General features: G+C 42.4%; 1 protein-coding gene across 4 annotated transcripts; it reads left to right on the top strand.

The window, feature by feature from the left end:
* The first annotated feature begins 23,932 nt into the window (after positions 1 to 23,932).
* Positions 23,933 to 264,656, top strand: TBXAS1 (thromboxane A synthase 1). Of its 4 annotated transcripts, none has more exons than XM_086754539.1 (13): positions 23,933 to 24,101; positions 84,261 to 84,354; positions 111,878 to 111,930; positions 135,051 to 135,147; positions 161,323 to 161,439; positions 168,809 to 168,897; positions 171,364 to 171,512; positions 173,229 to 173,359; positions 194,186 to 194,500; positions 254,718 to 254,806; positions 257,223 to 257,360; positions 260,035 to 260,197; positions 260,831 to 264,656. In XM_086754539.1, exons 1-13 carry the CDS (start codon positions 24,004 to 24,006, stop codon positions 260,903 to 260,905), a joined length of 1,608 nt encoding a protein of 535 aa, XP_086610665.1. In that variant the 5' UTR covers positions 23,933 to 24,003; the 3' UTR covers positions 260,906 to 264,656. The 4 variants fall into 4 exon arrangements, with proteins under 4 accessions (XP_086610665.1, XP_086610674.1, XP_086610682.1 ...); XM_086754548.1 differs by lacking the exon at positions 23,933 to 24,101 and adding an exon at positions 56,320 to 56,439; XM_086754556.1 differs by lacking the exons at positions 23,933 to 24,101; positions 84,261 to 84,354 and adding an exon at positions 56,330 to 56,439.
* Positions 264,657 to 267,289: the final 2,633 nt, after the last annotated feature.

Here is a 267,289-nt window from a genome sequence, read left to right as displayed (position 1 = left end):
CATTTTGTAATGCTCAGGTAAACACAGTCAGTGAACACAGAGTCTTCCACATTTCTATATTATTATGGAGGAGTTGCACTGAAGGAGCTTCCCTCGTTATGTGACTTCTTTGCCAGAGTGTGTGGTTCCCGTCCTGCTGACCACCAGCTGTGATGAGAAGACCCCCAAAGTCCAGCAGACTCCGAGCCACTGGTCTGGCTGCAGGAGCTCTACAGTGGCGTAGCAAACGTGACAAAAGGCTGGCAGGCAGGGCAAGGTGAAAGACCCTCTGGGCTCTAAGATACATGGGGAGTCAGGGAGGGCTTTGTGTAGAGGGGGAATGGTAGGGAGCAGATGCCGTACCTCTGACGCCTTTTGTTAACCTTGAATAGATACTGCTGTGGAATTTAATGCACTGAATTGAACGGTGAGTTTCTCCTGTGTGCCAATTGCTAGGTTTTTCAGGTTTTTATAGGATGCCTGTCTTTCTCCTCTAGCTAATCTATAGAGATCTGTAAATCTGTTATTGCTCCTAAATATCCTCAGAGAAACTTGTGCTTTTCATTTAGTATGTAGAAAATATCCAGATCTTAATGTTGGTCCAAAGGTGATTGGATTACCATTCTTTTAAGATCTGCTGTATTCCTCTTCTCTTGGATAAAAACGTCATGCTAGAAGCTTTCCACCATCTCCATGTCTCTAGAGAGAGTCCAGTAAATTCTTGGAGACTTGAAGGTGACTTTTCTGTGAAATGGTCTCAATATAATTCCAAAAATACTTCATCATTTGGAGCCTGCTCCTCAACCTCCAGCAGAGATCAAAGGGATCTCAGAAAAAAAATTAAGCACCATGCATTCCTAGGAGCTGAGCCTTTGGCTGTAATGAATCAATCAACTACCCTTTTATCAGCCAGATATAAATTGACTTGGGGCACTTTGGAGCCTAAGGTTAGTATAAGACTTCTGGTTTAGGCTTTATTTCCACTAAGAAGTTTGACTCCAGAGGAGGATCTTTGTTTTCAAATGCTGTTTTTTCCATCTTCTTGTTATTTTCACCTTCAAGCTTGCTTGGCCAGTTGAGTATGAAAAGCTTGTTGTTGCAAGATTATCTGTTGATGGTATTTATGGGGTGCTAATTTCTATCTGTCATTGGTATTTATGAGGTTCCAATTGCTACAGTACCTAGGCACCAGGTACAATATTGAGATAAGCATAAATGTTATTGAACGTGGACTCTGCTCTTCCCATCCGAGCGCTTGGCCCCTTTGACTTCAATGCTTTTCTTTGTCCTCTCCCTCCCACTCCTTCTCATATTTGTGAGGCATCTGAGAAAAGGTGAATTTTGTGCTCCGCACAAAACAACCCTGGCTTGTGAGCTCACCCACCCGGAGGGGTATCTGGTGTCCGTGGCTCCATCTTGGAGCGTATCGCCCTTCTGGCCCTCATACTGGTGGGTGACCCAAGCCACTGGCGCTGTGGCCGGTGGCACTGGGAGCAGAGCCTGCAGCAGCCTGGATCTGCTTTGCCTGTAGCCTGCATGCCAGCTGCTGCTAAATTGTTATCTATAGGATGTTTTCCAAAACCCAGCAAACTGCGGCAACTGGGACAGCGGAAATCAAACCGGGTGCTGCTTCCCAGCCTGTGCACAGTCACAGAAGGTGTCCTGGGCAGACAGCATGGAAAGCTTTGAACTCTTCGGACCAGGAGCTGCCTAGAAGCGAGCAGAGAGCCGCTGGAGCCTGGCTGGCACTAATGTGAAAAATTTCTTCTGGCTACCAGTTCTAAAGACTCAGTTTGCTGCTCAAATTGGAGCCCTCAACCAACTTGACTGATAGCTGTGGCCAGAGTCTGACTTTCAGCCTGATTCTGAGAAAAACACATGCCCGAGACTCCCTTTTTACCACTACAGAGACATTAAAATGATCCCACAAGAAAGTGGAGATGAGATGAAAAAAATGCAGGTCACAGTAGCAGCTAGTTTCTAAGTGGGACAGGCATAAACTTCTTTAATGTGGATATAGAAAAGGACATACGTTGTTCCTGTTATTACCTGATTATGGGAGAGCAGAGAAATTTGCTCACAACTTAAAAAAAAAAAAGAGAAGGAAATTGAAATGAAGTATCTGTGAAGCTTTTTTTCCCTTGCTTTTTGATCAGGTCTGTTGGTTCTAATTCCTGTCCAAGAAGAAAGCTGGAAATTACTTCAAAATGCATAAGAAAGGGATTGCACCTTTGGTAAGCCCTGCCTGTGGGACAGCATCTCTGGGACACGCCAAAAATACATAAATAAGGAAGGTGCCACGAACCGAGATTTATCTCTTGCTTACCCTTACAGCTATTTCCTTACCCTCAAATTTTCTGGAATGAAAAGCTGAAAGGATCAGTAATTATGCTAAGACTTTTCCTTTATGTATCACCACTCACTCAAGACTTTCATCCCATTACACAAATAGCAGTGACGTGCTTGGCAGAAGCCCTTTGAAGCAGGTAAGCACCATTGCTGCCAACTTGGTTTCCCCAGCAGAAGAGAGCGACGGCAGAGGGAGCGAAGGGACGGAGCCTGCGATGCCGGGATGCCCTCACCTTCCTCGCCCTCATGAGACGCTTGTGCCCCTCCTGCTTCGCCCCTGTACGGGTTTCTGGCCTCGCAACCCATCTGAGAGCAGGCTCTTTTGGGATGAGCGTGCAGTGCCAGATGCTGTGGTGCACTGGGTGGACAGCAAGTGGGCACCCAGCACCCAAGGACCAAGCGAGCCAACGATCCTACCCCTCGATTGCTGAGAGCTGCTCCATGACGCCAGTAGCTTTGCAGAGAACAAGCAAGGCTGGAGTCAGGTTACACTGACTCCCCAGGACCAGGCAGCAGCTTCCCAAGGAAAATACATGCTGGCGTAAATAAAGAGGGAAATAATTATAAATGACTAATTAACTGAGCAGAAGTAAAAACGGAAAGCAGAAGCAGGACTGAAAGACAGAAGGAAAGGAAGAGCGCCTGAGCTTTTTTTGTAGATGCAGAGGTTTGCATTTTGTGTCTAAAGAAATAGGAGAAGACATTTAAATACACATTTAGAAAAAAAAATATCACATGAGAAATGTGAAAAGAACCACGAGCTTTTGTGAGGAAGCCACTGAAGAGACAGAGCTATAAATGCACAAATCCAAGTATCAACCTTTATTCCTTTAACAGTAAAAAAACCTCACCTCTTTTAGCACAGAGTGAAAGTAAACTTTTGGGAAACCACCCGAGGACAGTGTTGGGAATTGCTTACCCTGTTATTTTTGCTCCAGTCAGTGGGCAGTATAAGTGAGGTAGCTATTAGAAGTGTTAGTTATTCCAAGAAACATTGCATTTGTTTCTTCTCACCACTACTTTGGTTATAGTCAGGTGTATTTACCAAAGTGTGCTCAAAGCCCTGAGCTGCACTACCACTAGTCTCCCAGCACCGTCTGCTGAACCGGCCAGCAGAAGGGTAAAAGACACCTATCCAGTGAGATACCCTTCTTCCGCATAGACTCATAGAATAGTGTGGGTTGGAAGGGGCCTTTAAAGGTCATCTAGTCCAACCCCCCTGCAAGAAGCAGGGACATCTTCAACTAGATTAGGTTGCTCAGAGCCCTGTCCAACCTGGCCTTGAATGTTTCCAGGGATGGGGCATCCACCATCTCTCTGGGCAACCTGTTCCAGTGTTCCACCACCCTCATTGCAAAAAAATTGTTCTGTGTATCTAGTCTGAATTCACTTTCCTTTAGCTTAAAACCATTGCCCCTTGTCCTATCACAACAGGCCCTACTAAAAATTCTGTCCCCATCTTTCTTGGACTCAGATACGGAAGATGGTTCCTACTCCCTTCGTAAAGGGATGTCCTACCCTGTTAAACAGTGAAGCTGGCGGAGGGTGAAATTGGGGCAAGGAGGTAAGTAGAATATGGTTTGTCAAGGAAGCAAGATCTCACTTATAGAGCTCCTGAACTGAAAACCCAGCCTTTAACTTTCTTCCAAAAAGCTAGATGGAAAACAGGTCTAGATAGGCTTTCTTTGCTCAACATCGCAAGGTACCTTCTCTACTCTGCTCCCCCCTTTTTCCTGAATGAAAAGAAAATTCAGCAGGCAATTTATCACTAAATTAAAGTCACCGCTATCAAAATCTTTCTGGAACCAAAAAAGCCAAATAAATTTGATCTTACTTGTAGAAATGTGTTTTGGGCAATGACAAAGATCCTGGACCAGCTGCTTCTCACGTAGCTCTTAATGTAGGCAACACCTACATAGATTTCAGTCGCAGATCGTCTTAGTGAGGGCTGGCCAGGGGAATTGCAGTGCCATGAGCTGAGCTGGACACAGAGGGGCTGGTGCTTTGGGATCACACCATATTCCTCAGCCTGACACACTCTAGAGTCCCTAGACACACAGCAGCCAGGAATGTGCTGCCATTTTTCCAGCCTGGTTAGGAGAGAATGGGAGTGACACTCTAGGAAGAAGATTCAGGCAATGTGATTTTAAAAAAAAATAAATAAACAAAAAAAAATCCCTTCTACGATTTTGTATCTCTTTGAGCATGCTGGTTGGCAGGGCTGGAAGTATGGGAACACAGAGACAGACTTTATTATTTTAATAAACTAGAGTGACCAGCATATTTTGACACGCCATCACTGTAACTAGCCTTTAGTTAGACAGCATCTTTGGCCAGTGCTATTTCTAAAGAGGATTTTCTTGTCCTTATGCTTGCCCTGCCTACCAGGCACATGGGGGCTGTGCTGAGCCCTCCTTCCCCTCGTTTATATTCCCCATTCCCACACAACCCGTAGGCAATATTGTACGGCATTACTCCCCTCCCCCAAACTTTCCCTCTTTCAATTGGTGCCACTACAAAGAAATAGATTATTAGTGACACTGATCCCAATTTAATCCTTTCAATAATCTGATTTTTCCAAGCCTATTTATATCCTTGAAATGCCAGTGGGGTTTAAAGTGATACAAATACCTGAGCTTCAGCACGGGCACTATCCACACTAGCCTACTCCAGTTTTGACTCTCCAGAACAAAGTGTAACCCCAAAGATTACGTGATAAGTCTCTTCCCAAGTGCTGGCAGTGCTAGTCTGGTCCTTGGTCCCTCTTTTTGATGAGCAGTACTTTTCATGTTACAGGTTTACTCTGCTTTACACTGGTAAAAGGCTGAGGTCCCAAAATAAGTTTCAAAGCTCACATAAATGTAGAATTTCTTTTCCCTTTGTGGATTTTTAATAACTTTCTGGTGTCTGGAAATGATCAAGAAGTAAAGCTTTCATAGCTATGTAAGAAGTATAAACCCATTTTAGTTTGTTATTTCATCCAGCAACTTGAGAACTTTTTTTATTTTCCTGGGCTTTAAGGTGATCAGCCAATGTTTTCTTCCATCCCCAGTCTCCTTAAGAATCTTATTAATGTTTTACATTCAAAATAAAGACAAACCAGTCTGAAAACAAAGCCATCCTTAGGGCTGCTAAATGTGCTTGTTGGACTATTTCCACTATTTGTAACCAATTCATTTTAATATTGCTCCTGCTTCTTGCTAGATCTGCAGAACTTCAGTTCACACGTAGCCAAGGAGTAGTTCAACCAGCAGTCAGCAGGTTTTTGTTCCCCCCCCCACCCCCCCACTTTTATAGTTCAACACAATGACTTGTTTATATAAATGAATCCTTTTGTTTCTCCAAAAGGGACTTGGATGTTCCATGTAGCGACGACACCCATGATGGGTGATGGTCTGCTTTTTCCAAAGCAAAGACTTCAGTTTTCGGTAGAATTTACATTCCAGTAATAAATATTTAAAGGAATTATAACAGAACTGAAGCAAAGAATGTCCCTCTGAAACACACACATATGTGCACACACACACATGTGTGCGCACACACACAGAGTTAATTAGTCTGGGGTCACTCCGAGGCAGATGGTGCCTCTGTTCAAACCCTGAAATATTTAACTTTTTCCATGAGAAAACTTGGCCACTTCGGATTTTTAATACCCCATAAAAAGCTTATAAAATGCTATTCCTTACTGTCTATGTAGCAGGTCACTCAAACATCTACGTCAAAGGCATTTTCTGCAGCAAGATCTCTTTCTGCCCCTAAAAAAGTGTAAGATGGAATATAAATCATGCTGATTTCTTGCTGTGCTTTCTCAGGTATGAGCTTTAGGATTTTCGATCATCTCTATTTTTTCTACAACAGGCTAAAAGAGGTGACACCAGTATGGCAGTTTTGGAACATACCGGGGCTACACAACTACCGTTTGGCTTCACATGTGTAGACTGTTATTAGGCAAATGAGATACTGCTGTACTTTTCAATTTACAAAGCTTGTATTTGCCCCTGTGGGCATAAGACCAGGTGATGTCTTAATTAACGATGGTGAAGATCATATGTATGACATAAACAAAAGAGTTGCTTTTTAAAAAGTAAGAAAAAAGGAAATATTCCCACTCCTTTCAGGAAGAAGAATGAACTGATTCCAAAAAGCAGAATAATGAAAACCAAAAGGGAAAAAAGGGAATAATGCAGCATAAATAGAATTACCTGCAAATATCTCCCTCTGCAAATAAGACAGTATTTATTCTGTCTGTGCAGTCTGTTGTATCCTGCACAGCACTTCACATTACTCATAGGGTAACCTGTCTGTCTTTACGTTAGCACTGAACCACGCACACGTTAGCAGCACTGTATCTGTATTATCTCGTGGCTGAGTATCGTCCCCATTGAGTGCTGCACACTAAGGAGGAATCAGAGCCTGCTGTCCCTTTTCATGCCATGGACCACCTCATTTCACGACCAGCTTTGCCATAAGGAGGCTGATACCTGCGGAGGAGTTACCTCTGCAGAGCTGACCCACTGAGACTGCGCAGTGTGCGGGGGTCTGAGATGTCCCTCTTCAGATGGGCAGCTGAAAATGCAGTGGTCAGTCCTCACCTTCACCCATCATGTTATCCACATCCACAGCAACTGTGTAATGGGAACACACTGATGTGTGTTTATCAAGGGAAGAGTATTATCTCTGACTTTCAAAGCTTGACACATGTCATTTGTGTGAGCTGCAGAAGGACCTGTGTCTCACAGAAGACTCACCAAAAAAGCAAGTGAAAGGGATGAAGAAATGGATGTCGTGGGGGGAATCAGTCTTGGAGAGAGGCCTTAAGGCAAGAGAGTGGGAGGGAGAAGGCTACATATTATTTTTCCATTCATTCCTGTGTCCAGGGCTAAGCAGGAAAGAAGTAATTAATCTCCACTTCCACCTCCATCTCTGATTTTTCACCTTGGGAATGTGATCAGTAGGTTTAATTTGCTGACCTGATACGGACAAAGCCATCCCTGGAAACATTCAAGGCCAGATTGGACAGGGCTGTGAGCAATCTGATTTAGTTGAAGATGTCCTTGCTTCTTGCAGGGGGGTTGGACTAGATGACCTTCAAAGGTCCCTTCCAACCCAAACCATTCTATGATTCTATGATCTTTCATGTTGATCCTGGCTTAAACTCAGCAGAAACAGAACTAAGAGTGAAAAATAACCCAGCTGGACACTACAGACAATGACACTGAACCAGTTTAGGAGAAATGGAAGGTGAGCACACATATGTGAAAGGTCTCCAGCTTCTCAAGGTAGTCCACAGCCAAACAGCAAAAGGGGATGTGTGTGTCTGTGGATGTGTAAGCATGGACCAGCACAGCAGCAGGGATAACTGCTTACATATTCATTCACCCTCCTTGCTGTGTTCAGCCTTCTGCAGTCTCCAGCGGAAGGACGTGGCCCTGGGAAAGGTTTACCTTCATCTCTGGAGAGCTTTCGGATGGATCCTCCAGCCAGAGGAGGGAAGGAGAAAGAACTCCTGCAAGAAAGGTGAGACCCTCCAGGGCAGGGGCAGGGCAGGAGAAGCTCCTGCTGGAAGAGGGGCAGGCGTGGATGGAGGCTGAAGGCCCAGTCCTCCTGCAGCTGGCTCGTCCCATGCCAGCCCTGCTCCATCTGCTGGCAAGAACAATGCGGAGCCTCCCACGTTTTCCTGCGGGGATCCAGCTCCTCCTGTGGCTTCCCCAGCCCGGGTTCACTCCATGCCTTCATTTTGTCTGCGACAAGGGCCAAGGGTGGGAAAAGCAGAACCTTCCCCAGGGGCAAGAGGGAGAACAGCCCTTTCTCTTGGGTTACGGAGCAAGGAACTGCCCTCCCGTGAGCTTCCCTCCACTTTTGCTTCTAACATGTCATAAAAGTTACAAAGGAGCAAATTAAGTATTGTGCACACTGTGTGTTCGCCATCTGATCTACTGGTCAAGAACCTGATTTCGGTGCTCACCTGTGGTCCGTCAAACCCCAGTGAATGTGCCCTGCAAATCCCCCGAGGCTGCGTGGCCAAGTGGGATGCTGCTGGGGATGGGGTGAGATGGCAGCACCAGCTCCTGTCTCAGAAAGTGCCCGAGAAACCAGGGTGCAGCCATGGAAGGTATTCATGGGAAACATGAGTGCTTTGGCTCCCTGGTTTGCTGCTTAGCACTTTGTGAGATTATTGTTTTGGCTTTACCCCTGTTTTTCATGCGCCTGCTAGGTGTTTAAGAGAACAGAGCTGAGGAAAGCTCTGGTCTTTTCAAAATACAGAAGCAACGTGGAAAGCTTTTGCCATGTGTGAGGCTGAATGGCATTGCAAACTTGACTCACTCTTCCCTGTGCAAAGAGTCGCAGGCTGGTTTAGGAAAGCTCCCCTATGAAAGGCAGCGGGATTTTTTAGCTCTGGCACCATTGGCATTAAATGGGTTTTCCTCTTGTCCTGCCTTCTGCTATTGGGAAATCATCTGCACCTGGATTTTGCTTCTCTTTTCCATATGAGAAAAGCATCGTGTTCATCCTCCTGCAGTCCTTCCAGATGGCATCTCTTTCAGCTCCACGTTAGAGGTGGTCAGGTGAATGGAGTGGGCTGAGGTTCCCCACATCAGCCGTCAGCCATTCCCTCAGGGAGGGAAGAAAGGCAGCCAGTGTTGGACCAATGTTTACAGAAAGTTTAGTCTCCAGTGGATTTCCCTACTCCGATGGAACAATACAAGGGTCTGGTGCTATATTATCCATGCTTCCTCTTTATTCAGATTTAATCTGTGAATTCTTGCAAATAATAGATGACTGAGACCATTATTGTTCTGGGAAATAGGAAGATGAAAACATTAGACAGACCTTAGGAATTTCAGTGGACTTATTCATGGTGTATCTAGTTATGCAAATCTTTGCAGAGTCAGGAACTAACAAAATACCTGTTGGAATAAGTAATAATCCTGTGTGTTCACAAAAGCAGTTCTCTTATGGCTTGTTTTTCATAAAAGATACTGTCTCAGTCAACCAAATCCTACAGAATTCAGAACAAAAAAAAAAAAGAAAACAAACATAGCTCTGCTCTTAATGCCACAAGATCTTGGGAAGCCATCCATTCCAGCTCTTCTATGTCTCTGCTTTAATACAGGCATTCTCAATGTAAACTGTATGCTGGTGATTAACAGATCTTGTATCAATTGAGCTTGAACTGAAGTCAAAAGAACATAGTCTTTCTTTTTTCTTCTTTTTTTTTTTTCTTCTCTAAACCTACGTTTAAAAAGATTATTCAGAAATCTTGGAATGAAAAGTGCTAGGTCAAAATTCACATTTTTCTAGCAAGTCTATGAAAACTTACTTTAAAAAGTCACATACTGTAGAATCTCAATTATCCTGGAAGGCTTATCCAGGTTATGGCATAAGTATGCTATTCTTGTGCTGCCAGCTTGTTCCAGAAGTACAAGATGAGCTGTAGTGCCTTACTAAACTCTTCCCTGGGTGAGACAGAGTCCAGGAGCAGTTCAATGGTTTGACTCGTGTGAAGGAGTCCAGCAGCTGCTCACCAGCCCTGCACAGAGCCGGACTGTGTCTCAGCGCTACAAGCCATGGAGCAGCATGGGTTCTCTGCAGTTCTGGCAAGACTCTGTGTCTGCCTCCACATCATGTCTTGAGCTCTGGGAAGCCCTTCTTCATTTAGGAACCCTGCCATGCGACTGCACAGAGCTGGCTTTGGCGTGGTGTGTGTGTAAGCTAGGAAGTAGATACCATGAGTATGGTGTGTGTGTGTATATATATACATCCAGAGTACACAGGTACCACCTCTCTGTCTGTGGACTAAAACCTCCTGCATCGCTCCTGTATTATTATTTTCCATTATCTAGGGCCTTTCCTTCTCCTCCTCTTCACCTTGGGTAAACGGGAGCTGTTTGTATATCCATGAGCTTAATACCTACTGGTCTTGGAAGAACTTCTCTGGCTCTTTGCACATTAATATTGTTCACATTTTTGATGCATATGCAATTAATAAAATTTGGGCAAAACTTTAAAGCTTTGACTACACTCTGGACAGATGATGAATTTTATGTTCTTCATGAAGTATCGTTAAAACTTGCTACCCACAAGGACTAATTACTAAGAGGAGATTTTACCCTGAAAGGAGAGCTTTCTCTCCTCTGCACAGCCTTCCTCTCTGTGTCAGAAAAACAAACATTCCCAGTTATGCAAATAGGGCCATGCTCCCAAAGCATTTTTTTTGTAGGTCTCGTGGCATTTAGTGTTCCTATTGATCTTCCAAATTCACTACAGCAGCAATTGTGTGAGAAACTTCGCCTCTAGTTTTCGAAAGAAATGCCTAGCTTTTGGGAAGAGATGCCTAAATACAGGCTTAAAGACAGGGTAAAAAAGAATGTACAGTTTAGGCTCACCTCACACAAGTCCATCATTCAGGCGAAGGTAGCTTACAAACGGAAAGCCCGGATGGCGCAAACTAATTCAGAATAAAGCAGTATTAGTGTGAAATGTGTGTCCAGTGTAGGGAAGGGGAGTTACGCAAGTGAAGCTACTCTGCAGCAACTCCCAATGTGGATAAGCCCTTAATTACTTCTAAAATCTCACCATTACTAAGCCATGCCTGTAATTTCTAGAGGCCTCGAGTTTCTGGAACAACTGGAGTATGAGATTCAATTGCATCCACTTCAGTGGAGGATACAGTTAAGTACGGGCACGTTTGTGGGCTTGAGGCCAGTCATTAACTAATTAGTGTATGGGAACATTTAAGTTCTCCCTATCTGATTTTGTGAAGTTATTTAGCAATACTTCCTTATGAGCCTTTTTTTACTTTTCGCCCCCAAACGCTTCCCAGCAAATCAAACCCCCCACTAGAATCAGAAAGAGCATTGCAAGCACACTAACTTCCCGTTTTCCCCTTACTGCAGACAAAAATATTTGCTGAGTTTTGCTTTTTTTATACATCCATCCATACATATACAGAGAGAGAGGGTTAGGGTTGTTTTTTTATCATACATACATATATACATATAGGGTTTCGTTTTTCGGGTTTGGGGTTTTTTTGTTTTGTTTTTTGTTTTGTTTTGTTTTTCTGAACAAAAGGTTTCAGAGTGTTTGTTTGCTCTGCAGCCGTGCGAAGCCTCCCTTCCCAGCAAGGGCATGTCCGCGGGAGCGGCAGGGAGAACGGCGCTGCCCCAGAGGAACTACAACCCCCAGGGTGCATGGCGGGGGGCGGCTGGCAGGAAGAAAGGCAGGGAGGCGCGGGACATTCTGGGAGTTGTAGTCCAGAGTCTCCTGCCGCGCTGCTGGGCCCAGGGCAGCTTTCCAGGCACCTGTCTTGTTTCGTGGGTGGCAGCGATGACTCCGCTCCCCTCCGGGTGTTGCAGGGCAGCTGCCTGCTGGCAGTCCGACCAGGAACCGGTGGAGGAGGCACGGGAGACATTTAAAGGTAAGGATCTCCTCGTATTTGCTGTGGAGTTGGCGGAGGAAGGGGGCTGTGAGTCCTGTTACATGCCCCCCACCAGCCCTCCTTGCCCTGTGCTTTTGGTTGGGAGGGTTTGCCCATGTCGTTCCCCTGGGACATGGCTGGGCAAGTCATCTGGATTGGGGTTGGCGTGGGGAGATGGCTGCTGCGTTAGCTCAGGGGACCAGGTGCAGGGGGATGTCACTCTCCTGTGCAGCCATGGTTAAAAGTGTGGCTGTTGGCTCCTGTGTGTAAAGGTTAGCGGGAACAAACGACCATTCAACCCTAGAAGATGGAGGTGGGAATCACACTCCCTATACGGACTGGGAATCCTTCTCAAGACAGTAAGGGTCTTATAACATCCAGCTTCTTGCTGAATTTAAGCTTGCTTTTTAAATTCTTTTTTTTTTTCCTTTTAAGTTGACTTCCTAGGTCTTAGTAGAGAGCAATAGCCAAATATCAGTTTTGCATAAGTGGCGGCAACAGCCTTTGCCTGTGTACATTTCCTTGTTCCAGTGTTTCTGCTGTTTGTGGAACTGGAGGCAAGTGGAAGTCTCAGGCTGCAGGGATCACTACTGTGAAAATCCTTGGAAATGCTTCAGGTTTCACGCTGCTGCTTAATAAAACAGAGCAGTGGTCAGGATGGCATGGGGAGGAGAAACAGCTTTGTGTGCTTCATGGGTCAGATAAAATACTCCTGAGTATTTTGGCTGTGATCCTCTGACAAGTAGCTGCCTGGGAAACTACACCAGCCTTGCTGCTGGTCCTTACACCTGGGTGTAAATTTGCCAGGGAGTTTTGGGAAATACTTTGTACAAGAACGCTCTGCAGGCCTTCCAGGGCTGAACATACATGACATGGTAATAGCCAACATATAGGGACTGGGTTCAATGATGCAGCTGTGGCCTGCTGGTCCTTTCCTACCCATAGTTTACTAATGATGCTGAAGACTGCAGATTTGCTGGATGCACTACTACAGCCAGCCATACTAGTTCTCAGCTACTGCTTCTGGGATGGGACGGAGAGCAGTGGGCGCACTGAAGACTGTGGGAGCAGAGTGGAAGTTTTTAGCTAAGGCTGCTGATGCAAGACCCTATTGAAATGCAAAAAAAATAATGGAAGCAAAGACAGGAGTCAGTCCCAGTAAAGGTCTCACCCAGGAGAAGATGCGAAAGGTAGTTCTCAGTTCTGCTGGGAACTGCATTGCCCTTTTAATGGTAATAAAGTAGCTTTGCCATTAATCTCCGCAGAGGCTGCCAAATGCTGAACAGGTCTGGACAATGAGACAATTTCCCTCCTGCTCAGAGACTTGCTGCCTCTGGGTCAACGTGGAGGTAAGGCTCTTGGGCGTGTTGGATTTGTGCACTACGGGCACCAGTATGAAAAGACAGAAAGCACAAAGCTAATGAGCAGGTGTCCTTCACGAACCAAACACGCAGAAATGGTAAACACAGTGCCCTTGAATGGTTACCTACAAGGAGGGGATATACATCTAACATGAGGATGTTATAGCTAATGTTAAAAATGTTGGTAAGAATTGCGAAACTTTCTGTGAACTAATCCATTACCTTAAAAAAACCTCAGCTGCTGTAGGAGGTGCCTTGGGGAGGGCTCATGGGCTGCTTTTCCTGTGAAGTTTTTCATACACCTTATAGACTTCTGGCATATCTGTTCACAGTATTAGAGAGACTGCTAATATGTAGGTAATAGAAAATAATTTATGGGAGCAGTGGCACTGACTCTGAAAACATTCCCGACACATTCAAGAAAGTTCCCTAAATGTGAGCAGCTCTAATATAAAAAACATGGAGCATATCTGCATGCAGCCTCCCTGGGTTCTGGGAATTTCCCTGTGCGCTGGCAACACATACGCCAGCTTAACCCAGGCAACAAGAGCCACTGCAGGACTGGCAGCTCCGTCTCCAGAGCACTGGCATGGCCAGGGATGCCACCAAAACTGCTCCCACGGTCTTCAGTGCCTGAGGAGGAGGATGGTTGTGGTGGGGCCTCCTGTTGCATGGAGCCCTGTGCGGGCAGCAGCAGCAGCAATGGGTGCCTTTCCCCTCTCCCTCCTGGAGGTGAGGGCTGTGCCACCAAAGTGCATGGACTTCTCTATGCCACCTTTCCCCATCTGCCAGTTGGGCTGCAATGTCTAAAACAGGCGTGGATTTTCCTTTTATCCAACATCAACGTGCCTCCCAAAAAAGCAGTTGTGCTGCTTTTGTTTTCCTTTCCTCATACATGTCAGAAGTCAAACAGCGTGATGTGGGTAATGGGATTGTATTGATGTACCTCTGCTGTTGCTATTAATATCTGAAGAAACTTCTAAATGCCACTGCCCGAATGATACAGTTGCCTGCCTGTCTTTCTCTTGCCAGACAGATTGGGGTCTTTTTTATGTTAGCAAGTCCAGTAATTGCTAGTCCATGTTTTGCTCCTTGGTAGTGTTAAGAAGCTAGGAACTAGATTATATATAGAAGAGACTATATGGAGACTATATAGAGAATATAAATTTTTGCAATCGATAGCAAATTGATTTGCAATGTCATTTGAACAGTATGCATATAGCCAATTCTCTGGGGTTTTTTAAATAAAAAAAAAGGAGGCTGGAAGGGTTTGACGGGGTTGTGGCTTTTTCTTGCTTACTGTAGAAACATAACCCAGCCTTTCAAAAAAAGTGCATTCAGAATTCAGCACTGGTGCACAGGCTACTAAATTTCAATTGCTGTTTTTATGTCATTATTGCAATTGCAGTAACTCTGTAACAGACAAGACAAAAGGTTGCTCTTCCCACTTTAAGCTCTTTCCATCCTCCACTTTTACAGCAAAGGTTACCCTGAGCAATGTGTACATCTGTCTATTGTAAGTGTAGAAATACATATTATTCATACCTTGTCAATGTATATGCTGGAAAACAGAAGCTGAATTTATAGCTATATTTCCTCTCTGCCGGGGCTTTTAGAGCTGAGTGTTTCAGTGTTTCCATTATAAACCCCTGTTTTCTGAGGTTTATAACAGTCTTGAAGAGCGTAGCGGTCTTGAACCATAATAGAAAGCGTGTAATGTTGCATTTACAATACAGCTGTAACTGCACATTAAGGAGTGCAATCTTCTCAGTGTACCCACAATGCTCCAATAAGGTTAATTGGAGTTATATATACTAAGAGAAAAATAATATTTTACCCTTGGAGTTGGTGCTCTCCATCCAGAGAGCTGAGAGCATCACAGAGGGACAGACTGCATCTACCTGCATCTGACTTACAAAAATGCCGTTCCTTGCCACACCGTTGAAATACCTGCGTGCCCCTCTCAGCACTCACTTCCCGCTTTCGATGCCTGACTGTTTTACAGACTTGGCCAAGGGAAAATAAGGTAAAGGTGACTGGAAGAAATTGTATTTTATGGAATGTATGATGAGGCTTTTGTCCTGTGCGGTGTCTCTGCTGTTTCTGCCCTCGTTTTCTATTCTTGCATAAATATAGGTCCCATCTGAAACCCCAGGCTCTTCTCCATTTCCAGTCAGCTTACTCCATCTGGCATCTTGCATTCATGTGTCACTTTGCTTACGCATACAAGGTAAATGAATTACAATTCATCATAACATCCCACTGTCCCTGGGCTGTCTGAAGTAGTCCCAGCTCCTTTGCCACACACCTGGGTCGTTGCTGGCTTCTCCAGTTTGCCTGAGCTGAGCTCTTAAGGAGGCAGTGCCCCGTATAATGGGATACCGGTCTGACAGCTCTGGCTCTCTGCGCTGCATCCCTTCCAATGCACCTAGTTTTAAATTGTTGTTGATGGCTATAGGACTCTGTGCTGGACTGCAGATCCCACCGTGCCAGTTCGGTGGCTGTGTGAGTGTAACGGTGAGAGCTGGTGAGGGAGAAGTGTCTGCACGTAGCGGTGTTCTGAGTTAAAATGTGTACTTTAAAGTGGATGGTGAGGAAGAAGAGCTCAAACTAAAAGTGGACACTTGCCAGGGCTGCTGGCCATGCTCATACTAAACCTGATTTATCATTGCAATTGCTCACTTGAGCTTATTTGACTTAATTGGCTGAAGGTAAAGAAAGCAGCAGCATGTTCAGAGTAGAAATAAACTTCTAAGAACTCTTTAACCACCCCTCTGCCCCCTGAGACACTTGGAGCTTGAAGACTTTCTTAGGCTCTGTGGAGGGTATGCAGTGGTCCTCTCAGATTGTCATGGGGCCACGGTTTTCCATGAACCTTAGCTCTGATCAGCAGCCAGTGAAAAAATAAAGTATGATGGCTGAAAGTTTTGTTCCATGGATTTTTTTTTTTTTTTTTTGGTGAAACTGAGGATGCCTATTTCCTTTTTGCACTAGCCCAGCCACAGTCTGAGGCTGTGCTTATTTGCCACTTGGTACACTTGGTAGTGGCAGCAGAAAGTAGGAAGGAGGTCAGAGGCTGAGTCACTGTGAATCTTGGGCTCAGATCCTGTCCAGAGTTCAGTCTGAGACAGCGAGTTAACATGAGCATCAGCAGGGCTGAACTCTCCTTGAGACTAAGTTCTTGCTGTTTCAACTCATGTGTCACGTTACGTAGTCTTCTGCTTAACCTTTATTCCCATGGCTAGCAGGTCAGCTTATTGGGTTCGCACCCCTTTGCAAATAACGCTAACCTCAAGCATTCAGAAATCACAAATTTACTCTGAGATTCACGAGACTGTAGGAAATTATACATTTTTTTTTAATTGAGCAATTAAAATATAGTTTAATTAGTATTTTAGCCCTGATCCTTTGCGTTTCACAGCTTTGAAACTTTTTTTTTGCTTTCTTTGAGGGCTTGACTGTCTCTGCCCCCCGTAAAAACTGTATTTGTCACAATTCCACAAATGAAGAACTAGTGCTTTAGCAAAAATCTGAACTAAGCCAAGACTTGCAGTAAGAACTTGAGATTTGGAAATGCTAGTTTTGTGATTGTGTAAGTTTGGTTGTTCACTTTTTCTTTTTTTCTGCCCCCTCATCGGTTATGCATGTCTGTGTTACAGCCTATCTGCTGGGAATGAGAGAGCTGAAGGGATTTCTGATTTGGTGAATTAGTGTACACGGGGTCAGAAGAAAGGACTGCAGCAAAAAAAAAAGTGATGAATGGGAGAGCACAAAAGGCTGAACTACAGTAAAGCCATCGGTGTGTTGCATGTGCTTTTCTGCAGCATGTAAGGGGCTGCAATTTGCATGTTAGTTATCTGTGCTCCCTTTCATATGGATAAGAAGGCCTTTGGGAATATTTGGCACAATCTACCACGAATTATTCATCATGTGATGCATAAATTTAGGCAGGGAATATCCCCTGGATAGGGGCATGAGTGAAGATAAGGCTTTTCAATGCATTTTATATTGCCTCTGCATTTGCCTCAGAGTGTGAAGGTGTTACGTGTCTTCCTGCCGCAGCTGTGTGCTCCAGCGCAGCGTACGTGTTGTATTCTTACTGCCATCTGCAAATACCCGTCATGATTGTTCGTACTGTAGTTACTGGCATTTTGAAATATTTACCATGGGGAATATTTACAAAGGCAAGAGAGGCAACAGGGCACCAAACCTTCTCCTGCCTCTCTACAGGAGTCTGAGCAACATTACGAAACCCAGTGCATGGTGTTCTTCAGGAGAACTTGTCCTGTGCAGGGTTTTTTTCGCAGCCTAAGAAAGGGGCTCTGTGGATGCCACTAAAGAACTGCTGGAGAACTGGAATTGGTCGTCAATGATTACTTTGAACCACCAGATTTAGTCTCTGCAGTCGTATTGCCTTTCTACGTGTGAATGTAGACTAATAGCTTTTGGGCTTCTTGAAGTCTGAAAATCATTACTGTGGCAATAGCATTAGTCTGATTTGCCTGATTTCGAGCGTTTTCCTTTGTGTCAGTTGACCATCTCTTCGGTGCTGAGACTAGATGGTGGTAGTGCCTGAGTTGTAATGCCTATCCTGGTTTTGGCATGTTTGTGTTGTCTAATCCATTGCACATTCTTTTGCTCTTTCTTTTTGCTTTCTTATTCATCTCAGAGGGATAATTCCATCCAGTCCCTCTGGGTTTAGACAGTTAGAGATAAAGCATAAAGGCAGAGCTGCTACTGCTCACAGTTCCCATATGGGACCTGATTCTGCCATTCTTTGTCACCCTGAGGGCCATAACCTATAGGAACATTCTCCGTTCACGTCTGTGGGGCTTCTTCTGGAAGCGTGTGCTGTTTGAAAAAAACAGTGGTGGGCCCCAGGTGAAGAATGCTTCTTTACCTCATCTGAAGTTCAAGGTTTTTGTGACTTTCCATGCCTTCCCCCTTTTCTCATTTTAAGTTTTCAGAGGGTATTGATAAAAGAGGTACTAAGCAGCACATTTGTCCAACTCTTGGCTTGTCCTCTTCACAAGCAGAATGCAGGGCGGATGGCTGCGGCTGTCCTCCTGCGACAGGACAGTCAGATCTCCCTCTTCTTGGCTGCTGTTCTCCCCTTTGTCCTTTCTATTTGTTCTTCGACTCTCCTTCTCCCGTTAGGACAACCTGAAGGATGCAATGGCCAGGGTTCCTCCAGCTGGCAACCCAGGAGCCATTGCACTGCTCTGTGCAATGCCAATTGCTGTGGCGAATTGCCTCCGAGATGGCTGCCCCGCTTTTGAGAAGGCTGCTTATAATCTTTCTCTGAAGAAATCTCTTTGTATTATATTGAAAGGATTCCACAGTAAAATTATTGAAGTGCAAACTGGAGAGGTAAGGTACGGAACGTAGTAGCTAGAGATAGCACATTAAGCTCTCAAAATATTTCTGTTAATTGGGAAAAACCAGTGTTCTACGTCTTCCTATTTGCAAAGTGCAGAAAAGGACTGAGCTTTATAGGTTTTGATGTCAATTCCACAAGCTGATGGATGAAAGAGAAGTGGATAAGCACAGTTTAGTTAATTAAGTTATAGAACAAGGTGCTTCTGTTAAGTTTTTCACAGTTCTTTTGACCTGCGGTCCCGCATTGAAACACAGTTTGGAGAATTCAAGCCTTGAGTTTGCTATCTAGAGTAGCTTTTCAATCAAACAAAGAAGGTTAGGTATTTTGTCAGTAAACTGAACTTCACAGAAGAGATTGTAACTTACTGGTTCTTACCGTGATGTTGTTACAAAGGCAAACATTTATACAGCTCTCTGCAGCTACAAGACTAGTCTAGGCAGGGTTCTTTGGCTTTTGCTGTCAATGTGGAGCTATTGATCCATGAACATAAATCCTTACTTATCTCCAGTCAAGTTTATAGGACAATGAAATTATAGGATTGCTTGAATCAATCAGTGTTTCTAAAGCAAGCTATAGAAATATAAACAAGTTACCGGTTATTTAATAAAGTCAATTTGCTTAGAAATGCTTGGCTATGGGCAGCAAATGTTACATTAATTTCCACTTTCTCTGGAATTTCACTAGGACTGCAAGATCTTAATGTCGCTATTAGCAAAGGTAACTTTATTTTAGAAACTCATTCCGAGCTCTCACAGCAAGAGGAAGAAACTGTCATTCCTTTTGACCACAAAATCTGTGCTATTTCTAAGTGGAGTTCTTTGAAATAACTAGGATATCTCACAGCTTGTTGCTTTAGAGGGGACTTAGTACAGCGACACTATGTGTAGTTAGCATAATGAGTTTTTTAGCCCCTGTGATATTGACTGAGTTTGAAGTACCATAACTTTTAGTCAGCTAAGATTAAATTTGTTAGTGAAGTACAACTGTGCTTTCCTAGAATTTTAGGCTGAGTGCCTGTTTTCTGAGAAGCATTTAGGTTAATATAACCAAGTTCTGACCTGGGGAAACAATTTAAGTATAAAAGTGTTTCTTTCTGTTTCTCAGTACAAAGTGTCACGAAAGTGGCTTCCTCAATGTGGTTTCACATTTGCCGTGTTTGCCTTTTGAGATCCAGTTCATTGGAGTGATTTTATCCAAGGTGGTTGAAGAATCTTCCATGAGCCCATGGTGTCCTTTCGGTGCTTCCGTCCATTTTGAATGCAGAGCAGGATTCTCATAAGTGGACTCCGATGCCTCGGTCTGTTGAGTGGTTTGTCATTGTTTATCATGCAGGAGTACAGAGTCACCTGATGAATCTGCTTGGGCAGTCCTTGAGCAGGGATGGTAATAATGAAGTCATAGATGGCTGCTGTAAATCTCTCTGTTCTGATACATTAGTATTCCCAGTACTTTGGCTTTAAGATTGGTTTAAATATAAAAAATGTCTATATGAAATGTGCCTTTGATCTTTTTGATTGGTCTACCTTAAAGATGTTAAGAATTCATTTTGGCATTGGTAAGATTTTTGCCTTTAAGATAAATTAATATCATATATACTTACACAGTTTGGTACATGGGCTTTGTTAAAGCTTATACATAAACTACGTTCCGACTAATCTCATGGGTTTTTTTAAGCTGTCCTCTGGTGTTTCATTTGCAGTATTTTGTGGCTAAGCTGTCTATATAACAGAATTTCCTTGATCTGAAGACTATGCTACAAATTTCTGTAGAGAAGAACTACTATAAAATTAAAACTTAACACCTTTCTAGATTCCCTTCATCTATCGTAAAGTGGGCATGGCTCAGTCTTAATTAGATTATTGTAGACCTAAAACGTATGAGGTGGAATAGTGTGAGAGGAGTTGAATTTGGTCATTATCAGGAGTTTGTGGTTAGTCTAGCTAGTTAGTCATTAGCCCCTGAAATACATGAGACTACATTTTCCATTTGATATGCTTTGAAGACAGGTCAAAATCCTTAACATGATGTAGGTCTACTGAGGAGGTCTGTAATCCTGCTTTTTAATAAGCTCTGTATTTCGTGTCTGAACTATACTTGTGTATGTCAAGCATTGCTGAGGTTCACTGCCCCACTTGTATTCACTTCAAATTTGAAATGCATTGTTTTGGAAGAGCATTTACAGAAAATACTCCTAGAGTCCTAGCAGACAGGGCTTTAAGGCATGAAGGCTTCCTGGAAAACCTGGATTGTCTGGGAGCCAAGTTTTTTTTTTTTTTCAGTGGAAGAACATGTCAGCTTCTCACACTTTGAATGTTAGAACGTGCTTCCCTTTTTTAATGTTTACAGCTGTGAATGTCTGCGCAAGCCGAAACTCTGGCCATTTGGGATTGAACTGCTTCCGTCTTGCAGGTCCACCATTTGCCAGGGAACTCCATGGCTGCAGTTACGGTGGTGCTGGAAAAGGAAGGATGAAATGAGCATCTCAAATGTAAGTTTGTGCTGAACATTTTTTTTTTGTTGTTGAAGTTTGCATTGAGCAAGGTGGTGATCTGTGGATTTTACTCTCTCTGGAAGAGAGAAGCTTGGACTGCACCATGTCGAGGAGCTGTGAACCTTGGTAGATGCAATCTTGAGTGAAGCCTTGTGGAGGCAAATGGAGACGGTGCTGCTGACTCATGGCAGTCTGACAGAAAAAGGCGCTCTCCCACTTCTGCTTGACCTTGGTTTCCTCCAGCATGTGGTTAGCAAGGACGTCGTATCTGTCTCTGTAGTTCTTTGATAGCATTGTCATAATCAGCCTGAGCAGCGTGGCTCCACAAAAAGATCTGTGAGGTTGGTGAAAAATATCTGTGCTATTAACTACTTAATTAGGGGGGCATTTCTCATGTAAAGAACCTGTAAAGAGACATGCAGGACTGGTAAGTAGCCTGTTTTCACTGCTGTCTGCATCCTTGACTCCTTTCTCCCACCCCGCAAAGCATCGTGTGGATTTTTGCGACTTCACAGAGCTGAGATCCTTAACGCTGGAGTGGTATGTGCGAGCGTGTAGGTCTGTGGTGAGGAGTGCTCCAGGTGGGTTTCAGAGTCAATGCTGTGTGCCACCCTTCTTGATGGTTGGGAGTGCCAAGTTAAAACCCTTCAGCAAGAAACAGGTGCCGAGGCTTAAAAAACAAAACAAAAAGAAAACCCCAACATCAACAACAGAAAAGGATGGTTGTTGTTGTTGGGAGCTTGATTATGTGTTCTCTTCCAAATTGGATGCTGATGTGAGAGGCTATTTTATTTCATAATGCATGTGTTTAAGAACTATTCATCCCGCCTACCTCCCAGTGTGACTGGGAAAAGGCTCCAGCACTTCTTTAAAAAAATAAGTGAGCTCTGTACTTGACTCTGTGTTTGCTGATAAGAGTTTTGCTGTTGACTTTAACAGGAGGGCATCAGTCTTCTACGTGCAGAAAACTACATTCTTTAATTAAAAAGCCAAGTAAATTAATGCACAGTGAATTCAGAATATTATTTCTTACCTTCTACACTCGTGGTGATTGATTTAGCTTTCTGAAGAGACTTTAATGCATATGGATATTTGATTTTTCTTTTTTTTTTCTTGAAGTCCCACAGGATCAGTTGCTGCTTGGGATTGGCTTCTGCCTGCTGATTGATTCCTTGCGTCACTGGTCTTGAATCTTGTTGCAGTTGTTCTTGGAGAACTTGGCAGCAGCAGCAGCAAACCGGCAGAGCTGTTATTGACCCAGAATAGCAATAGCATTGTTAATACAATAAGCAAGGTTTTCTGTGAACTACTGTGCTATTCTGTGGAGCTGATGAGCTGGTTAACACCTTTTACTTATTCTGTAAGGATCTGAGGCTGGAGGGGAATTAATGCAGTTGTGAAGCATGAAGAACCAAAATAGCAGTGATTCAGTTAGAGTAGTGCCAAATCTTCTTAAAATTAAACTCCATTGTGTTAGAGACTTTACTTTTTTGATACCTATATTATTAACTTCTCTGATAAGAGCAGGAAATGTAATACAGTGATATTGGAGAAGCCTTGCACATTAAATCTAAGCTATTATCTTGGGGCTGTATGAGAAGAAACTACTCTTCATCTGGTGTTTTATGGGAATCAGATGTTGCAGAATTTCTCTTTTTCAAGGTTACCAGGTAATTAAAAAAACTAGGGTTTGGGTAGGTTTGATTTGCTTAAATTTCAAACAGGTTGTTTGGAATGGGTGGGAAGGCTGCAGTACATACATGGGGATTTCTAGTTTCATAAGAAACGAATGAGACTGGATAGTTGGTAGAGTGACAAGAGTGCCTCCAAGGTGGGCAGGAGTGCTTATTGCAAGATGCTGCTGCTGGTGTTGTAATCCCGAAGAGTTTTTTGATAGTGGCCTTTGGTAACTTTGTGTGTAACAGGTTGGTGGTCTTCTCTCATAGAAGTGCTTCAAGGTTTGCTTTCTGGTTGACATTTCTAGTTGGATTGGATCAGATGCTTGTGACAGGATTGAGGTTTACAGGCAGGAAAATACGGAAGAAAGCTGAGGAATTAATATACTACAGCAAACCAATTCCTGAACTGCAGTCAAAGCCTGCCTGTTCATGTTCTTCAAGGGAGTGTGACAGCTTGATTGTGCCACAATGGAGAGATAGTAGATGTGGCCATACTGATGTTAAACCTGGTACTAGAAGTAGAACGCAAGGGTAGCCAGAGGATCTCTGGAGAGGCTGGTTAATCATACCTCCAAGAAGGGCACTGCATTGAAAATTTGCTGTAGTGCTCATAAACCTGACATAATACAGCCAAACAGTGCTGTCTGTGTGGACTAACTGGTGTGACAGATGCTGACTTAGGGATCCCGGTACTACAGTTGGGTTTTTCTGCTCTTTAGTTTTTCTCTCTATGTAGGTGTTCTAGTAGTCACATTAGAGGGATTTTCCCCTAATTCCTCCTTTTAGTAGTGATAATTTAAGGTCTATCCTTTTAAGGTACAACCGGTTTGGAGATGAAGTGCTAATGAAGTTTTATGTTGCAGAAATTCTCTATTTTTGTTACTTCAGGGAACGCCACTGTTTTTATGCTAGGGCATTCCTGGAGGGTCTTTATATTCATCTTCCATAGCCTGTACCATGGTCAGACTGTCTTCCTCTCTTTTTTCCCCCCCACTTTCCCAAGTTTCCCATACTTGATGTCTAAAAACCTATTCAACAGCACTGATGTCTCAAGTGGTGGGTATGTAAATATTTACTGGCATGACAGTCAACAACAGTGGGAGGGGGGAAATTGCTACATCCTACCATTCAGGGAACCTTCAAGTTCTCTCTCAGAGTGTTCAGCAGTTCATGAGAACAGGAAAGGTTTGCAGTTTGTACTTGAGTTGATGTGGTTTTGCTCTCTTGGTTCCTGTTTTGTTGCAGATGTCATTCATATAGCTGTGGAAGGCTTTATCAGCTCTTGAGGAAACTTTCCCCTGCACACACACTCAGACCACTCAAGGGTGGAGCTGCAGTGAAGGAAAATGGAGCCCGTAGATCTCCTGGCCTTTGCCTCTGCAGAAATGAATAGTACAACGGTCACCCTGGCTTTGCTGGCAGTCTTCCTGGTCCTGCTGTATTGGTAAGTGATAACAATGATATGAGCTGCATACCAGACAAGAAGCCAGCATCTAGAGAGTCTTTTATTTTTAAAGTGAAACTGGAAGATAATTGGCTAGAAGGGACATGAAGGGGGAGCTGGTTTGGATGCAGAGGTTGAAATAAATACTCACAAAACTCATGATGCTTTTTTTATGTAATTCTGTCCTTGCAATATTTTCACATAAGCTTTACCAACAAACTGCTAACAAAAATTGTCTTCAAAATTTTCTTCAAATTATTATTGTTGGTTTCTTATTGATTTCTGCAGGTGGTAGGAACATTGGTGCTGGCCAGAAAGAAACTGAGTACTTGTTGCAGGGTCGTCTTGTACCTCTTCTCTGTACTATTCTGCACACTTGTCCTTTGCCAGATTTCTTGGCTTAAGTGTACAGACACTTTAACTGCTGCTTTAATTTCCCCTCCTGTTCTTTCCATGCTGAGTAGTGGATACAAATCAGAGTAACAGCAGCCCTAATGGTAAGCACAGTAGGCATTGCAGTGAGCTGTGCTGAAATTAAAAAAAAAACACCCTGTCCAGATAATTTATTTCAGAAATTAAATTGGCCGAACTGGGAGTGCTTTTCTAACTGTTTTTACTTGAATACCTCTTCAAATCCTGCTTTCCAGTCAACCAATGTTTTTTCTGTCTGTTCAAGAAAAAGTGTCGGGGACAGTGGTAGAAAAAGAACCTCTGATGAAAACCTGAAGCTACTCTAGGAGAGAATAGTGATCGCACCATGAGTTTAGCACAATTGTTGTAATAGTGTAAACAACAGATCATTTCTGCACGTGTTTCTTAATTCTTTGACTCCCCTTTGTTTAACTTCCTTGTGTGTCAAAGGAGGGTATAGAGAGACTAAAAAAGACTGTTTTTTTAGTCAAGCTCATACTTGCTGTGCGTTGCCATATCAAGTAGGTGGGTGAGCCTTAATAAGATCTACCCAAATCATCACAAAGGTCCAAGTCCTACTTCCTTTGAATTTTATTGGGAAAAAGAACGGCAGCACAAGATCTTTCAGTAAAACCATGCTGTTTAGCTGCTGACCTGTGGATCTCTGTAAGCTTAAGGGGATGAGAGGAAGGGCAGAGGCACATCCACAGTGCAGAAATCCAGCAGATCTGCTGGTGAGATCTGTCTGCCTGTGAGACAGCAGGAAGCTCCTGATGCTTCCACGTAGTACACATCAAGATGTGCTGAGGTCTCTGAAGACAAAGAACTGCTCCATGTAAATGTGGGCTGTGTTCTGGTGCATGCTTCTCCAGAGCCTCTTTTTTCTGGTTCAATTTAGGGAAGCCTGATCCTCCCCTTAAAGTGAACATGGCAGTTTAGTGCAGAATTTGGTCTTGCCATAAACAAACCTAGATCTAATTGCAGACTGAAGTTAAAGTTAAATGAGGCTTCTGGATGCAGACAGTCAGCTGCTGAATTGAATGCCTACAAAATAAGTTTCAAAAAGTCAAATCTGGGAGTAAGGTGAGAAAGCACCTTAGAGTAGAGATACACCATCCAGTCTTTTTCGTTTCCTGGCTGAAGGTGAAGTTCTGTGAAGGCATCAAGTAAAGGAAGCTGGAATTTTATATGGGAAAGTGTTTTATACTCTTACCTGCCAATAGTTATTACTAACCAATCTTGTTGATCTACAGATATAGGTTGATTTTAAGTATCTTATTAAATACAGGTGCCTATAGGTCACTCTTCCAATGAGAAACTGATGTTTCTTAAACTTGCAATGAAATATACTGGGCAACATCTGCAGGCTATTGGTAGATTTGCCTGCTGGCTAAGCTATTCAGATCCATTTATTTCAGTAAAATGCAGTGACTGAAGCTGTAAGGTTAATGGCTTGAAGCACATCTGCAAATGTGTTGGTTGTTGTTCAAACCTGTCAATCTATTCATTTGAGAGTCTAATTTTTATAAAGTTTTTTTTTTTATCCTGCAGGTCTGCTTAAACAAACGAGTGAAAATCAATGCATGTTCACAGCTTCCTTCATTCATGGCTGAAACCTTGGGTTCAAGGAATTATTTAAAGAGTACATAAAAGGGTTGCTAATAGAAATGCAGGTCTCATTCTAGAGAATGTTTTTATTACAGTCATGTTGCATACCCAATTGTCTGGTTCTTCTAGGAGTCAGAAAACACAAGTGTTATGTATGGCAGGAGTAATAATAAAGTAATAACTCCTCAAGGTCCTTTGACGTTTTCATTCTAAGCCTTATTCTCATTTTTAATAACTTCTGAATTCTTCTTTTTCTAGATTTTTCTGCCAGCGTTGTGTCTTTTCAGAAGGGCAGTCACGGGGGAAGGGAAGAATGAATATTTGCTGTTGTAAATTTTGTGGTGGTGGTAGCTTATGACTGATCGGGGTCATATTGTGTCAACTGTTGTGTGAGTACAACGAATAGGCAGTTTGTCCATCTTGCTGGCTGTAAAAGGCTTACAGGCTAAACAGAAGGCAGTTGCACGTAGGGAAGAGAGTTGATAGATCTGATGCACACTAGAATAGTAACATGGTGATGGCAACTGTCATGTTATTGATTTTTGTGGATGGGGGTACTCTGTGGTTTAAATGACAGCCTTGAGCTGCTGCCCATCAGCTCAGCCTCAGTTGCTGGTTAGCATGTGTATTGTAAGGCCAGCTGTGATTTATCACATTTCAGCTGGCAGGTGGTATCTTGCTAAGTTGTGATAAGACCAATCTCTTCACATTTTTGGGTAAGGTGAGGTCATATGAAGCAGGGAGAGAAGCAAGGGTTGATTAGGAAAGGGAGAAGAGGCTGTAGCTGCATAAAAACAAACTTCTAGAGAAGACACATGTCTTAGGAGGAAACTTGGATGATTTGGTCATTTGTTTTAGACTGTTATTTATGGTACAATGAAGATCATCAATAACTCTTTATAACAAACCCTCTAATAGCACACTTCAGATTTCTCATGCGTGGTCATCAGTGTAATATGAAGGTGATGCTTGTAGTGTATTGTTTCAATTTTAAGTCAGTGGAAAATTCAGCAACTGTAATCTCTCAGTGTTTATCCTCTGTATGACATGAAGTCAGCTATAAGGAGAGGCTTTTTAAGGCAGTTGATTTAATGTTGGGAGTAGAAAGAACAGAGGAGCTTTTGGATACATAGTCTCTTCAGATTTGAGATGGGAAGAACAAACCTGAGGTTGTTTTTTTTCGGTAATCTGTTAATTTAACTGATGTTAACACTCATTGCAGGGAGGGGTGGACTAGATGACCTTTAAAGGTCCCATCCAACTCAACTCAACTGTTGATGTGGTCTACCTGGACTTCAGCAAGGCCTTTGACACGGTTTCTCACAGTATTCTCCTAGGGAAACTGGCTGCCTGTGGGCTGGGTAGGTTTACCCTTCTTTGGATAAAGAATTGGCTAGGGGGCCGTGCCCAGCGGGTGGTGGTTAATGGAGTCAAGTCCAGCTGGCAGCCTGTTACAAGTGGTGTCCCCCAGGGGTCGGTACTTGGGCCCATCTTGTTCAATATCTTTATTGATGACCTAGACGAGGGGATTGAGTGTACCCTCAGTAAGTTTGCAGATGACACCAAGTTGGGTGGCAGTGTTGATCTGCCTGAGGGTAGGGAGGCCCTTCAGAGGGATCTGGATAGGCTGGATCACTGGGCTGAGCTGAATGGCATGAGGTTCAACAAGGCCAAGTGTCGGGTCCTGCACTTTGGCCACAATAACCCCATGCAGCGCTATAGGCTCGGAGCTGAGTGGCTGGAGGACTGTGAAGAGGAAAGGGACCTGGGGGTGTTGGTTGATGCTCAGCTGAACATGAGCCGACAGTGTGCCCAGGTGGCCAAGAGGGCCAACGGCATCCTGGCCTGCATTAGAAATAGTGTGGCCAGCAGGAGCAGGGAGGTAATCATCCCCCTGTATTCGGCACTGGTGAGGCCGCACCTTGAGTATTGTGTTCAGTTTTGGGCCCCTCACTACAAGAAAGACATTGAAGCCCTGGAACGTGTCCAGAGAAGGGCAACAAAGCTGGTGAGGGGTCTGGAGCACAAGTCTTATGAGGAGCGGCTGAGAGAGTTGGGATTGTTTAGTCTGGAGAAGAGGAGGCTCAGGGGAGACCTCATTGCACTCTATAGCTTCCTGAAGGCAGGTTGTGATGAACAGGGGTTTGGCCTCTTCTTCCAGGCAACAAGCAGGACCCGAGGAAATGGCCACAAGTTGTACCAGAGGAGGTTTAGATTGGACTTGAGGAAAAACTTTTTCTCTCAAAGAGTGGTAAGGCACTGGAACAGCCTGCCCAGGGAGGTGGTGGAGTCTCCGTCCCTGGCAGTGTTCAAGAGGCGGCTTGATGAGAAGCTACAGGATATGGTTTAGTAGCTGTGGCAACAATGGTAGTGGGAAGACGGTTGGACTAGATGATCTTATAGGTGCCATCCAACCATGTGATTCTATGATTCTATGATTCTATGAAACTATTCTATGTATCTATGATTCTGTGTGCTCAAGCCTGCTTGCTGTCCTCTGTTCCTGAAGAACTTGGTTGTCCCCTTCCCTCCCCCTCCTTCCTACTTGCTCTCAGTAGGTCTAAGTCTCTTCCCGTAGACCTCATATCATGGATTTTTTGATGGCTGTTGCTACCTCATTACTGTTATGACAGACAATGAAATTTACTGCTTTACCAAGAGCAAAAAGGCATAATCTGACTAAGTACATGAAGTTCAGTAATACCAGTGGCACAACACTGAGCACGCCTAAAAAATCTCTTGCCCATGTCCCTCCCACCTGCTGTGATTACTACTAGCCAAACTGATTATCAGAATAGTGTTGTTTAGGAGCACTTCCTTTCTCAGTTCCAAGGATTTCTGTCTATTCACTTAATCTCTGTAAATCTCTTTTTTTTTTTCAGTCATGAAATAAAACCAAACACTTAAGGGAGGAATAAGGTTAAAATTTAGAAATCCCAGAGATATTCTCTACTGAAAAATACAGTAGTGTATTTATGCAACATATTGTTCATTTTAGTTTCAAACATAGACAGAGCTGAGTATCCCATGCTTGGCTGTAGCTGCAAACATTGCTTTGTGTCTTTCTTTTTGCTGTCTGGGAAGATATTTCATAAAATGAAAGCAGGAGTTTATCTTGCTTTAAAGTTTAATGTACCATAAGCTTAGCATTATGAAGAAGCTGTCACAGCATTCAGATACCTATGTTCAAACTGGATTATCAACCCCTTGTCTAAACAAACCTGGGTTTTTTTTGAAACATGGAGGTTGGATGGGAGGTGTTTGTTTATGTTTGTAAGATACACTTCTAATTGCATGCTTTCAAACATAGCAAAACATACACTAGCGGTGTTCTTGTCTGTTTCTGAAAAGCTAAATGATTCAGAAAGATGCCGTTTTTACATTGAAGTAATAGTAATGATCACTTGTATTACAGAAGTGTATAGACAGATTGAGAGATTGGGGTTCCACTGGATCTAGATAATGTCTACCCATTGCATAACCTGTTAATCCTGGCCCAAAGCATTTGCAGTCTCTGATCAAAAATAATGAAAACTTTCCTCTGGCCTTAAGCCTAGATATTTGCATATGCTTAGGAGATACTTAGACATGGAGGACAACATGTGTTAGAGTTCATCAGTTGATACCATACCTGTACTAGACCACATCAGAAGTTAATCTCGGGACACGTAGTATTTTGATACAGGTGACTTCAGTACTATTGCTTGTTTGATATTACTTTACATTTGTGGTTTCAGAAAGGGCTCTGAAAGAGAAAGTTTAGAGATAATCTGTCTCCAAATAAAACTTCATTTTGATTTTGCAGAACCTTGTTGTTTGGACTTGTGTTAGGCAAAACCAAGATCCCATAGATCGGCAAAATTGAGATCAAATAGATCTCAGGTTTTGGTTTGTTTTTTTTTTTTTTCCCCCCAACTAGATGCCACCTAAAACTAGGTCCTGCACCATTTTTTTTCTCCTCAGAAGATCAGTATTTACAAAAGATATTTGATTGCTAAAGTTCTAGGCTTATGGTTTGAGTGCAGCTATAGGGTAAGCATGTTGTTCTCCCAAATGCAGCCAGATAGTTCTTCCAGACAGATCCAGTATCAGGCAGTAAAAAACTTGGATCCTTTCTGAAAGGAGCACCAGCTGTGGGTGGGTGAGTGGGCCCAAGCTTTTCCAGCTGTCACCGCTGCCATCAAAGGCACAGGGCTGCAAGGACCAGTGTGGCTGGAAACAGGCCTGGGTACGGAGCATCAACATTCCCCCACGAAGGTTTACAGCTCTGCTCTCATGTCAGGGCCATTGAGTTGAGAGGTTCAGAGAGGCATCCTAATCCTTGGATGTTAAAGCATGGTTGTTTCCCCTGCTGGCAGAAAGCTCAGCTCCGCAGACGGTGAGGTCTTGGGGGCTGGTGCTCCTGTGCTGCTGCTGGGCTCTGCCTGCTGAACGCTCCTCGGTCTTGCATGTCCCTCCTGCAGCCGTTGCTGACCTCAGAGCTGGGCTCTAAGGTTATGGTCCCTAATGAGTCTTCACCTTTTACAACCTTGTAGCTTCTCATTTTGCAGTGAACCCTGCATCAGGTTTACAGGGTCAGATGGCAGTGAAGTTTTTTGGTTTTTTTTTTTTTTTGTATTCTGTTAACCCCAGCTGTTTCTTTTTTTCCCTGAAATGGCCATTATGTCAGTGGAAGTCATTCTGCTTCCCTCCCCTTCATTCAAATGGCTTATGAAAGCTAGAAGGATCTGACTCAACAGGAAACATCAGCAAACTGCTGTTGATGACAGAAAAAACTAACAGATTTGGAATCTTCTTTGTCATGCAACTTTACATCAAGCAAACCTGGAATTCCCACTAATGTGTCAAACATAATTTGATCCCACAGCTGTGCAATATATGGCCTCCTCTTTGGGATAAATCAAGCATCTCTAGGTGAGTCTGAGAAGTAGCAGAGTAAGCTACTAAATTATAATTTGGAGAAGTGTGATGCTACAAATTACTAAATACTTTATTTCTCTGAAAACAAGGTAGATATGATAATCCAGAATAAAGTTCCCTCAGTGCCCTGATTATGCTGCTTTTAGGTAAACAAAGTTCTCTCATTTTTTTGGGAGAGGTAAAACAGTTTTCCATCATTACTTTTGCAGCTTCAGAGTTAAATTCTCTGGGATGTCCTCAGAGGCTGTTAAAACACCTTGGTCGCCCTGATAAACATAGGTCAGCCTCTAGTGCAGCGCAGCTTTGGTTTTGCTTGCTAGTGCCTCACGGCAAAACTCAGAGGCTTCATATCTTCAAGTTTGGGGTTGTTTTTTTTTTTTTAATTACATGGCCAACCGTGTTTATTTGAAGACCCTCAAGTGCTTCCTGTTTTGTTTTTTTTTTTGCTTTTGTGAATGTGCACTTTACCCTAACAACTCTGTGTGAAGGAGTAAATCTCCAGCCTGTTCATTCCTCATGGTCTTCATTTTTCCCTAAACCTTTCCATGCCTCTCACCATAAAATCCCTCAAGCACAATGTGTTTTTAGGGCATGGAGATAACAGTGTTAATAGTATGTTAAGGCAGACCTACAGGGATAGGTTAGCTTTCTTCCAGACATAAGTATATTTTCCTGTCTTCTGGCATCATCTCCAGATCTAGTGTCCAGTGGAGCACGCTGCAAAGCTGGCTAATGCTCACAGATGCCGCCAGGCCAACAGGAGCTGGACGCAGCTCTTCAGGAATCCCATTTCTGCTTTCCCTTCATGCAGGGCTTGGAATGGGCTAGTTCTGGTCTGGACTAGTTTGCACAGGCAGGAGAGACTGGCAAAGTGGGGGAATTACTCTGGCTTCTCCATCAGGCAGCTTCTGCCTAGGAGTCTTCTCTGGAGCTTCATTTAGCTCTTCTGGACTAGCACTTTGGTTTTAACTTCTGATCTGCTGTTTGCCTTGAGGCAGGTTGCAGGGATATTCAGGCATCTTGCAAACTAATTTTGGGTGCTCTGAATGAGCTTGTAGGAGCTCCTACCTCCATCTACTGACTGTATTAGGAACCTGAGGAACTTAACGCTCTGCTCTTGGTGCACTGAATGGAACTGAGATTAGATGATGAAAGAAGGCCATGTAAACAGCCTCCTTAGAAGGCTCCGCCTGTGTGAGGAGTGGGGCACTCCATCCCATTGCGCAGGGGCTGTCTCTTGCTGTGTCTCTGCATTTAGTTGCCAGGCTTGGTGGGGCCTCTCAGGACTGCTGTGATTCCTCCAAACAGTGCCACGAACTCTGCTCTCCTCCCCAGGGGAGCATATTGACAGTTTCTGTGACTGCCCTGCACTGGGGTGACTAGTTTTCCATCCTCATGTGCTGCAAGGGGTGTGGACTTGTCACTCCACATCTTTCGAATAGCGGGCTAAGTGTCCAGCCAGCCTGACTGTGCTCCTTCTTAAATGGAAAGTTAAATCAATGGGCAGTTTTGACAGGTTAGACTTCCTCCAAGTGCTGAAAAGTAAATCTGTGTTCTCCCTTCTCTTGTCTCCCTCGACATTGCTGTCATTATGAAAAGAAATTGCCTGTATTCTTCTTCACTCCTTTTTGACTTTGCATCAAGCTTGGTCAATAACAATGTTCGGTGTATTTTGTCCTCATTGCTGGCTAACTGGTAATTAATGCCTTTGATTGCCATGCCTTGTTCTTCTGTAGGGAAGTTTTGTACAGTATTTAATGGAGCTGTCTGAAAACTATTTTAAAATAAAATATTGACATATTATTGAGAGATTGTCTTTTATCAGTTCCCCTTGACATACCCGAAACCTTTAGATGGATTTTTCTATCTGTTATCTCCCTAGGTTTGTTTTTGGCTTTTTTCCCCATTGAAAACAAAGTTTACTGTTCCATGAGCTCAGTGTGTGCTAACTACTGAGAAACAGCCAGCAGAAAGAGCTCAAAGTATTTTCTGGCTTGGGTCTGGAAATGCATTTATTTCACTTTCACAGGAATAATGGAAGAGCTTGAGAAAATGACGTTCAATATCTGTCTCTTCATTCCCTCGCTTTATGTGGCATTGCTTACACTGGTGACAATTTCTTTTAAGTTCCACTAGTTTATTTTACATGTATTTTCTATGGTTGGAGTGACTGTGCAGGTCAATAAGGATACTAGAGTTTTAATGCAGGGGTCATCTAGTGTGTGGTAGATTCTCCATACCCATTCTTCTGGTAGTTTCTTCCCTTACCAGCCTCTTCTTTCATGGTTCTGCAGAATCTTTGGGGTTGTTGAGGGAGTTTATTAAGGAAGCAATAAACAAGGGAAAAGGCAAAATCTCTTATACTGGTTTGTTTCTTAGATAGGAAAAGAAGCTGGATGCCCAGCAATAGATGGAGAAGGACTGGGAAGAACGAGTGGGAACAGAAGAATATTACTCTATAGGAATTTGAAGTGGGTCGTTACAGATTGAGGTCACGTATGTTTTGGAAAGTTGAAGCTGGAGCAAAGGAGCTGAACTGAGATGTACACTGGGTGTAGGGCATGGGGCAGTGGCTGTATGCTTGTGCTGACAAAGTGAAGTCTACTTCCTTGGAAAGAATAGTTCATTTCAGCTAGTAGAAACCCGGTGGTACTTGTTAGGTGTTGAGGGGTATGGGAAGGATGAAAAGGCAGTGGACTTTAGAGGAGATGGGTAATTGGTAACTGTACGATCACAAGCTCCTGTTGTATGAGAACTATTGGCAGAGTTTTGAACCTGTAACCCTGAGTATTCTTTTAACTTGCTCAGTAGCAATAAATCTGATTAAATCAGTGCATGCATGTTTGTGGTTTCTCATCCAAGAAACTCCAAAGAGCTTTTATGTAAACACTCTCTTAGTAGAGCCATAGCAAGATGAAGAGATAACTGAGGCAGGTGGTTTGAAATGTGCGAAAGACATGAAATATAACCACCCTGGGAAAAGAAAGATCTTCAATGTGTTGTCATGAGGGACAGAGGGTGATGGTGGTCAAGACTGCAAGGGCCTTCTTCCAACACTTAAAGTATCAATATGATATGTTTGCTCTCCAAAGTCTTTAACAAACTTCAGTTTTAAGATTTTCTGAAATACTCATAATGGGTTGAGATGCTGCAATCTCTCCATGAGAGACGTCAGTATAAGCTTCATGGTTGGAAAACTGAGAAGCTGTATGTTTATGTTAGGATAGATTTCAGTGAGTATAACACTAAGGTTCTGGATTGTTTCATGTCTCTGAAAGTTATGATGTATTGTACCCAGCATGGGACTCCCATTGCCCAAATATTTTGTCAGTAGCTGGTTAGGTCAGGGCTCTGGCCGAGTGAGAGACAACACAGCTTTAAGAAGAGCAAACACACCTTGGTGGTTCCAGAAAGCCATCAGATCCACTCTGTAGCTAATGAAGTGGGGCTGGTCTGGAGTGACTTTCAGCAGCCTTCATTTCTAGTGTCGTAGTTCAGCCCCGATCGGACCAGACTACGCAGTCTCTCTCTCACTCCCCCCACCTTCCGAGAGAACAGGGAGAGAAAATATAAGGAAAAACGGCTCGAGGTTTGAGATAAGGACAGGGAAAAATCCTTAAAGTTACCGTCACGGGCAAAACAGACTCAACTTGGGGAAAACTATTCATTTATTACTACAAACAGCAGGAGAATGAGACCGAAAACAAGATAACCTCCCCCCACCCCTCCCTCTTCCCAAGCTTAACATTATCTCTACTACCTTCCCCTCCTGAGCGGCACAGGGGGGAAGAGGGAATGGGGGTTGTGGTCAGTTCATCATACGTTGTTTCACGCCGCTTCTTCATGGTCGGGGGAAGAACTCCTCACATTCCTCCCCTGCTCCAGCGTGGGGTCCCTCCCACGGGCCACAGTCCTTTGTGGAACTGCTCTGGCGTGGGTGATCTCTTCCACGGAGTTCAGTCTCTCCAGAACAGCTGTCCCAGCGGGCCCTCCACGGGCCACAGCTGCCTTCAGGCATCCACCTCCCCCAGTACGGGGTCCTTCACGGGCTCCAAGTGGATCTCTGCTCCTCCGTGGGCCTCCATGGGCTGCAGGGGGACAACCTGCTCCACCATGGTCGTCACCACAGGCTGCAGGGGAATCTTGGCCAGGAGCCGCATTACTCCTCCCCCTCCTTCTGAACTGACCTTGGCGTCTGCAGCCGTTCCTCACAACAGGCTGGTAGATGTCTCTCAGGATCCTTTTTACATCTCATTCACTTCTCATCTCCTCTCCACTTCTTGCAGCCGGGCTGGACTGAGTCGGGCCCAGTCGGCTGCCTGGCGAGAGGCCAGAGGGTGAGGCCTGCAAGGCCCATGAGGCCTGCGCCTCCCCCTCTGCGCCTCTGCCCCTGCTCAGCTTCTTCACATCTTCTCTTCTCTCTCTTTTTTTTCTGTTTTCCCATTCTTAAATACGTTATCGCAGAGGCGTTATCACGAGACATTCTGCTACCAATCGGCTCGGCCTTGGCCAGCAGTGGGTCCGCCCTAGGCCTGGCCAAGTCCCCTGAACAAAGGGGAGCGACTTCTAGCAGTTTCCTACAGAAGCTGCCACCTTAGGCCCCCCCCTACTAAACAAAACCATGACATCTAGGTACAAATCTGGCCTGCTGCCTCTCATCTCCTCTTCAGAGCTAAGAATAGATGGTGCAAAGGTAAAGGATCCTCAGTTTTGTGATAACTGTTCCTAGCTATGGCAACAAACCTTGAGCCTTTCAGATCTCAGAATTGTATTTTAAACTTAGTTTGTCTACCAGAAAGTTTTAGACTTCAGGTCATTTCTCACAGTTTGCACACCATCCTCAGTAGTTATGTTTTTAAATTTTAAAAAGCTAAAATTATTAGCAGTAGTTAATTATTTAGTGGTTTCATAATTTATTTCCTTTCCTGAGATACGACTTTTGCGTGATACAAATGGGAGTGCTATCAGCTTGAGTAGAAAACCAGCCATCTGGTGTTCTCCTAGAACGCAGAGCCCTGTTGTTAAATGAAAGAGACCATCAGATCTTGGGTGTTAGGCACAGAGGTGTGAGGAGCCACCCCAGAGCAAGGTGGCAGAGAGAGCTTGGAATATCAACTGTGGGCGCAAGACTGTAGAAGCGGCTTAATAATCCATGCCTTTGCAGGCCACACGTCTCATAAGGACTGTATTTGCAGTGTAAGGATGTTCATCCTGCCAGCACTCAGGCTGGGGTTTGAGAGTTGGGATTAGAGTAGTTTGTCCCTACCCTGCCTCCTCAGCTTTAGTAGAAGCAAACTATTAACAAGCATGGTAAGGAGGCCCTCATTTCCATGACAGCTGGTGACTCAGTTCCTCTTTCAAACCTTGACTGTATCACTGATGGACATTTTTCTATTTAATTTTTGACATTTCTAGAGATTCTGTGCAGTAAAGCCTTTTCTCCTTCCTCCCCCCCTTTTTATTTACGTTCCTGACTGAGAGCATAGTCAAGCAGTGAGCTCAGTGCCATGGAAGCATTTTATATTTTGAGCAGAGATAAAAATCTCATTCCTTCTATAAACAAAACAAATCAACAGATGATGCCCAGGAGAACCATTTCTCTATAGCCATTTTCCTCCAGCTGCTTTCTATTCTGCGCAGCTTGCAATGCGCCATATGAAATACGTGTGTGCCTTTCTGTGTGTGCAAAACACAGGTTTCCTCCAGACAGTGCCAGCTCTGTCATAAACCCCCCCCCCCCCATTTTTTTTTCTTTTACAGTGCTGTAATAATGAGATTACTAATAGAGTTGAGATATTTGGTTATTTAATAGCGTATAGCTTAGCGATGCAAGAGGATATGCTGGAGGAGCTCTGCAGTCACAACAGCTGCGTCTTCGCTCTGAATGGGTTTAGACTGTTGTCGTGTGAGGATGAGGGACAGAAATAATCTGAGCGAGTTTGAGTGCATCATAACCACAAGGTACAGCCTTGTACCCATGTGGGTACAGCCAAAAACGCTTGTTTGGAGTTCGCTTCCCTGTGTGTGCTTGTGTGTGTCCCTGTGTTGGTGAGGAGTTCTTCTTGGGTGCTGCAGCGACTTTGTGGCCAGGCACAAGCCTATTGCAGGAACAAGCCTGGTGGAAGGCAAGGAGAAATGGCCCCTCCAGCCTGTTGGAAGCCCTTGGTTGATGGCACCTTTTGCTTTCCTGCTTTTGTTTGGCTGTGGTGAACAGTTGAGAGGCTCAGGTGAATAGCCGAAAGCTGCAGGGGGGCAGGGGGTGAGACCCAGCAGCACCATGAAAGACATCATACATGGGAAAGAGCAGAGGGTGCTGGATGAGGAGCTGGTAGAGGAAGTGCACAGTGAGGTCTCACATCCTTGGGAGCAGTTGCAGGTCAGCCCTTGGCAGAGGTCCAGCTGCAGGTATCTCTTGTCTCAGCAGCATCTTTCTGCTCATCCTGAGATGTGCTCTGTAGATGATGACGGTGGCTAAGCCAGATGTTCCTAAACTGGGGCCCGGGGGAGTAGTATTTATCCTTGCAGGGGCAGGGAAAGGTGGTAAAAGTTTGAGCATTGCTAGGTTAATGGACTGTCTTTTTGCTAGTCAGTAGCCTCTGAGATGTGGAGGAACTTGGAGCTAGCAGAGGAGCAGGAGGGCAGTAAAATTTGGCAACACTTCTGGTCATCTTGATAAAGCGTGGTTTAGAACTGAAGGAAAATACTGTGGTTTCTCATCCAAAAAGCTCCCCAGAGTTTTTGTGTAAACACTCTGTAAGTATACATGTAGGTACACACTTAAGTATAAATTTATATTTTTATGTAAATACATAGCAAATGACTCAGAACAAACAGTTTCTAAATAAGGAGCAGAACAGAATTGATCTGATCCTTGGATAGATTGCGCTCAGTGCCCAAAGCAACCCCCTTATCCCATCTCTAGCCAAATGACTTCTGGCAGCTAAGGAAATAACCTTGGGTAAAACCAATAGAACTTTTATGACAGGGATGTTAGCGGTTGACCCTGAACGTATTTTATGACACCGCCTTGGTTTTGCCTTCTATATCTTCATTCTGTTGTTGATATGTTGTTCTGCACTTTTGAAAAACGGCAGTCTCTCCACACCACGCCAGTAGCCGTCATCGTGGCACTCGGGCTGCGGGTTATCAGTCATCAGCACTGGATCGTTCTCTAAGGCAGGTCTGATCTGGACCAGGGTGGGCACATAAGACTATTTTGATTTAATTAATTGGAGTGCAAGACAAGTAGTTTATACCATTTCTGCTATGCTACTGGGAGAAGATAAGTTCTGCCTGATCTGGTTCAAAGTTTGCTTTTCTGTATTAGCAAATTTGAATTAATAGCACTTGTTTCTACCAGATCAATTGGGCAGTGTGTCTGGGATGGTGTTGATCAGAGGCTTCTTGCCCTAAACCTGGATTTACCGTATCATTAAAACAGGGTCTTAAACTCTCTTAAGAACTCAGTTCCATTTACTTTGTGCAATTGCCCTGGTAAAGTTAGGGAGCAGCAACAAAGGTTCCGTAGAAACTTAACCGACTGCCAAGTGCACATGAATCAATTTTTTAAAACTTGTATTTGTGAATGGGTTTCCCAAGGTAGTTTGCTTGTGTCTGAGCATTTAGGCTTGTAGCATCTATGGAGCGCAAACTCAGAGCTTTAAGGAAGTGAAGGGTAAGCATTGTAACGTAGCTGACTTTTTTTTTTCAAAGCTGCAAAATATTTTAGGTGCTCAGTTCTTTTGAAAATTTGACTTTAAGTGGGGACAGTTAACAGTCCCCATCTTGTCCCAGTTGTTTTTCTGGGTGACACTATTTTGTGTCAAGTTGTAGAACCGACTGTAAAATTTAAAAACATTTTGGTAAAGTTTACGTGGACAACTTGTCTCATTCATTATCCAAGAAATTCTGAACTCTTAAATAACCTGTCTAAGCTCATTTACTACTGCAAGCCCTTTAATAAATTCATAGGCTGAATTGGGCTTGCATTGCTGAGACCAGTGAGAAAACAGTGTTGTGATTTTTTTTTTCTTTCTTACCTGAGAACAGTTAGAAATAATTCTCCCACCTTTCAACTTTCACATGGACCTCTTTCTGACTGAAAAATGTTGTTAAACATAATATTGATATAGTAAAAGAGCAACCCACACAGAAATCCAAGCTGCACCATAAATCCTTCTCTGAAGTTGCTCACACTGGTTGTGTAAATAAAAGAAAATTGATGTGGTTTGCAGAATTGTGATGATAGACGGGAAATTGCTCTTAAGCGATAGAAATTGTGTGCACCTATGTGTGCCCATGTATCTGTCCACTCACCCACCTACCCACCTTTTTGTTGTTTTGGTTACCTCTGTAGCTGGCACACATGCCACAGAACCACTACCTGGGGTGGAAAATGTCCTTTCTCAAGGTTTCAGGGAGGATCATTACAGTGGCTGTTTTGTCTTTCCCTTGCTTGGCAAAGACCTGTTGACTGAAAAATATATTGCTCTGTTCAGGAGGAATTACTGTATGTAGTCAGACACTAATGACTTTCAGTTGAACGGGGTGGGTTTTGGTTCCCATTCCAAGTAGTCTGTAGAGACGGTGCACTAAGGGACGTATCAGCCCGGATGACTGTTGATCCCCAAGGATGCAGCTGATCCATCATGTTTTTTTTTTTTAATTTGTAAATTGCATCGCATTTGTAAATAGCTGGTGGCCAAAATCATTATCAATGTGTTAATTTAAAGATCAGTCAGCATTTTCAAAGGCTGGACAGTTTCAAGAGCTTTCTCTGAGCAAGTTGGAGGCTTTGTCTTGTAGGCTGTGAGCAAATTGTTACAAAACACAAGAGAGTTGGTAGGAGTTTGTGGAATCATAATTAATTGACAATGGTTTTTCAAATCCACATTTTCCAATTTAAAATAAGCTGTTAAGACAATTTAGAACAGTGTTATGATAGTCCCTTGACACAGGTGGATAGCTGTGGGTTAAACATATAAATAATGCTGAAAGGACTATATTTAGTTCCAGACTGATCCAAGGACAGCTGAAAAACTGAAGGTCAAATAACAAAACAAAGAAAAGAAAATTATAGCTCTCCTTGTTCTGTTCTGCAGCATGCTGCTTGGCAGCCGTGAAGGTTCAATACTGGGGAATTTGTCACATACAACTATTTATGATTTGTACTTTAAGTAAAGCAAATAAGCATGAAGTGGGTGTACTTATTGACAAAAGCACGTCACTGAGTCTTGTCACACTGAATCTAGACTACAGCTCCTGCGTACTGCAGAATTTCTGGGGCCTGGATATTAAAAGATCTGTGAAACACCAGTTAATCAATGATGGCTTTCCCCATGCTCTGTCTTGACACTTGGGCTCTAGCAAATTCTGCCTGGAACTGAGCTAAAGCGTGGGGTAAGACCATTGCTTGATAATTTTTTTTTTGTTTGTTTTTTGCACAAGCTGTTAAAACTGTTGAATGAAAGGAGCTTCAGGTCACTACTGACTTGGGAGAATGAGGAGTCTGTGCCTGAGCAGGAGTTTGTTTAAACAGCCCAAGCACAGAACTCAAATGGTTCCATTAGCAGAGAGAAGGCAATGAGCTTCCACCCAAGTCAACCCTCCAGCAGTGGTGGTTTTTTCCTCCCCAGTGGAGGGATTGATCCAGGCAGGATCTGCAGTAGGTGCTAGGCTGTATTCTCTTCACCTAGAAAAAGCATTTCACTGAAGTGGCTGCAGGTAACAGGCACTGTTAGAGCCACAGGACCGGATCTCAGTGGTCATGCCCATTTGTTCAGCTGAGGATCTGCACAAGGGCGGTGAAGCTCTGAATGCTCAGGCTGATGATAAATTGATGGAGATTGTCAGTGATGTGATTTGTGCAATCATGTTTATGCGATGTTTCACTTGACCTAATCTTGCCAATCCTGATCATGCTTGCCTGTCCTCTTGCACAGCTCCTCAGAATACCCAAACCACTTGCCTACTGGGCAACCAGGCCACAGTGCTTGGGGCCAGATCCCTTCCCTGGGGTATCCACTGGCTACTTTGCTGCAGACAGTTGACACATTCTGACTGACATGCTTTTATTAGGAGATTTTGGTAGTGCATGGTGTAATTAATTATTTTCAGAGGTTTTAAACTAGTTTCACACTGGCCTTCCTCTCCTTGAACTGCTTATGAAACCTTATTCAGTTGAAACTGCAGGGTAGTATCTCACAGAATACTGGGGTTTTCAAATTGGGTAATATATTTTATGTGAAGTGTGTGCATTGTATGGACAATGTCTATTAAGATAAAACATTGTCTACCAGTTGGGTGAAGATCAAATGCATCCTAGCGAGCCATAAAAATGAATGAAAATACATGTGGTCCAACTTGGCTAGCAACTTGTCCCAAGATGGATGCATTCAACTCTGAAACTGCAACAATCAGAGAAACTGGCTTCTTTTTCTTAGATGGAAATCATGTCTTGCGTAATCGGTGTTTTTGCAATTTCACTTTAAATGTAGGATTGGTATGTCAGAGAAAATGGGAAACAATTATGTCCTTCTAATTATTAGCTGGTCATTTTTTACATTTCCTATGAGCAAATCTCTCTCTGTCTCTTTTAAAAAATATTTTTATATATGCTGTTTCTAAAAATCAAATTAGAGATACAGTAATTAGGGCCATCCCTTCAGCAATGAGTTAATCTCTTTGGAGAAGCAAAGAACAAATTGGAATTGTCCTCAGCTAAAGTCTCAGCTGATGCATCATTGGTATAAACTCAGTTATGGTTTAGAAGATTGGTTGAAGTCTTATCCTGGTGAAAGCCCATGTAAACTGAAACTTGAAATTTGGCCTTAGAAGGTTGTGTAAGAAAGACATTAATTTTTGCAAATGTGTCTCTTAACAGACATGTTTCTAACAAATAATTGTTCACCCACTTCTTTTTTCTTTCAATATGAGCACTTAAGTGAACAGCGTCTCTTTTCATTAGTTTAGTTGTGCTGTTCATTTATGCCTTTGTTTCCTTTACCTCAGGCTTTTACAGATTATTTGCAGGCTAACTCTGAGTTCATAAACTTAGATATGCAAATGTATGATTTTTTTAACCACCAGATATTCATGATTTTGGCAAGGGATCCCTGGGCAGAAGAGAGAGTTCAGCAGTGCCACAGGTGAATGTGGGTACAGCTCTGGCTTTGCTTCACTATGTGAAGCATGACACTTGCATGTGCATGCACAAGAGGAGGAAGAGGAGATGAGATAAATTCCTGAAACCACCACTTTCATTACTGTTGACTACCAAAAAGGAATTAAAAAGGAACTCCCAGCCCTCACTATTTATGGTATGTCATCACAGCATATTTTAGAGTTGTTTTTGAAGGGCCATTAACCTTACTGTCTAAAAGCAAGCAAGCAACTAGCATTCTTCTAACTACCAAATGCAAGTTAAATGGATGCTTTTAAATTAGTTTTCATCTATGAAGAACATTTTGTTGTTCATGTTTAGTCTGTAAGGGTGCTCAAATGCCTCAGTTAAAGGCAGAGCCAGCCACATCAGGAGAAATAATCTTTACACAATGTGCTGTCTAACTATGCATGCTTTTGTGATGAGAGGAATATACCTTTTGTAAGAAAAGCAAGTAAGAAACATCTTAGGAGCATAGAAGGCTTGATTATGATCTTTATTACCTTGCTGTAAAGCAAGAGCAGCACCGCTGAACTCTGTGGAGCTGCTCTAAATTGAAGTGTGAGCTCTGAAATATAGAGCAGAATAAATTCACTTTATATACTTTAACTTGGAGAAGACAAGTCTCTGTGGCAGTCCCAGCAGGATTACCAGCATTCAATCAATTTTGGGGCTTGTATATCCCAGCACTGTAGATAGGCTCAGGAAGCTTATTTTGCACTGGAAATGTCACTGCTCTTCCACAGAATGCTCCGCTAACAGCCAACCTCCTAAATAATCGTCATCCCTACTGTTCAGCCTGTGAACGCCGGGAACAGAAGCATTGGGGGAATCTTTCACAGTTCTGGCAGGAAACGTGTCTCTCGGAGAACAGGACACTTTCCGCTGGCGCGAGTCCTTACTTTCAGAGACCTGTCTCTTTGCTGAGACAACCATCTGGCCACCTCCGAAGGATGGCAGTTTGTGGCGCGGTGCTGCTGGGGGTGGGTGTTATCTTTCCAGGTGGCTAGGAAAGCCTCTTACACTTGCGTGCCATCGCCATCGGCAGAATGCAGAACTGAAAGAATTTGGATGCTTAAATGCATTATTCAAACTCAAAAATATTGTGCAATTTTATTTTTTTTTTTTTAAGGGTTGGGACTCTAACCCTACTGACTTTCACTTTTGCTGTTTAAGTCATAAACAAGTCTTTACTTGCTCGTAGATTTCAGGACTTTTTGAGATGGCTTTTGGTTCTACCTAGCAACTATAAGCCTAGAAGTAAGTTTTAGTTGGAGCCTTTTATCCATACTCAAACTCCACTTCCTTATGCAGTCGTGCAGCTTTAGTACTGATGCATTCAGAAAAATCCAAATAATGAAGGATTCATGATAAAGCTGTGAGATTTTGTTGCCAGGTTTATTCTTGCAGAGCAGAACTAATAAAACTTTAAGGAAGAAGCCTTAGCCAATTTTTAAAAAGTAGGGTATTTTTATTGTGAAAAACGAAATTAAAAAAAAAACCAAACCACAGCCCCAAAGCTTGGAGGTTGAAACTCAAGTTAATTTAATTCATGTGGCCAGTGTAGGCTTTTTGGTGAGCTGGAACCAGACAAACAGGTGTCAGGTGCATAGAAAACAAAGTAGTATCAGGATGTTGGCTATGAGCTGAGCCCTGCTTCCTCCTCCTTGCATGCACAGTATTACGATGAAAGTTGGCAAAAGGAAATATGATTGCACGTGATTAAAATGTTGACAGCCACAGAGCTTGGCTTTCTGTTTACTGAGGTAAAATTGACAAAAAAAGTTGGGGAGTAAAGCTTCCTATGTGTCTTTGCAGAGTCTTGGAAAATATGAGCTGAAAAAAAATGTAAGAAAGCCTGTAATAGCAATCTGATTGAAAACATAAATAAATTAAGGTCTCCAAAATGTTCTAATGAAAAAAATACTCTGATGCAAATTGCAAAGGAAAATCACTGCTCCCCCCGGGTGTGTGCTGTATTCCAGAGAAATTGAGAAACGCATGCTAAGGGGAAAGGGGGGACAAGTTTTCCCTTTCCCTGGACTTTTGATGTAATTATTTAGCTAACGCTGAGAGAATCTCTGCATACTCTAAATCTTCGGTCATTTCTGAAATATTGATCTGGGAAGATCACTAAATTCCAGAGCTGGTGAGGTCAGGGTAATAAGATCAAGTGACAGGCCCAGTGGTACCCACTGATTTAGTTGTTTAGACACTGTAACCAAACCATGACCTTCTTGTTCTACAGCCTCTTTGATCTAACTATGTGAAAACACAGCTGCTTACTGGATATCGCATGTTAGTACGCATGTAGGCGTTAGGGTAACTTTTTGTGACATTTACTTTAATTATTCTGGGGTTGGATTATAACAATGAGTATCACCCACTTGCCCAGCATTATTTGTTACTCAGTTTTGCTCTGCGTTGGTATAACTGGTGAGAAGAAGACCACGCAAGGTCTGTGAGATACTCCCCCATCTGAGTTGGGGGTGATGGGGAAAGGTGGATTGCCTCCTGAATGAGGCAAGGAGCAAGACCTCCCCAGTCTTCTAGAAAGATGTTGGCCATGGGGAGTAGGGGGGAAATTACTGCTATTTTCAATCCTGGCAAGTTTGCCTAAGGACTAGCCCTAGATCAAAGTTTCTTCTAACAGAGGAGTCGCTTCAGGTCACTGTGACTTGTGCAGTGGGCGATGGCAGAGGACCCTCTGGCTCACAGCCTTTGCGTGAAGAGACTCATCCATACCCTGTTCCCACGCTCAGTGCCGATTCCTAGGTGGCTTTCCCTTGCACCTCTCCATGCCATGCAGCCTGTGGTACTGGTGTTCAGCAGGCACAGTGAAGCCTCCAGCATGGGACCCGGGTCTGCCCTGGGCTCTGCCTGTGTGTAAAACTGCCCGTGGTACGGGTTTGTTCAGGGATGAACTGTCGATCTCTGTATTTCTCTTGCTTTTGGATAGCTGTTTGGTTTTCAACATCTCTGCAACACAATGGTTCCCTCTGGAGATACTCTTCCATCAACTCTCCACTGCCTGTGCCAGAGTCCACATGGTATTTCCTTCCCCAAGCAGGGAAACACAGGTATGAGCAGAAATTAAGCCTGCTAAAAGCTGTACCGTGCTCCCATGGAAATATCTGCCCAGATCTATATGAGATCATACACTGGAGCCCAGCTGCTTCCTGCCCCAAGCTTAAGCATCCTGCGCACAACAGTAAAGTTTCGTGATGTATGGATGTGACCTGGAATCACTTAGAGCAGAGGAGCAGGATGGAGAATTTATGTCTAGCCCAGGGCAGAGCACGTGGGCTCCTGGCTGTTGTGTACTGTTGCCTTTCCACCTGCACACAAGCTTATCAAAATGTTTTTGCAGGCTTGCTCCAACTTTCCTCCGCAGCTTTTAACTCTTCATTTGAGGACCTTTCTGAACCAAGCAGTAGCAGTCGGTGCTCAAAGAGGATGAACGGCGAGAGCGCAGCCGGAGCCAGGCTAAAGAGCCAGGCTGCTGCAGAGCTCAGCAGGAGCTGGGAGCCCACAGCGCTGTCTCTGCAGACATACTGACCGGTCTCCTTTCCCCACAGGATTTAAAAATAAATAGGAAGGCAGCCTGGAGTGCCACTGCGTGTGTCCCTCTAAGCATGATTCAAATGTAGGCACTGAGAGAGTTTAGAGATGATTAGACATATGGACTGGCATCAGAAATACAAAGCGCATCCAGAGAGGCACCACAACTCCCTACGAAGTCAAGTAAAAATAATGATGTGATGATTTCTCTGCCTGCAGATGCACACTTCCACAGAGACTGGGGTGGGGTACAGAAACTGGGCCCCACAGTACTGGATGCAGAACAAAAGTTGGAAAGGTGATTTCTGGCCTAATAATCTTGAATATATTGGAGTCCGGTTTAGCTCAGTCTCTTTTATGTGTATAGTAAGCAATAAGGTTCAGATCCTTAAAGTGTGTTTTGTGTTTAGCAGGGAGACGGTTGTCTTTTAAGGAAGACAGGCAATACTTCAAGCTTTCATCCACACTGAAATAAAGAACTGAAGCATCTTCTTGATGCGATTTTTCTATTTGTTTTTATAAAAAAAAACCAGTGCCTCTCCCACTTTGTGTGTAACATTTGAACAGTGCATGCATAAAAGGTGAGCTGGGGAACAGTCACTCTAGGCATTGGCAGACTTTTGCAGTGTGCACAAAGGTCTGGAAGAAGTAGTTTTGGGAATGTCTTCCCTTGTGCCACAAAATATTCCTTAGCTGCAGAAAAATAAATTACTTTAAGATGGGAGCTTTTTCTTTTCGCATGAGAGTGTAGGTGGTTTATGGTAAAATTAAGTAATTGAAATGCTCTGCTCTTTTTCTTCTTGTGCTTATGTTTGTTCCTTGCTGTAGTTACCCATCAAGCACCAAAGCAAATTGCTAAACATAGTACAAAACCAAAGCAAAACTGCCAAACATGGTCCGAATTCATAGCAAGGCAAAAAGTATAACTGCTGTTTTTTTTAAATTATTGTGGATATCTGAGGAATCAGCTGAGCATTTCTGAAGTACCTGCCTGAGCTTTTATCAGGTTGATTTCAAATGTAGATTTATATCAGAATGAATGAGTGTGGAAGGAATTATTTCTGCTGCTTAGCATTATCTGTATGAAATACTCACCTAGAACAGAAGACCTAGTTGAATATTTCAAAGAAAAATAGCTTTCAAAGCATGCACTTTCCCTCTGCTCTAGGTTAAAAGTATTATGCAGAGGCTTAAATAGCTGGCTGTATTCTGCCCTTTCATATAATGCGATAGGGGATGATAATTTACTTTTGTGTTTAATATTGTGCAGCTGTGAGTTGGCTGTAAAGTCTGGAAGCACGTGTACACCCATACGAAAGGCGTGCTCCAGTTCCACTGTCTGCAGAAGAGATGGAAGAAGTATTGCTAGAAAACGCCACAGAGTGCTATAAAACTATGTCAGGAGCATGTTGCTGCAGGAATTGAATAACTAAACCTGCAAAAAGCTGTCATCTGTTCGGCTGACATTATGCGTGTAGATAATAGTCCTTCTCAAACCAAATTCTGAAATGACCAAATTTGAAGTGGACTAGAAAGCCACCTTGCAAAGCAATGAGCAGATCATGTTTATTTATTTGCTTTGTTACTTGTATGCAAATTGAAAACACACACACATGTATAGCAGGGAAAGTACGGCCAGAGCATTTTCACATGTGGCTCTTGAGGTGTTAAATCAGCCAGCACTGTGAATTGCTGCAGCGCAGGAAATTGGAGCTGGGTCCTGATGCAGATCAGGGTGGGAGCTTTCATGGAGTGAAGTACCTGTCCGTAAGGCACGGTATCATGGCCCAGCACAAGTCAAGGAAATGGATTTCAAAGGTGATGTAGGCAAGGGAAAATTGGGAGAATGAAGGAAGAAAGTCAGTCAATACTGAGGTACATGAGCAAGTCACTGAGAAAATGCTGTTTCAGTAGAGGGTGTTAGGTAACTGTGGGGAATGCTGGTAGTATTTTCTGCTTTACTAAAGATAGAAACACTTTGTTAAATTTAAACCCTTCTCTAACTTATGGCTATCTGGTTCTTATAGTAACTCCGTGAAGCATGTATGTGGTATGGAAGTGGATCCGATGGATTGTGACCGAGACTGTGGGATTAGAGTTCCTTTTCCTACAGTGATCCTCTTGCTACATTTTTGCCCTTTGTACAGTGGTACCTGGCTATCATGGAATAGTTTTGGTTGGAAGAGACCTTTAAAGGTCATCTAGTCCAACCCCCCTGGAAGAAGCAGGGACATCTCCAACCAGATCTAGTTGCTCAGAGCCAGTCCAACCTGGCCTTGAATGTTTCCAGGGATGGGGCATCCACCACCTCTCTGGGCAAACTGTTCCAGTGTTCCACCACCCTCAGTGTAAAAATTTTTTTCCTTACATGTAATCTAAATCTACTCCCTTCTAGTTTAAAACCATTACCCCTTGTCCTATCGCAACAGTCCATGCTCCTTCTCAAACTCTCCCTGGAGTTCAAAATGCCACAGTCTTACTGGCATAACACTGCCAGCTGCGGAGTGTGTGTCACCCCAGCAGGCTGTTGGTACAGCTTCTCTTTTCTTGGTATCCTGGCATTAAGGAAAAGTATAAAATACATGCGGGGGGCCAGGCAGGACAGGGGGGGATGCTCAGGAGGGAGAGGGTGCTGCCATGAGAGGTTACATTTCTGTAATTTTTTCTGTAAGCTTTGCAATTCCCCAGTTTACAAGCTGTGCTGGAGAGAAGGGCTGATGTACAGAGATGTCAGACTGTGCCAGAGCAGAGCTGTGTTCTTACACAGCTCAATATTATGCTGTATCTGGGAAGAAAGCCTGAATTATTCAGTCACTTGCATAACTGCGTGTAAGATTGTTTATAATCAAGGACTTGGGCTCTGTCCATATTTATGAATGACCAGGGTTGAGTCTGGGCGTAATTCCAGCATGGATACTGTGTGTGAGTTGCACAACTATTATGGATGCATGACATTGCTGCTCCACGCGAGGCCATGGGACGGACGGTACATCTGGCAGAGTTTGTGCTCCCTGCTTTGAACCGCTCACGCATGGTGGGGACTGCTACTGTACAAGCACGCAAGCCCGGCACCCTTAGAAGTCCTTCTCCTGATGTAGCCACCGTCTCTGGCTAAATCAGAGATCCCTCTCCTTTACATAATTTAATTACTTACAAGCCATCCCTTGAATTTACCAGGAGCCTATCTCCAGCAAAAATAATAATAAAACCTCCCACACCAGCGATTAACTTATTTGAGTACTAATTGCTGACTCTTTTTGCCTTTTATTAAAGGCATATGGATACAGGGTCTTTACTGTACTTGATGAAATGTTGGGCAAAGTGTTGCAATTAGTTGCACAGCTGCTTTGGTCATTGATGTTAAACACTCGTACTTCTCTAGAGGCCACTTTAAATGGGAACCTGATCCCAGCCATTATTACCAACCCCTTCGGCTTTTGCCTTCAGCTGCAGGAGTAGAAGCCTTTATGTTACCTGGGGGAGGAAAGTAGCAAAACTGCCATGTCTCTGCTGCACTCACACCTCAAGGCTGTGCTCTGTAATGTGCTCTTCTTGCACCACTACTGGGCTCCACCACATAGGAGATCAGTTTATTGCTTTCATCCCCTCGTTACCACGTTGCAATCATCTAGTCACAGGCAGTCTGTTAGTTGTATTTTCCTCCTCTCCAAGGTCCCCTGTGTCAGGTGGCTGGGTGAGAGCCCCTGCTGACAGGACAAGCTTCCAGAGCTGGTCTTCAGCCCCTCCTAGAAGTAATCCAGATCCCCTCAGCCCCCTGTGTCTAATCGTGCGAGGCACAAAGCAGAGAGACCTTCCTGCTCTCAGATCCTATGGTCTAAAGCAGAGGACTGCGGGTACTGCTGTATTCATTATCAGCTAATAGCTGTTGGCCAGTGTCCTGGGTAAAGGCTTTGCCTGCTGTACTGACATCCATCCAATTTGGGTAAATACTGCATTAAGCAAGAGAGAGGCAGCGAGAAAATGTCATGTTGGTCTCCCAGAAACAGCCTGTGATGTATGACTTCTTTGCCTTGTCCTAAATGAATTAACACTGCTGTAGATAATGGAAAAAACAAGCCTCTCTATGCTTTCTACATGTACATAATAAGACAGGAAATTTTCCTTCCTGACCACACATTGGCGTGTCAGTAGATGCCTTCTGAAATGACACATAGTTAAGGATGTAGAATAATGTTCATATGGTAGCATCAGATACTGTCATTTCACTTCCTTAACCAAAGTTATCTCTTTTTTTCAAGAAACACAATTCCAAGTTAATGGGAAGTTGCCCCATTTATTTCTAGGCACTACGAGTAACTACTGACAACATAAGAGGAGGAAGCATCGTTCCCAATTGTAGCGTGTCGTGGGCCATTTGATCATGGAAATATTCTGTTGTTTCTCTTCTGGAGATACAACGGAGTTCCCTCTGTTGCTTCAAGAAAGGTGCATGTCCAAGTACAAAGCACCCAGCAGTGGAGCTCTGAAGGAGCTCGTCTTTCAAATTAGGTTCTTATCCAACTCCTTTTCAAGTACATTTTTATCCAAAGCCAGGATGCAGCAGGTTGGTTGTGCACTCTGTGTGAAGAGTTTTAATTCTTTGTAGTTCTCCACCGGCTGGAGCAGGGCAGCACGGCATTGTCCCCGTCTGGCGGCAGGAACACAGTTCAGGCCTGAATGGTTAACTTCCTTGCAGTGGTCTGTCACCAATTACCAGGAATGGCACTTCTCTTTGAAGGCTAACTCTCTTTGGGAGGAAGATGGTAGCTGCTGTTTTTAGAAAGCATAAAATGCAATTACCTTTACCAAAGGAAGGGAGCAGCTCTAATAGGATTTTTTTATCAGACTACTTTTTTAGACTATTTGGGTAATTCAGTGATTATTACTGCACAGCTCTTTTTCCTTAGGGGATGCTAGACTGTTCCAAAAGCGTTTGTTAGTTTACTTAGACATTAAAGGGGTCCTTATGAATTTACATTATGCTAAAGTACTTCAAAGTGTCCCTAGAGGTCCAAGCTGCTTTGAACTTAACCTTTTCTGCCCAGTCTTGTCATATGTGTGAGCCCAAAGATTGTGAGCAAGAGGTTGGCAATTCCAGTCTTTTTAATACTTTGACCTATGTTACAACAGGAAAAAATAAACAAAGCAGATTCCCTCTGATCTAGCCAGGAAGAAAGAGAGAGGACGGTTTCAGTGGGCCTCTTTGTAACCCTCTTCTTAACCTGCTAGCTCTCCTGACCTGTTAAATAGGACAAGCAGGAAAAAAATAAACAAAACCCAACTTTAAATACTCATTGCTTGACGTCTAACTGCTTTCCTTTAAAATGTGTTTGGTCCTCAGGGCACCTTGAGATCTTAATTTTTTTTTTTTTTTACAAAATTTGAATAATGAAGCATGTGAGACACTAGTGATTGGAAAAATATGAACTTTAATAAAGCTGGTCATGCTGCTCATGAGCTGCGTATATCACACAAAAATGTGTGGCTGGATCCTCCGCTGGGGCTGTTCAAAATAACTGCAGTGACTCCAGCGGCGCTGTGCTGATTTACGTGAGGTGAGAATCTGGCTCGCATCCCATATTATCTTGCAATGTGACTGTGCAGCTGTAACGCAATCTTATTCAGCTCGTTGGGTTCGGGGGCAAATAAGTGCCCATGGTTATTTTTAGAAAAGCACGTCATCAGAGGGGCTCATATGATTCTCTCTCTCTCTCTCTCTCTTATATATATATTTATTTTTTATTGCTGTTGACCTACCTGAGCTCTTTTGGTGTTTGGAGACTTTAAAAACAATAATTCAATATTTTTTTTCCACTGAGGCAGCTGGATGGTTTGTTTTCGCCCCCTTCTATTGCTTCACAGGGTTGGAGGCTATGCAGGCAAGGCATTATTTTGCACATGATGCAACATAGGTCTTGTTTTTCTTGAAAGGTGGGTCTGACTACACCTCTCTTCAGTTTTCAGGTGTCTCTGCACAGCCTGCATTCTCCTTTACTCTTTAAAATAGAAATTGGACTGCTTGAGGGTTTTGTGGGTCATGTACTTCTGATTTTCCTGTCTGAAATCTGAGCCCTCAGACCTTACACTCATCTTGGCTACAGATAATCATGACGGTTGTTTTGCCTATTTTGACCCTTTTTCTTCATTCCCTGGGCTACAAAGGGAGCAGGAGGGCTATTAGTGTCCTTGGAATCAGGGTCTGTTACCAATCAAAAAGCCTCTTGGACGTGTGCATCCTGTTTATATGCCAGTATCTCCCCTAATAGCATGAGGGAGGGGGAAATTTGGATTGTCAGTTATTTTTGTAAACAGAAAGTACTGCCTACTTCCCCATGAGGCATGAGCAGCTCTTAAGAACGTTTGGAAGCACGAAGCAACAAGGTACAACTGGGCGTTATCAACAACATTCTTCTTTAAACTATTTTTATTTGCATATACTTTATCTCCAGCATTTCTTCAGTCTGAGAAGATCAATCAGACGCCACATGTACAGTGCAGCCCAGACAGCGAGATGACACAGTGCTGTTTTGACTCGAAAGTCAGACTTCTGCTAAGCATCAAGGGGCAAACCTTTATCTCTGCACGTAGTGCTGAGGGGTGTAGGGAAGAATTCATTCCCTTAGTTAACAGAGCTGATCTAGTTTTTCCATTGCAGTCTTTAACTGCAAGCCTACTAGCTACAAGGTTCTTTTCTCCAAAGTAGCTCTGGGACCCCCACACGAAACTCAGATCCACCAGCCCTGTACAGGTTCCTCTCCTTCATCTGTTTCTCCTCTGAAATTCAATTGCTGCAAAGAAAGTGCCGAAGCCTCTGCTTGGTGCTCACATAAAGGTAAAGGAAAAGTCTTTGGATTCCCTTTCTACCCCACCTCTTAATGAAGTGTGATTGCTACCTTGGTCCTGCTGGAATGAAGATTGCCAGTGCCCCAGAGGAAGTGACTGGCTTGCCCCCAAGAAATATGTAAACCATAAAGGTGCTTCTTGAAACGAAGAGCTTTGAAATAAGAATTTGTCACTGGATTGTAATGTACTGAGTCACTTGGACTGACATGGGTTCTGGTTGTAGCTTGCTGTTAAGGGCAAAGTCTTGTCCTTTACAAAAATCCTTCAATTTTTTTTTTTTTTAAAGCATGAGGTCATCTTGTTCTGTGGAAAGTGTAGAGCATTTGTCTTCCCTGCTGCAAGGTAAGCATAAATCAGACTGTGTTATGATAGAGGTGCTCACTGAAATAAATTCCTAATAAAAGAATAAACATGGAAGCAATCTGTCTCTACCTTCCACATTCCTCTGTGAAGTCTTCCTAGAAACACAACTTAGAAGGGAACTGGTGGGGTAGCTAGTAGTGCTAGTAAGCACTGACAAATGAGGAGAGGTGTGCTGAACTTAATTCTGTTTCCTAAAAAGTAAATCAGATGGCCATTGTACTTTTATTTTGTCATCTGGACTTGCTGGTTGCAGTATTGTCTTGAATTTAGCTATTGAAGGTGGCAACTCTGTATATCTATAAATATCTTCATGAATCTCCTTCCCTGCCTACCTTTTCTCCCCTTTCAAGGAAACCCCTCCATCAGAAACAAACCACCTTGTAACAGGTCCAAATTCAAGTACGCTGTTCTGTCTAGGTTAAATTTTGCATAGGCTTTGCCAGGGTTTGATTCTGGCTTGCAATCTGTCTTGTCCAACTAGAAGACTACATTTAAATAACCCCTGATAAATGGATGCTTAAGACAAATGCCAGGTGCTTAAGAGGAGTATCCATGGAGGAAGCATAGAGGAGGCTTGACCAGTTTTTCACCCACAGTTCCAAATTATTGATCCTGAAAACTAAATTGACTGCTGAGCAATGTTTAGATTTGAAAGTGTGGTCGTTGAGACAGAAGAGAGAAGTGGCTGTCCCTTGTGGAAGAGGAGTTACTCTAACACAGCTTTAGCACAGACTTGTACTTCTTATACTGATTTCTGCTTTAAGACTTCAACTGTTCAGTAAACAAAACTGTAATTCTGCAAGAGCATTGTTTTTCCCATCTAAAGGTGGGAGAGCTTGAACACAGAGAAATGATTTGCCACTGGTGCACAAGTACACGTCAGAGCTAAGAGTGGACGTAAAATGTCAGACTTTCTTGGCAGCGTGCTAGCTCTTACGCATTATATTGTGCTTGTGTGGAAAATGAGTACCATGAAACTATCTCTCCTCCCCAGTGTAGCTGCAGTGTTTCCTGCATATTGATAACAAAGCGAAGCATCTTTCTCAAATTCCAGGAATGTTATTTCAACTGTTCTGCAGGCAGTGATTATAGAACAAGAGGAAAGCTGTGGTAGCAATGAATGCCTTGTCACTGTCTGAAGGCTGGCTTGGCTTCTCCACGCCTTTCCTGCCCTGCATCATATGGACTGAGCCGAGTTCCCAGTGAGTCTGATGCACATGTGGTCTCCTACGTAAATGACTGGGGCTGCAAGGAAGAATACGCAGCTTTCATCTCAACTTCTTGCTCATAGAATCATAGAATTGTTAGGGTTGGAAGGGACCTTTAAAGGTCATCCTGGGCTGTTTTTGGAAAGACAGTCCGCAATGTTAGGTGGCTGCTGTTATTCCGTACCGTTAGAGAAAACGTAGCTTCTTCTCATGTTTCATCGCCTGCACATCTGCTGCTGTTCCGTGTAGCTTGTTTTACCGTGAAGGCCTCCACGGTGGACGATTAACACAGTTATGTGCCCTTGCAGACCAGGGCAGGCACCCAGAAGAGGTGGTCTGGAACCACAGTGGGAAAAGCAGGGAGGCTGTGGTGCAAGCTTTGCTGGTGCACTTTGTTTCCTCACCCACCCAAGCGCCCAGAGGAGCCACCACAGACCCTGCAAGGTGTCCTTCATGCTGTGCCCATGTCCTCGCCAGGTCACGCAGTTCTGGCACAGCAGCGCCGGTCCCTTGGTGCCATGGTGTGACTGCCAGCTCAGCGTGAATCCTGCTTCACCAGTCCCTTTGTAGGATCTGGTGGTACCCTTCCAGCCATGCCTTACAGTACTGAGAGACCTATGAGGATCAGGGGGGTGGAGGTGGAGAGGGGGGAGGGTTGTTTAAACTTGTCTCCAAACAAAGATCTGCTCCTGCTGTCTGTGGTTAATATTGATTTAACATATTTTTGCTACAACTCCGTTTAGCCTTTACTCTCACCCAGCTGTGGAAGCTCTGGCTTGCAATCGCCTGTGCGATTAATCCTTTTGTGCATTGCTTTCATTGTATGCGTAGTGTCAGCTCGCACCTAGCACATCACATGCTGAAAAAATCCAGAAACTTGCCTTGCTTTCATTCGCTCTGTTGTACGTACACATCAGCGTGTTTTTTTTTTCTTTTTTAAGCAAAAATATCCATGAAAACAATGCTGTAGTTTTAAACTTCTATCCCTCCCTGCTTCCACTTCTCCCACACCTTTCCATCCCTCCTAAACCTGTTAAGGGCATATATAATCATTTGGCTTTCCTGGCATACTGCCATATTTATTACGTGAACAGCAACGCACAACAGCACCTGTGAGCTTTATAAAGGTCTTATTCATCTGATGGGCTAGCGCAGCACCTGGCATGGAGATGAGGACTACGTAGAAATGGAGCGGGAGGAAATACTGAAGCCATGCTTGTGGGAGAGACTGCAAGGCACACGGGAGGTAGGGTGAGGGGATGTTTTGAGTTCAGGCCTCCTTTGTGTACTTTCTGTTGATTGATGAAGGCAAGTGCTCACCCCAGCCACCACCTGCGACTCGCTCCCACGTATGCACACGTTCTTGCCTATAGACCACGCTCCCCTCTGGGTGTACGCGGAAAGGGCAGACGCAGCCGTCAGCTCTCACCGCCGTCCCGTGCCTTCTGGAAAGGCACTGCCCATGTGTTTGGGAGAGGTGACAGTGGGAAGCGATTTCTTACCTTCTGTGCACACAGTCACACTCGAATATCAGCGGTCAAACAGGACATTGCTGTGTTTTGCTCTTTCTTTTTTGGTAGGTGAGTAGGGGATCAGATAAACAGGTAAATGGTTCATGGAAGCTTTCTGTTCCTGCAGGTATGCACACACACCTGCACAGGTTTATCTGAAAGTTCTTTATACTGAACTGATAACATTTTTGCAAGTTTTTATCGGCAATTTTGATAAATTCTTGCAATTTTTTGTCAGCCCCTTTGAAGAAAGCCAAATCAATATAAATTAATTTTGAACTCGTATAAAGGTGTCCACACTATGTTGTCTGCAATGAATTAAATCAGTGGAAGTTTTACGTGAAGGACAAAATCTTAAAAAACTTAAATGCTCAACATCCTCCTCCTGTGTTCTGCTCTGTTCTCATTGTTTACATGCAGGTAACCCTTATTTTAAGATCAATCAGATTCTCTTGGTTGCAGATAACATGATTAATTAACCGAGGGGCAGCAATTCTGTAATCAGTAACCAGTGCAGAGTGTTAGCGGCTCAGAGGAAACAGCCTGCTCGTGTATCTTCTGGAGTCATGTCATGGGCATTTCTCCTTCTACAAAGAGAGCCTGGCTGTTGGGCAGTGGAGCCAGTTTCTGGAAGAGGTGGTGAGGGATCGTGGTAGTGAAATCCCTGTGACCCAACGTAGAGGTAGGCACCTTCACCGACTGGAAGCTGGGCATGAATCTGAAGCTCTGCAGTGATGTGCCGCCCCTCTAATGTGAGTTCAAACTTTGATGGAGGAGTAGTTTAATTTGAGGTGAAGATTAAAAGAACTGTGGATTTTTCCTCTCCTTTGCCAGAAAAGAAGCACTATCTGGCCAGGATAGGATATGTCCCACTCTTCCATAGCAATGATCCTTTCATGCTCTCAGGGAAATAAACTGCTCTCAGTGTATGGTTCTGTATTACAAGATGGTGATGTTCAGGGGAAATTCAGATTCAGATTAGACATTAGGAAAAATTTTTTTACAGTGACGGTGGTGGAATACTGGAACAGGTTGCCCAGAGAGGTGGTGGATGCCCCATCCCTGGAAACATTCAAGGCCAGGTTGGATGAGGCTCTGAGCAACCTGATCTAGTTGGAGATGTCCCTGGTCCTTGCAGGGGGGTTGGACTAGATGACCTTTAAAGGTCCCTTCCAACCCAAACTATTCTGTGATTCTATGATTCTGTGAAATGAACAAGCATGGCCCTTGATGGATACAGCTCTGCTGGCAGAGCTCCGAATGCTCCGATTTCCCTGGCGGAGCTCCATTTGGTCCTGGCATGGTGGCATTGCCACGCTGCAGGAGAGTATGGCTTTGCTAGTGCAGAGTGCATGGTTGATGTGGTGCACTGGTAGTCAGTACTGATCTTGCACTACAGTCATAGTTTTGCCATGGTTGTGTGAAGGAGAACAGGAAAACAGCGTAGGTTCAGGCTTTTGGATGCGACAGTTTTAAGAGCCTCGTGCTGCCTCCCCTCCTATCCCAGGCTCAGGCCAGCTGCAGTGCTGGGTTAAACCCACAGCAGAAGAGAAGGGACTGGTCAGGACAGCAAGTTAGATAATATGAGGGTTGTAGAATTTCTCAAGAAGCAGTTATAGTTTGTTTTTCCCTTTAAGGAAAATTAGGTTATTTTTTCCACAGAAGTCAGTAGAACTATGACAGTATTAAATCCTATTAAGAAAGATCATACTTGAACACTGGCTTCTGGTTTTAGTGGGGTTTTCTGGGTCTTTCCTAAGATTGGTTTCCTGTTGGTATGTCAGTAATGAAGACATGCCTCTGGAAGCTCTTGTAGCTTAAAAGGTATTTCTCACTTGATAAGTTCTGGTTTTGAGAACATAATGTGTTTATTACAGGTTAACAGATCACATCCCTTATAATTTTCTCAGAAAAGCGATCAATTTCTTAGAATAAAATGGCACTGAAAAAAAATTCAAGTGTTTCCTAATATAGTGCCCCTTAGCCTATCTGTTGAAGGTTTTTTTTTCCCTTGTAATATCTGTTTGCACAGTGCCTAAGTGCTGAAGTGCATTTGCCTAGTGTTATGGTTTGCATGAAATGTAACTCAGAAAAAATGCAGTACACCCTCTACAAAGGCTTAATATAAGACTCAAGCTCTACTTAGAGTTTAATGTAAGCCCTGTTTTGATGGGCTGAAGTAGGATACCTGCTGACTTTTTGCACAGTGATGAATTTCACCTCTACACTTTGATTTGCAATTGATGTTAGTAAGGAGATGGCTTACAGGGAAAGCAGTCAGCGTGAAGACAAGTGTGGAGGCCCTGCCTTCCACTGGAAACGATAATAGGTATGGTGCTCTAGGTTTGACATGGCTTTTTTTTTAGCTTGGGAAATACAGGAGTGGGTAGGCTTGTCAAAAAATAAATGCAGGCATGTTTTCTGCTTTCCAGTGCTTATAGTGCAGCCCAGGAATAAACATCCATAAGCAAGGAAAAGGTGGGTGACAGGCTAAGTCTGGAAAAGGGGCTCCTGAGATGCTGAGCGGGGGCTTCTGAGATGCTGAACGCAATCCCCTGTGATGGCAGGCACCTGTGTTATCCCCTAAGACTTTTAATAAACTGAAAAAGCTTTAAAGCTCTGTCTTATTAGGTGATTTTGGCTCCCCTGTGTGAATAAGCTTAGTAACACATCTCCTTGTCTTCATGCCTCAGAACTCATGAATTTAAGGATTTTTTTTTTTTAGGAGACCTATAAGAGATGTTGTTAGGAAAGAGTTAAAGGAGCCAAAAAACTCAGCTTGGTGGATAGATTTTGGAAAACTTTTGCAGAGGGGCAGAGGAGTGGATGGTCTATGAAAACAGGAAAAAGAAATGATAGGAAGACAATGTCTTTGGTAGGACAGAAAGGAAAGGACACACAAAAAGAGACTAAGTGAAATATGTAAGAAAGCTTTGTGTAATTTTTTGATCCATGAAAACAAAGATGAGAAGACTTAAATCTTTAATTCTATTTGCAGCATATAAGTACTGTGTTAAAGGGGAGGGGTTTTTTAATTCACTGATTGCAACTGGAAATTTGGGGACAGCCTTATAAAAGCTAATCTCTGGGCAGAAGCCAGCAGTGCTGAGCAGTTATTTGATGCAGTGACAATCAGCAGATGCAGAAAGCAAACATCTGTTGTGCTGCCCAGCGCTGAGGGGCCAGCTTCTTGCCTGAAGAACAGGCCAGGGTCTGAGTGTATGTGGTTAGGACTTTGGCAATGAGGAAGGGAACGTATCTGAGTCCTCTATGACACCTCCATAGAGTGGTCCTCTATGGCACCAAAGTGAGGTGCGTGCACACCAAGGGGTGTGCAAGATAATCCATTAGAGTGCAGGATGAAAATATTTTTTGGTAGCATAAATTACAAAAAAAAAAATACTACAACTTTATCTCATGCTTTCTTAATTTGTGTTGGGTTTGTGATGTACAAAATTTATTAGTACAGTAGTACATGTATATTATTTATAAATAAGTACATGCACATATATTGGGGGTCTGTGCTCAAAAATGTTTTACTGCTAGGGTTGCGCAATCAAAAAGGTTTGGAGATCGCTGATCTATGGAGCCCTTAGAAACAGCTAGTGTAGCAAATTAATTAATAAAATACAGTATGATAACTTGCAGAATGCATTTTTTTTTTTAAATACAAATCTACAGTGTGCTGCAGACATTACTGCTCCAAAATTCTTGCATAGTGATGTTCATCCATCAGAGAAGGCCAGAGCTACAAAGGGCTTCTTCACACTGATTTGGGATGTGGCTGAGCATGGCAGTGAAGCTGGAATGTCAGTGTTGCCCATTCCCTGCCTCTGGCTAAAGATGATCAGAGGGCTGGAGCACCTCTCCTATGAGCACAGGCTGAGAGAGTTGGGGCTGTTCAGCCTGGAGAAGAGAAGGCTCCAGGGAGACCTTGTAGCAGCCTTCCAGTACCTAAAGGGGGCCTACAGGAAAGATGAGGAGACACTCTTCAGCAGGGCCTGTTGTGACAGGACAACGGGTAATGGTTTCAAAATAGAGGGAGATAGATTTAGATTAGACATAAGGAAAAAAATTTTACAATGAGGGTGGTGGAACACTGGAACAGGTTGCCCAGAGAGGTGGTTGGTGCCCCATCCCTGGAAACATTCAAGGCCAGGGTGGATGAGGCACTGAGCAACCTGATCTGGTTGGAGATATCCCTGCTCCTTGCAGGGGGGTTGGACTAGATGACCTTTAAAGGTCCCTTCCAACTCGAACAATTCTATAATTCTATGATTTACAAAGGAGGGGGCATTGGGACAGGATCACTGTTGTCACAGTAAATTTAAAAAGGGGGTTAAATCACTTATTTGGTAGTTGAGAAGTAACCTTCATGTTGCCCAAATGATTTACATGTTTCACCCTTGATTGCGCTAGTGCTCGCACAGCAAAGGCAAAATCCTTACATTGCCTTTATCATGCTCAAGCCTTGCTGCTGCTTTCCATTAGTCAGATTTTGTTAGCCTTTCTCATGCTCTGCAATACTTTTTATTCCAGCAGTACAGCCAATTAACACAACCATATCAAAAGAGATTACTTGCAGAGTGGGTCTGATCCAAACCCCACTGAGGTCAGCTGAGGAGCTCCCATGGTCTTTGGCACATTTGGGATAAGGCCCAGGATAAAAAGCTTGTTGAAACAGGGTGGTTGAATGAGTCCCTAGCTCTTTTCAATAGATTTGACTGAGCTGTCCTAACAGTTTTTTCCAACTGGAAAAAAATAGATAACAGCATGTTTGCATACGGGCTGGTGCTCTCCTCCTTTCTCTCCCCCTCCTCCCCGCACGCACATGTATTTAGCACAGAGGCAGACGCGTGGTTGTGTCAACTAACTGACATGAAGCAGCACATCTCTGATAAAACTGGGACTCTGTTTGATGTAGCTGCAGTCAAATGTGCTTGATTTGAATATGAGATTTTTTGAAATCTATTTTCATGCAGATTTTAAAGCCTGCAAGGTAATGAGTCAATAAGACAGCTATTAACACTTCAATCTTTCTGATACCCAGAACAGGAGAAAGAGATGGATGAGATCTGGCTGTTGTAGATTTAGCCAGCCTTTTCATGCTTGGGTTAAGTTAACCCTGGTTTATATGCTGAGTTTCATGTTTGAGTAGTTCCAGATTTTTGCAAATGTGAGGTTCAACTACATAAAAGACTGCTTAGGTGTGCTGAGATTTGCACAGTGATATTTCTTGACTGCATTCTTCCTCCATTTCCACATTTATGTTTCTCTGATAACGTCCATTTTTCAAGGTAATCACACAATAATGTTCACTGACCTTAAAAATTGTGTGCTAGGACTGCCTGCTCATTACTGTCCTCATGTTTTCTCTATATTGATCACAGCAGGCTTGAATAATGAGCTTCAATTTCTGTCATTAGTGTAGGCCATGGAAGCACCGTGTCCAATTATTTGAAAGAAAAAAACACAGAAAACACTTGATTATATATTTTAGAAAGGAGTTTTCTGTTTTCATGTAAGGTCCTGGGAAAAATGACATATACACTAAATATTTTGTTTATTTTGCTTGCCCCTTTCAGGGTATGAACTTACTGAGAGTCACTTGTGTACAAACACAGGATGCTATTGAATGTATCACAAGTGTGCCTAACATTCACATATTTACAATTGCTACATGTTCAGACTGAGTAATTATACATGACAGTGAAGATAATTAGGGGTTCGTGTAGGCACGCACTTGGTAAAATTGTACAGATAGTTGTGCGTCTCGGCTGTGTGAAAATGGTGTCTCTTCAAATTACAGCTTTTGAGGGCTAAAGAAATTTTATCCCCAGAACAGGTAGGACAAACCCAACAGTTCAGTTGTTGCCTTGCTGGACGGGCGGTGGATGTGCAGCAGTCAGCTTCCTGCCGACTCAGCGTTTCTCAGGGGTGACCCACGGGTCTGTGTGTCAGTGAGATGGGGGCACCCCACTCCCTGGGCTCTTTTGAAGCCTGGCCCCCTTTCTAAGGCACACGGTTAACAAATCCCTCATTGTTCCTCTCACCCTTCCTCTCCTCTATTTCCCACTCCTTCTATACAGTTACTTCTTCCTTGCGTTACTAGTTCAGCAGCAAGCGGTTTCAGCTGGGCGTTTCTGTCATCTTCACTCTTCTGGCCAATGTGGTCAAAACCTCTTTCCTCTGCTATCTTCAGATGCCTGTATTTGGACACCTACATGTACATAATGTGATGATTTCTTTTTTTCTTTAGAAAAAGTTGGGTGCCTGCAGCTCCCCTTTGTTTCTGGAGAACTTCTGTGCAATGGCTGGTTAAGATGGAGCCCCTTTCTTTGAGGAGATAAATGTAGATTTAGGAGCTTTGTCTTTTGACACCCAAGTTTGAAAAATGTGGCTGCAGGCAACGATGCAAACTATGTAATCTTTCTGCTTTATAATGAGAGAAACACTGAAATATGTTTCTAATAAGTGAGGATAATGCGATGTGGAATATGCAGCCTCTGGGTTACTTCTTGTTGTTTTTTTAATTAAATCCAGGAAAGTTTGTTTTGTTTAAGAGCTTTGTAAGCAGAGAGTTGTGAAGTATCAGTTGTGTGCAGAACTGCTGTTCTGCTGCTTGAACAGGAACAAGACGGCAGCCGATTCAGTGGCAAGGTGGAGGAGCCCGAGCAGCTAGCATGGGAGCTGTGATTACTGTGTATGCAGGGTGCCTGAACTCACATACCATCTTTCATAAGCACTAAATTACTTGTAAAAACAAACAAAACCTTGCTTGCACCGTTTTAGAGACGTGCAACCTATTTTACCACCAGCTGCAACTCGCTGGTGGAACAATAGGAACCACCGTAGCCGTGGATGACTGGTCCGAGGACGTTTCATAAGGCCTCTGAGTCATCACCCATTTATTCCTTGCAATGTTTCACCAACCAGGTGCAGGCAAGTAAGAGACTGAGCTGCCCTTTGGCCAACATGCTAGCAGCTGTAACTGTAAAAACCTCTTTGTCTCCGCTCAATCACAAGCATTTCAAATAACCCAGTCCCCAGATTTTGTCCCATCACCATGTACTGCCATCAAACTCTTTGCCTTTTCATTTTCTTCTTTCTTTCTCAAATGCTGCTTTCTAACATCATAGGTCAGTCTTCCACTGCTTTGCTCTGTAGGATGAAAAGCTGTGACAGGGTGCACGTAAAAGCCCGTGCCAGTAGTCAAGCAATAGGAGGCAAATCTTGCACACCCAAGAGAGGGCTACGCTCTGCTGTAAAATACAACTCCGTTCAAGTTGACTTGTTTCAGAATCAAAAAGGCAACTATTCTTCTGGCTCTGATCTGTCAGGAGACAAAAAGGAACATCACAACTTTAATTTTCAGGGGTTTAAGCCCACAGGTGGCCTGGCCATAGTAGTAAGTCTCAGGTGCTTCATATGTTGCTGAAGGAATAATTAATCCTGCCTGCCTGCCTCTCATAGAGTGGTAAACCAGTGCAGGTATGGCTGCTGAAGGATGTGTGGTCTCCTTTGGTACTCCTGCTTTGAGGTTGAGAATATACCTTGTGAGGCCTTGTGTTTAGGAGCAGATGAAACGAATGAGTTGTTTCTCAGTTAATGTTGAAAAGGAAGCCTAGTTAGAAGCTCACTATATTAATTTTTTTTTTTTTTATAAAGTGCTGTACTTATTTGAGAATGTGTTTGGATGCACTGACTTTGAAATGGTAGGTTTTTGATCTTTTTCTTCCTCCTTCTTTAAAAGATGCTGTAGTTTACCAGCAGTTACTGTAAGTCACCGTACAGGAAACAGTTCTTTACTGTTCATACATCCATGTGTGCTCATCAATCTGTACATGCAGAGGGTTGCACAAAATCCTCTAATGATGTTGTGCTGTAGTTGCAAGGTTCAAAATCATGACTGTGCTGTGGTCTTGCATCTCTGTGATCGTGCCCTTTAATAAGAGACATTCCCCTATGTACATGTAGAAGTGTTTCTTTTGTTGTTTTTCCCCTTTTCCTTCAAAGAATCACTGTTCACAATATATGCCTGATTTTTTAAATTATTATGATTATTTTTTGTTTATTATCTTTTTTGAAAAGTGAAAGACTTGTGGGAAGACTGGTTTCCCAAAGAGGCTTTTTCTGGTATGAGGAAGGGAGACATGCCTTTCTTCACAGAGGTCTTTGTGATGTCTTTAGATAGAAGCCTCCATGCTCTAAAACATGTTTAATGAAATTGTATGGTAGGATAAGATACTGAAATAAAAGCCAAGAGCTAGAATCTAATAAATTTTTCAACAAAGAAAAGCCTAAACATGTCTGGGACTGTTTGGCTAACTGTTAGCTGGCTTGGTATCTTTGCTTAGGCTCCCATTTAAAAAGGCAAAGTATTTGTCTCTGCAGATAAGCTGTGGGCAATTTCTAACCAAAGCCTTTTCGTTGCTGTCTTTAGCTGTGTGACTGTATTGGTGTGGAAGGGACCAGTTCTGGGACTTTGTCACTAATTTACTGGTAGCACAAATCCCTCCCTGATGTAAGAGCAGGAAAATGGTCCCTCTTCCATCGATAGCTATTGCCCTAATTGTTGTTTGCTAATCGCTTGTTTATTTATAGACCAGAATGAGCTATGCTTCCATCTAGTTTGACTTCCTCTGGCTTCCTTCTGGCCGTGCCTTTTCTTTTTAGACTTTGTAGGGGGAAGTGCTGTATGGTGTAAGTTTCTTGTTTGCTTGTCTTTTTCTCTCTTTAAAAAAGAAAGAGGAGTTTTCTTATGAAAGCTACAGTGAGTCCACTAGCTTCCTTGGTAAACTATTTTAATCTTCCCATGCCCTCTATCCCAGGAAATGGCATCTGAATTCAGGGCTACATTTTTGTAATGTCTATATCCAGCTCCGTGAGTGTTTTGGCTTTGTCAGGGAGGGTGGAAAGCTGCTCACTGTCACAGCTCCTTTCTGTGCAGGTATTTGCAGGCAGCAGTCAAGGGACCTCTCAACTTTCTGTTCAGTGTGCTGCACTAACTGAGCTCCTTAAGCTTCTCTCTTAAAAGTTGTTTTTATTTCTTCTTCCCCATCCTTAGATATCTTTTTACAAGTCTCCTGAGCTCCACCCAGTATTCCCACGCCTTTCCTGAACAGTAGCGGGACAGGACTGTGTGTAATAGTTGTGCAGGTGTCTTACCTATGCTCCACACGTTGTTTCCTCACTTCTGCCTGGTAGCCTCTTTTCTTACTCCTGGGGATTGTGTTGGTGCTTCTGGCCGCATCAGCAATGCTGCCAGCTCTAACTGAAGCAGTGACCTAGGAGCTGTCTGTGACCTTTCCAAGCAGAGCCATCCACCCTGGAGGTATGAGCCGTTTCTGCTTTCTAGATGCATCATCAGGCTGCCAAATGACTTCACTTCCCTGTTCTGTAGCTGCAGCCTCTCCTTTTTGCTCTGTGCTCTCCTACCCGTCTTTGTGTTGGTGGTTCTCTTTGCCAGGAAAGAGCTTTAGAGTTGCTCTGTTTAAGGGAAACGCTTCACATAGTGACTGAGCTGACCTAGCAGCTCACAGCTGCCAAAAAGAGATGTTCCCCTTCCCGTTGCCTGCTTGCTGGTGCCAACTCTGGGCCTCATTTGGCCCCTTGGTGACCTATCCAGCTACTGATACTAGATACAAAACCACCAGAAAATAAGTTCATTTCTGCTGGGCTGGTTTGCTGGTTTAGTGGCTGCATCTGCTCAGGCAAGGATCAGATGAACATAGCGAAAGCAGCAAGAGGGAATACATGGAGGTGGGTGGTAGGGGGAAGGGAACCACTTATTTTCAGGGGCTGTGAGGTCTCAGATTGTCTCAGCTGCCTTCTGCAGCCCTACTCTAACAGATGAACTGCTGGCTGGACTGTACCCATATAAATGTCAGGGCCAGGATGGGTTTGTCACAGTTCAGGTGAGTGGGACCCAGAGTTCCAAACATCAGGTCTCATGGCCGCTCCAGTGGCTCTATGGCAGCAGGATGCCAGAGAAAGAGAGAGACCTGTGGATACATTCCTTAGCTCAGAAAGTCTAGGTCAGATTTAAGTGGCTGTAACTCATGATTCCTTTTGTTACTCAACAAGAAACTATCCCTGTAAGTTCTCCTAGCAAGAGTCCTGCTGAGTAATACCTCACAGTTATCGGCCATGTTTTGCGGCCAAGTATTGAGCCAGCTTTTAGCTTGCCTAGTTCGGTGTCACATTAGTTTTTTCATGTAGTGTGAGGTCTTTTAAGCAAGACATTACACGATCTAGTGATTCTAGAGCAGTGGACTAGCCCAAGTAGATGCTGTTGTAAGAGTTGTAGTTATCAACCATACCTCTACCCTTGCCAAAAAAGCCCCACCCCAGCCTGAAATGAAAGGCTTGTTTGACAATACTGAAAGGCCTTAATTACATTTTTAGCCTCTCATCAAATTCCCTGTTGATGGCATCCCAAATTGATAGTTCTGTTATTTTACACAAAGATGACGTAAGGCTAATTGACTTATCATTACCTCTGCTTTTTTTCTTGTTCCTTTACATTTTTGCGTTATGCTGGCAGTCCTTCAAATGCTCTGAGTTGTGCTAGTGTTCCAGGATTAAAAAAAAAAAAAAAGTATTATTAGTACAAAGCATCTTAGCCATTTTGTTAGGCATGGGTAATGTGACACTAATTAATTTTGAAAATGTTCTCCTTCAGCAGGATGCTGCCTCATCTTTTCTTCAGTTACAAATTGCACCTTTTCTATTGCATAAGTTCTAAGAAATGCTTTTTCAGAATATTGTCCGTCCAAATGTGGATACCTTTAAATGCAAAAGTGAAATCAATCACTCTTCTAAACCACTCAAGTAAGCAGTAACCAGATACCTTCCTCGCATAACAAATCTCAAGGTTTCTTGGAAGAGGAAAATTGAAGTTATCTTTTTGTATTTTATCTTGAGGAAAGGGAAGTTGCCGCAGCAGACAGCCTTTACACCAACTTGCAGGTCCCTAGGCTACTGTGATAGTCACAGGCAGGTTCTGGCCCTTTGCATGGATTTGAAGTAAAAGAAGTTGAGAAGGGCTAGGTTCTCCAGCAGATAGATAGCCCAAACAACAGAAGAGAGCAAAACTAACTGTAACTGATAGGACTATAGCCTAGAAAATCTTCAGCCTTGCATGTTAGGCTTTCCCTGAGCGTTGTTTTACTTAGTGTGTGCGTATGTGCGCACATGGGTGTACATACGTGGATGTATACATAAATACAGAAGTGTGGTTTCCTCAAGGATTCAAAAGTGCCCTAGCTTGAGTTTGCTATTCCTAGTGTAGAGAAAGAGTAAGCAAATAGAGCAGCCACTCCGCGGTGTGGTCTGCTGGCATAGGAATGCATCGCCTTACCTGGACCTTTAAATTGCAATCACGGTTTCTCTTACCACTTGGGGGAGACATTAAAATTAAAGCTTGTCTTCAGAGCTCTGGTAGCGGCCAGTGAGGGTCACCTTCTTCCAGATGACAATGTTTGGCACATGGTATATAAGATTTATGCTGTACTACACTTTACTTGGTTTGGGTTGATTGTGCTAGTGCCTTCCTGAGTGTGGTTTTTTTTTTTTTTTTTTTTTTTTGGTATTCCTCCAGTTCAGAGGTGTTGCCTTTTTGCCATGACTGGATATTCCAGTCTAGCTTCACTTAGGATAGATGCTAAACTTGAACTGCCCAGTGGTAAGTAAAAGAATTTGTCTTCAGGCCTCCAGCTTTGTCTTATGGCTGGCTCCTTAGAGACAAACTAAAGCAGAAAATAATTACACAGATCTGTAATGAACCTAAGAAAAAGTTATCACTGTTTTAGTTAGCACAAGAAATACACAAATCCAACTGTAATAACAAATGAAGCTGTTTCCTTGCATCAGAGTCTCTTCCTTCTTTGTGGCTCAAGGTAGCGTTGAGGATCCTGCATCCCCTCTCCAGTATGTGACTTCTCTGAAACTCTGACTGGCTGAGACATTCTTCCCTTTTGACAAGCCTCTTTCTTCCTACCAGGATTTCTGTAATGCCTTGGTCTTATTCTCTTCTGCTCTCGATCACAATTGTGTTGTCAGTTCTTTTATTTTTATCAACTTCTTAATCTATTTTAAAGCCTCTGTGTATCAGCATCTAGTTTCTTTGTTCTGCCTCTGGAAAATATCACTGATCTACACCTGGGCACTTGCGGAGAGAGTGAAGAAAACTGGCTTCTCTGGGCTTCGGCTGTCCTCTTGCCTCTCTTTGAAGGTGAATCATTCATGGTAATGACTCGCTATCCTTACCTCCCTGTGGAATCTTAGTTCATTGTGGTAGTTAAAAAGTAATCGGATGACAGTGAGCAGACTTCCCTCTGCTTTAGGGGACCCTGTGATGATGATTTATTTATCATTTTCGTTTCAGCAGGAGCTATGAACCCCTGTCAAAGATCAGGGCTCCGCTGTGCGTGTGAAGGCTGTGCGGTGTAATGGGAAGATGGTCGCTGTCTCACTGAATTTGCAGCTGAGGCGTTGAAGCGTTTTGCTTTCATGTGCCAGGAGCATTTGAGACTGTTTAACTGAAGGAGAGAGGGCAAGCTGGGACAGGGGTGCGATAGCAGGTCCTTTGAGAGACGCCGTGAAGGGGGCCTTTAGCGGGTTTGTACGGCACGTTACTTGTGCAGCTGTATTTCAGATGTTAAAAACCCAGGAGCCAAAGGAACAGGGGACAGTAATGGACTTTCCTTTGTTAGCAGAGAGCATTGATTACAAATTGCATCCAGGAGCCTGCCAGATAAACAGCTCGAGAAAGAACATGACTGATGCTGGAGGAAAGATGCTTCATTGAAATTTGCTCTTGCTGTGCCCAGCTGCTTCGTGAAGGGGAGGACTGTGGCCGTGTGGATTGTGGAAGATCCAGAAAAGCAGGCTGCAGAATAAGCTGTCGTGTGCTATGACACCGAGTAATGCAAATCAACTCTGTTCCAGGAAAGCCATTTCCATGTCAGCCTCTACATGAAAATTATCTGACTTGAACAAGGCTTTATTTGTAAAGTTAAAAGAATTATTCTTAAGGATTGGAATTTGTCTGTGTCATGGAGGAATGGCCAGAATGGACTTCAAAGTGCAGTCTGAAGATGAGATAATGTGCAACAAGAACTTTTTTTTTTTTTTTTATTACCAACAGCCCAGAGAGGAACATGTCAGCTTAAAAAGTATATTTCTGTCTGAACGGTCCAACCTGCTGTTTTACAAGTAATGTGTGGTGTTACTGCATTTTTCAGTGATTAAAGAAGGAAAATACCTTTCAGTCCCTTCTGCTCTGGGTTTGACACTTCGTGCATACCCAGTGTTGCTATTCCTGCGTGTAGCTGGTTGCTCAGTCTCCTTACGGCTTGAATGGGTGATTTAGAGCTCCAGGAAACTCCAATTGCTTTTGTTTTGCTTTTAATCTGGATGGCACTTGGGAGCAACACTTGAGCCCACTTTTTTTTTAGGCAGTTTTTTAAGTTCAGAGACTCTCCTTGAAGTTTGCTTCCTGCGATCCTTTCATCCAGTCTGTTTGAAATTCTGCTTTTCCTTTGGCTTTGTTTGGCATCTATTCAACTACCTTCTGTTTTGTAGTAGGTAGCAGCCTTTGTTAGTAGCCCGCGATAGCTTACTCAGGCTGGTGTTGGTGATTGACTGCTCAAGCACACTGGAAGGTAATTGAAATAATTTCACTGCTCTTCTTGTCTCATGCTGTGGTTGCTAAAGGGTATTCTACTAGTGCTGGGGTAGGGAAGAAAAGTTATGTGTATTCCTTGCTCTGTTTTGTCTCTTATGAGAATTCACATTATGAAAAGGACTGAGTTACTTTTCTTTCCTGTGAGCTCAACTCTTCTCACTCCATAGGTACTCAAGAAGTCATGAATAAGGTGCAAAGAAAAAGAGGAGGCTGAGTTTATTTTCTGTATTTCCACAAGCCTTTGAACCCCACTTCTGTGCTTCCACTCACTGTTCGTGTACGCAGGAGCCTTGAGGTTGGAAGGATTGTCTCTTCTTCCTTTCAGAAATTAATGATGTTGTTCCTGGGTGACCACAGTGCTTTGCTGCTTTTCACGAAGGGAGCTCCAGAGATCTTTCACTCTAATTCTTGTGGTATTAAATTAATGCAGCAAAACAGAGCTCTGGACTCAAACTATTTAGATGCATGTGTGGTAGCTTCTCTTGTTAAATTCTGGGGCTTTGCAGCCAGCACCGGTGTTATTTTGTGATGTAGCAGATTGTCATTTGTTCCCTGGAGCATTCTCACTTCCAGTGGGTCCTTCATGTGGCTGGTTCAGCCGCCTGCCAGGAAATGGAATCGCTCCTCCGGAGGTGTTTGTGCCTCCTTTGTACCTGTGTGGTGTGGAAATGAAACGTGTGTCTGTGTGTGTGAAGTGTAATTTAATAATTTGTGGTGGTTTTTATTTATTATTGGGAGTAATTGAAAATGAGAGAAACAGAAGAATGAAAATCTGAGCAAGAAAAGAAAAATAGAGAGGCATTCTTTCTCCTTCTGGCATCAGAGTACTCCTGGTTTTCAAGTCACGGGGAGCAGGCAGAGTATCCAGTATTAATTTCAAGTTTATCATAGGCTGTCTGGTATGTACAGTATTACAGCATCTTTCCTGTAATTACAGGTCAGACAACATTGTCGTTGTCACCCTTCTACTGTAATGGATTAGAACTTGCATAAAATAACTAGCTATGAGTTGAGATTTTATGCACGCTCTCAGACTGAGAGCCAGCAAATCCTTTATTTTTAATCTGGCATACTTAATTATAGGCTGGTCTGAGAGCACTGCAAGTTAAGGTTGTGTGATGGCTCCATTATGCAACTCTATTTTCAATTACTTATCACTTTATCAAACTCTAAGCAGCTGGGCTTGAAGTTTTCCAGGGCTGGTGTCTGCCTTAGGTGGAATTACTGAAAAATTTCAGTTAAAATAAGCTCCATCATTTCTGAGACAAAGGCTAAAGAAAAAATGTTGGCTTGCTTGTTTTATTTTTGGGATCTTTCTGAGGTTTTTTTTTTTTTGTTACTCTGTAGAGGTGGTGTTTGATTTTTATGTTGGCTTTGACGCAGGGATTCAATATTTGGTGAGAGGAGGTGTTTTTTGTCAATGAATGTACTTTTTGCCTTTGTCATGCAAATCTGGGCAAATTGTAAGTCTTTGAAAAGCAACAACTAGCACACATTCACTGGAATCTCTTATGTTTTTATACATAATTTTAAGCTAATATTGCTGATTCTGTCTTTGCTAAGCAGATTCCCACCCTTTGTGTGTGCTGAGGGTTGACCAGGCAGCAAGTCCCTGAGAGCAGCTCAGCTTACAGGGACTGGGAAAAGCATTTCTGTAATGGATCCCCCATGCGATAGCATCAGTGAAGCTTGGGCACAAGAACTGCATGTGGGGAGCCTGCCTCACTCCTCCAGTGGCCCTTTTCCTCGTGATTCTTGCACCATCTGCATGTAGCACTGCCAGGGAGGATGGAAAGGTGGTGTAAACGTGGGTGTCGAAGTGGTGAGGAAGGAGGGGGCTTGTGCAAGCGGTCACAGGATAAATCGCTGCATGGAGGACGGTGAATGGCTGATACAAAACAGCGTGAGACTGTGTTGGGAAGGGATCAGTTGGGGAGCTCACGGCAGGAGGTGGGGCAGTGGCTGGGTGAGGGGAGCAGCACATATCCGCTCAAGGGAGAAGCAGAGATTGGGGCTGGGGGTGACAGTGACACCATGGATGAGGAAGAGCGGGTATGTGGTGGTGCTGCCAGAGGAGAAGATGAGGGCTCACTGGTGAGGTGTCATCACCCAGCAAGGGGCCTAGCATTTTGGTTTAGGAACTCTTCAGTTTTGCTGTGTTTTTTACTCTCTGCAGAAGTATAAGAGAGGCCCCCTGGCAGGCTGTGCCTTGTAGCTCCCTTGCGTGAAAGACAACCTGCTGCTTCCGTCAGCTCCCCCATTAGCTCACTTGGCAAACGTCTCTGCCATAGTCCTAGGGTCTTTTGATGACCCTTGGGGATGCAAAATGATGCAATGTGATGGATTTTTAATGAACTTTTAAAAAACTTGAGAACTAGCACAGAAAATTGCATTAAATGCACATTGTTGAGGTTATAAAGTCAAGCTCACACAAGTTAGGAAATGTCAGAACAAAGTTGGGCTGTGGACCATTAATTCAGGCTCTCTGTAGACTATGAAGTGATCTCTGGAACTCTGATCACATCTTTTTCTAGTCAGCAGGACCTCTGCCACGTTCAGTGCACTGGATGGATGGTGACCCCTTGATGTTAACTTAAAAATAAATAAATAAAATAATTATTTCCTGTGCCATGTAATCATGAGGTCTTGTGCATTTATCCAGAACTGTCTAAAGGGAGGTGAATTGTCCCTGCAGTCTGTCAGAGCTGCTCACTTGAGGCTACAAGTGGGGAAGATGCCCAGAGGTTTGTTCCAGTAACTTGGTCTCTGCTTTGGTGCCTACCATCCTGCCATATGTACACTGACAGGTTGGTCTCCAAAAGGGGGGGGGAGGACTGTGTTCCCCACCTCACCTTCAGTTGCAGAAGATGTCTCAGGCCCAAAAGCGCTGGGAGGCATTGAGACTCTTGAAGCAATTTTGACTTTCCCAGGGCTTTTCCTGGCAGGGTGTGACTCCGTGCAGCCCTTGTGCCAGCTGGTTCTTAATAGCACCGTGTGGCTCCGTACGTACTGTTGCTGTTGAGGAATGTGGTACAAGACCTGAACTGTAAAACCAGTTGCCTGACTGCACCAGACATCAAGTAAATTGTCTGAGAGACCAGAAATACATGGATTAAGAAATGAAAGGCAGCTGAGGTAGGTGTAGGCTAGTGGGAGTACAACTTAGCTTTGCCTGCACAACACATCACTACTTGATGTGTATAGATCATGGGATAATTTTTAGGTAACGCTTTGGGAATGCAGCCACCGTGCCATTGCAATCCCTTTTTGACCCTATGAAATAAGGGGCCAGTGGCCTAGTGAGTACCTCCTTTATGGCAATGAAAAGCCAGAATGATCAGGCTCTTAAGTGGATTTTCCTCCCTCAATTTAAACATGAAACTGCATCCCACATTGATACCATTATTCCTGGTATTTAGGAATGGTTGAGATGCATACAGGAGCAGGTGCCATGTTTTCTGCAAATGGAGTTACATCACTAGGATATGAACTTGCATAACAATTAAGAAGACTAATTAAGCTGAAACTTCATGTCCTTTTAATTATGCAATTAAGATGTCCCAATTACAAAATTAAGCTATGTAATTATGTGCAGAGTAAGAAAAAACTTTATGAACTTTTACTGTGGTTTCTGAAAATTGTGTTTCTAGCAAGGCACCTGTTCATGCAAACTTCAGTCTTCCTGGCCGAAGCTGGAACATTTATGACATTTGAGGTGGTACCATTTTCTCTGTGTGCCTCACAATATCTGTGTGAATAAAAAGGGGGAAAAGGAAATTGATCCTTAATAAAGATATGGTACCAATGGTCCTAGGGAGCAAAAGGAAGACTTGGCCTGTGGTTAAGGCAGCAGGGCTGTCACATGAGAGCTGAGCTTAGCTATCAGGTCCAACCCAGGCTTCCTGCAGACATCCAGAACTGTGTATGGCCTCACATATGCACCAGACCTCCGATTGGCTGTGGAGACGCTCCTTCTGGTGAGGAGGTCATCCTTTGTATCGGCATAGAGTGGAGGTCCCACCTCTTTTTCCAAGGATATATGTTGCTATAAGGATGCAACAGACTCTGCTCTTGACCTCCATCATTTTGTTTAAAGGTGTTGAGGCAACGATGAAGGGCTGAAGCTGTGGATTTATGGCTCTTGTTCTTTTACTCTTTATTTGGAAGAATCACTGCCCAGTGTGAAGGGCCTGTGCTCTGGGAGAGGTGATGAAGTATTGTCATTGGCCTGCTGTACGGACCATCTGTCTCTCCCAGGGCTACTCTGGAGCATGGTGAAGCATGTTGCTTTTCTATATGGGCTTTTTCATTTAATTGGCCTTGATTCACTGCTAATTCTTTTTTTTTTTTTTTTTGTCTTTTTTTTTTTTTTTCTTTTAAGTCAAAGCAATCCCTAAAACTTTAAACACACTGTGACAACCTGCAGCCTTATTACAACCAGTCCCTTGGGCCTATTGGTTCTCTTAAGATAAGAGACACTAAAAAATTGTTCAGCAGATCAGAACAGTATGGATTAAAAAATTATTGTTAGCAGATAGATGAGGTATAAATTCAATATTGGGCATATAATTTGGCCTCTCCTGCACGTTATTCCTGGCGCGTTAGCAAATGTTTCAATGAAATAGTGATCCTATGGTCACTTAGATTTTGCAGCTGGAAAACGTCTGCCTCTGTGGAGGCAGATGGTGCAAGTGTGTGTGATGTCTGTCTTTTTCTTGGGCAATTATGTCAAAATTAAAACATTAGGAGTGCATGCAAGTGATTAAGGAGAGCAAGTGTTACATGGAATTTCTCATTATCTCTCTGAAACTGGTATTACAGCCCTACAAATTCGTAGTTAAAAAGTATAGATTTGTTGAGCTTGAATATGAAATTGAAGTACTCAAGTAGCCTTATCTCAAAAGGGCTAAAGTCCTTTTTGAAGCTTACCTCTAGAATTTCCTGACATTATACTTCTGGGGTTTTTTTGGTTTTTTTTTTCTTTTTCTTTTTTTTTTTTTTTTTTTTTTGGCAGGGGGGAATAGTATTAATTCCCTACTATGAGCCTGGTATTCTACAAAACCAAATGTATTTCCTTTCAGCAAAACCTGCCATTTTCACCAAGGATACTGCTGGGTAACATAAAGGGCAATTTGGTAACCTTTGTTGGCCAAGGTTAGAACAGGTTATGAGAGGGATTTACTTTTCCCATTTTTCTCTCCTCTGCCCTTGTGAGAGGGTGCCTCAGGACCTACCTGTCTTTTGGGGATGGACAGCTGATTAATTTTGTGTTTTGTTCTGTTTTTCTTTTAGTGAGTATACTTTCTGGAGGCACTAACCAGAAGTGGTTGTATCCACCTAGGGTGGTATCCACTTTGTAATACTCACCCGCTTGTAAGACCTGGGTTCTGCGTGTTCCTCTGTCAGAATGGGACTAGAAAATTATTTTCAATCTTAAATATGATGAGCAGAAGACTGGAGGAAGGACTTGTGTGATGGCAGCTCTCCAGTGACCTTGCTGCAGTATTTGTAACGCAAAATTTCCCAGAGAGAGCTAAAAGCACAATGTCTAACTCTGTAGCCAGCCCAGGGATGACATAAATATTTTGGGGAGACTGTGCTGTCTAGGCAGCACTTCTAGGAATGCTTGTGTATTTTTAAATGAGCCATCATTGTAATGTTGGGAGGCTACTGTTATTCTGTATGTTATCACTACTTTGTGAGCAAAACACATCCTACTGTTAACTGGGATCTGGTATGGGTATATGTAAATAGAGGCAAATAGGTGAAAATGCATGACAATTATCTCTTGTTTGGCAGGAATGATTTCCATTATCTCAGCAAAATACTTTATTTTCCCACTCAGTCTTCCAAGTAATGCACCTCCCAGCTCCCAACAATGAGATTAAATAACCTCACTTTTTTTTATCTCTGAGTGTCCTAGTTTATAGCTTTCAGATATTATTAGGTTGTGCATTACTTAGATGTAGCAGTGACACACTGTCACTACTGAGAGAAATTTGGGGTAATTTCAATGGTATATTGAACTCTGTGATGCAGAATTGGCAACTCTGTAATGTTACCTGCTACACAAATTGATTGCACTTAATGGTAGACTGTATAATACTTTTTCTTGCAGCACTGATCAGTACTGACCTGGCTGAGCAGATGGCTCCTTCTGTTGATTGCATGTCCATCACCACTTATGTTAATTATCTGTTGATTTTAACTCTTTCTCCTTATTTTTTGCATAGTGTTTTGTGGAGAGAAGTTTACGTTTCAGAGAGCTTAAATCTACCATGCTGTCCTACAGGAATGTATTTGGCATGTTAACTCTTTTTTGACGGTTGTGTTGAATATATACAGAGAGCATCTAGCTCTGAGAGGCCATTTGAATGTCTTCAAAGAGTTATTGAATTGTTTATTGATCTACTTCATTACTCCTGTTCCTCTGGTTCCTTTTGATGTCTTGTCACTTTGTTCAAAATATAATGCCAGGGTTTTAAATTAATAGTTGTGCAGGAAGCCCTACATGTGTAAATATTAGGGTATGTTTCTCCTTTGAGTGAGAATGTGCTAGATTGTTCAGTAAATATTGCTGCCATCAGAGTCTTCTCCTTTTTCATGTCCCTCCCTTTGCACAAAGATTCCTTCCTCTCAAGGAAACTGAATTGTCTGAGGTTTTATAACAGTCTAATCTCTTACTCTGCCATTGGAAGCTTACAGACTAGTTCCCTGCTTAGGAAAATAAATTTGATTAATTTTTCCCTTCTTCCCTTTAATCTTTTCCATGACTCTCTTATATTTGTTCAATTCATGAATTAAAAGTGTGTGCTGATTTTTTTTAATTATTTTTTTCCCCCCTTTCATTAATTTATTTAATCACCTTTTGAGGCTTTTTAAGCTTCTGGAATAGACAACATCCATGGCAAGGAGTTCCATAGTTAGTATATTGATTATTTGGATAAGTGCTTAATTTTTAATCCTGCCACCTGAATATTCATTTGTGGATTTTATTTTTTTTTTAATAGTGGGTAATAAATAATGGAGGGAGACAGATTTAGGTTAGATATTAAGAAAAAAATTTTACAATGAAGGTGATAGAACACTGGCACAGGTTGCCTAGAGAGGTGCTGAATGCCCCATCCCTGGAAACGTTCAAGGCCAGGTTGGATGGGGCTCTCAGCAACCTGATCTAGTTGGGGATGTTCCTGCCCCTTGCAGGGGGGTTGGACTAGATGACCTTGGAAGGTCCCTTCTAACCATAACCATTCTATGATTTTTTTATTTTTGAAGCCATGCAGAATCTTAAATATATTTGTCATATTCTACATCAGTTGCTTCTTTTTCCAGGATTAAGATGATAGCCTGTTCCTTATTCCTTGTATGGAAGTTGTTCCATATTTTTGGTCATCTGGGTCACCTCAGTATATCTTCTATTTCTAGATTTTGCATTTGACTTAGCCCCTCTACTCCATTGGCTGGTCTTCTACCCTTAGTGTGCACCCACAGCAGCAGCAGGAACTTGCTTGATACTAGATTAATTTTTGTGATAAATTGACATGGAAATGTGTTAAGTAGCAGAGCAGAAATAAGACTTCCCACTGGTCACAAGGCAGGTTCAGGACTTTTTCATTTGGATGCGCAGCTTCTCCAAACATGTTGTGACTGCCTGCAAGGCAACCCTGCCTGTTTGCACTCTTCCAACTTCTAGCCCACCAAATTCCCAGCAACAAAACTTGACCATGGTTTTCCCAGTGCACTTAGCACACAGCTCAGTGAGTTACTGGCCAAGCATGTGTCGTGGGTGTGCTGAGTATTTGAATCAGATGAATTAGCCTCTTTGAGTTACTGGTTGCTTCTGGCTGAAAAGGCAAAAGTTTTTGCCATGAAGATGTCAGATCCATGTATTGCTTATGTGCATTGTGAGTTATACAGGACAATTTTAAATTTTTTTTTTCATAGAAGAAGCCCTCAAGTCACTCCTTCCTCTCTCTCCCCCACCCAAAATGGTGGGAATGAGCTGAAATATTGCAGAGGTGGGGAAGAAGGGTCTTAAAATAATGTTTAAGGTTGCACAACATAAGCTCTTACATTAGAAACAGCCAAAGTCAAGATCACCTGTGCAACATCAGTGCTGCATGCAGAAAAGAAGGAAGATCTATCAGTCTTTAAGCACTTGCATACAGTTTTATTTTCTGCAAAACTGCAGATAGTTCAACAATACCAGAAATATTGTGAAATCATAGGGTAGAGCTAGATGTGTTTATGGATGAGGTTTGGGTTTTTTTTGGTTTTTTTGTTTGTTTGTTTGTTTTTTTCCTGCTGGCCCTACCCTTTCGTTGTTTTATTTCAGTGTGTAGCTTGACTACAGCACTTCTGTTTCCCATCTCATTGTAAACCGTGTTTCCTTACCTTCTGAAAACCTACTTCAAATGTGTTATGGTTTTGTTTAGTGAGGGGGGGCCTAAGGTGGTAGCTTCTGTAGGAAACTGCTAGAAGTTGCTCCCCTTTGTTCAGTGAACTCGGCCGGGCCTAGGGCGGACCTGCTGCTGGCCAAGGCCGAGCCAATTGGTAGCAGAATGTCCCGTGATAATGCCTCTGCGGTAATGTATTTAAGAAGGGGAAAACAGGAGAGAGAGAAAAAAAAAAGAAGAGAAGATGTGAAGAAGCTGAGTCAGGGCAGAGGCGCAGAGGGGGAAGCGCAGGCCTCATGGGCCTTGTGGGCCTCACCCTCTGGCCTCTTGCCAGGCGGCTGACTGGGCCCAACTCGGCCCGGCCTGGCTGCAAGAAGTGGAGAGGAGATGAGATGGATGATGTGAAGAGATTCTGAGAGGCATCTGCCAGCCTGTTGTGAAGAACTTTTCTTGTGAGAGAAACAGCTGCAGATGCCAAGGTCAGTGGAGAAAGAGGGGGAGGAGTGATGCGGCTCCTGGCCAAGATTCCCCTGCAGCCTGTGGTGATGACCGTGGTGGAGCAGATTGTCCCCCTGCAGCCCATGGAGGTCCACAGAGGAGCAGAGATCCACTTGGAGCCCGTGAAGGACCCCACATCGGGGGAGGTAGATGCCTGAAGGCAGCTGTGGCCTGTGGAGGGCCCACTGGGGCAGCCATTCTGGAGAGACTGCACTCCATGGAAGAGATTACCCATGCCGGAGCAGTTTCACGAAGGACTGTGACGTATGGGTGGGACCCCACAACAGAGCAGGGGAGGAATGTGAGGAGTTCTTCCCCCGACCATGAAGCAGCGATGTAAAACAACGCGTGATGAACTGACTGCAGCCCCCATTCCCTCTTCTCCCCCTGTGCCACTTGGGGTGGAAGGTAGTAGAGATAATATTAAGCTCGGGAAGAAGGAGGGGTGAGGGGAGGTTATCTTGTTTTCTGTCTCATTATCCTGCTGTTTGTAGTAATAAATGAATAGTTTTCCCCAAGTCGAGTCTGTTTTGCCCGTAACAGTAACTTTAAGGATTGTCTCCCTGTCCTTATCTCAAACCTCAAGCCATTTTTCCTTATATCATCTCACCCTATTCTCTTGGAGGGTGGGGGGAGTGAGAGAGACAGACTGCGTAGTCTGGTCACGATCAGGGCTAAACTACGACAAAATGTAAGTGAATAAAAAAGCATCAGGGAAAACCATGTTAGGAGGGGAAAAGGGAAAGCAAATCTGCAGCTGTATGGAGCTGCCAGTGATGTTCAGAAGCTGACAAAGATGAACCGCTCATCTAAGAGTAAATAGTCTTCAGAGTCTGGGTGTCTTTTGCCTTGTGAGACCAGGTGCACTGTACTCATTAGTTCTGCTCTTTTAAAAGATATTTGGTGATCACATCGTTTACTTTGTGTAATATGAGGCTCTGTTGCCATCACTTTTCACTCTGCAGTACATGAAGACCAGGAGTCTACAGAGTGTCCAGTCTGCAGTGAAATTATCAGTTAGCTGTAGCCCAGCCTGGTGTTTTGTGATCTGCTGTGTATTTTACAGTGAAAACATCCAGGATAAAATGCTGCAAAATTGATGGGTTTCCATTGAGAGAGATTTTGATCTTTTCCACTGTTTACATACTGAAGATGAGGACTTTGCTATGACACAGAGACACTTTAGGAAGATTTCAAACAACAGCAAAAAATCCTGTCTTTGGGGAAGAAAATGTATTGTGTAGGCTGTTTGTCGTTTTGAAGTTAAAACATCTTTTTCCCCCCAAGAGTATTAGCTGTTTCAATAAGGAAAAAGTCTTACTTTTTTTTTTTTTAAAAGCGGTTAAGTAACCAACAAGTCAATAATATGTATAAAACGTGTAATAAATGTCAATTTCTGTGCCTATATTCCATGACAGCCTGTCATACTGAAGTAGTCCCCTTGCATAGACTGAAGACACATCATTTCTATTGAGAAGGTTTGTGTTTGTGGAAGTTTGTACTCCCCATTAAAAAAAAGTTGTTATTTGAAGATGATAAAATCTGTATCTTTTTATGATTCTTGTAAAACATCTTCACAAAAGAAAACCTGTTAAGACAAGAGATACTGTGCTGCAGGAAATCTTGGGAAATGGAGGTACGAAAAGCCACTCACTGAATACTTAAGTCCCATTCTGCTTTGCTGGTCAGGTGAGATTTAATTATGTTAATTTTATGTATTTCATTTCACATTGTCATTCTTTCCTTTCCAATCTGCTGGAGGAAAGGACTGTTTTCTGGCCATTTTTCTCTCTTCTTTTCTCTTCCTTGGGCTTTAGGTTTGAAGGGGGAAGAGGATATAACCAGGCTCACTAGAGATGAGCCTAGGGGTGGCATGCCGATGTTGGGGGTGAAATCGATAGTCCGACTCAAGTGCATCTACAGTAATGCATGCAGCATGAGCAACAAATAGGAGGAGCTGGAAGCCATTGTGCAGTAGGATAGCTATGACTGAGTTGCCATCACAGAAATGTGGTGGGATGACTGGAGTACTCCAATGGATGGCTATAAGTTCTTTAGAAGGGACAGGCAAGGAAGGAGAGGTGGTGGGGTGGCTCTATATGTTAGGGAGTTTTGATTGTGTGGAGCTGAACGGTCGTGGCTGAATGCTTATGGGTAAGGATGAGAGGGAAGGCCAGCAAGGCAGATATCCTGCTGGGAGTCTGTCCTAGACCACCCAACCAGGATGAAGAGGTAGATAAAGCTTTCTACAAGTGGCTAGCAGAAGTTTCATAATCGCTAGCCCTTGTTCTTGTGGGGGACTTCAACTTACCAGACATCTACTGGAAATACAACACAGCAGAGAGGAAACAGTCCAGGAGGTTCCTGGAGTGTGTGGAAGATAACTTTCTGACACAGCTGGTGAGTGAGCCTAGCAGGGGAGGTGCCTCGCATGACCTGCTATTTACAGACAGAGAAGGGCTGGTGGGAGATGTGGTGGTCAGAGGCCATCTTGGGCTTAATGACCATGAAATTATAGAGTTCTCAATTCTTGGTGAAGTAAGGAGAGGGGTCAGCAAAACCACTAGCATGGACTTCCAGAGTCTTTGGCCTGCTTAGAACACTGGCTGAGAGAGTCTCTTGGGAGACAGTCCTGAAGGGCAAAGGGTTCCAGGAATCAATCTGGCCATTGTTGTAAGAGATAACAAAAATGTTTTTACAAATACATTAACAACAAAGAATCTCCATCCTTTACTGGATGTGGGGGGTGGGGAACATTGCCACCAAGGATAAGGCAAAGGTGGAGGTACTTAATGCCTTCTTTGCCTCAGTCTTTAATAGTCAGAACAGTTGTCCCCAGGGTATTCTGCCCCCTGAGCTGGAAGACAAGGACAGAGTGCAGAATGAATCCCCCACAATCCAGGAGGAAGCAGTTAACAACCTGTTACGCCACCTGGACACTCACAAATCTATGGGGCGGATGGGATCTGCCTGAGAGCACTGAGGGAGCTGGTGGAAGGGCTTGCTGAGCCACTCTGTCACTTATCAGCAGTCCTGGTTAACAGGTGAGGTTCCAGATTACTGGAGGCTTGCCAATGTAATGCCCATGTCCAAGAAGGGCTGGAAGGAGAATCTGGGGAACTACAGGCCTGGCAGCCTGACCTCAGTGCTGGAGAAGATTATGGAGTGGTTCATCTTGAGTGTACTCACCTGGCATGTGCAGGACAACCAGGCAATCAGGCCCAGCCAGCGTGGGTTCGTGAAAGGCAGGTCCTCTTGACCAGCCTGATCTCCTTCTATGACCAGGTGACCTGCCTAGTGGATGAGAGAAAGGCTATAGATGTTATCTACCTGAACTTTAGCAAAGCCTTTGACACTATCTCCCACAGCATTTTCCTAGAGAAGCTGGCAGCTCATGGTTTGGACAGGTGTACCCTGCAATGGGTTAAAAACTGGCTGGATGGCCAAGTCCAGGGAGTTGCAGTGAAGGGAATTAAATCCAGTTGGTGGCCAGTCACAAGTGGTGTTCTCCAGGGCTCAGTGCTGGGGCCAGTCTTGCTCAATATCTTTATAAGCAATCTGGATGAGAGGATTGAGTGCTCCCTCAGTAAGTTTGCAGATGACACTAAATTGAGTGGGGGTGTTGATATGCTTGAGGGTAAGAAGGCTCTGCAGGTGGATCTGGACAGGCTGGATTGATGGGCTGAGGTGAATTGTATGAGGTTCAACAAGGCCAAGTGCCAGATCCTGCACTTCGGTCACAACAGCCCCGTGCAATGCTACAGGCTTGGGGAAGAGTGGCTGGAAAACTGCCCAGTGAAAAGAGACCTGGGGTGCTGGTAGACAGCTGACTGAACATGAGCCAGCAGTGTGCCCAGGTGGCCAAGAAGGCCAACAGCATCCTGGCTTGCATCAGGAACAGCAAGGCCAGCAGGAGTAGGGACATGATCGTGCCCCTGTACTTGGCACTGGTGAGGCCACACCTTGAATACTGTGTGCAGTTTGGGGCCCCTCAGTGCAGGAATGACATTGAGGTGTTGGAGCGCGTTCAGAGAAGGGCAACAAAGCTGGTGAAAGGTCTGGAGCACAAGTCTTATGAGGAGTGGCTGAGGGAACTGGGATTGTTTAGTCTGGAGAAGAGGAGGCTGAGGGGAGACCTCATTGCTCTCTACACCTACCTGACAGGAGGTTGTAGGGAGGCAGGTGTTGGTCTCTCCTCCCAAGTAACTTGTGATAGGATGAGAGGAAATAGCCTCAGGCTGTGTCAGGGCTTGGTTTAGATTGGATATTAGGAAAAATTTATTTACTGAAAGAGCGGTCAAGCATTGGAGCAGGCTGCCCAGGGAAATGATGGAGCCACCATCTGTGGAGGCGTTCAAAGAATGTGTAGACGTGGCACTTCGGGACATGATTTAGTAGGCACGGTGGTGTTGGGTGGATGGTTGGACTTTATGATCTTGGAGGTTTTTTCCAACTGTAATAATTCTATGATTCCTCTCTCCTCCCTAACCCCCAAAACTTGTGCGCTGTTTGCCCATTAGGTTAAACCAGAATACTCCTGCTTGCATCATCTAGGGCATTTCAAATGAGGCGTAGGTGGATTATTGGACCTGAAGGAGGAGAGTCCAAGTCGTAGCAACGGATTAGCATAGTTTTCAGAGTCAACAAGGCTGTACGGTGGGATTAAGAGGGAATCAGCCCATCAGGATCTGAGGGCACTGCTTCTGCTGTCTCTCTATTATGTCATTCAGATGACTTGTGGACTCAATAGACTAAAGCGTTTGACATGGTGACCCCTATGCTACGTGCAGTTCACAGTTTTTAGTTTGGGCTAGATTTAATTTGCTCCCCAGGACTAAACAGTCTCAGCACACTTGGGGTTCAAAGCTAAAGGACCGCTCATTAGTTGCCCTGGTAAGAGGTGAAGGATTGGAGCAGAGCTTCAGGTTCAGTTTCCTCTCAAAAAAGTGTGGTTGCATGTGCCAAAACTGCCCCAGACACGGAACCATTGTGCAGGGGGAGAGCTTTAAAACTGTACTATTGCTCTGAACTAAGGTGTTGATATAGACACAGCCTTCATTAATCTTAAAGATCTTCTGCCCAGGTCCTCCTGGTGATAGTGTTCAGCATGACAGTATTCACTACTATTGTGCCTTTGGCTAATCGAAGCTGCTGCTGTTAGCTGCTGCTCTTTCAGGTTTCACTAATTGAAGTCCACTGACTTAAATCCATTGTTTGTATTAAGGAAGGGGGAGGGGAGGAAAAAAAGACTTCGGGATTGAATTTTTCTTTTTTCTTTTTTCTTTTTCTTTCTTTTTTTTTTTCTTTCTAGTATTGTCCCTGTCAACATACCACAGTTTCATCTGAAACAAGGGATGCATGAAGCTTTTCTGTCTGGGTTTTGTTTCCCTGTATTTTTTATCTTTGTTTAATTTGCTGACTGGCAGCTGGAAAATCACTTGATCAGCATCTCTGGCCCAAATACTAGGCTTGACTTGAACATACTGACAGTGTCTTGGCTCGTGCACAACTGAGACTAGTTTGAATTCTTGTTCTGTGATCTGTATAGGTAGCAGTGGTGGAAGAAGAAAATAATAGTCTGAACATCTGTCTTATTCCCTTCCCAACTGTGCCACAGTAGTCAAAACCCAAATGCCTATTTTGTTCTCCTTTGTAACCTCACATAGCTTTAGAGAGCCACTTCTGACTTACAAGACCCTCTGTGGGAAGACGAGCAGCTCTGTTTCCACTGCTCAATTTGCAGGCCTGTGTTTGAGTCCCTTGATTATTTTGCCGTCTTTGAAGCACCAGTGTATTGCATTTATTTCTGTGACCTAAGGAGATGTTGAGCAACGTTGGCAGTTCTGTTTGGCCAACACAGAAAGCATCGTTTCCCTCTCTGAATCCAGAGAAGTAATCTGAACCAGTTTCTATAGTAAGCCCTATCATTACAAGATCCAACATTAAATTAGTATCTTGTTTTTGTTTTTTGTTTTTTTTTTTTTTCCAGGTACTCCACCTCTGCATTCTCCAAACTAAGCAATGTAGGGATCCGACATCCTCCACCTCTTCCTTTCATTGGAAACCTGCTCTTTTTCCATGAGGTAAAATATGGTTTTCTTTGTATCTGTCCAAAGTTGTGGGAAGAGTGGATAGGAGGTAGGAGGAATTGAAGGGAATCCTACACCTCAGCGGTACCATCTCTTCAAGCGTCTCCTTCTGGAAAGAACAAGCAAAACTCTGCTTTTTGAGTGAAATAGTAGAAGTAGTTGTGTGCAAGCAGCTCTAAATTCAGGGTAAAACAAACTTGAGGGAAACAAAATGTGTAAGCTCCTGCAGTTAATTACTTGAGCTTTTCCAAGAAAGTTCATGCCCTCGGTGAAACAAACTTAGTTATGTGAATAGAGCAGATTATGTTAACTAGCCCCAACTGGTTTGTTCTGAGTGGTTTTGGCTCCTATGACCTTTCTGATTGTTTGTGCTTTTGCTGATTGTACACATTTATTTCAGAGCTTGTAACTTTGCTTGCCTCCTAAGCAGTAATTGGAATTAGATACCACTGAATGCTGTTGCTCTGTGCCCCAAATACTGGGACTGGGAGGAGGGAGGAAGGGGAGGTATTGGTGTTCTGCCTCCAGATTTCATTCCATTATTTTTCTCACCCATCCCCTTTCATTGATCTGCTAATGCTATGTTTTTGTTCCTTGCTCAATTTCAGTAATGCTTCTGAAGGTCCAAGATCTCTGAATAACAAGGAGCTGCCATGTCTCTGGTTGGATGTTACAGTAAAATCTCTCTAGAGTCTCTCTGTTGCAGTTCAACAGCTTTTGAGGAAATCTAGGCTAACTCCAGCTGCTGCCCAATTTCCTCTTTTAAGTGCATGTTCATCAATATCCTGAAATTTGAATTATTAATGAGAATATAGTGCCTATTACCTTGGTCTTCATGGTGATTGTCTGTCAATATATGACTCATTATTAGGTAAAACCCATTTAAATCCCAGTTTTACATGTACATCTGATTTCATTTAGAAAATAGCAAAAAAGGGTAAACTTGATCCACTCTTGATTAGTTTGAACTGGAATTGACAAGGGTGACTAACATACAGGGGATGCTGGTGGTGGGGAATACAGACCAGTTCACCCTCACTCTTCTGGTTTAAATTCAGCTGGGTGGCATGTAGCTACTCATTCTGTAGCTCTTTGGTGACAAAATCCAGTTACTGTTAGTCACTTGCTAACACCTGCTGTAGGAAAAGGTGCCTGGAGAATAAGTTATTTTGCTCTGTTGTGAGTAGGCTTGCCCTGTGCCAGTGTACAAGTGGAAAGTTTTTATGAACTGCTATCTATGATCTGTTAGTCAAATTTCATTACCAGAGTTGCATTCATTAAATTCACTTAAAGCAGGCTAATGAAGAAAAGATAAGCCTGATGTGACTAACTTTTAGGGGGGAAAAAAAAATAAAGGTAGCTGTTGAAGCTCAGAGTACCAAGAAATAACAATTTCAGGCAAGTTTTTTAAACAGAATTGAGTGATGCAAAACCATGACCCTCACCAGGCTGTATGTCCAGCACTACAATGCTTCACTGTCCATCTTCTCTACCATTCTATCACTGCTGGTAGGAACAGGCAGGGATAAGTCTAGGCTCTTTGTGATTTCTTGTTCTTCCCTCATCTATTTTGCCATGTTTTCTGGATCTGCTCCTGTGGCTGCTTTCTTAGAAATAGTGCCCATAGCAACGCACTGGTGATAGGAGGGTTGCTTTTATACTGCAGGCTGTTCTCTCCGAGAGTGTTTTCAGGGACACAGGTGCTTCTCCCAGCAGGGGAGAAGCAGAGGCTGCCCATCACCTTCCTGGGGATGGGGATGATTTTAGGGGCTTAGTTGCAATGGGCACAGCTGTGCACGAGCAGCGGTTCGTTGTGGGCTGGGGTTACTCTTTTTTTTTTTTTTTTTTTAATAGGAAATAGCAACATGCTGATCTGTTCTGTCATTACATCTATCATGTCAAGAAGTTCTTGCACTTGTGTGTTTATGCAGCCTTGTCTTTTCGCTGAACTGGCTTTTTAGAATCCCTTTTTATATAGGCCAGCTCCTTCATGGTATCACTAATGTTGTGCAGGGAAAACGCACAAGCCACACTCCTATTAAATCGTCAGACTAGCTGTTTTCAACCCATGAACCATTTATTTCTGAGAAGTTCATGAATGGTGACTAAGAGGAATGAATTGAGGTGGTGTACGGGAATCTGTGTATGTGTAATTTATACACTTCCAGTGTCAAATTTGGCCTGTGGAACAACACAGGTTGAGAATCCCTGCACAGCAATGAGACCTAGAAGAGAAAGGGAAATCAAAACACTTCAATATAGACAGCTTTCCTGTCCAAAAAGTGCCCTCATCTCATGGTTTCAGGCTTTCCTCCTAGAATATGATTGCTAGAAAGTTAAGGAAAAAATAAAGGAGGAGAGGGAGTCCCTTTGACATAGTCAAGTAAATCTAGGACCTAGGAATTTAAGAAAAAAGCATTAAATGTCAAAAGCTCTCAACAAATTTGTGGGAGTAAGCAGTATTTTTCAATTTGTAGTGGCATAAATTCAAGGATTTGCTTGTCTTCTCCCATACCTGGGTGTAAATCAGTTCTACTGAAGTGACTGAAGGTTCCTGTTTTGCACAGCTGTATATGTGAACAGGGCATCAGGCCTTATCATCCTTTTTTTGCCTTTATTCTTCTGTAAGTGTGCCTGAAAACAAATGAACAATGCAAGCAGGATTTGACCAGAAGTGCTGGGTTGTGTGGTTTTTAATAAGCTTTCAAATGTATTTTAAACATGAAAATGTTTTATCCATGAAATCTTTTAAAGGCATTATTTCAGGGATTTGTTGAACAGTGTATTTTCTTTGAGTAAAATAAGAGTTGCTGTTAATGTAGTGTCTCAGAGAGGACTAGGAAGTGCAGAAAGTTAAGGAGCTAAGGGAAATGCAACAGGAAAGACATCTCTGTCAGAGAATCAGACTTTGAGCTGACTTGGGGAAAACAAAGTGGGGGGGTTTTTTTGGTTTTTTTTTTTGTTTGTTTTTTTTTTTTACTCTAAGTAAGTCACCCCTTCTCTCTCAAGTACAGTAAAGGGAGATGACTGCACCCTGAAACTAAAACATATCCAAGTTAATTGGCTTATCTCAAAAATGAGAAGATAGGAAATTATTGCAGTTCTGCAGCTGGGATATTATCAGAGTCTAAGATATTAGATTAAGAATTCTTCCATTGCATGAGAACAATTTGTGGTGGGTAAGTCTGATGTAATAGTAAATAAAATTAGGCTGTTTAAAAAAACCAGCATGTTCAATTTTCCCTATAACTGAGCAGACTTGCAGCAGACAGACCTCTGGTTTGCTAGGAGCTCCTGACTGTTCCCCACCTCTCCACATACTGCTTTTTTTCCCCCTACCAATCTGTGGAAAAACACGAGGTTTGTTTGCAATAGCCACATAACAGGAGAGACAAGGGTATACACAGAGTGGTCTTTCACACATGGATCTGCATGGGCTTCAGAGCAGCAGGTTGCAGAAAAAACTAAACAAAACTCTCCTATAATTCCCAGGCTAATGACTTTATTACGTGACAAATGCAGTGAAAACTGAGAAGGCACACGCGCTGCGTTGCCCTTCCTCCCGAAAAACGGTGGCGAGCACTTGACCTGTTGCTATGGCTCTGCTGTGCTTTTTCTCCTCCTTTCCCATCCTTTTTCTCAAAAGGCAGCTATGTTTTTAAATGTCATTGGCTCTGACGTTTGCACAGCTCTGGTCCCTTGGTTCCGTACCTTTGTGCACTCTTCCCTATTCAGCCTTCCGCAGAGCAGTGCTGTGCGGCTGCAGCCCCAGGGGCTGGCATCTCTGGTGTTTTGGGGTGGGGGTAGGCATGTGGCCGGCTTCCTTGTTTTGGTCTTTGGTAGGCGGGATACGCAGTTGCACCCTGCGTACACTTGGGTGATGTGTGTTGGGTCCTTATAATGGTGTGATCACGTGTTGCTTTCCTCCTGTTACTCCTAGCAAGCTCCAGGGATGCTTTTGACTGGCTGTGCACTTGTATCCCTGCCTTGCATTTTAATGAAAGACGTCACTCTCTTTAGCCCCTCTCTGCTTGGACAGGATACTCTTTGTTTACTCTGTTTATTTCTGTCTGGCCTACTTGTAGATCCTGGGCTACCCCGGAGCGGCCCATTTTTGCTGAATGGAAGTGGGGGCTGTGTGGGTGCTTTGTCTTGCTTTCAGTTTGGGATCTGGCTGGGCTGTGTTGTTTTATGGCTGATGGGTGGGAGTGGAGAAGGGAAGAGGGCAGGGAGGAAGCAGAGAGCAAACACGATATTTTTTTCCACTGCGTATCTGCCAAAAGCATCCTTTGAGTTGGACGTAAAGAAAAATAAAAGACAGAGTCCTTGCAGGAATGAAATTAACCTCATGTCTAAACTTCAGCCTAGAGAGCAGTGTGGTAGTGCTTAGAGAGGCTGCAGCATTTACTGTTCTGGAATTTAATGACACAGCATGTAAACCCAAACAAGGTTGGAGAGAGGCAAATGGTGAGGGGAGGAAAGGGGGAACGGAAGAAGAGGAACTCTCAGATAGGCTGTGGACCTGGATTTAATTACAAGAATAACATGGCTTACACTGACAGTGAAAGCCTGCATATGGTTTTGTGCTGCTTTGCACAGATAAACAAGAGAGGAATGGGATAGGGAATGTGTATTTTGCCACTTGATAGCTATTTGTGTGGAACCAGAAAGGGCGGCCGTGGCATCACTGGCCAGCCTGGCTTTACCTCCCCAAGTCAGCTGCGCGCATCCGCCAAGGGCCACTGAGTGCCCGAACAGGCCTCACGGGCTGTCTCAGGTCTTCTCTTACGTCCTGGGAAACCCCCCTTGATTGGGAGGCCTGTGTATGCGTGCACTTCATGTGACATGAATATATGTGGTGCAGATCTAAACCCAGCCATGTCACAGTCTGCAACATGACAGAAAACCTGGGGTTAGACGTGTTTTTATGTGTGTATTCATACATCTATAAAGCCAGTCTCTCTCCCCTTCAAATACGTGTATTTTCCTAGTTTCAGCTGATACTCTGTGCTGCCTCCTTTGATCAGACGTTAGCACTGTCAAATACCCTGACAAAGTTGGTACAGTGTCTGTTTGTGGGAACCTAATGCAGGAAATCAAGGCGTTGCCATCAGCTGTCTCCCACTTGACTAAATGCTATTTGCATCCTTCAGTGAGAGCTGGACCTCTGGATTCTGAGAAGATCGTTGGGCAGAGTTACCCTGTGGCCCAGCCCAGATTTTCTCAGAGCTGCTGGAATCTCAGCAGGGTGAGCCCGCCTCTGGTAGAGCAGTGCGTACACCTCGGAAACCCTTCCATAGAGGCACGATGTTCTCGGCTTTTTTGCACTCCATGTTTCCAATAGCTGTTTGCAAGCTATCCCTGAATGTGGCGTCAACTTTAAATAACATTTATGGAAGCTGGAGACAGTATTAGGATGCACAAAGCAACTGGCGGGTTTTACACGACAAAAAAAAAAGAGGGAGTGAACCATTCCTGCTTTGGTGGTGAATAATGGTGACCCAAGCAATGAAGGTGGTAGTGGTCATGACAGATGCTTTTGCTCTTTTTGACTATACTGTTTTTCCTTTGAGGGAAGAAACAGCTCCCTTTTGTATTCCAAGGAATGGTATGTTGACTGTGTCCCTTCTGCCTAGAGCGGTTCCCACATCTATTTCCTGTGCAGGGCTGGGTGAGTGTTTCCTGTAGACCTCAGCCGTTGCCCCTAGAAGGAAGTGCAGACTTGATGTTGATGCGCAACATCATAGTTGCCATGTTTTGGTGGTACCTTTTGGTGTACTTTGTGCTTGCTTTATTGAACGCTGCATGAGATGAAGAGGCAATGGCTGAGTCAGTTGCTAGCTGCATGTGAAGGGCTTTACCTGTTAAGTGCAAAAGGGATGATGTTCTCTATGGAAGCACAGCGGGTGAGAATAGCGACTCTCCGATCATGCTCCTGGCTTTCCCCAGACCCCTAGAGTGATTTTGGGCAAGTCTGACTTGGGTAAATCTTTCTTATTTTCTGGGTAAGCAACTCGCTTTCTTTTGTTTCACCCTGGGTATCTTTTTACTCATCTGCAAAATGGCACAGATAGTGTTCTAGAATAGATAGTTCTGTTTTTTCATCAAGTTATAGTGAAACACTCTGAGCAACTTCTCTGGGGACTTTCTCTGGTAGATTTGAGGAGGCTGATATCACTGCTGTCTTTAATGAACTGGGCTGCTTGAAGGTTGGAGGGAGATTAAATGATTGGACTAGATGACCTTTAAAGGTCCCTTTCAACCCAAACCATTCTATGATTTGACAATAGTTGCAAAGCAAGTGGGGCTGTAAATTAATGCCAGGCGTGAGCTCTGGTCTATAAATGAAGGTGTCTGACTGAGGTGAGTCCCCAAGATAACAGTGTCGAAGGACACTTCTCTGCTTTTCCATCCTATCCTTGACCAAAATGATTGCTCTTTGATGGGTTTTTAGTGGCAATTGACAAATGACTACCCAAGATCCATCAGAGCAAAGGTCTGCATCATTAAAATGACATCTGAGTCATGAGAGTGGTGGAGGGGAAGTTTGCCATGTGTTGTGGTCTTGCAGAGTATATTTGCACATTCATCACATAACCTTCTGGAATTTGCTATGTAGCCGACTCTTTAAGCAGTGCGTCCTGCTAAATTAAAGCCAGCTCTGGCATGACGTGTAGCAACAGTGAACACAAAACAGCCATGCTACGCAGTACGTGGGTTAAGAGAATGAAGATAATGTATAGTTGCAATGGTAGTAGCGTACAGAAAGACCTAGTGTCATCACTTAAGCTGGAATTTACCTTGGACTCCAGGATCCCTGAGATCATGCACAAGGAACAGGAAGAAGGGACCCTCACCTTGAAGAGCAGTGCAATAGTGATATGACTGAATAGGAGGACTCCTGTAGCTGTTGTTGTAAACTTAATGGGCTTCTACACACTGACTTAAAAAGGAAGGAATATTTCTTAGGCATGATTGTCTTCTGTTCAGTTTTGGCTGTAGTCACATCAGCGTGGCACTAGCCTGCAGAGAATGGGATTAGACTAAATAAAACCTTTTAGTCTTTGAAATTAAAAAAAGAAAGCAATAGATTCAGGACTGCAATGAATAAGAGCAATCTCTGTTGTTTTAAATGAAGTTGTAATTTGCTCGCATTACCTGGAAATCTGGAGTTTAGTGGCATCAGATGCCACTCTCTTTCTTATTGCGATGTGGAGAAATCCATATTCAGAAAACCAGTTCTTCTATGTCAGCAGGATCTGTATGTATAATAATGGTCAGGTATCAGTTGTACTGCTAAAATTATAGCAGGCTCAGATTGGTTGTTGAGAACAGTTGTTATCCATGAGCCAACAAATTTAGCTGAGTCTTAACTTCATTAGCAGTGTCTAAATGCATTAGCCATATGCTCCTCAGCATATGGGTAAATACATAACAATTTGTTTTCATTAGAGTTTTCTTACAAGTGCTGCTAAACCAAGCTCCACTATAAATGTTTACAGCATGACATGTCTCTTCAAATAAGAAGCTGGCCCTTCTGTACAGCAAGTCATCCTGAAAGGGTGGCAAGCAAGATACTTCCCCTGCCCTTTCCGAGAATAGGCAGGTACAACTGCCTGGGTCTGATCCACTGCAGCTAGCGGGCTTGGTTCGATAAGGCTTTATATTAAAATGAGTAATAGAAGGATTTGGAGAACTGCAAACACGGAGAACACATGTTCAAACATGTGCCATTAAATTCCCAATATTCATTGTGTGCTGTCTTCTGGCTGCTTATGGTCTTGGGTGGCATCTCCTCCTGGGAGCTTTATCTGGATGTAAGACTCATGACCCTCTGGGTTCTCCACCTTTCTCTCCTTCCCAGGCAGGACGTAGAGATGTAATATAACTTTCCCTCAGAGGGTCTGAGTGTGAAATTGGATCTTAATTCACAACCCATAGTCCAATGGATGCAGTGCTGGGAAGGGCAAGGTGGGTTTGAAGGATGGGCACTGGGGCAGGAGGGAGGGCTTCAATAGCTGCAGACGTGGGACAGATGCAAAGCAGCTGTTGCATGCTCAGGCTTCTCTTAATTTGTCAGAAATAAGTGAAACATTATTTTGTGGAGCTTTTTTTTTTTTTTTGTTAAATATTTATGAAGTTTGATCCACAAACGCAAGTTGCCTAGAAAGACATGGAAGCCTAAGAATGGACCCACCTTGTTGGAGAGGTATAAAGATCAAAAGTTATTATTATTATTGATCTAATTCTCCATGTCCTCGGAGGCCTCAGCATGTGTCTAAGTGTAGCTGATAATGTGAAACCAGAATCAACCAGAGTTGGATTCTAATTAGATTTGTTGGAGAACTGACTGGGATTTTTTTTTGTGGTGGGTTTTTTGTTTGTTTGTTTTTAAAGAAAAGGAAAAAAAAAAGTCTTTCAACAGGAAGTCTAAACAAAGCTGTGTGCTTTAAAAACATGTATTTCAAATTGCTGTGTTTTCTTTCTGTTTTCACCATGCAGTGCAGTAAAATGGATGACGCAGTCTTGGCTTGTCCTCGTACTTTTTAACTTTGGGTTTTATTTCTCTGTTATTAACCTTTTTTTCCCTGCTTCCATTTTGTAATTTTTAAATATTCCATGAATTTTAGATGACTTCTATTATGGCAGAGGAAAAGTGAAATGTTCCTTGGACACTTGCACTGGTGTAATTTTAAATATTCAGGTAGAAAAAACAACCCACTTGCTGAACATTAGTGGTTTTTATTTCACCCTGTGACAAGAAAAAATAAAATTACAAGCAAGAGAAAAAGAAATTGAAACCTATATTTTTATAGGTTAAATCTATACTAAACCTATGTTTAAAAATACTCTCAAATACATATTGTCATAATAAACTATGCAGAAACCCCATAAAATAACTGCAAATTAATCTTTACTACTTTATGAGCTTCATAGTTTCCATGCATTATATCTGATGGTTTTTTTTTTTGTTTTTTTTTTCAATTGCATATGCAAAGCTGTTAACTTTTCATCGGTAGCACAATGCCAGAGGTGATTTAGGTAGCATTTGTGAAAGCTGGGCTACAGGAGCCGTAAGAAGTCACATGTGATGATGAGTTAAGGAGTTCAAGTATTTTCTGGGAAGCTGAGTGGGACTTTAAACACGGTAATTATGTTCCACTCAAGAAAAGGAAAAAAGACACACTGCAAGAGCAGGGTTTGGAGGGAAGTGTCCCTTTGCACACACAGGAAAAGGGGTTGGGGAACCTCAAAATCTTCATTGATTTGCTTCTATGTCTATATATTGAAAGGAGAGAACAAGCCCTGGATAGGATAAGGAACATTGTGGCTCTAGGTGGTAGCCTAGGAATGAAGTACAAAGAGGTAGGAACAAGAAATGTGTGATTGATACATGATTTTTGCAAAGGTTACAGCTTGCAAAGGGATGAACAAATCTACCTTGATCAGTAAATACACTGCAATAGATAATGTGTTGTGAAAAGCATGTGGCAAGGCAGCCAGAGGAAGGGTGGCATTTGACTTGTCTGTCATTGTGTTCCATGTCTGAGGCCTTGGACAGGAGCACCTTGCAGCCAGGGTGTGGTGGAAAAGGCTCTTGATCACACAGAAGGAGGAAATAGGAGAGCTTTGGGGGGAAAAAGTGGCAGTTGGTAACCTTATACCAGGGGTCTCCATTTTAATAAAGAGTCTCATATAGTTCACGACAGATAGAATTAGGGACCATGCAAGTACCTTGTAGTTATATTTGTGTTTATATTTTTCACTACCTTTTTTTTTAATTTTTTTTTTTTTTTTTTTATTCCTCCCCTAATGCCCCAGGGAGCCATCTCAAAGACCTCATAAACGCAAGATTTCATTTTCTAATGCTATTTCATTTCCTGGATGGAGGACCTGCCACGAGAAGACCAGACCTCAAATTATAATAGCCCTATAAATAACTCCCTAAGGCAGAAGGAAAAAAGAAAGCCTTTGAAAGACAACCACAAATGCAAAAATGGAGGTGTTTGGGTTCTTGCAGAACAAGACTATGCAGCTCTAGTTAGGACATTATTAATTTAGTGTAAAGTTTTTTTGGGGTTTCCCTGTTTACCTCTGTGTGCTGTTTACTTGCAAACCTATAGCTCCAAAGCCCTCTGAGGTCTTTTGCTCCAGTTTAATTTTCTACAGTGTTTTGGTGCCTTTTGGCCTGTCTTTAGAGCCTGCTAGAAAGTGGAGTTTCCAGGTAAAATTGAAAACGATCCAACAAACCGACCAAAACAAAAACAATCACAAATCGAGTAAAAATAATCTGAAAATGCAACTTTTCCTTCTTTCTGGGTGAAATAGTTTTATTTCAGCAGCCCCAGACTGTCTGCCTGCTTTCCACTGGAAATCTGTGCAGAATTGGCACATCGACTAGAATAAAAACATTCCCGAGGAATCGGCGTGTTCTGTCAAAACATTTGAACAGCTCCCGTCTCCCGGAGCACAGCTCTGCTGCGGAGCTGGCAAAAGGAGCTCTGCCGCGCGGCAGTGCCGGCTTCCCCTCCAACCTCCCATCTTGAATTCACCTTTGTGTGTAATTATCGACAAAGTGCTTCAGGTTAAACTGTATTTAGCTGTGGTGGGAGCAGATAAGGAGGTTTGTGAGAGCCCTTTGCACCGTGGTGTGAGCTGTGTGAGGGCTGTCCCTTTCCTCTTCCCGCTAAGGCTGTGTTGTATATGTGAGGAAAAGTCAGGAGGGTGAGGCTGTAGGACCCCAGTATCTTCCTGTAGCACCCCAGGTCAGTGTACTGGCCAGGGACAGCCGGGCTGGCAAAGCTGAGCTCCAGGAGAAGTCCTAATGCACAGGGACAGGATTCCCACTTGACAGATGCCTCTGTGCCGTGCCACTCGCCGCTGCATGACTTTGTGACGTGTGAGCTCAACCTCCAGCAGCAAAGTTCTCAGTGTTGCGGAGTAATGTTTTGGTTTTTTGTTTTGTTTTGTTTTTTCCTCCATGACTTGATTAATTGAAAAATAAAAAAAAAAAAAAGAGAAAATTGTAACCTTTGGCTAGAAGAAGATACACAGCAATTACAGAAGGTAACTAAGCAAGGTGTGATTAGCCTCAACCTTTGCAGCAGGACACTGATTACTTTACTTTTGCTAAGTAGTATCTTAGTCCTATAGCACCGAAATGAAGGAGGTCTCTCTGGTAGGCTCTCCTTAGTATGAATGAGAGTGGTAAAATCAGGCCTGCAGCTGATTTACCAGAGGTGCTGTCTGTCTGTTATTGAGACCAATTGCTTAGGAATGTAATTGTGTTATTCCTGTTACCAAAACTGATATCTCCTGACTGACTGCAGCTAAATGAGTTTCTATTTTTGTAGAATTTCTGGGCTGTTGCATGATAAGGCATTGTGGTGGACAGCATGCAGTCAGTGGTTTGAAACAAATGAAGTTTTTTCTTCATATTTGAAATATTGATGTGTATTAAGCAATGCTTTACTGTGCTGATGAACTAGCAGATGGTGTCCTTTAAGGCTGCACATGTGACCGTAGCCTGTTTGAATGAGTATTGTACCTACTTGTCTAAGTCCCGTCGTGCAGAAAAATCCTTTATAAAGTCAACAAGGTGGGAAGGCAAGCAACCCTATGTATGTACTTATCTCCTACACCCTGGCATGTGCCCACATAGCAATTCAGAACCATTTTGATGAAAGTGGCATCATCGAGAAAAGTGGTGTAAGAGAATGATCCGTGCCATGCGGAGCAAGGAGGGCAGAGGTGGCTTATGAACCAGTCCAAGCTCTGCCTGGGTTTGTGGCAGCGCAGCCGTCTTAGCGGGGTGGGTTGTGCATCTGCATTCCTAACTCTATTACTTATCCCCTGAGCCAGAAGGGCCAGATGTGTTGCATAGGCAACACATTTAATCTGTGAATGATCATTCCCAATGGACTCCCTCCAGCTCATCCAAAAGTTACATTACTGGGCCCCAGCCCACTTCACGCAGAAAGACAAGACCACCCAATCTGGTGTCTTTAGGGAAGGGAGAAGGTGGAATTACTGTGATTACTAAGATAAATAATTTCACATTTTATGCAAGCAGTTGTACACTCTATGGCCAACATGCTTATGTGCTGGTGTCTAACCCAAGGCAGCTAAAGCCGCACTGTGGCACCTGAAAACGTGGCCACATGATTCTCATAGGAGTTAACGGGCGGTGTTACTTTCAAACATTGCTATAACTCCTTTTATTTAGTTACGCAAATGCTAGCATGCTGCACTTGTAAATTTTGGCCTGAGCATAAACCATGCTGACAAAATGTGGTCACCTCTGGGACTCAGGCGAAGGCATTTTACCGCAGTATGGGAGGGGAGAACCTGTTAAAATCCTTCTATGGACAGTTATGGCAAATGCACATTAAAAGAAGTTGAGACTCTGCACGATGATGAGCCCATCTCTTCCTAGGAGAGGTAACAGGCTGAAACAACAGTGTTGGAATTGAAGCTTCTTAATTTATTATATTACTGTCTTGCAAAGATCTGAGGCTCAGGTTTGTGCAGACTTACCGCTGTCCTGACACAGGAGCAGTCACTTGATTTGCTAGAAGCTTATCCCCTGCAGAGGCAGACCCGGAAGAAAGGAAGTGTTCTTGCAGTTTTATGGGCAAGGAAACTAAGGGCTGTGACTGCAACAGTTTTGCTTCCCTACCTGTTGAGACCAGTGGCGGAATGCCCGCTGTCATCACTGGGCACGGGAGCGGGTAGCGAGTGGCTCCTCCAAGCTTGCGCAGAAAGAGGTGGCAGCAAGGTGGGAACTGCACTGGCATACAATGGGCCCTGGCGCAGCGTCACAATTGCTGACACCTTCTCAGAGCCTCTTGTTGCTGCGGGAGAAGTTTATATTATGTGGAGGAGGATAATGCCTCAAAACATCCCCACTGGAATAAATAAGCCTCTCAGCTTGAGGGTTTGGGCACAACTTGCTTTTCTACTACTTCTCTAGTCAGTCTGGTAACTTTTGTTTGGCTTAGGAAAAATTGGAATAAGTGTTAAACTCATGCTTAAAGGATTGCCTCTCTTCAGAGAAATTTGTTATCCTTTTTCTCATTTTCAACAAGGAAAACTTGCAAAAGCAGCAGAGATTTTGACATTAAGCGTCTTGATAGAATAATAGGCGTGAGATGGATTGCAATCTATTGCCTCAAGACTTTGCCAATCATAAACTAAAATCAGTTAATGCATTGAGTTAAATCTTGCTATATTGTGCAATATGCTAGTAGTATTAAAAAAATCAATTCAGAAAATATATTGATTATATTATCTCCATAGCAACAAAAAATAATGGGATAATGTTAGCTTAATAATTGTGCTTTGTGAAAACCTTTCAGAATAATTACTGCATTGTGGTCTTTTCACGATGTGGAATGCAATAACGCTTCTTCCTTGACTGCAGTCACCATCAGCACTGCGTCAAGAGATGCTGTTTTTGTGTGCATGCATATGTATTCATGGGTAATTTTGCTCTGGCTGAAACAATTTAGCAGACTATTTTGGGATCCATTTTTAAATGGTCAGGGCCACAAATAGGCAATTGTTTTCTATGTGGTTTGTTTTCTCCCACCTCTTCTGACAACTGGCTACTGAAAAAAGAGGCCGTTAACATTCTTCATCCTGTGTCTTTATTTACGAAACACAAAGATTTTGGCATGTAACAAAACTAAATGTCCAGCTACTGTACTAAGGATTTGGGGGATAGAGCAACTCTGCTCTAAAGACAGTGCTTCAAAGCAGTTCCTTTACTTGAATTTCATCTGTCATCCTCTAGAAATGACCTGTTCTACAGGAGCTGAGATATTTGCCTGTATTTTGGAGGATCTGATTCTCTTGTGCATCCTGCAATGTCATATAAATAACCTCAGATTGTTATAAATATATATGTATATTTTTTTTTCTTGCATATAAGTAGGAGTGTGCGTAACATTTTGAGCTTGAAAGTTTAGCAGGAGAGTCAGAGGATCAGATATATACACTCTTCATCTGTGTCTTTTTTATTTTTACTTCCAGACCAACCCCATAATTTTGATCTTGAATTAAAAAGAGGTGTTGACCAAAGTCTTTGATGGAGAGGACAAGGTTTTAGAGTGGTCAAAAAAACCCACTTTAATTCCTGAATTTTAAGCAGCACCTACACTGTCCTGTCTCTATAAGAGCCCTCAGGGACCTGGCAGTGGATCTCAGGAGTCTCTTCACCTTCTGGTTGTGCCGCTATTTCCTGATGGACCTGTTGTTCAAGGGCTGGTTTTGGAGATGAGCCAGCAGAGAGTTGGCTGGTGCCAAATCTTGCACCAGCAGAAGATTCTCCATGGCTTTTGTAGGGTGTCTCACTACCCCCAGTGACCTGGTGGGATGCCTCTTTACTTCTAGGGCATGAGTGGATGCCACATTCTCCAATAGTCACTCCTCCAGGCCTTTTCCTGGAGGATAAACCAGGGAGAAACGCTGCTGTCAGGTTAAATTGTCAGCACTGCTTCTTAACAATACATCATATTATTTTGATTCTTTTTTTTCTGGATGGAATTTGTCCTTTGAATAGCCTATAACTTGATTTCTTACTATTTTCTGAACAAGGGTCTTGTTTTCTTTGAGGACCCACGGGAGAAAGCCTCTACCTTGGAACTATTGTTTATAATATGGGGCCATCTTGGAGCCAGGAAGGTGCAAACCCTCAACTCTGTAGATCGTGGCACTTTGGTATCATATACATAAGAAACACAGTACAGCACAAGCGCTGACAGTTTTCCATTAGATTATGTCTTCATAAGGAGCTTGATTGTGGTGTTATCTCTTGCCGTTGTTTTCCTCTACAGTCCCTCCAGGTTCTTTCTTTAACGGGAGGGTGTGATGCAAAAGCTGTTTTCTGTCCAGAGCAGCCCTTACTTTCTGCCAGTAGCCCAGTCCCCTAGGAATGTGGTTAGTTCACAGGGAGAGGGAGGAGTGGTGGTTGCTCTTGACTTCGTGCCTTGTGCCAAAGCATCCAATGCTGTAGAGCTGTTATACTGAATGAAGGTGCCAAGCCTCTCCCTCCTGTTCTGGGTGCAGATGAATGCAGTTATGAAAGGGCAGCTAAATGCATCAATTCCTCTGGAAAAGATCTGGTATTTGCAGGTGTGTGGCATCATTTAAAAAAAAAATATCCACATGGATTGACAAGGTGCTTTTTCTGATGCTGCTGCAGGATTCAGCCCTAATCTAGAAACAGAACTCAATGCCTGACACAAGCCAAGTCAATCCCCACCTCCAGACCCAAGCTCTTCCCTCTATGAGATTGTCACAGTTGAAAATATGACTGTGCTTTTGCTCGGCACCCCCTGTGCTCGCCCTGGGTGCTGGCCAGTGGCCTTGCTGATCCCTAGAGCTGTCCCAAATTCTTGTTCCACTGCAGCCTCCCATTTGGTTTCCTTGCACTGTCTCAGCTCCTGCTGCTCTCTGTGATCCCCTCTTCAGCCCATGCAGGGGTTGGCACTGTGTGTTTCTGTCTGTCATCTTCCCAATCCGTCGTTCCGGGGCAGCCTGATTCGGCTTCCTAGTGTGTCTGTTTTCCATGCTTGGATCCTACCAGCTGCCACATGGGTGGCTTGGGTCTTAAATAGCATTTGGCTGCAGGACAGAACATGAAGAGTAACTTACCTGATGAAAACAAGGAGATTTTGTTAGAATAAGTATTTTAAGATAAGTGAAGAGTCAACTGCCTGTGGCTGTTGGGGCTGCAGCTTGTCTTGTTCCCGAAGGGATAAAACCATTCTGTTCTGCAGGGGATCTTACAGCACGTTTCTGTCTGTAGTGGTTTAGGGTAGGTCTGTCCTACCTGGTGGACTGTCTGTCTGGGAGTGGGATGAACCACACCGCATGTCTGTTCACATGGCTAGGGTGAAGATGCCCGTAGCTCAGCAGCCATGTGGCCCCTGATGCCCTGCAGAATGTATGGGCTCAACTCAAGGCTTGCGTGTGTCAAGCTGACTTGTCTGCCCTTATCCTTGTGTCTTTTCCAGAGGTGCCATGTGATAGATGGTAGTAAAAAGGGACCTGTCATGCCTGTGCCTGGCCTGTCCATGCTACAGATAGCAGCATGCTCTGTTCTGCATCAGAGGCCAGGACAATCTATAGGGACATTTTTCTCCTTTCATGCTTGAGAGCCTGCATCCGTACAAGGTGGGAATTAGACAAGAGGAAGCTGGGCTTGCCCAGCTATGTTAAAATACAGAAATAGTCCTAGTATCTTCCAGCAGTGCATTAAGTGGCATGATTAATGTCTGTCACATGTAATGCTCTTTCCAGGTCTCTTCCCTTGATGGAGTACTCTGTGCAGCATAGTGCTTTGATTTGGGCAGTTTTGTGTCTTAGTGTCATCACGATAAAAGGTCAAAATTTAGGAGATGAACACAGATGGAGTTTGTGATAATCTTTAGTTCTTTCAGGCATATTTTTCATAGTTTCAAACTTGGTGGTCACAGATAATTAAGTAGCATTAATTTTATAATCAGTTAATAAACAATGGTAGAGACCACTAGCACTGTACAAGGGAAATGTCTCTGAGGAGGCCAAGATATTATCACCCACTGAGTGAGTAATGTTGCTTCCTAAAGCTGCAGTTTTCTTGAAACCCACCTGTCTAAATAGAACCCACTTAGGCACTAGTGAGTTAAAGCAATATGAAATAGCCCAGAACTTGCTTTGGAAAAGAAAGCTTGAACACTGTCATCCTAATTCTGTAGCTGAAGATGCAAGATCTGCATGTGGACATGTAATTTTTCTAGTACCTGTTCAAAGGCTGTTTGCACACTATGGCACCTAAGAGAGACTACTGCACAATGGGATTGGTTAGTATCTTTAATCCTTAAAAATGTCATTTTCATAACCTGAATGAATTTACTGATGATGGATCTGAGAAGGAGGGGGATGCTCTTTAGAAGCAGAGAAACTCCTTGGAGAAAAGAACTCTGTCTCCATTTCTTGGGGAAGAAGTCAGCTTTCGTTTCTTGAAATGCCAATTTGTTGCCCCTTGCAACAGTGCTGTGTTATCAGAGTCCTCTCAAAATGTTTGTTTTCCTTAAATTTACCTAGCATGTCTGTCTGTCCTACAAGAAGTCATTTCCATATCTTTAAATTATGCCATTACTGCTTTGCTTCCCTTAAGGGAGGCCAGCAAAGAAAACCTAATAAAATTCATTCACCATTAGTAAGATGTGCTGAATGCTTACGCTAATCCATTTGAGAAACATTGAGCACACAGTGAAAACACACATTGCAGTCCTCTTCTATTGCACAATGAATTCCCTCCTATAGAGAGCACTGTAATTCTCTGCTTTCCTCTTGTAATTTGAAGATGTAGTAATATTAAGAAAGGCAAAGATGGTTAGTGATCCAGTGGAATTAAATACAAGAAGAGATTGTGTAGGAGAGAATTGCACTCGGTTTGGAAAGACGACAACTTAGCAGAGATTTAGTGGAAATTACATACTCTAGTGAAAAAAAAATCCATCATTCCTTTCTCCTTTTTTTTTTAGTTTCTTGACTTATTATAAATATATGTTTATCACAGGATCAGAAATTGCAGTAAGTCTGTAAGACCTCATATGGAGCTTTTCATGAATGCACATTGCACAAATTGTATTTCTCTTTGTACATGTCTTCATAATGACATGTTTTCTGTTTTTGATAAAGGTTCCTAGAAGCCTGAATAGGTGTCTTCTGTGACATTTACTATTAAATAAAATAAGAGCCTAGCAGGTTTAAGTGTTATCTAGACAATAGTCCTAATAAAAAATAGTAAGGTTGCAATTATAGTTCTACAGCAGAAATAAACAAGGTCTAAGCTAATGGCAGGCAACTTCCAAATAGATAAAAAGAAGTATTATTTTAGTCAGTGTAATCAGTCTGGAGAGTTCATCATTGCAAGAATCATGGTGTCGAATACAGCAGCTGGAATAATTTGAGGGTCTGGATAATTTTATGACTAATTACATTTGTAGCTATGCATATTATGATAAGAGTAATTGAATCTTAAGCTAACAGTTGGGTGATGAAGAAATCTCCCTCTATTTAAAGCATTTTAGAGTTAACCATGTATGTAGGGTTGTTTTCCTCTTGTCTCTCTCTGCAGCCTCAGGCATGTGATATGTCTGAAAGCTCAGAAATAGATAATATTTGTTGATATTCCTATCTCATATACTGTCTGTGCTTCTGTGGCAGTGAAGGAATGGCTTTGTAAGATACCAAGAAGGACGACTGGGAAACCTGCAGCTTGTCTCTGGCTCTACCATTACTTCTTGTGTGGCATTTGGCAAATTGCTTAATCTTGTGTGCTTATAGCTTCCCACCTGTGACAGATGGGCACTTACTATCCCAGAGATGTTGTGGAAATGAAGTTTGTAAAGTGAAATGAGATTGAAAAGAGAAAGACAAAAAGAAAGTGAGAATCTCATTGTAGAATTCCAATTTCATGTCTGAGGCCATATCTATGTGAGAATTCTTTGGAAAGTTAAGGTGAATCAACCAGAAGCGTGAATGCAATATGCACATATGAAAGTGCTGTAAATGTTTTCCCGTGAGAAGAGTCTCTCTCATTCTGGAAGTGGCTGTGTATCACCTTGAGGGACTGGTGTAGACGAGCTAGGTTATTCATCCTACATGACATTTTTTTCTAAGTATCCACATCATGTTATCTCCTGTGCCTCAAAAGCCTCCCTGAGGTTCTTGTGCCCACTATTCTGACTGGGAGGATGTTCTAAAATCTTGCTATGTTGGGGGCAATGAATATCAGAAGCCCTGGGATTGAAAAATAAGGGATTTTCTAAGGGAAGCAAAATCGAGGACCCCTGGTGGTGGGAAAAAGATAAGGGACACCTGGTGGTAGTTAGAGGAACTATGGGTATAAAAGCATGGAAACAGTAAGAATAGGCTCTCTGCCTAGCTTGCAGTAGAGTCTGAGACTATGACTAAGACTTTGCTCTACACAACTGGACTATGCTATAAATGCTACTACTTTAGTTACTACATAGAACGGTTTGGGTTGGAAGGGATCTTTAAAGGCCATCTTGTCCAACCCCCCTGCAAGGAGCAGGGACGTCTTCAACTAGACTAGGTTGCTCAGAGCCCCATCCAACCTGGCCTTGAATGTTTCCAGGGATGGGGCATCCACCACCTCTCTGGGCAACCTGTTCCAGTGTTCCACAACCCTCCTTGTAAAAAAAATTTTCCTAATATCTAATCTAAATCTACCTCCATTTCAAAACCATTACCCCTCGTCCTATTGCAACAGGCTCTGCTGAAGAGTTTTTCCCCATCTTTCCTGTAGGCTCCCTTTAGGTATTGGAAGTCTGCTATGAGGTCTCCCTAGAGCCTTCTCTTCTCCAGGCTGAACAGCCCCAACTCTCTCAGCCTGTCCTCATAGGAGAGGTGCTCCAGCCCTCTAATCATCTTTGTGGCCCTCCTCTGGACCCTGGTCCATGTCCTTCTTATGTTGGAGGCTCCAGAGCTGGACACAGTACTTCAGGTGAGGTCTCACTAGAGCAGAACAGAGGGGCAAAATCACCTCCCTTGACCTGCTGGCAATGCTCCTCTTGATGCAGCCCAGGATGCGGTTGGCTTTCTGGGCTGCAAACGTGCATTGTCAGCCCATGTTGAGCTTCTCGTCTGCCAGCACAGCCAAGTCCTTCTCCTCAGGGCTGCTGTTGATCCATTCTCTGCCCAGCCTGTGTTTGTGCCTGGGATTGCCATGACCCAGGTGCAGGACCTTGTTCTTGGCCTGGTTGAACTTCATGAGGCTGGCATGGGCCCACCTCTCTAGCCTGTCAAGGTCCCTCTGGATGCAATCCCTTCCCTCCAGCATGTCGTCAGTACCACACAGCTTGGTGTCATTGGTGAACTTGCTGAGGGTGCTTTGAAGGTACTTTGATAGTCGATAACTTTCATCTAATTTCTAGCAACATTTATCCATAGCCAGTTTATAGTCATTCGATCTTTTAGTAATGTAGACCTTTATATTAAACAGATATTTTTCACTCCCTGATGATTACTCCCAGTACATTTATAGACAGCAAGCATGTCTCCTCCCTTTGGTCTGCTAAAATGAACCTTTGGTTTGCTAAAATGAACTCTCCTAATTACTGGTTGTAAGACAGGCCTTCTGATCCCTGAGGATTCTTGTAACCCTTTTCTCCACTCGTTCCATTTTTAATTCATTCCTTTTGAACGTGGCTCATCAGATTTGCATGCAGCATTCCAGAGGAGGCGTATCACAGACATTCTACATTTGTAGCTTCTGTCATACTTGTTGTTCATGATTATCCTGAGGTTGATGTGTCCATCCAGTTTTTTCCCTTCTCTCTCATTTTCAGACAATAATCTACTATTGCAGAAGTGCTTGAAGTTAACATAGTCCCTCAATGGGCGGGAAGTTTTGCTTTCAACTAAAGACTTTCCTCTGTTGCGGTTGTTTAGGTTCTTTAGGTCATCCAGTTCTTCTGATATGACAGTCTCAATCTCTCTACCTACTGAGAAAAGAATCTGCCTTTCAACCCAGAATCATGAACATACTTCACTGAACTCTGCTTTTTGTGCCAAAGTCAGTCCTCAAAACATTAAACAAGTTTTGTCCCAAGACTGACCCTTGAGAAGCCTGTGAGTTTCCTCCTTTCATGCCTGTACTTTTTCTTTCAACTCTTCCATACAGCTTGTGTCTTTATTGTCCCTTGATTTTTATCCTGATCATCATCCTTTTGGGTGTGATGACTGTTCACCTGCCACCAGACCAAATGCGTTACTGAAGTCAGTGTACATCTGCCATTGTTCCCTTACCTGGAACATCTGTTTTCTTCCCAAAGAAAGATAGTACATGGTGTATTGCATTTCCCATTCCCATCTCTGACCCTCTTTCCTTTAGGTATTTGCTGTTGAAGCAGGATGCCAGGTTGTTACCCGTGGGCCAGAAGTGGTGAGTGAGGGAACATTAACTGGCTGCAGCTGCTCCATCCAGCCATGCCACTTACGCAGCGCTGGTGCTTACGACTCAAATGTTAAAAACATATGGTGGAGTTTGGGGGAAAATCTGAGGACTGTGTGTGTTCCACACACTGGGAAATGTTGCATGCTATTGAGGTCAGGCTCACAATTGTGTATTTACTTGCTTAGTTTCCCCTCCCTCCCGCCGACTCTTCAGTTACCAGCCTATTAGAATCAGCCATTAACCTGGTTAATGGGGAGAGACAGCAAATACCAGAAAGGATGATGTGCTTTTCTTAATTCCCTCTTGGAAACATGACTGTTTCAAACTGTAAATGTCTCAAGCAAAGGCTGAAAAGGGTCCAAAACATGTCTTGCTTTTGTCATGCTGGCACACCCAGGCAGAGGAGAATGAGATGAGGCTGTTTTCTCCTTAGGGCTTCACTGACAAGTGATCTCTGGGGGTAAGAGGGTAGTGCCCTGCCAAAACTGCCCAGGTGGCTTTGAGCTGGTGGTGTGCAGGCTTTGGGGTGGTGAATCAGCATGGCTGAATCGTATTGTGCCATCTGATGCTTTGGGTGATACAGTCCACTGCGGTGATATCTTGATGCCATCTGATCCTTTGGGTGATGTGACTCTATCCCAAGAGCCTCTGGCCTCTCTGACCAGGGCAAGTGACAGAGAGCAGAAGGGGAAGAAGGTGATGAAAGGCATGGGGTGAGGGCAGAGGGAAAGGGAGAGCTCATGCAGTATGGAAAAGAGCTGTCTTTCATGGAAGGACTTGAGCCATTTCTCTGAATGGTGATACGACAGCTCCTTGTTCCAGATGGCGAGGGCTAATACAGCACACGGAAAGGAATCTGCCTGCTTAGTTTTTCCTTGAAGACGTGAAAAGGTAGAAGGAAAAAATTTACAATTTGTTTGGTATTTAGTTCAGGTAATTTTTTTTAATTGTATAATGAGAACACATTGTCCAAATTTTCATATGCAGATTCAATTAGCGTTCAGTTAATTAGCCTTTACAGATGAGGATTAACTTAATTACATAACACTAACCTCTCTTAATAACTATTAAGGGTAGGAAAGCTGCTTTTAATAAATTTGGAAGGGCTATATGTGTTTTTTAAAATCTGAAATGGCGTACACATAAATTAAACAAAATTACACACAGAGGACAGCCATTAAGGGTAACGATCAAAGGAAACAAACTATGTACATGGCTCAGAGTCAGGCTGGTTAGAAGTTCATGCTGTTTTCCTCCTCTTGTCTGCTGGTATCCTAGTGTTATTAGGATTATTACTGGAGATGATGTATAGTCTGGGGTCATTCCTTCAAAGTGGGCTGCAGCCTGATACAAGGTTGCTTTAATTAAATGTTAGCTTGTATTAAAAAAAAAAAATAAATCAATTTGGGTACTAGGTTATTAGCAGTTGTTTTTGTCCAGGTGGTATAAGGAAAAGAGACATGTGAAGCTCATTGAATTCTAAAAATCTGATCCATAAATGTCATTCACTGTCATTATGTACTGTAAATAACTATATAGATTTTTGTCTCTTGATATGAGGCGTGCACTCAAACAATGATGCTATGGTTATTAATACCATAGTGAAACAGAACATCATGTCTGACTACAGACTGGTGATGGTGGAGCATATATGGGACTAGTGATGGGATTTAGTGTCTTTGGCTGCTGAGTCACAGGTTTGAATCCAGGCTGTCTTGGTAAGTGACTGACATCAGGTAATGTGTGATGCTTTTCAGAAAGGGGCAACTAAAGAAGCCTTTTTGCCTTGGCTATTCTTGCATGGGTAATGGTTCCCACTTGCAGTGGATTTTGATGTGCACACCACATCCATCTCCACACAGCTCAGTAGCTTTTGTGGTATTCAGGTTGCTACAAAATTCAAGGACTATCTTCATGGTATTCTGGAAATCACTTTTTTGGAGTCCAAATTTTGAGTTACTGTCAGGAGTATGCTTCTGCTGGATCCCAGCTTTGTGGCCCTCTTCAGACCATTTTATCTAGTGACCCTTAAGGACTATAGCCAGGTTCGTAAACCACATGATTTGTTTTCCAGCTGCAGCAAGCTGAAATGTTAGAAAGCATCCTCCATGCAGTCTGGGCCGCTTTATGCTTAAGCTTTGAGTCTGAGCTTAAGCTTACAGTCACTTAAGTCTCCATTTGCAGGCACGAGATCTGCAGCTTTTGAGCAACTAATAAGAATAGGTTGGATATGCTTTGTGTTAGACACCTCAAAGATTGAAAGGCACGATACTACTGGCTCTGAACACTTTGGCTTAGTGCCTACAGCCATTTTCAGCAAGGAGGGAAGATGACATTGCTGCAGATTTTTTCCTTGCTGTGAGGAGCTAGCAAGGTGAATATGCAACAAGGAGGAAATTGGTGAAGGATCTGTCTTGGAATCTATTGAAAAGAGGGAAGGAGATATTTCAGCCAAATGTCTTTCTGAAGCCCTTTCATGTATGTGCTGCTCAGACTGAAGCCTCGGCGTTTGATATCTCTAGATAGTTGGTTGTCAATGACCAGACTTTGCTCTGGCTGATGCAGACCCAAATCTTGTTCCCTCCCATAGTGGTTGCACCTGTATCCCTGAGAGCAGGATTTGGCCTTGCGAGCTGTTCTACCCACAGATGCAGCTCATGATGCATGCTCAGAGGAAGGGGAGAATGCAAATTCCCTGTAGGGAGGCAACTGCCAGCCATGTAAACAAAGAAGCCTTCTGGGTGTGCAGCAGTCAGCCCACTTGAGCTGCTGTTTCCATGGTGTACCAGATGCTGGAAAATATGCTTTCTTCAGGGAAAGAAGCTTTTCATACTCCTGCATTGTCTTGTTTGATAATGGGCTGTCATCAGGCTGGTACCTCACTGTAGGGGCCACACGCAGCAAGTCTCCCCTGCCCCAGCCCTTTTCTGAGTTGCTGTTGGTGACAATCCATATTCTACAGCTTCCAAACAAAGAAAAAGCTACATAATTTTTCTGACTTAGAACAGCGCTACTAACTATGCTTTTACACTTCACTGTTATGAGTGACTGTTTAATGTGCTACAGTTCCTCCTGACGCACGTGGTGTCATCTCGTAATACCTTGTGTTGTTTTGCTTTTCAATTTTCTTCTGTTTTCGTAAAAAATCAGAATACATATGTGTCTGTTTTTCCCAGATTATCCCCTTCCTAACCCACACCTTGCTTCATTATAGCTCCTGCCTTATGGCTGTTTGAGCCACTGGGTAGATGTCAGCAGGCACCATTTCTGAGTTAGCTCCCTCTCTTCATGTTTACCCACTGGGTGATCTTGAGTCAAAGAGAGGTCTATACCTCCATTTTAATCTAAAACAGTTGCTGCTGGTGGGCAGGCGCTTAGTTATCCTTTAGGTACTAAGTACAATTGCAATTATAAACCTGGACAAACCTGCAATAATAAGCCTTGGAGCAGATCAACCTCAACTAGAGTAAATAAGTTACCAAAAGCACTTAGAAGGCTTGCTGTGCTTCCAACATGACTCATAGGAGGAGGAGGATGTTTTCAAGGTACCCGTCTACTGGAAGCCGTGTTCAGGGATGATGCTGCAAAACTGGCAGAGCTACGTGGACGTGACATATAATAGAATCATAGAATAGTTGGGGTTGGAAGGGACCTTTAAAGGTCATCTAGCCCAACTGCCCTGCAAGGAGCACGGACATCTCCAACTAGATCAGGTTGCTCAGTGCCTCATCCAACCTGGCCTTGAATGTATCCCCTCACTGTGTACTGAGACCATAACAGGTTCACTGGCCTTCCTCATGGCTATCGAGAAGAAACACAAGTGCCTTCATAGGACCCCAGCTTCCTCCAGCTGAAAGGCGTGCCTTGGCTTGTGAGGAATGCATGCGCACATTTCCTCAGCCTTGCCTGTGCTCTGGCCGCCGCAGCCTCACAGGGCTCTGTGTGTGCCGTTCGCTTGTCTTTCCCAGGCAGCCTGATGAGTCCTGCTCCCAGGTGCTCACTGCGCCCGTGAAGAGGGCCAGGATAGCTATGGGTCCTGGGGGAGGACGGCGGAAGCAGGCAGTGGTGCAGGATGTGAGAAGATGTCCTGGAGCGTAGAGAACAAGCACTTTTTTTTTACTGCCAAGGATGAAAGTATCTCACAATCTCTCCCAGGTACTTTTCAACTCCTCCTCTCTCCCCATCCTGCAGACCTGTACTTCTCACTTCGGTGAAGAAAAACCAAGCATGGTTAATTTTAAGCCAGTGCAATCATTTAGGAGACCTGGAGGTGGAAAACCAGTTATTGGTTAACAGGCTTGATTTGAAATGTGTTCTGCCTGACCCCTCTACTGTAGTCAGCCAGGAACAGCGCTTCCAAGAAGCTGGCTTTCTGGAAGGCTTTTTCACTGAATCATTTAAAGTCTAGGCTTCTTGTAAATGTTAATATCCTGCTGGCTTGCTGGAATGCAGCTGGTGGATACAGCAAGTGCAATACCTATGTGCGTGCCTGCAATCCAAAGCGAACCTTAGCAGGCAAGGTTCAGGCTGTAGTTTGGGATGTCCTCAACGAAGGCTCAGGCTAGGAGGGAAGCGGGCTGGAGGGCAGACCTGATTCAGCATCATCTCACAAGACTGGAAGTCCCTCTGCCCCATGCAGCCGCTACCGTTGTGACACCGCAGCGCTTTGCACCCTGTGTTCGACTCTGCCTGGTAACCCCGAGCAGTGCCCCGTGTCGTTCCAGTGCCTCAGCATGGCTGTACACATCAGCCGTGTTTGCACAGGTTGGAGTCGTTCTCGCAGGCAAAGTAGTCAGAGTGCGCTGGTGAGCTGGGCCTGCTTCACGTGGCCTTAGATGGCTGAGTGGGGAATGGCGCTGGGGGGAATTTGGCCCAAGGATCTCCCCTTGCATCAGCAGGGGAAGGCAGTGGGCAACCTGTGTAATGCCGAAATCATAGCAATTGCTGGCTGAAATCCTGCCACTGCTGAAGTATCGCTATAGCAAAACGCAGGTCGGTGTGAATGTGTGTGCACCTTTCCCCCTCCCTCCGTGTCCGTGGATAAAAGCCTTTTTGAGTTAGCTGTGTGTATTTCTGGCATCACAAAGGCTTGGTCCACCATCATTTCTGTGTGCTAATGGATGAGGCTTTTCTGCTTACTTTACTAGTAAAGTATTTTCCAGGTGAGAATATGTATTTTTTTTTTAGGCAATCATCTAAACCACCTCTTTCATTATTTTGTCTTTAGTGTGTTTTCTTACACACCATCCAGTGCTTTAGCTTTTTGTAGCTTAAGGAAAACCTAAAGTTCTTGCTTTAACCTTGAGACATACTGTCCTGTAGAATAAACATATTGCAAGACCAGGATTAGAAAAAAAACCCAAACCTACTACAGTTGTATTCTTAAAAAACAACTGAAGGGCTCTATAAGAGGACTGTAGGTGGTGGCAAGTACTTTGCTAATTTGGGTGATAAGTTAGCACCCAAGGGTGATAGGTAGGATAACTACTTCTGATTACCAGATTTTCTTTTGCTTAGTGTAAAACGCTCCCAAAGCATACACACATTACATGGTCTTATTTGTTTATGTCTGTGGTTAATGTATTTACAATAGTTCATATTGTTCTACCTAATATTCTGCAGTATGCCATAAAAATAAGAAAGATTCAGTATGAGGTGTAAGTATTCCACTTTGTTAGTGAATTTTCTCTGAAGAATGAAGATAGATCACAGTAGTCTTTCTTGAATTAACATAAATGCAGATTAATGCAGTCAAATGTGTTATTTTTCCACAGATAAGTTACAAACACAATGCAGTACAATTCTCAAATATCACAGTTTTGTTAAAACAGATTTTTTTAATTTTCATTTTTGGGTATACATTTTGCACACCTTCTTTCAGATTAATCAATTTGAATTCATTTAGGACACTAACAATTTAGTATAGTGGCAGGTTTATTTAGATAAGTGGATACCAATTTTCATCAATTATGAAAATGAAACACCGTAAAAAATGTAAAAGTTTGTTAAAATAAATCTGCTCAGTATTCTGCAGATTGTCTCAGGTGTCTTGCCTCGTGCTAAACTCCAACTTTGGAAGTTTGGGGTTTTTTTTTAATAATGTAACTAAAACCAAAACAAGACAACCTTTCTATGTCCCCTGTGTTTCTCTTGTGTGTAGTAAGTCACATACTTATTCTGTTATTGATTTCTCTGTCAGTTTTTCCATCCGCACATATATCAGACAAAAACTATGGGTCAGGACAACAATGATGAAATCAGTTTAAAAAAAAAAATCATGACATGGTAACATATTTTGGAGTGTAAAACCCTGATGAAAACACATTTCATGGCTTTCCAGGTCTTATTTGGGGTTGGGATTTTTTTTCAGTCATCATTTCTAGTCTCTACTGTCACAGATGGACAATGAGAGAAAGGTGAAGTTATGAGTTAATACCATGGGTCTCCTTGAGGTTCAAAACTTCAATGTGAGTGTTAGCAACACTGTATAATAAAGTTTCTTTTAAGTACTGTTGTAAAATACTTTATTTTTCTTTTATCCAGGGCTTTTGGGAGAACCACACAAAACTCATAACGGAGTATGGACCTGTTTGTGGGTAAGCTTAGCAGTGCCATCCGCTTTCTTCTTTTCTGGCCTTTGCTGTTTGGGTTTGTTCGGTGGGAGAGGACAAAATGCCAAGATAAGATGTGCATCAAAAACCAGAGTGCGGTGTTTCAGTCTGGGAGACAGAGGTGGAGGTTGGCTGATTATGTGCAGAAAGTAACCTTGGCTTATTTTAGTTTAGCATTTGGTGTCGGACTTCATTCTTATCTTTCTAATTTTAATTATGCACATAAAGTTTAGTCTTTTTCAGAACTGTACAAAGCTACCAGTCTTCAATATTCTCTTTTCATCTGCATAGTCTTTATACTTATGGTGAACCGTAAAAATAATAATTTAACATCTTAAAAAAAACCTCACCTAGTTTATGAAATAGTACGAATTTGGTTCAGCTGTTGCTATCTACATTTGTGTAAAATTCCTAAAATCAAAACACAATGAAGTACAGATTAGAAGTAAGACATTCCTCTCTCTATAGCTCAGCTGTGCAATCTTAGCAGTTTATTAGGAGTAAAGAGGGTTTAAGCAGTATATCCTTTCACACAAGCCCTTCCACATTTCTGTGAATGTCATTTCTGTTCCAAGAACTACTTTCCAGTTGCCATCATTTTAAGTGGAAATGCAGTTATTTCCTGGTAGCTTCTATTGTTGTGGTCAATTGGTGTTTCTAGCATAGCTATTATTCAGTATAGAAGTATCAAACAATATCCAGAAAGTACGATGTCAACATTTTTTTTCCTATATTCTGCAAGGGGTTTAAGACACTTGTAAGACAGCATATATGAATATGTGTGTGTGTGTGCATATTTGATCATAAACAATATAAATATGCTTTGTGTGCTCTTCCAGAAAAAAAATCTCTATCTGAAAGAAGTCAGACTTGGGCATACAAAGCATTTGATGCTCCAGTCACAGCCGCCTTGTGGCATTTTTGCTCAGCTCTAAGGACAAAGTGCTGCAAGAAGTGATGGAAATAATGAATTCTAAGGGTTAGGTACTTGTCTAAGAGGAAATAATACAGTGTCTTGGCTGGCCAGGAATGGAGAAAGATATTCATTAACACTGTGGCAATTTGTATGTTGTGTAACAAATGGAAAATGACTGAGGCTTATTATCTCCATGACCTTTGGTGTGATGGCCTTAAATGACAATAATGTAAGAACACTGGCATTCATTCCTCAGTGTATTTCCTTCCTTATTAATATCATGCCTATTTTTTTTTCTAAGCTGAATTCGAGACAAGTTGCTATTTAGTCGCCTGTCTGCTCACTCGGCCAGGCAGAGGCTATGTCATCGGAGAAAGAGATGTATAATTACAGTGTGTGAGCAGATAGATAGAAAGTTTAATTTTTCCCATCTACCCACAGCTGTTAGGGAATGAAACCTCTATGAGACTTGTATGGGCTGCGAAGCTGGATGGTGGTGGCAGTGATGGTCAGCCAGGACAGTTCTGCCTCCTCTGGATCCCCTAGGAAGGAGGAATGAGCAGACTGAGCATAAATAGTACATAGCCATTTATTGTCTGCATGAAAAATGTAATTTGTGAGGGCTCTAGGAGGCTGGCAGAGAATAAATGCTGCCTTTTGATGTCTCTCAGGAAAACAAAGCTAGGCTCAAACATTGCTGTGCTTGAGGTAAGCTTTATTTCTAGTTGAAGGATGTTTTAAAACCTGGCTTGCAAGCTACTGTTCAATAGGTGTTGAATGTGTCGGGGTTTTTATCACTATTCTGTCAATTAAATAAATTCCTCCTCCTTCCCTATGTGTCTTCTGTGTGATTCTTCCTGTGGTTCTTTGAAATAGGCAATAGATGATAGGTGTGTTTATGTGTATGGTCCCAGCAAAGTATTGGATCTGGCAGTTGGAAGAAGATGCGGCATTTTGCTTTTTCTGGATTGAAAACTGCTTTCCAATAAGCATAAAGAGCAATGATCTTTATTTCTACAGTGGTGAAGTGAGTTGAATACAAATCTTTGGAACTGAAGCCTTTTTTTTTTTTCTTTCTAAGGTCACTTGAATAGTCTGAATGATACCATCACAACTGTTTTCTTTTGTGTGTGAATTGGTTTCCTTGACAACAGGATGTCAAATCAACTTTTCAGCTTTAATCAAGTCAAAACAATATATCCCTTCCATTCCAAAAGGCCTCAAGTCGTAGAGAATTATTTCAAGTAAGGCTTTTGTAGGTCACAAAAGCATTTTTCTTCTTCACTCTGTGCGTGGATCCAAAGGAGAGGTGATGGTATTACTCTTTTATAGAGAGAGACAATGCAAATAGTCTTCATTTGTGAGTGTGTGCTGTGAAAACTGTCTGTTTTCATACAGAGATGGCCTAAGATGGAGGCCGAGGCAGAAACAAACGGCTCTGGTTTGGTGCAAAAGCAGAGTTGGAGCATTTCTGTTCATTGGGGGAATCCAAGCTACTGACATGACTTTTGAAGAGATCCTACAACAGAGTGGTAGTTTTTCATTCAGCTGTAGTTTGATATCTTATATAAAAATACCTCCTGCTGGTTCTCCATATGAAAAATAAAAAGTGAAAAATATCCTATTTGGAAAGCAGTGTATTGATACATGTTAAGATTTGTGTTGAATAGTCTCCTTTTTATGGTAAGAGTTTTGCAGGAAAGTAGTCTTGGTTTCTGTGGAAATCAGTGACTTACATCACTTATGTTTTGGTTGAACTTTGATATTTTGATGCTTTATTTTCACCTGTACCTTATCCAATTGTTCCATTTCAATTATTGATCGGAAATAAGTGGGAAGAGCAGACAGAGACACAAAGAGCTTCTGGGCTGAAGAGAAGAAACAAAGGGGGAGAGCATACTTTATGGAATCAGAAAAGCAACTGCTACAACATGAGCAGAGCTGTCGAGGCAGTGAGTTAATTTTACTTTATATACGCACTTCGTATGCATTTTAGCATTCTACTGTGATTGCATCATAATGACTTTACAAGACTATGAGTATGTATGGCTGATTTGGAGTTGGAGAATAGTGCCAAACTAAGTAATATATTCTTGGCCCAACAACACACCACCAGTGAAGGAAAAAACTATATAGCCCCAAGCGGGCAGGTGATTGCCTCTGGGATGAATGAACCTATTCTGCCGTCAACTGTAGCAGTGCATTTGGATGTGGAGAAGAGTGTAAGAGTTCACAACATAGACCTCAGTGCGTATAATCAAAGAGTAAGAACGGAAGATTAAAATTCAGACAATTTGTAGGGTGACACTGTATTCACGTCCTTTCGGATCTGAAACAGCTTGAGGGAGGTCAAACCCTATTCTTACTCTTCCTTCACTCTAACTCTCAACTTCAGCCTTCTCTGAAAAGTCTGACCAACTATGTAGTGGAGTAAGTGCTAAGGAAGACAAGAACAAAGAAAGGTAAAGACAAAGAGATGGGTCTAGGAGTAGTAAGAGGATGGAGTTCAGATTAAACCATCTCTAGAAAGCAGAAGACAATCGAGGCATTTGAGCCCAGGGTTGTCAGGTTGTGAACTGGCAAAGAAAGTCAGTGAGCTGAAAATCTGCATTTTCTGATGTGGAGAGGAACTAGTAAGAATGGCTTGTTTCTTGTCAGAAACATTCTCAGTCCCTAATAAAACCATCAGCAGCCACCTGCATCTACTCAAACGGAGCCTCTGCTATGCTCCAGCAGAAGCATTCCATGATCAGCACAGTACCACAGAAAGCATGTCAAGGCGCAGGCACAGAAACGGGTGTGTGCATGTACTGCTGAAGCATCTTGTGAAAACACGGATATAAATGGAGCTCCATTTCTATATCAATAGTATCTTGTTTTGCAGTGGGTTACTTCAGCACATTTTTAAGTAATACACAGAAAGCAACTTAAAATAGGACAGGCAATTTTTCTTAAGGTGTCTATGGAATAACGCAATGTCTGATCTGTGGGTGGTGGTGTGTGTTTATTTTTTAATCCCCCCCCCCCCCCCCCCCCCTTAAGGACTTCCTAATATTCCTTAAATGATTTCCTAATAAGTCATTATTGGAACCAAGATCAAGCCTGGTCACTTAAACAGCCGGGTGGTTTAAAGGATTAGGCTAGATCATGGAGCCAGTCACTAACTTGAAATGTGTCCAGGGGTGAGTTGTGATTGTAAGCTACGCTGGCAGCTGACAGCTTTTCAGAAGTCTTTGCAGCCAGAGTTGGTTCTGTCTGAATGCTTGACTTCTCCTCTCCCAAAAAAAAATGTCGCTGCAGATGGCACTAGTTAGCGTTTCTGCAGATGAGCCTGTAATCAAACAGTTGTGAACAAGAAACAGCCTTTTCTCACTGCTGGTCTTGGCCTCTGCATCAGAGCTGAGGCACACCGGTTAGCCATTGTGGACGTCTGAGGCTATCCCCTTTTGTGGACAGAAGAGGGACATGTACTTCTGGGATTTGGGCATCTGAAACTTTTCTCAAAGCCTTATCCCTCCTCCTGCCTTCCTCAAGCACCTCAGGGTGAACCTGTGGTGGATAGGGGCAGGATCTCCTCTTGCAGGGAACAGCTGATGTCTTCATCATGCAGTTAATTTATCTGAAGAAACAGTGTCCTTATTGCCATTTTAATTTCAGAAACCTTTTTTTTTAATGTCTGTGTTTCTAGCCTTATTCTGCTTTACGTGGAAAGAATAATCCCAGGACAGGTATTCACATCTTTGTCTCTGAAGGCTCGTATAAAGAAATAATTTAGTTTTATGAAACAATCTTACCCTGTTTGATTTCCTCTTTTCACTGGGATTCTAATGGACTGACTTACCTCTCCTGTGGTCCTTCTTTTATTTTGATATTTTTAGCAATTTACTTTTCATATTTCAGCTAGAGAAAATTATGCCTGGGCAAGGATAGAGGAGAGGGGAAAAAAACCAGGCTTCGTATTTCTGATCTATAGCTCTTCATATTCTGTTTCACATTTTCCTTGATAAAGATTTTTGGTAGCCTCACTTGCCTGGATTTTTGTTTTCTTAAAGAGAGAGATACTTTTATGGCCCGAATTAAGTCTTTCATATTCTGTCAAGACTTTTTTTTCCCCCACTGTGTTTCCTCATTTATGTATTGTGATAAGATCCTTTAACTCCATAGGATTGTTGATCAGCCCCAGAATTGCTATTGTGAATTAGTTATTTCTCTTTCCTTTGAATACCTGCAAACTGAGGATACAGTACAGCAGAACCCTTAAAGCATGTGCCTAACTTTGAGCACATGAGTAATCCCACTGAAGTCAATGGTGTTACTCAACATGCCTCAAGTTAGGCAGAAGTTTATCTGCCTTGCTGAATCAGAGCCATAAAAGAAACAATTGCGTTTGTGCCTGGAAAATATTTTAACTGCTGTTGGTACACATAAACACCTAGGTTTATTGTAGCTGAAAGAAGTTAATGGGGAGAAAAATATTTCTTCCCCCTCCCCACCCTCTCTTTTGACAGCACTTTGCATGTAGACAATTTTATTGCTGCTCTGTGCAATGTGCTAGCCATTCTTCTGAAACAGAAAATATTATCTCAAAAATTGACTGAACAACAGGAGAATCTTAATATTCCTGAGTTAAACTTTCGGAGCCCTTCTTTCTTTCTTTTTTTTTTTTTTTTAATTAATGCTTTCAGAACTTGTTAATAGTAACCTATTTTGTAGAAGTTTTATTTTTAAAAGTACCCAAACCCAGCAATATTCCTGACTAAAATGTAATGTCACAGTATGATACTACACCCCCATGCTTAACCATAATTAGGTGTTGGTTATGGTTAGTTCCAATGGTTAAATCAAGCTACTAGAACAAGTCCTGTGAATTACTTATGGGTGTATCATCACCAGTTTATCCTCTTCTCTCTAGAGCTAATTGGTCTTAAAAACATGGGACTGATGCCTAAAGATTTACCCAAAAGGTAAATCCCACACTGTTTTGAGAATTGGAGTCTACTGTTATTGTTACAGTTGTAATAGTTTTTGCGGGCTGCCTGATCATTACGGAGCACTTTACATTCTGCGTACGGAGACCTGTGGGATGCAGTTTATACACAGAATTTATGGTAAATTAGTTGAATAGTTTAATTCTGCCGTGTTTCAAATATACTTGGGTCTCTGCAACTTTGTGAATCAATGCTTAGTGTGCTAGTCATGTTGAAGGCATTCATTAATGAGCTTTTCTGGCCATGCACAGAATCTTATGTGTCTGCTATGACCTCCCATGAGGACCACGCAACTTGAGCTTGTCTACTCTAATGGCTGTTGATTTGTCACTGTAGTCTCTTGCTATCCTGGTCAGGTCCAGGGACACTCATGTTCTAGGTATTCACAAACAGAGACTCAAAGGCCCACCAAAACATTACAATCCCAGCCCTCAGCCATTTGGATGGAAAAGTATTTTGCAAGTGGTGAGCTTTTCTGCGTGCAAAGCTTTCTCTCTTCTCTGAGACTCCAGACATTGCCCTGGGGTGGCTGAGGTGCAGGCATGTGCTCCCTGCTGCACTTTTTCCAAGTTTCTTTCCTCCATCAGTGACTGCTCCATGACACTACTGCAGCTGTTCAAGCCAACCTAAGTCAAAGACCTGATGTAATCTCTTACACCTCTGGAAAGAGAGTGTGAAATCCAACCAAACGAGACAGACATTTTATGTGCACTTGGTAAGTTAGCAAAGGACAGTGCCTGTCACCTGCACCGTGTTCCTGATGCTCCTTTCTGTACCCAGGGCAGTTTGAATTAAGTGCTTGCATGGAGGGAAATCCCCTGGTCAGTACGGCTCCACTGGGACAGTGTTGGCCGGATGCAGAAAGGCTCTGTGATATTGGTCAGAACTGTGTCAGCTCTGAAGATTGACAAGGGAAGCAGCAGAGCAGGCCCTTGTACCATACCTTGGGATGTCAGAAACCTGGTTTAAATTTTGGCCTGCTTCTGCATGTGCAGGGAGCAGCTTTGGCTGAGAGGTGCTCCCAGGGAGGTGTATCTTAGTTCCCCTGTTTCCTTGAACGTTGGTAGTGCAGCACTTGGCTGTTAAAGCATAGTCCCTGTGAGCTCCAGGTTAAGATTATTTGAAAACTGAAGTTTCTTTTGAAAACGTACTGTCTGGAGCATTTCACACTAAATGTACAACATGGGTAGTTGTACATTTGTACAACCTGCTTCTTAGATAATTAATGCTTAAAATCATCATTTTGAAGGACTTGGGGTGGGAGAGCTAAACAGATTGCCTCTTCTTACCATGTAACGTTGTGAATGATCAGCACCTGCGTACCAGACTGTGTCATCCTAGTTTGAGGCAGGGGGAAGGGACATTCTGAGTGAACCCCACAGTTAGAAAAACTAGTTTCTTAGGCTTAATTTCACCTTGATCTATCCTCTTCACCATCTACCAAAGCCTGCATTTGTTAATCTTCCTAACAGGCTGTAAAGTCCACCTTGTAATTTTTCTCGCCTTTCCACCATTTGGGAAGAAGCAGGCTGAGGGCTTTTAAAAGGCTGAAAAATCTGGGCATTATTTTAACATACAAATCCTATTTGAAAGATTTGCTGTGCATATTGAATGCTTTCATTAGATTTTCCTACAGCACCCAGAAGTATTGATGCAAACCTGAAGTGGATACATACAATAAGTAACGTCCAGGAGCTATTAATGGTCTCTGACTTCACCAGCTATGTATCTGATTATGAAGTGGTGCTCTGAGTGCCATGCACGGCAATTTTTAAATGAAGTTCCTGAATCATTTCCCCTGGCTCTATGCAGAGGGAGGAAAATGCGTCATCTCCCAATGTCCGTTGCCTACCCCCCTTCCCTTTCTTGGCAGCTTTTGAAGCAGATCAACTTTAAACTAATGCTGCAACTCAGGAGTTCCTCCTGCCCTCCTTGGTCACCCAGCTCTTCACAGCAGAGTCCCATCGCTGCCTCTCCAGGTGATCCCCTACTGCCAGTTTACCCTTCTTTATGGCACGTCGAAGAAATCCAAAAGTAGATTGTGACTGCCTTCTCCTGCGCCATGAGAAGCGTCAAGCAAAAGGGTTTTCCCTTCCCCACATAACCCCCGCTGGGGGCTGGAGAAGAAGGATGCAGAGAAGAAACTGCAAATCAGCAGCCTGTTGTGTGTCCCCGTTCTCTGAGAGCCTCAGTGCTGGTTGGAGCATCCATGGCTCCGTCCCCTCCTTATGCCCACCTTGTTAGGAGCTCTAGGAGGGAGACAAAGATCCTGGGTAGATCCTCTCTCCCCATGCTGGGGAGCCCTTAAACAAGACCTTGTGGGGCCTCTGTCTCTTAGGACACCTAAGCATTGCACAGGAATGGATTAAGGACATCTCTTGTTTAGTTTCTTAGAGACAGTCATGTTTACTGCTTTGCCTGATACGTATGGAGACACTTCCCCTTCCATTGCTGCCTGTTCTCCTTTTTATGGTGTCACTACTTTGTTGTCTCTGGGGTTTGTTCTGTTTTATTCTTTTTAGTTTGACAACCTTGTCTTGTGACCTTTGTATTTATGCTTCTTGCTGTTATTTTTTTCCCTCCTAAATATTTGTTTTGGCTTTGTTTTCTTTCTCTTGCATCTCTCCGTCCCCTTCAGCCCTATACTATCTTTCCTCCATGCTCTAATTTTTATTCCTTCCTGTTTTTCTTATCCATGTTGATCTGAAAACAGTAACATGACCTGACAATTTTTACGTCATTCCAAGGTTTTTATGTACTTCCATAAATCTCCTCATTACTTTTTTATTGTTTTGTCATATATAGGTTTTAGTTTTTCCTCTACCTTATTAGTCTGGGGACCAATTTTATTCTACTATGTTTTATTAGTAGTAAGGGGAACAAAATATCTCCTTTTTCTTTGTTGGTTTGGCACCATCTTCAGATAACCCTTTTTTTTTTTTCCTCTGGTCGACTACCTCTCTTCTTACCCTGGAGAGTCTGCTTTATGTCAGACCTTCTGCTGGTGAACTGGGTATGGTTTCATCAGGCAATAGGCAAAAGTATACCCTGTTGCAGAGGAAGAAGTTGTTTTCAGCTGTTATTCTCCTTATTTTTTTTCCTAACTTGGGGAGTGTGGAATGAGCTGAGCCACCATTACCCCGGGGATTGTGAATCTTTCTTTCCTTCCATTAAATTTGGTGGCTAAACCTGAAGGCTTGTCTTGAAGGAGGATTTATTATAGTCCTACTGATAAAAATGTGCTGGTATAATTAAACAGCTACAGTAATGTCAAAAAACCTCCATGCACAGACACAGCAGTTCTGGAATTACACAAACTACATCAGGGGAAAAACCTGACCATCTCTCGCAGCAATTTTTGTATAGGAGCTTTTTCTAGTCTAACTTTATTAAGATTCAAACCACGTCTTGTCCCAGAATCTCCTCTCTCCCCCATGTAAATAAGCCTGAAAATAGTGGCCTGGACCTTCAAGCTGTTGTTTACTTCAGTGTAGCTCCATTAAAAGCATAGAGCCGTGACTATTTGAGAATCTTGACCCAGTGTTTTTAGGTCAAGAAGTTACGAAGTTACGTTATGTAACTTTGATTTTTGGATGATGGTACCTATTTAATAAAATTTGGTTTTGTACAGCAGATTTTAAGACTTATCCAGACGTCTTAAAGTAGTTTACAGAAAAAGGAGTGAGCTGGGAGCAATGTTCTGACTCTGTAAGGGCTAGCAGTAGACATTTTATCACTCAGCAATAATCCAAGCTTTTCTGTCAATGTTGAAATCTATTTTATTGAAAAAGAATCTTGGCAAGGACACTGGGAATTGCTGCAGAGTCTTTCAAAGTGACATTATGAGAGGATCTTGGTTCTCTGGGACCTTTTATCTCATGGAACATCTTATGAAATACTCTGTGTGAAGGGCCAAAGTAAAATGTTGTCAGAGCCGCCTAACGATTTTGTATGTCCACTGTCCATTTGGCCCAGTAGGAAATAAGCCAGGCATGGGGCAGGAGAAAGAGAAAGTAGGTCTACAAGTGCAGCACAGAGGCATATGTTAAAATAGGTCAGCTGGTAACGTCATGTCATATGGAAAGGCATCAGCTGTTAAATTATTTTCTCTTAAAATAATTTAAATTCTGATTTTAAGGTAGAGAACTGTATTGCAAAATGGGAAGATTAATACTTGAAGTACCTAAACTTTTTCCTACCAGAGACCCAACTTTCCCTTTGCATCAGTGGCATTTTATTTGCTTTTGCCCAATAACCGAACACAACTGGATTTTCATGAACGGTGAAGAACAGAGTAGTTTCATAAATAATTGACTTTATGAAACTACTGTAATTTTCCTCACATTCATTTTCTTAGCAAAATATTTAAACATAGTTTGTAAGCCCTCAAGTAGCCCCTGATACCTGTTTGATACACCGCTGTGTTTTTATGTACTCACAAGACTGCTCTGGGCATTGCATTCAGCGTATTTTCCCATCCTATGTCTCTGAGCTTGCCATTTGGAAAATGGGATTTCTGCAGGCGACTGTTTACATGATGCGCTCCAGCTGACACCCCCAAAATCCGCAGGCTGTCCCTGCCCACCGCAGGAGTTGAAGCAGCGGATTGTGCTGAGGTCAGAGGACAAGCGAGTGTTGCTGGCAGCGTTGCATATTTAACTGGTGAGGTCTCTGCTGGATTAAAACAGCTCCAAGTGAAGAGAGCATGATCAATAATTACAAATATTAAAAGTGGTGCCTTCTCTTGCTTTCCTACCTTTTTTCCTGTTCCTTCTTTGCCCACAGGACACAAAGCGTCTGAATCCCCCAGACGATTGCTCATGCATTTACATTTTAATTTGCTTGGTTTGGAGCAAGATTGTTCCAGCTTTTGGGAGGGGCAGCTATCAAAGACGTACAGGCACTGCCATTGTGTTTTATTGTTCCAGACCATTTTTCCCTGTGAATGCAGGTGGGAGTTTTTCAGTGGGTTGGTTTTGTGTTTTTCCTTTCTTTTTCTTCTAAGCATTTATAACCCTTTTATTGTCAGTCTTCAATCATTTTTGATAGATCAATATATTTACTTCAGTGATGGTTCATCCTACAGTCATGCTTGTATTTTTTTGCTTTGTTTATAGGGGTTATGAATAGATTCGGTGGGTTGTATCTCTGCTGTACCTCTGTCATTGTGTGAGGATCACGTCGCTTGATCTTCCACAAGATCTGTATGTTTAGAAGGAATATGAAGTGTTTACAATGGTCTGCTTTCAAATCTACATGTTTTCCCTTTTTCCTAGGTAGACTTTGAGCAATTAAAAATGCAATTTTTCTTTCAGAAACTGCCTCCTCGGAAATCCTAAGTATGACTGCAAAGCAGTGTTGGACGATAACATTTACTCAGATGACTTAGGACTCCCGTGGACCTGTCTCACTTCTGAGGTCTTTAGCCAAGCAGCTATGACCGAGACAAAGAGATGTTCTTGAGCCTACATCTTGTCTATGTCCCTGGACAGGCAGATGTGGGCCTTGGACAGCTGTTTAGTGCAGCTGTGAAGAGAGCTTAAATGTCTGCAATGTGCATATGAGAACTGGGTCCCAGCATGGGGGTGATAGGCTGCACCCAGGCTGGCCATCAGAAGAAGGAGGTGGGTGAAGACGACCTACTGCTCCATGGTGAAAGGGTACATCTGTGGAAAAGGAGAGGGCTAAATGTGCTCCTCCATCCTCAGGCATCTGGGTTGTTTCAGAATATGGTGACATACATGCCACTTGTTATACAACTGCTCCCTTTTCCCCCTCAAAAAAAAGGAGCATCAAAAAAAGCGTATTTGTTAGAACTGATAATACATACAAGGTGGTAAATGGAAAATAGGTCAACTAGGTAGTGCTCTTACTAATATTACTGTTTGAAACATGATCTGTCTTATGACTGCGCATTAAATATTGGGAAAAATCCCTGAATGTGCATGGATTTCAACGAGGTTTAATAATTTAAACCAGGCGAGGATATTAGCTGTTTGTAGGATGTTGTCCCCGTAGCTGCTTTACCAGCACTGCAGACATTGTGTTTTTCACGATGTCCATTTTTAGGCTGAAATAATTTGCCATGTTATGAAAGTCGTGACTCAACTACTTCTCAGCAGCGTGTTGTCCATCTGTAACAGCAGATTTTCCTGGAATTCATTACTTTGGAGTGCCATTGTCAGTTGCACACATCACTCCTGCTCCTCTGTCCCTTGTCCTTTCTGGCACAGATTTGCCCGTTGTTGTTAGTGAGGATGTTACCACCGATGCACAAGCGATCAGGTTTCTCCATTCTTTTCTCTCTTTTCTATCTCTGTTGAATTGCAGTTTCCTTTGTCTTCTGTGTGGTGCACTGAAAGAGATTAGGAAATTTATCATGGTTATTTTTAATGGGTTTTTAAAGTCTGGCACGACACAGATTGAATTGATTCAGGAAAATTTCCTGGAGCTGCAGCTTTTTTTACTATTAAAAATATTTTTATCATTGCAATTTTTCTGTAAGAAAATACATCTATTTCTTCTTTCTAGTCCTATAACAAAGCCCTGCTTTCTAACGTTTCCACATGGTCAGATATTAGCCATTTCCCTAGATAATTTAGTTTGGTCATGTGTGTGGCTAGCATTTTTATTGTAAAGAATTCTGCTAGTGGTTTCATGATAAATGCATAAAGTATTGGGAAATGACTTTTATTGGGCTTAGTGCACATTTAATAATGCATTAACAAAATTAAATGATTTTGAGTTTGTGTGTGTGTGTGTGTGATCTTAAGAATGTGTAGGGAAAAGTACACACTACCATAGGTATGCAAGCATTTTAAAAAATGAATATTTCCTGTCTGCATTTTGTATGCTGTAGCATAAAAAAGGTACATTCTCAGGAGCTCAGCAGGTAATTACTATCCTTTTTTCTCTTTGTTTCAACATATTTTTTTTTTAAGGCAGATCAGGAAAAAAAAGCAAGTCCCCGTGACTGTCCCCCTCATGGCCAGTCTGGCAAACTTTTACTTGCCTGAGTAAGGCTCTCAAGTGTTGACTGGGATCTGTGTCTTTATTGCACACAAGCCAAATGAATGGGTTGTTCATTGCTTCCCACTTAGGAAACCCTGCTTTTGTTTGCTTAAACTTCAGATATCCTCAGGCTGGTAGCCATGACCAAGTCAGTGTCTTGTTTCTTATTCAACAAAGCGGTGTATGCATATATAGTTACGCCAAACTCAATTTGGCTTACTTATTTCATCATGTTATGTTTATGATGCAAAAAATCAGTATATTGAGTCCTATCCATTATTGATGAATAAAAATATTCTAATATTAAGGCAGTATTATTTCAGAAATGCATGCATCTGCATTAACATGAACAGAGGAAAGGAATAAAAAGGGATGGTGTAAAATATATATTAAAACTCTCCCATTGATTTAAGATCAAAATGCCAGTAAAAAGGAGTAGACTGAATGAAAATAATGTATATGTTTATTTCAAACACATGCAAAAATAAAATATTGTATCGTTCACTACTGCTGATCATATTTACAGGAGGCAGATGAGCTGTCTTACCTATGAAGAAATCAAAGATGAAGTGCAGAATTAAAACAAACAGGAACAGCCTACTGATTTTGAATGCTTCTTTTGAAGATACGTATGAGGACATGACTCTTCAGCAGATGGAGATACTCGGTGTGTTCTGAAAGCCTTTTATTTCCTTCAGGGCTAAAATGGCTAACCAAAACTGGAGATGTGGCAAACGCTACTCACACTTCAGCTCTGGCCATGATAAGTAAAGTATATATAAGATGAAGGTTGCAGAAATGGCAGGATGGCTTTTCTTTGTGCCCTGATGTCAGGTCTCAGGGAGGAAAAATCATACAAACTTCAATTTTATCATGGTCAGAAACGCTTTATGAGAGGCAGAAGTCAGATCACACAGGTTTTATTTTAGTCATCTTGAAGTGTGTTTGCTTATATGAAGTTTACTGATGGGTGTGTAACTAGAAACTTTATTACACTTGTGGTTTTATTATAGTCAACCTGTTTTATAGCTTGCTGGTATCTTGTGATGTCGTAGTATCACAAATTATATTTAAATCCTTTGACCTCTTTCCTGTTTCATTTTCTCCATATGGCTGCACATATGCTCTCCTCTTTTTGTCCCCTATCCCCAAATTTTCCTTGGAGCCTGCGCCACGACACGTGTGTGCTTTCCTGCTTTCTGGGACGCTGAGGATCCTTCCAGACTTCACTGCCACTCATTCGGATGGGTCCCCCCTGCTTTACTAGAAAGCAGCCCTGCACTGCCTGCCCGTGTTCCTGCGTGTTCTCTCAGCCATGTTATTTGATGTAGCATCACAGCTACATCCCTCATCTTCTTCAAGTGCGCTGCTCTGTCTCCATTTATCTTGTGCAAAATGGCTGTAGACCTGCCAGGGTAATACTGCCTGTTGTTTCCCAGAAATTGCTTACCTGTCTATCAAGAGAAGCTGCTTAGAGCTCCTGACTAGAAATCAGGATAAGCGTTGAGCGAATCCCTCTCCCTCCCTTATGTGGGAAAAAAAAAAAGATGGAGAAAAGACTGCCCTTGTTTAGCCTGAGTAACATCGTTTGCTTATCCTCCTCAGCCATCTTGTAGCTTTCTTTTTTTATTTCACTGCACTGATAAAAATAGGTAGCACTGTTGAATATAAATAATAGACTCATGCAACTCCATACAAATGAACAGTGTGTAGATGGTAGCAAGTAAAGTTTGGAGACGCAGAAAGTTTGCTATCTCCCAGATGCAGCCTTCCCTAGGAATAGTAATCCAGTGTTCTGGAAATAGTAACCTGATAGTTTTTTCTTTCAGGGTATGGCAAAGGAGTGCTTTAGTAGTGAATTAGGTGCAAAGAACACGGGATGAGACTGCTCTCCCACCGCATCTCGCAAACCCGCAGAAAGGCCGGGCGCGGAAATATGCTGAAACCCACAGGAAATGTCTGCTGCGCCATCACATGAGGTCAGTCAGGCATACCGTGCTTTAACGAGCGCAGACAAAACAAGCTTTGGTGAAAATGTCACAGTCTAAACACGAGTTAACAAAACACAGACGACTACAGTCCCAGCTTGGTGGGAAACACCATGGGAAAGGATTTAGAAACCTTCTTCTGGTGCTCTTGCCAAGGTGGAGAGCTGTGAGGGCTTTCAGCGTCACCCAGGCAGGAGGAGCGACTGGTTTCTTATTACCATCCCAGTGCTTTTCATTTCCGGTAGCATCCTATAAAAGCTGTACCCTATTTACAGCTTTCATTTCGCATTAATGAAGTGGAATACTGATGTAGCTAATCAGCGGTAGCGGTATGATGCAAGCACACGGAGCGGTGATGGTGACAATCATCTTAGCTCAGTTGCAAGGATAAAAATAAAATAGCGGCAGCTCCCCAGCTGCGGAGGAGCACAGCTCGGGACCTTGTGGCTTCTCCCGCAGCCCACCTGGAGCAAGGAAAGAAATTATTCCATTGTCCCTGTCCATCCCCTTTGCTGCTTCTCTTCCCAAACCCTGAATGCAGGCATGAGTTTTTGTAGTTACACTTGGATCTGGACTCAAATTTCCTCAGAAAACCAAATGGACACAGATTGCCAAATATGCTTGTTCAATTCAGAGGTGTGGGGTTTTTTTGTTGGTTTTTTTTTTCCTCTTTGTGGCACTTTAGGAGCTTAATTTAATCTCTGTCATTCCTTATATGTGGGTAAATGTCATCTACTTCATTTCATGAATGAATTAACACAGCCATGCAGAGTCTGCATCTCCTGCACTGCTCACTTGGGGGAAGGGGTTAGCAAATGTGTGTGACACCCTCAAGTCACTAAACCCCAGCCGGCATTAGAGATGCCCAGAAATACATCTCGTTTGCAGCCTGGTGTAAGGCATTTGAAAGGCTCTGCCAGCTCTGTACCTTCTAATGGCCCCAGTCAGCCCTCCTTCTCCTTATTGTCAACCCTAAATATATTACTTTCCTACCACGAGTCTCTTACTGCACCTGACAAGGAAGGAGCTCCTTTAAAAATAGCTGTGCTTTTAGCGGTGGGGAGAATATAAATAATCCCAGAATTTTCTTCCTTTTTTGATACTTCCTTAAGCGCGGCAGAAAGCAGAGGTCTTATGGCAAGGTGCAAGCTGGAGATAGCGCAGGGGTTCTTGGTATGTAGAAGATAGCATTTTTAATCCTGGGTACGTGGACAAAGAGGTGGATGCGTTTCAATACAGAGCAGCGCAGAAAAGCATGCGCGAGTGTCTGGGCATCTTGTTACATGATATTTTTAATACAGTCAGGAATTAAATTAATAGTTCTATGTGCTTATTTTAAAAGCTTTCACAACATGAAAAGAAGTGTGGTTCATCGAAAAAGGAAATGAGGAACAATTTATTCTTAAATAGAAATCACTGTGGCCATGTCTTCTTTTTCATGAATGTACACAATGGGTTGGATTAGTCTCCGGCTGAGGCGTGTGTGTGTTGGCAGAGCTGTGCTTTCAAACTTTTCTCTGAGCCTGAGACTGCTCAGTGCTACCGGGGCTTCATCTTCATGTGCAATAAGTTCACCTGTTTCTAAGGTGTTGTGATTTTGTTTTTTTTTTTTTTTGTTTTTTTTTTTTTTTTTTTTCCCTTGAGTGGTAATGTTCTTCAGTTCTCTAATCCAGAGATACTCAGCTTGTCTGTGCTTTTTAAAAATAGTCCAGGAAGGCACTCTGCCAGCTAGAGTCACAGCCAGGATGCAGGAGAAGTGGCACAGGAGTTAGCTCCCAACTTTCCAGCAGACTTCCTCCTGCCTGAAAAAAGCTGGCATGGGATTTCCAGGTGTACATGGCAGCTGAGGAGCTCTGTTCTCACAGGGTGTCAACAGAAAAAAAAATAAAATAGGTGATTGCTGGCAATTCCTGGCTCTTCCATACCTGCCTGTCCCACAGTCCTTCAGATGGAAAGTAGAGGACGTTGTTTGTTTTTCTCACTGTTTGTCACGCCAGGTTATTTAAATTGTAGGCTCCACAGGTCTAGAATAAACCTTCTACTTATTTATAATTCCTACCAAATTAGAGACCGGGAACATTAGTGGTCTCTAGCTGCTAATATAACACAAATAAGAATGGGACTCACACTACCTGACAATTTTTTGTCCCTTTCTTTCCTTTCCTCACAGCTCAAAGTAACCCTTTCTGTGAAGATTGCGTTTGGGCCTTGCAGCTCTTTGTTACCTATTGCTTAGTCCTAGAGTCTGAATTGCCTGCAAGAGCTGGAAGGGGACAGTGCTCATGACAAATCCATTTGCAAGCCTCTCAAATAATTATGCCAGTAACGCCAGGCTTCAGTCCTATTTTGAACAAGCAGTGCGCTATTCGTTCTTGCATTTCTCTGCCTGCAGTGAATGGGTGTCTCTAAACAAACGAGGCAGAGTCATCAAGGAACTTTTTTTTAAAAGAAATATCTCCTAAGAAAATTATCCTTTTCCTCTGTATCTCTGTGTCTTTGCACACCTCTCCTTCTGCCCCCCCCCTTTTTTTTTCCTCTTCCCTGAGGAAGATAGAGATAATAAAATTTTCTATTTTCATTTAGCTTTCCAGATGATCTTTATGTGCTTTACCAGACTGCAGAATAGAAAACAAAGCCTTGTTTATTACCTAACAGCATATATGTGTTTTATGATTAATGTGATGTGTTTGTAATACAGGGGACTGGTAATAGATAGGGAGATCAAAGTCTTCTGTGAATTGACAGCAGCACTACAAACAAGGTGAAAGGGCTGCAGGTGTTATACAGAAACATATGGCCCTTTGCCGTGATGTACTGTGCGCGCACTCCATCTTTTCCTGCGTGGCAGGGCAACATTGCAGTGAGCTTTGCTCAGAGAGCACGTCCGTGGCTCAGGACATGGGGGATCATGTCGGCAGCAGATGACCAAGCAGTGTGGTGAGAACGATCTTGGGGGCACAGAAAGGACGATGCTAAATTGGTCCTTCAAATTAAAAGTAGCTGACTGATCTGCTACATTGCCTGAGAACAGAAGTCTGCATTCCCAGGGGGTCCTTAGCCAATACTGGAAAGGGAGATGGTGTGCTTGGGAGTTGCAGGAGGGGCTGGGCACTCCTTGTCTCACTGCTCCTACTTCAGCTCATATTTGGACTTGGCAGGCATCTCTTACCTCCATGGGGTAACTTCTGTGTCTGTGGCCACAGCAGGCACTAGGTGTGGGTTGAGACACCCAGGCCACATCTCTGCAAAAAGCAATGGTGGTGCACGTGCCAACAGCCCAAATCATTGCTGGATTGTCGTTTATTCTTGTGGATAAAAGAAAAGACATGTTTACTAAATTACTAATTGCAAAGAGGACTGGAACATACAGGCTGGACCAATGGGCTGAGGTGAATTGTATGAGGTTCAACAAGGCCAAGTGCCAGGTCCTGCACTTCGGTCACAACAACCCCATGCAACGCTACAGGCTGGGGAAGAGTGGCTGGAAAGCTGCCTGGCAGAAAAAGACCTGGAGGTGCTGTAGGCAGCCAGCTGAACATGAGCCAGCAGTGTGCCCAGGTGGCCAAGAAGGCCAACAGCATCCTGGCTTGTATCAGGAACAGTGTGGCCGGTGGGAGTAGGGGAGTGATTGTGCTCCTGTACTCAGCACTGCTGAGGCTGCATCTCAAATACTGTGTTCAGTTTTGGGACCCTCAGTACAAGAAGGACGTGGAGTTGCTGGAGCGCATTCAGAGACTGGCAACAAAGCTGGTGAAAGGTCTGGAGCACAAGTCTTATGAGGAGCGGCTGAGGGAACTGGGATTGTTTAGTCTGGAGAAGAGGAGGCTGAGGGGAGACCTCGTTGCTCTCTATAACTACCTGACAGGAGGATGTAGGGAGGCAGATGTTGGTCTCTTCTTCCAAGTAACTAGCGATAGGATGAGAGGAAAAGGCCTCAAGTTGCAGCAGGGGAGGTTTAGGTTGGATATTAGGAAGAATTTCTTTACTGAAAGAGTGGTCAGGCCCTGGAACAGGTTGCCCAAGGAAGTGATGAAGTCATCGTCCCTGGAGGTGTTAAAAAAATGTGTAGATGTGGCACTTCAGGACATGATTTAGTAGGCATGATGATGTTGGGTTGACGGTTGGACTTGATGATCTTGGAGGTCTCTTCCAACCTTAAGATTCTATGATTCTGTGATCTTGGGTGAAACCTGAACACAAGGCAGAAGTCCTTGTCATTAATTGTCATAAAAGTGGTGCTTGTCTGCTCTTCCTAACCAAACTGCTGCAGCTGAGTGTGTTGGGTGTTTGTAGCCTCTTCAGTTATTAAAACACTCTGGATGCAGATCAACTTCCTTTGCTGAATATACTGTAACATAACCACCCGCCTGCATGTGAGCCCTTTGGTAAACAGTCTGGAGGGCAGCCTGCCTTTTCTGCAACTTCTGGGAGCAGATCTGTGCCATCTCTTGAACACTTCTGAAAAACTTTTGCCTGGCCCTCCTGGGGATGGTGCAGCACAGGGCTACCTGCTCCTGCACTGGCAGCCTACTGAGGTGATGGCTTCGCCCATTCATCTGGTAGAGGAAGCTAATGCTGTTCTCATGCTTTTGATGTACTGGTACCAGGTCTTTCCTATCTCACCTTCCAATGGAGCTAAAGCTGCTGGTCTGAAAATGTGGATTTTTTTTTTTTTTTCTCTATTTTGAAGGGCTGCAGTTTAAACTGAAGTCTAATAGGAATTGACCCAACAGCATAACTTAAATAACTGAGGCCTCACCTACACAGTAAAATTACACTCGTTTGTGGGTCATGAAATTTATTTTTACCGGTATGGCAGTGTTACAACAGGTTCCCATGTGCACAGAGCTGCATCGTTCTGAGGACACCGTACTACATTCACGTGTTCTTTTTTTCTCTGCAGGAGTCAGCTTGGTAGTCCCAAGCATTTGCATTACACCCTGAATGCCCTATGTGAAAATATTACAAAGGACTGGGTCAAGCAGTGTAATGGTACTGTATCACTGCAGTTAAAGGTAGGACTTTGGTGTGCAGACAAGCCCTCTGAAAAGATTAACCTACAGAAAGTTAATAAAAAGTGCTGCCCTAAATTATTCATGAATCCATTTGTAATGCACTTGCCGGGAGGCTTTTGTTTTTCTCAAACTCTTATTTATTAAAATCTGACAGGAATATCGGGTTTTGTTCAGTAATAAATCTGTGTGAGACTGGCGATATCCTCATGTAGTAATACAGAATCAAAATGAAGTTACATGGCGGAGGTGAATATGTTATTTACTTGGGAAGAATAGATTATTGTTCAGGAGGATTTTATCTTTTACATCCTATTTTGGAAGAAGTAAAAAAAAAATAAAGCCTAGTTGAAAGATATCCTCTTGGTTTGTGACCGAGGCCTTGATCCTGCAAAGGATTTAAAATATATTAAAACTCAGTTAAGCATCTTTCTGGTGGCTTTGTAGATTCTGGACCTGTGTTTGCTAAATAAAATAGCTCAGACGATCTTGTTTCATGCTTAGCTCTACTTGTCCTTTTTCCTTAACTTTAGGGGAAGATCATGGAAGTTGTGCTCCTAGCCTGTGGATTTTGACTTACAAAGCCATAAACACCTTCTTCTCTTTGTCTCCTAGAAAAGGTTAGAAAGATTATATGCAGAAAGTAGGAGAATGGAAAAAAGTGAAGAAGAGAGATTTTTTTGGGGGGGGCTACAATAAAAACTGGTAGTCTGTGTGTGCTTTACAGCAGTCATTCCTTAAAAGCAGGCAGAAGTTTGCTTAAAAAGCAATTTAAGATTTTTTTTTCAGTATTTTCAATTTATTAATTTTAGGGGATTTTTTTTTCCCCTTCTTCTCCTTTTCTGTCCTTATTAATGACTGGATAAGGAAAGGAAAAACAGGTGCCTATCAATAGAAAGTTAGAGAAGATTAAATAAAAAAGAAAGAGCTTAGCTGTGGAAGCAGAACTGGGAGTTTGGGTGACTGGTTTGAGTTGGAGAATGATGAATAGATTTGTTTGCATAAGCTTGGCTTGTGAGTCGCTTTCTCATAAAAGCAGCTTGAGTAGGAGATGCTCCTGTCCCAAATTTTAGTCCTGAATGCTTTCAAGCACAAAGTTCACTGTGACATAAAGACTCTGACTGTGAGTACTGTCCTGTTATTCCGGTGGACCGGAGCTGGAGCTCTGCAACTTCCCAAGTTTGAAATAAACTGGAAGTGTCTCACAGACACGCACACAAACATGTGCTTTGCATGATGTATCATGTGGAGCCTCTTGGTGATCGGAGTTATTTGAGTAGATGTAATCAGCTTCTGATTCAGATTTGGAATCCGGTGTTAGGGATTTGGTCCCTGTAAAAAGCTGTGTGCTGGACGAGCATCAGTCAGTAACCATTAAATGAGACAAGGAACTCAATAAACTTGGAGAGGGGAAGAGAAAAGCTGGGTGTGAGCGTGAGAGATCAGTATCCATGGCTGATCATCCCGAGTAGGTTTGGAGTGGCATAAGTCTTCACCTTGGGAGCTTGCTTTGCCTCTCTGATGCCAGAGAAATTGTACAAAGTATATGCAGAAGGGTCACATAGGGCATTATCCTCTTTTGCCAAAGACTGGGATCAAAACACTCTTTGAAATGAGGCCTCAGATCTTTCTTACGCACCTATTAGGATTCTGAAGAAAAGTTTGACCGTTAACAGACAGCTATTGCTGTGGTTTAGCAAACTGGGAGTGGTGAAAAAGGTTTCTTTTAATAGAACATACTACCTGTACCTAAGGCTCAAGTGGAGCCTATGGCTTGGGGCCTGTTCCCTCTGGAAAACCACTAGAGAAGAAAAGATCTCTTCCTTCCTGGAGAAAATTATTTTCTTGTTCTTCTCTGCCATTTGTTTGTTATGAGTTTTGGTGGTATGGGAGGTCAAGGTGGACTGTGAAACCCTGCTTAGGAATCAAGATATTTGTCTGACTTGTTTGCCCTCGGTGAAATCAGTCCTGCTGCTGCTTCATTGCCATGGGAACCTCCAGTTACTAAATTTAATTCAGCCCAGGGTTTGCTTGCCTGTTCTGTTGCTGCAGTGTAGACAGGTGATAAGCAATATATTGATCCTAAGCTATATCATACTAAAATGGTTAGGCATCGATATCACCGCGGCATCTATGATATTGCTGTTGCATTCTGCTCTGAGCTGCCTGGCCCTCCTGTGCTGGCCTTCAGCCTCTTCTTCCTCTTTCCTGGCAGAGCAAAGGCAGTGCCGCCTGCGATCAGCAAAGGTAGGGACTGCAGGCCACCTCTGCTTGCTGGTGGTACTTCTGGCAGAGCTGCCAGGCACAGAGCACCCGTGGGCCTTGTGGAGGAATGCTATGGCAGAAGGGAGCTCTGCACCTCTAGGAGTTGTGGGGTTGGGGTGGATCCCAGTACCTCTGTGGCATCCACAGTGGTATGAAGTCCCCCAAGGACAGACCCTGGTTACACAGGATCAGGTTAAACTGGGAGGGAGGAGATAGAGGGTGTACAAGGAGAGAGTGAGAGACCTCTATCACTCAGCCTTCTTCTAAAGTTTTATTAATTCCATTATACTTGATGAACCTTTTTTTTTCCTTTTTTCTTTTTTTTTTCCATTGGTGTTATGTAAGGTTCAGATGGTATCTGTTAGACAGTTGTCTTTATGGTAATACAGAGCCTGGGGTCTGAGATGCACTTGGTTCCAGTGCTAGTGGAAGTGATGGAAGTGTGCCCTTACTGCAGCCATGCTGGGGGGACTTCTGGAAAGGGTCATTGTGAACAGGGCTTTGCCATGGGAAGACATTTCATGTGGCTAACTGCAGGATGATCTATTTTGTTGGTCTTTCGTTATTGTTTGAGGTGTTGGTTTCTAATGTTCTGCCCCTCTGTAGCTTGGTTTGGTGATACTACGTCACCTTGTACAGAATTGACAGCGAGCATAGAGTGTGTAAACCTTTGCGTTAAAATGTTGGTGGAGTATTGATTAATCAGTAAAAGGTTTTAAGCTGTTTCCTTTAAATTCCAGGACCGTGCATCTTAATTTAACAGTTGAAAGGGATGAGGAAAGATACTGCTTTACCCAAGGGAATATATTTTCTTTGATATTTGTTCATGGCAAGTATTTTCAAGCCAAAAGAGGTATCGTAGGAAAGGAGACAGTTCTCTGGTGGTCATTGTCTGCTAAAATGACTCTACTTTCTTTCTTTGTAGGTATTACATTGGTCGCCAGATGTTTGTGGTGATCTCCACACCAGAGATGATCAAGCACATCTTAATGACAGACTTCAGTAACTTTACCAACAGAACTGTAAGTAGATAAAAAGGTTGGTGGATGAATTGGTAGTACTGCTAATTTGAGCTCAGACCAAAAATGACTGCAAGGGAGCTGGAAATAGAGAAGGACAAAGTACATGGTTCAATAAGACTTAAAGTTATATAAACTCAATATATACATTCAGTCAAAGACTCTTGTTACCAGACACTCTGAGGATGAAAGAGAATGTCCTTAAAAGAGATGCATTGTCCCTGAGATACCAGATGGACACTAAAGAGAGAGGGTTTCAGTATCCAGTTTCACCACTAACCTCCTGTGAAATCCTGGGAAAATCACTTGCTACCTCTCTTCCTTGGTTTTCAGTCTGTAACATGGGGGCAGTGTCATTTGCTTTCTCGCACCCATGGTCTGTTTTGTGCTTTTAGATATTGTAGGGCAGGAGCAGGCTCCTTGGGACAGGGACATGCCTCCTGCAGCTAACGCATGTTACTTTGCCATACTTACCACTCTGAAAATAATAAACAGCAAAGAATGAAGTTGGGGTTAGCGAGGACTTATGCATATGCTGTTGGTTACACACTTACATGTTAAAAAGCTATTTCTCAAGTACTGGTTAGAACAAATAATGAAGGAGGAATGGCCAGAGGGATAGTAAAAATTTCCAGCAGTTCTTTAGCATTTTACAAGGAAATACTGTCACTGTGACCGCACGCTGCCTCAGTGCCATCCATTCCCTGCTTCTTCCTGGCCCCTTTGTATGCTCAAATAAACTCACATGGATTCAGGAGGGTTGTTCATGCCCTCAGGGAAAATTTCATCTCTGATCAGCTGTCTGTCTCCTCTGCCCCTCTGATCCTCTCTGCAACCAGACAGTATGTTTGCAGACTGCTTGTCTCCTTTGCTTGCTTCTTTTGGTACATGAGATTCATCTTGTGACTACCTGTATCTTATTTTATAACCACTTGTACCAGTCGCTCTCCATTCTGCCTATGACTCACATCTGAATGGAAGAATCCCGGTGTGCAAGTTTCTTAGGCTGAAGTTGTGTGTGGCAAGGGTCTTTGCCCCATTTTTTCTGTATTTGGAAGAACTTCCCACTCCTTCCCTTCTCCCACCCCCAAGCAGGAACCCCTGTTTCTTCCTGTCTATAACTTCCCCATGCTTTTCTCCTGTTTATTTGGTAAGAGTAGACTATACCCTCTATTCACAGCAGTAGCTGGTGTCCAGATAACACCTCCGTGAAATTAGAGAGCGTTCCTTTGAGGGTACACTCAGGTATTTGTTCTCCTTTTAATTTTAGTCAGCCTTGTCATTTCAATATATCTGTCAGTGCTTTGTCACCCTTCTTATTTGGTGAAATTTTTCTTTCTCTCCAAGCTTTTTATGGTCACAGGTTTATCTCTCTTTCTTGTGGTTGTACATCCAGCTGTCATTTCTCTCTAAAATTCAGATAGGTCAGGTCACTGTAGCCAGTCTCTTTCTCTGCCTTTTTTCTTCATCAGGGTTAGGTATAGCTGTCTGTGTGGGTTCATATCTTGCCCTTATCGCTTGACTGTCCCCTGAACCATTTGTGGCTTTTCTGCACAACATCCTACTTTACCAATGAGGAACTGGAGCACAGACTGAGTGACATCCCCACCACTAACCAGAAAGCCTGTGGCAGGTGAGAAAATTTAACTCCTAGGCCTCTCTAACAAAATGAACAATTCCCCCCCTGTGCACTGTTGCTATTTCTGGCTTGCTTAATGCCCATGAGTCTAATTCAAATGAACGTGCTTCGTCTTGTATGCTTTTATCTGCTTGTTCAATGGTCTTCTCACACAGCTGCAATCTTTGAGCATTCTTGTTTCTCACTTTCCACTTTGTTCCCCCTCTTCCAGCCATCGCTTTTCACTTACTGAAGATAAGCAGCCTTCTGTTTCTGAATCCTTCCACATCTAACCTGGGGATCATTTTCCCCTCTCGAATTTTCATGCTGGAAGTTGCCTCTCCTCTTTAATTCACAGTCAGCTCTCTCAGCAAAGTGTTTGACTATCCTGTACACTAAGAATTCTATGTGAAATAAATAATGCTGGATGGTATGTAATGAAGGCCAGTGGAATTTATTCAGATGTGACTTGGATTGCGTGTGAATAATGGTTGAAAGGTGAGAGTGAGAAAAGCACTTTTCAAGTAATAGAATTATTTCTTCTCATATTGACTGAATAAATGTCATTTTAAGACTTTTAATAGGGTTGCTTCTGTTTGTGTATATTAAAATTACTCAAAGCAAGCTCCTCTACTTTAAGTGGAGGGTTTTATTTGCTAGTGGAGAATTCAAAATGCAAAATAAATGCCCTACCTTATTTTACTCATTTCTTTCCCAAATGATCTACTGATGAGTTGTTAGAGAATTGACTTTGGAGTTAGTGCTATTCACAAAGCTGGGCTAATATCACACGTGGCACGTGCTTATTACTTCAACCCAAAGCCTCTTTGTAGCTTAAGAGTGTCAGTCTGTAAGGATGAGAAGGGTGGGAAAAAGGGTGAGACCACTGGGTTTGAACAGGCCTTGGGAAAACCCGCTGTGCTTTTCTTCCCCACCTCCCCAAATGTATTTCCAAACCCAAGATTTATCCCTCATCCACCAGAGATGAAACATGAGTTAGCCAACACAGAATGCTGCAAAGAGAGGTTGTTCCCCACACTCTGTAGCAGTTGTAGCAGTCATATGTTAACAAAGTGTAACTGAGTTGCAGGACTAATTCTAAAAGTTAAGTGCAGAAAAAAAATATATTTTGCTGCTCTTTCAATTAATCTTCAAGTGTGTATATATTAGAGTAAGAGACAATGAACCTGTGAAGGGTTGCAAACAGTGGATGTACTTGATAGACAAAAGCGGGTAAGATGATGATTCAGTGAACTCTGAGCTTTTATTAACGCTGTCTGTAATGTGATGTCATGCCTTTGAGTGCCTCTAAGAAGAATGACCTTAATCTGGGATTGTGCACTTGCAAGCTGTTTGCTGGGAAGTCATCAGAAGACCTTTATGGAGTCAGGGTGGTTTTAATCTGCTGAGAGGACTCTTTTGGAAGCATCTTGTGTCCTGTCTCCACATCCACAGAGACCTGGACCACTTGTACACTTCTCATGCATTGAACCTATCTGCTCACTCATTATACAGACAAAGTAGATTTTGCATGTGAACAGAAGCCAAACTACTGTTCATTTTATGCAATTATGTTTCTCTTTGATATTACACATTTCACGTCTTTACTATTAATACCTTTTGAATATTGCTCTAAAAAGCCTTTTAGGATCCCATGCCCTCTTCTGTTGTTTCTGAGTTACTGATTAGTAATTCTTGTGACAGAAGTGTATGGTGACTGCAGATCAAATCTGCATTAAGGTTCACTTCCTTTTAGAACAAGCAACCTAGCACGCAGGGTGTTATTCCCCTGTAGGCATAGGGTGTATTTATTGTTAACTGTATAATCACAGGAAGGCAATAATGACATTCTACTTTCCCACTTAATTTTGACTTGATTAAGGTAAGCATTGTAGTCATTTAAAAACAAAAATGTCTACTGTAATGTACCTTCATACTTGAGGCATATGAAGCCTTTTCCCTGTGTTTTTAATTATAGTTGAAGAAGAAAAGATGAAAATTAGCTTATAGACCTTCTGCCAAAAAATATGGAATTGATTTTGATTTAGGTTAACCATGGAAACCTCAGCCAACATTCTAGGCAGGGCTGTGCTGCAGTAAATGATACCTTTTTTCCTCACAACTATGGTAAGTCATCTCTTGAATAGAAGTTTTCTTTCAAGAGCGCTAAAACCATTTTTAGCTGCATTACGATGTTGTGAGTGGGATAGGTTTATGATGTTTGTTGCATTCTGCCAGGCAGGATAATGATACATAATCTGTTTTCAGATTGTTTTTAATTTCTGCATTGAAAATTTGTTTTTTAATTAGTACTTCAGAATCATTAAAGTGTACTTTTAAAAATGTAGGAGCAGAATGTTAAGATGGAGCAATGTGAAGCGAGACATTACCTGGTACATAATTTAAATGATTCAGAAGTTGTAGGCCACAGTATTTGCTAAAAATGTGGGTCAGTGAGCGCTAAGGCAGAGGTAAGTACTGGCTAGTCAAGGTTTGCCAGGCTGCTGGAGTCAGTGCTCTGCCAGGATTCATGTGGCTATCACAAGTGGAAACTAGTAGTTGATCCAGACCAAATCCTTGAATCTGCATGCCAGCCAGCTGGAGGAGGGAGACATTTTTAAATACAAAAATCTGCACCAGTTCCAAAAGCTGTAAGAAAATATTGCTGTTTTCTCATCAGGAGCTTTGCTGCTACAGTGGAAAAAGTAACAATGGATTAAGAACAAATAGTAATGAGGTGATAAAAGTTAAGAACAGAAGAGTAACATGGAAGTTGATACAATACGTTAGTACAAATTCTTTGTAACCCTCTTGAAGGAACAGAGAGCTACACGAGCTTCTTTTCTTTTTACTTGTTTATCCTTTCCCCTCCTCCTCTCCTACTTCATCCACATGGGATATGATTATTCTTTTCACATGTAGAATTTGCCTGTTACACTAAGCTGTTGGATTAATCTTTATTTGGTTAAATCTATAAAGCTTCAGGACTACCTGTGGCATTAAACGAATAAAATAAAACTGCCAAGTGGGAAGGAGCCTGTCTTCTTCACCTTGTTCAGGTGTGGTCCTGGATGGCTGACATACCCTGCATCAGCTGCTCTTTCTGGTCTCTTGCTAGTACTGGCAAGAGAAGTTGTCTGTATATTGCTCTATCAAAAGGTCTATCCAAATTTGATAGAAGATACTCTCCAGAGGTCCCTTCCACTCTCAGCCATCCTGTAATTGTGTGAATTTTGGGTCAGGCTCTCAGCCAGCATAAATCAGCATACTTCCATTAACTTAAGATGACCCTACACTGTCTGATAGCAATTACGCGTCTCCAAAGTGGGGCCGGGATGCACAACTGGCTTCAAACAGCTCAGTGTGGTGCCTCAGGAACTGCCTTGTCTGTGTGCGTTCTTGGGCTTTTGCAAGTAAAGGGTCACTTGAGTGTCTTGTGCAACATATTACTTCATGCTCTCTGCCTTGATTTTTAGAGGCTTGTATGCAGCAGCCCCACTGATGTGCTGTCATTCAGTAAGCAGCGGTAGTTCAGTTGGGTATCCAAACCTATGATCTGATCCAGTTTATGGACTGGGCTGTTTCTTCAGTCCCTCTCTCACAAATATGGGTTTTGTTTTGAAAAAGAAACCCGCTAACATATTCATTTAAAGACATGTAATGTAAAAATAGTTTTAAGAAGTTGCGTACTGTTGACAAAAGAAGCTGTCTTGACCCTGTACCCATGGTTGTTTGGTTTAGAGATGTTTCTTTTCTTCAAATTAAACGTCCTAGGATTATTTCTGGTTGTGTCAATGCCATCATCCTCATCCTTTCATGTGAATTTCTTAGTTTAGTTCCAAATTGTTGTTGCAAACAGCGATGAACTCCATTTGTAAACAGATGATGAGTGTGCTTTGTTGGCGGCTCACCTTCGCGTGGGCAGATGGTTTAGAGCACTAGTGACACACAGTATGGCAGCCAGTAAGTCAATATTTGGAAAATGATTCAAACAAATGGGAAAAAATGGTGAAATAGACATCAGGAGGTCTCCGTTTTTCCACCTTTGAAAGTGACTTAGTGGGATGATTTAGTACACAAGTGATGTTCCAGTGTGTCCTAATAATTTGATTGTGATATTTAGTTTGAAAAACAAGCTGTTTTTTGTGCCAGCAGAGGGAAAGAACATGCTTTAAATTTGTTCAGTGCCTCAGTCTTTTTAGATTTGTTTTTTTCATTTTCCCTTTCCTTTATCTTGTTTCATCTTAGTTTTTGCTGGGTTAACACAGGACATGGAAAATGACCAGCATAACACTTCTGAAGGCAACATGTTCCAGAATTAGTTGTTACACTTGTATGTGTGCATGCCTGCATATTTATATATATTTATGGATGCCTACAGATGCACACATATTGATTTTGAGTCTCTTTGTGATTTGAGGAGATGCTGAATCTCTAGTCCTCGCTAGAGCCTTGCAGATGTCAATTGTGCCATATCTTATTATAGAAACTTCACAAAATGTACCTCTGTGCATGCCGTGGTGACATTTCAGTTCCTGATGCAGCAAAGCCATCACACCGAATGGCAGGCCGTGCCTTGAACATCCAGTTCTTTGTGATACAGAGCTGCGATGTTCTCTCCTCCCTCCCTTCCTGACTTTGTAGGACAAATTCAAGCAAGTGTCAATCCTGCCACATGTACAATAAGGCTCAGTCTCATTGAGCTGAGAATATTCAGTGCTTCCAAAAACCATTCTCTGCGTTACGAGCATAAGTGAAAAGGTGTCCAAGCAGTGAATTTATTAAGATTTACTTTTTTTTGCCTAGCAGTTTTCTACAGCTGCTAGATCATAGTTGGTCTGAAATCTTGGCTGGTACAGCATCATTATAGAAAGGGAATTATGCTAGCAGGGAATGCGTTTGGCTGTATAGCACTTAACTGTTTAATATTAATTTGTTTGACTGCATATTTGTGGGTGCTGTTCTACAGTCATGTGAGCCTAGATGCCTGAGAGATTTTCCAGTGCCAGCCTCTGCCAGGGAGCAGAGCAAGGGCTCTTATCCTTGTTTTGACCTGACGGTTCTCACTGAGCTGTGCCGGAGCAGGAGCTCCTGGGCTCAACAACCATAACGATGTATCTGCTTGCTTTCCCCATGGGCCTCCATGGCTGTTTTCTAGGCATACCAGGACACCTTTCTAGCTTGGTCAATGTGTATGTAACTATTTTGCCTTCCTCTTTAGCTATTAAAATAGCTTTTAATTCTGAATTTCTTTTTTCTTTCCTCTTTTGGCTTTCAGAGCTTGCTGGTTAATTTTTCTGAGCAATTAAATCCAGCTTTGTTTAAATGTTTTAAAGTAGCAGTGCATATGCTTGCAATAGACACTTTAAAATTAAAATAATAAATATTGAGAGGGTCATTTCTTTCAGACTGTGCATGTCTTTTTATGCATGCACAACAAATTGCCCCTTATTCTCCATATGCTGCAGCTAATAGCACAAAACTAATGTCAAATGATCACTGCTATTGACTGTAAAATTAATCAGACTTTGGCTTCAGTTAGCCTTAAAAAAAAGACTTGACATATTAGCAGACAGTGTTCTGGGAACCATCTGATCCTCTGAATCCCAGCGATATGAAGTCTGGTTTTGTGATTAGGACTCCAGGTTGGGATTTAGGAGCTCTGAGCTTGGTTTTTGGCTTTGCTACAGAATTCCTGTGTTCACAAGGGCGAATCATTTAGGAAGTGCTTTGTCACCTTAACAAATGTAAAAGAGTATGTTGGGAATTTCCAGCTGAACATTATCATTAGCGAATGTTAGTGCTTCAGAACTGATGGCAAAGGGTTGGGATTTCGTTTATCTGTTAATTCAAATAGTTGTAGTGGGAGGGGGTTTTTTTGCTTGCTCTTAAAAGAAGCTTCAGAAATGCAAATGAAAAAGTTTTGTTGAAAAGCTCTTCTTTTTTTCTTTTAAGTAACTTTCTATTTTGAAGTGTTAAAAAAACCCAAAAACACTTGAGTGAAATCTCTGTCCTGCAAGGTGGGAAGGCTCATTTCTGCCTACCTTGAACACCTGGCACGTGCCTCTGCTGACTACTTCCTAAAAAGATGTTAGCATTTACTTACTTCTGTGCATATTCTTATGTCTCATTTAATTCAATGGGCAGTGAATGTGTATTTACCTAAGTGTGTTTATTAATAGTCTGTCCACAATGGGGATGTTCCCTTAAATGGGAGCCTTTATTTTTCTGTGCCTCACATGGTCTCTTCTCACACATTTAAGTATTTGATAAAGACAAGTTTCTGAAGGCTTAGGAAGATATCAGTAACAACGGTTTGGAGTGCCATGGAACAGCTTACAAGCAAGCAGTCTAAAACCACTGGCTTTAGTTAAGTCAAATTAATTGAAGGATGACCTGGTTGACTGACTTGGAAAGACCCGCTGTTAAAGAGGAGTGCCTCTAACAGACATTTTATTTTCTTTGAGCAGTTACTTACATGGTTTGTTGTTTGAGGAAGGTTTGCTGTGGTGTTCTGGCTGGAGGGAGCTCTCCTGCAAGAGAGAGGTCAGCATATTCCCAGCAGCGGTTGTCAGACCATAGTTGGGCTTGGAGAAGGCCACCTTCTTGTGAGGCTGCTATTTTAACTGGCTAATATATTGTTGCCCAGGTAAGACATGTGAGTTTGTTTGCCTAAGATTTATGAATCTCTGATTGACAAAGAAAGCACCAATGTTTGTCACGTTTCCAGGTAAGATGGCAAATAAAACCAACTGATTCCTCCTGTAAGAAGGGCTAGCAGTTATGGTGGAAACAGACAGGTTATACACAGATGGAATAAAAGAGTAAAAACTTTCCACTTTTTCTCTTTGCCATATATGAGTTGTCTCTTTTCAGATGTTATGGGCCATAAACCTTGGCAATATAAAAGCAATGCAATTGACTGTAAGGAGGCTGGAAGGCTTAAAAACAAGTTTCCTCTTCCCTTGTCCCCCATCAAGATATGATGAATCAGTAGGTTGATACCACGGCTGATGCTGAGATGCACAGTTATCTTATCTTTTATGGGATTTATTATGAAGTGAGTTATTTTTCAGCATGGGTCTAAGTATTTGAATCTATCCCTGGATCTTTCTCTGGTTTATTAATGGGCTGCAGTGCTGCCATCACCATGGTATCCTGCTACCTCTTCCTCTGTGAAGACTGCAAAAACCACATGTTGATGACATTTACATTTTTAATTTACCACTCTCCACACCCATATGTATAAAAGTGGTTTGCAAAACCATGGAGGAACAGAAACACAAGGACAATCTGGTATCGAGAACTGACTAGGGTTGCTGTGCTGTTTTGATGGTTTTTAATCCTTTTTCTTTATGCTACTGTACTTCAGCCATATTTGGTTCAATACCTGCTCCTAGGTAGACAGCAGAGCACCAGATGGATAACGTGCTTCATAGCACTAATGATAGTGGCTGATAATGTGTGCAAATCTCCCTTTCACTGATTGTTCAAGGCGGTTAAGAAATACTGAATACAGCTGTACATAATTACGCTTCATTTGAAACTAAACCAGTCTGTGAAATTTCTGTTCCTGGAAAATGGTCAAAATTAGTCAATAACAAAAAAAACCCAAAACAAACAAACAACAAAACCCCAAACTCTTTGCATGTACTTAGTTAATGGTATATTGTGACATGCTGTTTCTTAGACGCAAGGCTTCCCTGGCAACTCTTTTGATACTTAAAGGGGGGGAAAAAAAAAAGAACTGCATAATGAAGCTACAAAAAGGTTTTGCTGCAGGTGTGGGAAGATGCTGATTTGACAATACTCTGTGCATATGCACTTGTTTATGTCAGGAGGAGTTTGTTGAGGCCTAAGTGTCTTAGTGTGTTGCAGGTACGTGAAGGGACAGCCCCTCTTCCTACCCACTCCCTGTTTCTTTCACATGTTTCTTGAGTTACTGTACTTTTGAAATTAGCTTTTTTTTTTTTTACTTGTTTCTCCTCACCTGTTTTTTTCTTTCTTCTAACATTTTGCAAAATTTCCTTTTCTAAATGACTGAAGAAAGCAAGATCAGAGTTTTTATTAAGTTTTGCCTTCCCTTCCCCCAGTTTTTCTCCTGTTGAAACTTGCCAATAACTTTTAAAGCCTACATTGGGCTTTTCTGCAGCACAGGAGATATCATTAAGGCTTTAAACCCACTAATGAGGGAAATATGCGCTGCTTGAAGGCTCCTGCAATATTAACTACATCCAATTACGTTAGGTAAACGTATGAGTATAGTCAAAACAGGATGAAAGCATATCTTTCTATTCAGGCCAAAAGCAGTCTTCTGAGCCGATCTTTCATCAAACTTACATTGGCTATTTATTTACTGGTTTTGCAGTGCTTTATTTTTTTTTTTTTAATACTGCAATGGTGAAGACAAACAACACTTATAGACAGGAAGGGACTATCTATTCCCAGGGCTCTGTTTCTTATTTAAAGAACACATTTTACTGCTGGATAAAGTATGTGAAATCTTAAGGCTGATAAATATTTTTTCCTGTTTAAATACAGTATTGCTTCCTTATCTAATCCTGTCCTTAGCTGACTGTGTTATGGGTAGGTGTGATACATGCGGAGTGGAGATGCAGTTCGTATTGGTCTTTGCTGGTCCTGACCTTTGATTTCTGTTGTTTGTTGTTTATTAAAGGGAAGTTCAACTTAACTTGCTTCTTTGGGCATATGCTGTGGGCATATTTTTTTCTGAATCTTAATCAGTCTAATAGCCCAGGTTTTCAACAGTGTCTCATTTCTGACTTCTGAAACTGTTGTCAGTAGCAGATTGGTTCTTATGTTTACAGTATTCTCCCTTTTCCCTATTCTTGACATAGAGGGTCATGTGCTTTGATTCCTGCCTTTCCCAGTCTGCTTTTGTTAGAAGAGCAATTAGGTTGTCACCCATTCCAGAATTCTTATAGGCTCAGATCACAAAATTCAAGTTGGCCTTTATACATACTTGAGCAATCAGAGTTCACATCCAGTACTTTACTTTGTTTCCTGTCTTTATCCACATTTGGAGGTAACTCACCTGCTCATTAACAGAAAGTCCTTTTGAACCATCTGCTGGCAGAGGAACCCATTCAGGTCTATGCAAGTGATGTTTCACAGCACAGAGAAGTGGTTTACATATACCTGGTAGCTGGAATGGTTGTCATGTATCATGCCCAAGATCTGTGCAGCCTAGCTGAGTGTCATCTTTCAAAGCTGGGCAGCAGCAGAAGTCAAAAGAGCAAGGCAGACAGTGACAGTAATCTTCCTTCTGGCTTATCTGCCCAGCCTTCAGCAACCAGTGCTGTGGTGACCTCCAGTGCCAGAGGCTGCATCTGGGCATCATTTCTCCTAATGGTTCAATTGGATACAAATCTGTTTTCCTCCAACACTTTTGAAATCCTTTCTATTAACTATTATGCAAGCAGGTGACTTTTTTTTCATGGATGAGCTTTTTGTTTTGGATGTGGTAGGAGTTGTATTTGGGGACTTCTGTGTGTGCAAGTGAAATTCATTCCTCTTCAGTGAGGGTTAATGGGATCCATGTGGGCACTATTATACTAATAGTGCCTCCTTGCAAGCCTCTGATCTTCATTTCAAGTCCTTTAAAAGTAGCATTGTCATCTCAAAAATAGTGGGAATAATTCTCCCTCTAGTCATTCTTTCAGACAGCTTAATCCATTTGCCTGCCTTTGTGTTTATATTTTAACTTAAACATATGAATTTTTTTTTCCTTTCCTTTTTTTTTTTGATACAATGATAATATTCTTATCTAGCACAATGCTAAAAATCTTTTGTTAAGGTGTCTTAGCTGGACTTGCACAGCAAGGCCTACAAAATGGATCATGTGAGCATTCCTCATCTGGTTCAGCTCAAAAGCTAATCCATCTTAGTTTATATATCAATGCAGACTTTTTCAAAACTATGCAGGCTGACTTGGCACTGAAGCAGATGATGAGCACTCACACGGGCTGTCTACCAGCTCCATCTCAATGGTGATAGTCTCTAATAGATGGGAGGTGGCAAACAGCTGATGGGGTAGTAGCATCTTAATTTAATGGAGCTGTTTTTGTAGTGGTTTTCTGACCAGAGTCTGGAAAGTTTTCTTCTGAGCTTTACAAAATTGCCTAGTAATTAACTCCTGTAGATTTGTTATAAGCAAAAAATTTTGCCATCCGTTTTTTTTTGCTTGTGATGTTCATTCTGCAAGAGTAAAACCTCCATGGGAAGGTTGTTTGGAGAGGATGCTCTCCTTACCACTGACAGTGTGTTGCAGCTATAAATCTTAAGGATCATAAGTGAAAAATGAGTCAACAGGTCTTACTTTAGTCTCCAGTGAGAATTCTTCTTTGCTTATATAGCAACCGCATATCTTGGCACCATTTGTTGTAAATAGTTGATAGCAAATAGTTGGCTGGTCTGAGCCTTAGGAAGGGAACGCGCTGCAGTGTGCTGTTCAGGTGGTGGGGAGGCATTGTGCTGTGCACGTGATACTCCTGATCATGGCCAAGGAAAGTTGCAGAGCACTTGCCAGTGCTGCTGACTTATTGTCGGCGTTGAATTCGCCACACTTAAAAGAAAAGAGGAGGAGAGGTGTAAAATTCAGGTCTTCACACTGCATGGTTCCCTCGCAGCTCCCGAGTGTAACAAGTGCTGCCTACGTTGAGCACGCCTGGCCACTGCTCATTTTTGTGTTGATTCACCTGTTTCTGAAGAGTTAATGATGGCTGAAGGAGGCTCCATTTGACTCCACAGACACAAGCAGAGCCACTGATATATACACGGACCAAGAAACAACTGTTCTGCAGCCAAAGAAAAGGATTGTTGGTCATTGTTAATTATTTACTCCTGTTAGTCTCCTCTCACTGGTGTTAAGCAATAGAAACGGAAATAACTACATTATTTTCTGAAATAATGTCCCATTCTTCTTCTTTTCCTATCACACTTGCTCTTGCAGAAAAGGGTTTGGGGAAACGAGTAGTAAAAACAAGAACGATCTTGCACTGTTCTCCTCTGCTAGATTAATTGTAAGTTGAAGATACGCAAGATATTCTTTTTTACCTTTTCAAGGCGATTGCAAAGGACAGTTTCCCCATTTCCTTTTCCATTTTCAGTATGCGCATTTAGATGAAGCTAAAACTGCACTCTTGCACTTTTTATGCAACTTTCCTAAAATAATTCTGAATAATTTAACAATGGCTCAGAAACATTCCTGTTTAACCAGTCATTGACCTTCAGTCATGTTTTTTTTGTTGTTGTCAGGACCATGCTGGTATTTCATCAGTTCCAAAGAAGCTGTATCATAGCAGAGGCAATAATGATATCTATCATTAAAGCTGCCCAATGTGTTCCATTACAATGTTTACCTTTCAGTAGTTTATCAGACTTTAAGTGCTTCAATTAGTATTTTCCATTTAGAGTTTTTCAGCCAGATAGTTTCACTATTTCAGAGAAGGAGCCTAGGGAAAAGATAGGGTTATTTATCTATTATAGGGAAAAATAAACCCAAAGTCCTTTTCTTTGACTTTGGCTTTGATCCCTCTAGTGTAAGGGCTGGATATAAAAAACACTTTGAAAATCTGACCAAACTGCTTAAGTTTATAAGCCCCTGAAGAATCTCAGTAAACACAGACTCAACAAAAATTATTAAAGACGAAGGAAACTCACTAGCTAGTATCGCTCTCTGGTGGCAGGGCTTTACAGATCACTAACTTCTTCTACAAGTTGTCATGTGAGCTTTATGTCTAAAGGTTGAGAATCCTGAATTTGTGACTGATTAATTTCAGATGAAAGAGGTTTTTTTTTTTTAGTATGTAATATTAAAACCTTTCAGGACATTATTTTCTTTTTAAATGTTACATTTGCAAAATCAAATAGAGATCCTGTGAGGAAAAATAGTGTAGGATAACATAGCTAAAGAACTGAACACATTTTTGCATATGCTTTAAAATACAAAGACTGCACTCTGTCTAAGATTTTTAAACCTTACAGCACTTTATTTTGCTCTCTTAATTTCCTCCTAATATAATCTTAATTGACTGCAGTAGGAATATATGGCATGCTCTATTGCTAGCATTAACAATTAAAAAAAGCCCGCAACCTTGCTTGGCCCTTAATGTTTTCTGAGATGTGATTAGGAAATGTGTGGAACCAAGCAGTTTCGTATTGTGGCTGATTTTGAAGAGTCAAAAGCTGAAATAAAAATAAAAAATGGATTAGAATGTAGATGTAAAGTCAAAACTGTTTCAATTTGCAAAGTAAATTTATTTTATTCCAAAAAGATACATAACAAGATATTTTGTTGGAACTTTTCTCCATTTTTTTTTCTGCCAGAAAGCCTGGAAAAACAAATTGATTTTGCAGTATGTCTAGTTTCTCTCAACTATGGAGCATTATTGAAGTTTCTCTAAGCATCTCTGATTTTATCTTGTTTAATGTTTGATTTGAGTTTTTAGAAGGAACGCCCCCTCCCTAACTGGTGTTTGACTGTGTCAGATAAGATGCTCTCTGGATGCCCTGGCTACTGGATGGCGCAGCCTTGGTTTTTCCCTCCTCAGTGGTCAAGTGGGGCAGCTCTCATTTCCTCACTTCTTTCAGCTGTTCCCTAGGCGCTCGTGATAGCTTTTCTATTATATTGGCAGTGCACAGTCACTTTTGTCTGTAAGAACTTAGGCTGGTCCCCAGGTTAAGATTTATTCTAAGTAAAAATTTCAGCAGTGTTTTAGAGATGTTGCAAAGGGCTGTTTTTTTCAGTTCCAAGATCCCTTTTATTTGTCAGGCTGTTGGATGCTGGGGGGATTCAGCACTGACCTCAGATGTGGGAGAAGCAGCTGTGCATATGCAAAATGAGTTCTTGTGATGTGGGAGAAAGTGCTGTACTGGCCAGCACTGATGGTTGAAAATTAAAACCTCTTCCTTTCCTCTTCTGCCACCCACCAGTAAAGCTGGGCTTGGAAGTGCAGGTATGGGTAAGTTGCAAAAATGCTGGGTGCGCGCAATCAAGTGTGATGTGCATGCTGAGGATGGCTGCAGCCTGGCAATTTCACCGATGCGTGGTCTTCTAGAGAGTGAGGTCTCTTTTCTCCTTCACATGGAAAGTCCCAGCAGGCAGGACTATGGCAATCTGGACTCATGCTCCCTGTTGCCTTTCCATACGCACCTGGCTGTTGAGGGGTTAGTAGTCAGTGAAGGGTTGCAGGTGTTTCATTCTCACGGCTGGCACATGCTTCTTCCACTGGCAGTGGAGAAAAGAGAATCTAAATCCCAAATACAGCAGTCCTAGTGTGCATTTGCCAAGCTTCCAGCTTGTCTATGCCTGAAATGCTAACACTGGCTTTTTAGGCAACATAAGGGGGAAGAATTCAGGATCTGACCCATCCCTCTAGTTTTGTGAAAGGTGGCAGCGCGGTAAAACTGAAGCAATGGGATGGCGAGACAGGCCCTCCAAATGCTGTATGACCTGAAGGAGGCCTGTTTTGCAAGAAAGGGATTGGTGAGCTCTGGGGCTTGGGCTCCAATCTGTGGGGTTTTTGGTTGTTTGTAAGTTTGATCTCGTCCCAGCACTCTTAAGATGACAAGATATGGTGATGTGTTTCACGCTTCATAATCCACACTGCTTGCTATTACAGGCCTAATATGTTTAAGGATGCAAAAGTAGCTGATACTGTTAATTTATTTTGAACAAGGCACTTGCTGATACTCAGAGGAGCATTTTAGCTGCTCACCTTGAAGAAATCAAATAAGAGCGATGTGAGGAACAGTCTGGTTACAGGTTGTTTGGGAAGTGAGGCTGTTGTACTGAAATTGCGAGCTCCAGGGAACTCATGTAGGTCCTGTAATATTATCTGTAAGCAATAGGACTTTATTATTGTTGAAATTATCTTATCACAAACACTTAATTCTCAATGTGCTCAAATTAATTTGTGAGAGTCAAATGAACAAATGCTATTTCATATAAGCATTATAAGCATATTTTGACATGCTTTGATAAATTAGGACTGATTTTTTTTTTTTCACTTGATTGAAACCAGACAAATAACCACAAATATGAAATCTTGGAAGATAAAATCCTGAAAGTGTGTTATGCAACTACTTACAAAGTTTTATAGCCTAGCTCTTCTTGAGGGACAAATAAATGAGGAACGAAAGCAGCTACTACAATCAGGAAAATGCATTAGTGTTTTGACAGATAGATGTGGAAATCTTAATATGCTAAGTTTGTTTTTTTTCCCTGATGTGTAAATATACACTTAATGTAATTAGAAAGAATTGTGAAGTAGCAGGCAGGGAATTCAAATTCTTTAGTTAAGTGGATATTGCAAATGTGATTTGTTGACAGCTTGTCGTGTTGCCATTACAGCTGACCTGGAGTTTTCTTTCTGAATGACTATTCAAAGGGAAACTAATGTAAAAAGAGACGTATTTGGCTGAGGACTGCTCTGTCTCTGACTCACAGCGGATGCTTAGAGAAAGAGCAGAAAAAGGCATGTGCAGAGTGGTGTTTCCTACAGAACAGCCCCCTGACGTCTCACTGTCCATGACTTTTAGAATTCCTGAGCTGGAGGTTGCATCCATGTTTTTAGTTTTTTAATAGCCATTTTCTTCCAGTAATTTGATTTAAATAGCATCTTGAACCCATTTGTATTTTTGAAAACCATGAGGACTCTTCTAAAAGCAAACTTTTATTTTCTTTGTTTGAATTTGTTTTCAAATTTTCATTCCAGCATCAGGGAGAAAAAAGGTGAAATACTTTTTCCTTGAGTTGTTTCACGTGTATTGGAGATCGTTGGTCTGAAGTACTGAGTCCAAAAGTTCTGTTTCAAATCATATGAATGACAGTTTGAAGTATATTTTGTTTATCAGGAGGTTGTCACACAGGAAATGGAATATTAGGCAACAACTTCTAGGTGCTGCATGGGAAATTGGAAGACTGATAGAAACCCTTTGAAAAGACTCTCAGCTTTTGGTCAGTTTACTGCTTACTCACTTGTTTACTTTTAGTGTTTCTTAGTGCTTCAATATTTTAAGCTAGACTGGCCTGTTTATAATTTTATTTCTATATTACAACATCTCAGTGAAAGACGTCAAACCAAAATTGTCAATAAAATATGAAATACATGAAAAAGTGACTTTTTTATATATACTTTGCTCTGAAGAAAAGTTTTGCATACAAGTGATATTTTTAAACTAAGCCATTGGTTTAGTTTAAAAATATTAATAATCCTCTTCGCCTGACTAGCTTGCCTGGGCTAGTAATCAGAAAGTCTTAAGCATTTAACCACATTTGAGGAGCTTGATTTGAAAGTACAGATAAAAAAACCTTTGCTCTGCCATTCCTAGTGCTTGAAGGTGTATTGAGTCCTTTGGAGCTGGTGATTCCAACACTGATGTTTCACAGGCACCTGCAATTCTTTTTCTAAGCATCATCAAAAGCACTCCAGTGTCAAGAGTGCTTAGCAGTACTGAGATCTACCTTGTGTTCAGCGTAGGAGACTGTTGTGGTTTGACCATAGTAGCTACTGGGAAGAAAATTAGCTCCATCCCAGCTGAAACCAGGACAGACACCTCTGCACATGATGTTCCAAGAGGAGATGGACCTCACAGATACCTTCAAAACCCACTGGTGGTTCAGGCCCTGAAGAAAAAGTAGCAGCAGCAAACACACTGAGTCACAAGAGAAGGTGATGGAACTGGGCGTCTTCAATACAGTCCCTAGTGACAAGGGGAGCTGCCCAGAGTGCATGAAAAAGGCTTTTCATTTTTCTCCTGGAAATTGTTGCAAGGTGCTCATCTCATTTCTCTAGGAAGTGCCCTACCTAGCAACCCATAGGTGATTCTTGAGGAAGATGCACTTGCAGCCTTGTGTGTTGATGCTGCTCCACATGCCATGCGGTCCTTGGCATTCATGGTAAAGAAGTTAGTGAATGTCTGCAGCCTAGTAAAGTAGTTATCTAGATCAGGGAGGCCAAGGTTACAGATACTACTAAAAAATATTGCTGATCCCAGAGGCCAAGGTTTCAAAAACTACTACAAAACATTACTCATATGTCTTTATCTAATCATGGTTTTATATAAACAGACTTTGGAGAGGGACTGGAACTGTAATGCATTTCACAAGGGAAATGAATGCTCTAAGTCCAGTCTTAGTTCACTCCTAAGTATTCCCTGGCAAGAACAGGAGGATTTGGGATTATCACTCCATGCATCTTCCCCTAGCCTGTACTCCTACTGTGACAGTTCTTTCTTTCTTCATTATTCTTATTTCCTTACTCTTCGTCACATCCTTCTCCCCAGGAAGGAATTAAAACTTTTTCTCCCATGTGTGAGTTTGATTCACTCAGTGATGGTATGAAAGAGAGTCACCATGATGACTTCCTTCACTTTTCAGTTGGAATAAAGGGAGTAATCTCTGCTGAGAGCTGTAGTGGCCTCTCTTCTGGAGCACATTGGGTTATGATGTCCATGAGAAGGGAGGTGGTGGGGCCCTAGGGAGGTGTGGGAAACTTCCTGCATTGCTGTCACAGCAGCTTGTCCAAGTCCATGCTCAGCTTTGGTGAATCCTCTTCTAAGGTGTCTAACTGTAGACCCAAGGCACTTTGGTCAGGATTGTGACAGAGGTCAGCAGCCTAGAGAACAGGCAATGGGAGGCTGGGTAGTACTTACAATCTCTCTCCGTATTCCCCAGAATCTCCAAGGGTGCTGCAGTGATGTTTCTGAATGAGCAGACTATGGAATATGATGTTCCTATATAATGGAAAGATCTAGTCCAAGTTCTTATGGGCATTGCCTGGCATTCCTATGTATGCCAGTGATTGAAAGCATGGGAGTATATTTGTAGCAAAATTATTTGGGACTGGTTTTCTCCAAATTCTCCTTAAAATTTGTAAAAGGCACCTGCTGGTCCTCAACCTTTCCTCTAGGAAAAGTGTGCATAAACAGAGAGGCTTTTAACAGTTTTATGGCCTTATCCAACATTAAAAAGTCCAGTTACATCAGCTGGAAAGTAGATTTAAACATTCTATTTTAAAAGTACTACTCAGCACAGCAGAAACTGCATTTAGAGCACAGGTTCTCTAGTAAAACCTGAATTTGTTTATAATACCAAAACTCCTAATTAATTAACAGTAAATACTTCTTTCTTTGGTTTGATTGTTTTGACCCCAAATACGCAAACTGACCGCCATGTGCAAACTGATGAAGGTGTGGACTTAATTTTGATCTTGCTTATACCAACAAATGGAATGATGTGTGACTTGCATCAGTCTGGGTCAGACTGCAGGAGGCCATATGTGTTATTTTAGCATTTATGAATGGTTATATTTACCTCATTGCAATGACTCGTTTTGGTTTCTATTGACAGAACCGTGACTTAAGAGAATGTTTGCAAAGACAAGAACAGATGTTTCCAGGCTGCTTGCCGCAGAGAGGAAAAAAGTCAGTATTTACTTGCAAGCTGGTGTTGCTGTGCCGTTTTTCCAATGAGTAATGATGAACAGTAGCAATTAGTCAGTTACTGAAGATCCTGACTTGACGACAAAGGAATGGGCTCAGAGATGCCTTTTTGTATAGTCTGATCTATACAGTAGTGGGAGACAATTGCTGTAATCACTGAAACCAATTCTACCTTGTAACACACTTTTGAAGTATCTCAATGACCGAGGAGAACCTAAAAGCTTAATGAAATAGATAGTGAGTGGATATTTTCTCCCTTTCTCCACAACCATGTTGGTTTCAAATTAAGCTAAAAACTTTTAATAGACACTTTTATGAAATTTCAAAGCAACAAAAGCTTTTTGGAGTTAGTTTGGTGATTTTCTTTTTCCCTCTGCAGCCATAAGAGCAGCTCCTAAATAATAGATGCTAAAATCAAAGTTGTTTTAAATGGCTTTTTATAGAGGGGGGAAAAAAGACTATCAGCAGGGGTTAATGATTATCTGGGAGAGTTTTTGGGAAAGTGTTTGTGAAGAAATATCTATGCACAGCTTTATTGGTCAAGACTGGCTTCAGTCACCTGGGAGCAGCAGTGTAGGGTGTGCGGCATCCGGGGGGTTTCGATACGGAGTTTTGGAAAGGCAAATGAAGAGTGAGCATACTCTGGGAGAGACACCACCTGTGTGTAGCAATTGCCTCTGGTGTTATATGGATGGGAGTCCCCTCACAGGTGGAGCAGAGGGGTGGGATGGACTCACACTGGTGTATGTGCTCAGTGGCCAATGCCAGGCCTTTGCCCTCCATGAAGACTGGGATCATTGGGCAGGGATTTGAGTCTTGCTCCAATATAATGATGATTTGTGAAAAGAAAAGTGATACACGCTTTGAAGAGATGTGGCTATAACATCTATGTAAGCAGAAACCTTCTAGATGAAAATTATAATGAACTACAGAGTATGTGACATAAACCAACTCTGTTTTCTTTTTAATAGCGTGCAACACAATGTTCTCCCGGTTCAATGAGAAGCCAATACACCATGTGTCTTTGAATAACATGAATGCAGGGAGAGCTGAACATAACTTTTTCTTTTACAAAACATCAAACAAGTTTGAAGGAGTATACTGTATCAGTTTACCAACAGGGAATTTTAAAAACTGATATACGGAGGCATTTTCTGCCTTTACACTTTCATGATCCACTTACTGCAGGCTTGGTAAGATGTATTCCTGAAGTAATCTTGAGGGTTTTTTTATGTTACTTTTTTTAAATACGAAGTGTTATGTTGATCTATAAGTGTCATGCCACTGTCACTGGCTGGATGAAATACCATCTGAGTGGTTCATGGGCATACTGGTTCCACTTGCTCGCTGAACTGGTGGTGAGGATCTGTCAATCAAGTGGTAAAAGCAGGGTTGGACAAGTAATTGCATTAAAAGCTGTGACATGGCATGCCCAAGGGCTGGGTGGAGGACCACTCCTCACATTGGGAACATACACCAAAAACTTCCCCAAAGAGGGAGAAGGGTGGGGGGATCCTGGAGCTGGACTTAACCCTGGATCTTGCAGTGTTCATGGGTACAGGAGAAAGGCTGGAGGTGAAAAGAGCAAATGGTTTTCATTAGCATGAGTTATAGGGTTGAGAGTAGGGTTAGCGTTCAGGGGAGCGTGAGCATGGGCTTTGAGTTAAAGCTGGATCCTGCAAAGCCTGCAGGGCTAGAGGAAAGCCAAAGGCTTACATGAAGGTAAAAGGTGTTTCCTAGGTATAATTAATGACAGAATTAGTGTTGGAGTTACTGTTAGGATTTGGGATTTTGGGTGTTCTAGAGCTTAGTTCCTTGTTTGAATCTCACCAGGTTTTCAGTGCTGAGGGTTGGCTCCAGCAGAAGTAAATCTTTTTTGATTAGTTTTGTTAGCACTAGGCTATGATTAAGTCTAAGTTTAAGATAACAAAGTTTCTGAGATCCTGTTTTATAGAGTTTCATTTCTTGCTGTGTTGTCAAAGCACGTGGAGTAAATTAGCAGCTGCTTCTATGGAGCTGAATGGTTTATAGTGCGGATTTTGGAGCTAGAAGGTTTTTAAAGGTGCCCTTTAGATTCTTCGAAGATTCACCTATTCAGGATATTTTAAGAGTGTATGGCTGCATTAGCTTTCTTCTGGTTGCAAACCTTATTCCTTCATCTTTCTACCAAAGGAAGAAGAGAGAGTTTCTGAGGGAACATCGTGGTGCTGCTACCCTTCCTCCTGCTCCAGGCAGTCATTGCTGGCTGCCAGAGGTTCAGTCTAGCCTGTTAGTTACAAACTCAGAAAAGGAGCAAATGATTTATGAATCACACAAGGCTACAGTTATACTCCAGAGTAAACCAGGGACAGGATATTAGTGCAAGAGTAGGTCCTACAGATGTCCATATGAATGTGCTTCTTAGCATGGTTTTGTCCAGTGTCAGTGGCATGGTCTGGGCACAGTTCAGGAGGTGAACATGCACCACGACCATAAGCAGTTTGGATATGGCCATTCTTTTCAGGAAAGTGATTTAACCTGGGGGACAGAAGGTGTTCTGTACCACTTGGCATCAGAGCCAGAGAAGAGTCGCTTGCCTGAATTATTTAGCGATACACAGCAAGCCAAATTGACTCAGGGACAAACAAGCCAATAACTAGATGTGAAGGGTCAGCCTAAGGAGCAGCTTAATGGGGAGGGAATTCTTGCTCAATTGCAAAGATGCCGCTCATTGGCAAATGTTATTTTATTTTCTGTTTTAAAAGCTCTGTTGTTTTAAAGGATTTGTTTGGAAGCAAATCGCTCCAATTTTCTTTGTTGTTTCTGATGGCATGTCTGTGATTGTGGGAACTCAGCAGCACTTGCAGGTACGCTGCAGCAGATTGCCATGCTGCCGGTAGTCTTCACGCAGCATTACTGTGCCGCGGTCAGAAATGGTTGATTACACAGGAGAAGGAAGCGCAGAGCCATTGTTGAGTATTGAGATAATGCGAGAGGAATATGAGTCTGATTGCGTTTGACTTAAAATCAACCTCCTTGTCCATCTAAAAAACAAAATCCCACCCCTGAAAATGTTAGAGCTGCCTTCCATGGTAATTTTTAAAGTGATTTTTATAGGCTCAAAAATTCTCAGATACAGCTGCTACTTCGTGCATTCGGGGAGAGGTGGCACTTCATCTTTCACTAAGATACTTCAGGCTCATTCTCATACCAAATCCATTTTCATTTCTGCTGTATGAACCTGCAACATAGGTTATGCAATTAGGAGGAAAGTGTTTGCAGAAACGATAAGGAAAACCTGATAAATGAAATCTGCTATACGCTGTCAGTCACGCTGATGCTATTCCAATAAACACAAACATGTTTTTGTGTACCCAGTTTAAAGCGACAGAGTAAAATAATTTATGGTCTTTCCTTCCTTGCAGCGTTTATATGTATATAATATTATACACACCAAAAAATATGTTAAGGGAGCGTTGCTGACGTAAAATAGAGTGCTGAAAAGGCAATGCTATGGTTAGTGTCGTAGATATAGCATTATAGTTAACAGGCTTTTTGTTCAGTAATTGGGTGAATGCACTATATACAGTCTTTATGCAATTAGGAGCATTTTTTTAGGGTGAATATTTGGTTTTAGGAAGGAGTTTTGCTTTCATGGCAAATGTAGTCAGATTTATATTGCATCTGTTATTATCTAAGTGGAGCCTTGTCTTACAGAGGAGATTTATCTTATAGAGTGCACAGATTGGGCAGCCTTCAATTTAGGAGTGGATGCAAAATACTTTTCCAAGTGTTGCCCTATAATTTTTTCCTTTTTTTTTTTTTTATGTACACTATTCAAACCTTGCTTGGAAGACAAAATCGGTCATTTCCTTGTGGGAATTGTTATTCTGCTCTTTCACTGTAGTTTCTGAGTGCCTCAGAAATAGTCATTTATCATTAGTGGTTCTGAGGAGGTGATGTGATATCTTCACTTTATAAATTGGGAGTGAATGCTGATGGTTGAAGCACAACATCCACCACCTCTCTGAGCAACCTGTTCCAGTGTTTCACCACCCTCAGTGTAAAAAACTTTTCCTAATATCTAATCTAAATCTACCTCCCTCTATTTTGAAATCATTACCCTAGTCCTGTCACAACAGGCCCTACTGAAGGGTCTCTTCCTGTCTTTCCTGTAGGCCACCTTTAGGTACTGGAAGGCTGCTATAAGGTCTCCCCGGAGCCTCCTCTTCTCCAGGCTGAACAGCCCCAACTCTGTCAGCCTGCCCTCATAAGAGAGGTTCTCCAGCCCTCTGATCATCTATGATTTTATGATTCTGTGATTCTACTATGCCTTTAAATATCTGTAACAAGTGAGGCAGCGCTCCAGTGAGTGATGGTCTCTCTAGCTGCGTTTCTGATCCTCGGAATAGATACCTACTGACAAGTTAGAAAACAGATCGTTTGTTTAAAGAGGATACTCAGAGAGAACAGTCCAAACCACTTCAGCTTTGACAGCCTGTCCTAAATTTTCCTTGTTATTGCACAAAATAGGATATTCTATATATACATTAAAAATGGGTCCATATTTTGTCTTACAGTAGTCATCTGATGAGAGTACCTGGGTCAGTCTCTTCCTTCAGCTTAATATCCCGTTATGTGCTCTTCTACTTAAAAGCAGTTCATCTTTGCTCAAAACTGATCTGTAGCGTCAGCTCAGTGGCATTAGTTTACTACACTGGGTGGTGTTGCTGAAAATGTAAAACTATCCCATTAGCCTGTTTGCAATATAAAATAGGCTTCTGCGTTTTACAAGCTTATGCGGTGTAGCAAGATTTTGGCAAGTGTAAAGGAAAAAGGTGTTAAGGAGAGCTGGCAGCTCCTTAAAGAAAGATATTAGGTGCAAACTCTTCCAGTAAGGAGGAAAGTTAAGGAAGTGTGGTAGAAGACCAGTGTAGCTAAATTGTCAGCTCTTCATGGCGGCTGAAGAGAAGAAGTTTTTTTACAGTGTGGGAAGCAGGTCAGATTTCCAAGAAAAACATTAAAAAAATAGCATGTAGGGACAATAAAATCAGAAGTCTCAAGGCACAAAATGAGATTAAAGTATCCAGGTGTGTAACAGGTGATAAGAACTCATTTTTCATGTACATTAGTAATGAAAGAAAAACTGAAAGAAAGTGTTAGAGGGTGAAAGGGATCAACAGATGGCATTGAGAAGGCTAAAATGTCTTTGGCTTGTTTGAGTCTTTCCCAGTAAAGTGGATACTGCTGCTACCGATAACAAGGGGAACTATATTGCCACTGCTACCCTGGGCAGGTAGGCAAGGGCCTGGGTGCCAGAAGATCTCACATCCGCAAATGAGTGTCTCTGTACAGCCTCATACCTACAGAAGTGTACACTTTCCACCACCATCCACTGATTTTAGGATAGTTTCTCTGGAGCACATTGCTGTACAATACCTCAAATACTGGTTGAAGATGACTTGGAAAGTGTTTGGAAATAGTCCACTGTTGCAAGGGAAGAATGAGCTGGGAGGATCTCAGAGGTGACTTATTTGCAAGTGCTATTCTGTACTTTTGTTAATGGGTTAGACGATGGCACTGCGTGTAATAACAATTTATATAGAAAGCACTAAGCTGGTAAGGATGTAAGACGCTATGAAAGAAAGGGCTACAATTCAAAGTGGTCTTGATCAGTTGGAGAAGTAAGCATAAAAAGAATGGTCACAGTTCAACAAGGACATGTTCTATATATGACTCTTGGGAGTTACAAACTTTAATGATAAAGACTGAGGAATAACTTTCTAGGCAGTAATTATTCAGAAAAAAAAGTCTGAGAGTTGCAGGGACCCACAAGCTAGTACATGTGTCAACATTGTCATGCGGTATTTTGGGGTGAACAAAGAGGAATATAGCCTACATATATGAAAATATGAAAAAAATCCCTCCTTCACTGGAGTACCATGTTGAGTCCCAGGGACTATGTAAATCAACAAGAGTATGCAGAGGGACAGCAACAAGACTGAACAAATGGTGCCAGATAACATGACTGATAAGTATGTATTGAGGAAATTGGTGTTATTTGGAGTAGATGGCAGCAATATCATTAGTAGTTATTGTAGCTTTCTGTGTGTATGGACTGCTGCAAAGAGGGAGAGAATAACCTGTTTTCTATGCCTGTGTTAGCACAAAGGCTAAAGACCATAAGTTCCAGCAAGAGAGATCATGCTACCATGGTAAGAGTAGTCCAGCACTGGAAGACTTTACGTGGGGATGTTATTGAATCTCAAGATTTTGAGTCCTTCAAGAACAATTAGGAAACATCCTCTGGCAGTAACATAAGTTGTAGTAGATTCTGCTATGGGACTGGACATATCCTGATGCTTCAAGGTGTAATAATTGCATTGTTTTCTGACACATTTTCTCTTTCATCTTCTTTATCCTTTTACTGCTTCATGAATATCACTGTTCTCTTAGTTGGTGGATGTGATTAAAGTATCAAAAATCCATAGCAGTCATCTTGGTACAGAACTTGGTACAGACAGTGCTTTAAACTGCTACGTTTGACTGACTGCTGAAGCTGTAAGACTCCCAGGCCACAACTTCTTAGTGAGAGTGTTCTTTATAGACAGATTAAGGACTTGTTTTCTAATCAGCGTGTTTTCTGAAGACTTTAAAAATGCATATAACAGTCTGACATACCAGCTGTCACCAAAAATGGTGTCCCCCACCGACACCCGCATGGGGTACGTTGGCACTATGTCACATGGAGAGGGAGTGTTGACAGGTCCTCTTGCTAGTCACCTTAGAAAGACAGGAAAGAAGCCAGAGTTCAGCAAAGGAGAACTGGTAATCACAGGAGAACATCAGAACAACAGAACCAGAACAGTCTGAGCAAGGCATTACCGGACTGGCCCAGGGCTTTTTTGCAAGTCCAAAAGGAAACGCGTGCAGCAAAAGAGAAATTTTCTGTGGTCTCATCCATGTTTACTTTAGTGTTTGGGACTGATTTGAACCTTTCTCATTGGGAAACAGCCATGCAACGCCATTCATGGCCAATCTTTCCAAGTTCCAGAGTCTCGAGTAGCTCTAGTTGCATTTGTGTTAAAACTGAATCGTATTTTCTTCTGACTTAGAAGCCGAACCTGATTTCCAAGCCAATGCTGGACAGCATCCTTTGTCTTCGTGATGACAGATGGAAGTATGTCCGGAGCCTTCTGACCCCAGCCTTCAGTGATACCAAATTGAAAGAGGTAAGATGTAGGCTGTGTTGCTTTCCTTAGAAGACGTAATCGTTTTCTTTTGTGCAAGTATTTACTTTATATAGCTTTATATTAAGAACAGTTGAAAAACTGCTACTTTGTTTAGACCTGAAGACCACATGCAGTTAAGTGTACATACAGTGTGGTCCAGGTCAGGTCATAGATTGGTGAAAACTGGAATAACTCACCTGAGAATAGGATCCTCTGTCTTTATGTAAACCAGTTTGTCCATAGAACTGTACCAAACTAAAAAGGAGCCTTACACCTTCCTCCTCCCTGCCCTGTTAGGAGTAAGCTAAAGTACAGGAAAGGTTATTACTCCCAGTTGGAACATAGCTTTTTGTAATTTGCAGAGTCAGCAGCTCTCACGTTAACACGGGAACTGCTGTCAGTCTATTTTCATTTCTCTGTCTCCTTGCCCCCCTCCTCCTTTTATTCTTTAATCCTTTCTTATAATAAAATAAGTCACTGGAACAGAATGCCATTGCCAGATAAATACCTCTGACTGAAAATAAATGTCTCCGCGCTGACCGGCTGCTAATTTCCTACAAATGTCTCAGCATTTACTTAGCCATGGGAACCCATTACCCGGTAACAAAGTCCTATTTCAGTAACACGATATCACTTAATTAAATGCAGATAAATGATTAACTGCTTAGAGTCTTCTTTCAAGGTGGGGGAAAAACCCCAACAACAAAAAACCCACCTCTCCCTTTATATATCTTATTCTGAAAGGGAACTGTGCCTCCCTCCAGTGCCCAATCCTGGGTTGTAAAATTTTCCACTGGGCAGACGCTTGTGTTGTTTTGACATGCCGCTGTCGAAATCCACAGTAACATCTAAATGTGTCTGGCTCTCCCAGCTCTATAGACAGCGGTCGCTTAGCAACGCCGGCTGTCACCTCCTTATTATGGTAAATTCTAATTGGCCGCCAGCCTGGTGGAGATGCTGATTAATCACGACTGACAATGCCATTGGTTATGCACCCCGACATTTGCTCTGTCACCGGCTCGATCGCGAAATTTTAGCGAGGCGAGGATGTTTAAATATGCAAGCGATTACTTGCTTGTGGCAGGGTGGGGTGAGGAGAATTTTTGCGTTTTCCTAGTGGAAATTAATCTGCCTTACTGTAGGTCATCAGCTCTTTGCTGGTGAACTAACAAAAGATAACGCTGTGCTCCCCTCAATTTGTGGAGAGCAACCTCTGCTGGCACCAGCCGGGCAGACTTGATGGAAGAGAGCCGAGAGGGCGAGTAGGCGGAGGCTCTGGGCATCGTGCTTTAGGGCTGGGCAGGCATGGGTTTGCAGGTTTTGACCAATTAAACTGAAGTGGGAGGAGAAGTCACGGTGCTCTCTTTGCACTGCTTGATGGTAGAGCTGCAACATAGGAGTAGTGGTAGGAGGTGAAATGGAGGGCTGGCTAGTGGTTGGTAGTCATCTCATATGCAAAAACTGAGACCTTTATTTTTAGCCTGATAATCAACTTTGACTGTGCTGCCTCTTCCAAACTCTGTGGAAGGGGCGTGATTATGCGTGGGCTCAGGGTGACCTGGACGTGGTCACTTTCTCCTCCCAGTCTACGGAAAGTGGGAAAATGAGGAGTGGGGAAGGTGTCTCTGAAAGGCCCAACTTTGTTCCTCTGTCCCATATCTTCACCAGAAGACCATCCATCCCTACATAGAGAGGTGCTTGCAGTAAGTTCATGTGAGATTAAGAACCTCTCTTGAATGGATGCACTCCTTAGCTTTGCATTTCATTTTCTACCCAAATACATTAACGGTCCTAGGATTTGAAGGTAATGCAACTGAAGTCCTTGCCCGTGTGCTTCTCTTGCTGTTGCTTAATTTAGAAGCCATACCAACACTTCTCAGAGGAAATCAATGCTCATTAATTATGATCTCACTTTTCAACTCTCCCATATATAGTAGTCTCTCAGAACCTCTACAGCAGCATAGAAATAAAAATACTGTATTCTAGCATTGGCCATACTACAGAGTATTCAGAGTTGTGTAGAAGACATGCTGTTTATAATAAACTCTTCCTCTCTGCCTCAAAGGAGTTACAAATAAGCTAGTTTTGGTATTCACTTATTGCAAAAGAACCTTGATATGTTGTTTTATACATATTTGTAAATACTGCTAGACACATTTCTCATTTCTTCTGCTAAGACATCGGTTCCTTTGCTACAGAGATCTGAGCTCTGACAAAACCCCACACCAAAGTCTTCCTCTCTGTTCACTCTGGATGTCTGCCTTGCCTTCGTTCCCCTATGCAGACTCCCCAGTGATGCTGCAGAGACTGCAGACCTCCCAAGTGGCTTTTGGGAGTGGTTCCCCTTGAGGGCTGCAGCCCTAGTGCCACTCTGAACATAGACTTGTCTGTCTGGATGCTCTGAGAGAACTGGAAGCTGTTAGCCTGTGACAGAGCAATGAATGTTAACTGCTTGTGCTCCCCATAACAATCACTTCAGATAAAAGATGCACAGAGGGCTGGAGAGCTGAGTGTGGGTTCCTGATATCTCCATTTTGGAAACACAAGAATCTACTACTAGACTAAAGGACAGCTTCAGCACTAACAAGAACTCGGTCATCTGCTCTTTGGCCTGCCTGCTGGAGGACAAAACCCAAGACAGAGCTAATGTATGTTGCTAAGGCTTGACCCGTGGTGCCCCACACCTAAAGGCACCTCCTGCTGTGGCTGGGGACAGAGGTGTACTTTGCCCTTGTCTCTCCGCGGAAGCGGTGTAGTGTCACTGAGAAGTTCACTAAGCTTGAGGAATTTCCCCTTAGTTTGGCAAAAATCCCCAACAGCCAGACACCAAATGAGGAAAAGTTGATCTCAGAAAGTTTTAAGTTTGCAAAGTTACAAGCAATTAACTGACCCTAGAGGTTATAGAGCTGTTGAGTAGCCAGTATAGTGATTGCTGTGTGTATGCAGAGTTGTTTTCCTAACGCTTTTCAAGATTTTCTGGCATCTTCTTCAGCTTTCTCTCTCCATTTCCTCAATTTCTCTTTAAAAGCAGTGCACTGTTTCACTGTTGCTTTTATGGATTTCTATACATTGTGTGTTCTTCCTTTTACATTTTCTTTTTCTAAAGATTAGTAAAGATTAGTAAAGCAGTCCACTCCAACTGAAGGAACATTTGGCTCCATTTAACATTAAATTCAAATACCGTAGTGGTGAGCATAGCATAGATCAATAGACTTCTATGCTTGATCCTGCAGTAAGATTTGTTAGCATCCCACATGAGATGCCACTGGATTTGGTAGTAGATCTGATAATAAGCTCTTTCCAGGGAGACCCCTTTATGGACCTCATAGTGCCATTGCTCTGGGAACACTAAGAACAAGAAATTAGAGGCAGGAGGTGAGAGATCCAAGAAGTTTCACTTCCAACTCTGCCATTGACTGCCTGTGGGTGATCTGGCAGAAGCTACTTAAATTCTCTGTGCATTAAACTACTTTCATCTGTTAAATGGCAATAATACAGACCACTGAAAGTTGATCCAAGCTGTAGTTCATGAGGAGTTGGTAAAGCAAAATACCTGGAGGCCTTTAAGTAAAAGATGCATTTCCCAGTGTTCTTGTCATGGTCTCCTTAGCTATTATGTATTGAAACAAGCTGATATGTTAGTGATCTTGCTGTACCAATCTTGATTCCCTATTTAGTATTTCTTATTTTGTTGTTGTTCTTTTTGCTGTGCTGCCTGTGATGATCCTGCAGTTCCGGACCCCTTGTCAGACTTGATAAATAGCTTTGCTTTCTTTTACAGCCAACACCAGCAGAAAAATCTATTGATTTTTATTTTTTCTGATGGTGCTGCAGTAGTGTTGTCATCTCCTATCAGTATGCCAGGAATCCTCTCCTCCATTAACTAACCATTAAAATGAAACAGAACACAAAAATTAAAGAAGAGAGCACAGCATAATGTGGCATTGTCCTAAATAACCTGCAAAGTGGAGTTTGTGTTGAGGCATTTTCTTTCAAACAAAGGGAGACACAAAGCAGAAGTTGTGATAATGTGGCAGAACAGTGCAGGGAAATCCTCTAGTGTCACTCTCAAGCATGTAGATCTTCCAGGTCCCACTAGGACAGAAGATCTGACAGTACAACCGTTGAGGTTTCCTTGATTTGCTCTTACTCTAGTTGTGCACATTGGTCAGAAGCATTTTGGAAGGGTGTCTGGAAATTGCCATTGTTACTCAGCAAAGCAAACGTGCTCACTTGAGACAAAGCAAATTGTAAAAGCTGGTAAGTGAAATGTGTGTATCCTTGAGCCACAAGCCAGTGTCTAGTTGAGTTGCTCACTGTGGTAAGTTGTGCCCATGAATAGCGGGGCCCCACTGTAGGGTGATGGAAACAAATTTCACAAACATCTTCCTGATACTCTGCTCTTTTCCTGGTTTTAGTCAGGGACTTGAAATCTGGTACAGAAGCAATCCTTATGTTAGGGATGTATCCTTTTTCCTTTTCTTTTCTTTGTATTTCATCCTGTTTGTGGGACAAGAGGCCCAACATGACTTCAGCATACTGTATTTGAAGCGTAAAGTCTCCAGTGTGTCTGTCTACAGTGAATATGATCTGGTCTTCTACTTTACAGTTTGGGTGCTAATAATAAGGGGAATAATAATAGTGAATGCTGAGGACCGCATCTAAGCAGAGGAACATGACTCTGATGCCTTTGAACAGTGCAAACATCCCCATGCACTGTGCGCATGCAGAAACAGAATCTAATTGTTGTTATGTGCCAAATAGGATATTGGCAGGATTTATATAGCAAAGCCCCTGGCATCACAAAAACCCTAACCCCAAATGCTCTTCTTTGGCAGAAAAAAAGAAATTTGGACTCTGGGCTACTCTTGCTATTAGATAACTGGCAGATCAAATATTTACAGGGACCATATTGTTTAGATTTTTCTTCATCCTGTTACTCTCAGCCAATCTGAACACAGAGCAGCTGGGGTTTGTTTACCCATGAAGAACTGAATCTCAGGCAGGTTATGCAGCTTTTATGTTCTGACTGGCAGATGAGAATGTATAGGAAGTTAGTGATACCCAAGGCAGCGCAAATCAACATGTTTGTTTCTGTGCTGGTTTTCAAAGTTTGGTATAGTTCACCTCCCTCAACCCTACTTTATTTTTCTTGACAATTGAACAAAGAGTTTAAAGTGTTAAGGGACTTGAGAATGTTTCAGTCTGTGGTCTTTGTAGTTAGCAATCTTGGACTAATTTATGGCCCTCAGGGGAATAAAAATCCAAACCCAGGATTCCTGAGTAGATATCCCCCGTAGCTTTCATATGCAAATAATTGTCTCATTGATATGACTCTGTCCTATCATGCTAACAACAAATCAGATCCATGTGCCCCTCTCGCCATTTTCCTGGTTAGATTTACTAATAAAAAATATCTTTTGGCTAGAAATGAATTGCAACAGTATTTTGAAAGGCTGGTGGAATGTGGAAAGTGCAGAGGTGCTGTGAGATGCCCTGGCCAGGCGTATGTGCCCCTGCCAATGTGAGATGCCCTGGCCAGGCATATGTGCCCCTGCCATCTCTGCCAGCTGTTGGAAAGCAATAGCAACCAGCCAGGTGGTTGCAGGTCTGGTGATGTAACGAAGAATAAAAGAGAAAATGAGGCAATAAAAGGAAAATCTGAAATGATCACCATCTGTTTAGGAAACATCATACCTGTTAAAATGGGGATTTTCATTTTGTTCTCCTTGACTGGTTCAGTTCATTGGAGGGGCTGGACCCAGAGATTATAAAGCATTTCATCCTTGTTCAATCTATTGAATGGAAACATGTTAATTTTGTTGAACCATTTGAGAAGCAGCTCACTGCAGGAGACATTCTTTACAAAGCTAAAAGGGGAAGAAAACTGCCACGTAACTTGGTGTGCAGCTCCCAAACACGTAACAACTGCTTTTACCGAATACTAATCTGGCTTCAGAATTGTCTTGTGAGACTGTGGCAAAGCCCAAATCAATCCAGCTTTGAACTGAAATAGCAACAACTTGCTCTGTCCCATATAGGTACAGGACCTCAAGAGCAGCTAGGCACATTCTTGACTCAGACTTCTGACTTTAGAAAACATGTTGGATGCTCCCACGTTGGCCTTTTGACTGCGTACGGTCTTGCCCATGTGTTAGGATGGCAGTCTGCCTGTGCACAAAGTGTTGTGCCAGTTTCACAGAGGCAGAAGTGCCAAGCAAAATGGACTTGGCTGGCCAGGCTGCATAGCTCTTCGAGTGTGCTGAGAGGCTGCAGTCTTTTGTGGTAAAAAGAATGTTAAGGGACAAGTCTGTTCTCATGTTTGTTGACATCTGTATGCTGAAGAAGGTTGTTCAGAAAGGAAAGGCAGATTTCTGTATGTACGTCTGCTGATGCTTGGCATAATTGTTGAGGCAAGACTGTGGTATTAAATTGTAGGCTATATGGATCTCTCAGCAGTCTGTGTGGAGAAAGAGTCATAGCAGATAATGCCTTTAGGGTCACGCCTGGATTGCTGCTACAGCCTTCCTCTGCCCACCTAGTAGGTGTAATCAAGGGAAGTGTCTGATGCCTTTCATGTGTAAAAAGTAAAAGAGAGCGACAGACTTTAATGAGGTCTTGTTGGTTGCCTATGTCATGGTTTCCATGAAGTGTTAGAGAGGAGACTATTGCACTGTTGATACAGCCAGGCTGTGGGTAAGCAATTCTACCTGACCATCATGTGTCGATGACTGGAAAGGACCACTAGCTGGATAAATTCACATGAATGTCCATTTAATGGCATCACCACTCCGGAAAACCCTTTCCTTTGGTAGCAATAGCAGTTTGCCCTTGCCAGCTTGCAGTGGTATACATGGTGCCTTTCTAATGTACAGGTTAAATCCTTCAAACTGAGGGACAGCAGGATGGAAATGCTGGGTCTCTGATGCTAATAGCTTACAGGTCTTTGGGACTATGGAAACTATTATTCCTTCTGCCCTGGAGCATATGTAGCCTAAATGTAATGTACTGTAAATGTGGATCAGGATAAATCATCAATTGAAGCTGGGGATGATTAAAAAGAGAGGGGGATGTCTTTGCTTGTTAGCTCTCTGTGTATATAGCCACAGGTGGGCAAGAACCAAAGGTCAGGTAAGTGACAGAGCCTCTCGTGTTTAGGTCCAGAGCTGGAGAAGGGCATCCCTGTAATGTGTAGGTTTATTTTTAGCAGATAGTCCCAACATTTCATCTTACCTGTGCAAAAGTGCTTGACTACACTTGCAGAGGATCTTGAGAGCTCTGTCCCATCTACTGGATAAAACTAATTTAGAATAATTGGGGGTTCTTTAACATTTTAATGTTTTTCACAATGCAATGTATTCCTTTCTAGATGACACCTCTGATAAACCAGGCCTGTGACGTCCTGCTGGGTAACTTGAAAGTCTATGCAGATTCTGGCAAAGTTTTTGATATCCAGAGGTATGTTCAACACAGCAGAAATTAGTAAGAGATTAAAAAAAAAAAAGTCAATAGCAGCAGTTATTCTAAATATGCACTTACTGTATAAAACATTTCTGTTTTCCTCCCTTGCTTTTATAAGTGGACATCATAGTTTAATAAAGGATGTGTATGATAGATGCCTTTTCTTCCTGGGGGCAGCCATTGCATACCTGAAAAGTAATTTTGGAAAAACATCTAATGTATTTCTAGCTGTTTAATGAAGTTTTAACAGCTGGAAGCAGAAACGAAAGCTGAATCAGTCCCTGTCCAGTCTGTTCTCTACAGTCTGCCAATAATGTACAAATACAGGAATTGACCTAGTAACAAATCCTTCTACTCTGTCACCCTCTTGCTTTTTTTATATGAGGTTTTTTGAGCACTTAATCATTCTTACCACATGCCTCCTAACCCCATCAATGGCACGCTAGCCTTTTGTGAAGCAACAGGATTGGTACTCCAGATGAGAATGTACCATTTATTTATAAAATGACACAATATTTTCCATACAGTGCTTCCTCCCATTTGTTATACATTTAATATCCTATTGTTTTTTTTGTTGCTCTCTTATTGGAGGTCTTCACTGAACTGTTCACAACACTGTCTAGCTCCTTCTCTGAGTAGACACATTTCTTCTAGGACCCTGTATGGCATATGGGTAGTTCAAATGTGTTTTTTCTAATAGGCACTATTTTCCATACACTTCATTTGCAGGGTTGGTCAGCACCTTCTAAGGTTCTTCGTGATTTCCTTCAAGCTGAAGCCACGCAAATAATTCTGTTTCATCTAAAGGAATGGATGTTTAGCCACAATTCATCCATCTCTTTTCAAGTCCATGTATATGTACACATGCAAGTGCATATGTGTGCACAGACATCTCTTTATTAAACATCTGAAGAGATGCTATGAAACCTTGAAATACATTATGGTTAGCCTAGCACTCTGATGAAAATTGACCTTTTGGGTCGTTCCAGGCTTTTCCCTTTTTTTTTCATTTGTCCTTTTTCTTTGCCTGGTCTTTAGTTATTGATCTATGATGGAGTTTCACCTCTTAAGAGGCACTTTGGAAAAGACCTTTTAAAAGTATAGATGAATGATGTTGACTGTCTCAGAATATGATCTTCCAGTTGTTTTATCATACTACCGTTTCAGCCAGTTTGACTACATAAATATGATTCTCATCGCACTGCAATTTCACAGAATTGCCTTGGGAGCTATTTTTGGATGTAAATACCTTATCTGCAACCTCCTGTCATCTTGTACATTAGGTGTCTTTAACCATTTTGTGTTTTGCCAACAAATAAAAATTTAGTTTTTAAGCTTGAAAAAGTACTGAAAAGTACCTTGGTGAGATAGATGATCAAGTGCTTCTGAAATTATTGTTTTATTACAGTACCTCTCTTTTAACATTTCAACTTCCAATAATGCCTTTTTTTTTTTTTTTTGGTGTGTAGGAGTTGAAAACCCAAAGAAGTTACTTAGCTTTGCAGCATTGTTGTTATCTTCCAAATCTCCTCGGGTGTCATCAGAATGACAGTGCCTAAGGATCATAGTTTAGAAATGCTGCTTCAAAATATGTATACAGGATATACTGTGCCTGAGTCCTGCTCTCCTCTTAATTCACGCTCACTGAGGTTAAAACACCAGAGAATTTTATATTAGCCTTTTGTAAGGGAACACAGAAAAATAGTCATTGCAGACTTGGCCACAGATCAAAAGAACCAAATTTTAAGCATATTTTACATTCTCAGTCCATTATCTCAAAACTGCTAATGCCCAGTAGAAATAAGGATGGTAAGACAACTGGATAGATGGTAAGATACATGGGGGGAGATTGAGTAAGTTCTGAATTCTCTACATTATGGTCCACAGATCATTTGTAGTTCTCAGAGCATTTGCTGCTCCTCTGCAGATAGGGATTTCAGATGGTGTCAGTTCCTCTTGGTTTTGCCCGTGGTTTTACGTTACAAAGAGGCTATCAAGAAGATGAAGGAAATCCTTAACAGGAAATTTTACTTAACCACCACTTGTTCGCATTGAGAGTTTAGGCTGAACTGGTAGTAGATGGGATTTCTGCATTTTAAAATGAGAAAGAAATTATCTATTTTATTAGGATGCATACTAAGAAAATGCTTATGAATCTCTGACCTGTTGCATTTGATTTCTAGGTAATAACAAATGAAATAATTTATTTTTTATAATTTTTAGTGGAATTATTAGGCTATATGAAACTATGATCACTTTGATTGTAGACAGAGAAAAGACGATAATTATGAAGCACCAGCATTTGTCAGAATGATAGAAACATCTCTTGCTGGCAAAGCTCAAATCTAAAAGCAAAATGAAAATCAGAGGCAAAAATTAATGTTATAGCATGTTTGTAGAAGCAAGATATTAATGGATATGTAATTTGTAGCTAATGATTTATCATTCTTCAACTCAATACAGGTGTTACAACTGCTTTACTTTGGATGTCGTTGGTAGCGTAGCTTTTGGAATTGAGGTTGATTCTCAGAAGAATCCCAATGACCTTTTTGTTAAGAATTGCAGAACATTCTTTGAAATGTCTTTGTTTAAGCCTCTCCTCATTCTAATCCGTGAGTATAGTCCACCTTTGTCTACTTCTTTATGGTAATTTTCTAAAAGTCATTCTCAAATTGCAAAACATGCTGAAGCAGGAGGAGGAAGGTGAATAGCAGTCTTTATTTCAGAGGTGTTCAGAATGCAACCTACAAGCCAAGTATACCCAGGAGATTTCCACTATATGCTGTACAGCTTTTGTCACCATTAATGCATCTTCCTTCAGAAACTGAGAGTCTCAGGAGGCAGTGTTCCAGTTTGATCTGAATGGAAAGTTTTTGGGACCTGTAGTCTCTGTAGTACCTCTTTTAATATACTTCTGTACTAAAACAGTGTAACTGCCCTTCAGAGCCTCAGAGTAACGTTCTTGTGTACTTGGTTTGCTTGGTAGAGATTGAAATCCCACCCATAAGCAACAGTGGGCTAATAAGCCACTGAAGAAGAGACGTGGAGGAGCATAAGCAGATAGCATAAGTCCTCCAAATTCTTATTTGAATAGCAGCGGCAGCCTGCTTGATGCCTGTAAAGGATAAAGATGGTAAGTGCCAGCACAGGCAGTCATTAAGGAAATGCATTTATTTTCAGGTGAAAAGATAGGGAATGCAAGAATGGAGTATAAAGCTGTTTAGTTCTAGGGCATGAATGTTAAGGCTTCATGGTGATGGTGTCCTTGTTAATGGAAGGACAGTAAGAATCATAGCTGAAGAAGCCACAGCATAATCAAGGTTGATGGGGTTTTACCATCTTGCTATCTCAACCTGCTCACAGTAGTGTCAGGTGGCACAGTGGCACAAGTTTTCTGTGCCCATCTGATCCTGCTGGCATTACAGATTGCACCTGTACTAGCAGCACATGAACTGTTTCCTTCACGAGTCGTGTATCCGAAATGTCCTGGGGTTAATGCTTAACCTGATTGCAAAGTGGGATTTGTGACTAATTTCTAAAGGGACAAAAATGTGCCCCTAAATGTCTAAGACCATGTCCCTCATTAAAGAAAGTTTCTGTAGGGTTTGGGGCTGGATTTCTTGCTTGATCTTTTTCTACCGGTATGTTACATGACCTGAATTTCCACACTGTGTTGCCCTGTTGGCAGCACAGCGGTTTTCTGATAGCTGATTTGTTAGACTTAAGCTGTTCCTAGTTTAATGAGGGGTTTGTTAAGATGCAATACTTCGCTCAGGTTTCTAGTTCTTAACTATAAAGGCCATAGACTGAAGATCATCCTTGTGATAATATCCCAGTTACAGAGTCTGTGGCCTGTTTAGAGAAGCAAAACAAAATAGCAAACTAATATTCCAATATTGGAGAACTGTAAATGAGAATGGCTACTACACAGTTTCATGGATCAGGGCCATAAGTTGCTAGGCTAGGTCAAGATCCCCACCTTCTTTATGTAGTTGTTTGAGAAGGCAGGGAAAATAATTCTCCCCTTTGTTGTAGTGGCTCTGTAGCATGAAGAAACTGAACTGAAACCCTCAAGCATTGTGAAAACAAGCTTGGAAGGCATCTGTCTGGCAGGGGAGTCCCAGCCAACATGAAATTTCTAGGAAATCCTTTACTAGCCTATGGAAGTGGAAGAAAAAGAGGGAGAGGCAGAGAGAAAGAGGAAAAAAACAGATTTCATGAAAGTAACACATCCCACTTGATGAGTTTTAAAATATTAATTAAAAGAGGGGGATATTATATGCCTTTACAGTCTGATTCAGTGTTTTCTTCTTTAAAATCTCTTACAGTTTCTTTCCCATTCATAATGATCCCATTGCTCCGGATTTTGCCAAACAAGAAACAAAAGGAACTGAATGGATTTTTTATCCAAATCATAAAAAATGCAATTGTCTTCAGAGACCAGCAAGATGCAGCTGAGGTAAGGTTATTTCTGTGATAAATATACGGATAAGCAAACGTTTTGAGCAAAAACGGGAAGTGGCATAAGCCTCAGTTGAAAAAGCAAACTCTGTTTGAATATTCAAAGCAATTTAGTGAAGATTTTATTCATTTTTAGCTTTATGTACCATCAACGGGGCTTGGTGTTGATGCAGAATTGTTAACACATTACAAGAAAGACTGCTTCTCTTAGTATTTCTGTTCAAATAAGAATGCAGAAAATGTTACCTCTGGGATGACTTTCCAACCCAGTTTCTAGACCCAGAAGGAAGGATTCACTCTGTAGAATTTTCTTTCTCATCTTAAAGTCAGGCTTTTTGTCTAAGCTACTTTTCCATAACAACCAGAGAAAGGAGAGCCCCCACTGACAGTTTCAACCCAGTCATTACCTAGGAGCTGAGGCAGGTTTTATGTAGTCCTGTGACGGTTCCTACTGCTTTTGAAAATGAAAAAAACTTGCATGTCTGGTTAAGAGCGGATGCTTGATATTGATATGGCTAAAGAGAAAGATAGTAAATTCTGCCTGAGGTATGCAAACTAATGGGTTTGCAGTATTAACAAATCATTTGTTACCCATTAATTTCTCTTTCATCTGGACATAAGGCAGTTCTGGGGGTTTTTGTTTTTTGTTTGTTTTAATCAGCGTTGTTTTATCTGAAGTATCTGAAGTATCTGAAGGCAGATGCATTTTTATTAAAGTCTCTCTATTTTTGATATATGAAGCATTTGGAACATAGACATGCTTCAGTTCTGTGACACAAAAGTTCTTCAGGTCTGCTTGTCCTTTTGGATCGTTCTTTACTACAGTCTGCACGTAATATCCCTAAAAATAAGTTAACCACTTAGTTAAGGATGTGTAGTAAGAAACAAAGAATATAAATGAGAATTCCATTTTAAAGGTAACAGAGACAAGTTTTGCATATCAATGGACATGAAACACTACAACATCCACATTAAAAGCTGTTAATATTGAACTATAAGAGATATTTCTTACCACTTTGAGATGAAGAGCAGTTCTGATCCAGTAAAAGCACAGGTGAGAATGGATCCTCCCAACTTTTCTCATAGCTTAGTGCCAAGTTGTCATCATTTGGGAAAAAATGGATTTTAGTTTACCCTATGTTACATCCAGGAGAGATTTAAAAATCAAATTGATTTTCAAAGATATTGCTACTCTTTGCTGTGTTATGGGTTCTGCTCTTTTTCTTCAACTTGTTTCTGCAGTGAAGTGTCACTTCCGTATTTGTTGTGCTTTATCACCACATGCTTCTTTTCTTTCCTCCAGCCCACCGTTATGATTCTGTGCCCCCACTAGCCTTCAGGTCTTTGTCTCCATCCTTCTTTACATCCAAAAGACCATAAGCACCGCTGACCGGCCACGAACAATTTGTGATTCATAAACATGGTTCCTGGCCCAAGCTGAGTGCTGGAGGATTATTTTCTAACAGGGATGGTGTATCTAAGCTGCTTGCAGACACTTCATTTCTAGTGCACAGATCCAGTGTGAGCTTTTAATGACACACTGGTGTGGCTGTGTGCATGGAGAATTTTGAATCAAAGATTTATGCCGAAGGGGTCTGCTGAAAAGTCTATTCTGTGTATCAGCTATAAAAGGATAAAAGGGACAATGGAACAATCTAATGTGGATTAAAATTAGTTAATGTATTAACTACTATTAATGAAATGCAATGTATTTCTGTGGCACTGAGGGCATTGATCATGGGCTAAATCCTTCACTATACTAGAGGTGATCACTCCCTCAAACTGCAGACTAAGATAAAGGTCAGCAGGTGGGTCTGGTTAGGATAAAACACAAAGAAAAGCAAGATCGTAGTGACAAGAGCAGGAGGGAGCAACCTCTGCATATGCAGCCTGTTTGCAGGTTTCAGTGGTTGATGGAGCAGAGGTTTAAGGTTATATTGGAAGGAATGCTGGGAGGTGCTCTAAGAGATAACACATGGCAGTAGCTACCCAGTATCAGGGCAGCGTGGAAGAAAGGACAAGGTCCATATTTGCTTTAATAGTGTGTGCACAAGGCCGTGACTGGCTGTGGTCCTGCCTGCTCCTGGACTTCTGCCTAGTTTGCAAAATTGGCATATGGGAAATATCTCAAATGCTGGAAGTTAGACACTTAGAACCAGATTTCTGAGAGCACATTAAGTCCCTTTTGCAGTTCGAAGATCATTAGCACGGCTTTCAAAAGTGATTGGAAAGTTTGGAGCTTCCTTTTTTTTTCCTTTTCACTGCCTGTTCTGTAACGCACTCTTAGAATTTTGACTATTTTAGGTGGGTGGCACATGAGTCTGATTACAAGTATAGGCAACTTAATAATTTGCCAGGAACATAAAAATGGTATGTGAAATAAATCAAAATGCAACTTCGTATGTTACGGAAGTGAGTTGCAGGCTTTTTTGTTGTCAATTTAATGCAGAAATGTAATCTGTAGAGATGAGGTGTCCCAGATAGCCCTGGATATGAGGGAGAGCTGTGTCCTAGGTCTCGAATGATGAAATGTACCCACTGCAGTCAGTTGGAGTTTTGGCACTGAATTTTAACAAGGCCAAGGTATAACCGGTAGCTCCTGGTTCTGTGTGCTAATCATGGGAGCTGTAAACAAAGTCTTACGATCTCCCTGCACTGCATTAGGCCAGTGGGTATTCCTTAGGTTGCCACATTCCTAGATGTTATGTTGTGTGCATATTTTACTCCTCATTGTTTCTACCACCTTTAAAAATGCTTTGGGTTTTTTTCTTTGGAGGCAGGGGGAATGCAAAAATAATTTAAAAAAAAAACACCTTTGGAACAAACTGTAAAACAATGAAAAGCTCCACGAAAGTGATTCAGCTGAAGCTTGTCTTCCTCTCATCTGCAGCTAACGTGAAGGAAGAATAAAGAAAGGCCAAAAAACAATGTGACAAGCAAAGTCAGCCTGTTATCATCCCTGTTCTATCAGTAAATGAAACAATGGTTCTGAATGCCTAAAGATAATCCCACGGGCAGATAGTAATTTTACAGCCAGGTTTAGATCTAATAATACGCTTGCAGCTTATATGAGATCTGTGATGTTGCTTTCTCTCATCCCATCGGTTAGTGCTGCAGATGTCATTTTAATTATATATTATCTTTCTTTGGTCAGTCAAATAATTTCAGTCCTGGATATTCCACTCATTTGGCTTATGTACAAAAGCATTGAGTGGTTGCACTTTAGAAATTTTAATATATTACATTTATTCATGGATTCAAATTATTGTAAAATGCTTTCCCCACTATTTACAGAAGAGCAAATTCACCCCGCTCAGAAGAAACAGCACAAATTTAATGCACCACTTAACACCTACTTTGAAGACTCCAGCAGGATTTAAGTGTTCAAATACCTTATCCTGATTATCTGCCCGGGTTTAAGTTTTTCCCTTAGGCAAAATGTTTCCAGAAACAGGGCAGATAGACTGTTTGTTTACTTCAATAGATGATAGTCTGATAGATTTTCATTTAATAATCTGATATGTAAATCATTGTTCACGTAAGAGTTGTTTTTCTGTTGTGTTCTAGCTCAGTTCTTAACCTATCAGTCTGTTTTTAATGATGATTTCTAGATAGTGATAAAAATTGAGACTCCTTTCTAAAACTGTGGGTTGAAACTAAGTGCCCTCAGCAAATGAAAGGCCAGAATTTAATTTGTTGTCCATAGTAATAACAACAATTGGAATGTAACAATTTAAGGATATCGCAAAGCATTGTTTTTGGAAAATACCCGCCCTTTAACAAGGAGAATTCTATAGTTCACAGAGGCTGCAATGCATTCTTCTGGCATCTCCTGATTTTTCCAGCCATATTCTCTGCTGTGAATGCATAACTCAAGGTCACTGATCCATGCCAAGCAGGTAGTGACCTGATCATGTTTCTGATGATGATCAGCTGTTTCTCTGTGGTCTCAAGCCAATTTGAAAGGAGAGGGTGACAAAGTGCAGAGAAATATCACCAGGACTGTATTTGTTGGCATCTTGGGTTGGCAGTTCAGTCAATCTGTCTGGAGACCTACGGACTACCTTAATACTTTTGGTGTAAGTGCAGAGCAGACAGAAGGAACATCAGGAGAAGAGAGCTGCCGTGAACCACGCTGCCTGTGAGCCATGTGATGTAAAGCCACAAAGAAGCTGTATGGTGATGATCTGGCCTCCCATGATTTAGTATGGCCCTGGGATACTCTGTATTCTACTGTGCTGGGTCTAGATCAAAATAAGTTTTCCTCTGGTCAGCACTTGCCAGTGAACAATTGCAGCCCCCTCTAGTTTTCCCCACTTCTCATCCTCATGCCTACCAATCCTTTCCCTGATCCCTGGTAAGTACAGTCACTGGCTCTGCTGACCCCCGACTGCCTGCACATCTGGGCAGACACAGAGTGATTCCTGGTGTGTGGAGATCCTTGGGTTTTCCAGCATCAGCATGAAAAGTTCAGGAAACTGAATTTCAAGGAGATCTGTAACTCAGCTGTTCAAATGCTTGTGAAGGGGAGAGAGCTGCCCTTTCACTACTGGGTAGCAATAGTAATGTGCTGTAAGGAAGCAGGAGCTTTTAATAGCTTTCTGGGAAATGATGGCCTGGTTACCACTTCAATCTCTGGAACACTGATTCCCAGGGAAAAATGTGCAATGAGCTCCCCTAAATGCTTTACCTACAGGGAAGAGGGGCACATGTGTGTGTACCTGCATTCTGGAGGATAAGGGACAATCTGAAAACCTAATTACTGTGGCACTCTGTTCTTTTCTTTTCCTTCCCCAGCAGTTCCCTGGAGTTTTTCCTTTTCATGAACTAATGAACTATTTTATTCAAGAGCTGCTTTAAATGAGTTGAGCAGAGGTAATCCTCCTGAAAAAGTCTGATCCTCTCCTTGTCAAGGGAAAACTATACAATTACTAAGAAAACTTAGTTAAAAATTTGCTAAATACTATGTACATTCCAGGAGCTATGTGTGTGTTTGAACTGTGGAAATGCAGTACAGATGTTTAAAAGTAAATATTTTTCTAAGGAAAGAGCAGATGGGAGGATTAGACACCTTCTAATAGTGTGCAGTTCTCCTGCCTTTGTAGAAAACCAAGCAAAACTTGTTTATATTTGAAAGAAGGTGGTGTCCATTTAAGGATACACACTATACGGCAGTATTAAATAATCCATTTTTATTGATTTATCAAGTCAGTAAAACAAAGTATCTGTCTGGTCCTTTTGTTTTTCTAAGTCTGTAGGAGGGATGTTGTGATTCTGTTCCACTGGGCTGTTCTCATGGTTTGATCGTGTCATTATCCACTGCCTTTGTCGGGTAGAAATATAATGTGAGCTTTTCAGAAAGGTAATTGTGTATCTCAAAGATATAGAGCAAACTTGCTAAATATGGGGTTTGAACCCAAATCTCAAACCTGTATCTCTGCCATTTTAAGATGAAGGGTATCATTCCTCTAAAATATGTTTAAAAGCTTTTGAACATCAAATCTGGTGGCTGTGCTTGGGCAGCATACAGTGATTCTAAGAGGGGAGAAAAAGTGGTATTATGTTAAAAAGTGATTTAGTTATTCTCCTTCTTTTAAAAGTCAAGCCATTACTGCTTGCTTTTAAAATTATGTTCCTTCCATCCTACATTTGAAGAAAAATCTTTTTTTTTTTCCCTTTTTCTTAAAGATGCAATGAAATTTTATAACTTACTCTGAATTTCTTAAGTGGGCATTAAAACATAGCAAGGCCTCAAAACCTCGAATGGAGGTGAACTTGAAATCCCTATTACTTTTGGTCACCAGTTGAAATTTCTTGATCAGTCTGTTGTTATCTTTCCAACGACGAATTGCAGGCCTACAAAATGTGATCTTGTGGTTTCTGGCTGAGGTGCTTTCATCATGAAATGCAGTTCTGCAGACTCTCTGCTCAAAAGAGATCAAGGACAGAATAAGTAACGAGAGCGGTGACTTTCTCACCTCCCTGAGGCGTGTTGATGGGGAAGCAGGAAGAATTTGCATTACTACTGCATCTGTCCCAGTTCTGCAGCCCAGCACACCTGTGAGCCCAGCGCTTTATGAGCGCTGCAGTCACAAGAAGAGAGCAAATATCTGCTTGGTTACCTGCTGCCAGCAAGCACATAGTAGGTTTTCTTGCTGTCACTCACCGTTTGCTCTTATCACACCATTTCTACTGCCTCCTCGGTTATGGATCAGAGTACTTTATGGATCCTAGACCAGGAACAGGCAGATGGCATAATGTGGATATATTATCTGCCCCACTCCAGAAAACCCTGTAGCAACCGTAACAAAATAATCTTGGCATCTGGGACTCTTTCTCTGATACCTCTATCTCTCCCCACTCCCTTTTAATCTTTTTCAGCCACTGCTGTGTATCTCCATTTCTTCTTCATGGGGTGACAGGAGAGGTGTCCCTATCTCATATTTCACGTGTCCCACTTCAGCTACAAGCCGGGGTCCAAACTGCCATCATGCAATCTCATTGACTTATTGGAGCACCACTCACATACTTCAGTTTGCAAGAACATAGACTTGTACCAAAGGATGGAAATCAAATCAAGGGACCAGGGTGTTCATAATGATTAGGCTGGTGAAGTTTTTGAGTATCCGGAGTTGCCAAGAATGATCCTGCAGACAGTACTAGGAAAATGTGAGTGACTATGCAGGAAAAGCTAACCTCGCTTTCTAAGAAATGTGTGGTGGAGCTCCTTCAGAGGGCCTTCAAAAAATTATATCCTTGCCCCTTTCTGGGGAGAACAGGGGAGGTTCAGATGCTCCCTGTAGCAGTGTTAATCCACTGGAAGTCATCAGGCCAACAGGATGCCTTCAGAGTTACAGAGAGGAAGGACTTTAATGCTTCTGTCAATAAGGTTTGCATGCATTTTCCTCCTCTTTTCACCAGCTGATGTGGGAAGTGAAAGTGGACAGTTGGCTTTGCTGATCTGCAGTGTATGAGAAACATCTTTTAGTTGAGGACAGGATTTTTAGTGTTGAAAAAAGACTTTTTAATCCTGAGTGAAAAATAAACATGCTCAGTTGTTGGTGATGTCAAGAGTTTTAGTGACTTTTTAAAATGGTGTTTATACAGTAAAATTAGTCACTTAAAATATTGTTTAGCAAAAATCCAGACCAAAAGATAGCTTAAGGATTTTTTCAAGTAATGTTTGAAATTTCTCTGAAAAACTGGAGAAGGAAAGAATTAAAAGGCAAAGATTTCTTTTTCAAAGTAACTGCTGCATCCTTGAAGGGGAGATCAAAAGTTTGGGGGTTTTTTTTGTTTTTTTTTTGACAACCCTACTTACACCTCCTCCTAGGTGCTGGTTGTTGTGGCTATGCCCTGTTTTTCCTGTTCTTGATACTGACAAGGAGGGAGTGGTCACAGCTCTGTTTTATGTGTCCACAAAAATAAGAAGACCAAGAACTCATTGTGCTTTGCAGGTGGGATACGGTAGACACTGGTCTGTGTCACTAAGCTTTGTGATGGCTTGACCAACACAGGCGAAAAACAGAGGATGAGGAAGCCAAAAAAAAAAAGGTGATTGTTCCTTATAATGGCTTGGGTCTCTTGCCTTCTCTGCAACCTAGATCTGGCCCACCCTGTCATGAATTTTTTGCTTTACCCTCCCTTATGAGGGCAAGGGGACCCTGTGCTTGTTATCCAGAGAGAAGTTCAAACATTGAAAATCCTGTTTATGCCTGCAGTAATTCCCTGTAGGCAATAGCGTCAGTGCTGGCCACTTGTCCCAGCCTGATCCTGTGCTAGTAATGAGTATTCGCAGCATGCATTTCAATGTCTGATTAAATCTTTCTGAAAGGCCATCTGTTTGAGGAGGATGTGGCATAGGCTTTAATACTTTTTATACCTAGTACTTAATTCTGCTGTTTCATGACCTTAGACATAAAGTTTGTCCCTTGGTTAGTTAGCATCTCTCCCGATACGCCGATCAGAGAAAATAATTGGATCAAGGCTGTTGCAACCTGTTGGGTCACTGTGTGTCTTTGAGGAAACGTTCCTGGGTGTTGGGTCACAGGAGTTACACAGACCCAATGAGACTTTGCTATGTCCAGGACTGGGAAAAAGGTATCTATTTTCTGAGAAGGGAGTAAAGCATTTCCAGCTGCCTTTCTTTTCTAGCACTTGGGGCAGAATCTAATGTAGTCATATATCTGTTGATACACGCCAAATCAGTAAGTAATCCGGCCTTTTTGTTGCATGTTCTCATCTGTGCAAAATATCCAGCCTAAGCAGTGTTACATCTGCCTTTCAGGGTCATTTTCCTATAGGCTTGGAAGCACAGTTTCCCTTTGCGATTCCCTCAGCATAAAGTAAATCTCCTTCAACGTGTCTTTTCCCGCTTCCTATCATTTGCTTTCCTTCATGGTGCAGTCTCAGTATTCAGCCCTTTGGCTGAAAGGAAAAAAATCTCACCCTGAAGTTGTGCACATTCCCTTTCTTTTGTAACTTCTCTCTCTTACAGTTCCTCATCTCTCCTGTGTGTTACACTTGCGGTCTGCCCCTCTTAAGTTTCTCAGAAGAGCCTACTTTAGGTTGCTGAAAGCCCTTCCTTTTTCCTGCTTAATCTGTGATCTGGTCTTCATCCAGGATGTGGGGTTTTCAAATCAGAAAAGGGAATCTTGCCATAAAATGAAATCATCTGGAGATTAATTTTCTGCATAGCAGGGTGGTGGCCTTTAATGCCAAGGTGAGATATAAGATCGAATCTTCATTTACATAGCCTTTTTTTTTTTTTTTAACTTACTCATGATCTAAATCTGCAGTAGATCTGTTGACTGGGCCTGGGAGTTTTATGTATTTATTTTACCTTCCTACTCAGAGCAATAGCATGTTTGGGTACTTTCCCTCTACAGACAGACTTTCTTCTGACATACGTAACTAGACTGTAGCATCTAAATTTTTAATTTAGAAAAAAATCACAGATTTACTGACCTAGTTGCAATAACAGAGCTTTCCCTTTCTCTGTCAGTTTTAATATTTTCAGTTTTGTCTTTCATACTTCATCCTTGTGAGTTTTTTCTTTTATCTGTTATCGGTTCACCATCCTTCCTCCCTGAGTCACTCGTAGAACTAGGAGGGGAGTTGCAGCACTTGTAGTATTAATGGTGATCTATGAATTTGTCTCTGTTAGTCTCTCTGTGTCTCTGTTTGCCTACAGTGACCTCTCTCAGCCCCATGCACTGCCTTCTTTTTGCAATATAGCATGACCTTTTCTGAAGCTGTTGTGAAAAAGCTGTTCCATGATATTTCATTCTGGTTCAGCGGTTTTGTCCATCTGTTGGCATGTTTTGATCTCTGGAAGTTTTTCCCTTGATCTGTCTCAACTATTGACACCTACTTTGCACTCCTTTGATATTTTTTCCTTTTCTCTTGTGTCTACTTACCTTAGCAGATCCCTATTCCTACCATAAGAGGCATTGACAGCCCCTCTTGCCAACAGGAGAGCCATTCACGTGGTCAGTATTTGGATGTCAAGTGCATGAAGTTACTTTGCTTTTGAATCTGGTGGCAAGTCAGTTTCACCATCTTAATGCACGAAAGTGATCAACTTTGTTGGCCGGGGCAATTATCTTCTTGCCACCCTGCCTGGGATGCCCCAGGAACTGCCTGTCCTTCTCCAGCCTGCTGGAGCCAGCAGAGCCGGAGGCCTTCGTTAGACCCCAGCCACTCATGACCGTATCTGGATTTTGAGGATAATTTAACATTAGAGTTACTTATTATGGAAAAACAACAGATTGTTTTGTTGCTGGAAGCCTTGAGGAGAGGCTTTCTAAAATGTGCCCTTGATGTCAGCTGGCTGCGAGGCAGGAATCCCTGCGTGGTGTTCCTCCGTCTGCCTTTTGCTAAAGAGCAGCCCGCACGATTGCAGCGATTCCTCTCCCTCCCTGAAAATCCACCTAGGAAATCCTGCATCCGCGGCAGTCAGTGGCAGCCTTGCCCTGGCTTCATAGCCTGTGACTCTGCCGGGCTTTTTCCACTTTCTTCGCGGCAACTACCCTTCATTTTTCCCTCCTGCTTAGGATAAGCAGGCTGTATCTAAGAGAGACAGAGACTAGAGGGGAGCCAAGCACCTCCTTTCTCTCTTCAGCAGCAACGCATGCTTTTTAATAATGTAATCTCAATTAAAAACATACCAATTAAAATGGGCTTTTTAGTAGGTCTCTGGGGAGAGGGAGCCATAATTCACATTAAAATGTAAAGCTTCAGAAGCAGGGAGGGCTAGGTGCATTGCAAGTGCCCAAATATTCAGTGATTTTAATTACAATGGAAACTTGATAAATTGCTTTGTGCCACAATCCATTATTAACAGCTTAATGAATATCACTGCTGCCTGTTTTAAACTGCTTCACAGTGAAAATTGTTGTCAGTATTTCAGCTGCGAATTCTGATTTTTAGCGTGTTTGTAACTTGGCCCCTTAAAAAGTGGAGGAGAGCAACTGTCCACAGGCTTGGATTTGGTCCCAGGTGAGTTCTCCTGGCTGCGGTATCCCGAGAGACAGGAGGAAAGATGAAGCTTTTGCGTTTCATCGGTATTGGGGCCGGCCAGGAGTTACATCTGCTCCTTGCACAGTTTAAAAGCAATGTCACAGCTGGTTTTTGGGTGTGCAAAGGGCCCTTATGCCAGCTGAGGGGTCACCAGAGCACAGGGCCACCTTTACATGTGCGGTTTCTCTGTGCAATAGTTAGGCTGGAGGGCTCTCTGGGGTGTCTGCTCAGGAGTAAGGGAAGCAATAGTGTAACAGCCCACCGATGAGCTTATTTTGGAGTGAGCAAAGTGCAAGTTGGTTCAAATTTTCCAAGGTTTAGGTAGTAAAAAGCTGATTTGAGGTATGGAATGAGGCAAGTCCTTTTGGAAGACTCAGATGTAAACAGTGATTGTGCTCAGCTTTGAACAGGGATGAAACATTTCTTTTTTTTCTCAACAGCTACTGTGGCTGAAATTGTGCTAATGTTAAGATGCTATATATTTATATGTATATTTATAGTAAACTGGTACCTTTCCCCACCTTTTCATAGCAGCTTAATATTTCAAGGATAAAGGCTATTATTAGGAATGTTATTATTTTAGATGCTAACAGCAGGTATAGTGAGCTTATACTTGTGCCTTGTTGAAGTGTTAAGATGTAAGGATGTAAATAGCCGTGATCTGGCTTCTGTGAGATCTCTTATTTATTGTGGGTGTTCTGTTTTCACTTTTCACTTGGTCATGTGGTCTGACTGGAGGGTCACAGTCCCCAAAATGGGGTTACTGCTGGGTATTTGACAACATCTTGACAAGATCTGACTGAGATGCAAGGTAGATCTCAGGATAGAAATGGCTGGGAACTGCTTTTCTCAGAGGAGTCACAAGTGTGTACATGGGATAAACATGCTTTGTCTGAATGTAATTAATGTCTCAGGTTTTGCTATTATTATTCTGATTATGTTTTTCTGGAAAACAACACAAGTGTATTCACTTTCCCAATCTCAGAGATGGCAGCATTACTCTTAATTATGTTAATTTGCACCCTGCCAATTACACAGAGCTCTCCTAGTTCATTTTATCAATAATTTCACATAGGATTTTTTTTTTTTCTGGTGAAAAATCTTTCTTTGACAGAGGAGTAATGATGCCTGTAAGTTGCTTAAGTATTGCTCAGTCAGGGATATGTAAGAAGTGGGAGATGTCCTCATATTTTGGGGGAGAAAGACAGCTGGTATTCTGCCATGCTGTTAATATTAATGTGTTTCTGGAGTTGTTTTGTTTTGTTTTTTTTTTTTTAGTTTGACTTTAGAAAGCATTCCAGACCATAGAGCTGCCTTACTGTCATTTTTCATGCATCCTTGTACTGGCAGAGGACAAAATGGCATGAAACATATAAAATGCCATCTAATTTTTCTTTTGTTCTTTTATTCACATGCACATACTGCTTCTGTGTGTTTATCAGTGTGCACAAAATGCCTATATTTGCAAGATAATGGCTGTGTAAATATTAGAAAGTCGTACTGAAAGTCTGTGAAGGAAAGGCGAGGAGAAAGGAGAATCCTTCCTGCTACTGAGGAGCCATCTATTGGATAAAACCCATAACTGAACCGAACATCCATGAAGCTGCGGAGGATAACACAATTTGTTATTGGTCACCAGGTAGCTGAAAATAATCCTTTCCTTCCCAATGCTGCTTTCACCCACTTCTTAGAAACCTGTACCTTCGTACACACAAGTGGAGAGTCAGATGTAGAGGCAATTTATGTACTATAGGTAAGAGCCAGTTTAATATAGCCAAAGATCTAGGATAAATCCTAATGTAGGGTGCAGGTGTGATCATGAAAGGATAAGCCAGCAGTAGGATTGCCCACCAGCAGTGGAGAGCGGTTGCTCGGAGAAGTAGTAGAAAAGACAAGTGTTTTTTTCCATATTGTTAATAAAGAATATAAATAACATTAACTGTACTTTTTTTTTTTTGTAACAGTACATGTTGTTTATATCAGTCTCACAACCATAATTAGTTTAGTTAAAAAAAAAAAGATTTTTTTTTAGTTACATAGAGCTACTTAAGGCCATCACAAAACCAAATAATGGGGTGTTCCTTCCCTCAAAACATATGCAATCTATATGCAATGTGATGCAGAAAGGGAGAATCTTGAACAAACCATGGGGAGAGATGAGGGAGGACAGGATATGAACAGTAAACTCCCAGGATGGCCCTGAAGTGTCCTGATGGCTCTTCAAAGTGAGTGGTAGGGCTTTGCAAACAGGTTAGTGAGAGCAAACGGGGCAGGAAGAACAAAGGATAAAGAAGCAATAATAGGATTCCTGTGCATTTTCTTGAATTTTACCTAGAGAACTAGTTATTAATCAGGAGTTACATTTAAGCAAATACAATTGTAATCTGCGGCAAACAGAAAAGGAACAGAGGGCTGCCTGCAACAGCAGCCTTTAGTCAGCAATTTGAGTCAGCAGAGGGTCAAGCTTCTGAGTGTCAGACGCTTTTCCTGCACCCTCCCTTCCTCCTGTGAATAGCGGAGGGGAGGGGTGTCAGATGGTTTACTGGGAGGCTAGATAAGCTTTGGGAGAGGATGCATGCATACAGTATGCAGCAGAGTGGTCAACTCACTGCTGGTTTGGGAGTCGGTGCCTGTTCCACACACTGGCGTGCATGGGAGGCCCAGCCAAAGCTGTTCTTCCACAGCACTCAGTTATTTCTTCTCTTGTTTTATTTGCACACTATGTATTCTGATAACCTCACTCCTCCACCTTCAAGCAGCAAAACATGTGTGGGGCAGGAGAAGCTCAGCTACCACACACACACATCCAATATTTATTGTTTGTACTCCGATAATGCCAGGAGTTGTTATCAGAGCGTTGTTATCCTAAATGTTTTGCAAATACAGAATAAGGAGGCTTCAGTCCACTGTCATTTGCTACCAATGTCTCTTGCTCTCATCATACGCAGGGACTGGGAAAGCTGGATGAGCCCATTGCATGTGGGGCTGTTTTCTGAGCCTTCCCCATGTGTGCACGCGGTGGAGGGAGCTGTGGTGGTTGTACTGCTGAGCTGTGCTCGGGGCTGAGGCTGCCAACCCAGTGCATCAGAGATGCCAACCAGCTGCCACAAAGTGCATGACACCAGTTTGTCGTTAGACTGAATTTTACAGAGAAACTTAGTGCTTCTCTTAGACAGCCAGCTCATTCTGCTCAGCCTGGTGTTGGAAGAAAACTCCCCAGATTCAGACAGCGGTCACTTTGTTAGGGTTGTAAATGGACCAGGCTGCAGGCAATCCCTTGGTTTTACACTGAAGAATGACTGGAAGAGTTTCCAGCTCTCTAGGCAAGCCATAGGTTTCTCTGTTGGCCCACAAAATTAATGAAACTATCAAATAGATGCGTGCCTTATTTTCTCTCTCCCATGATTGTAGTATCTCTTCATCCTACATAGCATTTCAGCCAAGTTAGGCCTCTGGCTAGGGTCTTTGCATCTCATAGTCAACAGGTCCACACACTTAAGGTTCAAAACAGCCTCCTTCTACAAGAGCCATAAGGACCTATGTTAAGCTTGTCTCAACTAGAAACAGTTCTTTGCTCTCTCTCCATTCACTAACAATTAGATCTGAAGTTCAAATTTATTTTCATCCCTGGACCGTATGGGAACGTCTTGAGAAGGAGACTGTTGTCTTTCAAGATGTGAGCCCTCTCGTGCCACTTGCAGCAGTTTAAGCTGAAGGGAGATGGGTCCCTAACAAAATCTTCTTTTTAAGAATTGCCGCTAGCTTTACTCTCAGATCAAATTAGGCTTGCCCATGCCTCTGTAGATTGCTAATGCTCTTACTTTAGCTTTGCATGTTGGAGGTCAGGAAAGTGGAAAATTTTGGGGGAAGAAACCAGCAGTACTGGAGCACTCTTCTCTCTCACCTCATGAATGAAGACACTGCCACATAAAAATGTTTTCATATTTTTCAGTAGTATGTTTTTTTCTGTTATCAGCGTGCTTTGTTAAAGACCTACTGAAGTAATATGTATAGAGAGAGACATATACAAGCACAGGTTGTGGAGCCTCAGACATTGGGTGTAGGTGGGTGAAATCTGACGATCTGCAATATCTGCAGTGACTCACTGGAGGACGGGAAACCTCTCCAGTGAAGAAAATGGTTCAGTGCTGGGGTGGACTGCCTGGAGAGGCTGTGGGAAGCTGGAGCTTGGCTGGGTTTTTAAGAACAGGTTAGACAAACAGCTGTCAGGGTTAGTTTGGCTGATCCTGCCTTGTGGCCAGGGAATGGAGTAGATAACTTGCTGAGTTCCTTCCAGGCCTTTTTCCCCCATGTGATGGTGCTTTTACCTTAAACTCTTTGAATCTGTGTAAATCTGTTTTCATCCTAGGTCTTAAAGGGTTTTCTGAGATCATCATTAGCTTTTCCTCACAGGGTTTTGTAAGATTAGATGCATGTTGTACCAATTTTACAGATGGAGAAGCTGCACCAGTTATAACTGTATTTTAGAGGCAAAAAAGGAAGTGCAGCTTTAAGCATCCCAGCTTCTGGTCAGTGCTTTAACCAGTAATTCCTACTGGCCACTCCACAGATTTAGTGGCAAACTCAACCAAAAAAATCCATGCAATCCATTCATACTTGAATTTACACTTACTCTTTTTTTTTTTAATTTTTGTTTTTAAAAGAACGTTGGTCACATGCAGAAGATATGTTTTGTTACCGTGTTTAATACTTTCCATGCTGAAGTGCTTTCATCAGTTTGCTGATGTACCTGCCCCTTCCGGGCCCGTTCAGCATTTCATGTAGCATTTTTTCAACATTGTTGTAGGGACACCTATTTTTTTTTTCTTTCAAGTAGAATGCAATGGCGTAGTGGTGGCTTCTGACATCAAATGCAGTGTCATTGAATACTCACAGTGCCCCCTCATTGCTGTGAACTACTACTGGAAACACCTAGGAGTTTCATTATAATAATATATGAAAATACCAGAACAAGTCCAAATTTATACAAAATCTTCTCAGTCTGGGATTTCACTACGAATTTTAAGATCACACCAGGCTGGCAAAAGGCTGCTCTGCTTTCCAAGTGGGCATATTTTATTTTGCTTTAAATTTACTCAGGTTTTTAATGCACGTTATATTGCTTTGTAAGACATGCCTGCCCTCAGACGTTCAGCCCATTTACAGTAAAAACATTACGGTGGTTTCTTCAGCTGGTGTTAACAAATGCAAACAAAAGAGTTTTTTCTGACGGACTGAAAGCCTCCCAGCCTCTCTCGAACAACAGCTGTGCTCTGCGGTTCAACAGACCCTGGGTCCTTCCAGAGCTGAGCATCACCCATGAGAGCACCACGCCCTCAACCTTCAGATGCACAAATTTAAGGGCTGTTAGTCCTGGCCTCCCAGTTAATTCCAGGTTCTGGATTCAAGCACAAGGCAAAAGGACAATCTCTCTGAAATGTTTTGGGACTGGATGTATTGGCAGAGAGACTGGCTTTTTTGTGATTTCACTGAGAAACCAAATGAAACCTGGAACTGTTAGGGAGGGGTTGAATTTGATCCTTTCAAAGCAGCTTGGCAAAATGATAGTTTTAGTGGGACTGCATTTTGTTCTTTGTTTTCAAAAGGATCTGGGTAGCTACCACAGTGCTTTAGTGATAACTTCAGGGTGACACAGGTTTGTCTCACCTAAAAAGATGGTTGCTAAATCAAGCTTACAAAAAGTGACCTGGATATAAACTAATATAGCAGTGTTTGTACAAGTTTGTAGGAAACTGAAATAATATTTCAGAGAGATGTGAGCTTTATACCTGTTAAGTAAGGATTCTGAAGCTTAGCTTTTTTGAGCTGCCATCAGAGCATTTGAGAAAGGCTAGGAGGGTCTCCACAGTTTATTGTGAGTGGTATTATACTGACAGCATCACATTCGTATGATGTTTTCACCACAGCAAGTGCTTTACAGAATACCAACCAATTATGTCTTCTAGTTTGGTTCCTTGCTTCATCTTGAAGTTGCTTTTTGTAGTTCTGGGCTCTTTTGAAATCAAAACGGGAAATTGAACTATCAAATGTGTAAAACTTGAATATAGTTTCTAGAAAATACAGCTGAAATCACATTAGTAACAAAAATTCCAACTAATGTACATTCAGTCGTTTTCCTTAAGTAATTTTTGACTTCACCTTGCAGAGTAGTTGCATGGCTCAATCTCTTTACTGAAAGCAAAACCCAAGGGTCCCCTGGGTCCCCAAAGCAGCGGTGAATTTGCCAAAAGGCCAGCCCGTATGTCAATCTCAGATACGAAAAACACAGTTCCCTGTTTAGGATGGAAGGAGCTGGAGACATCCCCCGTGCCCCCAGGACCTTTGCCTCCTGTGAGAAAAGTCATGATACATCACGCATGTGAGCGATATATCTCTCTCCTTCTGACAGCTGCAAAACTTGAAAGCAGTGATTTGAGGAGGGGTGATAGATGCTGTCAGATTGGCCCTCCCCAGTATAGCACACATCTATTCTTCCAGTGTGTAGCGCATAGCTTGTTACGGTTCTGTGCAGAATGATTTCTCTGCATGGCCAGGTGATGTTTAAGGAAACTAATGAGAGAAATGATACAGCCCAGAACGCTGGTGTCAGGAAATATATTGCAAGGTGTCTGTCTTGGGGAAGCTGAAAGCAGGGCTTGTCTTATTATATATTTCAAAGGGGATGTCTGTGTCACCACCAAGTTAGACATGCACCCTGTCCCATACCGCATTAAAATTGGATTTTTTTTCCAAGTAGTAGCTTTCCATTCACTTTTCATTGGCTTAATGGTAGGCTCTGTGTTGTACGGGGGCAAAACAAGAGTTCATCGCATCGGCACGCCATTCTTTTGAAACAGGAACTTGCTTCTGAGACCGTTGTAACATAACTATGCGAGTGTCAGAGGACAGGATAGAAACCATTATGGGCTTCTGCTTTTTGTGAGGAAAATCAAACAAATGTCCTCGATGGAAAAAGGAAGCCAGCAGCTTTATGTGATGACCAGAAAATGTTTTTGTGCAGTGACTCTGTCAGTACCTGGTGTGTTGTCAAACTGAAAAAAATGGCTTTTTTTTTTTTTTTTCTTTCTTTCTGCTGTCAACTGAAGTGGAGGAAACTCCCGTGAATTTTCATGAGATAACTTTTCCTCATTTCTAGCACTTAACAATCCAATTATATTTGGTTTTATGCTAGTGTTTGCCTCTATTGCCATTGTTAGGTTTTTGAGTCAGAGTGATTTTTCCATCGTGATGGTGCGGAAGAAAAATATGTTTCATTATGACTGGTTATAACCCTGGAAATCTTTTCTCTCGCTTGGATTGATGACAGTTTTTTATGTTGCATTCTATACTGATGCCTAAAGTGAAGTAGAATGAACGATAAGGAAGAGAAGCTTTGCTAAAATATAGCTACTTCCACTGTGTAGAATTATCTTGAGAAAAAGCTTGCATCTTTCTAATTTTATGCTTTTTTCCCCCCACTATTATTCGAGTAGCTTTTACAAATGAATGCTGTTTTTGTAAGGTTTGTTTATGAAGCCATTGCTCTTAGCAACCCCTGCTCACCTGTGAACAAATTACATGGCACAGATAAGGTATCTAGTTGTTTCTCGATAGGGTGACCTTATAAACAGATTCTGCAACAAGACAAGCTTTTACATTCCTAACCAAATCTGTTATGTGAGTAATAAAAAGAGCTCCTCAAAATGGCCACAGAGGCATTTCAGAGTACATTATTGGGAATATTCAACTGTGGTAGCATTCATTAAGTTTGCTTTCAGCAAAAATTCTCATGAATGAAATTTTATTCACTAGTCATTTTGATTATTACTTTACTATCATAGCAATAACCAGATGCTTTGTATAAGGCTGGGACTTGATTTTGTCTAAGTCTGGAGAAACATCTTACAGGGTCTCCAGAGAGTGTATTGTCTAAATATAATACCAGACTCGGCTAACAGCTCGTGACTGGGAACTGCAAACCCTCAGAGAGCAATGGGTTTGTTTACAAGAAAATTCACAGCTAGAGAAAGAGGAATGCAGAACCATACCAAATGTTATACCATTTGAACTATAGTTTGTTACAGTCTTGTAACGCCAGTGAATATGAATGTAATTATAAGGTTGTGTTATAAAGGTACTTTAGGTGATGATGACTAGTCTTATGGATAAAAGGGAATATCTCTACAGATGCAGTTTATTACTATACTGTACTAGTTTATCCACACACTAATGAACACACTGGAACTGGACTGGTTTGGATTTTTTTATTTTAAAAATGACCTAACTGAAATATGTCTACCAGGAAAATATCTGAAGTGTAGGCTACGCCAAAGAGTTAGACTCTCAGTTGTTCAATGCATGGACTCCCAGAATGTGAATAAAGCCCTTCCTGAAGACGTTAAATGAGATTTTTAGCTGTGCACAGCTGACATACACATGAAGTCTTGTTTCCTCCAGTCTAGAGGAACATGAAGGAGCAGAGGTATCCTATCACGCTGGAGGAGGATGACTGTGGTAGGACTGTTGCAACTTTTGGCTTGCTGCATTTGAGATGAGAGACCAAGGAAGCATGGCCAATTTGAATATGGAAATTGTGCCTAAGTCTAGGAACAAGGAAGTATTTTCAGAGCTGGAGCTCATTTGCTGAGCACAATGTGTATAATACTGCTTTGCGTGCCTTCATGTGGGGAAAAAGCACGTATCCCATGCCTTGGAGGTGAAGCAGTTTGACTGACCAATTTGTAGAGTCCTTCAGTGTGCAGTGACTGGCACTGGCTACTATCTGGAGTGTTGATTCTCAGGTGCACCAAGGTACAAGGTGCACTGTGGTTGTGGGTACAAGGTGCATAATGTACACACGCAAAATGAGAAGGTTCTGCGGAGTGGAGAGAAGGAGCTGTTACAGAGGCAGTGTGCCAGTCCCTTGTATTACTCAAACCTTAAAATAACCATTTTTCTTCCCGTAGCGCAGTCAGAACAGTTTGTTGGCAGCAGAGCTAAGTACAGGACACTAAGTATTTCTCCTCTTTTGTTGTCTCACTGCACTCCCATGTCATGTGAAAAAAACATAATCAGATTAAGTCCTTTGACATTTATAATTAATTACCCCTTCCTTACTCTTATCTTGCTTGCCTGTCCTTTTATCTGACTTTTCCTTTTTCTACTTTATCTCTCAGTCATCAGATCCAAGAAATCATTCAAATGATTTATTTTTAAAAGATAGATACAGCTTTGTAGCATTTTTTTTTTCTTCTGAAGAAAGACTTGGTCCCTTCTTTTGCCCATTCCACTGTACAAGTTGTCATGTTCTGGCACTGCAGTCACTTCTAAGTCCTTCAGCTATCATATGTTCTGTTGGTATTTGAGGAATTGAAAATCAATCACATAGCCTTATGGCTTAGGTTCAGCACAATTCTATTATGCCCACTCCCAAAAGTCAATTCAAACCTTTTGGGTTATATTTCAAAGCCTAATCAAGCTTGCTGTCCAGACTGGTTTGGAGTCAACTCACTCTAGTGCATAGGTCTGTTTATTAGAGTTTTTCTGTCAGAAACTAGTGTGAAAGAGAGCAGTTTTCGTAACAGTAGAATCATTCAGCAGGCATTTTGCAAAGACAAGCCACCCAAACAGATTTTATAGTAGAGCAGTGCTTACTGTTGAAATGTGTTTCTGCAAATGTGTTTAAAATAAATTAAAAAAAATGCTGTGTTGGTACAAGTGTTCATAACTGTACTTTCTCATAAAAACATGCACCAGTTTACTGAGATCAATTTCTGGTCCTGTCTTGTTAAGCTGGTGCAGAAATTATTGTAGATGCAACCCTAAACGTAAATGGTGACTTTCATGCTCTGGACCATGTGAACAAATTAGGATGATGCCTCTAAGCAGATGGGCCAACTCCTCCAAGCATGAGTTGTGCCACCTCCACTTGGCAGGTGCACGTGGGACTGTGCGTTGACTATGTTGATCCCCTTATTTCCATTAAGTGCCAAGAACTCACCCTGAGGACAAAAGCTCTGTATGGAGGTGGCCGTTAGCAATCCTCCATGAAAATACATACCTGTTATGTATTGGAGACAGATCAGTCTCATCCTGCTGGGAAGAAAGCAGTGATGGGCTTTTAGTGATGGTATTTCCAGATGATTTATAGAAGTCTCCTCGTTAGGTGAAAGGCTAGTGGCCGTTCTGTAGGAGCCAAGTGGGTAGTATAAATAGGAAACAGTTCTCTCCTTCCATCTCCCATGAGTAAAGGCATTGCTCTCTGACCCATTCTTCGTGCTTGTTCTCCTCCTATATTCTGCAGAGGCGCAGAGATTTTCTTCAGTGGATGCTCGACTCTCGTGACTCAGCTGACTCCCTGGCAGCCAGATCTTTTGATATGATCAGTCCATCTGTTGCTTCCAGACAGAACGAGGTGCCTCTTGCTGGCAAGGCCCCATCTGAAAAGATTCAGAAGACCTTAACGGAGGATGAGATAGCAGGCCAAGCTTTCCTGTTCCTGATTGCTGGATACGAGACCACCACTAGCACGCTGTCCTTTGCCACATACTTGCTAGCCACCAACCCAGAGTGCCAGGAGAAGGTGCTTCAGGAGGTTGATGAGTTCTCGGCAAAACACGTGAGTACGATGTGCTGGTGTGGAGCTTCGTGCAGAGAGCGAGGCAATGTGAATTTTGTCATGCCACTGTGGCATGTGCATGACCCCTATTTGTCTCAGTTATGTATGCGTATATTAACATTTTATTAAGATTTTCAAACAAAAATTAAAAATTCATCTATATTGTTTAGGGTTTTTTTTGAAACTGTTAAATAATGTCACTTTACAGCAGCTAAAGAGATGGCCCAGAAACTTTGTGTCTTAGTGAAAGCTTAACCTTTAAAAAATATTCTGCATTATTGAAATAAACCAGTTGTCACCAGACTGTAAAACTACACATTTAACTTTCACACTACTTATCCAGATACTTTTATTCATTTTGTGGTCAATTTTATTTGGTGATCTTTGTAAGGACATAAACAATGTTCTTACAAACCATAAACTGCAAAGTTTTACTTTAAGTGTTCATACATCATGTTTTTTCTTCAGCAGCAGAATATATGTGTATGCTTCAAAAAAAAAAAATCATAATATCTACTTCTCCTATACTCTGTTCAAATTATTTCTCCTTCACTACCTTTGTTTACCTTTATGTTTCCTGGATAACTATTGACAATATTTTGTATATCTAGCAGAATATGCAGCAGCCATTCTTCCACCCTACACTCTCTGCACAAGTTGTTATGAGAATTCAGATTGAGAGTCTTTTTCTTTTCATGAGTGCTTTTATAATGGACCATGAGGCTAACAGGAATAAAACGACACCAGGCATGGATGTCTTGCAGCATTTTAGCTGCTGGATTTGCATGCGGAAATTCTTAGCTATAGAATTTTGGAAGTTTCATACTTTTTATGCATTCCATGCTCTCTGTTATACTTACAGAACAAGAAAAAGAGTTGTATAATTTCCTGCTTTGTGGCAATAGAAGATTCCTGACTATGCAAAGTGTGCCCATTCAAAAGCTACTATTTCCCTCCTTTTGGTTGTGCAAATATTAAAACCAGGATTTGTGTACACAGAAAATGTTTTCTTTCATCTTACATGATGAGGTTCTGAGCGTGGTCATTCTCCATCTAAGATTACTTTTGCTCTGAGGGGGCAGATGGATAACAGCAGTGAAGGTTAGGACTACACAACCTGATCCACAGAGCTTTTTCTTGGTCCGTGCTTCCTACCTCTGGTGTGAGTTAACTCAATACAATGAAACCATTGATGCGTTATGTTCTAACTTATAGGGCTTGGGTTATATTCTGAGGTTATTAGCTCTAGAGCACTCCAGCTGGAGCATGTTTACTTGTTTCTTTCAAATACGGCAGACCTAATTATACCCTCGTGTCCAGTTAGTTCGACTGACTTCCTTAAGGCCTACAAAGATGTGAAGGTGCAGCGCGGCCTGGAGTATGTGCAGTTTACTGGTTAGTACTGGTGGCAGAGTTGCACATAGAAACCCCTATTATGCAGCCCCATATACGGTATGGAAAATGTCTCCTCACCAGTTCCTGAAAACTAACAACCTAGGAAACCAAAGTGAAATTGCTGGGAGAGGTATGATAGGTACGTGATGTCATTCATGTAATTCAATACGACAGGTACATGATGCCATTCCTATGTGGGGTCTGTAGATGGGTGTATGAATTAGTAAACTTTTCCGTGTAAGTGCATAGAAAGGTAACTAGCTATATTTGCCCTGCAGACAGTCATTAACTGACTGCTTATAGATATTTCATACAGGGACACCATGTATATGGCTACATCTGTGTCAACAAATAATGTGCTTCCGTAGGCACAGATTCGTCATCTAGCACAACTGGTAGTGAGGACTGGTGCATGCACACTGCAGGCGTCTCAGAAGAGTTTATTTTGGGTTAGTTCTAGTCTGGTCCTGTGTACCAAATTTCCTTTAGCTGTTGGACCGATCTTCTGGCTTAGTTCCAGTTAAATGAGCACTTGCTGTGCAGCTGGAGACTGCAGTATGACCCAGTGCAAGAGGCTTGCCTGTGAGTATGCTCCCAATCCAAGCCAGAGCACTAAGTAGACCCTATGTTGTATCTGGTCTGTCTGAGCTGTCACTTAATATTAGTAGTATTTCAGTAATAATCTCATTCAAATGAATAATGCTTGACTCTCTTGATTCTCTAACAATAATATTTTGCTAATAATTTTAACTTTTGCAGTACCTAGGAGAGGTTGCAAAGCTAGGGATACTGGTGGCAGAGAAATTAAAACTTAGTGTAGCGAGATGGCATTCAAAGTAAATGGATTATTTTTGCAGGTCAGCACTGTACGCAGTCTATGTGGTGCCTCAACCCAAACTGGTGGCCTCATCTCAAACTATGCTGTCTCACGTCATATATTGATTGGAAGTACCTTTCAAATAACTTCCCCATACTTTACTAGTTTTCAGGTTTAGCTTTAGGTGAGGCATATATGGCTGTATGGCCAAGGAGAAGAGGGAGAGAAGAGTAACTGTTGTTCATCTGCTGTCCTTGATACCAGGTAATTCATAGATTACCTGATGCCATTCCTATGTGGGGTCTGTAGATGGGTGTATGAATTAGTAAACTTTTCCGTGTAAGTACATAGAAAGGTGACTAGCTATATTTGCCCTGCAGACAGCCATTAACTCACCAATTGCTTACAGCCCCATCCTTCAAAAGATTTCCTATTATAAACACCTCATTACTTGAGGGGGGACAATGCACTGCTCAAGGAGTCAATTCTAGAATAAGGAAAAGAATGAAGCAGCTCAGTCCCCTTAGTGACTGCAATTAACTACTTTTAGCCTAGAAAATAAGATCTATGCAAACGGCTTGCAAGTTACGGGAGCAGAAGCTATTTTAAAACAGGGAATATATAGATGCTGTGTTCAGTTGTCATGCAAGGGAGAGGAACGGAGGGGGCATAGCAGCTAGAGGCTCATAGTTAGTTATCAAGTCAGTTGCTAAGAAATTTGATTAGGTTATTGCTTGTGCTGAGCACATCAGTTTGCTCTTATGAAGGTGCTTCGCAGTTTTCAGAAAGGGCTGTAGAAGGCCAGAACATGGAGAATGGTACAGTCAGGTTGTTTTGACAGCTGGTGGAAGGCTGCTTTGATTTGCAGATATGTAAGTGTTAAACACAGTACCCTCTTCAGCCAAATGTATACTCAGGTAATTATAACTACAAAATGCTCTCCACCTCATCCCCCTTCCTTCCTCCAACCATTTCAGTTGCCTCATGCAGCATGTTTTATTGCCCTAAGCTGTGGTGTAGAGCTGCGGTCGGATTTTACAGCAGCTGCTGTATATCATCCCAGAGATGGCTGTACTTTGGTGGTGGACAGAGTGATTTATGTGTAGATAGACCTAGTTTATACATTCATTTACTAAAGTTTATAAAGACATGTGAGAGCCATCTGAGAAAAGCTGCTATAAATGGCAGACACAGTTCCAGATTTTTTGGCACACCACTCAAAAACTCAAAGCACAGTGACCTTGTGACAGCCAGTAAGGACAGCAAGGCTGGTCCCTCTGGGCATACAGCAGTATTCGGTGTCTCTGGGTGTTGTACTTGAGGATACCCCTGAGTTTTCTCTGATCTTCATCTGTCTTGCTTGCACAGTGGTTACCTTAGCAGAATGGATAGCGTGAAGGGGAAGGAGAAAGCCAAGGCGCTGCTGTGATAGAGATCCCTGCGCTAGCTTGGTGCAAGCTGCTGTGGTGTGGTGCAGAAATATGCTGTTAGGTGCTGGAAGTGGTCCAGCCCCAGTGCTGTGCCCAGAGTTGGGAGCCCAGAGGAGAGGGAAAGGCCGACTGACTGTGTTGTACTGCTATGTTGTATATTGGCCAGTTTGTGTCAGAGCTGTCCTGGGAGACCTCTCTGCCACTCTCCACCACACTGCCTGAATGCACTGTAGAGATGCCACTTCCAGGCAAGTGTCCTCAGAAAACAGTGCCTGGAGCAAGTCATGGATTGTCACCTCTTTTTTTTTTTTTTCACCTCCAGGACGTTCCTCATATGTTTGCTGAAGGGCTTTTTAGGTCTTTTCTTGTCTGATATTTCAATGTAATGGCTGGATGAGGTCTCTTTTCCTGGAAGTGGGAAGAGGCACCTGGCCCATTTCAGAGTATGTGGACCAGGCAAGCAGGAGAAACCTCTATCCTCAGTTATTGTAGAGGGCAGGATCTCCTTACCTTGTCTGGATTTTTGGGATGCAGAGAAAGGGAGCAAACAGCTTATCATCATCTCTGGGGAAGCAGAGAGACAGGGTACTGAGTGGGTGACTACTGTCACCACACACTGCATCTTCCTATTCTACCTGTGAATTTCTGTATCTGTTCCAACTGCACTGGGAAAGACAAGCTTGAGCATAATTCCTCTAACAGGTGGACTGAAATTAAAATCGTGAAGATTCTGACCTGGTCCTCTTTATGAATCCCTTAGGGGTGTAGTGCGTGCCCTGTGAAAGGCCATCCGCTGAAAATAAGATGTACCTATTTGCTATTTGCTGCAAGTTTGTTGCTGGGTGTGCAGCTTGCTTTGATAGTGTGAAGACAAAATAAACAAGATGAAAAGAGAGTTAACGATGAGCTAGTGGGGGCAGGATGCCTACATCTGTGCGTGCGTAAAAGAATATTACTTTCTGCAGAGACCATAGATCTGTTTCCAGGACAGCAGAGAGGGGTCAGATCTTCAGAGGGGCGTAAACTGAGAGAACATGTTTGGTATTACTGCAGGTATGACTTGCATCAGTTGTGAAGCTAGCCTGGTTTATACTGGTAAAAGAGGACGGGGAGAAAAAAAAGACCAGATTATTTTTATAGGGTTTGTGGCTAACCATCCCTAAACTGTTAGAGGCTATACAGTTTGAAAGAGGTATTTTTACCCACATTAACTGGGTGAGAAGGAATGCACCTATGGGCTTTACCCTCTCAATTTCAGTCTAAAATGATCCCTGCACAGAGTTGTGAAAGAGCCCTGCGAAGGCATGCACTTTATGAACAGATTTTGCACTTGTGACTGATTATTTTGTTGCAAGACCAAACTGCTTTTTATTTATTTTTGTGCATGTGTGTCCTTAGCAAAAGCTTAGCAAGCCTGTAGCACCCATTCATTCTGAGCAGATGGACATTTGCTTCCAAGCCCTGCTGCACTGTGAGCAGCTCTGTGTGTTTTGTCCTAAGCCACGGTGCTTAGGGCATGAAAAATTGCTGCCTCTTCCATGCTGAGGATTCCTTTAGTGTGAGGTCTCTCTTTCTTCCCTCTCTTCCCATTTTAGCATTTAAATGTCTCTCTCCCTCCCTTCTCCCTTCTCTCAAGCCTGAGTCATTCGCAATTATAAATTATCTCTGTTTGTTTGCTTGTTTTACTGGACTACACAATTTTAGACAGGAAGAGTAGTGGCACAAAATAGATTGCAGAAACGTAAGTGAACAAGTTAACTTCTCATAAGGAGTTATTTGTTGCCATTAGGTGAAATGTGGTTAAGTGGCTGTGTATGTGCTTCTGACCTGTTGCAAAATAAACAGATCAGGTTAAACCACTGAGATGAGGTAATTATCTTGAGGGAGGGAAAGCAAGTATGCTTTGAGGCAGCTAAGGAGGGCGAAAGAGGTCTAAGAATGAACTGCTCTGCCTCCATGTAATAAAGAAATGCATACTTGAAGGTGTCAAGCGTAGAGAAATCTGAAGCAAGGAGCACCCTGAATTCTAATCTCAGCTTCAGGTATAATTTACTGCCCATTCTCAGTAGTAGACAACCATGTCTTACATTAACAAATGGGAAGACTTGGTACCAAGTTCTGGGTTTTAGCTCATATCTACATTAACCTCTTTATTACTTACGGCACCGTGTGAAACAGTTGCAGTAAAGGCCTGGTGCTAGTTGCAGAAACTTGCTCAAATACCTGAGAAATGTGTTGCTACACTAATACATAAGGCTGCAGCGGCTCTGTTCTACCTGGAAGAGGTCTGGTGAAGCTTAGATGGAGCAGCAGCTTGCTCCTCCTCGCTGCTAGTGCCTAGGAATACTTTCAGAACCTCTGACAAAGGTGAAGGAGAGCACAGGAGTTAGGAGGAGTAAAAAAAGTAAATAAAGAAAGGACACCTATTACTGTAAAACATTCATTGGAGACTGTAAGACCAACTGGGTTTTCCGTTCTGTTTTTGAAATGCCATGTACAGCTCTTATTTATCACTGCTTGATATGAGATTTAGAAACATCAATGTGTAGGTGAATGAAGAGCAGGATAAGTCCCAACATGTCTCTACTCCATCCAATTTCCTATCCACACAAAACACTAACGTAACCTCAGTGCTGATGTGACTTAAGATTTTCACAACTGACTGGAGCCTATAAAGTTTAAAAAAACCTCAAACTCATGTCATACTCTCTTACTATTTAAATGGAGGTTTGGAGGTTTTTCTTTAATGGAAAGCTTCCTATTCCCGTGAATATTTGCTTTTTCTGTTGCTCTACGATGCAGGAATATTTTAAAAAAAATCTAATTGAAAATGTTGATCAAAGTGTTTCAACTGGATTCCTGCATGTCAATAATATTGAATCATGCCAGCCCAAAGTCATTGCAATTCATAGTTTAATTTATGAAAATGTACAGTTTAATTCCATTTTAACTGCTGTGTGTGGTCTGTTGTGAATGGACTGACCCATAAGCTCCTCCTTTACGATTTATAACTTTGGCACTCTAATTTATCACACACACTGGGTGTGGCAGTTGCTTGTCTAGGGTAGCTTGGCACGTCATCATTGGCTTGAGTGGAGTCATACTGTTTTACACTGGCTTATGGTTCTGTTCTTCATGTTGAAGGGGTCCTTCACTAATATCTCTCCAGTCTAACGGAGGTGTCTAATTGTAAAGGAGATTTTGCTGTTTAAAAATTTTCCCTTCTCATAAAATTCCCAGAGCAGTGAGAAATAGGACCATTTCTGTGGTGTCTCTGTGCCTGATGGAGTACTTTGTTTATACTCTCTGCTGTTTATGCAGAGAGTCCCTTGGTAGCAGTCTGCTTTCTCTGAGCATTAGTGAAAATAAGAGGTGAAAGTCAGAGAGATGTCACTGTCAGAGAATTACTACAACAATTTGCATGAGTTTGGTGCCTTTCATGCAGTATCTCAAGGCACTATCCTCTCAGAAGCTTGCAACTACAGAGACTGAGCTTCACTAAGCAAATATTGCTGATGGTGAATGCTTGCATTTATCAAGGGAGCCTGAATTGTAAATAGTTTCTGAAAAAAAGTCCACAGAAGAGAGTCGCTGTTACACATACATACACATACAAAACCTACAAAACCAGTAAGCACAAGCAATATTGTATGGTGGTGTTGTTTATTCTGTTGAAGGAAATGACCTTCTTTGATTTCTTTATTTGTGTAAGAAGGTGTTGCAGAGCTTCATGTCATTCATGAGTGTCATCTGTCAGCAATCAGTTTTGTTGTTAACAAACAAAAAGATGCTTTCAAACATGTAGAGACCGAATGCTGTTGGGTTATATTTCTGCAGTTCTTCATACAATTGCTCAGTGTCTGAAATCAGTTAATTATCTTTGTCTCGTGGTGCTTCCGTGCATACAGGTTGAAGACTGGTAAGTTAGGAGAAGACAATAAGCCCTTCCCTGCATTTTCCCCTTTCTCTTAGTACCTAGAATCTACTGATTTGAATGCAAGCCTTGGACTTGAGAGACTCACAGTCACTTTTCTTAGGCAGAGGTTATTTAACTCTTCCTAGCTTTCGACCACTTGAGGACCTCTGAGGCTCGGGGCTTTGGTGTCTTCAATGACTTGTATTTCTGCTGTATAAGGACAGGTAGCCTGAGCAAGCTCTGTGCCCAAGCCCACCTCATATTCTCCCACTTCACCAGAAGCCTATTCCTAGACTTAAGTGCTGAGGGGGAAGCATGGGCTCAATTTGTTCACTGTGCAAGCTTTAGCAGGTGTCTTTTTGCACAAGTTGCTTTCTGTCCCAGGCACTCTCACAGTGTCAGCCGGAGGAGTTGTCTGAGAAGCTTTTCTGGAAGATTCCCGTTGCTTCCTCCCACTTTAAAGAGGCTGTGGTTTGCAGACACCCACAGTCATCCTTTGGCAGAATGTACGGCAAGCAGGAAGAGTGTGACCAGCCGCGAGTCACATGAGGGCAATTCTTTTTGCTTAACAAGTATTTGTAGTTCCTACACTGTATCTACAGGTCTCTGCTCTCCACAGGTACCTCTTAAAAAGATAAGCACTTCCTGGAGAGTCAGGTTATTTATAATACAGGAAGAGTTGAGTCAAACAGCTGGTCAATCCAGGGTGTCTTTTAGAAACGTTTTGGCTTTGCTTTTTTGAAAAGTCTACTGTTACCTTACAGGAACGAAGTCAGTGTTTTAAACCCCAGTGATATCTTCAAGGAAGGGGTGTTGTCCCCCTTCCTTGACTTTTCCAAGAACCCTACCAAAAAGACAACCTAGCTATGGAAAAAAACTTATTTCTTTCCTGGGGAAATCCTTTTGACAGCTGAGAACTGGTGATTCTATGTGACCTGGAATGAGGTGTCGTTGAGATGATTAATGTGCCCATATTTCAAGGAACTTTTTGTTGTTGTTATTGACATTGCAGGGTTAATTTAACACCTCATTACCAAAGTGTTGGTTTTTGGTTGTTTTTTTTTTAATATTTTAATTTTTCTATTTGTTCAGTTCAAGCTTATTGGTTTCTTGCCTGTGAAGACTAATTTATCTTTTGCTTGCAATGCCACATGTTCTTCAGTGACTCTGCCTTATTGCTATTCTTGAGCAAACCTGAGTCTCAGGTCATGTGTACTAGACAGATACTCATTTCCGCCTCTGAATTTTCCAGGTATTTTGCCATCCTCATAATAATTGACCCATTATCACTGTTACAGGTTTCATGTTAAAGAATAGATTTTTTTTCTAGTGACATGGAACATTTACTGGTGAAGATCTTAATAATACAGTACTTTAAATATGATTAGACAGATTTGTTTAAAGAGGAAGTAGAAGGAAGGATGCATCTTCCCCATCTTTCTATTCCTTTCCCATCACCTTCCATCTGAGGCTTTTACAAGGGAAAGAGCGTATTTGCTTTTAATCTAAGGAAAAATATCACTACTGAGTAAGAAACTGGTTACAGTTTTCTTCAGGATTCATATCCTAACTGCTCCTGTGTACCACTCTGGACATTATGTGGCAACCAACGTACTTCACCCAGGGATAGAGAAAACCAAATTCATACCAATATCAATGTTTAATCAATGCTAACTATCAGTATCAGTGTTAACTTTTTAGCTACAGGTAGGTGACGTTATTTGCAAGGTAGAGCATAGTTCCAGGTAAAATTGATAGATCAAATTTTGCACTGGGCAGTTGAGCCTTGCAGAAGTGAATAAGGAGATGAGTTTAAATTACAGTAAATAGCACCACCCCCCCTCCACAACTCTGGGAGGGACATACTCTCACCAGTATTCCCAGAGGAGCTGCATGTCACAGGAAGAGAGGTGCACGTGGCATGACTTCTTGGGAATGGGGATGCCCTTCAGGGGTACAAGCACCTGATCTTTTGATGGCAGTCTGTCTAGCACTTGGGAGTTTTTTGTGTGGGAGGCACAGGTCAAGTCCAGAAGGGTGTTATTCTTATATATATATATATAAGGTTTTCCATAAATGAAAAGGAGGACAGCCAGCCATAGGCACAACCTCAGATGGAGGAAATCAGAGAAACCAACCCATCAGGCCCTGAGAGAACTTACAAATGAGAGAGGGTGGCCTTGGACACCTGTGTCAGGACCCCACACTGTGTCTCAGCGTCAGCAGCCAATCGCATTCATCAAGCAGTAATTTGTCTCCTGGGGAATATTAAAAACTAAACTAAACAAAGAAGCATTTACAAGCTCTACATTAGTTTGCATCCATTTGGAATTAGATCCTTTCACATCCCCAGATTGACAGACAGATTCTTCAGGGGATGCTGATCAGCCCTGGTGCCTTCACCTGCTGTGGGGATCTCCACTGAACTGTCTGCTTCTGAAATGCCTTCAAGATTCAGGGATAAAATCTTGCTTTAATAGCACTTTCCCTGGTCAGGACAATAGTGATACTTGTTTTCACAAATCTCAAGAGTCACTTTCTTGGTAATGATTTTTCACAGGCAGAGGAAGAAAGGAGAGGAGAAGAGGTATTGGGGAACAGCTCGTAAAACAGAAATGGCTAACAGGTTGTGTGTGTGCACGTGTGCTCACATGCCTGCGTACGAGAGAGAAGAGGAGGGAGAGAGAATTGTGGCTGAAGAAAAGAAAGAAGGTCTTTCATCTAAAAGTTCAGCGCAGGTTCCTGAAGTGCACATGTTATATGCATAAGGTGCGAAAGCTGAGCTGAGGAGAACACAGGCCTAATTTGTTGAGAAACGGCAAACCCCCAGCAGCAACCAAGATGAAATTAAACTTGTATTCAACATATTCATAGCTTTAAAATTATCTTAACTGGTATGAATGTGAGGTCAAAATGGAATTTTTCCTCCAGGTATGTACATAAATTAGGTGGCATTAATAGGAAGTAACCAGTCCATTTATTTGTCAATAAGCATTCAAAGTGAAGGCTGAATGAGCCTGTGCCAGAAGGAATGGAAACTAGTTTGCATTTCATGATTATGTAAAGCAGTTCTTGGTAGAATGAACTTCTTGTGACCTCCTCTCCCCCAGCTTCCCCCCCCCCCGCCCCTTCTCTAACGCCCTGGCAGCACGTATGTATTTAAATAATTTCCATTCCTAACAATGTGTTTGTGTGTTACTTTTAATCAGCATGAGTTGGATTTTGTATTGTTTATCCTGCTTCATCTTATGCTTCCCTTTTAATATGGGAAGGAAAAAAAAAGTGGTATTTCTGGGTGTGCCCTTGCTCTAGAAATATAGTGGTCTTTCAGTGATATAAGTGAACATTTCCTTACTTAACGAGATAGCAAGACTGGTGCAGAGGGAGTAGTCAGGAAAACGCAAAGAAAAGTAGGAAATTCATGCTATTTAAGGACTCTTTTTTTCAGATCAGTTAATAGATTTTACTGGCTCAGAGAACTGGATGGAACCAATTTTTGACTAGTATTGCCCACTAATTTGATACTTGGTTTTCAACAGACAGGTTACAGGTCTTTTCCAAAATCAAATCATTTAAAGCAACCAAAAAAACTTGTACCTAGTGTAACTAGTCACGTTTTGAATGTTTTGGTCAGTCCCCCATAATGCTTTCTATGGAAGTGAGCTGCTCAGAAGAGGAATTTCAGCTGCTGAGGTAGGCATTCAGGGCCTCGGTCAGAGGAGACTGAGGGCTTTTATACACTAGAAACGCCGATAGCTTGTATGGACTGGAGTGTTGGTTTCTAGCCAACACTGGGTGGATAAATAGGTGCTTGAATGAAGACTCATTTAATAATTGCTACCAAATTCTGTTGCTTCTTTAGTCAAATCTCAAAACTAATGAGGCTGAAAACTCAGTTACTTTCTCAGTCCTGGGAATTATCCTTCCCAGGACTGCTGGCTGCTACTGAGGCATAGCGCGTTAGGGCACGTTGTGCGAGCAGAAGAATTAATTCTTTGGTACTGTTGATTTGATGCTTTCTATCGATATGAAATCATTGTTTTCAGAATTTGATGAAATTGTCATATTATTTTATATGTAAAACATTTTGATTTTACATGCATCTTAAACAAAAGCTGAGTTTCAGAAAAGTTCCTGGTAATAAGTGGGACAAAAAAAAATACATAATGCTTTTTGTTTTGTATTTCTTTGTTTGTCTATGCATAACACACCCTCAGGTCTAAAGAAAGAATAAGTTAAAATTATTTTGACCTTCTAGTGCAATAGAAATTTTGAATACGCTTTAGTATCTTTCTCAATACTCCTAGTATTATTCAAACTTAAAGGAGAAAATTGAGAAGAACTAGAAAAGTTCTGAAGATTGGGCAGTTATCCACAGCACCTTGCTGCTGTTGTTGGTCTAAATGAAGGAACAAGGAGCTAACAAGATGTCAGAAAGCCATTGTGTTGTGAGCTGGAACAAAACACTTTTAAGAGCACTTGCTTTTTGGAATTTGTTTTCAAGATGCACCAGGTTCATATGCGCTCAGGATACAATATGAAGATTTTGTGCAGTCAGGAATGAAGATTTAATAGCCTGATAAGTAGAGAACCTTACAGATAATTTCAGGGTGTTAATCTAACCTTGCTGTGCCTTTAATCTTTTGGCGTTCTGGAAAATGTAAAAAACAAAAGCTGACTGTTTTAGTATCATAGAGTAGTCATGGAGAAAAAAATGTCTTCCAGCAGAGCAGCTTTTAAATAAATTATTACTTTTTTTTTTTTTCTGTATGGGGAAAAATAACTGTAAGATGGATTTAAAGGGAGGTGAATTTACTAAGTGTCCTGCATCTTTCTCTCTCGCTAATTAGTAACAGTCAAACGCTCTTGTTCTGCAGATAGTGACTACAAAGAAAAGGATAAAGAACTTGGGAAAGACTCTAGAGCTGAAATAATTAGGCAATTTATCATTTGGGGTAATTGCACTTGTGCAAAGCAGCATTATATACCACAGGTTTCCATTTCTTCTAACCGGGTGTGAAAAATACAGCTCCATTGATTGGGAAATGCTCTTAGTGCCTTTTCCAATGTGCATTGTGCCAGGGACGTTCAGTTCAAAGTGCAGTGTTCCTCCCAGTGATTTCTTTTCCCTCAGTGATCTTCAGAAGCAGCCTTCAACTTCTAAAACCTCAAACCAAAATTAGATTAAAGTGCCCAATATGGGGTCAGAAATGGGAGAGAAAGAGAGAGGGTTTTCCACCAGGGAATTTTCACTTAACAAATGAAAGCCTTTGCTTTGTTTCAAAGGAAAAATTGCCAAGTGGAGGCACATCTTAATCACATCAGTAGCCAGCTGAGATGTTTATGCTAATTTCCAAAGGTATGTAACTATAGGAATCAGGGGGTCCAAAACTCCTGCCTCTGATGTGAAAAACACAAGCATTTAAGCACCACTGGCAGATAGCTCTGATATTGTTTCGGCATTAGGGGAGAGGGGGGGAGTAGTCGCGAGGGGTTTATTTGAATTTCACTTCACTATTTGCAGGCAGTATGAATGCCCTTTAACCCAAAGGTGGGCTATTCCATCATTTTTTCTAAGGTAGAGAGCCCAGCTACCCCTCTGTGGTTTGACAAATTATGGCACTCTCTCAGCTTTCTGCTGTTGCCCTCCACTCTTGCAGATTACATCTTCACAAGCAGCTTTGCACTCCAGAAATGTTCAAACTCCCTGGATTTCACCACCTGAGTCTCCAGTACGTGATGGCCCTAGGGCTGACTTTCTGCCAGACCCCCAGGGTAGCCTGGGCTGTCACATCCTGCTCCAGCATATACGGTTTTACGTTGCGGGTACTTTGTGGTGTTGGCACTCCAGTGTCCCCACGCTTTGGGGAGTGGAAATCGAGTAGTGGAAGAAATTGTCACTTAAAAGTGATCCTGCTCTACCTGCCTGGTAGGAAGTAGCCAGCGGAGACCCTCACTGAGAGGAGAAGTTGGGGGGAAGAAGATGATGTTTAAAAACATTTTACTCCCTGCCTGTGGGAAATTCACAAATGTACACTGCTGGGCTGTCATAGGTGGGTGCCACAGAAGTGCTTTAAAGTGGCAGAGCTTGGCACCAGTTGCATGCGTGTTTTCAGATAGTGTCACAGCTTGTGGGTTTTTCCCCTAATGGCGTGTTATTTTAAAACATTTGTATGTGTTTGATACCTTCTTTAATACGAAAGTCATGACTACCAGCAATTTCCCATAGAGATGCGAGGAACGAGAAGTAGTAGGCTGTTACCTAAAATATTGCCTGTCACCTGAGCAAGCTCAGTGTGAGATAAAGTGCACCATTTGGATGCAAGCTGGGAGTGCTTGATCGCTCGCCAAAGGAGTGAGCGAGCTCCAGTACTGAAAGGCATACCTCTGCAGATGTGGCCACAGAGTCGACCCAGAAAGATTCCACCATTTGTCAGTTTTTGTGCCATGTCATAATTTGTTGGCTCTTTACATTGATTACCTGTACTGAGCAGAGCAGCCAGCCGAAATTTCAGGACCCTTGGGTTGTTTGGCTTAGAGCTAGGATCCAAATATCTTTGAAGTGACCCTGCTTATTTTCAAGGAATGTGAAAACTGTCTTATTGTCGAGCCCAGCAGGAATTAAGCAGCAGGACGTGGCTGCTGCATTCACAGCTCTCTGGAGCAACCTGGACAGTGACAGTCCCTTGCCAAGTCGGGATTGCCATACTTCTGAGACTGCACCTCATGCATCCTCATCTCCTTCTTTGTTTTCCTTTTCTGATCCTTTTCCTTCTTTCCTGAACACACAGGTCTTTACAGAAAACTACCTGGAGAAACCACTCTGTCCACAGATGCCTTGAGCATAACCTTGCTCTTTGTTTTGCATTGCGACAGTCACCTGTGCGACTTTGCACAGGGGCTGTAATCCTTACTTGATTCTGTTGTGGAGCTTATCTGTTTCTTGTATTTACCCAGAGAGGTGACTGGTTGCTTTGCCTACAGGTTTGAGCAATGTTTAACCCCAACTGTAACTGTTAGGCGGACAACTGTCTTTTCTTTACATTTGGTACTCCACCACTTCAGCACTGCAGACGTCTGCCAGTGGGAGCGAGATACTGTATCTTTTCTAAATATTTTAGGTTATTTTTAGCACTTTTCTTATGATAACACTCAAATGATACATAAATAATAACCTCTGAATGTACCTACAAGGCTTACAATATTAATAGCCCTGCTTTTCCAGAGTGAGGCACAGAGAATTTAAATGTTTTGGCATGGAAAAGAAAGGACTCATCAAGCAATATTTGCGTGTTCTGCTTAACTGATATCCCACACGGAATCCTTTGTAAAATCATCTGGTGTTCCCCTGTGGGTTGAAGTGAAAATACAGTGGTTTTCGTCAGAGGTCTGAATCACTGAAGTCAATAGGTGTACTGATGTGTACAAATTAAAGGATGTGCATGCATCACCCTATGCAAGGACAGAAATGCAAATTGTATTTTTGCCAGTGTTTTGAGTAGTCCCTACAAAGCATACTCCTTTCCATTCTACAAGGGGAAAAAAAGAGGTATTGTCTATGAAATTCATTGAACCATATTTTTTAAGTTTAGGAGGTTGTTACCATGTAGTCTAATCTTGTATACAAGTAAGAACATAGAACTTCACTGAATTAATTATGTTTAAATTAGTAAATCTGTTTAAAAAAACCCACCCAGTTGTTATAATTAGATGGCATAAAATGTCTTTCCTGACTTTGAAAGTGAAGGACTCCAAGAAGAACAAGTGAAACAAAATGCTTTAGTAATCTTTCTAATTATCCTTGTTCCATTACTGCAAGTTTTGCTCTTCTAGAAATGTTGGGCAGAACTATCTTTAACATGTTGTCTTTATAGGATTGTGGAACCTTCCACATTTTGCATTAATTAAATGTATAAATCCTACAAACTGTATCCAGGGTAACTGCAAACCAAGAGCCTGATTTTCTCGGTTTACATTTATGCCCTCTTTCACTGCTCCTGTAACGGGAATAGACTGTCAAGGTGTGCGTACATCATCCTCACACATTATCTGCAGCAGTATTGTCGGTACCTCATTCCTGCATGATGCTATCTTGTTAACATATTAACAAGCGCTTGCAACTATGATGAGGCCAGTTTATGCCGCCATAGTAGGACCTTAGTGCAACAGAGAATCAGGTTGTAAAGACACATCACTTGTTCTTACAATCCAGTTATTTAAAGGAAAGGAGCAATGCTTATCCTGCTGGCAAGGAGCACAAAGCGAACCAGTAGTTCAGAAAATGATAAGAGAAAGAAAAGACAAAACATGACATGCTCCATGAAGTTTTCCTTCTTTGTTAATGGAAAGAACATGAATGTTTTTGTCATGCTGCGTGCTGACTTTGATATAAGAAGTGTAACCCATGCAAAATAATAATTTTCTTATAAAGTTAAAGTTGGAGTAGAAATAAATTTTTTCTTTTTTTTTTTTTCCCACTGCCTTTTTTTATATTCTCTGTTGGACTGAAGTGGGAACCTTGATATAGGAATGCAGATAATTTGATTAAATTTTGAATCTTATTGGAGATGAAGTTCAGCTTGTAAAGTAGTAACGTAGAGGTGCCTGTCATTTAGGAAATCTGCAGAGACTTGACCCAAAGCCTTGGGAGGGTGTTGCTTTGGTTCAGATCCTGGGTGAGATCAGTGCTGTGCTTTTATAATCAAGAGGCTGCTGTTGCTGGGCACAGGGTTACGGTTGTACACGCAGCCCCAGAGGACCAGCTGCTCTGCTGCAAATTGGGGCTGGTACTGAGGAGGAGTGAGAGACACAGTAAACACACAGAGTAGCAGTAAATGACAAGAGGATATGATATGTAACATTAACCAGGCTCAGTGTTTGCTTAGGTTGTAGAATGGTCTTTTAAATCAATCTTTTATTAGCAGTGGAGCCTTAGCAGTGCACTTAAATGGAGAACAATGCAAGGACACAGAGACTTGGTGCAAAGTGAACATCCTGCTTGCTCTCCTAGCTCTAACTGTACAAGAAAAACCATAGATAGATCCAGGTCATAACATTCAATGTGAACTTTTTCAGTGTTTGGCAATGTTTGGAATTGGGCTCTGATTTAATCCCCATTTCTGCCGTAAGGATTCATCCAGTCCTGACATCCTGCATAAATAGGGCTGAGAATGTCATGCAAGGAGTCCTCCAACTTCTATCCTAGCTTGTCTAGCAACAGTGGATTTACAACAATTTTGTTTCATCTTTTCCCGTAATTGATTATCCTTCTCCTAAATAAAGATTAGGTTTGTTTCCCTTTTCAATTTATTGCCCTCAGATTCCCTTGAACTTCCATCATTCTTGAGCTGCTCTACAAAAGACCCTTTGCATAGGAAAAGTATTTTCTCCTCATTGTGTGACTATAATTGTAAACTGCAGGTGTTATCCTGTGTTAAAACTGTAACTTCCTAAAATTATTTCTTTTTCCTACTTTTTATTTTTTCATTTAGATATTGGACAGTCTGTGTGCCTGTTTTCAGAGATTCACCTACAGGTTTTTAAGATCCTTCGTAAAATGTGGATATTAGAATTGGATAGAATATTCTAAAAGCAATTTCCACCAGTGTGAAATCTTATCAAGATTATCTCACAGACCTGATTTTGCTCAGTGCGCCTTCATTTTAAGTGTTGTAGTTGTTGGATTTAAGTGTTTCTAAGTGTTGTTAAATCTTTTTGTCAGTATATTATTTCCGTGTTTCTCTAGTTCTATAAATGCGCAAAGATAAATTAGATGGAAAGTGTTATCACAAGTTGTGGGTTAAGGTTTTGTTTTGTAGGAAAACAATGTTGCCAGACCTCTCAGCTCCCACCAAGTCAAAACTAATTGCTGGAATGCTTGCTTGAAACTGAATTGAAATCTGAGTACTGTCTTTTATATTTTTAGTATTTCAGATTAAGGAAATAATATTTTTGATCCCACTAATGCTCAGACTTTGCAGAGAAATGTGATAGCCTCTAGACACTTGCTGTGCATTGGCAGAGATGCAAATTCTAAGCAGTGCATCAGCAAATGCTACCAAGCCTTCAGGTGCATCTTTATGCGTCTAAATATATGAACATTTATATATCCTTCAGCACTGGACTGTGCTGTGGGATGGTAATTATAGACCAGGTCATTCCTGGTAGTAATTTTTTTTTAAAAAAAACTCTTGGGAGGACTTCCTTTTCCAAGCGAGTGGTGGGGAGAAAGTGTTTAATTTCAGTGTGTTGTCCAAAGGGTACAGCTCTTCAGTGATGCAATACGCCCTGTCTCCTGGTCCAGCTCTGCAATACTGTCAGCAATGCAGTACTCAAACCAAACTATGGGATAGTAACCTCTTAATTTCTGGACAGCAAGAGGCAAACAGAGAATTAAGTAAGCCCACATTACCAGCTGGAGCTGGGAGGTTCTAGGAGATACTAGACTGAATGCTGGTCTGTCCGGTGGACACAAGAGATATATTAATTGGAGCTATTTGGGTTTGCTGCAGAAGGAAAAGATGTAGGAACTGGATTTACATTGTTCTTCAGAGTGAAGTAGGAAACAGATTTCTAAGTTAAAAATCCCACAGGGCTTGTGGATATATTCTGTCTGGATTTGGAACGGGGAGAAGCAGAGCTGCCAAAGGAAAGCTCAGAGATGTAATGTGCAGTTAAACCCACAGCAATGGTAGGGCTGGACAATCACTGGTTAAAGCTAGTTAATTATTTAAGAAAAAAATCATGAAGTATAAAATATTCAAGCTGCCTGTGCCTGAGGCATGCCATTGCCACAAAGGCACACATACCTGGGTTTTAAATTCTTGCCTGTTTTAAAAAGTAAAGCTATTTTAATACTAATGATGAAATAATATTATGTGTGAAACGTTAATAACAAACAAAGTATCGGGGAGAAACTTTACTATTTGTTTCCTCCAGAGGGAGATATGCCTGCTTTCTTTAAAATGAAAATAATTTATAACATTTCTTAGCTCTGTTGGAAATGAGTAACTTACTAAGTGTTGTGATAATTGTGCAGAGAAGCCGTTACAGTAACACAGTGTAGCTACAAACTGACTGGGAAATTGGTGCCTTGAGTCTGAAATTACATGTTGCATTACCAGGCGTCATTTCAGATTAGCTGTACCTGTCTCCTGGGCAGCTCACTGGGAGTCACGCTGGTGAGTCAGAGAGACCTACCATTTTCCTCCCTTAGAAGCCGGCCGGGCGTGGTGAGCTTAACTTAGAAACAAAGACGAAATAAAAATCAGGCTATGCTGAGCTGTTGAGCCCAGAGACAGGGCCTGCTAGAGAAGCAGTTTGTTGGAAACCTCAGCAAAAAATAAAATCTTCCTCCCTCAAAAGCTTGGAGATGCTGTTAGGCAGCTTCCATACCCAGTGACAACTCTCGAGTACCTGGCACTCGCCTGAACTTGCTGTCGACATCTGTACACCTGCTCTTAGCAGGCAGAAGCCAACATTTCTCTGACTGTATCTAAAAATGGCATTTCTCGCAGAAAAAAAAAAAAAAAAAAAGGCTGTTAGTTGCAGTATCTTTGCCAAACTCCACTTACATGTTGGCTGCTTAAAGACCCATCTGCAGCGTCGATAGCCTGACACCAGTTCACTTCCTGTCCTAAATTGCTGAAAAGTCCCAGTGCATGAGATGCTGGCGCCGTAGCTTGTCGTTGAATCCATCACCTTCTCCTTCCCCATGTCTGCTCTGTGTGCTCTTGGCTCACTTTCCCAGGGCCTGCCTTTCAGGCTCTCCATGATAAAGCTGGATTGGGTGAGACCTCAGGACTTGGCCCCACAGATATCAAAGTTGGCACTATTCAGCTTCTCTGCTTGCAGTGCCATATATACTTTTATTTCCACAGTTGTGATCTGAAGTCCTGACCCCTAATCTGGGGACCATTGCTGGGTGTGCACGAGTAGTTCGAGCCACGTTGGAGAGCAGGACCACCCATATGCAGAAGCACACATTTTGAAAGTGTACTGAGATCCTTCAGGGTGTAAGTTTTATAAATGACAGATATTATAAATCCTGACTGCCTGATGGCAGGCACTAGAGTGGAACATTTTGTCATCAGTGCTTATTATCTCAAGATTCTTAATTAGTTTCATTGATAATTTTCTCACACTTGAATGTTTCAAATGATTAAATATTTCAGTGCTTGTTTGGTGGAAGGTTGCTCCGTTGTGTACAGCAGGACATAACACCAAATCCAGATAGTCGGTGGAGAAGTGGTGTTCACCGTCCCTTTTGCAGTCTCTCATGGGAGCTGTTCTGTGGGTCTCAGGACACTGAGGAGGCTGATTCAGGAATACCAGAAGGGGAAATGGTGAAAAAGCCTAGTTTTCCCTCTCAGCTTTGAAGGCAGTATTTTTCCTCCACTGTCTGGTCCATCATTCAGGTGTCCCAGCTGAACGCACAGGAGTTGTTTGCCCGATGCCTGCAGAGAAAGATATTTCAGCTAGATGGGTTTTCCAGATTTAAAGAATTATACCTGGAGGAGGCTGCCCACAGTTTTCTTTCTGTCTCCTTCACACTTGTGCTGAGGGCAGCGGGTTCCCATGTCACAGCTGCGAATTGGTGAGTCTCCATTTCACATTTAATGTACACTTCTGCAGCTCCTGCTCACCCTCCTGGCTGGGATGAGATGTGCCTCCAGCATCTGCTGGGACCCCAGGAGGCCACTTGTGTGGTGCATACTTACACGCATCCTGGCCAGCAGAGCTCGGGGCTCTTCTTAATCCCTTGAAGCACTACCAATAGTTCATATCCAAGCTAAAACCCGTCCTGAATCACAAGGATTTTTACCATAGCAAACAGTGTGTCTAGTTTATATAAAAGAAAAAACCAAACCAAAGCACCCAAAGCCTTTAAAATGCCACTTCTCATAACTATTTACTTAAGCCATAGACCTGAATGCTGAATGTCTGTTGTAAATTGATGGTATAAATTCCCTGTTTGCTTCAGCAGAGAATTTGGCTCTTTGCCTTGAGACTTGTAAGAAGAGAATGTTTTAAACTTATGGTTAGGAGACACAGCACATTCATATCGTTGCTTTAATCGGATTACTTTTTTAGGTTTTTTTTAGACCAAGTTGTAGGGTTTTCTTCAGAGCCCTATTCCTGGAATGTTCCCCATAGGTGGAATGTAATTAAACTCCACTGGCATCTCCCCCTGCTGGGATTTAGACTAGGGACAGATCTTTAGGAAGCATAAAACAAATACTGTGAAAAAAGAAACCTTGTTAGAAGAGTTGCCAGAGAATCAGCTCTGCTCCATTTACAAGCTGATCGTTTTGAAAATCTGCCCTTTCTCCTTTTGTAAATTGGTTTCTAGAAATTGTTAATTAATCATTTAAACACTGGGGGCTCCAGGGAACCCACAAATCTTTCGCAGCTCTCACTCTGCTCGCAGCCCAAAAGTTCACATGTCGAGAAGCACTTTCTGCCTCAAACCCTGGCTTTTCCTTAAAATGATTTGGCAAGGCAGGCATTCCCCTGACTATGCTGAGGAGAGAAAGCTCTGACAGAAATGGCAAGCTCGATGGATGCTCGAGCCCTCAGCATACTGGCATGATGGTGACCTGTCCCCTAGGAAGCCCCCATCACTGAGGACGTGGGGCAGCTCCTTTCCCAGCCAGGTCAGAGCCAATTCCCCTCCACGTGGCCCAGCGAGCACAGAAGGCCTCGTGCTACTCCTGTCTGTGAAGGGCTGCCCCCTTGCAGCTCCTATGAAGCTATTCCCATGTTGTACCCCAGCTACCTCCACTCACAAAAAAAACCCAAAAAAATCCAAAAAAAAAACCGAGACCTGCCTCTCAGTTCTAGGGGGTATAAACATGGAATAACCTTGTCAGCTTGGGGGGTTACTGTGCTGGAACCGGGAGGAGAATCTGTCCCCAGATATTGCTTGACTAATGGCATCAAAGGCAAAAGTGAAGTGATGATAGTTTGGGATCAGCTCCTAGTGAGCTTGTGTCTATATTGCAAAACAAACTGTACTGTGACTGGGACTGCCTTTGATGGTCCTCCTGCCTCGGTATTTAAGATGTCCTCTTTGGAATCGGGAAAAGACCTAATCCTGGGAATGATGTATTTCTCAGCTGCCTGATATGAAACTGCTTCCACTTTTCAGCACACTCTTGCAACAATGAAATGAGAGTCCTTATTTCTTGTTGCTGTGGAAAGTGGAGTAGAGCTCTCAGCCCGGCAGAGGAGAAGGCTGTTGTGCTGCTCTCCTCACGGGGCAGTGATTGTGGTTGCTGAGACCCAAGGTGGATGCAACCCTGTCTCAGCTGGAAAGTAAGTTGTCTTGTGATTGTCCTTTTCTAGGTGGTGATAGGAAGAACAGTATTAAGAGATTTTTTTTTCAACCAGTTGGGGAAAGCATACAGCATGCAATGCACTGGCTAGGAACATTTATAGCTTGTAGTTTTTAGTGGTTTATATATTAACTCTATTAATTTGCTTTTTTCCCCCCATCCTTTTATCTATGCTAATTACTTTAGTGCCTGGGTGCCGGATGTACAGGTGATTACCACACTGCTGTAGTGTAAATGGAGTACAGGTCACCACGAAGTCCTTGCTCCCCACTTCTCCCCTCCATTATGTGTCCCCCCTTCCACGCTCTGTTCTTCCTTCTTGCTCTCCTTTGTGTTGTTGGTCTCACCATAGCCCCTTGTGCATGAGGCTGCTGGGCTTTGCACTGCTCCCTGTTTGGTGAGGGAGCTTGCTTTGTGTCAGCTACGTGTGCCATCAGAGTGACCATATAGAAATAGGATGTTCTTGCAAATATTGTGGTCTGAAATCACACTTGCTCGAGAGGTCACACATAACTTATGAAGATAAGTACTAAAGTTCACTGTGGAAAAGCAATCCAGTCTGTGCATCTGTTCGCTGCTATTAGGGGTATTAATTTTCAAGAGCAATCCATTATTCTGTGAAGTACCTTACTTTGTGAGACAAACAAGAAAACCCCCACTTTTAATTTCCTGAAGCTTTTAATGGCATCACAGGATGCAGGCACTTGAGACACTGATACCTACAGCAGAGGGATGAGATGGCCTTAGCTTCTCCTTACTGTTGGCCTGAAACCAGCAGAAAACAGAGCTGTGCCATTTTAAGAGGATTTTGCCAGCAAGGACGTTTTGTGTAAGCACGTCAGGTGTATGCTATGCACTGGGGCAATAAAGGCTATAGACTAGAGAGAGGTCTGTGCTTTGAGTGCTTTGAATTTTCCATGCTGTATTTTAAATTCAAAATAGCAGTTTAAAGCACATCTTCATCAGCAGAGACTGCTGAAGGGGAGAATAACGGCGAGGTGGGAATTAGCTGGGGCCCTGTCACCTCAGAGGTGCTGTCTTTTGGGGGCCAGGGAGGCTTCGGCATCGACTGGTAAAGTACGGCTGGAGAAAGAGCAACAGCAAGCTGGGGAGCAGGCTGCTCACCTCTCTGTGTAGCCAGAGATAAATTGCTGCAGCAAAATTGTGAGCAGAGTCGTATAAAGAGAACAGAGAAGCTGTGCTGGGGGGTGAGGGAGACGAGCTGGTTTTTGGGGTTGTCTGGAGCAGAGTGAGTTTGGGGTGTTCTGTCATGTTCCAGCCGAGAAAAGTACAAACTAGGGGCGAGGAGGCTTGCCCACAGCCAGGCATATTATTATATTATAATTGTATTATAACTAGCCATACTTTATGAATTGTTTGTGTCTTCGTGCTTGTATACACACTGTTTGTGTGGCAGGTCTACGGTGTGGGGATGTTTCTGCGTGCACAAAGTGGCAATGCTAGTGTTTGCTGCCATGCTTTTGCATCCTCTCTAATGATCGCTGTAAATTTGCCTCTTTCCTTTTTGAACTACGCAGCCAGCACTGTAATAAAACGCTCTTTGTGAAGAGAATATTAAAGAGAAGAAGGGAGGGGAAAAAAAGAGGGCATGGATGTGCTTAATAAAAAAAAAATTCTCTGCACTACTGCAGGTGCACTTGGTGCTGTTTAGAGCAGTCACTCATCTTGCTCCAAATAAATAGTAATGACTGTTTCCTGTGACTGTGCTGTGAATCATATTCAGTCCATGCAGGGGAGTAGAAAATAAAGCTGCGTGCAATCCACACGAGATGATGGCTCTTGTAATATTCAGCAGTTGGGCCTAGTTAGAAGCGTTTCATTATCTCAGAATTAAGAGAGAGCTTCCTGCTGTCGCAGAAGCTTGTTTATTCTTCTGCCTTCACTCCCCCGCCCTCCGTTCTTTCTTTCTTTAACACAGATCCCCTCTCCCTTTCTCCTGTCTTTGAAATGTTGGCTTCGTGTTTTTGAGCAGAACTGCAAGGTCAAATTAGGGACAGTGGCCCTGAAAGTACATTAGTAGTTTATTGCACGGTTTTTGGCTTAATAGGAGGGCGCCTGAACTTTCTTTTATCTTTTGCCTTCTGCTTCTTTTCTTAGCTTATACCCGAAATTTATCAGGAAGAAGCAGAAGCAGCTGAACCCATTTCCCATTTCTCAGTGAACTTTAGAGCTTTCCTCCTTATCCTTGGCTTAGTCCGAAGTTAATCAGCAGCAGTCTTGCGGTGAACTCCAGCCTCTGTTGCCACCTTAAGTCACAACAGAGTCACCGCTAGCAAATGGCTGCTCTGTGGGTGCAGATCAGTTTGTGCATAAGCTAGCAAACAGATAGTAAAACCAGTCAGATTCCCTCCTTGAGCCACATCATCTTGCCTAGACCCTTAAGGAGGAAGCCAAGAGCCAGAGCCTGCTTTTCAGGCTCCAGTCGCAGCGTGAGGCAAGAAAACCCTTGTGAGGCTCACATGAACCCACATCACAGGCTGCCTTTGTATTTGGTGGGGAGGGACACACGTAGAGGGAGATGTGTCCTGTCCTAAGGTCTGAATAATCCTCTGTGGATTTTTCTTTCCCTGTGGGCTAGGGAAAAAGGGAGACAAAGGTAGCTGCCTTTCTAACATAGGTGCCAAAATAAGATGTGATGAAGCTGCATGTGCCTTGCTGCTTCAGAGGCTGTGGAGGATGAGGCACACGCAAGTTCTCAAACGCATTGTATGTCCTATTTAGAATAAGCATGTATAACGTGTCCCTGTGTGCTGCGCCTCACCAGAGTCAGGATTGCTGGGGAGTCCCGCTTGCGTATCAATCACAGTCAGCAGAAGCACACAGCTGAAAAGCTGAAGGACCATCTCAAGCTAGGTGTGATTCAGGAAGCATCTCATCTCAAAAAGAGCTCTGTTTCAGGTTTCCACAACTGGTTTCCACTTTGGTTCCTTACAGGCAAAGGAGGACAAGCTGGGCTGTGCGTCCCTTGAATATGCTGTGTTCAGTGGCCAGCACATTCAACACTAAACTGATGCAGCCAGGGCCTTTACAGGGTATCCGATTTCAGGTCATAGCCAGAGTGATGCAGGGACCTGTGCGATCCTTCCTGGCTCCTCTCCAGCAACTTCTGAAACTAGAGGAAGAAGTGCACTGCCCTAAGAAGGATCCTAGCTTACATGGAAGGTTCCCTCCTGGAGAGTGAATCCGTGAATAGTAATGAATTCATTAAACCGCCTAAAGCATCTCTGTTCCAGTAGTGTTTGCCTCAGCAGCAGTCGAGATGGTTAAAAGGCAATTGCAGCCACTGAAATATGTAGCAAAACTATTATCAGAAGATGTCATTTTTCGTAAATGTCAGTACGTAGATTTTTTATGGGGATATAGTGACAGGTAGTGAATAATTTAACATAAATTTACATAATATAGTGCAGCTGTTAATTTATGGCCATATTAGACTACAAGGTTATGTATCTAATGGCTTTTGGTCTCTCTCTTTTTTTTTTTTTTAAAGTTAAAACTTTCCCTAAATCGTCCCACTTTGCTCATAATTCATGAGACACCTGTCTTCCCTCCCTTGTGCCGTACAGAAGGCTGTGCATGGCATAGCCTTTTTGTAGCCATATGATTCACAGTGAACTCATTCCTATCTCCAACTTCAATCATTTCAACTCAGTGTATCCCTGTTTTTATTCAAAGCAGGCTTTTGAGGGGCAGGAAGTGCTGTTACTACTGGTTGACTTGTCTTCCTCGAGGCTGACTTCTTGGATGTAGGTAGGGACGTGCATTGCTTCTCTCTTGTTCAAAAAGCTGGAGACATGCAACTGAAGCTGACTGCTCAGTAATTCAAGGTCTCCACTTGTCTATCCTTTCCAAAATAATCATGGAGGTGGCTTCAACTTAGTGCTTGGCATCTGCAATTGAGGATAGATTTTTGTTCCAAACGTTTGTTTGGTGACTTTCCATAGTACAAATACTTGCCTAAATGTTAGAGAGGTGTCCATGAATCTGTCCTTGCAGGACACTAGTATAAAGGTGAGGCTTGAATTTAGAGGCGCTTGTCAGGGCATAAGTGGTGGCAGGGCCTCTCAGAGTGCTTGATCTCTGGAGCAGAGATTATGGGCCACGATGCCACTTCCAGGCTGGCCTGAAGCTCCATCCTGCTGCCATTTTACCCAGATGATGTCCAGCTTGTGGGGCAGAACAAGAAAGGTAAGTGCCTAACTGCACTTGATGCCTCTGAAAGTTTTCTCTGTTTAGACATTTGAATAAGACTCATGCTTTCAGAGTGGCTGTGTTCATCTAGCACACAGTAATACCAGTATGAAACCAGTATACCCAGCTGTTTGAACCTCAGATGTTTGTCTGCCCCTTGCATAACATCTAGGTGGGAGATGAGCTCTCCTTGGAAACCTACTGCAGAAATCAAATCCTCTGAACATCCAAACCTCATTGTACAATGTGCAGCTCTATAGCGAAGAATTAGAGCAGAGGCTCTTCTTTTGAGGGAGGTAAGTTTACTTTGAATTTGTCTGGGATGTTATTTGAAATATTTTTAAAGTATCCAGCTATAGCCTTCCTCCCCTTGATGCACCTCCAGATGGACACGAGAAAACACAATTCATGTCCAGCAGATAGCTTTCCACCAACGTCTGTTTGAAAAGGGTTGAACTGTATGCAGGTTTGTACGTAAGCTTTGGTAAAAGGTAGTTGGAGCAAAGGGTGAATATTTGTCCTTTTGTCCAGGGTGATGCACTGAGGGGTTTTGTTCTCTGTAGAGAATGGTAATCATTAGCAATTTGTTTCAGATTATGTACAATGTGTACAGCTTCACTCCCCCAGGAGAGTGGCATACTCTTTCTTATTTGCAGGCCTGTTTAATCCTGGGGGTGGGGAAAAAGAGTGATTGTTCCATTTCACCCTTGTCCCTGCCTTCATCATTGTGTCCCTCTCGAGGCTTTTGGGAATAAGAAAATCCTGTGTGCCTTTGACCTCAGGGACCATGTCCACTCTGTGTGGAGTCATGAAAGAAGTTGTCTCCTCTGCCAGGGCAGGTAAAGCCCTGAGAGCAGTATGATCACTGGTTTTCTGTACAGCACTGTGGAAAATGATGGGTGTTTTAAAGAGCAAGTAAGAGAAGTGTAACTATGCTTTACTGTCTCACACCAGAGGGGAGAGGAAAGCAAGCATTTAGTTACATACAACAGAGTAGTTTACATTCCCGAAAAATGAAATATCGTTCCTTTAGTTCCAAAGTCTTCAGGAGATACTGACTTCTTGTCTCTCCTCTTCCAACCAAGAAGCAAGTTGCCTCATTTTCCCAAGATGCTTCTCCTTATGCTTTGTTTCCTCGTGAAGCATGAAGCATCATGCACTCTGTTACCCCTCTGAGAGCAAAATGTTACACCCATGGCTGTACCTCAGGCTCAGTGCAGAGTTAAATCAGCACGATGGAGCTCTGAAGGCCTCCTCTTGGAGCTCACCGCAGCGTAACAATGGCAAGTGAATGCCTGTTTGCCTCTCAAGGGAAGGAGCTTTGTTAAATACTCGGTATGTTCTTAATTTTTCCATCTTACTGTCCCACCTCCAGTTAAAGCTCCTCATGACAGCCAGATAGCAGGGAGAGCTGTAGTCAAACAAGATCTCCCTGCCCCACCCCTCTAATACCTATTGTATTTCTAAAACTCCCGATTCAATAATATATTAAGTTAATTCATAGAAAAACAGTGGACCAAATGCTTCCCTCTCTTCTCATGTTTCTACAGGGCTTTCAGGGATGAAAAGAATTAGCACGCAGACAGCCAATTTCACTAGCATACCACAGAACTGTATTTAGTGTGGCCTCAAACCTAGACTGGATTCCCACTGGACACGATACAAATGTTTAATAATTAATGTCCCTTTTTAAAAAATCAAAGGGGGTGGAAAGAGGTTGATCTATCCCAGCAGTTCTTAACTGAGAGATGGTAATGGGTTTAAGAAGCCGAAATCCTTCCTACCCTCTAATATTTCTTGTCAGGAACAGTAAACAAGCCCCGCATTTTTGGGACAGTGGTGCTCAGCGTTCCTGGAGCTCTAATTGGAATCTTAATTATAAGACAGCTATGAGTCACTGTAGTTCTTATTCAAGTCAAAAGCATAAATAGCACTTCTTATATATCCACTCTGTGTCAGTCAAAGATACTGCATTTCCTTTCCCCTCTGCCTCTAATAAACATCCGCCGACCTTAAGCTGCTATATACAGGAAACAGCCTGTTGGTTATTGTGTAAAACTGATAAGGCCCCCTGGGATGCTTTATCTGTCTCTGTTGTGCATATAAATTTAGCTTCAGTCACTGTAGGTTTTGTTCTTTTACCCTTTTTCCTCTCCTCCTTTTTTAATGCCTGCTAAGTAAACATGGCATTGTGGAAAAGGGGATAAAGTAAGTTTTTAGCATAATAAGATCAACTTCCAGAGACTTAAGAATCCATCAATACACTTTGCCTTTCGGATCTTCTGCCTGCATCTTTGTTACGAATAATGGGTTTCTCTGTTTTGAAATCTATACCTGTTATTTGTTACTGTACCCTACCCACACCCCTATTTCATGCAATTGTAAACTGCAGTAGACCAGAGTGCCTGTCACTGTGATTTTGCTCTGAGACATGATGGTATTTACAGCAATACTGTATTCCTGTCTGCGTTTATGGCACGTTATGGAACTTTCCTGCTCGGCACAGTGCTGTGAGATGGCAGCCAGAATTATCTTTTAATGTGGCTCTCTCAGGAGGTTGAGTTCTTGAAGCTGTAGAGCAATTAACGCTCTTTATACTTCCAGTATTGCTTAAGGTTTTGGTGCTGGGAGGGTGGAGCTGGGTTTTGGGTTTGTGGTTTGTATTTAAGAAAGCCCTGTCTCTCATTCTTAATTGTTGGTACATGGGCCAAAAATATGGCCAGTGATTTCTCAAAGGTGGCTCCAGCTTTTGGGTGGGATGCATGTGGTGCAATACCATTGTTCCTCACTTTTGCCTGTGGTGTGCTCCATACTGAAAGCGTGTTGGAGAGCTGAAGGATGTGCCTGGATGTAGCAATCCTTCCTTACTCTGCAGCCTCTCAGGGGCCATTTGAATTGGGTTGTCCTGAGGTCACTCAGGCTCTTATTAAGGTTCACTTGCCACCTTCTGTTCTCACTCATCTTCCATTTGGGAGTTGGTGAGCCTGATTCCCTCTGGTCTGTATTTTGTGTAATTCCTTCTTGTGCAGCTCCACAGTAAGCACCTCAAGATGTGTTTTATGCTCAGTTTGTAAAAGTACAACTAATCTGGCAGGGTGCTGGACAGAGAAGATTCAGGCCAGACATTTTACCAGCTGCTTCTCAAAGGCTGAAGTGGTAGTTGGGCAAGCTAGCTGCCATTTGTGCTTTAGAAAATCATAGAATCATAGAATAGTTAGGATTGGAAGGGACATTTAAAGGCCATCTCATCCAGCTTCCCTGCAAGGAGCAGGGACATCTTCAACTAGATCAGGTTGCTCAGAGCCTCATCCAGCCTGGCCTTGAATGTTTCCAGGGATGGGGCATCCACTACCTCTCTGGGCAACCTGTTCCAGTGTTGCACCACCCTCCTTGTAAAAAATTTTTTCATGCTATCTAATCTGAATCTACCTCCCTGTATTTTAAAACCATTACCCCTCGTCCTATTGCAACAATCCCTGATGAAGAGTTTCTCTCCGTCTTTCCTGTAGGCCCCCTTTAGGTATTGGAAGGTCGCTATAATGTCTCCCCGGAGCCTTCTCTTCTCCAGGCTCAACAGCTCCAATTCTCTTAGCCTGTTACATCCTCTGCACTGTCCCTCAGTGGAAACTGGGCACCTGGATTCTGATTTTGGCTTTCCAAATGTCCTCTTTGTTCTCTCTTTCTGAAGATGGCTGATTCCCTTTATTGCTGAACAAAAAAGTGGGGTCTTGCTACTGCTCCTGTAAATACTGTTATGTCTGTGTATGGGGTGTGTTGAGGGCCAGCAATGTACATTACTCTTGGTTTCATGGCAGAACGTCTGATGTTTGCTCTAGGAAGCCAACAGTCTGCAGGACAAACAAAACAAGTGAGGAGCATTCAAGGGGGCATGCCTTTACCAACCCCAGACACAAAAAAGATGCTGGATTGGGCCTTGTATATAGACGCTCTGTGTTTGACAGTGTGGCTGCTGCACAACCAAGATAATGGCTTTGCTTAGTTTTTGGTTAGCTAAGTAACCTTGGCCCAGACAACAGAGAAGTTAATTATCAGAGCCTTAACCTAGTTACTCAGGTGAATTTCAGCTCTCAATGACCTTTGTACTTCTGGTGTGGTTTCTGTTACTCTTCGCTTGCTCAAAGACAGCTCAGCAGATACATCCACATTACTGGCCTTAACTGCAGTATAGACTTACTCTAAGAAGCTTGGTATGGTTTTCAGGACAGAGGAGACGGGATCAAAAAGTCTTAAAAAATTATGAGGTAAAAAAGCTGGAGAACATACTTTTGACACCTTGTTCTTTTGTCAGCTTCCCTGGGGCATGGGCTACACCTCCTTTACTATTGAGAGCCTTGGAAAATTTAAGAGAAAGAAGAATCTTCAGGAAAAGGCCAGATGAAGTCTTCACAGCACTGATGCTTCCCAAATTTCCTCAGCCCAAGGTAGTCCTTGCAGTTAGACTTGCAAGATAGTTGTTAGAGATCTTCCATAGTGTTTGGACGAGGAATTTGTCCAAGCCAGCTAGGAATGAGGATCTCATTCTGTTTTCTTCAAAGATGATTCTGTCATGAGTGGTGCATAAAATGCATTAGCACTTTTTGTCAGTAATGAGCTTCTTTGTTCATTAGGTTAACATTGGCTGCTGTCACTAGTAAGTACATTTTAATGAGGAAGAGAGCATTTTGAAATTGTGGAAACCTGCCACTCTTGGGTCTAATTCACAGCTCATTGAAGCTGGTGAACAGATAGACTCCCACTGAATTCAGGTCCCATTCAGAGCTAAGGCAATTTACCCTGGTTGAGGACCTGCCCCTGGTTTCCCCATGTGGCTACTCAAGTGTAAAGTGCAGCTGCCGCTGGCAGGATTTTTTCTTCCATTTAGAGTTCTGAATCCATCCGGTATTATTTTCAAGGCAACAACACAGCGATTGAAGTTTTGTTCTACTTCCCCAAATTAAACATAATTCTCTTACATCATTTACTTCCACTTGCTGGTTTGCTTTCATTTGACCTGCTAACCATGTCACACAGCATTAGCTTTGTAAATGCTGTCACGAACTTGGTTTGGAGGTTTGTGCCAGGTCAGTTGTAATTCCCTGCTTTTCTCTTACATGCCAGAAGAAGCAGAGAAATGTATATCATGGATGTGAGCCCAAGTTTGCAAAGCTTTAGTTGTAAGTAAAATTAACTTTTAAAATTTAAAAAAATTTGTGCTAGTAAAATAAATTAACAGATTTGCAGTTACTGTCATATTTTAAAGCTACTATTTCACTTGGAAGTCCCACAAACTTACTTGATATCTCTGTTTCTGGTGTTTCTGATTGGAAATATATATTTTTTACAAACAGACTTTCACAGTAAATAGTTCTGTGTACAAATTCCACTTGTTACTTTGTGGGAAAATGACGGATGTGTTTTAAAAACCTCCTTCTTCATAATTTCCTTCTCTTCTTAAATAACAATTGTACTTATTTTCATACAAGCCCTCTTTTCCTGCATGGTACAGTTGAATAATTTACACATCCCCACTGCATGGGAACCAGAGAGCAAAGCAGACTTCCTGAGGGAATATTGCTGCAATCCTTATTCCTGTGATTATGCTACAGTACCTCTGAGAATTTCCACCCTAGGTTTGGGTTTTATTGGAGCATATGATGTTCAAAAAAAACCTAGTAGGACATAGATACTTAAAAGGTTGCAGTGTGTACTTAAACTGACAAAACAATGTGGATTTAAGGTTGTATATCACTGTTAGAGATGTTGACTTCTTTCCTAATACAGGAACTACAGATGGCTATACCACTGCTCTTCAGTGAAACACCACTGAACTGATTAGGATCCTGAATAAGTACTTGGGTTCCGGGCATTCCCTCTGCAGTACTAGAGCCCGGATGTTTCATAAGGCCACCATCAAAGCTTCTGACTATGATCATAGAGTCCTCTAGCTGCACTCAAGCTGGATGCAGGATAGCAACAGTTGGTACAGCCAACCTTTTGCCTGCACCACGGCTTAGATTCCCTTCAAATCTGCAAGCCTGAGTAGTTGCCCTTCCACCCCTGCCTCGGTCAAAATGACCCTATTTAGCATGAAGAGTTTTTAATTTAGTGTAAGGCTTCATCATAAAGTAGTAGAGATTTTGAACTGAATAAGTGGAGAGCAATCACCTGAGCAGGTCTGCTGTCAAGATCTGAGAGGCTGGTAGCTTGCAGTTGAGGGTAGTGATGAACCATGGAAGCAGTAACTTCATCCAGCTCAGATGCACGTGTAGGCTGCCTGTGACACAGCCATATACTGACCTGCCCAACTTACTCCCACTAGGCAGCACTGTCTCATAAAGCCACTTCCAGCAGCTTCTGTGGTGGAATATGTGTCCACATATGAGTGTGGACTGCTGAAATGAGTCCACTGCTCATTCTGAGTAAAATTCAGAAAGTTAAAGAGGTAGCGTGAAGGGAAAACTCAATCTTAGATTTTTGCACTCCTTTCTTAAGAACCCAGGGAGACCACACATGTCATCACAGCACATGCCTTCATGGGGAAGCAGATGCTTGGAGTCTCGTTTGAAAGGGCCCACAAAACTCGTTCTCTACACATGACCAACGTATCATGGAACGTGTCCCAGGCCATCACAGCCAACGTGAAACCTCTATTAAAACATCACTAGCTGCAATTATAATGTGCAACAGGAAGAAAGAAAGAGAGATCAAGATCTTAAGATCTGGCAGTAACAGGGCATTTGTTAAATAAAACTCATCTTTAATGATCAAAGCTGTTATTAGTACATGGGTGAGCACAGATATCTTTTTAATGGTTTTCATTTTCACATTAACCTTTTAATAGTGAGTGAAGTCTTTCTAAACTATAGAAAGAAATTATATTTTCACAGCTTACTGTGTCAGACGAAGTCATAAGAAGGGGGCCTAGTCCAAGTGCTAATTTTTCTGAAAATTGAATTTCTTTGGATGCTCCCATTAGGCAATGGTTGAATCTGCCATCACACAATCCAAGGTCACTTCCCCAAAGTCATCAGTTTACGCAAGGTTTGCCTCAGATTCCCATAGACAGCTACTGCAAAGGATTCTTGCTTAACTTCTCCAGGCACTTGTGTTGTTTGGTTGCTCTTTTAGTACAGCCTTGACCTCCAAGGTCTTCAGATAGGAACAGAGCACATCATAGTTGGGATATGTTTTCCTGGAGGGTATTGTATTGTGGCCCTTTCCTATGAGTGGATTGAACTTGATTTAGGGGGAGCAGGAGTAGAATGAAAGGGATGTTTCAGTTTCCTAAGGGAAAATGAAGTGAGCTGTATAATCTTAACTGTTTATTTTAACTCTTGCTGCAGTCCCTGGCTTTCTGTAAAGCAAGTCCTTTGTCTGCTGGCAGTGGCTGCAGAGTGGTTTATAGCTTCCCATGCTTCAGCTTTGCATCGTAAGAGAAGTGGTACATATAGGCAGTGCTGTAGGCAAAGCCTTTTATGTCTTAGTGGGGAGTGTTTTCTCCTTTAAAAATGTCAAGCTTAATACTGTGATGCAAAGGAGCAGGGCCTCCATTAACCCTCCCCAACAAGGAATGATCCCAAGATCCTACTAGTTCTTTATTAGAGCAGTGGGGTTTCCCCATAAGGCATCATTTGTTATATTACTTCCACCTTGTAAATTACATTTTCTTTCTTTCTTTCGTTCTTTTTTTTTTTTTTTTTTTTTTTTCAAATTGTGCTCTAGGGAGGAGAGGGGAGGGAAAGGGCAAGGTACGCCTTTGAATTAGGGTTTAAGGAGTGAGGGGAAGAAAGAAACATAGTGAGATCCTTTCCATCCAAATGTAAAGAACAGAGCAAGCTCTGTAAGGAGAAAGTGTCCTGCAGAGACATGTAGAACAAAAGAATTTTAGGAGAGGGCTTGGATCAACTGCATCAGGATTATTTTTGTCAGCCAAGTTAAATGTTTTTGGAAGCCTATAGTGTTTGCACCTTTATTTTCCATCTAGTTGATCCTTTCTTATATTCTTGGGAGGGATCCCATCACCCATTGCATTCTTGAATACAGCCAGAAAACTGGTGATGCTTTGTGCTAAAAGGATTTGATCCACCTCGGAACTGTTTTGCCGTCAGTGGTGAAATCTGTGTGGTGATGAATCTGTTGTTCCTCGTCCTCTCTCATGAAAACAAGCTGAAATCTTTGAGCTGGTTGAGGACTACTAAGGCTGAGGACACAGATTATCAAGCCAAAATGAAGGCATGAATGCCTTAAGAAAGGAAGTGCATGTAGCATCTGTAAGCCTGAAAACATTTCTTAATAGCTTCTTTTGCTAGTGTCGGAGTCCCTTCAGACTCCTTTTTGCAACCAGAAATGAAAGCAACAGGGCTAAAACCTAGTCAGTGTTTTAGCAACATCTGTCTTCATAAGATGTTTACTTGCATAATCATGGTTGCTTCTTTACGTGCCTCCTGGATGCTATTAACATAGCTGTGGCACTGTGATGTGATGTCATACAAATCAATCCTTATGCATCCATTGTTGATCGATTACACAATGACTGTTCAGTATTTATCTGGCATTTTTCAATTGATCCCACAATTTCAGCATCCAGGTTCCTTAATTAAGTGTAAAGTATCTTGGTGACCTATACAAATACCCAGTTAATGGAATTTTTTACTATTTGTGTCACTGGCTTCAAAGGAGCTATGCTGATTTGCGCCAGCTGACACTCTGTCTCAAAGCCTCGGGCTCAAATCCAGAGGGTTCACAGTGGAGAGGGACATGTAGCCCAGAGGCAGAAGGCAACCATCTCTACTGAGGCAGGTTTTGATTTTAATGTATTAGGAAGGGGTTTTTTTTCAGATCTTTTAACTGCTTTTAATAATCATAGTGTTGAAACTGTGACATTTAACAGTTGCAACTTCTCCTTATCTATTTTTTCATTGTCATTGAAAATAATGAATTCTGGATCTTTAAAATTCTGCTAAGGCAGGTAAATTGTAATTAATCATGAGCCCTTCATCAATAACTAATTATTCAATTACATTAAAGATAATCTTGTTTTCAGTGAATATCAATCATTAAATGAACTATTGTTTATTTCTAATTCCTAACATCAACACTATTAATTCTGTAATTGCAAGTGTCATGAAATGGCCAGAGCATAATAAACCATACATGGCCTATAACCTCCGTATTAAATCAGAATGTCATTCTGACAGATACTGTAGCATTGCAGATAAGTCACCCTCTTTGCAGCCACCTTTTTGCAATTGAAATAGCTGGGATTAAATGAGAAATAAATACTGCCTGTGTCATAGGTAAGCCCATTTGGAAAGGTCTAAAGAAGCAAACTAATAGTTAGCAGACTGATGATTACATATGTTTAAAAATAGATATGTAGCTATTTATGCTGTGTGGAGTATTAGTAACTTTATTTACAACTGGAATAAAGCTGAGCTGGGAGATCCAACCCCTATATGACATTTCCTTGCTCCATGTGGGAGCAGAGGTGGCTCTAATAACTAGTGGAGATTTCACCAGAACATTTTGTAGCAGATATTGTGTCTGTATGTGTGCACAAATAAAGCAATGGAGGTTTGAGAGAGCATTATTGTACAAAATAGAAACAGTGGAGATTCTTCATTATCCAAACAGTGCAAAGAAGATGAGAATGTTTTGTTGTAATACACTGGAAAACAGAGGGGAAAAAAAGCCCAATGCCTTGTAAAGGACCTTGCAACTTCTTACAGTGTACCATGTTCACACTCAGCCCGTGTTGCCACATGCTTGTCTTCACGAGCTTGGAAATGGCCAGGGAAATCCCTGCTGCAGGCTGCTGTGCAGGTCCTGCATCCTACCCGATCCGCCGTGTTGTGATGCCAGGCTGGGTGCTACTACCATCACCAGTTGGCGCAAGGTGGGGGGAAATGGGGCTTACAAAGATTTTACTGAAGGTTGTAAAGTTCTGGTGGGGCTGGACCTCTCTTTCCCCAAGGTAAGAGCCACTCCAGGGTGGGAATAAGAAAAAGGAGGCATTAATGCAGGAATATTAGCATGTAATAGCCTAGGGGCTCAGGGGATGATTCAGGTGAGGTGGGCTTACAGGTCAAGCGGTGGTGGCCTGGGTCTGAGCCCCCTGAGCTCAGTGCCAGCTGCTCGGTGCCCACAGTACCAGCCCCAGCAGTGCAGACGAGGTGATTGTCTCTTCAGAGGCTAGTGCCAGCGGTCATTTAATTCCTCTGTGGAATGGAAGTCGACATTCTCATCAGTGCCCAGCTTTGCTGCTTCAGCAAGGCAAGCTGTTTATATTATTAAAAGACGGGTATTTGAATTTGCAAAAGCAGTTTTTCCCTGTCTCATTCGATCTTTCTGCTGTGGCAGGGAGTGCATGTGTTGGTAATCAGCAGTCGCGGAGAAGGCTGGGAGAGCAGAAGGGAGAGGAGGGGAAAAGGAAGGGCTAACCCTCTTCCATACGCAATCCCCATCACCCTGAACTGCCCCGCTTTGAACACGGGCAGCCAGATGCCCTGCAGAGCAGCCCCGTGCTCCCCAAGAGCCATCCGGGGCCCATGTGCAGCCCAGGGGCACCTGCAGGCCTTGTGGGGTTCAAACCTTCCATTCCTATCAGAGGCAGTGGGCCTGCTCAGCAGCAATGTAACTACAGGCAAAAACAGGAGCATGAGGAAGTAGCTTCTTGTGTTTGTCATGCTGTCGGTCTCCCAGATGAGATGGTGTTCATCACTCCATTAATGAGGGTTTAATGCTTTCTCTGGCCTATGCTGCTGTAGTGGCAGGTGTTGGTCCTGGCCCTTGGGTGCAGAGGGTGCATTGCCTCTGCGTCCAGCATTGGATTTATGTCTGCTGAGATCCCGTGCCAGTGAACGGGCTGAGTTAAACTCACAGGTCTACTTTCTCACTCCCTGAACTAGCCAGGGCTAAATCTTCTGTGGGAAGAGCCCTGGTGATTTGTGATGGGGGAACCTGCCTGGCAGGAGGAAGGTGTGAGCAATGGCGTTGGGCAGGAGCTTGCACACAGCTTTGGCTGTTGGCTCCCGGCAGTCAAACTCCTTTCGTACAGCACCAAGAGGCAGAGGGTAAGATTTCAAGAGATGTGAACCCTTGCTCCTCGATTTTCTGGGCTATGTAAGAAGTTGCGTAGCTGTAAAGTGAAGTGATGTGCTGAGGCACACCTTGGCTCTCTTCTCTGCCTGCTGCATGCTGCTTTGATACTGTTGGACTATCAATAAACAACAAGGGCTTTGTTTATTGGACTGGTATAGCAGCGTGTAGTTTAACTGATTAAGCAACAGTACTGCTCGTGAAGCTGTAACAAGCTCATCCGAATAGCTGCACCCTGGTAGAAGCTAAATGGTTAATCCTAAGGAAGAAGATGTCTGCACAGCAGAGTGGCAAGTCAAAAAGCAGACCCACCATGCCATGGCTTAGTTGTAGGACATAAGAGCTGGAGTGGGTGACAGAGATAACAGCATCTTCAGAGTCAGAAGATGATGAGGGCCAGTCTTTTTGTGCATGACTGCCCCTCTTACCCTGCGCCAGCTGGCACTTGGATCATCTGCAGAAACATATGTTTGACCAGCCCTCCTGCCAGGGGAAGGTGGTAGCTTGGGCTGATTTAAGCAGAACAAATCAGTAAAGAGCACAATGAGCAATGCAATGGTTTCTTTTATCAGTATGCAGTTTTCTTAGTAAGCTCTAAGCTGAAACTATTGCTCCCTTTTGATTCAACTTTGGCATGCGCTCAGACCTGACCTATGGCATAGCATTCAACATCTGTGATGTTGGGCTTCTCAGAAGGACCATAAGGAAACACGCTGAGAGACATGCCGTTCATCCTCCTCTGAACAGAGAGGGAAAGGCTGGTTTCTTGTTTGAGGAGTGGATGCTGGCTAACGTTACTTGAACTCTTTGTTTCTGACTTTCCTTAACTTCTGACTTGCTGTAAGACCACAGCCTGTTCATGTGGTAAACGGAGCGTGCTCTTAATGGATGTTTGAGATTCTCAGCTGAAGGGCATTAGGGAAGAGAACATATTATTATAATGTTATTATATCTTCTGCTTTTTCATGACATTATGGAAAGTTCATAGTAGTATTTCAGCATCAACCTACACAAATAGTATTCAGCAGTGGTATTTTCAGTCACGGGTGCCTTAAGTTAGGCCCCATCTAAATAAGTACCTGAGTTCGTTAGGGGAACTAACCACTGGCAATCACCACCAATGTGAAAGAGAGCTTTCAGAGCTGTTCAGTGCCTTTAACACCAAAATATTTGAGGATTGTCCTAATATGGCATTTTATTTTAAGCAGCAAATTTTGAATATGGTATGTCTGCTGATTTTGTCATCCTGATTTTGCAATCAGCATCTAACTGCAAAGGAGCAATAACTAAGTGTCAATTGAGTTTCTGCAGTTCTTAAAGACAGTTGGTGTCTCTTTGAGGCTTGTGCTTAAATCATGAACTCCAGGAAACACAATTAACATGTTTAGCAGTGTTAATGTGAAAAATCCTGTGTATTTTTGAATTCAACCAGGCCCTGAAGTGTTTTCTAAATCTAGCATCACTTATCTTCCCCATCAAGGTGCACAGCAGTGAGCACGGCCAGGCTGTTATTGCTTTTACTGTATTCTAAACACGCACAGGCATACACACACATCTGTATCATCAAAATCTGGCAAAAGTATTTGTTGTTGCCTCTAAGAAGGAGTAATACTCTCCTACAATGTGCAATTTATAGGCACTAGTTTTTGCTGCCTCTTATTATAAAAACAATTCATCTCATTGCAGAATGTGTGCTTAATTATAATTTGCTAATGCCCTTGAGTTTTTTAAAGTCTAATTTATTGCTCAAGTGTACTGTAGCCAATATTATCTGGTGACAAAGCAAGGGAATTAGCTTAAGGAACTCATTTTTCTAGCACTGAATTTGTGATCTGTGACCTTATGCAAAACATTTTACCTTTTTCATGAGTCAGCTTCCCCATCTGTTTTTTTTTTTTAAAAAAAGGCTGGAGATTACCAGGTGAAAGGTGCCACATTTTTATTTTGTGAAGTGTCAGAGCACTGGATACATTCAGCACATTATTTATAAAGTACAGCTCTGCATTTGAATCACCTCATCATATTTATGCTTTTAATTTGGCTTTATTTTTGCTATCGTTGCTAAACATAAACCACCCACAGATTAAGGACATGGATGTTCATAGCAGTCTAAGTCGTATCAGTGATTCAACCTAAACGTCGTAGTATAACCAGTCAGTACTGCCAGCGGTCTTAGGGCTCAATCACAAAAAAAGCAGCGTGAGGAGTGAAACCCATTCTTCTCTTGGCATCTGGTTCAGACCAAACCAACATTAGCCTATGTGTGCAGTGGCCGAGGCACATGGGCTGTGTCCATGTGGTGCGTGGATCTTGTCTGTGCTCTCCGTCGGCTCCAAAGACCCTTTATCGGCTTTGGAGAAGAAAATAAGATGTTGTGTGTGATGGGAAGGCGAGAGAAAGAGATCAGCTTTTTTTCTCCAAAGACAGGAGTTTTCTCTAGTTTGTGGCAACTTCAGGTAGCCTGCTAACAAATCTGCGCCACTGCTTCTGTTGCACAAGGCTGTGGACGTCACGTCAGTGACTGCTTTCAGAGCAAACCCACGGGCATTTGAGTGAACGTATCCTCCAACTGTTGACATCTTGGTGGCCTCAGAAAGCTGGCCCCCTGTGGCTCATAATGGGATGCTGGCTGAATGAGATGAAACAGGGCGTTTAAACAAACCACTGTTGTTTTTCAGTTCTTGCTTGCATTCCTGCTTAGCTGTGTATATATCATATCACTTAATGCATCTACATCCTGTGAGGCGTATGTAGTTGATAGAAAAATATTTTTGATGGGAGCATGCAAAGAAATTCCACTCTTTTTTTAAGCAAAACAGCCCTGAAATCTTTGCCTTGCTCCCGACAGCACTGAGATGTTTTCTTTTACAGCTACAATGTGAGTACCATTCAGGGAACACTGTGTGCCCTGGGGGTGCACATAAACTCCTGACCCTGCGTAAACTGTGTGGCACACGACACCGGGCACATGTCAGCAACGTTTGTGTGTTCGGCACCACCGTACCAAACCATGTGTTGTAACACATCATTCATATCCAGCAGACCACGGGTCCGGCAATAACGTTGAAATCACTGGTCCCGATCGCTTCCTGCCAAATAACAAACACAGCCTGTCCTCCCTAAAAATAGAGATCTTTCTGACTGCACAGTAATCCCAATGCCAGCACCAGAACCATACCTCTCTACAGTCTGCTTTGAGCCTTAAAATATTTTTCTCCTTCTTTCTTTCTGGCATAAAGCGCAGTTTGGGAAATCTATTAGAGTTATTCATTTTGTTTCAGAGAGCGCAGGGGTGCGAGTGTTTTATTAACACAGTAGCTCTGCTCAATGGCAACATCTGGTTTTCAGTGAGGTTTTGAGGTTGGTCTTTTTTTTTTTTACTCCATTTTCCAGCTGTGTTGACTCAAGTCAGAAAGCAATCAGCCACTTGTGAGAGTGAAGTCTCCAAACACTTAAAGAGCTGAGATATTCTTTGAAACTCCTGAATCTTGGAAAATTAGGGCAGAATCTGACAATACCAATTTTTCCTCTGGAGGCTTCCAGCACTCTCAGTTCTGGTTCCAGCCGGGACCAGGAAATTAAATATCACATGGAAACTTTTGCGGCACTTTCAGGAGGGCTGTAGGTTAGATCTGCGTGGAGGCAGAAAGTGCAGGAGGGAGACTTCATTTTCCCAGGTTGTTTGTGTTGTGTTGTTCATGTATCCCGAAAGATGATTTATCCTGCTTGAGAAAACATGTAAGTCAAAAGAATAAAATCTAGGTTGTCTAGAGCAAAGAATGAAAATGCAGCTTTGGTGTCAAGACATTAACAATTCATTAGGCTTACCTGTGTCCCAGCAGTGGGGCCAGCCAAGAGGCAGATACTCTTATAGCTAACACTGGCTGCATGTCTTATGTACATTATAAATCCCATTCCTTTGGGACTTTCGTTAGCAGGTGTGGGTACGTGCCTGTGGCTTGAGCTCCAGCAGAGCAGGGAATGAGTAGCGAGAAGGACACATAAAATGTTCTCCTCCGTGCTGTTTGCTGGCTCTCCCGCTCACTGCTCCTCAGCACAGCCTGCCCCCCCAGCCTTCCACTGGCCCCAGACCTGTGGCACCCTGCTAAATCTTAGGGAAACGCTGAGGTACCTGAAAAGCTATGACTGCTGGTGGAGTGGCTCCTCTGCCACCTTGTCCACTGTTGTTTCTGTCCTTGCTTCCTTCTCTCCATCCTGCCGCACCCGTTATTTATTCAGCTCTCCTGTTTTCTCTCCTTTCGCTGCTCCTGCATTATTCAGCTTTCCTTCCCTGGTGGTGTTTTTGCCTCCTCTTTTTCACCTCTCAGCTCACCTCACTCCTCGATCAGGAGCAAAACAGTAAGCCATGCAGTACAGCCTTGTAAGACGCAAGTAACAGCAGAATGAGAGGAAGGGGAGAGAAGGCAGCTTGAACACTCAGCATCTGAAAATTACGTGTTTGCTTTTTCTATGGTCAGTTTTGTTAGAGGGGCTCTGGGGTTCCTTGTTCCTGTCCCAGTTACCTGACTGAAGCAGGGGGCTGTGCCAGCTTGGGATGTAGACTTTGAGTCACTGCCCAAGCCCAGAGGAACTTCATTGATGGCAGCAGAAATCTGCCCAGAGTTAAGCTGCTGTAGGTGATGTCCACTGGCTGTGACGCTTCATGTTCTCAGTTTTAAGTATGTTGCCCCAACTTTTGCCCTAATTGCAACCCTCATTTTTTTTTTTCTGAAAAAAAGCCAAGCTGAACTTTGGAAATCAGTCTGCAGAACAGGAACTGTTGAGTTGTTTTAGGGTTAAGTTACAACTGTGTTGTTTTTTTCCATGCTTGATTTTTCTTTTTTTTTTTTCCCCTTTCCCAGACTGCTCGAGTCCTAAATTCCCCCTGTAAATCTGCTTTCTGTACCATCAGTTCTCAGAACAATGAACCACTTGATATACCTGATAAGAGTTAACATGAAAAAGGAATAAATCATTTGCTACTCCCTTTTCTTTTTTGCTGTAACTGGGTGTTGGTCTATAAAATGAAGGAAGTTGCATTGAGCAGGAAGTTAAAAAATGCTTAGACAGATGTCATTTAAAAAAAAAAAAATCAGAATTGGCTTCGTGCCAAGTGACTGTAATTAAAATTATTCTTCTTAGTGAGAAAAAAGCAGATGCGAAAGGGAGGTTTCCTGTCTCTCAAAGTAGGAAATATAAATAACTGTTAGTCTCTCCTTTGTGAGTGCATGTGTGCACGCATGTGTGTTTGTGAGAGTGTGCGTCTTCATGTAGGGCTCTGTTGCTTATTTCTGAAGTGGCTTGTGATTGAAAACTTCAGTCAATACTATGTGGATGGGTGCTTTATTAATCTATCCTTTTTTTTTTGGTCTTGTTTTTAAATTAGACCTTTGTTGAAAAATAATGTCTGTAAATTGCAGTATATAAATTGCCCTGTTTATATTACAGATTACTGAAATGGCTGCTCTTACAGAAAAGAACAGTAAATTCCTGTGTACAGTGTTGAAGGGAGAACAGGATGTGGGTGGGTGTGCACATGTGTATATAGCTATACACGTCTATAGACATCATAGCTATAGCTGATAGCTGTGTTAATTTAGAAACCAACGCAGTTAATGCCGTGCAACTTCCTAGCGTAGATGGAAGCACACAAGTATAAAACTGCTTCTGTCAGCATAGCTTCTTTTTTTCCTGTACAAGCATCTTTAGTTTGATAATAATGCCTTTACATTATACTTTAATTTCATTTTAATTACAAGAGTTTCTCATTTGATATAATTATACAAATTCTAAAACAGTCTACTAGCCAAATTAGGCAAGTCTGTCATCAGGGGATGTGCTCTATGGCTCCTTTCTGTCACTGCTGTTTAAAAGGGGGCTGATTCCTTTTCTCTCCTATGCATAGACAGACTATTAACTTACACAGGATGAAGAAATCCTACAGATCCGCTTATTGTGGTTTTTTTCAGATATTGTACTAAAGTTTGTAGTTTTGTTTCTTTTTAACAAGAAGTTCCCTTTGAGGAATTGCAGAGAAGGCATGGGCCTGTTTTTCAGTGTTGATCTGTGAGAACTGGTAGAGGTTGGTGGATCAATACCCCTTGGCAGTCGCTAAGGCTTCTACCAAGCACATTAGTTTCTGTAAAGTGTGTTCCATGTACATATCTGGATGGGACATTGTTTGCTTTTTTTTGGTAGCCTCATGTTTGCACAAGTCAGACGTACCGTGTGGTTCTTCTACCACTGTTCATTTGTGAGCTTTAGTTATTGCATATCTGCATTGAGATGTACTATAGCATAGATACAGTGCCCTGGAAAAGTGTCCCGGCAATATTGTTTCTTCTCCTCACTGTATTGGGATAAATGGGTCCAGTGAACAGAGTCAGCAGAAGTGTGCTTTTACTGACATGGGTTTTTCTGAATTGTTATGCCATCTAACATTTTTTAAGTAGATTATGCTTGACTTCACCTCCACTTGTGAACGTAAGGTTCAGCCCCAGCACTGTTCTGCCATCGTTATGTACCGCTCCAACATACATCAAATAGCGTATCAATACAAATATGCTATATGCTATACAAATAGCATGGAGCATAGGTGTGTGGGTGCGGGGCCTTGGTTTGATATTAAGCACATTAAATGAGGAATAGGAGACAGCAGATAAGCTCTCCAGTGTATTTTGGGGGTGACGAGCATAGGCAGGCATACCTCTCCTGTTCCGTAGGTGCACTACAATACAAAGGAATAGCTTAACTTTATTCCTGTTTTCTTCAGGACTCCGCAACCACTCAGCTTCTCTTTGTGGGCTGACCGGTCTCAGTGCAATAAGATACTTGCACCGACAACCACCATTTATATTGATAAACCCTGACTGACCTGAATATCAGAAGCTGGGTGACATGCTGATACAGTGGGTACTGACCTTTGTAAACAATTCCTCTGTGATTTTGGCATTTTTAAGTGGTCCTGGAAAAACTTCCCTTAGAACGGATAGCAGAACTCGCTTCTGTATTTGAATTGCCAGATTTCTGGCAAGAGAGCTGCTAAAAAGAGGTTACAAGAACAGCTGAAAAAGGGCGAGTGCATGCCTGCTGCCATCAGCAGAGCAACTGGCACCCACTGAGCAGGAGCAGCAGTGATCTGAAAACATGCAAGGGGAATACAGACATGTCCATCCTATGGGTGTTGCAGTGCTGCAAGCGCCGAAGAGACTTCTTACTTGCTGAAGGCCAGCAGGTCGAGGGAGGTGATTCTCCCCCTCTACTCTGCCCTGGTGAGACCCCACCTGGAGTACTGCGTCCAGTTCTGGAGTCCCCAACACAAGAAGGACATGGACCAGTTGGAAAGGGTCCAGAGGAGGGCCACAAAGATGATCAGAGGGCTGGAGCACCTCTCCTATGAGGACAGGCTGAGAGAGTTGGGGCTGTTCAGCCTGGAGAAGAGGAGGCTCCGGGGAGGCCTGATAGCGGTCTTCCAATACCTCAAGGGGGCCTACAGGAAAGATGGGGAGAAGCTGTTCAGTAGGGCCTGTTGTGATAGAACAAGGGGTAATGGGTTTAAATTAGAAGGAGGTAGGTTTAGATTAGATATTAGAAAAAATTTTTTTACAATGAGAGTTGTAGAGCACTGGAACAGGTTGCCCAGAAAGGTGGTGGAGGCCCCATCCCTGGAATCGTTCAAGGCCAGGCTGGATGAGGCTCTGAGCAACCTGATCTAGTCAGGGATGTCCCTGCTTCTTGCAGGGGGGTTGGACTAGATGACCGTTGAAGGTCCCTTCCAACTCTAACTATTCTATGATTCTATGATTCTAACTATAGAGGGACTAGTCTGAATGGATGAGTAATGTAGGCTTTAGAGATGAGATCAGGTTACAAAAGCTATCCTCAAGAACTCCACTGGAAACTTTAGCAACAGCTAAGCTTATAGCTCTTTCAGAAAATGAAACAGAAACTTTTTAAACTCACAATCCACTTTACAGCGCAGCCCAAGGCCATAGGTAATCCATCTCTGCCAATCCTAGGATGTTCCCAGTAAGCACATGTTTAAGAACTGCGTTGCAAAAAACCTCCTCGTGTCCTGAAAAGAGATTCCTGTCTCTGTTGAAACCCAGAGGCCCTGTGAAAAGCTAGGGAAGGTCAAATGTACGGCACAAACCATGAGAAATCCCTTGTTATTCTTCCAGTCCTGACTCTGTGCTCTTCTGGAGTGCAGTTTGCCTAAATCTAATCCAGTTGGGTTTGCAGTTGTCTGCTACTGCTAGGAGAAGTCTAACAAATGCACCTTTCAGAGAGGTCCCAGGCAATCTGCTGGAGAGATTTTATTGCTGCTTCCCAAGTGGAAAAGAGAGCCACAGTGGGATTAAATGGCCACTTCTGTGGCAGCACCTACAGCTCTTCTCATCTGATGTCCTAGGCTCCGAATCAGCAAATGCTTGAACTCTTGCCTTTACGCTGCGGAGCCATTAGACAGAAAAAATAAGACAGTCTCTGCTGTTGGCAGTGATGCCTTCCTCATATGCTTCCCCCAGTAGTGGTGTGGTATGTCTGCATCTGGGGAGATGTGCTGTGAGGAGAAGGGAATGGGCAGCTTTATTTGGGCCAGGTAGAGGGAAGACTGATCCTTCTACTGAGAGTGTCAGAAAATACACTAATATTTTTCACTCTTGTGTTGCTCTGCTGCAGGCATTTTGCAAGCAGAAAAGGAAAGCAATGGGGCTTTTTGTTGGCATTTTGGCAAAGCATTTTCATGAGCACGCTGCCTGTTGAAGACATCTGTTTAAGATCCCAACCCAGGATAACAAGCAGATCTGAGCAAATGTTTGGAGCTCTGTTTTTCCAGTAGGTTCGCTTACATTTCGTACAGGTGAATCCAGGGACGAGTAACAGATGCTCTGAGCAGGCCTGGCCAGCGCTTTCAGCTGAAACGCGTGTTTCGTGTCCGGTGCATGGGAAGGAGACTGCATTCCCAAGGAGCTCTTTTGAGGAGTGCTAAGTAAACAATAAATCTCTCCACAATGGAATTTATTCTGAGTGAATTATCAGGGTTAAAAAAATACTCTGCTGCTTTCAGCTCTTATCTTTGTTTACCATATCGCCAAGGACAGTGACCTGCCTTTGTGCCCTAATACTGAACTGTCAGCAAGAGGGACAGGAAATGCTGCCTTCTCTATAGGCTCAGCCTATAGGCTTAATGAGAAGAATAACGTCTTAGCAGTGCTTGTTGGTTTTGCTCAGTTTGGTTTATTCTCTTTTGTTGTCGTACTTCAGCAAACCTAGATAATCTCTGAGAAAGGCCTTTGTGCCAAATTTCTGCGCTTTGTAATTTAGTGACCTTCAGATGTTTAAACATTATTAAGACCAAGTCGAGCTGACAAAAGAGCCTATATCCTTTTCATTTCCCACTGAGTTGAGCATGCTGCATCCTGTCTGGAGCCTGGCTGTGCGCAGCACTCTCAACATGAGCCATCTTTCAGCTCAAGTGAGGAGGGAGCGCACCAACACCAAGCAGAGCACCGGCTCTGTCCCTTGCTATGATAATGCCAGATTCACAGAAAGCCCCGCCACTCCTGGGTCACCTGATTAATAACTCCCCTTAATGAAATAAGAAATGCATGTTGGAAAAAAGTAATCCAATAGGGAAGCACCATCCAGGCTGGAGCAGAGATGTGCTGGTAGCACCACACGCGGTGGAGCAGCATTGCCTTGTCCCCTCTGGATTTTGGGAAGCGCAGGACATGAGAGCAGCCTGAGCCAAGCTTCTGCACCCTGACACTGGCTGCAGGAGCCCATCCTGGTGTCTGCTTGGGGAGCACTTTTGGTGCAGCTCCTCTTCCAGGGGTCCCTTAGCAGCAGCAGTTTCCCTGCATGGTTCCCTCTTCATAATTTTCAAAGGGCAGAGATGCAGGGAGCAGGAAGGATCCCGGTTGATCCCAGCCTCTGTTTGGAACCCAAGGGCATCATAGATAGATAAACCCTGAAAGTAGGTCCCTTAAAACTTCAAATTACAGCTTTTTTTTTTTCCCATGCAAAGGTAGGCAAACAGTGAGTTTCTTTGCCTGTTTGTTGCTGGTGTATGGGTGAGTGTAAAACACCCATTACAGTTTTTTTCCCCCAGCAATTGCACATCGTAAAGGAAAGCTTTAGTGGCAGATGAAGTTCACTTCATTATTTACACAGAAGGAATGCATGAAATTTCTGTTCTGGTAGTCTGTCCCCAATTTGTTTTTCCATTTAAAATTTACCTTTATTTTGTATAATATCAATATTAACTGCCAAGACTTACCTTACACACAACTTTAAATTTTTTTTTTTTAATGAAAGCAGGGGAGTTGCTGTTAGTACCGTGTAATGATCAGACTTTGAACAGGAGCATCATATGCTGCCTGCCTCTGAGCATGCCAGCATTCACACAATCTCTTTATTAAGGTTTACTGATCTTATTAAAAGTGCTGGAGGAGAGGAAGAGACTTTCCCAAATTTGCTTGGAAAGCTGCGTCAGGACTTGACCTCCTGACTGTGAGCCCCGTGGCTTTGCCACACAACGGCTACTCCCCGCGCTCCTCCTGCCCTCACAATAATGTGCCTGGAATCTGACCCCGCATTTTCCGCTGTCACATTGGTATCAGCTGGAGATAAATGAAGCCTTTTGTTAACTTGTTCCTTGCTTTGCAGGCTACATTTCTCTTCTGGTTTAAAGAAGAGGCAGTGGTGATGTGGCACTGAGGCAGAGCAACGTACGTGCACTGCCTGTCAGCACAGTATTTGTAATATACTGGTCGAAGCGTCTCTTGTGGTAGAGATGAGACAAGACTCCATTATAAGGAACACAAAAGGGATTTTTTTCTATCAAGTCCACTGGAAGCAGGGAGAAAGCCATCGTCTTCCCTGGCTCTTCAGCTCCCAGCCTGTGTAGTACGAAGGAGCAAAAGCGGCGACGTGCATATGCAGAATGAAAAAAAAGTCTTCTTACATCCTGACCTAGATAAATAGGACTTGGAATGAATTTTCTGACTTCACAGCACTGACACTTAGAATGTTCAGAGATTTAAAGATTATTTTTTTTTTAGTCATTTTTATACCATTTCAAACTGATGAATGTGTTACAGAAAATACACATGCATACATGTGTGTGCACACGAAGAGAGGCCAAAAGTTCTAATACCAACCTCTCTTACTGTGCCATAATGTGAAATGGGAAGCAAATGTGTTAGGAAAAGCAGTGGGTAGGGACAGAAGTGCAAGATGCTCTAACTCTGCTGAGCTGCATTGCAAATGCCTTGGGAGCTAAGGCAGGGAAAACCATGAGGTTGCTCTAAGTTGCGCTGGCAGAAAGCAGGTCTAAGTAAGCAAGAGGTGCAAAAGCGAATCACATCCACTTGCAGTTTTTCCAAAAATGTTTCTTACAAGAAGTGTAACTCAGGCAGAATATGATCCCAAGTAACTCGCTTTTGAAAATATTTTCCTTCATAATTGATCCAAACCCCATTTTAAAATTTTTTTTTTAGTCCATCATAGGTATTACATGACTGGGACTTCCAAGATGTTCCATGATGTCATTTAAACTACTGTAGCGAAGCTGGAATAGCAGCAACGCACCGTTGGCTTTGTGATTATCCTTCTTGTTCATTAGAAACAATTGTAGGTTTCGTTACGCTCGAGGAAGTCAAAGAAATAATAAGCACCCTTCATCGCTCAGATAGTCTCTATTTATACATCAGAGTAGGTGTGGGAAGCATGAAGTCTTGGTTTTTTTCTTTGTTTTTTTTCTTGCTGATTTTCATTTTTTCTAATTAAATTTCTTCGTTTAGAGTCACACAGCTGTCTGGGCTTCAGCCATAGATAAGTGGGTCTGTGTATGACAGCAGCAACCAAAATTTATCTTTCTTTTCCCTCTCTCCCCCTCACTTCCTCCCTTCCCCGCCTCCCCCCACCCAGTACCCAGCAGAAACAAAATGCTATATATAAACTCAGCACAGTTCAACCCCCCCGCCCCCCAATTACTTTGTCTGCATGTTTCAGTTTTGTTCTGCGTCAAGCTTTCCCAAGGTACCAAGTTTGGCATTTTCAAGAGGAGGTTGGATGTTTAATCCCCGAGGCCCCTCTTGCAGTAACCCATATTTCCCCTCAAAATGTTTGCTACAAAACCGTGGGCACTCTGAAGGGGCAACTCATGCCTGTGTGACATTTATTCACATGAAGTTCCCAATCTTGTACATTTTTGTCTTTTTTCAAAAGGTCTGTGTGATTCTAGCTGAGCACTAGAAGCAGATGGCCAAAGGGCAGGCAGGGATGGCCCATGGTGCTCCGTAAATGGAATATTACCAGCATCCTGCCATCACACTGCAAGTCTCTGGTATTTATTTCATATTCTCTCAGATCACTCAACACTGAAGTCAGGTGTATAACCAGAATCTCGTCTTTCATTATTAAAACAAAGAACAATAAAGGGGAAAAAAGGTTTGTAGTTGAAAAGGTAAGACTGAAAACATGAATCTCAGTTCAGAAGCCAGAAGGCAAATGAAATTCAAAATATTATTATTTGTCATAAATCTCATGTGTTTTCCAGCCAATTTCTAAGTATTTTGGGGCCTAGCTCATAATGTTTGAGTGATCGGGGTTGGTAATATTCCGAGTATGCCTAGCTACTCTTTTGTGTGTGACTTCTTTGCACTCTCAGATAATCCCTTCCGACAAATTAGCCCATCTATAGATATCTATAGATCTTTCTGCCACAACTCATGGTAAAAAGGGCAAAGGATACCATCTTTCATTGGGTATTTTTAGATGGGCAAAATTGCTAGCGAATCCCCTGCAGAACTTTCTGGCTTAAAAGTGCTCTTTCATGCTGAATGACGTCACTTTGTGGGTGCCACCTTTGTGTCTCAGTGGCATCTGGATCGAGTGGCCTCCGTCTCAGGGCTGGCTCAAATCCAGGTAGGTACCACCACATTGGACAGGTTCCCCTGCACTCCAGACCTCTTGAGTCTTGGTGCAGGATAGAGCTTTGAAAAAGAAGAAAGAGTAAAACACCAGGTATTAAAGTAGCGTGGCCATAAGTGAAATGACAGCACAGAGGTGAGGAGTGGGGAATTGTAAAAATAAGGGTGTCCTTGGAAATGCAGAGAGGTAAATCAGCGAGGTGGCCAGGCACTGAGACAGGAAAGGATTGGGTTCAAGAAGCAAAAATATCCTTGAGAAGCAAGAGAGAAAGAACAGCAAATTGGTCTTCACACCAGGATCATTGTGGGATAGTGAGGTAATAAATAAATAAAGGCCAAAGGAGCTTACTCATAAAGCAGAAGAAATCGTGAGCAATACTTTCCATTTGCCTTCCCCATAAAGTCTTATATCATCCTAAAAATGCTAGAAATGACCTTGTTCAGATTACAAATGAATTCAGTATTTTCTCACTGCTGACCCTGTGACTTCATCCTGCAGCTTTTTGAGTTGTGCTTTTTTTTCCCTCTCGCTCCCATGTGCTTACGAGGGCCAGCGATTCACTACGCGTGGAGGGGCTTGCTACCCATGGCAATACCCAGTGCCCCCCAGCTGACTGCACTTCCCAAGCTCCATCCTCAGCTGGTGGAAATTGGTACAGTTCCTCTGTCTCTGTGGCTCAGGTCTGTGCTAAAAGAGACCACAAAAGATGTGGCTTCCTGAACTGAATGCTGTTCTTTATAATCTCTTCTCCAGCATGCATCTTGAAACATCAGAAAGAGCCAGATCTTGGTTTCTCTTCTTGTCTTCTCTTACTTTTTGTGGATCATTTGGACACTGATAATTGCAGAAGAATTCCAGATTAAAAATTAAATTTTTGGTTTTGTTTTCTGGGATTAAGGACAGGAAGGCTCTCCTGAGGGAGGTCCAGTGGAGTTTTTCCACAGACCTTTTTTGATTGGAAACATTCCCATGATTTGGGTGCAGTTTGAGCGTCATTACAGAGGTCCAGTTGGCCCTCAAATAACCTACTGTGCCTATCAGTGTAATCGGACCAAGTCATTGTGTGAAGTAAATCATAAACAGATGGACAGCCGTGGCATGCTGCTCTACAAAGAGTAGAGGAGAGCGAAGACAGAAAACAGCGCCAGAACACGACACCATGATGGCTTCACTAAATCCAAGCGTGAACAGGCTTAGGGAAATTTCTGTGTTCCCAGATGGAGAAGAGATAGAGTAACAGAAGAAAAGGAAAGAAATCCTTGAATAGGCGTCTGCCAGGATTTGTCGCAGACAGCTTTATCTGAATATCTGGAGAGGTTTGTCATAGGATAGTGTCATGGCAGCAGACACCCCTGCTCATAGCCAGCTCCCCACTGAGCTTGGGGTAGTGGGTTTTGGACTGGCATGTAGGTTTTTTTTTAAAAGATCCTCTTCATGCGTTGGAGGGAGAAAACACAAAAGCTGTTTCAAGTGCTATAAAGTTTTTTTCACATACCAGTTTTAAATTGCTTTGTTGTACCCAAGGCAGTCAGCACTTTCCAGAGGGAGCAGAAGAGGGAAAGGCATTGAGTAGCTTTGGTCAGAAAAGAAATTTTTCCCCTTTCATTCTCTGTTTCTCATATTTTCAGCTAAAATGTAAGAAGTTTCAACAGGAATGAACTTCTCCCTCATGTCTTGTAGAAAGGCCACATGCTAAAATTTGAAGGTAGGACTGGACATAACTTTTACCTGTAGATTTTAAGTATATTAGGTAGGAGGTGCAGAAGTCTACAGCAAGGAATTGGAGCTTTGACACCAGAAAAGCTTCTTTACTTTCTGTACTTTTAGTACCCTCAGTTTCTCAAGGACAGGCTGAGCCCTGCCTTACGATCCTGGCAGCTGAAAACAAACAAAGCTCCTTTTTGTTTAAGCCATATTTAAATGCCATGCCATGGATTTCTTTTCTCTTTTTTTGGTCATTTTAAATCTATGCATTCGGAGCAGTGTTTGCCTGTTTACTCACAAGAGTCATGCTGAGGGTGAAAAAAAATATTAGGCTACTTATGAAGGCTCGAATTGGCGGGTGCTTGACTCAAGGTTGTAATTGTTGGCCTCAGTCTTCAGCACCTCTGCTGGCCCCTTGTGTACAAGGAGGGAGCATTTACCAGGAGCACCTCACACATGCATTTGGAAGATGACCAACTAATTAATGTTTGCTAAACGCTTCATGAGCCTCAGGGGAAAAACAACTATGGGAAGGCAAAGTTTTATTATTGTTGTACTGCACCTAATGTACACAAAATGTTTTCAAGGCATCAGGCACTACATAAATGTTGTATGGTATTAAAATTGACCTGCCCTTGTCAGAGCAAATAATAATTACGCTGAGTGATGGGAGAATCTTGCAGTTTCTTTGCTGTGAATGTTTGCCTGTTTACTAATTCAGAAAAGGTCTCATCCAGCAACTGCTGAAGCCAATGACTTAAGCAGCCACTGGCTCAGGCCCATATTTAAGTATCTGTAGAAGAGCAAATTACCAAAGTAATTTATTTTGTGTAAAGCTCTGCTCTCCTCATAGGTTGGATCGTGTTCTCTAGAGCATATTTCCCCAAACTGCATGCCTGGGGCTGAGTCACCTCGTAGTCCGTAAGGCTGCCAAGCGTACAAGGCCATAGAGATGAAGAATGACCGAAGAGGACCTCATTACGTAGCCCATATGATAGCCTCTATTTGCAGCATGAAAATTCATACTGGTGCCTTTTAGTATAAACATAACGTGAGGAAATGAACATTTCATTAAACTAAACACACGGGCCTTTTATATGCAAGGCCCTAATTTAAAGCACTGTCACCTCCATACAGAAAATACCAGCTGGAGCAGGAATGATTAAATTAAATCATCTAGCTCTTACATGATACCATGAATGTCTGCTGAGAAGGGGGAAAAAAATCCCTCCTCTTTATTCCTGTAGATCTGCGGCAACCACCAAGGGACACTTCTATAGCAGGAAGGATTAAGTCTTGCACGAACTTCAGTGCTTAATGTGCTTTGGACTGGTGACATGCCCTTCGGACAGACCTACCCCAGTTTTATAATTCTCTTTCTCAGCCTGTTGGGCCTCTGGCAGTCCTTTCTCCTGTTTAATTTCCTCCTTGCCTCCCTCCCACTGGGATCCTTCACCATTCAGCATTTCTGCCACCCAAGTAGAAATTTTGATTGTGTCAGACAAGTGTAGAAAGAGAGACTTTCGAGCCTCGGTGGGCTGAGGAGAGAACCGAGGGGGGATTTCCTGGGGGCTGAGTGGTTTTTAAGGAGGTGAGAAGCAGGCAGTTTCTGTGCCTCTGATGGGCTTAGCCTGCTACAATGCACGGCCAGGGATTATGTCACATCCACAAATAGCTGGAGTGAGGCATGCATTGCATACAGGTAGGGAGCCACTTCTGGAGAGGAGCAGAGGAGCTACTCTTCCTTCCCAAACCTAAGTTTAAAAAAAAAAAAAAATTCTAGTGAGGGTACTTGTGTATTAAAAGCTGCCTGGCTGGGCACTATGAGCAGCACACTGGGCACTGGGGACCTCCCCCTTCCCCAGGCACCCAGTCTCACTCCTAGTTATTTGTTCGGTTTTTGTTTAAGGGCACCCACTTCTCTTGGCACAGGAATCTGGGATTAGATGGAGTTGACAAATTTACAAAACCAAGATTGAAACAGATTTTTCTCTCCTTTCTTTTCATTTGTATCTTGCCTCATAAACTATTTCCTTAGTGATTTTCTTCTTTTCCTGCCTTTTTTTTCCAGATCTTCTACCTGATGGCACTCATTCTGTTCTTGCTGATCACCATGTGTCAGTAGTAATGTAGGTGGAAGAGAATTTCTGACTGTTTTGGTTGCAGCTTTTGTGTTTATCTGTTTGGTTTTGGGACACTGTTCAGTTTCAGGAAGTATTTTTATCTCACAGAAGTTTCCTTGTGAACAGTGATGCTATGAAGATCTTGTTTTAGCACCACGAAAGCTAGTGGAGGTAGTGCAGGTCTGTCTTCTGTCAGGAGCTGAAGTCTTTGATTCGAAAAGTAAAGTAACACTAAAGAGATTCGACATTGGTGTAACCTTATGCTTTCTGGCTCTTTCCCCAGCGCTACTGGGTACATACTTAGAACCACATTTTCCTCTCCCTTACACTGATACAACCCCAGGGAGCTGAGTGGATTTGCACCAATGTAACGGAGGAAATTTGGCTGCAAGTTTTGCGTGTAATGTGGTTATCAGAGTGCAACTGGTGCGCCGGCCTTTCCCACCACCTCTGAACTTGGGCGGCACATCGGCACCTGCCTCTGCGTGTGCTCACCCAACTTCGTAACAATGGACCACGCAAGGGGGGAGCATGAAGGGTGGAGTTAGAGGAGATGTGAGTATGAGTGGCAGGTGGCTTGAGCAAAAAGCTGTAATACTGAATTTATTTGTCATGCATGGTCTTTAGGAGGAGCCAGGAGGAGTTTGTTTGAGATATCTGAAGCACTGAGTGCTGCTGCAGCTTGGGAAGTGCCTCAGTGAGCAAAGCAGTGCTCCCAAACTCAGAGACCATCCACCAAGGGTGGGAGTGAGAGCTTGCATGCTGCGTTTCTACAGTTGAATGACAACCTAATCAGATGAGAGAGGTGGTAGGTAGCTCACATGGAATAAAGAAATAAAGGGAAAGCTTGGGAGTACCTGTTTTGGATAGCCTTTGCTTGCTTCTGGGGAAAGAGTCATGAGGGGATGGAGCTGAGGACTTGCTTTAATGTTTATTTCTGAGAGCATGTGAGAAGGCACAATGCTGCTGGTGAGGCTTTAGTGCTACCAAGGTGTGCTGCAAGGATTCAAGTGGAGAGGTGCTAGGCAGCTGAGGAAGCCTCTTGCTGCTGCATCTTAATCTGGAAATTAGGCTTGTTGTCTTGTTTTTCATTCCTGAACCTTGTTCTCGATTCTGTAGTCAAGAACTGAATATTTTTCTAGAAGATACCCTTCTGTAGGCCTCTGTCACTGGAAATTTGCCAACAGACACTTGGTGATTTTAGGTAGGCTCTTCTTTATCTTAAAGCAGTGTATCTTAAAGGAACACCTTCTGCCATGACCTGCCTTCTGGGACAAGTGGGACTCAGGAGCTTCAGGGTCCCATTTGCCCAGCAGCAAGGGCTGGTTCTCCCTGGTGCCATGCATCAGAGAGATGTCTTACTTGACAGGTGCAGGCTGGGCTGCAGACAGTGGAGAGCGAGATTTAGCAGTAAGTATCACCTGAGGACTGCCTTAAGCACTTTTTAGTATTTTGTCCAAGTTCTGAGGATAAAGCCAAGAAATTTTGCTCCATCAACCTTGCCCTGATTTTGCTGCCTGACATTGTTGGGAGGTCTTAGTTTGGTGCTTTTCAGGTATTCCAGCATGTTGTTCTGGAAGTGGTAAAACATGAGACAAGTTTTCTTTAAGAAAGTTAAAGATAGGTGCCTGTTGAACCACCCCACTCCATTTTTTCATTGATCTCCAGCTTGAGTGCTGTCCTGCCTCTAACTTTTCCTTTCTTGATACGGTTGTTACAAAGCTTGTCATGGGGCAACCCTAACTTGACAGAGTATTCTTGCATTTCTTCCCCTTCTCCTAAGCTAAGCATGGCACAAAGGCTCTAGTTCTGTTAGGGGATGAGCAGCTCCTAGAGGTGACCAAAGAGAGGTCAAAACCCCAAGCAGATTCTTTGATCTATCAGCAGCTTTTGATCCAGTTGATCAAGAGACATTATTGACCTGTTTGTGAATCCCAGCTGTGGCAATGGTCTGAATATCTCTTCTGGCAATTTGAAAGAGGGGTGAGTGAGAGTCACTGGGGATGATACTGACCTTGTTTTTGACTCTCCGCCTCCTATCCTATTGCTATCCAAAGGCTACATTTTAGGAGAGCGCCAATGTGGGCTATGTAGCTGTGCGTACACAGATAACTCATGGGTCTGCATCTGCACTTAAGCAGATCTGCACGTCATCTCTCTGACATGGACTTTGTCGCAGCCACGCCTGCCCATGAGGCATTTGGTTTGGATTTCAATTTCTGAGAAACCACAGCCAGTTCAGTCTCAGGCCATGACTCAGCAGCACTAGTTATGAGGAATGTGGTCTCTGCAGCCTTCACTGCTTCCAAATCAATTTCAGGTGCACGTCACACTCTGTCAGCTACACAAAATTTTCTCTGATTTTTTTCATTTCTGGCTACTGAGCACCACCAGACCATGACCAATAGGATAAGTGGAAATCTTTTATTCACTGATGTGTACTTGGATTACGATTCCCAAAACAGAGGTGGTAGAGGAGGATCTGTGCCTCACTCAGCAGCTACTTTGCGGAAAAGTTAGCATCTTGTCTTAAACTGTCGCTGAAGATAGGTTCATGCTGGATGTTGTATAGAAGCAATTGAGGTGCAGGCATATGTTCCCTTCTGCTGACTTGGCTGTGGTGATGCTAACCACAGCCAGGAAAGAAGAGCGAGCAACTGGGAACGGTAACATCTCAAACTACAGCAGAAAGATTGGCGAGACCTCTCCTGTCAGCACTTGGATTCCCTTGGTGTTCATTGAGGAATTAAAATTAACTGAGGGTGGTGGCAAAAAATAACCTTGCCTGCCTAGAAAATGCTAAAGCCAATACTGAAAAGCTGATCTGAAGACAGTTATGTCTCTTGGAATTTATATGGGGATTAAAACACATATCATCCTGGTAGCACATAGGCAATTTTATAATCACTGCTGGTATTTCACCTCAGGGTACTCTGTGGGGTGAAGAATTAATTTCCCACCTTTTTCTAAGGAAAAAGAGGCATGAGATTTGCTGCTAGTCATGAAAGAGAGTTTGTGGCCAAACTAGATCCTTTCTGGACCTCAGAAGTGATTGAACGGTCTGGGATGGGTCAGGGTATACCACCACACCTCCGGGAATCAAACCAGGGAAACATGCATGAAGAGAAATGCCACAAGATATTACATGGCCATTTCACTTCCATGTCAACAGGAAAAGATACCACGAGGCTGTGCAAAGCATAAGACAAACTGCTGTACAGAGCAGTGGCTGCAAAATTAAAATACAGGATGTTTTATGACATGCAATGCAGTGCCTCCTTTCTCCCCCCACATCTCTGCTTGTTACAGAAAGGAATCTCTTTCTTAATGAAAAAAACACCCAGTCTTGAGTAAGAGGAGGCAATGTAGACATTTTTTTTTTGCAGGGGCTTAAAATGACATCTTTGCACAATACCACCCCCCACCCCAGCAAACCTGCCAGCAGTTGAAAGATATAAATGGGGACATTTAGGGAAAAAAGCGTATTTAAGTTCCTTTGAAATGTGCTTGGCTAAAGGAATATTTTGAAGAGAGGGAGTGGAAAAACAAATGGAAAATATTTTCTCTGAAAGGGGAAAAAAAAAGCAGCAAGCTGTCCTTCCTAAATAGAGAAACTTGGCTGGTGTGTACTTTACACAGCCCTGGGTCAGACCTTGCAAACAACTACTAAATTAGGTCCAGCGACTTTGATGCTGAAAGCATGGAAGTGCCAATAATTAAATTGCATGAGATGTAGGAAATGACTGATGCGTCGGCCATGCCTATGACAGCAGAGTTCACTGTGCTGCCATTTGACCGATCCCTTTTTCTTTATGTAAGCAAAAGGGATTTACTTCTAAGGAAAATCAGCTAGTTTTGCACCTCTGTTTTCTTTTCTGAACTGCTAATCCCCTGAAGATATAGAGGCTATTTGAAAGAACAAATCAAAACTCCCATAATTTAGTGTTATATTATTTGTTGATGTATGGTTTGATTTAGTGGCTACTTATTATATCAGGTTACCATATAATTATCTTAATTATTGACTTCAGAAGTAAGTAGAGGGATGATGAGAGAGACAGGAAGGCTCAGTGGAAAGAGCATGGCTCAGAGAATCGAACACATCACAGTGTGCTCTTGACTCCACTGCTCACTTACTCTTCCATCAGCCAGCCTGGCCGTGAAATCAGGAGAGATCGCAGGGACAGGACTCAGATGCTGACCCAGGATTCAAAGAGATGCAGGAGAGCAGTAGAAAAAGGACAGAGGAAAGTTCTGAAAAAGAGATGTAAAATTAGCAGGAAAAAAAAATGGATACAGACTGCAGCGTACATTTGCATTGAAGCGTGGAGCCACCTGTGTGGTCACGGAGAAGGGGAGTTTTGCCACGAAGACCTGCAAATTGTGTCAGATCACAGTTCATCTCAACCCTCTACTGACTTCCTGTGTGAAGTCAGGTAGCCCTCAGATCCCTTTCTGCAAAACAAGGATGATAAAAATCACCCTCCAGTCTTTGGTTTTAGTTATTCGAATTACAGGAGCACAGCTCCTTGCAGAGCCTTCAGCCGTAGTTCTCGTGACATTGCTGCCGTTTGTGGCTTTCAGTCTCCTAGTCCTTTGTCTGATAACCATCGACCAAAGCCAAAGGCTTGAGTTAGTAGGCACTACTGCAATATAAAAGCAACAATGAAAGGCTGTCAGTGCAGTCTGTACTTCCTGTATTGATAATATTTGACACATACTGACAAAATACTTCATCTGTTGACAAGCTGAGTTGCATCTTTTTCCCTGAGAGAGGAGCAGGCACGCTGGTTCTGCTCAACCTGTGCAAATTACTTTCTTCAGTTTTGCTTTTCTTTCCTGAGCCAAAAAAATGGGGATAATAGAATGTATCTATTTCCTTCCTCAAAAAGATCAGTTAACGTGAAATGGTGCATGGTGGCTTAGTGCTGAATAAGTGGGCCACCCTAATCCAGCAAGGTATCCTCGTTCTATTGTACGCCTTTTCTGCATACCATCTGGAGTTGTTCTCTGCTTAGTATTTTCAGTATGTACCATATGTTTTTGCATGAAAATTCAATAAAATATGCATTATACATGAAAAGTGCTGTAGTAAATAAAGGAAGGATGAAATCCAGTCCCCTTTGTGAACGGCAGGGGCCCCAAATCTTCATAAAAGGTTTAGTCTAGTCTGACGTCTGTGCTTTTCTCCAATTTACTCTGTGTCAGTCTTTAGGAGATGCTCTAATTTAAAACAAAACTCTGCTTCCCTGATGAGGTTATTAGATGTACTTTGGCTGCCCTCTGCTGAGAGCACTGAATAACTCAGGGAAAATGTCCTTTCTCCAAGGAAGGTAACAGTAGGAGGAATTCTCTGTTCGTCCGCGCTCTGGGTTGTGTCACTGCTGCTGGTGGTCATCTCACTGTTGTGTCTCTCACTGTTTGTTTGCTACCTGTCAGAGGGCAAAGTCTTCTGAGCTTGCAGCCCTATTTGGGTTTTAGTGCCCACCACTTGTTGTCAAGGGCTGGGTGGTTTTGTAGACTTCTGAAAATGTGGGCTCAGGCGTTGCCCGTCATGCAAAATTGAGGAGCATTACACAAGGGGTGGCCTTGGGAGGAGACAGGCTTCTTTCCCCGGGCACTGTTGCAGTCCCACTGAGTGGGATTTGAGCTGTACCTCAGCCCCTCCTACACATCACAGCAATTCGCCACCGCGTGCCGTTCTTCATTGGGGTGACGATTTCTTCCAGTGCCATCTCCCACCCCTCCGTGGGCATCGCAGCACTAATGCTTTGCTGTATTTCTGTAACTGGGAAAGGGCAAAGGGTTTGCTCCAGCATCAACAAAAATGACTGAAGCACTTGCTGTTTCTTGTGAACAAAGTGTTCCTGCTCTGCCAAGCTCTCGTCTTCGGGAAGAAACAAGGGTCCTCTGCAGATTTTAGTGCGTGTGTAAAACAATAGCTCTGTTGTAGCTATTAATGCTCTCTGTAATGCTCTGTTTTTAATACTTCTTAGCAAGTTGATTTATTATTATATCTTCAGCTGGACTGTGCACCAAAGTGTTTTGATGATGAAAGGAATGTTATACACACATTTAATTACTGCCCACATTTTTGTATAATTTTATCATTTACTGTTTTAGATGAGACATCGAGTTCTTCTACAGGAAAAATGCCCAGTAAAAAATAGATTATTTAAAAGCTAATCTGAGATGAGTTTGGCACTTAAATATGAGAAAATATAATTGTTCCTTTCTTCCTGCCTTTTCAGATGGTCCCTGATTACCAAAATGTACAAGAACTCCCTTATCTGGACATGGTGATTGCAGAGACATTGCGCATGTACCCACCTGCATTCAGGTATCATTTTTTTCCCCCTTCTGATTCCACAGGGTAGATCCGTAGCTCTATAAAATGGAAATCTACTCTTGGAAGACCAATGCGCCCTTAGTCTCTTTGCCGACATCAATACTGCTTGTGCATTTGAAAGGTACAATGTGGCCTGTTGAAGGAAAACTGGCTAATACTGGTGCTGCTAAAGCATTTTTGTACAACAGATTGGCCAAGATTGCTTCCTCACCATTCTTTACATCCCCAAGGTTAGAGGAAGGAGTCCAGATGCTGCTGCTTCCATATACCTCAGGCTTTGGAGTATGGAGCAAAGACCTACCCTAGCCTGTTAGCTAGTGGATGAGTTACCTTGCTGGACATTAAGGCCCTGCTCTGTGGAAGGGTTGCACATTCAGAAAGCTGTATTTGACATGTGTTTTTAGGTTGGACCCCTACCGTTTTGCACTTAGTACTGTGTTAATACTAATATAGCTGAGGTAATGGCTACATCCATTAAATTTCAAAAGTTTTTCCCCAATTCACACAAGACTGATTTTACTAAGTTATATTGATGAACTGAAAACAAGGGGAAAAGAAATTAGAAAACTGTTTGATTGTCAAATTTCCAAGTTATCACAAGCATAAATGCAAATGTTAAGAATGGAACTTTCATAGCGGTCAGCCAGTTGCACGGCTTCTCATGAAGCTGGGCAAGAAATTCAGATGACTGGAGAAGAGCCAAAGCTGAGCTTGCTGTGAGAGCCTTTGAAAAATGTACCCCATGATTGCAAGCACTTTAAAATAAATTAAAAAAAAAAATTAAAACTATATTCTCTTTTATATGTTCACAAAGATCAGAAGTCAAGATTTTTCCATGCAGGATTCTTCAGCAAGTAAATGTCAAAGCTACTTGCTCCTGGATGAGATCACTTGCTTTACTATGTTATACGTGGTATACAAGTGGAAATTGTTTTGTCAGTTAAAGCATCAGGCATCTCTGCATTTCAGCTGAAACACTGGGAAACAATTGATGTTTGTCAGATGGGAAACAGAATGAGAATGGAGCAAAGTTGTTCCGAAGTTTCGGTTGGTGTTGTCAGTGGTGTTTATTGATCTGGCTTTTACTCTGATGGATGTGGAATGGATAGGACAGTCTAGTGCCTCAGAAAGATGCTAATTGCCTATGACAAGGATAATGCTGAGTTAGGGGAAAATTCAGTAGCAGCCAAGCTTGTTATAAAATAAGTTGGGCTTTTAAAAAAAAAAAAAAAATGAACTTACTAGCCAGAGAACTTTCTTCCCCAGAACTCATGTTTCCACTATCGTCAAATTCATGTAAGGATGAGAAGGATGGCTTGTCAATGTGTTTTTTAGCATGCTAGTGTTTTGTTCCAGGTTTGGAGCCTCTGTTATTTATTTGTCTATGAGAAAGAGAGAGATGGGTGACAGCGAGGAAAGAATGTGTTCCTGTAATGATATCAAACTGACAGCCCTGAAACTGAAATCTTTGTTCAAGATTTGGGGAGCAGCAAAGGGAGCTCCTGCACAGTCTTGCCCTTGTGCTCCCAGCTGGTGCCAGGGAATAGCTCGTAGGCTGAGATAGCAAGGCTCCTGCCTGGGTCAGGGCTGGTTTGGGGTATGAAGCGACCACCCAAGCACCAAAAGATCTAGATCAGGATTTGCCACCGCACATGCACACCCACACGCCATTTTTGAGATGGTTTACAGATGCAAGCTTGACTTTAGCAAATGGCTTTTCTCAGTCTTCTTATCACAATGAGGTTGCTAAGGACAGTCCTGCTCGGTCACCTGTCACCACAGGGTGGGAGGAAACTGGAGAGTTTTGTTGCTAATGTCATGCCTGTCTTTGATGAGTGTGTGTGAAATGTAGTTTTCCAAGGCTCGTGAATTAGTTGTATTTTTGTGGCAGCAGCAGCAGCACACTTAGCCCTAATATTAAGATCATCCCTTGCTAAGTTTCAGGTGCTATCCCAACATGGGGGAGCTTCTCAAATAAACAAACTCAAAACTATATTTGATTTTTTTTTTCCTGAAAGCAAGCCAGCATACTCTTTCTGCCTGTTATTAGAGATGACTGACACAGTTCATCTGCTATTTTCATAAAAAATTAGTCTAAACGCAACATTCGCGGCAAAATTGCAGTTAACAGTTAATGCTTTGGAAAACTGTAAGCAACCAGAAATGCTTTCCTGTGAAAAAGGCAAAAGTTAGCCAGCTGGGTTGGAACTGTGTGCTTCTAGGTGGAGGTGATTGTAACCTGAGAAGACATTAGCATGGGCAACGGTTGCTGTATTTATCTGCTGGGAAAGTGTTACTCCTGAAATGTCAGGGTCAGTCCAGCTGAAGGGATTGACTTTTATGGTTCCCTCCTGCTGTGGTTTTACCTTTATTAATCATCTGGGATACGTGACACTTACTGTTGCAGATTCACTCGGGAAGCAGCTAAAGACTGCGTAGTGCTGGGGCAGCGTATTCCAGCTGGGGCTGTCATTGAAACTGCAGTTGGACATCTCCACCACAACCCTGAGTTCTGGCCAGAGCCTGAGAAGTTTATTCCTGAGAGGTACGTGGAGTAATGCTTTCCATTCTTAGGTTGAAGTCCTTATTTGTGCCGGTTCAGATCAAAGGCCTGCCTTAAAGGCTGTTTCACACATTAGGGTGGGCACAGGACTCTTGCCCATCCAGTGGAGACACCGCATCCTGCTACCATCAGCCACCATCACCCACTATTCACCTGAAGCAGTATTTCCACCAAGAGGAGCAGAGTTTAATTTAGATCATAAAAAGATGTTATTTCTACCAAATTAGACCAAAGTGGTGATAGTGGCGCATCCCACAGAGGGTGCAAGATTTGGTCAAGGTTGAAATGTGGCACAGATTTTCAGACCTGTTTCCAAGCCAGGTGCTGCCTCTGGATGCAGAAATTCTGAAGTGAGATTGTATATCCACCAGCATGGAGGTACCCAGGAAACTTGTCCTGCTCCTGGCTGGTTTAGAACAGCGTTTTCACCTGAGATCTTGGAATGGTGTGGGTACACTGTGAGTGGGGAACCTACCCCATCTCCCACTGGGAGTTTGTTCTCTGTCCGTAAGTTAAGATCCTGGGTTCTTAGCTCTGCTTGGCAAGACAGACTTTCACGTGGAGCATTTACTGTCTTCAGCTAGGGAGGCGAAGGACTGTCAAGTTGTGGTTTGATACCCTGCCCTATCTTACAGAAACTGAGTTGAGCTTTCAGGGAGAGTTTCAGCTGATATGGTGCTGTGTGGAAGCACAATTTAGTTTTGTGGGCAGCTGTATTTTAAGCTCTTCTGTGGGCAGCTGCATTCTAAGCTACCACTACGTTGAAAAGTCTACTAAGAAAAAAGTGCATGCTCCACAAACAATTGGGTGTGAGGCAGGCAGCCCAGAACCATCTTTGCCAGTAAGACAACTTAGCACATGCTCCATCAGGCACCTTAGGCCATGAAGAAGAGCAATGCCAGGCTTAGAAAAGCACAGAGTTTTTCTTGGGGAGGAATCTGAGCAATAACTGGAAACCTGGGTTGTTTTTTTTTTACCAACGCGTATCTAGAAATGCTGTCTTAATTGTTTGTTCACCACTTAAAGAGTAGTATGAGAACACATTACAGGGTAAAAAGAATAGTGGGGGCTACAGTCCTCTTGACTCATACAGTGCTGTTTGTTATGAATCTGAGATTAATTCCCTTTTGAAATTTCCCTGAGGAATGAAGCATAATTACTAACACTCTCCCCAACTTGTATCAGTTGGTAATGTTAGCAAGAATTATAAAATAAGAGCTTAACAAAAAAATAAATTAATTCAGCTACAGCCTTTTTTCCCCTAATATTTTGTTTTGAAAGCTGCCTCAGGAATAATACAAGGGAGACTTTAAATTTACCAGAATGATATATGGGGTGAGCAAGGCAAGAATTGCATTAACCTGTTTGCGTGGGATATACAACAGTGCTCAGTACATGAGTTAATGGTCCTTCAATCTCAAATTACCGGCTTCTATAGTACTTTCTGCAGTAGTATCCCGATCTTTCTTAGGATATGGGGATGGGGTTAGTGGAAATACACAATATTATTCTTTTCCAAACCTCAAAATAGGCTGTATTACCTCTAATCTCTTTCTACTCTGCATATGTTCTCTGGGCCTTGGTAGCCTGATGTTCTTGCAAACTGTATCCAAACAGATGAGAGATTTTCAGAGATGACCTGAACAGAACCTTTATCCACATACAGAACTGGAAAAGTAGTTCTGTACTACCAGAACAGCTCCAAATGCTTTATGACATGAGAAGACTATGTAGCTTGTCAGGATAATGCCATTGCTGGAAAGGTTTGGTTGCTTTAAGGAACCGCTCTGATCAGTGACTCAGCGCAGGGCAGGATGAGCCTCACTTTGTTGATTATGCATTGACCATAATAATTTGTACTGACTCAGACTCTGTACTCTTGTCTGTACATATTCTGTCCAGTATACATCCATCTTTGCAGATGTTGGCAAACAGATTTTATTTTTTTTTCCTTTGCAGTACTGTTCAAATATAAATTTAGCTAGTTGATACAGATCTGCATGCAGACTACCACATTCATCGGTCTTTCTAATTGGACTGAGGTACTTCAGCTTTAAGAACAGAACTGTCTACAATTTCGAAGTTTCCCAGCTGGGAACCTGGTCTCTTTGGGCCAAGAGCAGAAAGAAAGGCTGTACTGAATTGTACCAGCTTTCTTCCACAGCCTGTCCAATCCCATGAGATTTCATCTCCCCTTGCAAGCTTCAAAGAGAAATTCCCATTGATCTGCATCTGTGGTGCGCAGCAGGGGAGTGCTGTTGCTAATTCTAGATTGTTCACATTGCAGCCTGTTAGTTTCTTCTTAGGTGTAATCTTTCCCTCATACATGCAAAAGTCTACACAGCTAGCATGTCTTGCACCTGAAATTCTCCTGAGCGTGGTCATCAAGTGAAGACAATTCATTAAAGATAGATAGGAAGTAATACTCATGTATGTCTGTCCTCTTCTGGAATCACCAGCTGACAAAGGCTGATGGCCATAAGTCAGATATCTGTTTACTTAAGAGTGTCATCCCCATCAAGACATAATCTGTCAATAGTCCCCTTGACCTGTCTATTAGACCAATTGAAATAACTATCTTTGAGATACAAATGAAAAACATGGAATCAGGAGCAAAAAAAGCATTTGAACTGGTTTCCATCTCTGTACCTTCTAGGTTTACGGAGGAAGCCAAGAAGGAACGACATCCCTTTGCATACCTACCCTTTGGGGCAGGACCCCGTGGCTGCATTGGCAGGAAAATGGGTTTGCTGGAGACAAAAATCACTCTGCTGAGGATTTTGCAGAAGTTTCAATTTAAGACCTGCCCAGAGACTGAGGTTTGTATATGTAGAGGCTTAAAGGCCACACTTGTCAACTTCAGGGAGTTGAGAGTTTGTCCTAGGCAGGATGACTGACCTGCCTTTGTGACTTTCTCTTTGTTTGAAAAAACTGTTAGAGCCACTTCCATAAGAAGGAGGGACAAGAGGCCTGGGCTGTGTGTTTTAATCAAAACGTGATTTAACCTTTATGATTTTTCCAACAACACAAACATTTACACAGCTCTGCCTTAGTGGAGAGCGGTGTAGCAACACCACAGTCAAAATACCTTGATTTATAGAAGGTGAGAACAGGTGTCCATCTTTCATGGGATCTCACCACTTTAGTATCTGCCTATTGCTATACATATCGCACCTGGCACTTACTCAGCAGCTTTAGAGTTTACAGAGTTAATTTCTTTCTGTTCAGATCTACAGTATATCTGGGCAACCACTACCTCAGCCTCTGGCTGTAAATTCTATTTAATATTATACTACCGAAGCTGGCTGTAAAACAAGTACTTTACAGCCTCCACAGTAATCCTGGTATGAATTGGTCACCCAGCAGAAATGTGTGTCTGTATGTGGAGGTGTTATACACACATAAACAAATACCTACAACTGTACATAAGATGCTCTTTTTTTTTCTTACAGATTCCTTTGCAGCTGAAATCAAAAGCCACACTTGGACCCAAAAATGGAGTCTACATTATGCTAGAATCTCGCTAAAAGAAAATTTACATCCTGAAGCCTCCTGGGATGAGATCTCTTGTTCAGTGACTCCCTGGGTTTAATTATTTCTCAAAACCCCAAAGACAGGTAGGAGCCTAAGTCCCACTGATGGTCAGTAGGTGCTGCCTCACTGCCCTCTGTGGGAGAACCTCCAGTTAATTTTTAAAATGAGACATGGGCTCCACAGTCTTTTTGGTGGTTTTCAAATTGCCATGAATAATATCTGTAAAGAAGCATCCTGCTTTCACTTGTTTTTCTACATTACACTTCCTTTGACTCATCTTTGAGAATGCTTTCTTCATGCTCAAGTTCAATAAATGAAGCAAGTGTTAAGCTTACACGCGATGTACGATAGATCTTAATTACAATTCATTATCTCACGCATCCTTCTCATGCACTTTTAAGTCCCTACTCTAGAAAAAGCCCAAGAGGCACCACAGTTATAGCAGAAGACCTGGAAGCCAGTGCATTGGATTTTATTGATGAACTCTGCTAAAAATCAAAGCTGAATGTCCTGCACAATGCTTAATCTCTCCCTGTGTGAGTGGAAGGAGTTGCACCTTCTTCATGCTTTTGAAATGATTTGAAATACACTTAGATTAACAATTTGCACTTGGCACATTGCATTGACATGACTGAAGAGGAATGAAGTTCCCTGCTTACCAGTTAAGTTCCAGTAGCTAAGACCAAATAAATGAGGTGACAGCCATTTTGCTGCCTACTGAACTGCTATTGGAAAGGCAGAGAAAAAAAAAAGAATTTAAAGAAAGCAGGATGACTGGAGGAAATTTAAGGGTAATTAGAAGGTGTTAGTACATCTGCTTTACATTGAGGACTTTCCTTTCCAAGCATTGCAGTTGGCACCATCCTTTCTAGCTCATTGACTCAAGGAAATTTAGAGCACTGCATGCACTAAAGCCAATGGGAAGGGAGCAGGATCTAGAATCATCAGTCCCAGCAACTCTCTTGATTCCTTTTGTGACCCTGATCACGTCCCAAGTGTCTCACTCCACTCAGGAAGGAATTTGTTTGATTGCCAGCTGCAGCAGCACTATGGACCCATTCAAGCTGTATGACTGTGCACAAGCATCTTCACAGCCAAAGCAGCAGTACGCTTCCACTCTTCACGTTCTCTCCATGGTCTTTCCTACTCCTCTACACAGCCCTTCAATCACCACACAGCTAGTGGAGCATCACTCAGAAGTGATGAGCTGACCAGAAAAAAAAAAAAAAGTAATTTCCTTCAGTGGGCACCACAAACTGGCTGTACAACAAAACCATGAGAGGAGATGGTCTCAGTCTCAGGGTTCTTTTTTTTCCTTTTTTTTTTCCTTTTTTTTTTAAGTTTTTATAAATAGCAAAAATTCTTATGGCACCCTATAAAAATAAGGAAGCATCTTTTGGTTCTTTGCAAGTGTTGGCCTTCTGCCTGCTGACATACTCTGCTCGAGGTTTCCTTAGGTACAGCATCTCTCTTGGTGGTATGCACAGGGAAGTGTCATGGCAGCAGGAGGAAGAGACTGACTGCTCAGCTTCAAGCTTCACTGCAAGGATTGCTGGAAGGAGCCATCTGCTCACTGATCTCTAGCTAGTTCTCTAGTGTCTCTCCAGCAAGCACCTTTTGCTGCCTTCTTCCCACATGCTGCCTTAACACTGATCAAATTACTCTATCTTGTTCCTGGAAGATTTTGTCTTTCACTTTCAAGGGATTTTTTTTTTTTTTTTTAAAAAAAAAACAGAACTGTACAGGTTGTAGTGGTGAAGTACTGTCCTGGCAGTCTTGGAATTGTTCCAATTTCCATGAAGCATCTCTGGCATGCTGAACAAAAGTGCCCTGATATAGACACACTGATTATATGAATTACTGATGGAATGATTGTTACTTATTTGAAAAGCAACACACTGTATATCCCCTGGTTTCTACATGTTATCCATCATTTTTTGCCTCCTGAAAATAGTGTGCTGGCAGCTGATTTACTGTACAGCTTATACATACAACTGGAAAGAGGTTAGATGGGCCTTGCCTAAAAACTTCCCACTTACCTGAATGAGCAGGAAGCTCATTCCAGTCTTAAGTAAGTTGTCAAACACTTGTTTGTACCTTCAAAAATTTTTTTACAGTTTTTCTTCCTTACATGAATTAACAGGTCATTGCGTGTTTTTTGACCAAATACTCCAAGCCTAAATCAGGTTTGTGCCTTTCTTCCCTGTGCTTTTGTATGGATTGTTCTACAGCTTGTCTGAATGCTGTTTCTATGTTTATCCAGGGAAGTGCCACTAACGTGTAGAGTAGTTGAACAACTCCTATTTCTGTGCCTGAACAGAGCATTATCATCTTGAACACTGTGTTGACTCCACTCGAAAAAAACAGTACTGCAGTGGCTACAACTGTGCATCACATTTTAACAGGCTTAGAAAGTGCACCAAGAGTCTTTCCCAGTCGCTTCTAAGTTGAACACGGGCGCTATGTGTGCAAGTAAACTCACCTGAGGCTGTGCTAACTTTTTTTTCAACTGTTCTGCAAAGATTTCTGGTTAGGAAGTATTACCTTGTTTCACCTGTCAGTTCATAGTGATATGGAATAGAGGAATTGTTTTTGCAGTTGTGGGCCAAGTCAGACTTCTGGAAGCACATCATCCCTTGTTCTACATGCAGCCCTATTGAGACAGCTAGGGAGGTAAGATGGAGAAAAGGCTGCCAGTTTTCCAGAAATACAGGAAGAGCCCTAAGCCATTTCTTCCTTTTAAACAACAGCTGCTGACAGCAGGCACTGCACAGACGTTTTACCAGGATACTTAGTGATGCTGGTCCTCGCCTTGGCTGTGTGGGCTCAGCAACATACCTAAAGAGTGAGGTGTATTGAGGCACTGATGCTGCTCTAGGCCCCTGGAAACACACATTTGCAAAAAAAAAAAAGAAGACAAGAGACTGACAGCAGCTCTCCAAATCAGAAACTGGTAATATCCTGTTAATCACGGTGTGTTTGTGCATCCATGTAACATGGTCCCGAACTGATCCTGAGCACAGTTGACTTTAGGATTCCTTAAAAAAAAAAAAATCTACTTAAAAAAAAAAAGCATTATGTTTATAGTTGCAACATCAAAACATAACTTTATATCCTTAAGTTATGGTGACTATTAGTATTTCTGGTACAGCATGCTTCAGTCAACAGCAGTTGAGTCTAGGAAGGAACAAGGAAGCTGATTTAAAATTATTTCTCTCCTCTGAAACAGTAAGTGTGTTGTCTTGCATTGCTGAGCTGTGGGTTTGTTTAAATTCGGGCATGTCTGTTTTACAAAAGGGTCTTAGTCATTCTTTGACAGCTGATATGAAGCAAAGGCTGCTTGGTAGAGGAAAGGTTCTATTAAAAACATCTTCTGGGACTTTGCAGTGATTACAGAAAGCTGTCAGTATAAAATAGTATTTTATATTCTATGTGACTGCTGATACAGAAAACCTTTACAGTTTTGTACTTTGTAAATAGTATTCCTAGAAAAATGGAGCTGGGTTTTAGAAATTTCTTATATTACACTTCATTGATTTCAGATTGGAACTATCTATTCTTACCTGGTATTAAACTGCAGAATTTCCTCTCTGTGTGTGATACTTTCTGAAATGACCACCTCCTCATTTCCCTTTGTTAAATGATGTTTCCAACAGCTTCACCTATTATCAGAGTGTTCTGTGCATTTACATGCTAAAAGAATTTAAAGAATTTAAAACTGACTTATAAACTCTTTATTTCATTGCTTGGTTTGCACTGGCCCTGCTCTTTTCTTCATCCGACTGTGAGAAATTTGATTCGTCTCTAAGCTGTTTGCTCGCTGCACTGCTGGGTGCTTTCAAGGAGGGAGCAGAATTTTTGCAAGTAGAGATGAAGCTGTGACCAGACCTGAAAAAAAGAAGTGCAAGGGAGCTATTCAGGCCCATGAAATGGTAAGCACCAGTAACTGTGGTGTCATGGTTTAACCCCAGCCAGCAACTAAGCCCCACACAGCCACTTGCTCACTCCCTCTCCAGTGGGATGGGGGAGTGAATTGGAAGAGTAAAAGTGAGAAAAATTGTGGGTTGAGGTAGTGACAGTTTAACAGGTAAAGTAAAAGCCGTGCATGCAAGCAAAGCAAACCAAGGAATCCACTCACTACTTCCCATCAGCAGGCAGGTGTTCAGTCATCTCCAGGAAAGCAGGGCTCCATCATGTGTAACTGTTACTTGGGAAGACAAAATCATAGAATCATAGAATGGTTAGGGTTGGAAGGGACCTTCAAAGGTCATCTAGTTCAACCCCCCTGCAAGGACCAGGGACATCCCTGACTAGATCAGGTTGCTCAGAGCCTCATCCAGCCTGGCCTTGAACGTTTCCAGGGATGGGGCCTTCACCACCTTTCTGGGCAACCTGTTCCAGTGTTCTATAACTCGCATTGTAAAAAAATTTTTCCTAATTTCTAATCTAAATCTACCCCCCTCTATTTTAAAACCATTACCTCTCGTCCTATCGCAACAGGCCCTACTAAACAGCCTTTCCCCATCTTTCTTGTAGGCCCTCTTGAGGTACTGGAAGACCGCTATCAGGTCTCCCCGGAGCCTCCTCCAGGCTGAACAGCCCCAACTCTCTCAGCCTGTCCTCACAGGAGAGGTGCTCCAGCCCTTTTATCATCTTCGTGGCTCTCCTCTGGACCTTCTCCAACTGGTCCATGTCCTTCTTGTGTTGGGGGCTCCAGAACTGGACACAGTACTCCAGGCAGGGTCTCACCAGGGCAGAGTAGAGGGGGAAAATCACCTCCCTCGACCTGCTGGCCACGCTCCTCTTGATGCAGCCCAGGATGCGGTTGGCCTTCTGGGCCGCAAGGGCGCATTGCCTGCTCATGTTAAGCTTCTCGTCCACCAGCACTCCCAAGTCCTTCTCCTCAGGGCTGCTCTCAATCCATTCCCCGCCCAGCCTGTATTTGTGCCTGGGGCTGCCATGACCCAGGTGCAGGACCTTGCACTTGGCCTGGTTGAACTTCATGAGGTTGGCACGGGCCTTAACGCCAAACGTCTTTGCCGTCCTCATTCTTCCTCCCAGCTTTATATGCTGAGCATGATGTCATATGGTATGGAATATCCCTTTGGTCAGTTGGGGTCAGCTGTGTCCCAACTTCTTGTGTACCCCCAGCCTAGTTGCTGGTGGGGTGGTGTGAGAAGCAGAAAAAGGCCTTGACTTTGTGTAAGCACTTCTCAGCAGTAACCAGAACATCCCTGTGTTATCAACACTATCTAGCACAAAACACGGCCCCATACAAGCAACTATGAAGAGAATTAACTCTACCCCAGCCAAAACCAGCACAGGAGGCCATACAAATTAGCCATTCTGCTTGGTTTTGTGCTGGAAGAAATAGTCCAAGTAAAGCAGCGTTTCTACAACTCCCACTTGCTCGTTGGCTCAAAGGCAGCGCTCAGCAATGGTTTCTAAGCAGCAAAGTGCAAGGCTTCTCCAAGCCAAGCAGCACTGAGCACACTGCCGCAGCTGGTATGTGCCTCTTACCGCCCACCCCTACTTCGCCAGGCTGCAGGTATCTGAAATGAGTAGTGCACTGCCACTCCTTTGCTGCCACCAGTTCCAGATGGGATTTTTTGACACCCACATCTTACAAAATCTATGTACAACATCATGATAAACCTGACTACAGGTAAAACTCATTAAATGGTGTGGTGGGTTGACCTTGGCTGGCTGCCAGACCACATCCAGCACAGCAGGAGGGGAGTCAGGGATTCATAAGCTACAGTGCTCCATACCACACTACTGGCATAGCAAAGTTTTTTTGGCTTCTGGTGCCTTGCCATCTGTCTTGCTAGGATGGCTCTGTAATCAAAAAAGGAAACAACCTTCACAGCTTATATCTGTCTCCTTGCATGGTGTAGGCGTGAATGAGAAATTATTACACTGTTCCTGCTCAGTTTCTTGCCTTAAGTCCTCCACACTCAGAGAAGAGGTTCATTATCAACTTTTGTCTGAAGTTTAGATTTAATGCAAATGACTCTTTAATCTGTTTATTTCCAAATGCAATCCAGACAGCTGTAGAGGTACGCCACTACTTAACAGCAGCATCTTTAAGAAAGTTTCCAAGAACTCAGCATCTGTCCTGGTTTTGGCAGGGATGGAGTTAATTTTCCTCTCAGTAGCTGGTGTGTTTTGGATTTCATATGTGAAGAATGTTGATAAACACACTGATGCTATGAGTTGTTGTTAATGAGACCAAGGACACTGTCTGGCTTTCCAAGTCTCACTAATCTGCAGATGGAAGAAGCTCGGAGAGAGACAATTATAGACCCAAAGAGAGTATTCCATGCCATAAAAGTCATGCTCAGTGTATAGGTGGGGGCTGGCCAGGGTGGGTATCT

This window comes from Chlamydotis macqueenii, chromosome 1 (genome assembly GCF_036417535.1).
Source record: "Chlamydotis macqueenii isolate bChlMac1 chromosome 1, bChlMac1.mat, whole genome shotgun sequence".
NCBI lineage: Eukaryota > Metazoa > Chordata > Aves > Otidiformes > Otididae > Chlamydotis > Chlamydotis macqueenii.
This window is presented reverse-complemented; position numbering and strand designations above follow the sequence as displayed.

What these genes read in the sequence shown, in the direction of transcription:
- TBXAS1 (XM_086754539.1), top strand. Translation starts at nt 24,004, where the DNA reads ATGGAGCCCGTAGATCTCCTGGCCTTTGCCTCTGCAGAAATGAATAGT. An exon ending in AAAGTTTTTGATATCCAGAG is followed by an intron (nt 168,898 to 171,363) that starts GTATGTTCAACA and finishes AACTCAATACAG; the next exon opens with GTGTTACAACTGCTTTACTT. An exon ending in GAGAAGTTTATTCCTGAGAG is followed by an intron (nt 257,361 to 260,034) that starts GTACGTGGAGTA and finishes TGTACCTTCTAG; the next exon opens with GTTTACGGAGGAAGCCAAGA.